This window comes from Halichoeres trimaculatus, unplaced genomic scaffold (assembly GCF_033239565.1).
Source record: "Halichoeres trimaculatus isolate MK-OKI-2021-1 unplaced genomic scaffold, fHalTri1.1 fHalTri1_scaffold_5, whole genome shotgun sequence".
Classification (NCBI taxonomy): domain Eukaryota; kingdom Metazoa; phylum Chordata; class Actinopteri; order Labriformes; family Labridae; genus Halichoeres; species Halichoeres trimaculatus.
Window position 1 is genome coordinate 33,080,040 of NW_027437183.1, and position 219,597 is coordinate 33,299,636.

The 219,597-nt window shown below is 41.6% G+C and overlaps 5 protein-coding genes across 6 annotated transcripts; 3 read left to right on the plus strand and 2 right to left on the minus strand.

Moving 5' to 3' along the window:
- Positions 1 to 19,456: 19,456 nt before the first annotated feature.
- On the plus strand, positions 19,457 to 28,403 carry LOC141790936 (ubiquitin-conjugating enzyme E2 G1-like). The gene is made up of 6 exons (XM_074671102.1): positions 19,457 to 19,647; positions 23,643 to 23,745; positions 25,960 to 26,057; positions 26,234 to 26,412; positions 26,508 to 26,615; positions 26,698 to 28,403. The coding sequence occupies exons 1-5, from the start codon at positions 19,605 to 19,607 to the stop codon at positions 26,592 to 26,594; spliced, it is 510 nt and encodes a 169-aa protein (XP_074527203.1). The 5' UTR covers positions 19,457 to 19,604; the 3' UTR covers positions 26,595 to 26,615; positions 26,698 to 28,403.
- A 3,396-nt stretch (positions 28,404 to 31,799) lies between these two features.
- On the plus strand, positions 31,800 to 43,078 carry rad9b (RAD9 checkpoint clamp component B). The gene is made up of 11 exons (XM_074670167.1): positions 31,800 to 31,833; positions 32,091 to 32,161; positions 32,266 to 32,403; positions 34,053 to 34,167; positions 34,393 to 34,492; positions 35,008 to 35,114; positions 35,318 to 35,424; positions 37,948 to 38,012; positions 38,264 to 38,386; positions 41,129 to 41,336; positions 42,959 to 43,078. The coding sequence occupies exons 1-11, from the start codon at positions 31,800 to 31,802 to the stop codon at positions 43,076 to 43,078; spliced, it is 1,188 nt and encodes a 395-aa protein (XP_074526268.1).
- A 499-nt stretch (positions 43,079 to 43,577) lies between these two features.
- On the minus strand, positions 43,578 to 59,641 carry pptc7a (protein phosphatase targeting COQ7 a). The gene is made up of 6 exons (XM_074671179.1): positions 59,125 to 59,641; positions 56,750 to 56,929; positions 51,111 to 51,309; positions 47,247 to 47,370; positions 47,026 to 47,155; positions 43,578 to 46,314 (listed from the first exon to the last, which is right to left on the minus strand). Exons 1-6 carry the CDS (start codon positions 59,324 to 59,326, stop codon positions 46,256 to 46,258), a joined length of 894 nt encoding a protein of 297 aa, XP_074527280.1. The 5' UTR covers positions 59,327 to 59,641; the 3' UTR covers positions 43,578 to 46,255.
- A 2,328-nt stretch (positions 59,642 to 61,969) lies between these two features.
- On the minus strand, positions 61,970 to 73,286 carry LOC141790531 (serine/threonine-protein phosphatase PP1-gamma catalytic subunit A). Its single transcript, XM_074670468.1, has 7 exons — positions 72,887 to 73,286; positions 72,424 to 72,555; positions 68,979 to 69,209; positions 66,883 to 66,987; positions 66,467 to 66,690; positions 65,936 to 66,070; positions 61,970 to 62,951 (listed from the first exon to the last, which is right to left on the minus strand). Exons 1-7 carry the CDS (start codon positions 72,939 to 72,941, stop codon positions 62,862 to 62,864), a joined length of 972 nt encoding a protein of 323 aa, XP_074526569.1. The 5' UTR covers positions 72,942 to 73,286; the 3' UTR covers positions 61,970 to 62,861.
- A 15,095-nt stretch (positions 73,287 to 88,381) lies between these two features.
- cux2b (cut-like homeobox 2b) lies at positions 88,382 to 219,349 on the plus strand. 2 transcript variants are annotated; one of them, XM_074669762.1, is made up of 22 exons: positions 88,382 to 88,862; positions 136,529 to 136,639; positions 144,726 to 144,773; positions 179,067 to 179,145; positions 193,038 to 193,178; positions 193,640 to 193,799; positions 196,077 to 196,168; positions 197,182 to 197,248; positions 202,870 to 202,918; positions 203,608 to 203,712; positions 205,584 to 205,775; positions 205,856 to 205,914; positions 206,010 to 206,058; positions 206,284 to 206,383; positions 208,247 to 208,873; positions 211,085 to 211,186; positions 211,358 to 212,196; positions 214,083 to 214,248; positions 214,401 to 214,706; positions 214,796 to 214,984; positions 215,065 to 215,341; positions 215,429 to 219,349. In XM_074669762.1, exons 1-22 carry the CDS (start codon positions 88,800 to 88,802, stop codon positions 216,219 to 216,221), a joined length of 4,614 nt encoding a protein of 1,537 aa, XP_074525863.1. In that variant the 5' UTR covers positions 88,382 to 88,799; the 3' UTR covers positions 216,222 to 219,349. The 2 variants fall into 2 exon arrangements, with proteins under 2 accessions (XP_074525863.1, XP_074525864.1); XM_074669763.1 differs by lacking the exon at positions 88,382 to 88,862 and adding an exon at positions 89,499 to 89,609.
- Positions 219,350 to 219,597: the final 248 nt, after the last annotated feature.

The window sequence follows — 219,597 nt, forward strand, 5'->3', positions numbered from 1 at the left end:
CAGGTTGATTCCCTCTGTAGAGCTAACAGAGTGTGAACATTATGGTAATGTCACCGGCAAAATACAAGGTGAACTTCGTTGCCTTTTTGAAGATTTAAGGATTAAGGGGCCGTTTACACGACAATGGTTTTAGGGTGAAACGCATAAGTTTTGTTGTGTTTCAGCCTCGCATTTACACGGAAACGGCATTTCAGCTGACCTAAAACGCAAACTTTTTGAGAACAGCCTCCAGAGTGGCATTTTTCTGAAACGCTGCCGACACCGTTGTCATGTAAACAGTAAGCCGTTTTTTTCCGTGGAAACTCTGACGTCACACTCCACCTCGTGCGAGTGCATACAACAGTCCAACAGTACAGTTGTTATGATCGTCACAAACTACCGTGTTGTGCTTGTGCTGCTCAATCTGCTGTTTCTGCTGACTGTCAAAATGAGCATCTGTTGCTCCACTTGTGCTCTTAGTATTCCCTAGTACAGATGATTGGCCCAACTCTACTTCAGTGGCGATCTCCCCGAAGCTGCTTCTGGACATGAAAGTTTTAGCACCACCTGCAGGCCTGGCATGCTTACTACAGCTTTTCCGTGTAAATGCAGATTTTTTCCACTGCATTTTAGCATTTTCAGATGAAATGTTGTCGTGCAAACGGGGCCTCAAATGAGAGCACAGCACTTTAGTCAGTTGCATTTGCACTGCTGCTACTTTGTGTTGTAGCTTTTGAGTTTTAAGATGACTAAATTTATTCAAAGTGTGAAGGGGTTTTCAGTGCACAATCTTTGGCTGAAGCAGGATGTGGACGTCTGACATCAGGGGGTAATTCTGAAATTACTAGAGGTCCCATGTAATACAGACCCTGTGTAAATAGGGGTTAAAATTGACTGAGGGAACTGGGAAAGCTGTTCTGTGGTTAGACCAATCCAATTCTTTTTTTTTTCTCTTTTAAACCATGAACTTGGTGTCCTCTGCTCTAAAGAGGACAGAGACCATCTGACCTGCCATCAGCTCACAGCTCACAGTTTAAAGCCAGTATCTCTGACCATATGTAGGTGCATTAGTACCTTTGTCATGGGCAGCTTACACATCTGGAAAGGCTCCATCAACGCAAGTTTTAGACCAACACAAGCTCTTATCTGTTCTCAGGAATGTCCTTGCATATTTCAGCCAGACAACACAAAACCCCACACTCTATCAGTAACTTGTTGTGCCTGAAGTCCAGACCTTTAATTGATAGAATACATCTGACACATCATTAAGAATCCAGCCAAGACCCAGGACTGTTGGGCAGCTAGAAACTTACATCAGACAAGAACAGGACAACACTTCCCATTAAGACTCCAGAAACTGGTCTCCTCAGTCGTCTGACATTTGCAGACTGTTGTTAAAGAAGAGGGGATGCTTCACAAAGCATGGCCATGTCCCTGCTTTTTCTAAAGGTGTTTCTGCCATCAAATTCAAGATAACCATTTGTTTCTCTTTTGCACAGGTTAATGTTTTTGTGAATCAGGCCCAGGATTCACATTTACTTACAAAACCAGAAGCTGCACGTCACTGCTCGGCTTGTATTTGCTGACTTTCATCGTCCTCTAATATGATGCAGAACGATCCATCAGTAGACTGGTTCATTTGTGGCTCTAATTTGTATCATAAGTGTTTATTTCTGATCATTATCTGGTTGACAGACAGGAGAGAGCTTCAGCAAATAGTGTTTTTTAGTCTCACTCTGAAACTGTAATCTCTACCAAAAAGACCATGGCCTGTCTGCCTCTCTGTTATGAGCTCTGATGGTCAGTTTCTCTGACACTTCCTCTTTGCTGTCTCTTTTCTCAGGTGAAGTACTGGATCTTGAGGAAAATCTTCGAGATGGGATTTCTTTGTGTGAAAAAATGTTCTAATGTTTAAGTGTTTTCTAAAACAAATAACCTGTTTAAGACTTCAGACAGAAGAGCAGCACAGGAACACTGAAGAGTGGAAACTCACACTTAGAGACAGATCACATGAACACTCAGGCCCACTGTTTGAGTCTCACTTCAAACCAGAAAATAAATCAAGGTCTTCTTCTGGACAGGGTTAGTGCATTTTCTTAACTACCACCAGACTTTGGTTGCCATCGAGTTGATGAAACCAACCACAGTTTAAAGCTGTCAGTCTTGGTGAAATCAGATTACCAGATGAGTCCTCTTAGAAGAGTTCAGTGGAGGCAAGATCAGGGTGACAGGGTTGGTCCGCACTTTAACTTTTGGAAGACCTTGAGAAAAACCCCAGACCATTCTTAGTATGTTCATGAGATCTTATTGACAGGACAGGCAAAGAAAAGGGAACATAGGTGAAGAAGCAACAGGGGGTGAATATAAAGTTTAGAAATCTATACATAGAATACAGTGTATGTTCACTGTCTCACTCCTGCTGAGAGTCCAGCCCAAGACCAGAGAATGGGATTCCTACTCAATCATCTATTTCAGACAGCCCAGCTCACCAATCTATTCTTTATCAGCTCCCAACAAGTTTTTGGTTCTTTGGATTTCATTATTGTCCCAACATTTTAGAGAGGTGTTGCCATCAGTTCTACAATGAATTAGTGTTAAATGATTCTGGAAAATAACCTAATAGTAATTTTTTTAAACCAATATTGCGATTGCGATTTAGCATACGATTTGTTGGGGGGGACGTTTATCTTCTGCACTGTCCACTTGACACAAGTTTTAAGTCATTTTATAGTATGACCAAGGAACAAAAGATACTGTTAGCATTTAAACAGGTCTTTTTTGCATTTCTTCATCGAAAAGAAAAAGGAACACTGTGAAATTTTACTGACCCCCAGTTGTCAGTCAGAGTAACAAACCATACAGAATAAAGTGATCAAGGGGTATGGCTCTACCATCTACTGGATGGATCTTTGTAGCTCACAGGGTTTTATTTACCTGAAAAAAAACAGCATTTTGACTTTTGCTGATTTTAAGGGAGAAAAAGTACAAGTTACTTTACTTCCTCCAGGTTTGTGTACATGAAACTTTTAAAAAAAAAATTTTATTGCAGCCTTTGCGATTTGAAAATTGCATTCTATCCCATTGCAATGTCGGTTTAAAATCAATTACTTGTTCAGCCCTACAATGAATTGGGAAATTATTAGTTTTAAATCATTTTATTTATAGTTTTTTGTTTAACAATACGAACGCTGCATGCATTTATAATACACCTCCATAATCATACACAGAAAAGAAAGTAGCTTCCACCAGTTTTTAAAGTATTGACATAACCACAGCATGAAACAATCTTAGTTCCTCTTTTGATTGTGTGGTCTCTTTATTTTTCTTTCCCATTCATTGTTTCATTTGCATATTAGGCACAACTCAAACAAGTCATCAGTTGTTACCTGATAACTGTGGTGACATGTTAATGCCTGCAGTGTCATTATTCAGTAATGATCAAATCAACACTCCATAATTTATTTATACTCTTAAATGGTTCAATGTCAGTGGACACATAACACACTGGGGTAAAGAATACAGGATGAAGAAGTCTTGAATTTTTTCACAAGCACCAGGCCTCGTAAAACATTGCGTTCTTCATTGTTGTCAAACATAGGTAGGTGCAATAGCACCTCCAAAAGGGCTGTAGGAGGCAAGGATGCATATTTAGACAAGACTGAGAAAAAGTCTTTGAGTGTTATGGTGAAATGTCAAAAGGAAGTCTGTTATTAGGGAACAAAGGCCCAAATCAATTATTTTTGGCCATTTCCAGGGATTCTATGCCAAGTTTTTCTCCAGTCTACTTGATATGAAGTCTCTCCTACCACTGCTATGCTGCCGACACTCAGCTGTTCCTGTCTTTTCCACGACATTTTCCTAGACATAACAACTGTCTCAGCTTGAATATCAACGGGTCTGGCTGATATCTCCACATGGATGAAGGAACGCCACCTTCAGCTAAATCTGTCCAATACTGAGCTCATTGTTCTTCCTGCTTTGTCGCTCGGTTCAAACACAGATCAATGTCCTGCTTGATTCCAATCAACTTGTGACACAAACTCTGCCAGAAATCTGGGTGTTATGACTGATGACCAGCTGACCTTCAAGGTTCTTGGACCTTACAAGCAAGGCAGCGCTTGAGGCCGGCCTGGTGGTGGGGCCACTCTAGGGAGACAGTTCAGGAGACCAGCCAGGTGGCAGGTGACTCGAGGGAGACAGTTCAAGAGGCCTGCCTGGTGGCAGGTTGCACAAAGTAAATGGTTCTGAAGCCCTGCCAGGGGCCTGGCCCTACGAGGGAGGTAGTTCTGAAGAATGGCCCGGTTGTGGGCCACTTGAGGAACACAGTTCAGGAGGCCCACTAGATGGTGGGCCACTAAACAGTGGCAGTACTTAAGGCTGGCTGGCTGGCTGGCAACGAAGAGTAAGGGGTTATGGAGCTGGTTGGTTGGTTTGGTACACAGTCTAGAAGCTGGCCAGGTGGCGGGCCACTCAAGCAAGGCAGTTCTGGAGGCTGGCCAGGGCCAGGCCACTTGAGGAAAGCAGTTCTGGATGGCTGAACGAGGACCTGATGTCAGCCTGGTCACAGCTGAGCAAGGAGCTGACAAGAACCTGGTCACAACCAAGCTGGGAGCTGGCATTGCCTTGGTCAAGGCAGAGTGAGGGGCCGGTGTTGGCCTGATCACAGCCTGCCTGTCACAGCGAGTCTGGGCTCAGCCTGTGAGCTGAGACAGTCACTGAGGTGGCCTTGGAGCTGGGCGATGAACAGGGGATTGGCCTGAGAGCGGAGGAAGCCCCTGGGGTGCTGACTGGCTTTGGAGAGATGTGACATGGAGGGTCACCATGTCTCCTGTGGCCACCTCTCAGGATGCCTGGAAAAATGGCCAGTCTCATCCCCCTCTGTGGAGACCTGCCACTCCGGCTCTTCACAGACCAAGTATGACCACCAAAAAAATGACTTAAAATAATACATTTAAAAATAAAAAAATCTAACAAATCCAAAAAATCTGATGGGTCCATATTCTTGGTCAGTTCATTCCGTCATTCAAAGGAGCAGAAAACAAGAGGAAGGGGATCCAGTTGCATGCTTAACAAAAACACAAACCATGACGGATGCCTCTTACTTTCCAAAAAAAAAAAAATACTTAATTGGAAAAAGACATGGAGACAGCAAGAACGTGGGCTGGGGGTTGAGAGGTGTAGGGAAGAGAAACTTAATCTTAACTATGGTCTATGTGTAATTAACCATGAGGTGCTGTTGGAAAAATATTTAAACCTCCTAATACATAAACACTTACTTATCAAAGTCATATGTAAATAGCTCTCTCTGGAAATACTGTAAACATACCAAATCATTCAAAATCAATGATACTTATAGTCTGCTGCGACTTATGTATGTTTTTTCCTCTTCATGACACATTTTTGGAATGCTGCAACTAATGTAAGAGATTCCTATTCAGTACGTTCAACATCCTGTACATCTCCCAATGTACCAACAATGATAGAGAAAACATAGCCCTAGCTTGGTGCTAACGTTCATGGGAAATTGCGTCTATATGTCAGCAATGAGTATACATCTTTGGTTTTAAAGAGAATTTCACCTTTCATCACAGAAACATATTGAAAACAATAATGAAAACTCCCAACGTCGAAAAAATGACAGACAAATGTTTTGTAAACAGGAACATTGAAGAAAAGTTGTCAGAATGATGGCTGAGAGCATTGCTGTAACCACTTCAAAACACTGGACGGTTTACTTTGGTCAATAAAAAAACACAAAACTATACATCAATGTCACCTGACGTGGGATTTTTACTCATTTTTGTTTAACTATGTCTAGAGATATCCAGATCCACTGACCAGTTTCACATTTATTTAATTGTGAAATCATTTTAAACTAAATAAATGCATTGGTTTTTGTTTTGTTTTGTTTTGTTTTTTCATCTTATCTTCACATCCTGATGTCTCTGCCTTCTGACAATAGAAAAGAGTTGACCTTTCAAGAGTCGGCTGAGAGTGGAGGTCAGCAACTCTGGACCCCTCTCATTATTATTTGAGGGGAATATCCACAGGACTGAGCAATCCAGACCACATGAGCCTTGAAGGTAAGCTACTCATCAATCATGGCTCCCAGATTTCTGGCAGAGTTTTTGGCACAAGTTGATTGGAATCAAACAGGACCCTGATCTGTGGTTGATGGAGGAACACGCTGGACAATGAGCTCAGTTTTGAACAGATTTAGCTGAAGGTGGCGTTCCTTCATCCAAGTGGAGGTATCAGCCAGACACGCTGATATCCGAGCTGAGACAGTTGTGTCATTAGGAGGAAAAGACAGGAAGAGCTGATTGTCATCAGCAAAGCAGTGGTAGGAGAAGCCATGAGAGCAAATCGCTGCACCAAGAGAGGTGGTGTATAAGGAAAAGAGTAGGGGACCAAGCACTGAACCCTGGGGTACCCCTGTTGATAAGCCATGTGAGTTAGACACTTCTCCTCGCCATGACACTCTGAAGGATCTGCCTGTGAGGTAAGACTTGGACCACAACAGCACAGATCCTGAGATGCCACAGGGCTCTACACTAACTTTTTCACTGGTGCAACCAACTTTCCAAGTTGGCTCAGTGGAGCCAGATTGCTAGGACTCACTCGGGTTGTTCTTCTGCAGATGCTTAGACACTTTGCGAAAGGCTGTCCTGACAGATGTCATATAAATACTTATAGTGGACTGGGGGTTTTCTTGGGGGCTTCAATCTGATCGAAACAGCTTTTGTTCCATCGAGTGCCTCTGACTTTGTTGAAACACTTTGGACCCTTTTTTGGTTCCAGCATGTCTGAAACATCCTAAGTCCACGGTCGCATGATCAGACCAGTGAAGTGTGGATTCATTGAATAAAACTCCTCTTGTAGTCTCACCAAGACTGACAGCTTTAAACTGTGGTTAGCTTCACCGACTTGATGGCAACCAAAGTCTGGTGGTAGTTAAGAAAATGCACTAACCCTGTCCAGAAGAAGACCTTCATTTATTTTCTGGTTTGAAGTGAGACTCAAACAGTGGGCCTGAGTGTTCATGTGATCTGTCTCTAAGTGTGAGTTTCTACTCTTCAGTGTTCCTGTGCTGCTGTTCTGTCTGAAGTCTTAAACAGGTTATTTGTTTTAGAAAACACTTTAACACTAGAAAATTTTTTCACACAAAGAAATCCCATCTCGAAAATTTTCCTCAAGATCCAGTATTTCACCTGAGAAAAGAGACAGCAAAGAGGAAGTGTCAGAGAAACTGACCGTCAGAGCTCATAACAGAGAGGCAGATAGGCCATGGTCTTTTTGGCGGAGATTTCAGTTTCAGAGTGAGACTAAAAAACACTATTTGCTGAAGCTCTCTCCTGTCTGTCAACCAGATAATGATCAGAAATAAACACTTATGATACAAATTAGAGCCACAAATGAACCAGTCTACTGATGGATCGTTCTGCATCATATTAGAGGACGATGAAAGTCAGCAAATACAAGCCGAGCAGTGACGCGCAGCTTCTGGTTTTGTAAGTAAATGTGAATCCTGGGCCTGATTCACAAAAACATTACTTTTTACACATAAACCTGTGCAAAAGAGGAACAAATGGTTGAATGTGATGGCAGCAACACCTTTAGAAAAAGCAGGGACAGGGCCATGTTTACATATGTGTAGCGTCCCCTTTTCATTTACAACAGTCACAAATATATATTTAAATAAATATTCATATAAAAAAAATAATAATAATAATACATTTTATTTGGAGGCGCCTTTCATGACACCCAAGGCCACCTTACAAAAAAAGATTAAAAAAAACATTGTAAAACACCATTAAAACAAATCATCAGAATAAAAGCAAGTGAGGTGCAATGTTCAATTAAAGTGAGTAGGCCAGTTTAAACAGATGAGTTTTGAGTTGAGATTTAAATAGGTTGATGGAGTCTGACTGTCGTATGTGTGGGGGGAGGGAGTTCCAGAGTCTGGGTGCTGAGCACGGTAGTGAGGCATGAAGTGGGGATTGTGAGTAGTCCAGCAGAGGTTGAGCAGAGGGTGCAGGAGTGTATTCATGGAGAAGGTCACAGAGGTATGAGGGGGCTAGGTCATGCAGAGCTTTGTAGGTGAGGAGAAGGTTCTTATATTGAATACGGTATTTGACAGGGAGCCAGTGTAGTTGGATGAGAACAGGGGTGATGTGGTCCAATGATTTTGTGCGAGTTCTGAATGATTTGCAGTTTATTGATGAGTTTGGTGGGGAGACCGGTGAGGAGGGCATTGCAGTAATCAATGCGGGAGGTGACAAATGAGTGAACCATATATTTAAATATATATATTTCTGAGCCCTTTTTGACAAGTCGGCCAAAGAGTGAGGAACATGGTTGAGGGAGAGACTGGGGAAGTTAAACATAGATTTAAGAATTGTTGCATAGAGTTCTGCAGACTGTGCATGTGAGGTATGTGCTCAAAAAACTGAGCTAAAACTTAAAATTGGCATTTTGTGCAGCAGCACGTAGCACTCCTGTGACAACCTGAGGGCTAATGTGGTAAATGTCTATTGGACTGACACATGGCTCTTTACTGTCCCCTTCTTGATGTGAGTCCAGCCCAGAAGCAGGGATTTGGATTCCTGCTCAACCATCTATTTCATACAGCTCAGCACACCAAAGTATTCTCTTTCCACTCCCAACTACTTTTTGGTTCTTTGGATTTCATTATTTATTTGCTGCCACTGGCCACTTTATCAGGTACACCTTGCAAGTACCAGGTTGGACCCCCTGTTGCCTTAAAAACTGCTTTAATCCTCAACAAGGTCCAGATGACAGTTACAGTTGGCGTGACAGACTCTGCTTTTTGGAGCACTCCTTTGGTTAGTCAAGGAGCCTGCTCTGGCCTTTAAAGGAATGAACTGCATATCTCCCGTAACAATGTAACAACAAGCTTGGGGAGGAACACTGAGCTCATTAACTAGAGGTTTTGACATGGTTTGCCTGCTACAGACTTTGTAAACATAAACTATGAACTCAGCATGCATCCTAAGGGGTTTGTTCTCTAGCTACATGGTGTGTTAATAAAACCTACACTCACCGTCCACTTTATTAGGTCCACCTCGCTAGTACTGGGTTGGACCCCCTTCTGCCTTCAGAACTGCCTTAATCCTTCATGGCATTGATTCAACAAGGTCTTAGAGCCATCCCTCAGAGAGTTTGGTCCATATTGACATGATAGCATCACACAGTTGCTGCAGATTTGTCGGCTGAACATCCATGATCAGAATCTCCCGTTCCACCACATCCCAAAGGTGCTCTATTGGATTGAGATCTGGGGACTGTGGAGGACATTTGAGTACAGGGAACTCATTGTCATGTAGAAGAAACCAGTCTGAGATGATTCCAGCTTTATGACATGGAGCGTTATCCTGCTGGAAGTAGCCATCAGAAGATGGGTACACTGTGCTCATAAAGGGATGGACATGGTCAGCAACAATACTCAGGTAGGCTGTGGACTTTAAACCATGCTCAGTTGGTACTAAGGGGCCCAAAGTGAGCCAAAAAAATATCCCCCACACCATTACACCACCAGCAGCAGCCTGAACCGTTGATACAAGGCAGGATGGATCCATGCTTTCATGCTGTTGATGCCAAATTCTGACCCTACCATCCGAATGTGGAGCAGAAATCCAGACTCATCAGACCAGGCAACGTTTTTCCAATCTTCTATTGTCCAGTTTTGGTGTTGCTGTGTAAATTGTAGCCTCAGTTTCCTGTTCTTAGCTGACAGGAGGGTCACCCGGTGTGGTCTTCTGCTGCTGTAGCCCATCTGCCTCAAGGTTGGACGTGTTGTGTGTTCAGAGATGCTCTTCTGCAGACCTCGGTTATAACCAGTGGTTATTTGAGTAACTGTTGCCTTTCTATCAGCTCCAACCAGTCTGTCCATTCTCCTCTGACCTCTGGCATCAACAAGGCATTTTCACCCACAGAACTGCCGCTCACTGGATATTTTCTCTTTTTGGGACCATTCTCTGTAAACCCTAGAGATGGTTGTGGGTTAAAATCCCAGTAGATCAGCAGTTTCTGAAATACTCAGACCAACAACCGTGCCACGTTCAAAGTCCCTCAAATTACCTTTCTTCCTCATTCTGATGCTCGGTTTGAACTGCAGCAGATCGTCTTGATCATGTCTACATGCCTTAATTCAATGAGTTGCTGCCATGTGATTGGCTGATAAGAAATTAGTGTTAACGAGCAGTTGGACAGGTGTGCCTAATTAAGTGGTCAGTGAGTGTATGTGTCACAATAATACCTGTATTTGCCTTGAAGTTATCTGTATACAGTGACAGTGTTGCCCTGGCACTGTTTCACACATTGAGTTCCCAAGCTAAGCTGAACCCATTGGCTCATAGATAGACATAGCAATCCCAATCTCAGGCATAATAATAATAATAACTGAGCACATGTACTGGTCTGTTAGAATTGACTCTGTATTACACTGGGCATGCATGTGTACTGTCTGTCATTTTTTTCTCGATCAAGCTACATAAACTATTTCAACTTAAGCCACCTAAGTCTCCTGAGTCTTCTTCATTAGGTCTCAAGATTCCTGAAATTTCTTCAACAGGCTGGACCGCCGGCACAGCCAGTTCTGGATCATTTTCACAAACATCTGTTCATCATGTTGGCTTTACTTACTGTGGAACTACCCATTCCTTTACCTGTAACTACTGGTCAACATCTGGAACCGGGCTGGATTATGAAGTGCACACTAGTAGTGGGTAACTACTCAATAAGTAAAGCCAACAAGTGTGCACTTCATAATCCGGCCCGGTTCCAGATGTTGACCAGGGGGTACAGCTAAAGCGCTGGGTTGTTGCAGTGAAAGTGCTGGATAGTTTGACAGTAAGCAAAGACAAGTGTGATCTTAATGGCTGGGTAACTTAAAGATATTTTATACGTCTGCATGTCTTGTCATTATCTTGTGAAAACCATACTCATCAATACATTACAGCGTTTAAGTTTATCATTGGTCAACATAATCTGTGTCCATGATGATGTCTAAGAGGAAGTGACACGTCAAGGTTTGCACAGTAAAAGCATATGTCCAAAATTATTGTTTTGTCAAGTTCATGGTAAGACACGTGAAACTACAGAGTAAGACTCCAGGACTTACACCGTAATACGCAAGCATAACTACCCGATATATACCGCAAAATGTCATGGTACATGTGTGAGAGTTACCCCTACAGTTGAGGAAACAAACACAGCAAACAACATTAAGACACGCAAAACTGCACATTAAGACAACAGCACTTACACTTTAAGACACAAGTCTAACTACTACACAGGTTCCACGAAACAACGTGTACATTTCAGAAAGTTACTGCTCTCACAGCTTCTTCTATGCATGATTGAGCTCTTAATTCGTGAATGGCTTGGTATACTGTGTTCACAGACAACAATTAGAGATGTTCTTGCATGCCGTGATCTCCACGACAGAGTCATGTCTTGTTTGTATGCAGAGCTGCTCAGGAGCCTAGAGTTCACAGGCTTTGAGCAGAAATTCAAAGCGTGGGGAACATTTTTCTGTAATTGTTCCACAATTTTTGACAGATTTTTTCGCAGTCTGGTAAATCTCTGTCTGTCTTCACTTCTGAGAGACTCAGCCTCTCTAAGATGATCTTTTCATACCCAGTCATCTGTCTGGTCTGTTGCCAGTTATTAAATTATTTGCAAAATGCTCCTGACACTGTTTTTTATTTGAACCACTTACTTTTTAAGCCCTTCAATGCCACTGTCCCAACTTTTATTAGAGGTGTTGTTGCCATCAGTTTCAAAATGGGCTAATATTTCACATGAAACAGTAAAATGTCTCACTGTAAACATCTGATATGTTGTCTATGTTCTACTGTGAATTAAATATGGATTTCTGAGATTTGCAAATCATTGTTTTCTGTTTTATTTACATTTTACATAACGTCCCAACTGTGTTTGGTTTTATGTATATGAGTGTAAGACAGTTTTTCAAGACATATTTACTCTTAGTTGTTCTTGTTCCTAAAATCATCACAGGGCAAAGTTCCCAGCAAGTGTTGTTTTTTTTAGAGCAGCCTTAACTAAAGGCTGCTGAAATATGTTGAAAGCTGATTGCAGTATCAATATTGTCCTCTGAATACCTCGTAATATGCAAATTTTTGAATCCAGCCATCTGTTGAAAGTATAAAAAGAGCGTTTTATGACCACGACTTTACCACATCTCGACAAATCCAGTCTGATCTTATCATCAGAAAGGTAAGGGTTTGGTTTTAACTCCTACTCCAGCGTCATATGATATATTCTTGATCTGTGCCACACTGTGCTTACTCATTAACAATAATAGATGTAAACTAGAAGACATTCACCAACAACAGGGAATCAGATATTGTTAAGTTCCAGCTTCAGAGGTGATTTCCCCAAAGGGACGTTTGAGAAGTCATGTGGTGAAGCTTCTCTCAGTCCTGTCTTTCTCTCAGCTCTATTAGTTAAGATGACATTTCTCTTTCTGACTGTTCAAATGGATCACTCTACTCTCATGCTAAGCTAACATTTAGCTCTTTCTGTTTCCTGCAGATGGCACTCACTTTTCAACTCATTGTGCTCCTTGGCTTGAGCAGTGGACTGTGGATGGGAGCAGATGTAAGTCTTGTTGGATTCTTCTGGAGCTCTGTGGGCTGAGCTGTGTGCTCCAACTACAAACATCTGATCACAGATAATATTGGTCACTTTAGGGGGATTTTTAGAAAGTCTTCAATCAGATTTTAATCCATACATTTTTGGAAACTGAACGTGTTTAACAACAAGGGTTGAAGCCAAACTCCCTCAGTGGACTTTGTCACGGCTCCTTTTTTCTGTTTCTTTGTTAAATGTCCTCTCCAAAAATCCTGAAAGTTATCTTCTGTTTAGTTGAGCCGCCAACATCATGTCTTCAGCTTTAATCTTGAGCGTTAATCAAACTGATTTAAGTGTTTTTCTTTTGTTCACAGGCAGGCTGTACCTCAGGTAGGTACTGGTCTCTCTGTGTCATAATGGAGTCATATTTAGTGTCTGCAGCCAAGCATCAGATGGTCTCCAGCTGTCAAAGTGCTCTGAAGGCCTGAGCTGGTCTCAGTTCTGGTTCCAGTCTGTCCTTGAAATAGTGCTGTATAGGTTGTCTGAGCAGCAGCTGGAGATGAAGCCGTGTTCAGGTTGAGTCCAGCTGCAGCTTCCAGCAGCTCTATCAGCTGTGATGTAGTTTAAGAGAGAAAATAAAGTGGAGGGAGGAGTTTGAGGTGATATCCTCTAAAAACACACACAGGGCTCATAGAGCACACTCTCACAGTCAGAGACCAGAGGGTTTGATAACTCTCCATCCTTTCTCAGTCAGCTGATGGACTTTCTGTATTATTTAGCTGTTTGTATGTAAAGGATCAACTATGTTCATCATCTTTTTAACTCATCATTTGTGTTTTTGAAGACTGCAGCCTGTCCTGCCCTGCTGGTTGGAAACAAAATGGCACTCGCTGTTTCAAGTTGTTCACTGAAAAGAAGGACTGGAGTGATGCTGAGGTACTCATAACACTGTGTTTACTGCTTGTCTTTGTTACAAGAATCTTTCTGATGTTAATATTTTCTGTGACCCTTTATTTGGTGATTATATTTCTGCTTCTAATTCTGCCTCTCACTTTGTTTGTTAACTTTAGGATAAATGCATAGATGAAGGTGGTAATCTGGCTTCTGTTCATAATGAAAGTGATTATGAGTTTGTCAGAGAATTAGCAAGACCAAATGGCCAGGCAGAACGAGTTTGGCTTGGAGCCTATGAAAAGGAGGTGAGTGAGTTATGTCAGTTTATTTTATAGAGATACTGACTGCTGCACTTAAAGAAATACTTGGATTCAATAAACTGGAGAAAACTGAAAGGTCCTGCATGAAGGCCGATAGTTCTGTGAAAACTGGGGGGATATGGAGGTGAAGGTGTGCACAGATATCAGCACGAAGGAACCTGAGGCAGAGACAGAATCATGGTCAAAAAGAGAGCAGCGAAGTGACGGGCTATTGATGACGTTGTGCCGCCATGTTCACGATAAAAAAAAGATCACTCACTGACTTTTTTTAATGTCTTTTTATTCAGGAGGGTGAATGGAGCTGGGCCGGCGGTGAATACTTTCCTGATCATTTTAGTGGTTGGGTTGATCCGGAACCAAATAACCTTGATAAAGTAGAACACTGCATGGAAATTCTGCACCAAAATGAAGATGGAGGTACAGATTTAAAATTTATTATTATTTTGGGAATTTTGTTAACACAGAATCTTAAATGAAGCTTTGATGGATAAAAAAATTTGTTCTTTCAGACATGCCTACCTTCAACAAATTCTATCATGATAAACCAAAAAATGAATTAAGATGATCTCTCAGAGCGTGGTGTCTGATCACTTGCTGTCTTGTGTGTTTTCCTACAGACAAGCAGCCCTTCAACGATGCTCCATGTAATGTCGAGAAAGCTTTTATTTGTGTCCGACACATGTCACATTCTGAAGCATAAAAACAGCATCTTCAGTGATCCTGCTGGAAATCTCTTCACTGCCGTTCTTGATAACATCAGTGTTTGAAGATTTTTTGACATTAGGGATTATTTGAAATGTTTCAATAAATCAATTCTCAGCATTCATCATGACTCCCTTTTTCTTACATCTTTTATTCAAAGATTGTTTGTTAGGACCCCATTAGTTTCAGTGTAGCAGAAGCTTGTCTTTCTGGAGTTTAGAAACAAAAGAAAACCCACACATTTTCACAGATGAATGCACATACAGCCATGACCCTCGTGTGTCTGTATGTCATATACATTTTGGTTTGGAGTTAATTTGGCTGTGAATGAAAGTTCTGATCAGCCCTTTGGCCATGACCACTTCAGCTCAATGGAACAGTAAACCCAAGAGGTGCATGTAGTGTAAGACATGTCTGTGGCTCAGACCCAGCCCTAACCAATTTGGTGCCCTAGGCAAGATTTCATCTGGTGCCCCTTGTATTCCAGCACCAATAACAGTATTTACATACATAAACAAAACAACCATACAGCGCTATGTGTTAGTGACTTTATTTCTATAAAAGAAAAACCTGCAAACAAACACTTTAATCAAATTTAAATAAATAAAAAATAACAAACAATAAAATATCTGGAACTAAAATACAAAGATCTATAAATACAAATTGAAGATTTGAAATATGTATATCACAGGAACCTATAACAAAACACAATAAATAAGAAACCAAGTTAGTCACATATATTAGTCAAGTTAGTAGTAGTGAATATTTATTGATATTAAAGCAAACGTTTGAAAATCTTAATTGTAAAGGTTCCTGGATGTTTTCTCTTCACCAGAGCAGCAGGGCAAGTGTGCTTCAAACTATTTATTAAAATATTTGTATTTGAAAAACTGTTATTCTATACCTGGTTATTTTATCTACACGTATAAAAATGTTTGTTTACCTCATTACAAAGAAGTGAAAATCACTGACGTTAACTTTATTAGAAGTTAGGACTTAAATAGTCAAACGTGACTACCAATAACAAGCTAGCTGCGAGTAAAACTTCTAAATGACATTACGCACATACCTCTGTCTTTTTAGCGTTTCTCCTCCTCTATTCCTCTCTTTCACCTCTGAGCTCCTGAGGGCTTTGGCTTTTTTGACATGATACCTGTTATTTAGCGTACTGTCAGTCAGTATCATTTAAGCAGCACAAACTGCCTGAGAACCCACGCATGTACGGGGAGAACATGCAAACTCCACACAGAAAGGCTAACCGGCCAAGGTGGGGATTTGAACCGGTGACCTTCTTGCAGTGAGGCTGCACGGTGGCTGCGCGGTGGCTGCGCGGTGGCGCAACGGTTGGCGCTGCTGCCTCACAGCCCCCAGGTAATACGTATGCGTCCTATTTTTGCCACATGATGGATCTGTGATGCATAAATTCAGGGTAGGGCAGATTGAGCGGGACAGGAAATCGTGGATGTAAACTACCAAAAAGCACCCAGTGACTTTCAAAATAAAACAGAACTAGTCAAAATCAGATTGTATTTAGCTTGACTGCAACGACAGACATAATGAACAAAGCCAGACCAGGAGTCAACAGGTTTTAGGTTTTACTGCCCAACATGAATGATGAGTGACTTATCAATGTAGAGGGAAGAGCAGGAACTCCTCGGTCTGTGACTCCAGATGTCTGTCAGTGAGGCTACTTGATGGACTGAACTGGTGTGAGCTGGCAAACGCAGTCAACACGCAAGCTGCCCTGTAGACATATCTGGTGTATTTGAGGCAGTATACTTGATATTTTCATTGCATAAGTGCATTTACACTTTGGTTTCTCAGCTGTAGTACTCAAAACAAAGAGCCAAGTGTGGAACAAAGGATACTTCTCACTTACAACAATCACCATCTTAACTACGTAGTGGAAGGAGCAGGAACAGATCAAATGATGGGTGATGGTTACGCATGGTGCTGCCATGATTGTTCCGTGAACTTTTTCTTCTTCTCGGTTTTGGCGTTTGGCTGCTACCTTTCTTTTGCCTCACTACCTTCACTGGACCTGAGTGGGATACAACCTAGTGTTTGAGATGATGCGTCCACACAAATAACAACGACACATTTATGTCGTTGGCTAATGGCTATGTGACGTGTCATCCCAGCTCTTGTGCTTTGCAAGCAACAACTCTTAGCTGGGCCAGAGCAAAGCACCAACTACGTCAGGGGCCAGGGACAGGGCAAACGATCAGCGGGGAAAAACAGTTTTTAGGAAGGAAAGCTGCTAAGGTAGACCTCTGTTGTTTAGTTGGCTTGTCCTCATTCAAAACTTGAACTGGAGGTGAAATTGAAGCAGCAGTGCCTTGTCTCTTATAGATCATAGATCATAGATCAGGTCTTGTCCAAAAGCGTCGTTTTGTAGCCCTCCGCTGAATTAGAGTTGGGATGATCATCTGACGCATATACTGAATGCATCATTGCTGATTACAGAAGTGGTGTAACAGATGCACATTTTGTTGAAAGACAGTGTGTTCAGCAGCACAAGCACAACACAATAGTCTGCCATTTTTAAGGTAGTTGATGTCCAGTTTGGGCTAGATAATCCAAAGATGCCCCAATGATAGTGTCAACCGCATGTGCATAGGCCTGGGCTGATGACAAATTTTACTGGGCAATATATTGTCCCATAATCACTGGTGATAAAGGATTTTATTGACAGTTTTATTTTGAGACCAAATTAACCACAAATACAAAATTATATATCATAACATTGCAATTCACCTTTTCAAATGCAATAAAATTGTATTTCTCATGACTTTTTTTTACTGTAGTGATTGGAATATCAATAACCTCTAAATATCCTAAGAAAACAAACAAAAAACAAAAGAATAAAATGGTCGCTCAGTCAAAAATTGCACTTTCATTAAAAAAAAAAAAACTGTGTTAAAGTGCTGAATTTCTTTATAAACCCTGCACTTTGTGTTACTTTGTTTTCATTTTAAGTTGCTGGAAATATAATGTACAAGCTCCTATTTGATAGAACTACAACATCCCAAGGTGAGACAAAAACAGGAGTAATACTGCACCAATTTGAGCACCTCACAAATCTGAACCTGTCTTAGACAGAGCCTGTAGTATACTTAGCTTAAACACTTGACAAGTCAACAAAAACAGGTAAACCTTTGACTCAGTGATCTTTACTTTACACAGCTCTGTACCCTACACTATGCTAGTGTTTGTTATGGTGGCTAGCGCTCTTCTTCTTCTTTTTTTTTTATTACAGTTGAAGTAAAATCGACTCATGTTAAAAACACTGTGGTTGAAATACAACCACTGCTAACTTATATATGATTGACTTTTGAGCTTGGGTTTATTCAAATAGACAGTTTTGGGGGTAAACAGACGTACCTACCGCTATTCTCCGTCATTTTCCACGAAGCTCCATGAGTTTTTGAGGCAGAACACTACTTCTCGCGTGTTCTGTGTGACTCAAACAGGTACGAGAACTAACAAACCCACAGACGACAAAAAAAACCTGCAGAATGTGTAACATTTTTAATTTTTAATTTTTTCCCATTTATTGTGTGATTTCCGTGAATGGAAAATTGTTTTCAGGGAGGAAAAGACAACGTTGTTGTGCGTTCTAAGTAATGTCACATTTTGAGGACGACCAGTTTGTCAAGACAAATAAGAGCCGGTGCTGGTCTCTGGTTCTTATCTTTGTGCACCCTCTGGTGGCCAAAAGGAGAATAGCCCCTGCATCACAATGCAATGCAATGCATCGTAAATAAAAGCCTGAAAAGCTCCTGAGCACAACTAACGTGTAACACGTGACACAGGTATGATGAATTATGCAATCGTATGATTATTTTAAAAAATTCTTATCTTTCCTATTATTTTAAACTTAAAATGATCTCACAGTGCCGTGCCCTGTGAGATCATTACATACAACAGCAGCACTCCTGTCATTCAGCTTTACTACAGTTACAACATTAACATTATTGTGTATTGCTAGCTTAATTAAACTTTCCCAAATCTTGTCATGTGTGAGGACTTGGAAATTGGCTTACCATGCACATGTCACAAGCATAAACTGATATAAAATATGATAGAACTCCAGTCGTGGACTTACAGTCTGTGGCACAAGATAATTAAAAGCAAGGCCAAAAACATTCATACTCACTGGGACGATCCTAAGTCTGAAAATTCATACTAAAATACCATGAAGTGATTTTTTTTTTCAGTGATCACAATTAGTATTTACAATTAAACATGTTGTCTAAAACACATTAATTGTCTGTGTCATGATAAACACCTGGGTAACAGGTAACACTGGAGAAAGTAATTTTAATCTCAGTACTTCACCAGTAAGGCTGATAAATAAATACATACTTTTGCTAGTATTTTTAGTGTCATTTTGCTCCAACTGGTTCACTAATGTCTCCTTTAGACCTTTATTTGTTTATAAGCAAAGTAAGTAAAGTGAAACTTAAGACTCATAAGTGTTACTGTGTACTTTTTACTGATTCTGGATGTAACCAGTAACACTTGGTCAGGTATTTTTCATCTTACTGGTTGGGTTCATTTATATAACTAGTAAAGAAACCCAAGCGAAATATCCATTAGCATCACAAATGATGGTGCAATGCTGTTTCCAGTTAGCTAGTAAGGTGTATTTTTTAATACAATATTAACTCAAAGATATGGAATTAATGCTCAAATGACTTTCTATGTCACTAGTACCAATGGTACACATTTAAACTTTTACTGGTTAACATGTCAGAATTTATGCTGTGGACTGATTAACGAGTAAGAGCTTCAACTAGCGAACCAGTGCTGTCCAAGAGCTTTAAGTGCATGAAAATGACCGTTGATATCAAGGATATGGAATACATGCTGAAAGGCTTATATCGCCCTCAATACAATCATGTAAACACTGTCAACTACTGTCGCGCATGCGCACAGTGAAAACCAGCAGCTGAACCTTGTGTCAAAACACAGAGGGAAACCAGCAGCAGCAGACAGCGCTACATCTCAGTCCGATTACAGCTCCGACTTCATTTATTGGGTAGACTTTGTTGACACAAAAGTGTTTTTCATAAACGTCAGCGTACCATGACCGAACAATCAGCCTTACTTCTTCGAAAGCAACTGGCAGGTAATAAAACTCAGCGTCTCAAGTAACTGTGCCCGATTTGTGGGCTAGCAGCTAACGTTAGCCCTTTTATAGCGACGCAAAGCTGTGTTTATGCCGTAGGTGGAAGCTCTTAAAGCCTATATAACTGAAGTACTATACCGATACGTTACTCTATACAGCTCTGTTAACAAAGAACACCTTTTAATAATAATTTTGCCAATCAAACATTAAACATATATACCTGAACCAACAGCTGAGTTGCTAACCTTGCTAGCGGGCTAGCAGGTTCGACATTAGTTAGCTGACGGAACAAAGGAATAATCAATACGAGGACTCATCTTCTGCTTTAATGAATTTAGATATGCTGGTGTTAGAGGCTTGGATATTTAACATCTCGTAGACACATACACTAACATACCAGGAGTAGCCTGGTCAAAATTAAGACTCAAACCTCTTGCTATTAACACTATCGTATGTTTCTCACGTCAAGTCTGAAACGCTGGTTTGTTGGCGGCTGTAACACGTACCTCATTATTTAGCCCTGACGGTAAAAATCAAAGATACTTAATGTGTCGACTTGTAGACTTGACAATAGCCATAGATATACGTGTAGCTGACGGGAACAGTGTTTCCTGTCTTATTAATGTCAGAAACACGGAGATAGTAATCCCTCTGGTATTCAGTTCGGTCTCCGTCTGGCTCATAGTCCAGCCCTGAATTAGCCTGAAATGACTCAATCATACACAGTTAAAGTTATAAACTGATCCGTTTTAAATAGAAGTTGTGTGGTTTGAAATGTACAGCCTGTAGTTTGAAAGAAGCAGAAAGATTGGCAGACTTTCCAGAGTCTACATTTGTGCCCGTTCATCTACATACCCTTGCAGAAGTTGAGAAATAATGGCCGTTTCATGGAAAATATGATACAAGGAAATGTGCTTTAAGAAACTCTTCCTTTTATTTACAGATAGTGGCCAGGCGAAGCCTTTTCTTATCACATGACTTTGGCTGTTATGAACTATAATGATGACCCTCATCAATAGTTTACTTACCCGGTCAAGTATCCACCTGTGACTTGTTTTATTGTTGTTATATCGTCAATATGAGCTCTACATATTTCATCTAGAGCTGCACAGTTGTCGAAATACTGAGTCATGGGGAAAACATAGTAATTGCCCAAGGACTTGTGAGAAAGGTGGTTGAACTTTATAAACCAGGAAAAAGATATTTAAAAGATATCCAAAGATTTCAAAATAACAATTATTAAAATTAAAACTGTTAATGAAGTGGTAAATTAAGCCGGCTGTAGTTGAGATTCTGGCATAAGAGTAGCAGGCCTCTGTTTTAAAGAGTAAGAATTAATCATAGCTTTCTATGACTTACAGAGCACATTGTAACATTTGTGCGATAAGCTAATTTTGGTTTCTCTATGCGCAGATATGTGAATCACTGCCTTTACAGGGGTTGGCTCAATTCACTTCTTCTTGCTGGTGATTCAGTTCAACAGTGATTCAGTTCATTTATATTTTTGGAAACCACGATTTGATTTATTGAACATCAGCCAAACTGTGTTTATCAGGCAAGGTTAAATAGAGACACAAAAATGAGAGTTGGTGTTAATTCAGTGCAACTGTTCAGTCACCCTGAATGAAAAATGTTAAATTAATACAGTTTACAGCAATTTGAACATTTTTCTGCAGGCACTGATTTGACAAGCATTATCAGTTTATTGAAATCGATTTAGTTTTAATCCAGCTCTGTTGTGTATTTCTAGCTGTAGATGTAAATGAATGGCTCACTCAGAGGTTTGAGGGTAATTGTTTATATTATTTACTGACTTGCAGTTTTTCCACTTGAGCAGCAGCTCTCAAAGTGTGTGTGCCTGTTTGGTGGGTGTTAAAAATACATAGAGGAGTCACAAAAGACCTTTAAAAAAAAAACAAAAATTATGTACAATTTTATCTGTTTTTGTGAAATGTTAACAAAAACTATGCAAACAGGATATTTTTTTATATTTTATTTTTTTACATTTCTTTGTTGAAGACCCCGATGTGACTAAGGCAGGACAACAGCTGAACCATTGGAGGCAGATTAATTCAGGAAACACATTAGTAGACTAATTTTCTAACACTCACCTTAATTAAGTAATTTAGGCCTATTGTGTTTTTTTTTTTGGTCTCACCAGCAGGGGATTGTTTATGTCAGTCACTGCCATTCCGGGGTTGCACTCTTGAACCCCTGAACTAGGACAAAATTGGATTGGTTAATACAACAACAAAACAGCTTTGTCGTTGATTTTTTGTGAAATCAAACCTAGGATTATCTGCAGCCACTTAAGGTTAAATTTTTACTAAGAAAAAAAGTTCTGACAGCTCACTTTAGCTTCAACTGTACCTGTAATTATTTGCCCATTAATAATGTGAGTGATTTTCAAACATATTGTATATGGCTCTGATGGTGTCAGGAATTGTGTATTGTTTAAAGTGCAACACATACATCGTGGGCTTGACATTTTGAGTTCTTGGTTCCAGATTTAGTTTAACTTTCACAAAAATACCAAATTTAGATTTCTGTATTCTTTGCACTTTGCTATTTTTTTTTTTTTTTTGTAAAAAACAAGTTGGCTCCGCTAACATTAATACTATTTTAGTAACTAGTGGTGCTACAAATCACAAAATTCACGGATCGGATCATTTTTCGGATCAGCAAAAAAATGAAAATAAAAATAAACAAGTTTTGTCCGTTTATTAAACACTTTAATTATTAAATCGAATATAAAAAAGTAGTGCACAAGGCATATCTTCTTTATAACATAGTTTCTAATGAAAAACTATTTAAAGTCCAATATATATCTCCTTCTTTTAAAATTTAACAATGAACCAAAAATCAACTTAAAGTGCAACAGCAACATAAAAAGGCATATCTCCTTTTAATATTGGTTGAAAGACCATTAATAAAATAGAACTTAAAGGTAAACATTAGAAGACATCCTCCTTGAAACAAGGAGAGTGAAAGAACCTGAGCTTATAATTTCAGATTTTTTTTCAGAAAGACACCCCAGATATAAACAAACAGATATAAACAATATGGGAATGGAATGCAAAGTGAACGGCATGTCGTCCTCGCTCTCATAATCACTCATCTTTACGTTGTTATTGCATAATTCGTCCTGGCAGACTACCTGCGTTTGTTTATATCTGGCACGTCGCGCACGTGGACTGATACACTATGCGGCGAGTGCCTTGTAGCCAGCTGTGGCTCTGCAGCGGAGGAAGCGCCTTTTTACGGCACAATGAGAACTAGTGCCTTATTTAGCTGTGTTTTTGTGTGAAAGTAACACACTGAAAATTCTCTGAATGAAGCATGAATGCAGAGCGATATCAGATTTTTTCGGTGGGGTTCCGTTTATTTGTGTTTTTGTCAATTAAAATATGGCCCCGTCTGAGTGCAGAGGAAACCAGCAGAGGAGCAGGGAGGGGGTGTTTGGTGTGAGCGCTCTGGGCTTCTGCTGCACAAAAACACCGCTGTAGGGGTAATTTCTGCTCTAAACCTTGTGATAGGACCCAACTTGTTCCATCCCGGAGTATCACTTTAGGCACGGCACGCTGTGTATGGCTAGTGTGTCGCGGGGCGTTCAAGCTCCTTCTCTCCTCCGCTTGCCATGTCTGCACACCCCTCTTCTCTGCTCGTCAAAAGATGTGTGCGGACGAGCACACAGCTTTTCTCAGAAATCAATCCGCGGGTCACGTGTGTGCCGAACTGGTTACGTCGATCCAAACAGATCACGGATCAGTGATGATCCGTTGCACCAGTATTAGTAACAGACCTCCTTATTCTGGGCTTTGTGAAAGGTCTCCTGTAAATCTCTGCATTTGACTTCTCTCAGATGTACTTATCAATCTTGACCTGACTTCTCACTTTTTCTTAAATACAGACCTCTCACTGGAAACTTCTGAAATTTATTTTACGTTCAGTTTGTTGTATTTGAATATCTCTTTTTCCTCTTTTTTCCCCCACAGAGCTCAACAAAAACCCAGTGGAGGGCTTTTCAGCTGGTTTGATAGACGATGATGACATATATAAATGGGAAGTTGTGATCATTGGTCCTCAAGATACCCTTTTGTAAGTGAGAAACACCTTTTGAGTATATCTCTTAATAAAAAGAATATGGTAAAACAAAAAAAAAATCACGTATTTCAGTAGTTCATTTTAATAAGTGAAATTCTTATATTATATAGATTCAGTGCATTTAGAGTGAAGTATTTCATGCATTTATTTGGTTCACAGTTGAGGAAAAGTCGAAATTAAGAATTTCTCTGAATTAGACTATTGTGATTTTTTTTTTTTTAATAAGGTGTCCCAGCTGATGAACTGCAAACACCTGCAAAGGTCTCCTGAGACTTTAAATGGTCTCCAAGTCTGGTTCAGTCAGAGTATGGCGGAGGACTGGAGAGACTGCTTAGAGCCCAGAGTAAAGTTTCCACAGCCACCCAATCAGACTATAAGGTTATTCAGCACAAGATCAGACTATTAAGATGCATGTGAACAGCTTAGTCAGACTGAAAATGGACTGAGCATAGCTTGATTAACACACCTAGGTGATGCAGTTGAATTCAGCAGGTATTGGTGTGCCTCTGCGTTCAGCGTAAGCAAGTTTCACCTGTAAGAGGAAGTAGATGATGATGAGAAATAGGATTGCTGGGCTCCAACAACCAAACACCATGCAATGTAAATAACACCCAAAGTATGCAAGACGCATAAAAAGCTACAGCAACACCCATCATGGTGTGTGATCATCGTCCATTAGAATGTTGCTTCCTCTCCAGGGCTGGGTACTGAACTTTGGTCCATTTACCGCACAAAACCTGAATGCCTCTGAGCTTTGGTACCCAAAGGATTAATCACATGATCAAGATCTGATGATGCCACCAGTGATTGGCTTTAATGTTACATGTGGGTTTTAGCCATAGACTGTAAAAAAAAATGGACGTCCTCTTGCTCGGCTCGAAGAGTGGTCTCCACTAAAACTGCTCCCCCTGGTGGCTGGCTCCAGTATAGGTTTAAAAATCCAGCTTTCCAGCCATTCCAGATGAGCTGTGGTCAAACTTTAAAAAATTAATACACCTTGTAGAAATGTTTCTCACGTTTGATTGTTGTGGTGATTTGAAGATATTATTTTGCTGTCTTTTATTCAAGTCCTATTTTTTCCAAAAAGTTTTGTTTTCAATAGTTATACCAGGTTTAAAACGAGGCTTTAGGAAACGTTTAACGATGATTGACAGCTGCTGTTCTTGTGTATTTTTTTTCGAGGATTGTAAAATATGTCGGGAGGTAGAGTCAGGAAGTGATTAGACTCTCGTCAGAAAAAAATATATATATTATTTTTGTCACCCAGCTCCACCTGGATTCTCCCAGAATTCCTTATCATCTCTACAGCGCAGACTCTGGCTCCAAACTGCCACCATGGTGGCGCCTGTGACGGGGGAATTTTGGCTTCAAAACCGTCCAATGATAAATGGTGGAGCCACGCTGTCCACTCTGCAGTCTGTGGTTTTAGCATGCAATTGTTACTAACTTAACAACTTTGTCCCTACATTTAGTGACTTTTCAGACCCTTTTAGTGACCTTTAAAAAAAAAGTGACCATTAACAAATCTTGTGACTTTTCTGGAGTGTGGAGATTGATGTTGAAACGTATTGATCTCCAGTCTTGGGTGCCTCTCAAGGGGGCAGTGGGTGCTCAGCCCCTCCCCTCACAGACAAACAAGTCTTCCTCGCTCCCAGCAGTCTCTCCCAGCTACATGGGCATGTGCTTCTCTTCTTTGGGTTAATTGTACCAGCCACAATCCAAGATAATGGGGGGAAGTTTTCATTTTGACATAAAAGAATATGAATAAAAACTGACTGAAAAAGATCATTTATAGTTATTATTAACGTGTGTGGTGTAGTCAATACTGTCAGTTGTTTGCACCTGTTCTTTTGCTAAGGCCTCCTCATGTTCCCTGAAGTCCGGAGTCAACGCAGAGAGGCTGATTTTATTTCTCAGCAGGACTTCACTCCTGACCACAGCCTAAAGATCACTGATTGAATGAATGTTACTGAGCGAGATTTGTCAGCAGACTGTCCAAATCTGAACCCCTGAGAGAATCTGTGAGGTGTTGTCAACAGGGAGATGAGAGACACCACATGAGCTGAAGGCTGCTGTCAAACATTTATCACTAATCCTTTTGTTCTGGTCTTATTTCATATTCTGGTCTATGATTCTATATCATATGAATCATGAAAAACTCTTTCTGACTTCTCCTCCCTGCACCTGCTCTGTTTCATTGTATTCCAGTGAAGGAGGGTTCTTCAAAGCATACCTAACCTTCCCTTATGATTATCCTCTACGGCCTCCAAAGATGAAGTTCATCACTGAAATATGGCATCCAAATGGTAAATACACCCCAAAACTCTTTGATGTTGACATAGCTCAAGTCTTCATTACCCAAAAAGAAAATATTCTTGATGATTTGGATTAATTTCAAAGTTATTATGATTCAGCAGACAAGTAAACAGCCGGTGATTGTTTTTTTTTCTGTTTGTAAAACTGATGCTTCAATTCTTCACAGTTGCTAAGAACGGGGACGTTTGCATCTCAATTCTGCACGAGCCGGGAGAAGATAAGTTTGGTTATGAAAAGCCTGAGGAGCGCTGGCTTCCAATCCACACAGTAGAGACAATCATGATTAGTGTTATCTCCATGCTAGCAGATCCCAACAGCGACTCACCGGCTAACGTTGATGCTGCAGTAAGTTTACACAGCTCATGGAAATAAAAGTGCTGTTCATTCCTCGTCTTAAGCTGTCAAGTGTTATTTTAAAACCTGTGGTGTTACTCTCACAGAAAGAGTGGAGGGAGGACCCAAACGGTGAATTCAAGAGGAAGGTGGCCCGCTGTGTAAGAAAGAGTCAAGAGATGGCATTTGATTAGGAGTCAACTGTAAATTCCAGGGTGAGTACGCTGAAAAGTGATGGGTGTATGTACAACAAAGACGTGCTGATGGAGGCAATAACTCATCATTTTTATGTTTCAGTTCAAGGAAATGCCTTCAGAGGGATAATTTCAGCGACAGGCTTTTGCACCCCTTGTTTTGCCAGTCAGAGGAATTGGTTGGCCTCAACCACTTTTCTGTGAATGGTTGTCTTTCTCCGCAAGATGAGCCAATTTGAAAACCCCTACCAGCGAAATTAACCTGTTTCCTACCTGGAATTGTATATTTAATGTTATTTATTTTGAAAAAAAATAATGATGTAAGATATGTCACTACTGTAAATTAACTTGCTTTTTTATCTGCTGCTGAACAGTTTCTACTTTATACCAGGTTTCTTATGCAATTTAGTGGTCAAGATTGTGTAAAACAAAACGTAAAACCCCGTTACCATTAGGTCATCACTTGTTATCCTCTCTTGACACTTGCTACCAGATAAATGTTGGCCCCTACCACCTCCTGTCAGATGATGTGATTTATGTTTTTTCAACACTGTCATGTAATCACTGTTGCCTTGTGTCGGCTTCCACACGGTCTGCTCGTTGTTCAGAGGTGAAGATGTTTCAGAGGGACTGTATCAGAGTTCTCATACCGTCTTAATATTTCTGAGAAAGACTTCCTGTTCCTGTGTTAGTTACGCTGGCGTACGTAGCTATGAAACTATAACCCTCAAACCTGCATGATCCCCACAGCAGCTCTGTTATGTATTTCTAGCTGTAGATGTAAATGAATGGCTTACTCAGAGGTTTGAGGGTTATTGTTTTATTATTTATTGACTTGTAAGAGCATAACTAATGTGAACAGGAGGTTTTTGCCAACTTCTCAGGAGCACACGTCATTGGTTGTCAAAAAGAGCTCATACTCCCCCTTGACGTGGTCAGTACAGATATTTGTTGACGATCATGTAGCCCGTTGTCTCCTCACAGGGTCGTGATAAGTCATGGACCACCAAACACAGTCTGCTCGTGTCCTGGTTAACTGATTCCTGAGCTTACCTCAATTTGAAAGGACATCATCTATCAGCATCTGTCAACATAACGTAGAAATAGGCTTTGTTGTGACACACCCGGTGGGTAAATAGTAATGTGTAGGTCACGTTCTTGTTTGAGTTCAGATCCTGACAACATCTTTAGTCCTTACAGATTAGATGATAGTTACCCCGTTACTAAACCACTGAATTTGTAATTCTTGACAGAGAGTAGAAGCTAATCCACCACCTTGTAAATTATAAAAACGTGCTAATGGGAAATAAATCCTCCTTTATTTTTAAATAAGTCTAGCTGGGGTAGATTCTGGAAAACATGGGCTTTGCTCACTGTTCTCGATGGTGTTGCTGAATCTAAAGCCATGATGACATCTATTTGGGATCAGCGGTCAGTACGGCTGGTCCCGATCCATCTTTTGGCGCATGCAATCAGGTTTGAAGGGGTTGGGTATGTTTAAATATGAAACCATTGTTAGTACACTCTGGGTGAATGTGATGTGTTCAGTTAGTAGATTTCTGTAGACTTGATGATCACATAACTGCTGTTGACATTACCTTTTTCAGTCAGACTTTTCTAACCTACCATGACCTCCTCTGACCGGTGTTCACTGTATTTGCACAGATTTGGTGCGTTTGAAAATGTCATTAAGCAATACGCCCTGAAAATGGTGTGTCCAGGTAATCCACCCTTAACGCCATTTTTCTTTTTTGTTTGTTTTGGTTTCTCATTTTGTGTCGATGCAATGTATATTGGACATGATGCTCAATAAAGTGTGTAAACAGACTGGTGGCTGTGGCTGTGTTTTACATTTTAGATGAGAACATGCTCACGGTTCAAGTACACCAGATCCCTGCGCTGTAATTGGAGGCCTGGGAATGGTGTCAGGTTTCAGAGCTGGCGTCATTTCACACTAACAGGCTGTGCTGGTTCCACACACACAGAGCTCACAAAGATGTTAGCAGCCTTTCTGGGGCAGCGACAGGAAACACTTTGATTTTGTTGATCTGAAACTATGAAAAAGCAGGTTACTGTTGTGGTGCAGCTGAAAAGAGAAAGCTTATTAGAGAAAGGAAGTGGTCACATCTTAATGAGGTAAGACCACGCTGTGAGTTTAAACAGTCAAATGAATGCAGTTGAAAGATTTCTTTTATTCAAACTGAGCTTCATTACTGTCACAGAGTGCATCCACACGGACCAAGATATAGCAAAAATATTTTTCTTTATTTTCCAAACATGATTTAAATAGCAAAGCAACACTTTGAGGGAGAGCTCCTCATGGAGACATATCCCAACTTTTCTCTCCAGTCCTAGGCTCTGGAGAGGTCTCCTTACTCTCTGCCATGCTACACCTTTTAACACCTTCCCCTCAGGTGCCACTGATTACCCCGCACTTGCAAAAAAAAAAAAAAAACACACCGGTAACCAAACCTTTCACCATTAACATCCTGTAACTTAAAAGAACACTATTGATAAAGATGGAATGATGGATTAACGTTAATAACAGAAGAACATGAAATAAATAAACTGATTGGCCAATCCTTAAATCCAAAATAAGTTATAGACAACCTTTAACCCCTAAATACAACACAACACAACACAACACAACTCCCCATTTATGTTCAAAGTGTGAATGAATATATGAAGGTGTATGTGTATGTGTGTGTGTATGTGTGTGTATGTGTGTGAATGGGTGAGTGAGAGGCTTAGACAGACAGAGCAGCAGGCCCAGCAGAACCTCCCTTCACAATTACCTTCAGGCCTGCTGAGCCCAGACACAAGACACAAAGATGGTGAGTCAAACAATCTTAAATGATTTGCTGCAAAAACTGAAATCCAAGCATGTTTTTTTTTTCTTTTTTTAATTGTGTCATCAGACTTGATGTACGCCACATGCTTCAGACAAGTAGAGAGAAAAGTTTTATTTCAAGATGTTAAAAGACAAAAGATGATGCCTGGATTGCATGTAAAGAGTAAAAATTCTGTCTATGCTGTAAAAAAAAAAAAAAAAAAAAAAAAAAGGTCATGAAATATTTCACTTGGTGGGAAAAAAGTTTACGGACACCCTGCACACTTGTAAAATAGAATCCCTTTTAGGTCTTCATGTGCAATTTCTTTATGTTCAGTCACAGCCAAAATACTAAATAAGTAAAAACAATTGTGAAAGCCTTTAAGTTCATTGGTTCCAAACACATGTAAAAGTTATTCAGGGACAAAAATGACCAAAACAAGAGCCTAACCAGGAAACACCTGAAGATACAGATTGACAGGTACAGCTGCTACCAGAGAACCAGGAAGTGCGGACGAGTCCTTCAGCAGTTGGATCCAGTCTGCAGAAATACAGACCAACAGGCCAGACCAGCTTCTGGGTCTGGATCTGAGAGGCTTTCAACCTGGAGGTCTCCTCTGTTTGCAGGGCCAGGCTCTTTTCTGTCTGTCTGTTCCTCTGCTTCTCAGTATTTAGGTCTCTGAATTTCTCCATCTCACTAACAGCTTCTCTAGCTGTGGCCTGCTTATTTGTGAGCTCAGCAAGGAGAAGCTTCCTGTCAGAGGTAGTTTTGGTTTCATGATGTTTAAGCTGATTTTTTAACCGCTCCACCTCATAAAGCAAAGCCACTTTTTCCTCCTTAAGCCTTGATTAGAACAATTGTAAACATCATAAAATGCTTTATATCACTGCTAAACATATAGCAGCTGAACTTAAAAACAGTGTATCTGGAGTATTTAATCTAGACTGACCTTCAGGAGGGAACCACTGTAGGGTCTCTGTTCTCTAAGGGTCCTGAGGAGGTCCAAACTTGCTCCAGAGCTGCTGCTGTCCCTCTGTTGTTTTTCCATGGAGGTTGTGTTGAGCTGCTGCATCTCTGTGTGATTCTCCGGCTGCTCTACCAGAGAATAAAAAACTCTCCAGAGGGTCGTCTCTGCAGCCCTGAAAATCCTCAGCTACCCTCTGACCTCCCTGGAGGACATTTCAACGACCCGCTGCTCAGGAGAGCTCACAGCATCCTCAAGGTCACATCACAGCCCAGTCACCGCCTGTTTGACCTGCTGCCCTCAGGCCATTAAATCATACACACACACTTCCTTCCTCAGAGCAATTACTGCAATTAACACAAAACACACACACTCACTGTGCTATATGAGCCACTGAGTGTAATATCTTTATCGTTTTGTGAATATGTCTATTTACCTGCTTGTTTTTTTATTTTTAACTTGCTGATATATCTATGCATCGTTTTTATTTATTAATGCTGCTTTTGTCACCCAATTTGATCGTTCTTGATGCATATAAATCTATCTATTGCAACTTTTGTGTTATAAAACCGGATGTCCATCATTCTGTCTTTTTTTCAAAGGAGACATTAGTTTATTACTAGTGGGGAAACATTGTCTATCCCTGACATCCAGATACGTCAAGCTAAAAGTCAAGATCAGGCATGTCCAAGTTCAGGTTTATTTATGTAGAAACCCAGGTCATTCCAAAGGGCTCAAACACTTTATGTTGCAATGATGAAAATGATGAAGATCTGAACACCCCTGGTCAAGATGTGCAGTTATTCCTTACTCTGGCTTTCTGCAGGTGCATTCTTCAACACCTGTCTGGACATAAAAACACTTTTTCACTCGGTTACCTGCAGGGAGTTGGGTAATATAACCCCAAATTTCTCCCTGCAAAGTAAGTACATGTGCTCCCTTCCTTAGACCTCCCTAGAACGTCATGTGTATTATTTTCCCCTGTACTTTTCATAGTATACTGATAGTTATAATATTAATTATTATTATTGTTATTATTATTTCATTATTGTTGCCAGTGTGATTTAACAGATTGTGTTTATTTTTATACTCAGAGAAACTTCAGCTCTGAAACTTAAGAGTTTTATTCAAATAAAATACTTAATTTTATGAAATTATTTTCCCCCCTAACCATGCAGCCCTATTTCAGATAAAACAGAACTTAATCTCCTGTATCATCCACACCTCATGTGTACTTCTATTCCCAGCTTTTAAAAACAAGCATTGCAGTGTGTCTGTATCGTCTCTACAAATTGGTCACTTCTTACAGATTACTGAGGATTTGGAAATATGTAACTGCTGCTGGAAAACGCGTGTACATTAAAAATCGGCTGTGCGCATGCGCTTTAAGCCGGCCCTTTATCGTTAAATATGAACTGTCTGCTCGAAGGAAACTTTGTTAAAGGTAAAAGTTAAAGTTCAACAAATAGCTGAAACATATATTCGTATTTTTATGCTGTCAAGTTGATGAATTTTCCCCAAAAAAATCTCCAAATAAGTTGTTTCGAGTCATATTAGATAAGGAAATTATTAGACTGACGCTAGCTTACTTTTTGTTTATGTTAGCTTGTCATTAGCCGGTTTATGATATTGGTACTTTTTGTTATTTTTATTTTTTATTTATTGTTCAAACATGAATGCAAATGGTTCCTCCCTCCACAGCTTTTGGGAAGGCTGTTCATGCCCTGGCACGGATTGGAGATGAGCTATGGTTGGATCCCATGGTGAAGGGGGTGAGCAGCACCAACTGATACTTACATCACTGAATGTTATTTGGTATGAGGTCCAAACACATTTTCGTGTCCTCTTTAACCCCTCTGTCTCCTTGGTCTCCAAGCTGGCACTGAGATCAGTGAACTCAGCCCACTCTGCGTATGCCTGCTTCCTCTTCTCCCCGCTCTTCTTCCTGAACTACAACCTGAAGTCTGCGTCAGAGCAGGGCAGTACACCAGTCAAATGCAAGCTAACCATGAAGGTATGTCAGTCATGGTGGTAACTCATCTGTTCAAAGCTCGAGGTCAGAGGGTCCTAAACCTTCAACCTGTAACCCCCAAAACAGCACTGCAGGCGACCAGTGACTTTCTGCCATGGGAGTGCACAAATAGAGCAATACAAAAAAACAAACAAACAAACAAACAAAAAAACACCTCCAAAAAGCCACAGATGCTTATTTATCTGATCTAAAGACCTTTGTGCACATATTGCTGCGTTTCCTAAATGCACCTGTCACCAGTGATGCCATAGTTATCCTGGCTTAGTCCCTGAGTCCCCTCTAGTATTCTGGGATTTTTAACAAAAAAATGTGGTAAACAGATCGAACATCTTTGTTTTTCATGGTTTCATATCAAATTAAAATCTTTTTTGTTTATATATTTACAATGAAAAGATGATATATGCAATTTGAACTTGAATTGCATGTTAAAAAAAAAAGAAAAAAAAAGCAAACCAATAAGTATGGAAGTGTATTGTGGTTAATACCTTACCTTTATTGACCCGGTAGAAACCAGTAGAAAGTTAAGGATAAGACATATCTGTGCCGAACAGGATTTCTGATCCGTACGGGACACAGGAGCCACCACGCATCCATGGGAGTTGTCTGCAGGTTAGAGGGTCTCACGGAATTTCGAAGAAGCTCGATACTTCAGGAAAAAAAAATACACCTAAAAACAGGAGGAAAAAATTACCATGAAAAACAGCAGGTTGAGGTTCTCGAGGGATTTCTAAGTATCTCGGTACTTCAGGTAAAAATTTCTCCGAAAAACAGGAAGAAAGTAATCTGAAAACAGAAAAAAAAAATACTCATAAAAACAGAAATAGTTATAACAAAAAACAAACCAATAAAAAAATATTAATCAGAAAAACAAAATTAATCACCACAAAAAATTACTCATAAAAACAAAAATAATTATAACAAAAAACAAACCAATAAAAAATGTTATTTAGAAAAACAAAATTTATTACCACAAAAAACAAACTGAAGAATAAAATACTCTGAAAAACCTGAATTGTTTTTTTTTTTCTTTAAGTGAATGCAATACGCTTCCGTAAATGAGAGAGAAAATTAGTTAAGTTTATTGGAATAAGAAAAAAATCGTAACACAAGAAACCGAACAAGTGTTTTTTTTTGCAGGTTTCATTTCTTTATAAACAGTTCAGCTGACATTTTTGTCTTTCATATCTTAAAATAAGACATTTTTTAACTAATCAAGTGGATAAAAAAAGGATTAAACTCTCGTTAAGATTTCAGTTTTTAAGGTGTCTCAATGTTCCACTACCTCATTGGTCCAGATCATAGACTGTATAAAACATTGGCCCAGTCTCCACATGGTCACCCGTCTTTTCTTGATACCGTGAAATGAAGCCAATCTGTCGGCTTTGAGCTTCTTTTTAACAGCTACAGGGCGCCTGTCAGTCATGTGACCTGAGCTGTGTCTCTGATTGGAAAATCAAGCGATCCTAATAACTTCTAAACCACCGAGTTAGAAAAAAATTCAAGATTGATTATTGTTTTTAAGATATATGACACAGTAATGAAAGTGCAACACATCTGAACCAATTGTTTTTCTTAAGACTCTTACAGAGGTGTTTGAACAAGGACTAAAATCCTCTCTGATCTTCTTGTAGAGCGTTCTGCCTCTTTTCCGCTGTTTAGCATCTGTTGAGCGCAACGTGGAACGATGTCAGATATCAATCAGCTCTCCACACAACCAAGTGATGATCCAGTTTTTCTGCAGGCACGGTAGGAACAGTGACTTTGTGTTCCAGGCAGGCAATGGACAAATGGATATCTATATAATTTATATACAAAGTTTATAAGTTTGTCATTGTGTATATGTTCAGAATGAATGCAGGATAAGTGGGAGAAAATGAATGAATGACTGCTGTTAACATGATGCTGCAGCCGCTGCATTATACATTTCCAGCACTTGGTGGCACTGTGCTCACATGTCTGTGTTTGTGGCAGGCATCACTAAAACCCACAACCTTCGATTCCACGAAAGTGATGCCCTGCAAGCTGTGTTCGCCTCACACCTCTGTCCCAATGTGCTGAAAGCTTCTGCCAGGTTATCATCACACTGATCTGTTATCCAGTTAGAGCCTTATCTCCTGACACAGAGCTAAAAAAAAAAGTCTTCCAGTGGGGAAAAAAAAGTTTGCTTGAAGTGAGAACAATGCCTTAATTCAAGAAACTTTACCTCCTTACCTCATCTGCAGATTTTTAATCACTTCAGGTGATTATCAGACTTCATTTTCTGGACTTGTCCACTGAACAATGTCCATATTGAGTCTGATTTGATGCTTTTACTAGAAATACACTGATGTGATTGTTTTTTTTTATTGTATCAACACTTCTTGATTAATTTTAACCACTTTTTCTAATGTGAGGTCTGTGAAACTGGTGAGCTGCATACCAACGGTCTCTGGCATCTCGCAGCTTCACAGTAGTTTAGTGAAATCTAGCTTATCCCAGTGATTGACGGAGGATTAATAACCAAAGCATGTGACCTAATAAGATAATCCATCACTGCAGCTTTGACACAAGTTTTCCTCTCAGTTTCGTTTTGCTTCACCTCTGCAGGCTGCTGAGTGATATGGTGATGCATTTCCCCGTATCTCAGGAGGAAATCACTCTGTCTGTGACTCCTCTGAGAGTCAGCCTGAAGAACTACTACGAGGCAGGATATGGTGAGTTAGAGTTACAGCAGCCTTTAACCCTAACAGTCCTGCAGAGAGAGACCTTATGACGGGGTAAAAAGTCTCTGCTGCAACAGCAGCGTTAGTGACTGCCATTAAATGCATTCACAACATGTTTGAAGTCCAACCACGTCTTTAAAAACATTCAAGTTGTTGTGCAGACGCTGTTTAACTTGGATGCACTTCTGTCCCAGATCACATGAAGATGATGTACACGGAGATGTCCTTACACCCAGACGAGTTTGACTACTTTCAGATTGGAGAGGACTCTGATATAACCTTCTGTCTCAAAGAGCTGAGGGTAACAGGTTTATTTATAGAGGCTCCTTTAACCTGTCACATGAGAATGTGTGTGTATGCAAAGTGTACAGGACAAAAACAGAATTTTAAGAAAATATTTATCTCTTATTTTTAGTAAAAACATCTAAATAGACTCAATTTACTCCATATTCACTTGAAACGTCTAGAAAAAATGTCTTAATTTAAGATATTACAGGAAAAAAATGTCTGTACTGCTTTAAAAGAATAAGGAAAAAAAGAGTTTTAGAGATCAGTATATTTTTTAATACAAGAAACCAAACAAGTCCATTTTTCTTATCCCACTGCTAGCATCTTAAAAAAATTTTGTAGTGTATTTGTGTCTTGTCAGGAGCAGTATTTCAAGTCTGAGAGGTCGTAATTTTTGCTCATGTAACACAGATACTGGAGGATCCTGCAGCCTCTGTGCGCAACAATCTGAATCCTTTCCACGTGACCTTTCCCCTCTCCGCTGTGACTCATCTTTATAGCCACAGATAGGGTGACAAAACAGACAAATATGAGACCTGTGCGTGAGAAAAGAGGTGTAGTTCTAAAAGCTCACACATGACAAACATTATAAAAAGTGTAAATATCATAACTGGTACAAATGTGTTCAAGGATGCTCAATTTTGTTGTTTTGACGTATTTTTAACTGAAAATAGAGCTAAACAAATAGAGTCTAAGTGATTTCTAATGTCACATCCAGAAAAAAGATTGAACAGTTTTAACTTAGGGGATCCGTCCTAAAGTTTGGTCAAGGCTTCACTGTAATGTAGGTCAACTCTTGTCCCTGGTGCCTTTGAAAGAAACCCCGCTGTGCAGCTTCTCATTAAGCATTAAGCAGACTGGTCCTTTAGTTCCTTTTGGTTTCAGAAAACCTGATATGGATAGATTAGAGTCTGGGCTGAAATTTGTAATCCCCTTCAGTGATCATCATCTAATATGAGAAATACAAAGTTAAAAAAACATCTTCCCATAGTGGTGAGATGGATTTTTACACATTCTGATGTGTAAGCTTCATTTTCTTTCCCTTTTTTGTTTCTGTTTTTTATGTCGTTGTTGAAGAGGACAGGACAGAGGGTAGAGGAGGAAACAGAGAGTGGGGAGTGATGAGAAGGAACAGAGCTGCAGGCTAGATTTGAACCTGGGACACCTGCTTGGGGGCTGTCCTCATGTGGTGCTCAACCTAACTGTAAGGCTACACCAGTGCCTTGTGGATAACATAGGAGCAGATATAATCTATATTTTATAGTTTTAAAGTTTTATCCTAACCTAATTGTTTATTTTTTTGTGGAAGTTCCTCCCAGAACTCTCTGGACTCAGCCAATAGTATCCAGCTGCGTCCCTGCAGACCACAGTCTCACGGCATAATTGACCAATGCAATGATAATTGGCAAAAAAGTCCGTTAACTCATAATAACACATATTAAAAACAATAAAAAAAAAAAATCTCAACATGCACACACTAACTTAGACATTTCTATGTTGGTTAAAGGGGACATATCATGCTGATCCCTGATTTAATACTTACATATAATATAATAAAGTTGAAAACAAGACCTTACACCCCCTGAATTTTCAAAAAATGAGATATTGTATTTTTTCTGATATCCTAGAACGAGATTTGAAGCCTCTGAAAATAGGTCATTGCCATTTGGCCACGAGATTTCGACCTTTGTGACGACACAAGGATCCTTTCTTTTTATTGGAGTAATCTGATAAAGCAGCTCCTCCTCTGTGATGTCAGTTAGTCACACAACCGCCACCGAGGGATACACCCACCAAGAGCCGAGTATAAACGTATAAACTATACATGTTACAGTACCGGTTTGACTCACCACACTGAAGCGTCCTGAGATGATCTGTGTCCAGGTGGATTTTCTTCCTCCTGAGCTGCAGAACCGTCCGGGTCTGACTCGGGGTCCAATACAAAAGGACGTATCCTACACTCTGACATTTTATTAGTGCTATCAATGCCTTACGGTGAAGTTTTGGCAAACAGCAAACTTGCTCGGTCTGCTCCATTCAATATGGCGATTTTGTAAATACTGCCATGCTGCAAAAACTGTCCCCTGGCTCTACCCCCTCCACCCCTCTGATAGAACTGACCAATCAGAGCACAAAGGGCTGTGACGTTGCGAGGTTACTGGAGGTCATTCTCCAAAAGGAGCGATTCAACGAGATCTTCAGAATGGCCTAAAATGAGGATATTGAGAACGCTATTGTGGGGCAATGAAGGAACTACATGACTTGTACTGAGGGCAGAAATGCTTTACAGGCATCCTAGTCTGGCATAGTGAAAAGGAGAAACAAGCATGATATGTCCCCTTTAACTATCAGAAAACTGTAATGCCATCACTTTTGAGTGGCATAATAACGGCCTTGCCTAACACGTTGCAGTAGTCTTCATCAGTCTTTCCAGAGCTGACAGTTGTAAACATGCACACTTTGCAAACTGCTGTTGAGTCATTTCATCAGTGGATCTCAGATTGTCCCTGTGAAAAGTTTCTGATCTGTTTCCCAGGGCTTCTTGTCCTTTGCAGAGTCACATTGCCTTCCAGTGTCGGTCCACTGCAGCGCTGCAGGAAAGTAAGTCTGTCGTTTTTATGAGCACAAGTAGTTCCCTGATGATCTACAGTTCTGAGAAACAGTGTGGGGAGTGTCGTAAATAAGACTTTCATTAGCATACTTCAAGCTTAGATTTCAACCACAAAACTCTGTTAGCTGCTCAGTAAGCTAGATGATGTGATCAGCTGTTTCACCCTGTTAGATGTGGTGACTTAAGGAGGATGTCCCAGGAATGCTTCATTACTGCTTCACTGTGTGTTGACTGTTTGCAGGCCTGTCTGCTTCTCTGTGGAGGACATGGTCCTGGAGGCCACTGTGGTGCTGGCGACCCTGATGGACTCTGACAGCAGAGGCCCCTCTCAACCTACAGCGACCCTGCCCCACACTGCACCCAGGTGACATGGCTGAGCTGATGAAAGTCATTTTTACAATCACTTTGCTGAGTCTGCTCCTGCTCTGATCTAATCTTAGTTTTGGGGGATTTTGGAGCAGACAGTTTTCCTACACCTCTGACACTGAGCAGACTCCCCGCAGGACTCTACCTGAGCTTCTCTCCTGGCTCTCAATCAAGGCAGTTTGCCCTCACTAGCTTTTTTTAGCTTCCTGTCAGGGCGTAGTGTTACAGCAGCAAGCCTTGTGTCTGTAGTGCAGATAAATAGGGCAGACCTAGAACATGTAGGGTAAGGTTAGAAGCCTGTCGGTGTCACAGTCAGTAATCCCCTCATCTCTGCTACTCTATCCTGCTGGGCTGTTCTGCCAGCGCCACTGTCTGTTCCACTCCCTCTCTCCCCTTTGTCATGCTGTGCTTTCTTTAGGCTCTGGGTGGTTCCTGTCACACCGGTCCCTGCTGTACTTTCAGCATCTGGGTCATTCTGAGTAGGCTTGCTCGTATACACTGCTGGAAGTTACTGAAAACGGGCCTCAGCCTGAGGGCTCCTGACTTTAACGCCCAGAATTTCAACCACTCCATTCTTAACCTGCATGTTTCTGTCTTCACTCATCACTCAGACTGCTCTGAGCAGACGTGGTGTGTTTCTGATCGTCATGGTGTGCTTGAAAACTGGTTCTCTGCGACTTCAAGAGTCTTTAGAAATACAACCAAACAGTCTGGAGTTGTCTAGAGAATAAAGCTAGCCTGGTTTGTTGACTTCTGAGGAATTCTTCTTCTTCTTCTTGTCTGGATGTTTTGTTTGCACACTCAGTGCTTAAGGCTATTTAACAGCTGATTCAGAGCTTTGTCAATAAATGTCTTTTAAAAAAAAGGAATAAGCATAGTTTTAATTGCCTTGTCTTAAAGAGGGGGTACTGTGCCTTTTGGCCTGTATTTTGTCCCTCTGGTGTCCCCATGGTAGCTTTACATGATTTACAGCTCATAACAATTCCCATTTTCTTCTCCCTAGAGTTTTAGCAAACCCTTATTTATTCTTCTTCTGTTCGAAACATTTCAATTTGGCTCCTGTATCTTTAAGGCTCTCAACTCCACAAACTCTCTTCCTACTGATTGGTTGGCGCTCTAAAAGCCTATTGAGGGGTGGATCTTGTTTTTTTAGGCTTGATATTAATAGGTCTGGAGTTTGTTGCAATCCACTTCGCAATTGTGTCAATTTGTCCAAGGTCAACAAAGAAAACTCCTTTCTGTAGAGTGGACATATACTTTATGTTGGTTAACACACACACACACACACACACACACACACATATATATATATATATATATATATATATATATATATATATATATATATATATATATATATAGATATATAGATATATAGATATATATATAGATATATATATAAGACTTGTAGTCAAGACCGCCTCAGCCGAGACCAAGACACTACCAAGACCAGAAGGTAACGAGACCAAGACAAGACTAAGACCGAGACAGAACAAGCCAAGACCAAGACTTAGCCAAACCCAGAATCAAGACCGAGACCGAGACCAAAAAAAAGAAAAAAACACTCTAGAGTTGGAGTTAATATTACACCATAATCTGCACAAGTTGAAGAGCAAAAGCACCACCCTGGGGTTCAACTGCATGGTATAAATATGAAATTGTATTATTTCAGTACAGAGACAGTGCATGTCTTGTGTGTGAACTGTGAATTAATGTGTCCGTCGAGGTATGGCTGCGTCCCACTTCAGGCAGGAGGCATATACTCAACAATTCTATATTTTCCAGATGCTGGAGAAGTGATGTGTTCATTTAACAAAAAGCAGATGGAGTGAGACAGGAAGTTGTGCACTGACACCACCCAAAAATGCCCAGTGTCTTTTTAAAATAATCATATTTAACAAGGTAAAGATATTTATCAACAGTCAGGTAGAGCTATAGTTTGAAACGTGACAACAAGCTTACTTTGTCAGTTTGTCCCGTAGTTTAGTACCCGGCTATATTTAGCTCTACTCACAGCCCGTTGCTCTGAGACATGTCTGTAACGTGTAATGTTAGTGAATCCTGTTTCTGTCCTACCAGAGCTCATCTACCAACTCCAGCCTCACCAAGCAGAGCTAACATAACCTCACTCTTCATTTTATTGAACTGCTGCATATGGGTTGGAATGAACATTATCACAAAGTTTAGCCAGTGTTTGAGCTGTATCTCTCTCCTGTTTATCTTTCTTCTGCTCTTCTGTCATTTTTCTGTCTGACAGTTTGGCTCCAGTGTTCACCACCACTACAAAATTAATCACAGAAATCAGTCAGATTCAGGGACTTCTACAACATATAAATAAGTATGAGGTTTAAAAATTTGCACATGCTTACTATGAAAATCCAGGATTGTTATTTTATATCCGTGTTAAAAACGTGGTAAATCAGAATACCCCTCTTTAGTTATCCAGGACAGAACCTCTTTTCTCTTTCTCCCAACATGAACCCTTCTCCACTCCCTCCTGTAGACTTAACAATAGATCCACGCACCTCCTCACACCTCCTCACACCTCCTCACATTCTCAGCAGCCACTGTGACTTACTTGATCTTCACTTCCTGTTTCCATACCTAGAGAAATGTCTTTGCTAAAACAGGTCATGGCAGTGGTTCAACAACTATACTGCACTAGGCATCACAACTATTTCTGCCTGTTCTGAGACCTGTTATTACCTCTTGATACTGACAGTGATGTGTGTGTCCCCAGGTGTGCAGAGGCTGCTGATCTACCTGTGGGTTCATGTGAGGCAAACATGAGGGAGCCTGTTGATATCACTGATGTGACAGAGCTGGTAGAATCCAGCCAGGGCAGCCCGATAATCAGCCCACCTGCTCTGATGCTGCTGCCTCACATTGATAGATGCTTTGTGCCAAAGGACTGCACCAGTGCCCCCAATACTCCTGCCTCCTCCATGGTAACAAGAGCCTCCGGTTTATTTTTAAGACAGAAGATGAACTGAAAGTGGCCACCAACAGGCTTTATAGTCCTGTAAGGTCAGATGGAAACTCCTGAAGCGCTTCAAGCGTTTTAACTCATCTCTAAACCAAACAGGAATAATCATGCATCAGCAAATTAGAAAATCTGCGAATCTGTAAACTGATCAAAATGTCCTGGTTGGATCTCCCAACTGGTTTATGATACCAGGGGGGGCTAAAACCTCAAGGTTGCACTATAGACTGTAAAAATAATGGACATTATTTCACTTGGATTGAGGTGAGGTTGCTACAAAAACTGCTCCCCCTGGTGGCTGGCTGCAGTATACGTCAAAAACTCTGTCTCCCCACTCATTTCAAATGAGCTGTGGTCAAACTTTAGAAAATAAATACACCTCATAGAAATGTTCCTTGCATCCATATGCTGTGGTGATATGAAGATAATATCAGGCTGCATTGTGCTCAAGTCTTTTTCTGAAAAAGTTTTGTTTTTGTTAGTTATTAGAGGTAAAAAACAGGGTATACATCACGTTTGACAGCTACTGTTCTTAAGTAGTTTTTTTTTCTTTTGGGGGTGGGGGGGTGTAGTCAGATAAGTCCAGAGGGAAAGCCCAGAAGAAATTAGACTCTCAAAAGAAAAAACAAAAACAACACATTTTTGTTACAGTCTATACCCCTGACAGACCTCCAGAAGGCTGGCCAATCAGAGGGGAGTTTGAGGAACGTCAAAGAGTCAGCAGCTTTAAAGAAGTGTTTGAGACAGAAGCTCAAATAAGGGTTCTATTTAAACACTAGTGAGAGAAAATAAGGGGACGTTTACACGACAACGGTTTTAGGGTGAAACTCTAAAGTTTTGTTGTATTTCAGCCTACGTTTACACGGAAACGGCGTTTCAGTCGACTTAAAACGCAAACTTTTGAAAATGACCTCCAGAATTTTTCTGAAACGCTCCCGACACTGTTGCCATGTAAACAGTAAGCTGGCGTTTTCAGTGGAAATGCTGACGTCACACTGCCTCACACGCCTGCATACAAACGGACAACAGTACAGTTGTTACGATCGTCATGAACTACTGCATTGTGCTTGTGCTGCTCAATCTGCTCAATCTGCTGACTGTCTTTCAACAAAATGAGCATCTGTTTCTCCACTGTTGCGCTTAGCATTCCCCAATACATCAGATGACCGGCACAACTCTACTTTGGTGGAGATCTCCCAAAAGCGGCTTCTGGACAAGACAGTTATAGCACCACCTACAGGCCTGGCATGCTTACTACAGCGTTTTCAGTCCATCAGCGTTTCCGTGTAAACGCAGATTTTTTTTCACAGCGTTTTAGCGTTTTCAGATGAAACCTTGTCGTGTAAGTGGGGCCTAAGATTTGTTTTGAGTCATAAGTCATGTAAAGATACTACAGTGGGACCAGAGGGACAAAATAAAGACTAAAAATAGATAATACACCCTTTTGAAGGTGAGAGCAGTGGTACTCTAACCATGATGGAGCTCTGATATTCTTTTTTGTTGTCCCAAGGATTTTATGTAAAACACTCTCCCCTTTGATTCATTCAGCAAAAAGACTGAATCTGGGTTGTGTGTCTCTCCCTGTAGGTGTGCTCCCTCCTGTTTCAAGCCCTGTCCTCAGAGAAGGATGGTGACTGTGATGCCATAATGCCTGTTCTGGCTTGTTACAGCGACGAGGACGACAATATGGAGGACGAGTGCACATGAGGCATTTAACTTTGAGAGCCGTTGTAAAACTTCTTCATGTCAAACTGTTCAAACATTTAAATGTTAGAATCTGATTAACCATTTTTTTCCCCTTAGGCTATTCAAGTTTTTCAGATTCAAGCTGATAAGAATTCAGGTGTTTGTATTTATAACATTTAGAGTAGAATAGATGAACAAGTAAACGTTTAGTGTTTGGCAACGTTCAGAGTGTGTGATGTGGGTTTTTATTGCATAATTGGGCTCCTCTGTAAAAACATGATTGTGGCTGGAAGACACCGCACCCATCTGTGAAGGTTACGCTCAGTCTGCCCACACCTGAGGAATGTGAAAAACACACAAGTTGAAGGCGTTCCCCTTCATTCTGTCTGCTGGAGTGAAGTGAGGTAAACACTGTGGATAAAGAGCCAGATTACATCATGTCTTGTTGGTAAAATACAGCCCTGAAGGCATCCAGCTTCAGCACAGAGTGCTCCTGTCAATCATCAAAAACAAGAGGATAATAAATACTATATTCTTTATTTAAATATTTACAGATTTGAAAATGTTTTTACAGAGCTTACACAACTGAACTGTACAGCCAAAATATATACACAGACACACGCTCTGGTTGTAACAAAGTGTTTGGAAGAGGAGGAGGAGGAGGGAAGAGGAGCAGGCATGAGTCAAGAAACAGGAGCCTCAAAGACAGCAGTGCCGACCATCGGATCAGGAGAATTGCTCTGTAATCATGTTAAGGCTGCTCAGATTGTCCCAACACTAAAAACTCACATTATGAGCCTTCACTGAAAAGCCTGTTTAAACATTACACCTGCAGCTGCAGTCTTCCAGTGCGTATTCGTCAGATTGAGAAAGGGAAACAGTCCACTAGTTAGTGCAGAATGTAAACATCCAACTGAAGATTCTCGAAGTGATTCTCCAGCTGAACGATGGCTTAATAACTATTCCTAATCTTCCAGGAGCAGGAGTTATGCAAAGTGGAGGGTTAAGACAGCAGGGTATGATTGGAAAGCTGTTCTCACTAAAGGTGCTTTTCAACCAGGAGTTCCAGGAACTTTGATTTTTGAAATCGACCGTCCAAACACTGGTAAATCTCAGCTGTCTCAGCGTAAAGATGACAGAGATAAACCGGTGTTACCAAGCTGATTGACAACCTTCAGTGGGGTGTGTCCCTCTCAAAACGTTTTGATTATCTTTAAATTATGGCCAAATGACATTATTTTTATATTTAAATATAAAAAACGACAACGTCTGGTTAGATGATACTGGTCATCCCCAAAAGCCAGGTAAAACCAAAGGTGACAGTGCTTTGTGTCAGCTGCCCCTCGGCTCTGGAGCAACCTGCCTTTAAATATCCGCTCTGCGGGGTCGACTGAGGTTTTTAGGCCTTCTCTTAAGACTCACCTCTTCTCCCTGCATTATAATCAAGGTTAAAAGAATATCTGACATACTCTAAATTTAATTTAAGTTTGTTTTATTTTATTTTTCCTTATTTTATATTTTCTCTGTTTTTTGTTTGTATACATATCTTAGTGTTGTATCTTGTCATTTGTGCTTCTTTCTGTACAGCACTTTGGTCAACTTCGACATTGCCTTGTAATAAGCAAGCCAGAGTCTTTAGTTGACATGCTGATGTGACGCTCTGCTTTGCGCTTTACACCTTCAATGTGGCAGCTAAAATTGCTAAACGCAAACCAGACAACAACAACAGATGTGTATGTGCTGCTGAATCTGCTGACTGCCTTTCAACCATGTACCTGTTGCACGCTCTCTATCGCCAACTACAGCCCTGGCATGCATACTACACTGGTTCAGTCCCTCAGCTTTACGTGGAAACCCAGATTTTGTTTTCCTGTGTTTTCAATTGAAATTCTGTTGTGTAAACACCCCTTAGACCCTGGCTCCTGTGGATGAAAAGCACTTTCACATGGCTACGTAACAGTTTTGAGGCTTGGTGCTCAGTGTCTGGCACACAGATGAAGGTTTAAAGAAGTTGAGGACATTTGCCAGTATCAACAACACCTGATACAAGGCACATCATCGTGATATCACACAAATACAGATTTTTTTTTTAAAAAAGAAGATTCTCAACTGTGGATTAGGTTGCAGTAAATGCAGAGTGCAAATCTGTCGTGACGTAAAGGAAATAGTGACCATTCCTCTCACGCAGTGACCCGTCTTATGGATGTGCCTTTGGAGCTTTACAGCAGACAGGATGGAGGGAAAGAGAAGAAGAGGAAGAAGAAACTAAAGCTACTCAGATGAGGGGATCAGTCTGAAGAATTCACCTCCGAAGAAACAAGCTACAAAAATATTTTTTTGGTCATGTGACCAACTTCTACTGAGCTCTTTCAGAGATGTCTCTTAAGCTTTGTGTGTTAAGGCTATGACATTTGATCAGCCCACGGCCGTCTGCAGCCTTCGCATGTATTTCGTGGACAATTACACCTTTCACACATTCAGAACACTCACACACACCATGTGATCACAATCAGGGGCAACGCAGCAGCTGGAGTTTTAAAGGGAGGGCTTCAGTTTGAAAAGATTCAAATCCTCATCCTGGTAATGACGTTAAGAATGGTTTGGCTCCGAAAAGGCAGCTGCCCCTCTTCTTCATGACATCTGACTGATCCACCGCTATCACACCGTCCACAGAAACATCCAACAAGACATCCCACAGCTGCTGTATCATCAGGAACACAGCAGCTCATTTATCGAGCCCCAACGCTGCCCATTACCCAGTGAGCACTTCCCTATCATCACTGCTGCGGCCCAGTGGGAAAACAGGCCACTTCACCTCCCTTGCACAAACCACCCAAAAGAAAAAGACGACTTCTCCTTGTCAGACAGGATCATGCTGCCCAGAGACTGCTTATCCCACGCAATAGGATTACCCAGCGAGCACTGGAAAACGGCAAAGATGCCAACACTGCAGTCGGGCCAAGAGGATGTTTCAGGCCTCTAGTCCTCTTATCCATTCACTCTCTGATTTCCTCCATCCAGACGAGAGGAGAGGAGAGGAGAGGAGAGGAGAGGGACCAGGAGGGGACAGGAGGGACTGATGGTCAGCTGGGGGTGGAGCAGAGACGTGAGGGGGGGGAGCATGTGACGTCAGCCCTTCATCCTGTCCAGCAGGATATCAATCCATCACCTGCAGAAGCATTCACACACACACACAGTCTAGTCGGTGTATTCTGCCACTATGGACAGCAGCACGGTGATGTCATCAGGCTTTCCTCCTGCAAAGAGAAGGAAAGAGTTTCATTTTAACACATCAGACGAGGAAGTACACTCATCCTGTGCGCTGTCCAGTGAAAGTGAGACACTTATGGCAGCCATTTATAGAATGTAATAATAAAAACAACTCCAAGAAAAGATAATTTAAAAAGTATTTAGAAAAACTAGAGCACTTGAAATCCACCAAATAATATTATTAATATTGAACCTTAATTTTATCAATCTTATTTTTATTTACTTCTTTTTTAAATTGTATTTTATTTTATTTTTTTTGTGTATATATATATATATATATATATATATATATATATATATATATATATATATATATATATATATATGTATATATATATATATATATATATATATATGTATATATATATATATATATATATATATATATGTATATATATATATGTATATATATATATATATATATGTTTATGTATATATATATATATATATATATATATATATATATATATATATATATATATATATATATATGTATATATATATATATATATATATATATATATATATAAAACAATTTTTTTGTGTGATGTGTGAGTAAATTTGAAGTGTTGATAAACTAACCTAGGGTATATTTTTAGTTCTTAATTTTTATTTTGTATTTACATGCATGTATGCAAAAATGGAAAAATTCCCCCCATAAAGAAAAAAAAAAATAAAAAAAAAAGTGAGACACTTACCTCGTACATTCAGCCCATTGTCGCAGGCAAACTGTGCAAATGGTGACATGTAGTTGGGGTCGTACGCAAGCACATGTGCCTGCTCCGCGATACTCCGAGCAGTCTGCTGGACGCTCTCATAGTTTGAGTTCTTAGCAGAAAAGACAAGCAGACGATGAAGACATCATTCAAGACAAATTTTAAATTACCACCACCAGCGAACAACTTTTCCCCCAACTCACCTTGAGTTTTTTCAGCTCTTGCAGGATCATGTAGTCGGGCATGTTGTCAAAAAGCCCGTCGGTCGCTGTGAGGATGATGTCACCGAGCTGGACGTCGAATGAAGAGCTGTCTGCTGCGTCAGGGCTGTGGACACAGACAGGACAGAGACAGACAAAGAAGTCATCAGTGGTTTGAATTAAGATGTGAAGAAAAGCACCAGAGGCTGTGACAGCTTTAATTCATCCTGTTTAAGCTTCTGCACTCAAAGCTTCACACCCACGTAGAGGAAATCTGTAGATTAGTCTCTTCTTCTGGTTTCCTCTTCTTGAGATGCTCTAATCTGTTACAGCACATTAGTTAAACCAGCAGAGTCCACACTGATGAAGAGGAGGGACTATACTGAATCACACACAGGTTGTGGATGAGCAGGAAGAGTCATCACTGGAGCTTTTTGGAGAGGTGCTTCACATGGAAACAGGCAGAGACAAAGCTGGGGTCAGTTTTACGTCCTTGTCCTGTCGCCTGTCTCTCAGGTCACTCATGATGCTACCACAACAAACCGTGGACTGTGATGACGATGAGCTACAGGAAACAGGCCTGTCCTCTGCTGCCTGACGTAAAATGAAATGATATAAGAAGGACGATAAAAACTTCAGCCATTGTGGAAGCCAACTCTTCATTCATTTCTGTCTGAAAAGAAACTATCATCAAAGAGCGGGTACTGTGCTTTTTCAGCCTTTAGACCCTCCCTCTGAAGCCCCTCAGAGGCTAAAACAGTCCTTTTTTCTCTCAGTGGCGTTTTAAAAAAACTTTATTTCAGCCTCTGTCTGAAACACTTTGTTTTTGCTGCTGTCACTTTAAGGCTCCCCACTCTACAAACCCCCTTCCCTCTGATTGGTCAGGCCTGTGGAAGCCTGTCGGGGGCTGGCTGAGCCATGGGCAGACCTTGGTGTGTGAGGCTTGCTCTCTAACATATCATGAATGAGTTAAGGGATGACCTCATCCTTTCAGCAGGTCTTTTTGAGCATTTTGATCAGTTTTCAGACAGATTTGGGAGTTTCCACAACATATGAACATGGATGCTCAGTGTCAGAGAAATATAAACACTTTTAGAAGTCTTGTTTCGTTGGTTCTCCTTTACTGTCACAGCCGTGCTGCACAAAAACCCTGAGTCAAAGCAGCTGACAGGCATCAGAGAGGTGCTCATGTTTGTAAGACACAGGTAAATATTTAGAGTGTATTCACACCTGTGGCTCATTTGCTTTGTTCTGACTCAGGGGGAAAAGTAAAACAACTGTTGGAGCTGTCACTTGGTTTGTTTGTGTTCACACGGGAAAAGTCTCTTGCCATCTTAAGTTGTAAACAAATGCCAGAAATCAGAAATCTTACCCTGAAGTAGTGCTGCACGATTTGGGGAAAAGGTGCGATTTGCGATTAGGTGGACAATATTGCGATTGCGGTTGTGCTTGCGATTTAATAAAAAAAGTTGTGTCATGATGAGTCTACAGACTTGCTTGGTTATCATGGAGAAAAATCTGAATTGCATGTGCTGACATTGCGGTTGCGATTGAGATAACCTCTTTTGTGATTACGGAATTGCATGTGCTGACACTGCGATTGCGATTGTGATTGCGATTGCGATTGCGATAATCGTGCAGCTCTACCCTGAAGGTGGGAGAGTTTCTTCGTATTCATTTATTCATTCATTCAGGTTCTTAACTGCTCTCTACAGGGAAGAAGAACAGCCAAGGAGCATCAGCAGTGTCTGTGGCCAGTTTGTAACGCTCATTTAGCTAATGTACCAGTGTTGGCTATATTATCAAAACATGCATTTTTTTCAAGAGTCCAGACTGTGTCTGTGCTGATGCACCCGTTAAGACGAAGACATGCTGCCTCAGAGGGAGCAGTTTCTATTCTTTTGTCTGAACGGTGGGCAGTCGGGTGTATTACTGCCCCCCAGTGTGAACCACGGGTATGAGTCAGTTGTGCTGGTTGCCAAGGTGTTTATGTTGTCACTGCAAAGGAACTGCTACAGGACTCTAATGGAAGAGAGCCGAGACTGTCCTGTTCTGGTGATCTTGATCTAGTTTTGTCCCGCATCAGTTCACATATGCCCAGAAAAACTAGTCTTTTTTGTGGGGTGGGGGGTTAATACTAACCTGACACGCCAGACGGACAGTTTCATATACCCGCCACGGAATTATTTCACTTGTCCGTCTGGGTAGCAGCTCTTCCAATTTGTTTTCAGAGGCGGGACTTAAAAAAAAATCCGCAGCTGGTGATTGGACGACCGTTCTAAATAACACACTCACCACAATCAATCAATCCACATCAAGCTACGTTATGGCGTAGCTTATGTGAGCCGATGCTTCTGAGAAACAATAGATGAACAACTACTGAATCACGAGAAACAGCTGTGAAAAAGGCGTTAGACGACAGCTTCCGTTTTTATAAATTTAACTTAAGAATCAAAGGAACGCTGACAAGTACAAAAGTCTGCTGACTTCACGTCTGCTCCCACAGCTCCCGCCTCTCTCCCCTGATTGGGCCGGTCAGAATTTAGCCGAGTGAAATCGTTGGTCATTGGAGCTCTGCAAGATGGGCCTGCAGGAGTTCAGAAACTAAATCAGGCAGGTTCGTCTGCTCTGCAAGGTCAGGTTAATACACAATCCAGGTGGTAATACACCCTTAGCCACTGAAATCACGAATCACAGCTTTTTGTGCGAATATCTCATTGCATGTTCCCAAATCACAGTAGCAATTGGATTAATCGTACAGTTCTACTTTTTAAAGTGAAACATTTCATCTTCATCTCTAATCCAGACGATAATCCTCGGGCAGACTGCTCTGGTCCATGGCCATGATGCTCACACATCTTCTACTCACCTGTGGTAATCACAAATCATTTAGTGAAGGAGTTAGGGTCCTTAAGCTATATTCATTTTCTAGCTGCAACTTCAAACAACCCTGCACAAAAAGAAAATCAACATCCAGTTTTCCTTTTTTTAACTGTCACAGAAATGTTTTCCAGGCACTTAGAGAAAAGTTCAAGGGTCAGAACCTGAAACACCAATGATCCAGGATCTGAGACCTAATCTCCACTTCTTTTCACTCTGTGTAAATCAGTTTGAGGAAATCTTTCCACTAAATGTCTCAAGTCCACAAATGAAAAACAAAGTTTCATCTCAAGCTGCACACTGACTCCACAGCTCCTGACAGAGGAAAGGCTGGCCTGAATCCTGGTTTGTAACGATGAATTTAAAAACCTCATTATTTCAGAGAAATGTGGTTCAAGGTTCATCTTCCCTCAGTTTTCCTGACATGCACATAAGAGGCTCAAAATAATCTGCTGGGTTCAAGACGGAGGGAGCAAAAAGGTGGCTGAGCCTGCTGCTGCAGGATTGGCTGTGGGCTCTTCAGCCCACACAGACTTTGACCCGGGTTAGAGGGGAAGCTTGGCAAATATCCAGCCCCTGCCCTGGACTCCACTGACGTCTACTGTGCTGCTTTTTGGCACAACACAGCAACGAGACGCATCAGCACGTGGCCCACACACACACACACACACACACAGCTCTACAGGGCAGGCGCTACATTCACTAAACACAGATACAAAATGTTCCTCAGGGCTGGGTCTGTCTGTGATCATTTCCAGAGAGGGGATTGGACAGTGAGGCTCAATGGCACACAGGGAGGAGTCAAACCAGGGGATGTGGTTAGGACTTTGGTAGTACGCATGTTCTGTCTGCTAACTGCTGAAACTGTGCCCTGCAGGGTCCCGCTATCTGATCTCTAATGGGTGTGTGACCCTCATGTTTACCACTCAGAACAACAGCCCTGTGTCCATGGGTGTGTGTTCAGGTGCTGCCTGCTGGGTGTCTCACCTGTCACTGAGGACGGCTCCCTCAGCCCCAGGCGGGGCGATGGACAGCTGGAAGGGTGTGTTAAAGTAGTGCTGCTGCTCGTCTGAGCGGTGGACCACTTCCCCTTCACGGACCACCAGGAAGCCCGAGTCTCCCAGATTGGCTGTGTGCAACCGGTGGCTCTGACGGTCCAAGACCACGATGCACGCTGTGCTGCTGCCTGCAGAGAAACACACACGCACAAACCATGAGATCAGAGCTTGTGTTTGCTTGAGGAATATTTGGTAACTGTAATGCGAAACACGCATATCAAGTTCAACTTTAATTTTCTTCATTTCTCTGAATATTTTCTGGATTAACTTCTTCCATTCAGAGAGAACAAGGCAGTGGACAGAGCAGGAAACAGGGCGGGAGTGTGGACTGACATGTGGAGGAAGACGCTGCAGGTTGGACTCAACCATCATAGCTTTAATCTCCTTTTACTGTTTGATCTACTTTATTATTAGCTTCACCAAAGAGGTTTTGTTTTTGGGAGAGTTACTTTGTCTGTGAACAACAGAACTCTAAAAGTAACAAACTGATCTTGATGAAATTTTCAGGAAATGTTCAAAATGGGATGAGAAAGAAGTGATTAAATTTTGGAGGTGAATTTCTGGATCACCGTCTGGATCCAGGATTTTTTTAAGTATTCTTCATCACTTTGAGATAAGGCTGTGTGTATATAACCCCACCATAAATGGTCGGATTACTTTGCGAAACAGAACAAGACATGACTATAACTTCTGATAGATGTAAAAGTACGATCCAGATCCTGACAATATTCTGGATTCTAAGATCCAGAATATGAAATATGTACAGGGTCATCATAATTTTCTACACTGTCAGGAAACAAATTATCATACAAACCTGCAACTAACACCAAATTGTAGCAGACAGTCTGCTGAAAGGGAGTATAACATTAAAGTAGGATTGTTGGTGACAATCACAATATGCTTAGTGGAGGTCTACATTCTCTGAGGGCTTTTCTAGTTATAATTACTATTATTACTATTATTATTATTAGTAGTAGTAGTAGTAGTAGTAGTAGTAGTATTATTAGGGATAGGCGAGTATCAATACCAGGTATCGTATTGGGTCACTACTAAGCTCATTTCAAGGTACTAGGCACTCATGAAGGCTGTGGATACAAGCAGCCAATACTAAAAGCAAAAACAATCCTTCATTGAGTAAGAGCTCCTTGCATTCGCTGCAGTTCCCCACTACCCCTGTCACATCAGCTAGCTGCTCAGCTAACCCAACCACCATGGAGCCAGAGAAGACTGAAACCAGGAAGCTGTTACTGTTACCCTCCACAGGGAAGGGAAGAAAACAAAAAAGTTTCAAGGAAAAGGCTGAAGCAAGGAAGAATTATGAGCGGTACAGGTGCCAACAGGAATGAATATTGGAAATGTATGACCGGTGGAAAAAGCTGCAGAAGAATTTGGGACTGAAGACTGACGCTGAGACAGCTGAGTTTCTGTTGAACAGGTAATAACTTTGTTTACCACAGTGGGAGATGTCAGCTGAATAACTCTGGTTAGTCTGTGCCTATACTGGCAATGACTGAACGCTGCTGTTCAGAACGGGTCGGCTCTGTCAATAGATTTAAGTTAGCCACACATCTTTAGCATTGTAAACTGAGCTAGTGAAGACACACCGAGAAAGGTAAAGCCTCGCCCACAGTCAGCTCTGCTCTGATCAGCTGGCAGTGGCAACGTCAGACCTGCTTCGCCGACTAATTCATGGTTTTGATTGCGCCGGTCCAATTGAAACCGTGTGTTACAAGGAGGAAGACTGTCTTGTTTGTTACATTTTCTGCTGGCCTGCTTCTTGCTCTGTCAGAGAGGGTGTTTTCTTAGGAGGCAAAGAGGGCCATACGAGCTGGGGGGCAGGATCTTGGACCACGGAGGGGAGGGGTGAGTGAGGCTGCGTTTTTTAAATGTGTCTCATCAGCCAAACTGGGTTTCAGATCGTAGACCATAGCTTTAACAGTTGAAGTGCTTCATTTTTCGCTTTTGTTAATTTATCAAAAACAAATTGTTAACCCAAAGAAAGTTGTTTGTGTTTCATTTTGGAATTGATGACAGAGTAATTCTGCTTTCTTTATTCAAAATGATCTGTCACTGTTAACTGAAATTGTATGTATCAAAAGTACTAGTGGAATCAGTGCTTGGTATAAGGGATGAGCATTTCAAGCAGAAGAACTATTCGATGTTCGCTGTAACCATTTTAAAGTTATTCGAACATCATTCAAAAGAGTTCCTGCTCTGCTCTCTTGTTTTGGCTGCAAATCCTCCAATCTGTTGACTGGTCTGGCTCGGTTCATTGTGTCTGTTTGTTGCCGTAGTCAAGTTAAATATGATCTGGTTTGGATTGGACACAGTTTATGTTATTTTGAAAGTCATTCTGCATTTTAGATGGTTTTTGTGAACAACTTCCTGTCCCACTCGAACAGCTCCTGCATCCTGGATGAACTGTGATCTGCAGTGGACAGGGCAATGCCATCGAACTATTCCATTTTTTTATGATGATGAATATTCAAATATTTGAAATTCATTGCCCATCCCTACTTGGTATCGGTGAGCTCTCAAGGAGTGCTGGTTCTGGTATTGGTTTGAAAAAAGGGGGCAGTGAACATCTTCTATTATTGTAATTTGTGTGACCTAAACCTCTTGGCCAGGGATCTCCAACTCCCACCCTGGAGGGCCGAGAGGCTGCAGGTTTTCTTTCCAAACAAAAACTCCACCAGCTGATTTTACTGATTAGTCCCTGCTCTCTGCTTGAATGTGAGGTAATCAGTGAAATCAGCTGGTGGAGTTTTTGGTTGGAAAGAAAACGTGCAGCCTCTCCGCCCTCCAGGGTAGGAGTTGGAGAACCCTGCTCTAGGCCATGCCAGCGCCTGCTAAACAAACGTTTATAACTTTTGCCCACTCTCACCGTTTCCTGCTCTTTTACTGACCTCTTCCATCTGATTGAGGGCAGAAAAGCCCAAAAATGAACTTGGAGAAAAAAAGCAGCTTTCTGTAACTCAGCACAGAGGAAAAAGAAGAAAAGGATGAAAAACTTCTTTAAAAAGTCAGTGAGAGTGTTGACCTCAGGGTAAAACATAGCTTAAAATTGTGCACATACCAAAGTTTTCCTGACTCCAGAGACACCACTCTGAGGGACGTTTGGTAGATTAATAAAGTACGCCAGAAAGCACAATAAGCTCTGGAGCTTCGGGAGCTGTTTTGTTCCCTCTCACATGTGGGAGATGCTGAAGAGGAAACATGAGCTGGTGGAGCCACACCCTGACGCTGATTCATCTGTCACACCAAAATATGCTCTTTGGGATCAAACTTCAAACCCCTCGTGCACTCTGACTCACTCCCTTCCTTCGTGGTTCTCCCTCCAGGAGCAGAATCACACATAAGAACGTTCCCTGAGCCCCGAAGAAGAGCACAATACCACGTTGTTTTCCTGATGCTCATGTGATAATAAAGTGGTGGAAAAGTACTGACACTGCAGATCCCTTCCTACAACATGAGCTTACATGTTTGTGCGTGCTTTGTTGTTGGGAAAGCTGCGCAGGAGGAAAAGGATCATGGAAGTGAACTGTACGGGGCAGGTCGGGACGCGGGACATTCCCGGGACTTCTTAATGAGATGTGGCTGTTCTGACTCATGATGAAAAAATCTTCATGCAGCCACCACCGGCCTGAACAAACAACCCAGGAAACGAGCGAGCCTGTGGCTGTGTCATCAGATCAAAACCATGTGGGGAATATCAGACCGCCAAGAAGTCTGGTTGAACTGTACAGATACAGTTTCTGGGATAGACCGTGCAAAAACTGAACTTGAAGCAAGTGTTTATCTCTTATTTCTGGTTAGAAAAAAGTGTTATTTAGACAAAATACCAGCCTCAGTCACCTGACAAGGATGAGAAATGTCTAACTTCAAGATATTAAAAGACAAAAACAGCACCCAAATTGTTTATAAATCATAAATCTTCCAGTGGGTACGAACATTTTACATGTTCAGTTTCTTGAAATTAGCAGAGTTCTCTTGCAATTTTCTCTTTCATATCTTGAAATACAACAATTTTTTGGACTTCTCAGGTCCATGTTGCTCGTATTAAGTTTGATTTAGTAATTTGCACTTAAATTATTTGCAATTTCTTGTTTAGATTTCAGTCTGTATAAAGTTGGGCATCTTTGAACAAGGTGAGAGGTACTGAGGGTGTACTAAAACGTGTCCAAATGACAGTCTTCCCAAAAAAAGGAACATAAAGAGCTAGGCCTGTCACGATAACAACTTTTGCTAGACAATAGTTTTCCAAAATATTATTGCTGATAAACGATATTATTGTCAATATTACTTTGATTTTTTTTCCATTTTTTCATTGATGTAATTATGATAAATGGGATAATAAAGTGAGTACACCATATCAAAAGCAAGAAACTTTAATTTCTTAAGAGTATTTAACTGTAACTAAAAGGTCAGGATCTTTTAAATATAATAAATTAAACAAAAAATATAATAAATTTAACAAACAAGAAAGAGAAAAAAATGCAATGAAAATGAAATGGACTCTCTTTTAGAAAAACAATACATGTCAATGAAAATAATTAATACTAATCAAAAACAATAAAACATAGACCCTGTCTCTAAAGAAAAAATGAAACTCCAAAAAAACAACAACAATAAAAACTATAGCCTAAATAAAAGGGAGTTTATACAGTTCCTGAATTGTTTGTAACATGTACTCTTTCCCAGTCAATCCGTACTGTCTGTCAAACATTTTGAACATTTCTGGCTTTCAACCGTATTGAAGGGCTGCATTTCTTTGGCAATGTAGCTGTCTCTGAGCGCCCACCATTTGGCGCTTTTATTTCTATTTACTTTGCAGACCAAAAGCCACAGTAAGAACGGGTTGTCAAAGAACAAGGCTCCGCTGCACCTCCCCTTATTCTCCTTCGTCGCCACTATTTTCAAACAAATGCGACATATCAGCTCGTTGGTGTTCATGAGCTCACACTTTGTTCATTCTGATAATAAACAAAATATTCCCACACTGGGACTGTGGCAGGCGGCTTAAGAACCGTATCTTTCGTGCCATCACTCATATTAGCGTGTGTTTCCTCCTTACCCCTCAGGACGCTCGCTTCAGCTCTCTCTGTGTGTACACACGAGCAGCCCTGTCTTCACCCCAAAGATCGCATTTTTGACAGATGCTCACTCCGCTATAAATCTGCTAAATCCGCTATAGAACCTATGCACCCCGATGTTAGGAAAGATAGACGTAGTGAGCCATCTTCTCATTCAGCCTCTTTGGTGAAAAGAGAGGAGGAAAACAAACATGCATGCACGTGTCAGTTTATCGAGGCTGGCAAACTTACAGAGGACGTTTTTATTTATCCTTCAGTTAATTGATTTATTGATTATTGTGACAGGCCTATAAAGAGCCCTTTTTTCCCTTTATATGAGACAGAGTAATAATTGAACCAGCTGTAAAGGAACAAATGTCAACCCACATGGACTAGCAGCAGCAGCAAACTGTATGTACGGTGTACAGTTAGTGATAGTCATCAGTGTATCTCCAGAGTGACTCCTTGTGGGCCTGTCTGCAGTCACTCCACTCACCCAGCAGTGGCACTTTGTTCTGCAGCAGCTCGTAGTAACTGGTCGTGAGGACTCCCACGGGATTGCTGGGAATGAAGCGTCCCTCCTTCACCAGCCTCTCACATGTCTTCATCAGTGTGCCCGAAAACTGAGACGGGTCCACTCCATAGTCGCGCCAGCCACCCACTCCATCTGCTACACCTAAAAAGACAGACAGGTGTTCAGATAGGTCTTTCAGCAGGACTGTCATGTGACAAACAGGTGTTCCTTTACTTTCTGTGCAGTCTATAAGCTGCATCCAAACCCTGCACAGAGATACAGGTCTGTCCGCTGAGTCCTCAGACATGTGAGACAGTCTTTGGAGAAACAATAACAGAGCCATGCAGCTGCAGCATTAAGATAACAAAGGGCACTTTCACCAAGGATCTGTAAGAACATCCAGTACAGTAAACACGGCCGTCCAAGAAATCATGGAAATTTCCAAGAAGACGTTACACACCCAAAGATCTCTACATTGATCAATCTTTTCTATAGTAGCGTTTCTAAACTGTGTAAAACTCTCACAAACCACTTGATTTTAAATCATTTTAAACTACGTAAATATTCCTTAACAGCAAAAAACTGTATACAGTTGTAAATGGCAGCAGATGAACGAATATTTATTCATATATTTACATTTTCTTTCCCAGTTTTGTACTGCTGCTGAATATTATTGATAATCATTTTTTTATTTAAGTCCATGGTCTCATTTTCTATTAAACCTCAATAACTGCAGTATTTCCTAGACTGTCTCATCTGGACTGAGTCTTTTTGTTTTATCTTCTGTGTGCGGAAGCTTGTTATCCTTGTTTTCATGCCCTGACTGTTGTCAAAGCACTTTGTAAACTTGTGTTTTCAAAAGTGCCATACAAATAAAGCTATAGCAACAACAAAAATAATAATAATATTTTTTATTTGTATAGCATTTTTTAATAATAACTAAAATAAAGAGAAATTTCAGGAGAAGATTGAAACCTGAAATAATCAAACAACCCAGAGGATAAAAAAACTTTCGACAGGTTAAAAGAAGCAAAACGTGAGAGTACAAACAAAAGTTTAAATGATCAAAGTTAAAGATTAAAGATCCTCACTGAGAAGGAATAAAAACAGGTCTTAAGGGTTTAAACACATACAGATAATATCTCCTGTAAAAGCACATTGATAAAAAATATGTTTTTGAAAGAGATTTTAAAGAGGACAAGGACTCTGCCAGTCTGGTCCCCCCTCTGGGGGTTTGCTCCAGAGGGTGGGAGTGCTCACAGAAAAGGTCAAAGGTCACCTTTGGTGTTCAGCCTTGATTTTGGGATGGCAAGCAGAGCCTTGGCTGAAGACCTCGAGTCATGTAGGGACTAGAGAGATCGGAAATGTTTCTGGGTGTAAGTCCGGAGCGTGCTTCAAAGTCTTAGACCTTTAAATTTTAAAATGTAGCCTGTAAGGTGGAGTGAAAACAGGTAGGGCACGGTCTTGCACTCAAGCTGCTGCATTTTGACAAGCTATGACCTCTGCAACAACGCCAGTACAAAGAGTGTGCAGCAAGGAAAAACAAAACAAAAAGTCCAATTTCTTCTCTGCATAGAAAACATCACATCCAGGTTCAGAGTGAGGTATGGAAACACTTCCAGACAAAGTTCATCGTATGTTTTAGTACATTGTCTATAAAGTGCTTATCAGTGATTATTTTGTGTGCAGATAAATAACCTTTCCCACACAAAACAAGAAAAACACACACAGAAAAAGTGTGATCCCAGTGTCCTTGGAAATTGTATCAAGCCTTCGCTAATCCTTTTAAACTGGCATGGAGCCTTTTGTTGGTTATTAAGAGCGCCTGTTCCTTAAGAACATTCAGTCTGCAGCAGGTTTTCCTAGAAAGGAAACTTCAGATTGATAGTCCAAGGACAGACCATACAAGGATGTCCCTAAGCGTCTCCTCAGCTTCAGGGAAACAGACTGCATGAAGGAGATGCTTACACATGTACAAGCACTGAAACTTCACAGGGCTGGGTGAGGTGTGTTGTTATGTGAGGATCCTTTTGTGTCCAATATGCATCACCAAACAGAGGTGCTAGGTCGTTTTAATATGAGGTTATAGATAATATAATATAATATATGGTCAGTTCGATTATTATTTTACCACGAAACAACAGGTTTGACGTGCTCTGGTGTTTTGGAACCTATTTTCAATAGAGACACTGTTATTATGAAAGCTTTTCACCTCATCACTCGCTTCAACCCTCTGAACCGTACATGTGACACCATGTGTGTGAGGCATTGTTAAGCATGCTTAAATACAGGGACGTCTGAGCTCACATTATCATGGTTTCACTGATGTCTGCACAGCAAACAAAGCAGACACTCACCCAAAACATCCGCGGATCTGTGTCGGGCGATGAAACACGCGTCGTCCCCATAGCACATCCCTTTCTTCAGGATACCTTTACGGAAATCCTTGCCGAAGCCGCAGCTCGCTGTCACCAGGCTGTAGTCGCGGCTGTCCGTCTGAGAAAGTCCGCCGATGACAGCTCTGGCAACCAGTCTCCCGTAGGACAGCACGGACAACATCACCCACTGACCCTAACCCACCAAACGAACCAGCCAAGCCAGCAGCCCTGCTAGCCTAGCGCCAGTGTAAACGCACTATACTGACTTGCTAAAACAGTCACCACGCACGTATACGTAAAAACCTTCTGCTGGTAAAGTGAACACAACACCTGGAGTTTAAAGCCCTTCAAAGTTTCACACAATAAACCGGCCTTTTCCGCTCCAGACGAGCCCCAAGCGGTGTTTCTTCGTGGCCATGGTGCCAGCTCTGCCTCTTCCGTTACTACATAACACAAGACGTGCACGCGCTGAGGCCCCACACACTCCGCGAGCGAGGTCTTGTGACTGCTATGACGTCAGACATCGTTACGCAATCAGTGTTTCCATATAAGGGCATGTTGCTTACGGAGCGCTTATATCTTTGTTTGGAGTAATTTATTTAGAAACATGTTTTCAACACAATTTGAATAAAAGGTAAATTATTATAAGATATAGTATATCAATAAAAAAATTCTTAAAAGTGTTTTTTTTTGTTTGTTTGTTTTGTAAAGCGCATTTTTCATTAAAACGATAAACCAGGCCAAACTGGATTAAGCTCCATATTTCTGTCTCCCACCGTGCGCTAGATGTCTGAAACAGTTTAAGACTCTATAAAAATTTTCATTTTATTTTCATATTTATGTGCATTGTTGCAAGCAGGTTATAAACCAACACACAGTTAAAAAAAAAAAAAAAAAAAAAAAAAAAACTCGCAAATATTAAAATACAGAAAATAAAACGAAACCCCAACCTAGGACACACAGGGTATGACTCCCCTGTAATATTTCAAGAAAAAAATAAGATTTCTTTTCTCTGTATCTGGTGAAGTTTGAATGTTACTAAAATACAGGGTGTCAATTAAATCTCTTTAAAATTTAAAAACTTTATTACAAAAGGAAATGAACAGACAAAAGTGGGAATTGTTACAAAATAATGAGTATATATTGTAGTTTTTTTTAAACTGATTTAATACACCTCTTTATGGACATCATTGGTTGAACAAAGCACATCAGTGTGGAACTCAGTTTCTTGCTACATTTACTGTAGCATCAGTGATCTTTTGCTTTAGATCAGTGATATATCCTCTAATGTATTTTTGTTCGATACACGATATCTTGAACATAGCCCTTTATTTTCACTGAGTTAGATTTTTTTTCAACAAGCCTTGACACACTTCGAGCCTTTTCTTGAGGAGAAGTCATTATTGGGGGATCTCTTTCTGTGGTTTGCATGCTGGCCCTTTTGACCCCAAAAAACACATGCTAAGGTGCGTGTTTTGGAGCTACAACAGGCTCTAAAGTGCCCTCTTGGCTGATTAAAACATGAGTAACTGACTCTTAAGGTGGCAAAACCACACACTAAAGTGCCTTTGAAAAAATGTGGAACTCAGAACCCTCTCTGGTGGTGAGAACACACCGTATGTGCCTTTTCTTTTCACCCCTGCTCTTCAAAAAGTCTGTGCATGCCACAGACTTCTTTTATCAACAAGATACCTAGAATACACAGATGTAATGGGATTGAAAGCTTCAATAACTACTGAGTACATAGAACAAATATGATTTGAACATTTTATCAGTTGCTTTTGTCATGTTTTTTTTTAATTACAAAGAGAGTTTATGGACACCATATACATCAGTATTGGATACCAGATGTGAAATATGACCCAAGACCCTCTCAGTGAATGTTAAATATTCTCTTACAGACTTAAGTGCAATCAGAATCACTCAGGCACAGGGACACCTTGGATGGGCTCAAGGACTTCCAATGCAGTAGTAATCTTCTGCATGCAAGCAATGTTGTAAAAGCAATAACTTCTTTGTTATTTCCTCAATGTGCAGTTATCTTTATGTGTGAGGCTACACATACCTGTAGCTGTGCTTGGTCAAAGTTTAATATCATTAGTCCACATTTTATTAACTGTGGAAAATATTGCAGTGTAACATCAACTTAATGTAGAACCTTGACAAGCGAAACTGTTTTTCCACATTTTTTCATCACCACACTTCAACAGAAGAGTAGGAAATACAGCCATTTGTGTACACAGGTAATGTACTTTTCTACACTTCAGTTATACTGAATAGTTCTTTATTTTTCTTTGTGTTCATTTTTGAATTGGCCTGTAGGCGTATTTCCAGTGCAGGGGGTCACTGGTCTCCAGCTCTGGTAATTTGGGGGTCACGGGCCCTGTTTAAACTCCTTTGTTCATGGCTTTATCCAGCACATTTGCTCATACATTATACCACAAAATCTGCTGAGAGCCCTGAGTAAAATATATCAGAGGAGAGATGTGGAGAAACATGTCGTCATGGGAAAAACAAGAAACATTTGGACCGAAGAGGGTTGCATACTTTTTGTTTTACCTAACCTTAATAACTGAAACAAAGTCTGGAGTAACAGCCAAAACAAAACCTCCCATCAGTATTTTATCCTTAACAAGTGCAAACATTAAGGATACCTTGGATGCGCAAACATGCTGTTTTTTTAATCAACTTACCGTAATTTAAAATTCTATAAACCTGGTGCAACTGAACACAGCTCAAATTATGAATTAAGTGAGACATTTATTACTCTAACACATTCTTCGGCAGAGAGGGGGGTTTACAACTTGTGGGGTGGATTTGTGGAATAGTTTTGTTGTTGAACTCAAGCAAAGCCAAAGATCTTAAGGTTGTTTGTTTATTGAACAGATTTACATCACTTCTCCTTTGATAATCACACTGTGACTTTGGATTTTGTATTCAGTATGAAAAAAGAAGATTAAACTAAAAATGTTTCATTCCGTATTTTATTGCTATTTTACTAATAAGTAACATACTTTATTTGTGATGTCTTCAAGATGCCCTTTTAAAACAAATAATCAGTCAATATGTATTTCAATCGCACAGTTATTAGCAGAAAGTCAGGAACAAACGACATTAGGTTCCAGTTTTCCCCCTAAAATACACTCAGTTTATTAGAAAGATTTAGACATTACAAGAGTGCTTGTTTATTCATTTTAATTTAGCACAAGACTTGTTTAAAAGTGTTATGATGCAGTGTAAAGTCAACATCTCGTGACACTGACTGTAAATAAATCATACATAATATTTTACAGAAGTAATCAGGTGTTTGTGACTTTTCCCCGTTGGTTTTATAGCCATTATTACCCTTTTACTGACAGTGAGAAAAAGATGACAAATGGATAAGACGTTGGAAATAAAAAAAAAATTGAAAAATTGTGCACAGCTTCAAACAAGGCATTCCTGTGCATAAGTAGCCGTATTGTTACATTTTCCTGATTGAACAGTCATATGTGGCAAAGACTAGCTGCAAAATGGAGTGCAAAACACCTGAGGTTTTCACGGTGACATATCAATTTACCCCTGTGGACAAAACAACAAAATATTTTGTTTTCATCGAGTAGGAGTGAATATCTTTTCAATATTGGCAGCATGAAGGAAAAACAATCCTTCAAATGCAGAAGACGAAAGCAGAATAGAGGGGTGAATCTCCCGCTACCAGCCACCCGCCCCCCGTCTCATTTCTTGGCTTGCTTGGTGACCATGTTGCGAGGGGGAGTGACAGGACGGCTGCCGTTGGGCTTCTTCTTCTCGGCCGGTTTCAAGATCTACAAAAAGAGAGTGAAACGTTAACAGTGACACTTGACACTTCACTGCCTAAACAACAACAAAATGTAGTTCACCAACAGATAAAGGGCTGTCCCACTGTTTCTGGGCTTTATAACAAAAGAAATATCCACAGAAAGAAAGGGAGCATCCAAAAAGCCCAGAGAAGACAGAGGTACAGGTTTATGCCATCTCCGTCAACCATGGCCTAATTGTTGTTATTTTTTATCAGCATAGACAGTATTAAGACTAGAGCCCGGCCGATTAATCGGCCCACCCGATTAATCGGCCCACCCGATTAATCGGCCCACCCGATTAATCGGCCCACCCGATTAATCGGGCCGATTATAGCCTGTCACTGATTAATCAACATCGGCCAAAATGTAGCCAATTATAAAATATTTTCGCTCCGCAGAGATTCTGTCGCTCCTGCTACTGTGTGTTAACTGATATAAGGCTACTACACGGCGTCTCACTTCATAATGCCATGCAGGATTAACTTGGGCTTATAAATTCACGAGTTATTGTCTTTGTTAAAATAATTTTTGAAAAAGTTTCAATGTATTTTTTTGTAATTATATTTATTGCATGTTTTGAAAGCAGCTACATTGTTACTTAAAATCTAGTTTAGGCCCATGCATTAAATGGAAGATGGAACTTTTCAATAGCTAGTAATAATTTGTGTTCATATACAGTATATATCCTGTGTATATTAATGAATTTATTATATATCAGCCGATATATTTGATATCACTCGATATATCGGATATCGGCTTTTTTTTGCCCCCAGTATTGGTATCGGCATCGGCCCCAAAAACCCCATATCGGTCGGGCTCTAATTAAGACACCATAGTTTTCCCTAGTATGAGTGCAGTTTAGACACTTAGTTTTCCATCCTGCCTCACTGGAGCCGTACAGCATAGTCCCTAACAACATGTGAGGTGATTCAAATGTGCTTTGTTCAGTTTGACAACAGATGTTTGTCCTGTGTGTCTGCTGAACCTCGCAGCACACTGGACTGATTCCTTTACTTTCTTGTTTGGGTTGATTCAGGTCATTATGGAATTTAGAAAACTTTTAACATAAGGGAAAAAAACACCAGATAGTTGCATCACTGTCAAAAATGTTTGCAGTCTCACACCGTCCTATCAGTGTTGCACGTTTTGGTGAGTGCACACAAGTTCAGGAGGCTTCAAACAGGAGAGGATTTGAAATAGATCAGATGACTTTATCATCAAATCTAGCTGGACTAAGTTGAACGGGATTAATAAACTCAAGACAAATTTAAGCTGTTCATTATTTTTCAAACTCAAAACCAAAAAGTGTACAGCTTCACTTTTTTCCCTGGTCATTTCTGTGTTCTACAGTATATAAACTATCAAAGCTGCGATAAGTTTTGCCATTTAAGCTCAGACGTCATGAGGATGTGTGAACACAGAAAGTGCTTTGAGTTGATCCTCAATAAAAGATAACTAATTCAGCAAGTGGCTGTTTTTTAATGGTGTATTTGGGTTACTGTCACATAAAAAATCAATAATGGCTAATTGAGAATCTGTGGCTGTGTCTGGAATCAGTCCTTATTCACTACAAGTGAATTCTCCATTTTGTAGTGCTGTCCGAAATCTGAGTGAGCATGGTCATTCACTATATAGTCCACTCAATGTATCCCACAATGCATTTTGAAAAGTAGTGTATTAGAGATGCTCACTATATGAGCAACATATACCATCATGCATTACGGTTCAAACAGAAGAAATGGCTGATTACATGATTACTGATTACTGATAACATGAAACAACATTAAAAACTGTCAGAGAATAACACTTATCTCTCTGTTAAACTTCTGGACGAGCCCGTCTTACAACTCATCGCAGGTGATGCATTCACTGGACATTGTAATTCTCAAACACAGTATAAGTTGCTGCAAAAATATACTGTTTATTAATTCAGAAATTAAGTGCTTTAAATGTTTCTATTATATTTGGCTAAGTATAATATTAGTTATCACTGAAATAAATACCATTTTGCAGTGTTTGAGAGAAGTTATAACTATAAATCCCCAGCAGTCCATAAGTAATAACCTCACTGTCGAGTAAGTTAGTAGTGTCTAAAATGTTGTTTTAATTTAGCTGATGTATTTAACTATATACTTAACTACATCTAATTCACTATATACTGAGTAATGAGAGGGGAATGAGTGAGTGATTTCGGACACAACCAATGATAATCAGAAATCGGTTAGTAATCAAATGGGGACATCATTAACCAGAAATTGAATCTGGAAATCAGACGGATTAGCCATCCCTATTATGAGGGTCAATTCTTGGCGAATGTAAGAAAAAGGCTGGACATTTTCCAGGACAGTTTTTTATCATTATTTTTTACATTTTAGAGTAGCTGATGTCAAAAAGAGAAGATAAAAATAGATAAAGACAGACTTCAGGGCTCAGGGTAACTTTTTACAGGAATGCTTGAGCTTGAGCCTCACGTCATCTAAAGACATGAGTAGTAGTGGGGAGATGCAAATTTGCCTGATTAAAGCAAATTAAACACGTTAACTCCCGATGCATTCAACACTATTTGTTTTATTCATGATTAGAAAACTACAGAAATAACCAATCTGCATGGAGATTGTCTGTTGATGCACGACTGAGTGGGCTGGCAGAGGATCATTCATCTGGAAAATACCAGACAAATTGATTTTATCTGTGAGCAGCTTCCCTGATCTCTCTGACGCTGCTTTTTTTTTTTAAGAAACCAGAATTAAAAGGTGCTCGCTTAAGGAATATTTACCAGTTGAAGTGGTCTTTGAAGGGAGTCTCTCTCTTTTGTAATTTGAATTAAGCAAGATCTTTACACAAATTAAGTGTGTAATAAAAATGAACAAATTCTGGGGATCCCGAATTCTGCTCTGTGTTCTGTCAGCACTGGACGTCAGGCTGCAAAAAAGTTTTTTTTTTTGTTTTTTTTTGACTGCTTCACTGACCTGAAATGAGCACATGAGGGTCTCATCCACGCTCATCATGGCCCCAGCGTTATCAAACTCTCCACAATAGTTGGGCGCTGAGAACAAAGTCACGAGCTGCCTCTTTGCAAAAAATTCATAGCCGTCCTCGACAACCTGCAAGTGAGATACAAAGATGAGAAGTGAAACATGAAGGTTGTCGTATAAAATCATGTCGGTGGTCTCAAAGTGTTGTTTGATTCACAGGTTACAGTTCCTATGTTGGGTTTGATACAGAGTGAAAACAGAGAATTTCTGTTCCCAAAAATGATTTTTTTTTTGCCTTTTCCAAGCTTTTTTTTTTTTATCAAACAGAGCGAGGTGAATTTCTCAACCAGAGTTCACCGGTGGACATCGCTTGTTTTGTTTGGTTATGACACAAAAAGCTTTTGGAGAAGCGGCCAATGTACACAGTGTGTCCTTTGCACAGTCTGTGATGTCCTGCAATCCTAAAACCACGTCTCTCAGCCGTCCAGTGACCTGCCAACAGAAAACTGGGATGATCGTAATCACCTGGTGAGCGCGACAGATAAGATCCAGATCGTGCTTGTGCAGGAACTTGGCCACCACCTCTGAGCCAAAGGTAAATGAGACGCCTCTGTCGTTCTCCCCCCAGCCCAAGACGTCCTTGTCTGGATCAGACCAGAGCAGGTCGCACAGCAGACCCTGGTCAGGGACATCGGTGGGGCGCATGATGCGTCTGATTTGCTCCATGGACTGGAGGTCAGGCGACAGTCCTACAAAGAACAGAGGGAAAGGTACAAATGACCAAGTGTACCTGCAGGCTGAGGCCTGTACATTAGTGCAGAAAGAGTTACTCAAGGAAAAAGCAAAGGGGCTAATTTACTACGTGGCTACTTTAAAATCCATTAAAAACATAAATAATAGCATAAATGTATAGGTTTTACTTGAATTGAGAGAACTCTCACCTCCATGACAGCAAAAGATCTTCTCATCAACAATGGCGGCGATGGGGAGACAGTTAAAACAATCTGTGAAGGTCTTCCAGAGCTTGATGTTGTATCTTCGTTTACCTGAAAATTATGAGAGAAAAACAATCTCAGTTCAGTCACTTTCACATGTTTCAGCTGAAGCTAATACCAAGAACCCTCTTTTGTAGAGTAAGTTCCAGTTTGAATTGAAGAGGTAAAAGCAAATTTTCTTCTTTAAATATTGTTTTTTACTATTGTTTTATTCTTCAGCTGTTTCTCCATTTAGGATCACTGAAAAAAGCAACAGTCATCTGGAGTTGGATACTGTAAGAGTCTGATCCATATTTTCTTTTTCACACAATCAGTACACAGCACATAACAAAGTACAATACAACAGAACCTGGCGTGAAATCCTTGAAAATCCAAGGAGTAAAAAATCAAAAACAACTTCCTCCAAATTTCCTCAAATAGAGTTCCCCAAGCCTTATTAAAAAACATAAATCTTTGTCTCGGTTGAAAATATTTTTTTAATAAATACGATCTTTGTTTCTAAATGAATCGTACACCAAAAACTCTTGACTTACAGACAGTCCTAAGACACACGCTACAGCTACTAGCATCCTGGGGGCAACATGTTCAACAGCTGGAGGAGCCTGAATGATGAGACTGAGCAGGAGTGATCAAATATCAAAAAGTCTCCTCCGACAAAATGTATTTCAGGAGGTTGAGTTTAACATCCTCCATTGAAATCCACCGTATTTGGCCCTGTAACATCTCCTTAAATTAAAGCGTGTAGTTAAGAAGTGATGGGTACCTTTCACATTTGAAACACCATGGTACAGATGCCCTGTACCTGGCAATCAGTGTCTGTACTCAATGGTACCAAATTTTGGTACTTTTTTGTGTTTTTGTGGCAAAAAATATAAATTCATTTAACAATAAAACATAATTCTTTTCAATTTAACATATCAATTCTTCAATATATGACCTTGCAATGCTGTGTTCATGTCAAGGATGGAAAACCACCTACTCTTCCACTCACTCACAGTCACAAGGATGCATTTAGGACATGGTACCTTTCAATTTCACGTGAATCGGTATCCGGTACTTTTGACAGAATTCAGTCCGTACTAGGGATGGGTACCGAATTAGGTACTTTAATAGGTACTGACCGAATTCTATCAAAAGTACCAGGTACCGATTCACATAAAATCAAAAGGTACCATGTTTAGGTACCTAAATACATCCTTGTGACTGTGAGGGAGTGGAAGAGTAGGTGATTTCCATGCTGGACTTGAACACAGCATTGCAAGGATATATATTGAAGAATAAATATGTTAAACTGAAAAAATTTTTTAGATTTTATCATTAAACAAATTGATATTTTTTACCACATAAACATAGAAAAGTACCGAAAATTGGTACCGTTGAGTACCGGAACCGTTTGCCAGGTACTGGGTATCGGTACCGTATCCTTTCAAATGTGTAGGGTACCCATCCCTAGTCGGTACCTATAAAAGTACCTAATCCTGTACCCATCCCTATAGTTCAGGCTGGCTCGTTTTTTGAGGAGTGTCTCTCTGAGGTTTAGACTGTGGGGGAAGTGACACACAAAGCTCCCGTCTCCTCTTCGTTTATTTGCATAGAAGCCCCATCACTGTATGAAACTTACTTCCCGAGTGTGTGTCTCTCATATATCACTGGTACCAGTAGCTAACTCTCTAAAACATCTGCCACAACGGGCCTGAGTCAAACATAAAGTGTCCTCATAGCCATAATCCTCTTTCTACCATCATTATTATTTCTATCATAGGTGAAATTTCTGTTGGTGACATCATTTGTTTGGGTTTGTTTGTCACTCTTTAACTCCTCCCTTTAGGCAAATGGTCAGGGCTGTGCCCCTGCTAGTGGAGCTCTGCTAAAGGACTCTCTCTATAAAAAGGGTTTTTCTTGCTGCTGTGACCCAGCATTGTCTCATTAAGTTGGTCTATAAGGTCTATAAGTGTCACGTTAAGTTGTGCTTTAGCATTCCACACTAAAACCCTGTTTGATAAACTCACTGGTTTGACTGACAGAGGCGTCACTGTACTTACACTCATCATAGAAGCCATATATTCTGTTGATTGAAGCACACTCATGGTTTCCCCTCAACAAGAAGAAGTTCTCTGGGTATTTGATTTTGTAGGCCAGAAGAAGACAGATGGTTTCTAGAGACTGCTTCCCCCTGTCCACATAGTCACCCAGAAACAGGTAGTTGCTTTCTGGAGGGAAACCTCCGTACTCAAACAGCCTCAGCAGATCGTAGTATTGCCCATGGATGTCACCTGCAGGAAGACAAGAAGACAAGAATAAATCACAGATTCCAAAAAGAAACACAGTGTCCATCAAGATCAGACAACAATTTATCAACACTTGATATTTGTTGTTGCTGTGGCTTCACCATACAACTAGACAAGTGTTTCACAAAAAAAACATGGTTCAGCGGAAAACAATGATCAGAATTAGAGAACAGCTGTGACTGTAGCACAGAGAAAAGATTATGGATAAAATAGAATAGAATAGAATAGAATAGAATAGAATAGAATAGAATAGAATAGAATGGAACTTTTTCATTGCAACAAGTACAACAAAATTGCAAATGACTAAAAAGTCAGAAAGTTAAACAGTCAATGGGTTGTAGGAAGTGTGTACAGGCCCTGGTTTTAACACCTTTAGCACATCTACAGCCACAGAAAAACACACTGCTGTGATGGGATTTTGGGTCACTCTTCTCCCACTTTCTCCCACAGTTTGGTGACTGTAGTGGCATTCTTAGCCATAAGTTTGTGGCCAAGTTTTTCCACAGGTTTTTTTTTCATTAATTGATTGATTTTAAAGAGGGAACAGCGCATATAAATATACATTTTTACAAATGTAAATTTGCCAGATTATAGCCTTGGGCTAATTTCCATCTGCAGACCTCCTGGCAGGCTGATGGTACCCTATACATCTTTGAGTTTAGATTAGGATTTTGAGCTAAACTCTGTTCATTTCTTTATTTCAATGTTTTCAGCTTAAATGAGCTGCTTCACCTGCCAGTCTGTGTGGACATGTGTAATTTGAAATGAAACCATCTGGCTCATTGAGTGATGAACACAGGAGATGAACTGCATGTTGTTGAAAGAGGTTCTGATAAATCTGTGCACTCACTCTACTATGTAGTGGTATGAGAGGTCTGACTTCTGCAACAGAAAACATCCCCAAACCATGACACCTCCTCCTCTCCCTCCCCTCCACTGACTGCTTCACACACTTTGGGTTCAGCCTTTCCCCACTTTGACAATGAACATAATGTTACCAATCAAATCCAAATAAGCTGAACTTTCTTCTATCACTGAAGTGAACTTTGGACCAGCTCTCCTCTGTCTAAACAACATGTTCCTCAGCAACAGTGTGTGTAGCCTAAAGACTGTATAGACTATGGACACAGTGTCCACACATCACTTGTCCTGCAATCTGAGTAATGAAGCCATTCCTTGGTCAGTTCCGTGAGCTGAGCTCTGCCTCTGATTGAACAAATGTATGTTTTAAATATCTGAAACCACTGAGTTAGAAAATAATTGTGTGGGAAGATGAAATTAGATTTTCAGACCCAAGGCATTTTTTAATCAAGGCTGTAAATATGTTTTTTTAATGTTGAAAAGTCTGTTTTTCTGGCTTAATGTGTACGTGCTTTCTGGTCTTTCTACAGCCAGCCTCAAGCAGATTCTCAATGAACAGCAACTTTTAGTACTTCCACATAGGCTTCATTTTTTCCAAAATAGATGTTGCCCCTTGGCGTAGCCTTTTGATTCTTTAAGCCAAGAGTGTTGGACGAACTGCCCACTGAGTTTCTCTGGATTGTCTTGTCCCCTCTTGTGTTTTTTTTGTGGATAAATAGCCTTTTGGGGGGACTTCATTGAGTTTGTGATGTTGTGAAGACGCAATATTCCAGAAATATTGGAATTAAAGGGACTACATGGAGTTTACAAAGTTAATGTAAAGATTTTTTTCCCCCATACATGCTCCACCAATGCCTAGATGTGTACACAGAGCCCTGACTTTTTAACATTGACTCCCTCCATCAGCCTGTACCTACCCTTCATTAACAAAGCTTTTCAGGGCGAATCCTCCTCTCTCCCTGCTCAGTACCTGAGGGGAGGGGGGAGGCGTGATGTCATGCGCTTCCCTGCGCATAGCCAGCATTCAGCGCTGTTGAACCTAGCCTCCGCCTGGCATAAACACATCGCATGCGAGGCGATAGCTTTCTACAGTTGAAGATGGATTCTGCAGAGAGCAAGAAGAGACCAGCATCGAGCACAGCCCCAACTCCTGCTCAGACTCCAGGCAGACGAAAGAAACGAAAAGTTTTATCTAGCACGACAAAAAAGTCCAAATTGGAATTTGATAGGTGAAGGCAAAGAACTAGACATCAACATCAGAGCAGCATTTGAGCAATGGAGAACGCTAAGAGCAGCTCTGGGGATGAAAAAGGACCCACCCGCTCTGCTTTTGCTCGAAAGGTAAGAGCTATCTACAAATTTACCTAAAAATGCTATGAAATGCTAGTAAACGTAGCATGCTACCCGCTATCAGGGCAGCATTGCTGCTACACTTTCACAACAGGTTGTTTACCACATGTTAGTTGCTGTTAGGTTAGCGATCAAGTAAGTGTTTTGCTTGTTAGAGTAATTTGTGAAAAAATATGTTGCAGATCTAGATTAGCTATGTATTTTGATAATCCTGTCGTGTACTAAGCTTTGGCTTTCAAAGTGTTGAAAAGCTAACATTTATAGGGACAACAAGGTTTATACTTTTTCATTCATGTATCTCTAAACTACTCCATCACTCAAAACCTTCGTTTGCTTTTGAAAACGTTGGGGAATAATATGGACTCAAATATACTTTGTCCAAACACATAGGTAACCTACAAATTTTCTTACTTCAGTTGATGTCATGCCTCCAAACACTACAGCTTTATGTTCGTGCTTGTACTTGCACGGGCGCCATGCATGAGCTAAACACAGAGGCTGCAGTTGCGCCTTATGCCTGAGGTGGCAGTCGGGAGTAAAAAAGTGACAAACTCCATATAGTCCCTTTAAGTGAGCAATTTCTCTTATGGCTGAAAGGGTCACATCCTTGGCCTTTATCTGGACAACCTGCTGCCAGAGGGTCTCAGCTCTTAAGAGCGGCTCAATTTTTTTGCAAAATCAGTGAAAACTGCAGAGCTCAGCTGCTAGTTCAATTCATCAGATGATCAAAACTTGCACCTGGTACCAGATTAACACCAATAAGCGGGAGGTATGTGTGCTCTAATTTTGATCAGTGTTCTTTATCAGCATTTACTTAATTTATAAAATGTGTTTTTAAAACTGCCTATGTACCCTTGCTTGGATCATATCATACATGAGTAAACCGTGACCTTAGAATTAGGGAACTCGTGGGTTTTCCTCTCATTTTGATTGCCGCTGTGTAGGAATAACTACACATCTAGAAAGGCTGTAAACAGATTTTACTCACCACAAATCTTGAGAGGTGCCTCAAGCTCCAGGAGAATGGGTTGACTGAGAAATATCTCCCTGGATTTGAGGCACAGTCCACGAATCTCATTCTCCTGCAGCTGTACATTTTTGCCAGGTTTTGCTCCTCTGACTGCAGCAACAAAACATAAACACAAGGTTGGAAAGGTTAGGAACAGATCATTCAGATAGTCCTGAATTAGGCCGAGTGGCGCCAAGTAGAGTTTAATGAGAAATACAGATGTTAAATTGTCAAGACTTCATTTGCATCGTCTTTACTCGCTGTATGCTGTACATTAGCTCTTTAATCGGCAGATTTAGGCCAAATGGCTCATTTTGTTTGTTCACTGTCTTGTGTTGGTAAACACGTCGTGTAGTTAGCCGCCTGTGGGCTGTCACCGTCTGTCATAGCGTCACGCAGATAACGATAAGTGTGTTTAATATAATACTCAGCTTCTCCTTACCTTCTAAAAGACGTTGGATGATACTGTCTATGTTGAGTTTATCCACATCAGCCATTGCTACGTTGTTTTAATAAAAACAGGCTCAGTCAAATCTTAACGTTAACAGTCTTGTGAAAGCTAGCCCGCTAGCTGTCCTGGCATGAGCTACCGACCGTTAGCTTCGCTGAGGGTAAAGATATTGGCCTGTCCCTGCGACCTTTACACTTCGGAAAATCTAAAAAGCTATTCGAATATTTATTCTTTAAAAAAATCTTCATCCAATGTTGGTTTTGAATTTAAAATAGGGGGTTAAAAAATAAATATTTGCCGCACTAGCTGTTAGCTAGCGCTGTCGGTGTCCCCTCTCTGTTTTCCTCTGCCGCACCTTGAACAGCGAACCAGCTGCTTCAAGAGGCTGCTGCAGGCTGCGCTGCTGTTGCCCCCTACCGCCCCGGATGAAGAATGCACCCTCAGAACAGCCTGAATAACTGCAGCTAATCATTTTCACCAGGGGATGTTCAGATTTTCTTTACTGCAAGATAAAGTATGTGAGCCCGTTGGAATGACTTGTATTTCTACATGAATTGGTAACAAAAATGTGTTTTGATCTTCATCCAAGTCACAACAATGGATAAACACAGTCTGCTTCAACTAATGACCAAACAATAAAATGTTTTCATGTTTTAATGAACAGGGGATGTCAAAATTCCCAGTGCAGGATGGAAAAAGTATCTAAAACCTTTGATTTAATAGCATGTTAACCCTCCTCTGGAAGCAATAACCTCAACCAAACGTTTCTTGTAGTTAGATTAGACCGGCACAGGAGGTCAGGAGGATTTACATCTGCTCTTTGGTCATTGTCCTGTTACATCACCCATCTCCTGTTGACCTTCAGTTGGAGGACTGATACCTCAAGTGCTCCTGCAAAGTGATGATTGATAGCAGTCTGTCTAGGCCCTGAGGCAGCAAAGCAGCTCCAAACCATGGTGCCCCCTTCACCATCCCTCACTGTTGGGATGAGCTTTTGATGTTGGCGTGCTGTGCCCTTTTCCCTCCACACGTACTGTTGTGTGTTCTTTCCAAACAACTCAACTTTGGTTTCATCTGTCCACAGAATATTTTGTCAGTGGTGCTGTGGAACATCCAGGAGCTCTTTTGCAAATTTTAAATGTGCATCAGTTTTTTTCTTGCTGTATGATTTTGACAATAGAATGGAATAGTAAAGAGAAGGATAAACTTGATTTTCTACAACGGGTAAAACTGTCTTCAGAAAAGCACAAAACAGACACTAGTTACAGATAAGGCAACATTTTTTTGAGTGCAATAGATCAATGATCAAATGGGGAAACTACTGAGAATTTAAGTTTTGCTACCTCTTGGTTTAATATCTGAGTAATTAGGGAGTTTTTATAGTAATTTTTGGTGACTTGCAGCACTCTGAAGCGCTGAACTGATGGGAGCAGCTCAAATTTTTAACAGGAATATGGATATGGATTGGACCGCTCTGAGAAGTTTAGGATTTTCTTTCCAGCGTTAAGTGCATGCCTTTCACCAAGTGGCACTGAGGTTTCCCGATGAACTTACTGGCTGTTTTACCACCCTTGTTACCGTCCCTTTCAGATTTACCAACTGATTGTCTCTTTAAACACTTTCTATCAGAGTCTTGTACACCTTTTTTTTAAGAATATTTTGTCCCACCTCGAAACTAGCCCCCATTGCTGTCTGAAGAACAAGGTTGTATTTTCTTTGAGTTTGATGTAGCTAATGATGTGTGCCCTTAAAAATTTAAAGCATTTAATATCTGTGAAAATAACATACGAATGCTGTATTTGTTAACTGAGAGATTTCTGAAAAAAAAAAAATCAGCCACCCAGGGTTGTCAAACATATTTGTGCTATGATCACAGACTTAAAAGGAAAATAAAAAAGGAAATAGTTCTCTATTAAGGGATGATATGAGGAAAATATCTTAGTCAAGATTTTATCAGGATTGCTTTTTATGTGTTTTTAAAACCATTGTGACCCACAAACAACATGTTTATTCCCAAATATCTGCGTTTTTTAAATGTGTCTCATCAGCCAAACTGGGTTTCAGATCGTAGACCATAGCTTTAATGGAGACTATAAAAAGGGGGGAGCTTGCACTACAGTGCCCATGTTTGACCTAGGACATGCCTGACCTTGACTTTTATCTTAATGTGTCTTGATGTCAAAGACACACAATGATTACCTGCTAGTATTTTTCACTTACATATTTTGGAAAAAAAAAAAGGACAGAATGAAGGACATTTGGTTTTATGACACAAAAGACCCTGTAGATAGAGTTTTATTGCATCGAGAACAATGAAATTGGATGGCAATCTTTTGGTAAAAAACAGCATTACTAAATGATTATCATACATAGATATATCACCAAGTAAAAAAATGAAAAACAAGCAGGTAAATAAATAGACATATTCACAGAAAGAGAAAGATATTATACTCAGTGGCTCCTATAGCACAGTGAGTGCGTGTGTTTTGTGTTAATTGCAGTAATTGCTCTGAGGAAGGAAGTGTGTGTGTATGATTTAATGGCCTGAGGGCAGCAGTTCAAACAGGCTGTGACTGGGCTGTGATGTGACCTTGAGGATGCTGTGAGCTCTCCTGAGCAGCGGGTCGTTGTAATGTCCTCCAGGGAGGTCAGAGGGTAGCTGAGGATTTTCAGGGCTGCAGAGACGACCCTCTGGAGAGTTTTTTATTCTCTGGTAGAGCAGCCGGAGAATCACACAGAGATGCAGCAGCTCAACACAACCTCCATGGAAAAACAACAGAGGGACAGCAGCAGCTCTGGAGCAAGTTTGGACCTCCTCAGGACCCTTAGAGAACAGAGACCCTACAGTGGTTTCCTCCTGAAGGTTAGTCTAGATGAAATACTCCAGATACACAGTTTTTAAGTTCAGCTGCTATATGTTTAGCAGTGATATAAAGCATTTTATGATGGTTATTATAGTTCTAATCAAGACTCAAGGAGGAAAAAGTGGCTTTGCTTTATGAGGTGGCGCAGTTAAAAGATCAGCTTAAACATCATGAAGCCAAAACTACCTCTGACAGGAAGCTTCTCCTTGCTGAGCTCACAAATAAGCAGGCCACAGCTAGAGAAGCTGTTACTGAGATGAAGAAATTCAGAGACCTAAATACTGAGAAGCAGAGGAACAGACAGACAGACAGAAAAGAGCCTGGCCCTACGAACAGAGGAGACCTCCAAGCTGAAAGCCTCTCTGACCCAGACCCAAAAGGACCTTAAGACTCAGAGTCAGCAGCTGGAGGAGGAAAGCTCTCGTCTCCTGGAAGAGCAGAATGAGAAAACCTGGACGATAGAAGCTGCTCTGAGACGAGCCCAGGAAGAAACCAACAAACTAAAGTGTGGATGGGAAAAACAACGATTTAACCTCCTGAGTAAACACATTAAAGAGAGGAACAGGATTCAGGCTGCTCACAACCAGGCCCAAGACAACATAGACAGACTTCAACACCTGTGGGATCAAGAAAAGTCCCACATCCTGTCTGTGCAAGAGAAGGATGCTGTCAGGATGGAGACTGATCTCTGCCAGGCTAGAAAGAACCTGGAGAACCTCAGACTCCAGTGGGCTGAGGAAAGATCTAAGCTCCTGGACCAACACTGAGAGGAGAGTCACAGGGTGTCAGCGGAGCTGCAACAGGCCCAAAAGGGGCTGATGATCCAGAAATGCCAGAGAGAGGTGGACAGGTCACAGCTCCTCACAGAGCAGAGAGAAAGATGTGGAAGATGTGGAAAAACAACAGGCCCAGTGGCAGCAGGAGAAGACCTCACTCCTGGAGACGATCAGCAATATCCAGCAGACTCCGGTGAGGGAGGACCAAGAAACGCCAACAACCAGCAGTTTAGCATTTTTGGAGGACAGTTTAAACACACTTGATGGTCAAATAGCTGAGATAGCCGAGGGAGCCGAGGCAGCTCCAGAAAGACCAAAGAAGAGAAGGTTCCTGTGACTCTTTCAAAGAAAAAGAAAAACCTCCAGTGATGGCCAGTGAGGACCTGACTCAGGACCATTCAGCCCCTCATTCCTCGTCTATGTGATCCTCCTGACAGCGTCCTTCTTTCCCACACAAACCCTCACAACTCAAGCTGTACATTTACCTGAAGCCCCTCTTTGCCCCCCTTTAACTGGCCCCCATGTGTGTTGTAATGTCCGTGTCTCATTAAATGTGCACACCTAATGAGCTACAGACAGCATTACAATTCCCAAATACCTCTGTTGTTAAAATGTTCCTAAATGTGTATCCAGAAAAAAAAATCTAATTTCTAACATTTCACAGTGCTTATAATAACAAATGCTGTTAAATCATTGTCTTTTCTTTGATTGTTTATATTGTGTTTTCTATTTTTCTTCATTTTGATGTGGTTGTTTTGTATAGAGATGTGTGTGTTGTGGTGCTTAAAGAAGCTTTACTTTCATCGATCTGACTTTTAATCAGAATGCAAACACTGAAGAAGGATCTCTTCTTCTCTGAAATGATGGTTGTTGGAATTGAACGTAGATTTTTTCTAAAGGAGGTTCATAATAGAAATAACTCACTGATAGTATTGGTGTATTATGTAGGAAATATTTCAAAAGTCAAAGGTCCCATATTATGCAAAAAAAAAAAACACTTAATCAAGTCTTTTAGTTAAATTTGTGGGTCTTTGGCTTTCCTCCCTGCCCACAAAATGTGATATTTAATGACAAAACCTGTACTTAGTAGTGCTTGTGAATGTAAAATCCTGACCTAAAACCAGCTGTTTGGATTTTGGGGATTTGCCGACGTCAGTGATACCCTTTTTTGACCAATCAGGACCAAGTCTGACCTGATTGGTCCAACAGTGCAGAACCCCCTTCCCTGCCCACTCCTCTCCCCGTTAGTTGAAGAGCCATTACTGCTCCGTTGTTGGCTGTTAACAGCCACATAATTCCATGCACAAGCTTCCCATCTCGGAAGAAGACAAGACTAAGTGTCTAGAGTTCATTTATCAGGAAATGTTCCAGCTACACTCAGTAAAACTGTACATGTGTGTGCTAGTCATGTCACTGCCGACTGCTTTTCCAACTTTGGACAGTACAACAGAGAGCTAGCGAATAGACTGGTCCTGAATCCAGGCGCATTACCAACCATCAACCAACAAACCTCAGACCCTGGAAATGTGAGTATTTTAAATGCTGTGTGCTGTGGAGCAGGTGTAAGAGCTTTTCCCCAGTGTCCCCCCGTCTCTGTGTTAGCTTCAGGATGCTAACTTTAGCTGCTGTTAGCCTGTTGTTTTAGCCTGTAAACAAGCTTCGCTGTTTTCTAAAAATTGTGCACTCGGAGCTCGTGGCGCCTCTCTCAGTGAAGCGGAAGATCCGGGCGGTATCATTGATGGCTCATTTACATATGAAGGCCACACCCATTAAATCAGAGCATTCTGAACAGAGGGGCTATGAGAGCCTGGAAACAATGCTGCTGTGCTTGATTTATTGGCTTTTTGGACCAAAACATGTTACTACCATTTCATGAAGACATCAATGATTCATATGAAACTGCAGAAAAGGAGCAGAATACGGGACCTTTGATTCTGAAGAGCAGCTAAAGGTGATGGAAGAGAGCTGAGGGAATGTTACATGAGAAATCATGTCTTATTTACTGGCTGTGTGGAGACCTAGATTGAAAAAAAAATACTTTAACATATATTTTCACGGTGGAGGTTAGTGATGTGTCATGCTCGGGAGGAGAGTCGCATCATGAAACAACATAAAATGAGTGACACCCTCAAACAAAGCAGCAGCATGACGAGATCTTGCTGAAATGATGAGGCCGTCACATAAGAATCTCCTAACTGGTTCAGTGACATCTTTTGGGAGTGGGCCTCAAACACTAAGGTCTTCCCATATGTCTGCCACCTTACAGGCCTACAAAGAGCTGACCAATCTGAGGGAAGGTTTGTGAAGCAAGGGGTCTTGAAGAGCCTGTTATACTTGCACATCCCAACTACTCTGCATGATGGTATTTATAACTGTGTTTAACTGTTGCACCTACGTCTTAACCTTATGTACATTTTTCAACTTATTCTACTCATTTTTTTTATTGTACTGTTTGATTTTTATCCTTTATCTATTCCATCTTTATTTATTTATTTTTCTATATTTTTATTTTCTGTATTTTATTTTGTTTTATTTGTGCAACACTGCCTTGGAATTGTATCCTGTAAAATTACTGAAGAGATAAGACTGATAGTTAATCTTACACACTCAGTTGCTCCAGTTTTAACCATCCATCTATACAGACATCCACAAACACAGGGATGGTCGCCAAAAGTTGAAAGAGTCTCCCTCTGATTGGTCAGTGATGGTTAAATTATAAGATTACATGCTGAGTCTGCAGGTCTGCACAATTAGCTCTCTGACAAAATCATCCGAGCTCTTCATCTTTGAATTCCTGGATCTGGAGCACATTGGAAAACTTCCCTCTGCTCTCTTCTTCCTGCCACATGGCTCCCTCCAGGGTTTGACAATGACGCTCTAATGAGGCCTGATACTGATGATCCAATCATCACCTGGCTCTCTGCTCCAGCTTCACTCATTATCGGTTGAACTGTGAAACATGTACTTACGATAACCAGCCAATGATCAGCACACTGAGCCGGCACGGGGAGGAGAGGTTTATTCCAGGGCACGCATTTCATTAGAGGGGATTACAAACACTGTCAGTTTGTTATTGAAATATTTACTCATGCCTTCAATTTAGTGAGAACGTGGACTAAGCCTGGGGAGGGTGTGGTCTGGTGCCCCCACTCACACAGTCCCATGATCACATGAGGGATTATTCTATAAGGCCTGGGTGATGACAGGATGGTACACTGAGCCCTGTTTGATCAAAAGTCCCCCGGAGACAAGGATTAAGTGGAGCTATTTACATGACTGCCAAGGAGCAGTGAAAACAGTGTGAGGGGATGCGCGGCGATGGGCGATGACATCATATTGCTTGGATTCACGGGCCTCTCGACAGCTGCCGTCTTACTCTTGTTGTGGATTATCTCTCCAGCACTCGTGTGTCTCATGTACGGGACCTCTGGCTCTCAGTGTCAATTATTTCTTTATTTTGTCTTAAGAGGATTCGTGTAATCATGGAGTATGAGGCAGAATTTGCTGTGTCTTGGTGTTTGGTGCAGAAAACCACCACAGATTTCATTCATCGAAACAAAGCATGTTTTGTGATGTGTTTGTAGCCTCAACCTGTAGTTTCAACTTTTCTTCAATCTTTCTTTCTACTGTTTCCTCCTCTTTTCCACAATGCAACAACTATCACTTCTAATGCTGTCTTTATGTTACAGCTCCACATGTAGAAAAAATAAATCAATGAATCATCAGTCACATGACTAGAGTGCTATTGACCCATCTTTGGTTGATCTAAATCCAATGCCCATGTGCATATTGGCAGTGAGGTATTGATTCCGTACTATTGGCATGAGTATAATTCATCAAAACAAGTCATGACCGCCTCATTTTACCATTAATAATCTTTACAAACACATTAACCAAGCAGTGAGGGCAGAGCTGTCTAATGATCGTCTGATCCACATTAAATCCAGTAACAAGATATCTGTGTGCACTCATGTCTCTGCAGAAGTTGGATAAAGGCCACTCTGTTTTCTCAGAATACACACAAAACAAGAAGTTTTACTCATGGTCTTTGCTCAGGAAAGCTGTTTTTGCATTGAATGCACTAAATCTCACTTAAGGTTGCACTTACTCTTTGTCTGGGATCAAATATATATATACACAGTGGGGAAAATGAGTATTGAACGCGTCAACTTTTTTCTCATAACATTTATTTCCAAAGATGCAATTCAAATGAAATTTCTACCAGACATTGGTATTAACTCAAATAATCCACACATGAAAAGAAATCACGACGTTCAGGTCCATAAATAATGATTATGTGGAATTAAGTACAATAACACAGGAAAAAAGTATTGAACACACCATGGAAAGGCTGAATACTTTGGCAAGAAAATGCACCATACCACCTGAAATATGTCAGTAATTATTACTTGAACTTCCAATTAGTGCAAACCAACATCAGCTGGGCTAGAGCAAATTGATGGTGCTATAAAAAGGTTGTATTTTCTCCAAGCAGTTAAATACCACACACCTCATGATGGGTAAAGGCAAAGAGTTCTCTGAAGACATTCACAACCTGATTGTTGCTCAGCATCAGAATGGAACTGGTTACAGACTTATATTAAAGCACCTGAATATTCCAGTCAGCACCGTTGGGGCCATTATTCGCAAGTGGAAGAAGCACCACCTTACCATCAACAGGCCACGCTCAGGAGCTCCTTGCAAGATTGCTGACCAGGGAGTCAGAAAGATAATCAGAAGAGTACTTAACGACCCAAGGATCACCCTGAAAGTGCTCCAGAAAGACTTGGAGGCAGCAGGTACAATTGTTACAGAGAAAACAATAGGCAATGCACTCCACCGCCATGGCCTCTGCGGACGCTCAGCCTGCAAGACTCCATTCCTCAAGAAAAGGCATGTTGAAGCTGGTTTAAAGTTTGCTAAACAGCATCTTGACAAGCCTGTAGAATACTGGGAGAATGTTGTCTGGTCAGATGAGACCAAAACTGAACTTTTGGGCTGTCACCCCATGGGGTTACCTTTGGTGCCCCTCTGGGTTATAAGGCTGTTGTTAGGTCCGGTGGGGCCCTTGTGGTGGGTCTTGGGTGCCCTGGTTGCTTGGGGGTGTCCTCGATCTGCTTGGTCTTGTAGGGTATGGTCAACTACTTGGGGTTCTAGTGATCACCTCACATGCACGCCTGTGCAGATGTTCACACTCCTGTCAGGACTCACTGTAAATAAAGGGTTTATCCGGTCAGGACGTGCTGAGTTGCTCTCTGCACTTCTTCACATTGTTTCTCTTTCTTACAAAGAAAGAAAAAGGACCATATGGGAAAGGGAAAAAAAGGGGGGGGGGGGGGGGGGGGGGAATGAAGGGTGTTTTTGAGGCTGACAGTTGCACTTCAAACACCCCATCATCCAGATATCCCATCAGTGCTCAGAAAGCGGAGCCTTGTCAGGGTGTTCAGTTTTTTCATGACATGAAATAAAACCACAACTGATGGCTGAACTTTTCTGAGACTTAAAGGACTTTTACAAGCTGCCTGGTCCTGCTGTGGCAGACGTTAGTGAGAGTAATTTTTGATTTTCTCTCAGAACAAGGTCAGACACATCAAATTTATAGATTTGTAGATATAAAGTGGTTGAAGACATAGAGATTGCTGGATAGATGGCTGGATAGATGGGTACACTACAAAAACTGAACTCAAAGCCTGTGTTTGTGTCACTTCTCAGTAAAATTAAGTAGATAGTGATGGTGTTTGGTTGCCCAGTGGATTATATAACCCAACTCTGAACCAGGAAAGATCTGGCATCAAAACTTTTACATGTCACAAGGTTTCAGTGACCTGGTATCTGTGTCAGCTGAGTCAGATACAGAGCTGAAAGAACTGTTTGTAGTAAGAATGATCAGAACCAAACTCAACAACAGTGCAAAAACTGAAACTCAGAACTTATTTATGTCTTCTTTTCAGTAAATAAAATGTTTATGAGGCTTAATATGAGACACAGTCAGACACGTAAAAACAATGTGTAGGAGACACAACACCAACATAACCACAACTCCTCAGGCCAATTTTTTATTTCCAGTGAAATTAAAAAAAGAGTGACTTTATGTATCTGTTAAAAACAAACTTTCTTTGAAACAGAAAAAATAAGGGTACCACTTTTTAAAAACCATCATCACAGGCTGCTTCCTGTGCTGGTGTCATTTTGTGTATATATCTGTCCATCAGGCAGTCCATGAAAGCCACGCCACGCCCTTGATGAGTAAAAATACACTTCCTGTGTGGGGAAAAGTGGCATGGCCTATGTTTTCCTGCCGCACCAAGGAGATGATGGAGATATGTCAACAGCACAGGAAGCAGTCTTTGACCGTTTGTTCATCAACCCAAAGGTTCTCCTGTAGTGGGAGCTCCAAGCATCTCCTGTCTATGGCAGCATAGAGAGGACATACCTTAAAAAACACATCACCGTCCTCAGCTGGCCTCTCCAAGTTGTTGACCAAATGCAAATGTAACTGCGGCAGAAAGAATCTGACATGGAGCATGGTGTTTTGGAAATTACAAATTTTAATCCCAGGTCTCAGTTCATGAAGACTCCTGGCATTTTTATCACTCCTGTAAGGTGGAGACTGGCTAAGGTTCTGAATTCTCCTGAGGCAGTTGTTTTGAAACTTAATGTACAACTTTGTATGGCACAAAAGTTTGTTTTATCAGCCATCAAACTGAAGATCTCATCTGGTATATGGTCTCATTTGGTACAGGCCCTTGTGATATCACGCATCGACTACTGCAACTCCCTCCGGGCAGGCCTCCCTGCATGTACATTTAAACCTCTGCAGATTACCCAGAAAGCTGCATGTCTGGTCTTTAACCAGCCTAAAACAGCACACGTCACCCAGCTGTTAATCTCTCTTCACTGGCTTCCAGTAGCAGCTCAAATCAAATTCAAAGGTCTTCTTTTAGCTCACAAAACATTGACAAGAACGGCTCCTGCCTACCTGGGGTCCCTCATCCAGGTCTACACTCCTTCTGGCCCACTACGCTCTGCTTGTGAAAGACGCCTGGTGCTCCCAGTCCAGTGTGGCTCTAAATTTCTAGCCAGACTCTTCTCCTCTGTTGTTCCCAAATGGAGGAATGAATTACCTAACTCTATACAATCCACAGAGTCTCTTTCTACTTTTAAGAAAAGTCTGAAAACTCATCTGTTCAGGGAACACTTTGACACCCTTCTCCTCTTTGCCCTCAGGGGAAGAATTAGTAAGTAACCAGCAACTTTTCTTGCTGTGAGGTAACGGCACAAACCACTGCACCACGGTGCAAAATGACAAAAGAAGAAATCATCTTAATTATCATTTTATATCTTACAGAATTAGGCTCCAGCCACCCGCAACCCTAAACAGGAGAAGCGGTATAGAAAATGGATGGATGGATGGATGGATATCTTACAGAATTTCATCAAATGCAAACTTTGTGTTGTAAGTGTTAGAAGATTCTTTTGGACAGTAAAATAACCATGAATAATAAATAAAAACAGAGACGCAAAATATTTTCCACACACAACATTAAAACTCCTGCAAAACCTCCAAGTATTGCATTCAGCATTATTTTGCATTAAGTGCAGTTATTGCCTCCCAGCTTTCAGAAACAAATTGTTGACTGAATAGACAAAAAAAGGATTATTTTTAGATATACTCAGAGATAATTATGTGTTAAAATGTTGTGACCCTTCGTTTCTTGATCCTCATGTAATAACCTCCTCTGTCCAGTGGGTAGTGCTAGCACCCCACAACTATCTACTCCTCAGCTTCTTCCATGAGCACAGAGCTCAGAAAGTGTTTTCCCAATTGTTGTTGGAGCAGATCTCACACATATAGTGGGACTTTATTCACATGATCAGTGTCTTTAAGTATGATCCAATTAAATCACTCTGAAATTAAACTGCATGTTCACCCAAATGAGGTATTTAATTATGTTGATATCATTTCTATTCATAAAAAATGCAAGAAGTTATCTCATTTTAATGAATATTTGAATTCACTTTCATACGGTCCACTAATCACCCACCCAGCAACATATTACTTATTACACAGACAAAGTGCAGATGCAGAGTCACCTCCATCAATGTGTGTGTGTGTTCGATGGAGGAACAACACAGAGGGGATAGTGTAGGTTTGTATGTGTGTGATATAATCCTCTGCACGTCATTGTTTGTCGTCAGAAAATGTAAACACAAGAGTAAAACTGTCTGAAGAAACCCCAGACTCTGACTTGAAACCATCAGGGATGCAGGTATTTATGGTTTCTGTGCTTTTTTTTTTTTCTAAGAGTTTATACCCACTCAAGCATCCATCACATTTCAGCAGACCGGTTTATCCACTGTTTTGTTTGAATAATAGTAAAAATGTAACTTATTGCTGAAAATGTTCTTGAAATGATGAAACATTCACATAGTCAAAATAAAGTCATTCCAACCACACCGAGTCAATCAGATTTTGGTTCCTGGGTCTTAGTAATGGTTTACATGTTATCAGATTATTTGGAAACCAATCAGAGCTCCTGAGTTTGAGAGCATCATGATCAGAGACACTCACAGTTCGGACGTTTTTGAGGTTTGAGTTGGTTTTTACAGAGGCGTGTTGCTGCCACACCAGGAAAAAAAAAGAGATATCAGTGTCACATAAAATCACGAAAAGGTTCCTGTTACAACAAATTTTATTAAGTTATTACGACCTGACAATTCTGACACAATACCTTTCTTTTTTTATAGAAATATAACTTTTCACAAAATAATTTGATTACTTAAGTATTCCCCGGAGGATTAGACTGATTTTTCCTTCTGTGATGCCCCATGCTTTCCAAAAATCCTTCACAAAGTACGCGAGCAAGTCACAATACCATCAATAGAGCTCAATAACAACAGTTTCTCTGTGTCATAACTTAAGTAAGTAGAAAAATAAAATCAAAACGTGCAGGCGAGCCATGTTTTCGATTCAGCTATCTGTTACGAGTTAAATAACTCAAGTTTTCTTGTATTTTATTTCAGTATGCTGAATAGTAAACGACATTGTTGTATTGTTAAATAAAATGATAATTTTGTATGTCAGGATAACATGAAAAATGTCTCCTAGTATGACGTGAAAACAAAAGTTTGTTGGGTGTTTTTTTGTTTTTTTGTTTCTGGAATGGCAGCAATATGCTTCCATATATCTTGCATCTTGTTCCCCAGCTCTCTATTTTCTCCTCTCTGTAGCGTTGTGTGTCTTTGTTGTCATCTTTCCTTCGGTCGATTATCTCCCTTAAGAAGCAGCTTGTGTCTTTTTTTGTTCTTATCGAAACATTATCAGTGTTTTTATTTTGACTTCAGAGTAGCTTTTGTCTCTTTTAGTGCATTTTGGTGACTCCTGCAAAAACTGATACCTAAAAGCACATGTTAAAGTCTTATTTCTATTAAAAAGATCTTAACTGACTCACATAAAGTCAATCAAACAATTTTTTTCTGCAATATCTAAAGACAAAAGTGATGAAAGGGTTGCACGCAAAGAGTAAGAAAATCAACCAATGGGGTAAGAAAAGATTGACATTCAGATGTTATTTTTGTCCCTCCATATTTTTGATAAGTCATTTTTCTGGACTTTTCAGGTGAATGCAGCTCATATTCAGTCCAGTTAGATTTATTTATTTAATTTTTTTTGCAGTGAGTGCACTAGTGGTCACTTAAAGCAAAGGCTGATGTCCCAGCCCCCCTGAGCCCTGTCGGCGTGTTGGGTAATAAATGTACATAGTTTATCCTCTAGGAGTCAAGGTGTGCTGTGTTATTGACATAGAACATAAATATGCCAAAACGAAGCAGCCTGTAGTTGGTGCTTTTGTAGTCAAACAGGTAAAAATATAATTATTCAAACATCATTTAGTTTGAATAAACCGTCAGCACTTTCAGAGATTAACAGTGACTTGAAACCCTTCATCCTGTGACCTCAACAGAACAATGAGCTCCACAGTCTGGGATAATTTCCCTTATGTGCCCACTGTCCTCATTTTAAGTAACCATACATTACTTCTCAGATTAAGTGTTTTCAGAGTGATGTGTTAATTAGAACAGGGTCGTAAGGACGCTGCACGAGGCCCACAGTGCTCCAGTGACGACAGCAAATGTGAGGTCAAGATTCAATTTAAAGTACAGGACTGATTAAGTCCACGTGATTCAGCAATGTTCAGAAAAGCCAGGATTCAGACGCCTGACAGACAAAGAGTGAGAAAGTCTTAAAGTGGAGAGTGTGGGTTGAGGTCCCACCTGGTCCCCCACAGAGGCTGGGTGCTCCATATTCCTGAGGTGCCAGAACAACGCGTTCCACCTGGCACAGGAGGAAGTCTGTGGATACATTTTCTGTTTTCTGCTGGTCAGACAGAAGAAGTGTGAGGGGGGGTGAGCAGTCAGACACAAATACAAGGTCAAAAATTAAACCAGGAAAACAGAAGGAAGTGTAAGAACTCTGTGTCCTTACTAAAGAACTCAGCGTGTTACTGAGTCACTCATCGCTGCCTGAAATGTGATCAAACAAGGTTTTCATGAGAGATAAAAACAATACATTATTCAGGTATGAGAAACGTGCTCTGATCAGATCCTTTGCTCAGTATTAATCAACACTCATGTTTCATTTCAGATAATGGATTTTCCAAACCTTGAAAATGGAATATGATTTCAAGATTAACCCCTTCAAAAAATCACCTTTCTCTGCAACGTAATGAGTCCTGAAATAAAAAACAAAAAATGGTCTTCTTATGCTCAAACCTGAATTCTGATCTTCTGACACACACCTGTCTTTCTTACTATATTCCAATCTTGCTTTTAATTCACCTTAGAGCTTCAAATAAAATGCAATAAGCAAAACTTTTAATAATCCTCCCTCACTTTAACCCCAGGGGTTTGTCTGTGATGAAGGAATATGTCACTGTCCCCCGAGGAGCCAGAAAAATCATCCATGAGATTATTATTATTTTCCAACTTGGGCTGATTTTTTATAAAGTGGTGTAAAAGCAGCAGCTCCTGTAAACTGTGTTGCCTGTTTGAGAGACAGGCGGATTGGTTCTGTTTCCACCTCAAGTCAGTGTTAAAGGTATGAAGCACACAATGCTTTGAGTGCACATAACCTTGCTTTTAACAGTGTGATGTCAGCAGGGGGAGCACCTGGCACCAGCACGGAAACAGTTCAGCAGCCTGTGTTTGCTCCCTGACCGGAGGAATTAGTTATTTTTAATAGACAAATACCACTCTTGTGCTTTATTCAGACACACAGGCCCAATAAGCAGCAGTTCAAACCTGCTTCTTTGAAAAAAATGCAACAATCACATTTTTCAATCTTATAGCCTTTTAGATGTATATATTTTCTTTAATTTTTTTATCCTCTATGTTAATATGATGCATATTTGAGCAGCTACAAAGTCTTTATATATGGATTTTAAAGAAAAAATATAGGGATATAACAAAACTAATACAATCTGCAATACTAAGCATAGTAAAGAGGGGGTAAAACTTGAAAAAGCATTATCTTTATGATTTATAACATTTGAGTAATTACATTTTTTTAAAGAAATGTCGAAATATCCGCTTGGAGGCCAATTTTAATCATTTTATGACAGAAAACTTCACTACACGTAGAATAATACAAATCAGTAATTAAATTAGAGAGAGCATTTCCGGTTAAAAATGTAAATCCACTTTATTTTTCTGGTATTTCGTCTTATTTTCATGGTGAGAAACCGACACCAGCATTGAGTGACACTCCTCTTATTATAAGTCAGCATGTGTCGATAATAAAGCTTATTTCCCAACACTTCCTCCAATTCGTCCCGTGTGCTCCCTTCATTAAGATATAAAAAAGTAGGCTTGGCTAAATTCCCTTTAACTCCTCTAATCTACACATCATCTCCTTCCCCTTTTCCAGACGATATCGATCAACCCGGGGCTTTACGTCAGTATTGATAACTTTGCCAAAGCAAAATCAAGTGCAATTGTCCAGTTAATGTTGAGGACGCAGACGCGGATACACTTGCGCTTTCACTACTTTTCAAAGACTTCGCCAAAATCATCCTCTGACTTTTTTTCCGCCTTCTTTCCCTTAAACAACAAACATGTTGGAGGACTTATCGGAGGAGTGTGGTGTAAAGTCTGTTTTTTATGTCCCCTTTTTTTAAAGTGGGACCTGTGATCGTTGTTTAACGAGGGGGAATCCAGCCCACATATTTATTGCAGCCGCTGAAAAAAATCTCCTCAATATCCCCCAAGATGGCCGCCGATGTAGGATCGATGTTTCAATATTGGAAGAAATTTGATCTACGGCGGCTTCAGGTTAGTGCTTTTCTCACCTTTCTCGACTTATTTCTGCAGCGGTATGTCTTTTTACTGCACTCTACTGCGTGTTATCTTATTTTGGGCGCATGTAAGGCGAAAGCTAGCGGCGTTTGCATTGATAGTTATTAGAAATTGATCCCTCTTCTGCCTTTGTTCAGTTCAATCATTGATCAGCGGTGGAGCGACCGTGGAGCAGCACAGCCTCTGTTAGCCACACCGATCTGGGATCAGCACCGCGGACAGCACTGATGTTTACACGCGTTTAGCTTTTCGGCTTTTTTACTCTTTATTGTGCTCGACACGCACCGCCGTACTTACATGTGCGGAAACTTTTAATGCGCCGCGAATCTCTGTTCTTGGACGTAGGCTGTAACTTTTTCACCCAGCTTAATGTTTTATGCGGTTTGTGTCGACGGCCGTTGCGTTGCTGCTGCATCTTTCAGTAGGCTATAGTACAATTCTTACTATTTCACATTTTGTGTGATGGAGAATTTGCATGTCTGGAAGTTTCATTTGTGATCAGGAAAGTTTATTTTGTGGACAAACGGCGTTAAGCTCGGACATTTGATGCAGGAGGGATATTTTCGGTTTGTGTTTACTGTACATTTAGAGCCGTTAGGCGGAAAGGTAGCGCGACATACAGCATGTTAGTTATCAAACACGGTGTTTAACGGCTGGAGCTGGGCTGAAAATGTTTTCACTTTTTTAATTTTTAATTTTTTAGCCGAATATCGACTGTAGCAGGTGAGCAGTTTGTCCGTCTCACAGCCGTTACATGTACCTACACAGTCCGGTGTGGTAGCACCTCACCTCCGTAGCCTCTCTCCTAACTCCCTGCGCTGAAAGTTGCATTTAAAAACCACAATGCTGACAGGTTATGCGCTAAGCAAACGTTGGAATAAGGTTGAGCAAGCTAAAGGCTGTTTCCAGTGTCCACTCCCCCCTCCTCTCCTCTCTCCTGAAGCCGCATAGGGCTGCTCGGCCGGGGGGGCTGTGTAATTGTATTCCCCGCTAATGTTTGTAAATCAGCCTCGGCCGGCGCAAGGGCAGCGTCTGTGCCGTTTGACTGATGTTCTGTAACATGAGAAATGACAGGAGCATGGCAGTCCGGGTTCCTTTGGAAAAGCCTACCGAGGAGGAGAAATCAGATCTGGTGGCTCTCGGTTGTCTTGTGTTGGTCGAGTGTTATTCCAGCTTTCAGCCGCTGGACCTCTCTCTCATCTGAGGCTGGGAGAGCTATTGTTGTTGCGGCTTCATGTACGCGTCCTCCCCGCATGCTCCCATCCTGGCTCACCCTGGCTCCGGATGACCGTCTTACATTTTTGATGGATGTGTACATTCAGGGTTTTTCCTTTTTTTTTTTTTTTTTATTAAATGTGACTGAGGAGACTAGGAGCTAAATCTGAACTGCCCCTAAAGGATACCCAGGCTATTACCCAGTGTCATGAGCAGTGGTGTAGAGGTATATAATAAAAGGGCTAGCCTTCAGTCAGTGATATGAAAAGCATATACCTTCATGATTGTGTTCCCTTAGATGACCCTAATGTCACTCAGTATTATCTGTGAATCAATAAACCTCCAGCAGGCAGCTAAATAACCTCTCAAATGAGGAAGAGGTGCATCAGATTAAATCAGGTGGACTTCAGGTTGCATCTACATGTGTACATAACACACCTCAGTGAGCACAGTGAACACAGAAAATGCAAAAACTACTCCTAAAATCTTTAATGCACATGTAGAATTGCCAGTTAGTTGATCATGTGAAGTTTGACGGCCTTTTTGACAGTTTAAAATCCCACATCTGCATTAAAATAGTGAAGTTTTCTTCGCTTATGTTTCAGCTCAACATTTCAGGACAGTGCTCCCTTATCGTCATCACCTCTGATAAAATACCTGGTTGAAAACATGCCTGTAACTTCTGTCAGAGATCACAAAAATTCAGTCACGCAGCCAGTTTCCTGAGATCATACAGAATAGTTTGAGAGATCCGCGGACATCTACGAGCAGTATACCCAAGCAGCACAAGATATCATAACGTTGAACTGAGTGTGCAGTTTTTTTAGCCTCTGTGTAGTAGATTTTGTGCCTCTGAGTTGTACAGGATGAATAATTCACCTGCAGGCGGATGAAAAGAGGGCAGGGAAAGTGCGAAGCGCTGAGGTGGAGTGACCTTGGTTCCTGCTGGCTGCAGGTCACCCGGCCGTTGCTGTGGTAATCATTCACACCAGCCAGATGGCATTTCCGTGGGCGAGCATGAAAAGGACGGGTCAGGGTCTGTCCTGCCAGGTCCTGCCAGGCCCACAAACAACTCTGGGCCAATACAGTACCTGGAGTGAGACAGGGAGAGGAGGAGAGCGTTGGGCCTTGTGCACAGTGTGCAGAGCCAGGTGATGTGAATCCGCTCTGATGAGCTTTTTATCATTAATTTGTCGCACACATAATTACCTTTAATTGCCTTAGAAAGAAGCGGTTCATCAGAACATCATCAAAGCAGGACTTTTGTTTGATTTTACTTGAGAAAACTTGGGCTGCATGCCTCTACTACCAGTTACTTTTATCCTCTGTTGTTTTAAGCGATGTTGCAATGCTGCGCTCATACGGCGAAATAATTCTCTGCTTATTTGTTGCCACTTTTTCGCCGTGTTTCTTCTTCTTCTCTCTTCCATGAATCTGAGAGGCAGTGGGGGTTTTAGATCAGGAACAAAAGCTTGTGATTGTACTACATTTAGCATGACTCAGTTGCTCTGGTGTCAGCTCTAATCCGCACACAGAGACAACAGTATTGCCAAACAGTGAAATTGCTTTGCAGCCTGTGAGCCTGGCTGCCTCCGCTGCCAGCCTGCTCTGTGTGCTGTTTGCCAGTAGCTCCCACACACACACGCACACACACACACACACACACACACACACACACAACAACAACCCTGCAATCTCAAATTGGCTGTGAAAATCGGTCTCTGTCTCCCTTTCATTCATGCTTTCATATATTTGTTTGCTGATATTGTTAATGTCAAACGCATCAGCATAATCTCATTGTAGTGAGGAGTCAGTCAGAGCAGAGCACAGCGTCTCAGATCTGGTTTTATTTTTATAATGACTGTATCTCTGTATTCTCATGCTGTGCCTTAAAGCTGACCTCCTCACTGGGTGCTATATGTGCTCATTATCTCATTTCTCAAGCCTTGTCTTCTTTTGTCAGGTCTTTAGCAGATTAAGCGCCGTGTTTAAATGTTAAAGCTACCACATCATCATAATCAGCGCTGGTTTGAGTCACGCGTGCCTCCCGTATAAACATTTCTTAACATTGCCTTCATTATTAGCACTTCTCTGAATCGATGGGTGGGGCATGTCTGTCGCGGTCCCCTCTCCGCCGGGTTGGCCCTGTATTCCTTTTGACAGGGACAACAAAGCAAATAAGAAAGGAAGGAGCTTTTACAGGACTATCTGGGCCAAATTGAGATGTGAAATCCAGGCGCTGTAACCCTGGTACATAAAACGGAGGGAACATTAGAGAGGGAGAGGAGTGGAACAGACTTCAGCATTAAGCTGTTTAACCTCTCTGTGTAGCATTAGTGGTAGAGACTTCAAAGCAGATGCTTCAGCGTTGGAAGCAGAATGACAAATGGGTTTAGAGACAGCTACGGTGAGCATTCTCACAGGAAGACTAGGCCTGTCATTAATGTCAGCTTAATCACTTTGACCTTCCTTCAAGTAGATTTCCATACCTATCCAATCATTTTGCTTTGCTTGTGCTCCTCAGTGCAGACTGCTGGATGTGCTGCTGTTTGATAAGCCCGGGTGTGAGGATGTTACTGTCTGTATCAGTGATTGTGAACTTGAATCATCCTGAAAGCTGTGATATTAAAGGATTGCTTCATGCAAACTACACGAAAAAGACTCTCACTTTCTATTAGAGGCGTCCTGCCATGCATTAAGCTTTTTCCCCTTGCTTAATTTTTGGTGCAAATGTTTCTGTGATTGCTTCCTCTGCAGCAACGCGAGGGCAGGGAGTGCCTTTAAATCTCAGGTGCTGGTAGGCACCGTCCAGCACCCTGACCCTGGCCCTCTCATACTGTGTACAAGCACTAGTGTACAAGTGTGTGCTGGAAAAACAGAGGTGTTAGTGCGCCATGTTTGGATAGAAAAGGAAGAAAGTTTTAAGAAATCGTCCGTCTTTGGTGTGCTGTAACTCGAGGAGGGACCACAGAGAACTCCTACCAAGGCAGATTTCTTCTAATAATTCACATTAAAACATCAAAATCAAAGATGGGCATCATGAAAAGCAGTCTTCAGTTTTTTTTAAGTGCTGCACTGCAAAAAACTGAAATCTTATCAAGTGTTTTTGTCTTTTTTTAAGTAAAAATTGTCTTGTTATACTCGATATGAGCCACTTTCAACTTATCAATCCAGAAAAATGTCTTGTTTCAAGAGTACAAAAATGAGGTTTGACTCGCTTGTAACCAGTAAAAAAAATCTGCCAATGGAACAAGAAAAAATTGCTTAAAAATTTCCTTGAGACTAGAACACTTTCTTAATACAAGTAACTTTTCTCTTGTTCCATTGGCAGATTTTTTTTTACTGGTTACGAGCAATTCAGACCTCATTTTTGTCCTTAAATAACTTGAAACAAGACATTTTTCTGGATTGGTCATATGAATTTGGCTCATATTGAGTCTAAAAAGGAATTTTCTACTGAAAATAAGACAAAAACACTTGATAAGATTTCAGTTTTTGCAGTGTGTAAAAGCTTCTGGACACACAGATGATCAGAGTTGCTTGCACCGTACTTTCCCATAACACACTTTAACAGAGACTGAAATGGGAAAAGAAGGCTTTTTGAAACACTACACAACAAAGTCATTAACTAAGGCTCAGTTGGGTGTTGATTACTCAAAGCCAGAGAAAATGAAACCATCTCTAGACGTGGTTACCTCCAGTGTAATGCCTTTCTTTAAACCGCATTTTGACCGGGAGCTTCAATAGTTTGCGTTTAAAACACTAAATGTTGGCTACGTGTTGAGAATTTTGACGTTGTATTGTTTCCGTCGTTGTCTGCTACCTGCTCTCTGTTTCAGCGCCTCTTCCTGAGAAGCCTTGTGCCAAAAAAGCAGCACCCCCGATACTTCAGCGGGAGCGCCCCCTTGGTAGTTGACAGTGCTTCATAGCAAGAGACGCCAGATTTTTCATAGCAGTGCATTCTCCGTTCTGCTCGCCCCTAGGCTGCAGCAATTGCTTTGCAGGAGTAAATAACCAGCTTTAACAAAACTTCAGGGACACATTAGTCTGCTGGAGGACGGCTCCATGGCGGTAGGGCAGCCTCTTCTTCCCTCGCAGTGAGGCAGGCGGAAGCATCAAGAGGGAAGAGGTAATGGCTCATCGGCATGGGTACAAAGCTGTGTCCTCTCTCCCCGCTGACAGCCAGTCCCAGACCCAGCAAGTCCATATTGAGCCGCGTTTCTCCACCGCGGCCTTGGCTTTATTTGTTTTGACCGTCTGATGCCACTGCAGACTTCTGCAGACTATTGAGCACCCGTCTTTCCTTGTTCATTTTACCGGGCTCTCAATGAATCCCTCTGCCCCCCCCACCTCACCACCTCCCTGTGTCTCTGTGTCTATCGCTGCCTTGCATGCCTCACTTTGTACTTGGCAGGCTTTCACTTGCTGTTTTTCATTCCTCTATTGTCCATTTTGTCCTTCATGATTTCAAAAACACACCTTTCTCTCTAACGTGCAGGTGCCATGCTTTTTATTTTTTATCATTTTTTTAACACAATGTGTGTTCTGATGTTGGCTGTCATGTAGCTTAAGTTAGCATGGTGTGAAGGGTGCTCCTGGGCCCGGCACACTCATGAGATCAATGCTTCACTAACCTTCTCCAGGTTGTCTTTGGGGAGCTCCGGCGCTCTCATTATGTGCCACTGCTCACAGTGTGTTTACCACATGAGAGGAATAGTCGTCTTTTGCAGGCCACCCATTTGTAAAGCCCATTTGTCCTCATTTAAGTGGGGAAGAGGACCCGAGTAGACGGCCTCTTGGTGGTCTTTTGAGTATTAAAGCAGCATTTGTTATTACTAAGCAGATGTGCTCTTATTTGTCAAAATAACACAAAAGGTGTGTTATGGCAAAAGCAGATGGATAAGGCTTGTTGTGTTAGCGGGTCTTGTCTTTGTGCAGCTGCTACCCCCACACAGTTAATTACTCTCTTATTCATCCCCAACAATGGGAGGGAATAGAATAAATCTGAGCCGCACACTCTCGCTTCTTCACCAGGAAGGTGCAGACTGGGACCCTAAAGCAGGCGAGTGGCTTCAAGAGGTACAGTTTATCATTTTTAATGGAGAGGAACAGGAAGTGGAGACGTGAAGCTGGGCTCCTGTGATTTATACAGCGCCTCAGTTAGAGGGAGAAAAAGAGCAAGTCTATCTCCCTGTCCACACCTCCGGTTTGTAGTCGCTCACGCTAAATTCTCAGCTCCTTTTCAACACCACCAAAATACACTTACACCTTGTCAAAGCTTCTCCACGGGGGGAGCAGCCCAGCACCAGAAATGCCTCTCCTAGCATCAGATTTGAGGTAAAATACCGCTTAACTCATTTACGTTCCGTTTTTAACGCCAACAATCAGGTGTGATGGATGAATCCTCCCAGAATCCGCCTCCATCCCTCCAGCACGCGCTCACTTCCTCAGGTTTTTGTTGTTCCCTGAAAAGCCCAGTGATGTCATGCCTCCATTGTCACCTGTTCATTTGCTTTGGTAGTGGAGGGCATCGGGGTATTGATTAGGCTTTGCAACTGTGTTAGCAGCTCTGCCTGTGTGTAATATAGGCCCTGAGGCTACTCTGTCTTTCCGTTCAGTCTCACGAGTGCTTTCCAGACCTTGTAATCTTAATTAAATATGCAACTTCTGATCGCAACAGGGTCACTACTTCTGCATTTAAACATGGTCACAGATCCCTCGCCCACCCCCAGCTGAGGAAACAGACAGACATTTAGAATCTTAATGCAAATCGGGAGAAAAGAACAAAGAAGTGAAATGAGTCGCTCCTTTTTCAATTTCCCTTGTTAGCCTCCCGCTGCATTCCCCCTATACGTTTTTTTTTTCTTTCCAGATGAGTTTTATGATATTTTCCTCCCCTCCCTTCTTCATCTCCAACGCTTTTTGCTTCTCTCCCGCTCTCACTCCTCGGCAGTTTTCCCCAGACAGGTTCCACAGTGTTTTAGAGGGGATGGATTTAATTGCTCTGTGGGGATTGGTTGGCTGTGCCGGGCTCGGCTGTTTAATTAGTGTACCCTGCCGGGATTGGTTTAATGCTTCATGATCTTGAAATTGTCTGATTGTTCAGCCCTCTGGGGACACTCCCTGCCTACGTAGGCCAGCAGGTTTAGCTAAACATTGCTCCAGGCTGCTGCTGTATGCAGCAGGAGGATGAGAGCGCCCCAGGAACCTGAAGTTGGCTGAGGTGGGGCGTGAACTTGTTTGACAAACGAGGGGACGTGGATGGAGCTGGACAGACCTCACAGGAGTGTTTGAGTATCTCAGCTTGGTGCTCTATGAAAACCATCCCATTGACTATTAATGCACTACCAATATTTAAACTGTGCTGGTGTTTCTTTATGATAAGCAGGCACATCATTTTCACTGCAGCCGAGTAAAATAATTAGCCATGCGTTCACTGCTTGTCCCACACAGTTCGGCGTTTCTGCTCAAATATCTGATGGATTTCATATTTCCTTCCTTCTACACGTTTCCTTGACCTGATTCGAACGTGGAAGGATCTGTGCAGCCATGAGGCCTCCAGGACTTCCTGTGTATCCCAGAATGATGTGCTTGGTCACCTTGAGTGAAGGGAAATTGCATTTGTGTAAATGGGAGCAGGGTGTGTCTTAGTCTCATGGCTCGCCCTTGGTTTGGCTCAATCATGGCGGTGGCGTTGACCTCAGCCGTAAATGTGCACGACATCAGATCCTGAATGAGGTGAGGGTGTGTGTTGTGCAGGTGTAGTCTGGGAGACGGCTCTTGCTGAAGGCTGAACTCATCTGCTTCATCAGACTCATCGAGCTCATTCACTCAAAGAACTCAACCTTTGAGTGCATAAATCTCCTGCAGATGATAATCGGAATACCTTCGTCTCTGCCTGGACTCTGTAATGTGTTTGTCCTCACAGTGACGGATAGCTGGGTGTTCTGGAGTAACAATGATTACTTTTTGTCTGAGAGCTTCTCCTGCAGGTAGATGTCATGCAGATCTCTCAGCTCTTCACCTGGGGGTCAGTGTTTGGCCAGGACAGCCAGCTGCAGACCTCCACTCTTAGCGGAGTCTTGTAGAGGCTCCACTCCTCCACCGTCAAAAGGAAGTGATACTGGGATATGAAGTAAAACTTTCAAAATTAAAGTTGTCTTTAAAGTTACGTTGGGTATTCGCATCCAATTTTTCTGCGTTTTGTTTGCCTTGGTCAACCTGATTCCTTGATCATGTTACGTTAAGAAAAAAAACCCAGATAAAATGTGTCTTTTCAATAACACAACATGAACTGGTGGGTAGGGATGGATACCTTTATAGGTACCGACCAAATTCTGTCAAAAGCACCGGATATAGATTCAAGTAAAATCAAAAGGTACTATGTTTAGGTACCTAAATGCATCTTTGTGACTGTGAGGAAGTGGAAAAGTAGACGGTTTTCCATACTGGACATAAACACAGCATTGCAAGGTTACATAGTGAGGAATATAAATGTTAAATTGAAAGAAAATATTTTATTATAAAACAAATTGATATTTTTCACCACATAAACACGAAAAAAGTACCGACAATTGGTACGGTTGAGTACCGGTACCAATTGCCAGGTACTGGGCATCGGTACCGTATCGTTTCATATGTGAAAGGTACCCATCCCTACTGATGGGCACCTTTGTTTGGTGTAATGATCTCATTTCCATTTCCTCATTTGTTTCATGCCCCAGCTATCTTAGCTTAGCACATGATAACAGTTTCCCCAGGAAAACTTTGATTCAGGATTATCCACTTTAAGTTTTACTGAAGAATTGAACACACTAAGAAATGTACTCTCTCACAGGAGATTCCAATTTTATACATTCAACATGTTATACATCTCCTAATAAACCAAAAGCAATGGAAAAAATAGCACTAGCTTGATGCTAACATACATGAAAATTGCATTTATATGCTATTGGTTAGCATATATTGCTATAAATTCAGTTTTAAACCAGAATTTCAACTTTCATCACTGACACATATCATATTTAGACTCTGTAAACAAACTCAAAATGTCCAAATACTAACAGACAAATGTTTTCCAACAGGAAAATGAAATAAAACTTACATAGAGGATATGGCTCAAATTATCGCTATTACCACTTTAAGACACTAGAGGGCCTACTTCAGTCAATAAAGTACAACAAAACAATTAGGGATGCATAATTTATCGGTATCAATATCGGTATCAGCTGATGTTGGTCATTTTTTTACCATATCGGTGTTGGCCGATGTGTAAAAGTGGGCCGATATTTACTCATTAGCTGCCAGACATTTTTAGAGCATCTTTAAAGATCGCTCAATATATTGTTCAATATTGTTTTCTATGACTATGTAAACACCAAAACTACATAAGAAGAGTGGACAAGAAGTTTGAAAATAAAAGGAGATATTGAAAAAAAGCATTATTTGTGATTTTTAGTATGTTCACAATTTGATTGATATCGATTATTGGCCATAACAGCAATATTAATACTGGATATCAATATCGGCCAAAATTTCTATATTGCTGCCTCCCCAAAAACAATAAATTGACAATCAGTTGACCATTTTCAAATTTATTCAATTGTTATCTCTTTGTTAGCTCAAAAATGTTTTTCCTTTATTTGGTATATTTTCTTTTTTTGTTTAACTTTACATCATTACGTCACTTCCTTCTGACACTTCCTTCCTCCGAGGGAGTCAGCTGAGAGTGGAGGTCTGCAGCTGGACCCCTCTGGTGTTTGGTGCTCGTACTCACCGTTGTGTTTACATCCTCAGGGACACGGTGTGGATGCACATGATCACCGAGGTGATAGACCACATGGCAACCCAACCTGTTCCCAAATGAGAGTCACACCCTGAGCCCAGCCTCACCCCCCCTCTCTGTGTGTCTCTCTGGGGGAGATGCCCTGATTACTGAGTGACTTTGTGCTGAAGTGGAGGGCCCTCTCCAGCTGTTGGGATTGTTTGTGCAATGATGATAAGAGGTTGTGAGTAATCAGAGTTGGGTTGTGTAGACAATCTTTTAATCTTTCCATTATGAATGTTGCTCAGCCATGTCTGAACATTTTATCCGTTTGTGATAAATGTGACTTACTGCTCTTCCTTTTCATTTAGCCTAAAATAGTTGGACTACAGCAGCATAACCCGCGGTCTGTCCCACATATTCGTTGTTTTCTGTTGTTTTAAGGAGGGAACCTCAGGTCAAATGTGGATCATGATCAAAGTCAACAATGCAGCTTTTTCATAAAAAAGCCTGGAGACTTAATATTGCAGAGCTGGTTCACCTTCAGAGATAAAAATATTATTGCCTCTCCACACCCTCCCCCCCACCGCCTTTCGGACTGAGTGCGAGTCCAGCGTCCGTCTAGACGTGCAGCATCATTAACCTGCTGCGACCTCAGCCCCTGATGAATTCGCTCTCACATCCCCTGCAGCCCGGCGTTAGCAGCCCTCCTCCTGTCCACTGGGAGCTGGGGCTCCTCTGGACCGGCCATTAGAGCCACCAGCCTTTACTGGCAGGCATTAATAGGCCGAGTGTCCGGAGCCGCTCTCAGACTGCTGAATAATTCAGAGCGTCTGGGCCATGTCTAGTCCCGGGGCGCAGGGGGAAGTGAACTGGGGAGCAGGGTGCAGGGGGCTGCATGGAGGTGCAGGGGTTAATAACAGGTCTGCCTCTATGTGTCAGCAGCTGCTCAACCCCCTCCACCCCCCAAGCTCACCCAACCCCACCCAACGTATGAAAGAATCCTATTCAGTTGATTAGATTTTTCAAAATGGATCAATTTTTAATCAGCGGAGCATCTGACTACGCTCAATACCACTGTCGCTGGGAAGACAGTTGCTGGACAGCCGTCTTTATTTACAGGAATGTTTGTTTTTTACTGTATGCAGATGTAGAGGCAGGAAATGGCTTGCTCAGACCACTGCACCACTGCAGTCCCTGCTCCGTCCACGCAGGGGTCTGGCCTCATCATGCATATCTGCACCAACAACAACAACATCACCAAGGCTGCAGCAAACCTGCGCTCTCAGACCCTGCACTTTGGTAGATGAGTTGTGAATATATTTACATGGGAGCAGAAAGGTGGATCAGTCTTTGGTCTGCTCCTGTGTGAGCGTGGCTCTGTCTAAAGAGACTCCTCTTAGCCATTTACATCTGCATAAGTAGTGAGTAGGAGTGAAGAGGCAACAAACTAGCTGTTATACTGCCATCAAAATTTCATTGGGCTGTGGGGAGACCCTAACATGTTAAATAACGAGGAGCCAATAAACTTAATGTTCAGAACCTCTCCGCAACTGCTGACAATGTCTCGTTATGACTTGGTACGTAGGTAGAGGATCATCCTTCATCAGAGTGTGCTTCATTTTCACACATCTGGTTCTTAGATACTCAAATACTCTTTGTGTTGGGATTGGCATACCTCTGAGTATCCAGAGAACAGACTGCACAACTTTCTATCAACAACGAACATCCTTGTCTTCAGCAGCTTTAAGACGCAGACAGTAACATGTAACATTGAAATTATACTCATTAACCATCCTCACATGGCAGCAAATAACGTTAATAAAAATAAATATAACAGTTTTTTTTTTTACTTTATTCAGAAATGTTTGAGGTAAATTCTTAAAAAAAAAAACCTTTCAGTGCACATTTCTTTTTGTACCACAACATTTTCCTCTAAACAAGGTCAAATCAGGCAGTAAGAGATCAATATTGATCCGTCCTGATGGGGTTAAATCAATATATCCAAGTCAAAAAGGTTAATCAATAACGCCGACAGAATTAATGCTGCACATGCACAATATCATCTTCTCCATACGGCCTTAAAAATATTGAGTCAGCCTTCATCTGAAAATAGATTGAGGACTTCACAGTAAAAACAACATCTGTCTCTTTCAGTGTCATTATTTGTATTAAAAAAAAAAACTTAACGAGCACAGGTCCTTTCACCTTTGATAGATTTAATACTCTGTCAAAGTAATTAAAGCGTTTGTTTTGTCTTTTAATATCTTGAAATGAGAGATATTTTCTAGACTTGTCCAGTATATGTGGCTCAAGATAGACTAAAATGCTTAGATTTCTGTTTTTGCTGTTAATAAACCAAGACAGTTGTGCTTTGTTCCTGTGACTCTAAACTACCAGCGTTACTTTTAGATCTGAATCTGACTCTAACATTGCAGGTATCAGAAAAAAAAAGACACAAACCTTCCTGAAACTTTATAACATGCAAAGTTTTATAACCAATTCTCTCTTGCAATAGAGTAAAGGGTTAATAAACAACTAAGCAACTTTGCACCATCACGTCTGGTTTAACCACTGTTACGCATCACTTCAATGGATGATTCGTAGTTTTTTAAAGTAGGATTGAAATGTAGCAGACTTATCTTGTTTTTAGCAGAGCGACAAGACTCTAACTGGGACCTGAATGTGAACAAGCAGAGCAGCAGCCAATTTAACATATTATCAACATATTCTTATGTTTTAGATATCAAAGACAGTGTATTCATGATATGAACCACCCCTTTAAAAACAGAATTACAAAGACTGAGAGTAAATCTTAAAGAGGTGTAATTGTACTTTTGATGAAGCTTCCTATTGTCTCTCTGGTGCCCCTGTAAAAGCTTTACATGAGCCATATATATATATATATATATATATATAGCCATATATATATATATATATATATATATATATATATATATATATATATATATATATATATATATATATATATATATATATATATATATATATATATATATATATATATATATATATTGTTATTATTTATTTATTTTTTTTCTTACAATAATGTTTCGGAAAACCCTAATTTCAGTTTCTGTCTCAAATTTTTTTTTTGGCTGCTGTCTCTTTAAGACTCCCCGCTCCACAAACCCCCTTCCACTGATTGGCTGGCCTTAGTGTTTGAGGCCCACCCCTCCAATGTGTGTTGATCCAGTCAGAAGATCCTCTTGTGATGGCCTCATCATTTCAGCAAGATCTTTTGAAGGTCTCATGCTATCTTTGGAACGTAGTGTTTTGATCAGTTTAAAGACAGATTCAGGAATTTTTGCAACATATGAATTTAAATAGGTTTAAAAACCACCATGAGTTTATCCTTAACATCCAGCTTTGTTACTTAATATCCATGTTAAAGATAAAGGAAAGCAGAATACCCCCTCTTCAAGGTCTTTGTTTCGGTTGACATGACTTAATTCCTATTCAACCTGAGGAATGCACAACTTCCTTACAACCACAATTAAAGTAATTTTCCTAAAGATGTGCATGGTGAAGCTTGAAGCTTGAATCAACTGTTTTGGAGACAAAGTGATATTCAGATGGTATTTGAAGCTGACATGTTGGTGGTATGATATGGGCAAAAATATGAATCTAAATGGAAAATGTGCACAAGCAGTGAAATGTCTGCACCTCAGAACCTGTGGAAAAGATGAACTGTATGCTGTACAGTATTTCTCTGAGGAAAGAAAAGATTGAACTGAGAGACAAAGCAGAAAGACGTCTGTTTGTAACTACAGTAACACCACATCTGAGCTTTGCTCTGTTTTTTTTTTTTTAAACAAGTACCAGACCACTTCATAGTCATGAAAGATAAAAGACTGAGCAGATGACACAGATCAATACAACAGAAGGACACTGAGGCAGTGATGGAAAAGCTGAAATGAAATAAACAGGAGGTTTCAGCAACAGAGACACTAAAACAATCGTCAGGATGAACCAATCCAACATACAGCATTTAAACCCAGATCTGAGTCGCTGAGGAAGACTCTGCCAGGGATGGCTCAATCACCACCACGCATTATTTATGTGGCATTGAGGATTATGATTGATTTGTTCCATTGATACAGAACAGTTGGTACATGCTGTACATATAGAGATGAATTTACTCTGAGAAAGGCCAGTGTGAAGTTATCAGCTCACAGAGGAACCGTGGAATCATCAGAAAGTCTCTGACTGATGAATGATCCTGTTTTTAAACACACTGACTGCAGGGTGTGTCTTTATGACACACTGAATGACATATTGATCAAACGGCATATTGGCTCGTGGCGTAAGGAAAGACTGGCTCTGTGATTTAATGATGTGTTATTGAATTATTTTGATGATAACCTAATGGCATGTTGGCGTCATGGTGCACAGGCTCATAGATACGACTACATGTTTGCGTTGTGTCGTCTCTGGCTCTTGCTTGTTCATGTTCAGTTTCGTCCTCTGTTGAAGTGCTCTCCTCTGCAGTACTGAGTAAACTGATACATGCTCCTTACAATCAATGAAACGCCATTGATATTTTCACTTCAGGTTTGAGAGTGTAGCATTCAGGAAACGTTCTGACATAAACGAAACCTCGCAAGCTGGAACAAGATCATCCTTAGTACTCAAAATAATTGATTTATAGGCTCACTTTTATAAACTTGCCAGTTCATAATCCAGGATTTAAGTTGAGGTTACCAGCGCCAGAGTTGTTAATTTTTAAAATGCTGTTTCTCACTCCTTCTCTGAGTTTAGCAGTTAGAAGAGAGATCTTGGTTTTTCTCTTTAAAAAATAATTTTTTTAGATTTCTTTTGTAGTTTTTGTAGTAATGGCCTGTTTTACTCCCTTTACGTATCCGTCCTTTTCATATGATGTTCCTGTCCCTGCTTACATCATTCCATGCGTCCTTTACGTTGACAACCAACATGGCGACTGTGGAGGAGGTGTTGCTGAAGTACCTCTTGCATAAAAGACAAAAACGAAGGCAGCATTGTAGGAGGCGGTGGTTAGTGAGGCCGTTGGATACATCTCCTTTGAAGGTCTGTGATTGCTTTTTCTTCTTTGTGTTTTACTGGAGCTATATATTGGGTAGTAACAGCAACACTGCCCCCATGGCTCCCAGTGGTACTGTTCCATTTGGCCCATCTCCATAATCTTTATGGAAACCTGGAGAATTATGGACAAAATAAATGTGGAGCATGGGCAGAAGGCTCTGTGCATATCTGTATTGAATGTTAAGAATAAGTAAGCCTTAATGGTGGACACTAGAGCTGGACTGTCAAACTGAAAAAAAGACGTCAGAGCAGAAGAAAGATACACAGTAGAGTGATGAGGATTGGCTAAAACATGGGTTAATCTGTTTGTGCTAATGTTCATTCTAATCCACAGTCAGCAGTTATTCTGCAGTGGTCTGTTCAAACTAGAGAGTCTATCAATAAATGAAGAGTGAGGTTACGTTAGCTCTGCTTGGTAGATGACTGGCAGGACATACCCATTACAGACACTTCTTAGAGCACTGGGTTGTTGGTATAGCTAGACAGACAATCTGCTCATCTTCTGAACATTAAAGTAAAAACTCAGTTTTTGAAGTCAGATTTTTGTCACCTTTCAAAGAATAGCTCTGCTAACTACAAATAAATACATTACCTCATTGCATTACATCCTGGGAAAAGTCACTTTCTATTACTGTGGATAAAGGTGCTCATGGGAAATGAAGTCTCTATCCCAGAATTTTTTTTTAGCTTTGGTGTTACCACCACAACTCTTAAGAGGGTAAAGGAAGTAACATAAGCCAGGTGTTAAAGGCAAATCAGGAATGTTTAAAGAAAATAAATAGTAGAAGGAAGAATTTAACTAAAGTTTATTCATCAAATTAAATCCAGTTAACAAACAACCTTGTAACAAAACAAACTTTACGAACAATCGAACATCAGGGGGATAACAAATCTAACAACAATCTCCAATAAAGAGCAGAGCTAAGACGGGACTTTTGGGTGACAGGCCACTGCAGGTCAGCCGCTCCCGCCCCAAACTCCAGCCAGCCCGAAACCCTCCCTTCCCATCGGTGGACGCCCAGCAACCCCCAATTAAGGCTGATCGATTTTGGAAAATAATCTAATTGCGATTTTTTCAGACCAATATTGCGATTGCGATTTTGCATACGATTTTTTTTGGGGGACATTTATCTTCTGCATTGTTCACTTAACACAAGTTTTAGGTCATTATGTAGTAAGACTAACACGACAAAAGATACTGTTAACATTTAAACAAGTCTTTTTTGCATTTCTTAAATAAAAAAGAAAAAGGAACACTATAAAAAATTACTGACTTCCAGTTGTCAGTAAGAGTAACAAACCATACAGAACAAAGTGAATAAGGGGTATGGCTCTGCCGGCCACGATCATTCTACTGGATGGAGCTTTGTAGCTCACATGGGTTTTTTTTGCCCCCCAAAAAACAGCATTTTGACTTTTGCTGGTTAAGGGAGGACAAGTTCAAGTTAATTTACTTCCTCCAGGTTTGTGTACATGAAACTTTTTTTTTTTTTTTTTAATCGCAGCCTTTGCGATTTGAAAAATCGATTAATTGTTCAGCCTTACCTCCAATCACCCGCACCACCCGGCAGCCCAGGAAGAGGGGAAAAAAAACCCACACACCCGGCACACCCACACACACCCAGAGACACACACCCAGCAGCACACATCAGAGACCAGGACCATAACATCTGGCCACAGGTGTCACTGCAGTCAACGCCAAACAGAAACCCCTTACAGTGCCTTTAAAGTGATAAATTTCTGACAATAAAGTAATCAAAGGAGAAACTTTTGCAGCCTGGCTTTTCATGCCACAGTCTGAAGAAATCTCATTGTGCACCTCTTGGGAAGCATTTTGCAGAGTTCAGACCCGATCAAAACAAAACCTTTCTTCCATCTAATCCTCACCCTTAAATGTCAAACTAGCGCTAAAAGAAGCATCGCTTTCAATGAGGAGCACTCATTTTTCGCTCGCTAATGAAAATGTTTTGAACCTCTTTGCTGCTGTGCCATTGGCGTTGTTTTCTGCCTTTGCTCTCTCTGATTACAGAACTGTACGAGCTGTGTGAGATTTCTGAATCCTGAGCTGATTGCGCGCCTGTAGCCATGCACCTTCTCTGCTTTCGTCTCCAGACCCCTCTCCCCTGATAGCCTCCTTTTATTTCTAGCACAGGAAGATGCAGTGCTCTTTATATGCAGTTATGCTGAATAGGTGCTGATGTATGGTGAAAACCAGGTGCCCTGTCAAAATGTGCAGTGGATCGGCAGTAACACAGTTCAGTTTTAATATGCTATCAATCAGCCCCTGGATTCATTTGTACATACAGTATTGAGTCCACTGTTCCCCGGACTATCACCAGTGTGCTGGTGTTTCGCTGCTCTCATGTCCTCCAACAGTGTGTCCCCATTGTCTGTTTGTCTGTTTAATATGCAAAGGCGGTCATTCAGGGAGTCATTTTGGACCAGTGTAAACGAATCGGCAACAATGATTAGCTGGCGCTGCAGAGGAAGTGTCCATCATTGTGTTAGCGCATTTGGAGACCATCCCTCCTCCCTGAGGTCATCTCACCGCCGCTCTCTGAAAACACCCAAACAGCAGTGGAGTAAATACACTGTAAGTGGAGGTACTTAATGGGGGATTTTGCATGCTTAATTGAAAGTATGGATTGAAGGTCCATTAAGAGACATCAGTGTCTCGAAGTCCAGCTTATAGTTTGAATATGCCTGAAATGGATTGATCCATTGACTTCCTGGCTTTCCCGTGTAAGAGAAGTAATTAGACACAAAGAGCACAATAGCATTTGAAGACGATTGGAAAACAGGAAATAAAACGCAGCAGGTGCACGAACCGTCCTGCCTCTGATGCTAAAGGTTTTTGTTTGTTCGCTGTATGCAAGCATGCTTCAGGGTGGCTCCATCGACGTCCAGAGGGAAATATCAGGCTTATTTATTGGAGCCTTTTTAGCCCCAGCTCAATAGAAGCAGTCTGATGGCTGGGGTTCAGAGGGACTATCTGGCAGAGGAGGAGGAGGAGCTGGGCCTGGCGTCAGCTTCACTGACAAGCTCTTATTTACCGTCCAGATCTATGACTCATTTTATGTACCTAATCGTAAAGCACTGAGATTTATCGGAGGTAACGGGACAGTGGGGAATACCCCAGGAGACTGGCAGATCCCTCCCACCCTCACGCTCCCCCTGCTCCCCTGCTTCCCCCTGGCTGGGCTTCAGGTCCGCTCTACCTGGTCAGCACACTCACACCTTCTGGGAGAGTGTGTGAGCTGGGTTGAGGGAGGCCATATTTCTGCCAGATATGGACAGCTGATAGCTCATCTAATAAAGAAGAGGGTCATAAAAATTGGACAGGCTAATGGATGACTCTGTGAGGATTAATAACAGCTTATTGGTCAGGTGCAGTGACCTCTTGCAGAGCTAACAATGCACCGGCTCGAGTGTGCGGCTGCAGACGACTGCATGTAAACCATGTGTTGAAGCCCTCTGATCACTCCCGACACCTAGCGTATACTCTTATCATTTAGGTTGTTAAAGTGCTGCTGAATTTTGTTGGTTTATGAATAATGTATCAACCTCAGGGAGAAAAAAATCTAAAGGTTGACATCCTCACTTACCATAATCTTTTTTCTCAAGTCTGCCACTCCAGTAATGGCAGAAGGGGAAGCAAAAACAAGAAGGTATTGTAATAGTGCCTTTGTTCTGACAGGAGAGCTCTCAGGGCCTGTTTTATATTCCTGCCGAAAATTAAAATTAAACTTTCATTGTTGTGCATGCTGTTTAATCCAATAACGATCTGATGTAACAAACCGCTGTAATATCTCTCAGCATACTTAATCGGAGCGGACTTAGCCCTGTCACTTTATATTAACCTCTGCTGCAACAGGAGAAGGGCTTCACTAATCTGCCATTGTTGGGTTTGGCAGTGTGTAGCTAGTGCAAAACAGATTTGGCAGTCAGCGCGAAAGTAAAGGCTTTATAATGACAGCAGGGCCTCTCTGCTATTTCAGCTAATAATGTCAAAATCTAATAATGCTGTGGCCCTCTGATTTAGACGGGAGGTGAATGGGTGGGAATAGTCAGGGTGTGGAAAAGGGGTTTTGGCGGGACGGGCTTAGCCATCCCTCCTCCTGTCATTAGACGCTCACTTTTTTTTCCGACTGCAAATTGGCAAACAATCTAATCCCTAATGACCTTTGAAATTCTCTCTGCAGGGGTGTGCATGTGTGTGTGTGTGTGCGCACAGACGCTGGCGTGCATCCCTTGCATTGTGGCGAGAGCAGAGAGTTGTAGGAATTCGTCTGAGAGAGTGTACCCGCGCTGACAGCTTATTTAGATGCCATTCTTGTAACAGGATATTAGGTTCGCCAGGAAGCATCAGAGCAGGAGTCTCAGCTAACAGATTGACCCCACACAGCTCAGCAGGGCAGCATCTGCAGCATCATCAAAGCACGCGGCTCCTGTGTCCCCCCCCTGCCTTCCCCCCTTCCCCCCTGAACGCAGCCTTGTAACTTAAAACAAAAAGCTGATTGGCTGCTCCCTCAGCCTCCTCTCATCCCCTCCGCTGTGGATGAGGTCTCAGCCCCGGAGATAAAATAGCAGTTATTTCTCATGTGCTATGCCATTTTGTCAGTTTGACTGTTCCACTTATTCAGTGTTTTTTGACTTGCTGAGCTTGAGGGGATGTGAGTGCCATTTCGCAGCCAGATCTGAGTTGTGTTGATTGAATTAGACAAAGTCGGAAGATAATTAAGAACCGCAAGGCGCTGCAAAACTGTCTGCTTCCAAACTGGTGAAAATGAGACGCTGCCACATCAATGAGCTAGCTGGCTCTGCTTGATGTCAGTGGTGGGTTATATCAGTTGACACCCTTACCTCCTAGTGCTGGAGCCAGTTTCCTCCTTTCCCTTTAATGTTTCTCCAAATATGATTAATCACGAGCCATAAAACCGTTGCTTCTGACAGTGCACCACGCTTGCACAGCTTTGTTTGTTTGCTTCACGGTAGTAATATGATCCTCAGCTGCCAAGTGTAGTTTATGGCATAAACACAACCCTAAAGAGGTGTGTCTGCAAGTCAAAAGGGAATTAAAGCTTGGCCCACAACATCTCTCATACTTTGCTTCAGCTTAAGCATGTCTGCGGATGTTTTGCATTTATAGCTCAGTGTTTGATGCACATTTATGAAGCTGACCTCCTGATATTCTTGAAAATAGGAACATACAGCAAAATGAGATTAACAGCCAGATCTGTGCAGTGCATACATTTTAATCTCCTGATGCTTCACTGTCTTCTAAGCCAAAAGGTGATGAAAGGTTAAGTACTGATACTTGGCAAGCAAACCTCATTTAAGTTCAACCCTTCTTGATCCATCTCTGTTTCTCTAGTGTTATGTTAGCAGTTTTTTGTTTCTTTGTTTTGTTTTTGTGTTTGTGTGTTTCTGGAGTGCAGCTGGAAAAGCATCTACTCCAAATCAGATACAATTAATTTGATGAAGTTTTACTCAAATAGAAGTTAAAGTCCCGATCTGCAAATTTACTGAAGCAAAAGTAATTAGTCCCTTTTCCAAAGTCAACTTAAAAAGGGGCAGTAGTGTGCACAGGGGAGGGGTGGTTGCCCCACCCCACGTCAAAATTGTTAAAGAAAAGGCGTGCTAAAGTGCCCTTTTGGGAGCCAAAGTGCACACTGTACTAGAGATAGACCGATATGGATTTTTGGGGGCCGATACTGATACCGATTATTTGTAGGCAACCGATATTTAACCGATATTTGAAACCGATATTTCAAGCCGATATTTGAGGCCGATATTTGAAGCCGGTATTTGAAGCCGGTATTTGAAGCCGATATTCATTTGCAGTTAAAGTGAAAATATTGGCGTAAAAGATTTTGAACAATACAAACTCCAACACTTAACTTCATTCAAATACCTTCAAGCATGAGTTTATCAAACAGCTCCCAGGCTTAACAGCACGTTTTATAAAGTTAAATGAAAACTTAAAAAATAAATGGCTTGAGTTTTCTACAGTAAATAAAGTTTTTGAATATTTCCGTCACTGCAACAAACTGGGCAGAATTGAGTTTGTGCTGCCTTTAACAGGCATGTAATGCAGTTGAATTAACTTTCTGTTTGGTTTTACATGACTGATTTTAAGTGACCATCTAGAGCTTCCGGGAGTGAAGACCGGTAGAAACTCTGTGCAGAGAAGCATCAGAGCCAAGACAACACAGTTTGTATGGGTTTCATGTTGGCCGTCGAATTAAATAAAAGGCCGATGCTGATATGCCCCCAAATGCCAAATATCGGTCCCTATAATCGGCCTGGCCAATAATCCCTCTATCCCTACACTGTACATCTGTTTTTGTTTCTTTTTATCCCTTCCCTTCAAAAAGTCTGTGCAGAATAAAGAAGAAAAGGTATTTTGCTTTTCATGTTTTGAACATGGATTTGAAGTAACAAAGCTGGATGAGTAAATGTACGGATTTTTTAACTGCTCAAAGGGCTCCGTCCCAAAAAATAGCGTGAGATCTTGTCGTGATCTTCACAAGATTTTAAAGAGTCTTGCTGAAATGATTAGATCATCATGTATGACACACTCAAGGAGCAGGCCTCAAACACTGAGGCCTGCCCATAGCCCCGCCCCTGACAGGCCTCTAGAGGGCCGGCCAATCAGAGAGAAGGGGGGTTTTGGAGCACGGAGCCTTAAAGAGACAGCAGCTTAAACAAAGTGTTTCAAACAGAATATGAAATAAGGGTGTTCTAAGAAAAATGTGTATTTTTGAGCTGTAAGTCATGAACGACCACTACAGGAGTACCAGAGGGAAGACATAAAGTCTAAAAAAATAAAAAGTAGGATGCTACCCCCTCTTTAAAGATCTGAGTTTTTTTTTTTTTTTTTTCAAATCAGGGGGCGTGGTGTAAAGGGGGTTGATGTCAGTAAGCTGTGAGCTCCAAATGCTGTCAGAAAATCTCTTCCTGTGCTGATAGTTAAAGTCTAACCACAGGAGAGCATTGATGTGAAACAACACATGTTAAGATTAAAGTTCCTGAATATTTGAGTTTCCTTTTTGTTTTTTTATTTTGACCTTAACAGGCGCTCCTTACATCAAGTCACAGCCTGCTGTAAGTTTAAAAAGTACACAGTGAAGTGTCTGGATTGCAGGACGGCTTGTTCTAATCGGAATCAAGTTTAGAAATAGGACTGAAATTGTAAAAAAAATTGTACCCTTTCTGCTTTTTTTTTACTCAATAGCTGATAAAATGTTAAACATAGTAAAAAAATGATTTTTTTAACAACTCATATAGAGCTACCCAAGCACAGTAACAGGAGTAAATGTAATCAGTTACTTCCTGTTGAATACAAAAGGCAAAATGGATCAAAGATGTTCTTCGAAGCTGTAGAAAGCAGCTCACCGATGTGTCTTTGAACATGTAAACCGATCACACACATGAATTCATTCAGCAGTCAACAAATTACCAACAAACTTGCTGAACTTCCTCTGAGTTAACACATTTTTTTTCTTTTACAGGAAGTCATTGATGAAATTACTGACACAGAAATGACGGATACAGTCGTCTTTTCCTGATAATGTTCCAGCAGCTCATGTGCATAAAAAGCATTTCTCACCCTCTCTCCTTCTATTTCCACCATTTTATTTTTAAACCTGTTTTATGGATGTCGGCCCGCTCGGTGCTTCTCTATCTTTTCCGTTGCTGCATAGGTAATGTAGCTGTGAGGTTAATGTTGGGGATCGTATGGCTCAGGCACAATAAAATTGACACTGGGAGACGTGGAGAGGCATGTTTATGTGAGCGCCTAGCTGCCTTTGTGTTTGTGTGGCTGTGAAGAATGGTCGGGGCCATTTGGAGGCCCCCCAAAGGGGCTGGACTGTGGGCTAGGAGGGTGGGAGCTCAGTGGAACATGGGGTGTCAAAGGCTAATTTTCAAAGCCACTCACAGGCGCTCATCTCTCACCGTGAAGTGGCAAGCGTGGCAAGTGGCTTGCACGTTGTCATGGATACTAAAGCATGGGACCCCGGAGATGGGGAGCGAGGGACGAATGGCTGCCCTGTCTATAGGATTCCTGTCAGCTCTGGCCTGATAGATGGCATTGACGGATCATTTGTCATACTGTAATTGTTCTCAGCAAACACAGAATACCCACTAGTATAAACAGCAGTGTGCCGCTGGGCTAATAAAGCGGGAAAATGGAAAGGGATTCACTGATCCACTGCCTCTTTCACTTAAAGAGACAATGGCTCTGTTGTCCAGGCAAGGCGCTCTGATTAGAGCTGTGAGGGCTGAGAAAAAGCCCGGCTGAGAGAATAAAACAAGGCAATCATAAAGCAAACGGCAGTCACTTCTCGGTATCGATGTGGCTAGGCGGGGGTGAAGCCTGTGAGAAGTGTTGACAGCTGAGGGAACAACAGGAGTAGGTCTGGGAGTGATTCGTTTTCTCCCCCCTCTCTATTTGGCCACTGAAACGCTGAGGGAGAAAGCTTGTCCAAGATAACAAATACAGCACAAGTGCAGATGCATAGTTGGAACTGGGAGCTCTATCTGCCAGATAGCCAGGCGCCTGAGCCGGGTACAAATGACTCTGGGTACAAAGGTACTATTTGTTCCCCCTTGTTTTGGTATGGGCCCTGTGTCTGTGCTATTACTGTCGGGATTGACCTAATGCCATCTCTTTGCCTGGAGAGCTCTCCGGCTTTGTCTGTGTACGGGAGGCTCAGACATGCGTGACTCTCGAGGTATGTACGGGACATGACCTGTAATTTCTGCTCCTCTGTCTCCAGTCGTTCTGTAAAACTGACAGAAATCCTTCAGAGTTATGGATGAAAGGTGATGGTGGAGCACATGTGGCAGCAGCTGGACAGATTTAAACATGAGCGCTCCAATCCAAGATGATCCAGATTACATCAAGCTGCAGAAACAGAAAACTAAACAAGCGTTTATTTCTTATTTCTAGTCAAACTTGTCTTGTTAGACTTGAGCTGAATTCACCTGACAAGTTTAGAAAAATGTCTCATTTCTAGGTCTAAAAAATAAAAATAAGGCTAGAATCGTTAAAAAAGATCAGACAATGGGGGAAGAAAATTTACCTGTTGACTTTGAAATAAAGAATAAAGTCTTCAAGGTGCAGACAGTTTGTAAAAATTGGGATTTGTGACATTGAGCGTTTGGATTTAAGGATGGGTCAAACAGGATCCTGAAGATGGGATCAATTATTCTGATCATCATGTTGACAGGTGTTAATGCTGTGGGACATGTCTCATATCTGGAGAAACAACAGGCAGAAAACTCCATGACAGCCACACCACCCTCTGATAGCTCATGTTCTGTTTGACAGAGCTAGCCTTCAACAATAAAGCACAAATCCAACTCTGATTGTCAGAGAGAAAAGAAAACTCTCATACAGAGAAACAGTCAAGTGTGTTAGACTATACCATAAACAATCAACAACGCAGTTTAACGTGAATAAACATTGCTATGGAAACATTCTCCAGTGATACAATGCACCTTTATCTGTGGAGCAGAAAACATCAACTCCAGCATCGTCCTTCAGACCAAACTTTTTGGTTGTTGACTCCCAGCTTGAAAACTTGACATCCATGTTTCTCTCTTGTTAGTCATTGCCTGTCCCGGTTTCTCTTCATTTCTTCCTGATATTTTTTTAAGGAATTACGATTGATTTACACTTGTGTGATGCACATTTGTGATTCTCCATCTTAAAAAAAAACTATCACTACGAATGATTTTGTACAAAACAACACACAACACTTTAGCTTCTTCTTCTTCTTCTTCTTCTTCTTTTTCTTCTTCTTCTTCTTTTTCTTCTTCTTCTTCAACAACCTCCTCCTTTTCTCTTCTCCACCTGACTTCCAGGTAGATTTCAGGAGCGATGGCCAGGCTTGTATTGAAAACCGTGAAGGGATGGGTACCAAATTAAGTACTTTTATAGGTACCGATTCATGTAAAATTGAATGGTTCCATGTTTTGGTACCTAAATGCATCATTGTGACTGTGAGTGTTCATGTCCAGCATTTTCCGTACTGGACATGAACACAGCATTGCAAGTTTAAATATTGAGGAATGAATATGTATAATTGAAAAACGTTGAGATTTGATAAACAAATTGATATTTTGTACTACATAAACTCAAAAAAGTACCAAAAATTGGTACCGTTGAGTACTGATACCGATTGCTAGGTACCGGACATTGGTACCGTATCATTTCAAATGTGAACGGTAGCCATCCCTAAAACCGTCTTTGGCTCTTTCTGTCCCCCAAAACCTGCCGTAGACAAACATGGATGTTCGTTATGTCTGCCTCCATTAACGAGATCTGCGATAATATAAAGATATAAGAAGCTTTTTTTCGAACTTAATAAAAAGAAAAAAAAAGCTTCATTAGGATTATTACACATTTATTTTCACGTACTACTTCAACATGTACAAACATTTTAGCTCACTTCCACTTTCCATTTGGCGAAACGTTGCCAACTTCCACACACTGTCCCTTTAAAAAAAGACTGAACAAAGAAGTTTTTCTTTCCCTGTTGGTTGGTTTTTACTTTCAATTCAGGTGTTTTGTCTTTGATATCATGAAATAGACATTCTGCAGCATGAAGTCTAATAAGACAAGTGTAAGACCAAACAAGACGTGAACACTTGCTTAGATTTCTGTTTTTGCATCCGTAGTGCTTCTCCTGCTGCTGTTGTGCAGCCCAGTCGTAACATTTTCATGCAGGAGCCGGTCAGAAGGTGTAAGAAGTGTCAACTAATGCATGTGTTGGAGGGACTTCTGTGTCCTGCTGCCTGCTGGAGCGAGCGCTCCTCGTGGAGCACTTCACCTCTCTGACTGTACCCTGTCACACCGTGACGCCTGGAGCACTTTAGGCTGACCCGGCTGCTCACCTCCAGCCTGATGGACAGATTAAAGGACCATTAAGCATAATTACTGTTTCAGTTGGAGAGGCCAACTCATCCTGTCAGAAATGGTTACAAATTGCTGCACCTCTGCCCTCTGTATGGCTCTTAAATTCTGAATTTCATTACATTTGTCTGCTTTTGCACTATCAACAAGTTTGGCTTTGACAATAAAAAGTGTTTGCTGCAGAGAATTGAAAATGCAAATTGTGATGAAGGGGAATAAGACTTTTGCTGGAGCTGGGAGTGTTTATATTAACAGTTTGGGTGTTAAAGCAGGAGTTGTGAGCCCTGAGCCAATCAGAGGGTGGCGCTGAGTGTGACAGGTAGCTGATGTGATCTGGAGTGCAGCGGTGTGAGTGTGTGGTCTGCTGCGCTGTCTGTCTGATTATGTAAAATGTGGTGAGATGGTGTAACGTTGGCTGTGCTGTTGCAGTGGTTTGCCAGCTCCAGAGGGCCTGGTGCCAGTTTCACATGAGACTGTGTAGCAGCAGTGGCGGCGGCGGCAGCGCAGGCTCGTAATGCTGCGCTCTCTGTAGCCATAAGAAAACCCACACTCCCACCCAAGGGAAATTGGTCGATACCATCAACCCAGCTGGAGGCCTGGGCAGCAGTCCGAGTTTTCCCATTTTTACATCAACGCTGGTGTTTATTATGAGACCTCCCTTTACTGTAACCTGCCTGTTTCTTTCGCTCTGACTCTCACGCCCCTGTCTTCCTCATTTGGCCCATTATTACACCCATGGTGAGAACAAACAGTTTCCCTACTTAATAATTCACATCACTTTCATCTGATACTCAGTTACCATGGGCAATTTAGTAGTTGAATAATTTTGTGAAAAATTCATTTATTATCGCCGTGCGTTATGAATCTGGAGAGACAGAGAGTGGAGTGGTGGAGGATTTTAAATTGCGTCTGTGGAGCGAGGGATCCAAGGGTAGGTAATGTGTTCTAATGTTCTCAGCCATATGCATTGTTTTCAGGGCTCATCGGTTTTACATCGATTCCCACTGAAGTGTTTAATTGCATCATGAATATGATCTAATTCTGTCCTTTTCACTGAAACTGGAGCACTCTCTGCAAATGATGTACGGCCTTGACAGCACCACATCAGGATGTATTTTATATGGAATGTAAATTATAGTGTTAAATTAGCCTGGAAAGATAACTAGCTGGCACGGGGGAATGGACTCAACAGTTTAATTTAGTGTCAAAAGGCCGTGAAGGGATAAATCACCTCTCCCTCTCCTCTCCACTATGCCATATTAGGCTTTAATCATTCTCCCTTTCTTGTAATATCACTTGTTTCTCGCTGCTGCCTAAGGACTCCTCCAGAGCTACGCTGCATTCCTCACAGCATCAGTTCACTATACTCATAAATGCTTTAACTCCAGCATATGGTGGACAAGGTGTAACTTTCTTCTCTTAAAACACTTTAAATTAAACATTTCCCAGGGACCTAAAGTCTATTTTAAAACCAGGAAATCACTGTCTAAACAGCTGCAGCGTCTTCTTCCAGAGAGAAAAACAAAAGCAGGTGAAGAAGAGCAGGACTTCCTGGTACAGGCTGGTATGTGGGATACTTATAAAACAGATGAAAGCCATTAGGTAGGCTTTGGTTTATAAGAAAGGCCTCTTTCAGCTTCCTGTCTTCAAGGCAGGAGTGTTTGTCTGAGTGGCCTTGCCATTATCCGGTGTTACCCTGCATGACCCAGATAGGCCACTGTGCCTGGGAGCGGCCTCCTCACACTGCGCTCCCACTCAGTGTCTTTGACCACGAGGAGGAGGAGGAGGAGGAGTAGAAGCCACCTGGGTAAGATCTGAGTTTGAGTCTGATCATTGAAGAGGTTCGCAGCAGTCTATGAGCAGACACTCGTCTCTGCTGGGTGAGGTGTGCAGATGGAAACGGCGAGGGGGTTAATGTTAGAGCTTAAAGGGACAGTTCACAGTCTCAGGTAGTGATGTCAGACTTCTGATCCTTTGGATGTCTGATAAAATATGCTAAGCCTGGGTAGTGTTTGATTGAATTTCAATTTTTTTAGGTTGCGATTCACTGTTGATAAACAAATAGTTAGAATTTCTGTTGATGTTTTTTAAACATTTTTTTTCATGCTGATGTGAACATACGTGGTATATCACCTCACATTTTTTAGCAATAAAACAATCCAAATGTTGAAGCAACTGGCTTTTTGCTGCTGCTGCTTTTGGTTGATGTTTTGTTGTTGTTTGGCCTAATGCAGCCTCCGTCCATACAAAGCCAATGACACGCACAGTGCCCCCACTGGCCAGGAGGGGAATTGTTTCAGAGGATTTGCAGAATCGATATTGAATTGGGTGGGGAAATATTGCAATGTATTAATTGATCAATATTTTGTACCCACCCCTAAATTATGCAAATGTTTTCAAAACTGTAAACACATCTGACTGTCTTAATAGGAAACACATTTTGATGTCAATTCAGTCCTGACAGAGAGAGCTGTTTACCTGCTCGACTTTCCTTATATAATATTTCTACGGTTAAAAACTATGCAATATGAATTTGAATGATACAGACTGAGTTTTAAAGAGGGGGTATTTCAGTCTTCATTCCTCCCCCCACGGTGCCACTGTAGCAGAATAACCCTTTAGCACTAAGCATTAAACAGGCCACCTTGACTTTTTTTTTTCCTTATTTTGCTCTCAAAAGATTTTAAAAGTTCAGAAAGCTCATCTCCACTTCTTCCAGGAACTGTTTGAATTTTCATCCCAAAAGGTTGAGGTGTTATGGTCTCTTAAAGAGCACCAGTGCTCCCATGGGTTTTAAAGGGTTAATGTGATTTCTGACTCAATAAAAGGGGCTTTTTTTCTCATGCTGGTGTTTCAGAAAACCCTTATTTCAGCCTCTGTTTGAAACACTTTGTTTTCGCTACTGTCTCTTTAAGGCTCTCTGTTCAACAAACCCCCTTTGCTCTGATTGGCCAGCTCTCTGGAGGCCTGTAGGGGCAGAGTTTTGTGCAGACCTTAGTGTTTGAGGCCTGCCTCTCTTATGTGTCATGAGCTAGTGAGGAGATCCTTATGTGATGACCTCATCATTTCAGCAAGTCTCGTTGAGATCTGGTGAAAATCTTGCGAGGATTTAGTGAAGATCTCGTGCTACTTTTTAAAAACAGATTGTTTTAATCAATTTACAGACAGATTCAGATTTTCTACATTTGAATCTGCAGTCAGCATTATTACTTTATGTTTATGTTTAAAATATGGGATGGTACCCCCTCTTTAAATATTGTATATTTTCAGCAGTCTGCTCCCAAAACAACAATTTTCTCCAATAATTGCATCACATTCCAGTTTTGTGAATTATAACACTCCCGTCCTGAGGTGATGACAGGGTTTGAACCATCTACCTGCTGGAGACACAGATATCCAAACATAAACTCCCCCTTTAAAGCGTGGGGCCTCCCATCTCTGGTTCTTTCTGCTGATTTTGACAGCTCTCTGGAGAAAAGAGCCCTTAAATTATCTAGTAGGGCTGTAGTTGTTTTCCTTGTTGTTCATCTTTTTGGGAAAGGGGGGGGCAGGGTGGGTGTTTGGGAGGAATTGGTATGTTAAATGAGCTATGGGAGGTCTGCTGAGTTTTTTTTTAGTCGAGGGGGGAGAGGAGTTCAGTCAGATGAGAATTGCTGCGTTGGGCGTTTGAGGCAGCTGTGTGAAGTCATTTTCCGGGAGTGCAAGCGGGAGAGAGGTGCGGATTAGGCAGCGCCTCTGAGCCGGAACAAGTCTGTCTGGGAAGGGATGAAGGCTACAAACCATAGATCTAATTCCCGCTCACGCTGCTAGACAGCAGAGACACTCACACACAGCCAGTGTGAATTAGGCCCATTTGCTCGCCTCAGTCTGAAGCGAGCGAACACAGGAGCAGACAGGGAGAAGTTGACAGACTCCTCACATCCTGCCCTCTCTGCTGGCTCCCCGTGTTGTTTCCAACCCACCTCCAAAAGCTGTCTCCAAGCTCACGCTCCTTTTGTATTGTTTCTCGTGCTGCAGGTCTTTATTATTGCTGACATTAACATGAGCGCGGTGCAAAAACAGGTTCCACTGTAATCCTCGGAGGGGGGAAAACAGGGCATTTCACTGGCAGTGCAGAAAATGTTTGCACCTGTGGCCCCATTGATTGCGTGCTTGAAACGCCAGTGCTCTGAAGTTCATGTCTTTTTAATGTGTGTAATGCCTTGCCTCGGGTCATGCTGTTGCCCCGAGGTTAGGGAGGGTTCACGAGGCGTGTGCGGTGGTGAATTAACAGATTTAACTTATTCTTCTCCCTAAATCACAAACTCTGCGTCCTTTCGCTCCCACCAAATGTTGTGGCGCCTTATCAGCAAACAAAAACCTGACCTCATAGCGATGCTGTGAACGACTGAGATCAATGAGGCTGACCCAGATTCACTGCCCCCCTGTCTCTTTGTGATCGGACACAGCTTGTTGTGGGTCAACTACAGTTTTGGAGAGCCAGGAGGGGAAGTTGATGCAGTCCTGATTTAACCCCTGGTGCTCCCTGCATCCACAGGCTGGCTCTGCGATCTCTAAAGCATCTCCCTTCAGCTCCACCACTGTTCTAACACTTATTTCAGAGAATCCTCAGGAATCGATGGCGTGGCTCAAGTTACTACGGCTGTTTTTGGAGTTGTGTTAGTTGTGGAGAAAGATGGAGATGTTGGAGTAGTGGAGGCCTCCTGCTCTCCCTGTTGTGCGTGTCTCTCCCATCACAGCGCCCTGCACCCTGTGTGCCCTGTAATGAGTTGTATTACATGCTCTGCGGTGGGCATGTCTTGTGTTGGGAGGCTGTATTCAATCTTTGTTCTTTGAATGGAGGGGAAGGCTCTTTGTGTGTCTTTGAGAGGCACTGAATTGAAACGGTGTGCACCGAGTGAAGCTGATGAGGAGAGAGCGGGTCCTGAGAGGAACATGTGGATGCCTGGCAGGCAGCGAAACACTGTGCTATGTTTGTGTGCACTTGTGCGTAGACATGTAACACTGCGCCTGCAAGTGCTCTTTATGTGTTCACTGCAGACGGATTTTAAGGAAATGTGCTGCTGAGCTGTGTGCGCGCTGAATTAGCCCGAGTTACTCGGTTTACTTATCCCTCATTTCCAAATGGCCTGCCAAGACCTGCTGTATATAATATGAATGAAAATCTACTCAAGTCTGCTCATTCATCACCTGAGCCTCTCACCTGACCCTCCTGGAGGACTGGAGGGGCCTCGCTGTGGGCTAAGTGATTTCATGAAGCAGCATCAGGGCTCAGGTCTTATTCCTTTTTGTAGGAATGTATTTTCTACTTAGATGGCAACAAACTGCATTTGCACTTAAAACATATTCTGTAATCTTCTGTTATTTTACATACAAATTGCATCCTGGGCGATGCATTCATCATTGCTCATATCCAGCCCACTCTTAAATGAAAAATGTATCTGAGATGAATAATGGATCCCTCTATAGTATAATTTTGTGTTTCTTGAATATAGTCGAGAGTTCCTCCTCTGCCTTCTGCTCTAAATTTTTCCCCGTTGCCTGAATGAAGTTTTTCGAGGAAGGAAATATGAAGAAAAATTACTTATTTACTCGGCTTATTGTTCACCTGAGAGTTTTTACCTTATGAAGCTTCTTTGGCAGAAGAGAAAGGAATGTGGCGCTTAAAGCACCAAGCTCCTCTGCAAATCATGGCGTGGTGAAACAAAAGGTCCAGGAACTAGATGGTTCCTGTGGCCTATTGTTTGTCCGCGTTTCCACCACAGGGTAAAGACCTGGGTGGATTTTGTAAATCAGACCAGTGACATATGGAGAGAAAAACAAAAGGAATAAAGGTGAGGACACCACCAGACCAGTAGAGGGCGGTAAAACAATGACGACCACGGCTTTTTCAGTAAAGATTACCTGATAATAGGACAAGGCAGACTGACGTTGTTAGGTGTAGCAAAGGGGCAATAGCCGTTTTTCAGTTTTAAAAGTTAAACCTGTGCAGAAGTGCAAAAACCACGTACACCCAAGCCAAAAAAACAGACTTTTATGGTGTTAAAAAAAAACATATTTAGAGCCTGGTTAAAAAAAACAGATTGGGCCTGAAACGCTAATTTCACTATCAGCACACACTGTACGGGGATTAATTTTTTCTAACTCAGCAAATAACTCAGAAGTTAATTTGGACACAAGTTCATCCAATGAGAGGCACAGCTCAGCCCATGTGACCGACAGGCGCCCTATAGCTGTTAGAAAGGAAGCCCAAAGCCCGCCTCTTTGGTCAGAAATTCTAATATGGTCCCGGCTGACAATTGGCTTCTTAAATCTGCACAAGAAACAGATGTGTGATGTAGCAGAGCCTACGTCCACTTTTTTATTAGTAGGGCGGTCAATTGATTAAATATTTAATCGCGATTAATCGTATGATTGTTTATAGTTGACTTGCGATTAATCTCAAATTGATCGCACACTTTTTATATCTTTTCCAAATGTATTTGAGAGGGATCATTTACAAGCTTTAAAACTAAACAGCCTGTTTTTTTTTTTTTTTTAAGCAGCTCAAAGCAAACTGATAGAGCTCATGCATCACAACAACAGACACGTTGTCCAACAAGAACTTTTGGTAAAAAAAAAAAAAAAGATAACTCCTTTGACACTTCACACTTATATATTTTTTTCCCACACTATGTATCTCTCTGCAGCTCCTGTATACTTGGCCAGCAAGTGGTATTTGAGGACGTAGTCACACTGGCAAACCATACCCTGCTTGAGCAGGCTAATTATTGTACAGTCTATGGGTGTAGCACTGCAGTTAGCTTGTTAGCATGGAGGATATTCAGCCTGTGCTGGTTTTAATAGTGCTTTATTTCACTGCAGATGGATTCATTTACTCTTGAAAGGAGACTAGTGCTAGTAGCAAAGCTAGAGATTGTCTAAAGCATGAAGACACCAGAGATTGGCTGGTGTTTTAGCTCAAAATTTGGCCTGTTGTTAGACGACTTTAAGCAGGATGCTACCTTCTCAAACGACTTCAGACTAACATTAAATACTAATCTAATAGGAATACTTTGACATGTAAACCAGACTTCACTCCTGAGGACTTCTTCTGTGTTTGAACAGCTGTTACAAACTGAATATCCACTGACACGTTCAGCTGAAGGTCTCCAGTTTACAGGGTCACACTTTCAACTGTAACACCAGGAGCTGACAGAGACGCATTCACACCATCAGGCTCAAAGAAAACCATTGTTTAGGAGGTACTAAACCAAGTCAGTCACAGCTGGAGGTCATCCTATTGTGGACGGAGGAAAGAGGAGATAAAAACACTACAGGGTGATCCACCAATCAGAAACATTCAGCCTTCAGGCCCCGCCTCCAGAGGGCGGTTTTCAGTGATACATTTATAACCCCAGAACTAGACTCTAGTTCCTGTGGTTGAGAAGCAGCTAATGTGGATCACTGGTGACCCCGTGTCAGGTCTTGCTGACACAGGTGTGGGTGTCATGTCAGTGTAGAGAGTTTCCCCTGGGGGGCGGGGGCTCAGGTGGGCAGCCTTGTGTGAAGCAGCAGAATTGAGGTTGAGTATCTGAGCCCTCTGTCTTTATCTCTAATTACATGGTGGGGCTTGGGGAGATTGGGCAGAACTGTAAACCCCACCAGAAAACTGAGGAGGCCCCCCCTGGCTGCAGCACAGCGGGGTCTTGGGGTGTGAAGCAGAACCAGGTCTAGCGGGGCTCTAATCCCAGCGTAGACTTCCTCCCCGGGGGGAGTCGCTGGCGTTCTTTCCTCTCCTCGGCGGCTCCGCGGTCTGCCACTTCCCAACCTGCTGCTGGGGGAGCAGCACGCCGAGGCTCCGGCAGCCCACTCTGTCGTGCTCTACTTGCTCCTGTCGGTTTCTGTCGTCCCCAAAGTTTCCCAGCCCGTCCTCTGAGACATCCTGACACCGAGTTGCAGATGGGAGGCATTGGACCGAGGCAGCTGGTGTCACAACGTGGATTGGAATTCACAGTTGGGATGAAATATGAAACAAATATGTCATTATACATATGTTTTCCACGGTTTGTTCATCCAGCTGTTTCCTTCCCTCTTGCCGTGGCATATAAACCTGGGTGGGTTGACTGATAACAATCCCTGATCTGTGCCTTTCTTCTATGAGTGGGTCCAGTTGTTTTTGAGCATTTCTCTCCTCTTCTGTTCTTTCTCTCTGCTCCATCCCTCCTAAGAGCCGTGCAGTTTTGATTTTAATATTTACACTTTGTTGTTTTGATGATATGAGGCAACACTATCAAAGCCGAGCACAGAACATACTTCACTACAAATGAGCGAGGCAGCATTATTCCCAGTCAGTTAAGTGTCCTTTGATTCCTTTGCAAGTTTAATCTGCAGCAATCGATAAAAGGATGCATGTTGGGCTTGGGAGTCAACAGCAGCTGTGTTTGATGGGTAAACGGACAACCGAATGGATGATGTGGGGGAGCATTCATCTTTCTTTAGGCAAATTGGGCCGCGAGGTCCTGACTAATTGATTGATCGCATGACTTGCTGATACAATCAAAGCCTGGCCTGATTTATGGCGATAAATCGATTGATTAATAAGGTTTTCTGTGCTGGCTCTGGTCCGTGATGGGAGCGAGAGGTGGGGGGGAGACACCTCCGAGTCTCACATCCGTCTTGGATCCGTCAGCTTGTTGGTTTAGTGTGGTAATAAGAAAGGCCTGGATCTCCCAGCTGACATTTACAAAGAGCTGGCTGGCTGCGACCCGCTCCCCAGATTAACCTCCACTTGTTCTCATAAGCACCGCTGATATTAAAAGATGGCGCGCCGCAGACGGGGAAGGGGGGAAAAATGAAGTGTGACTTCTTTTTTTGGGGTGTCCAACGTTTGCATACATCATTAGAGAGAACAACAAAAATCAATCCCCGAATAAATAAAAAGAAATATCTTGAGCAGCGTAATGTGAGGGCCTCTTGTTGACTCTTTGCAGATTACATTTAGCCGCCTGTTTAAATGCTGATTTACACCAAGATGGAGTCCGTTCCTCGCACTCTGCCTGTCTGCCTGTTCAGAATATGAAATGGAAGTTAAACACTGTGAATCTCCAGTGTGGGGAGGAGGGCTTTGGACGTGTGGGCAGTGTAGCATCAAATAGATTGTGTTTCCTCCCGTGTAAACGCCTAATGTGTGCCGAGCGCTCTGACACAGATGAATGTAAGGAATTTGCTGTAAAGACTTTACGGCCCTTTTGAGAGACATGGCTGGGAACTGGTAGTGTGGAACCTGCTCCACGCCCCCCTGAACACACGTCCACTCGCACATACACACACACGCCTGCACAAGTGCTTACACATGCACACATGTCAGGGCACACAGCCCTCCAAGGAGAGCAGCTACATCAAACTGTTAACGCCGGCGCGGACATCAGGGATCCTTTTTATTTGCTTTGGGTCAGAAATGGCGGCCCTGATGATGTGATGAAAATCATCTTGCCTGCCCTGCTCCACGCGGCGAGCTGCGTTATGGCACAGAGTAATCCTGGTGATTCTCTGACCATCTTCATCATTTAATATGAGAGCTACCTTCTCCTGCAGGAGCGGGCGCATTAGAAAACGATTCATGTATAAACTGCCCTTTCAAGCCGCTGCTCCTGTTCTGCGGTATCTGAACTCGTCTGCCAGATCTCGGCGCCTTTGTGACGGCGCTCAAAGCAGCTCTCTTGTTGTCGCTACTGGTTTTATTCCCACTCTCAGCGCTCTATTTAGATTCATTTATTTTTGGTTCAAAAGCTGTAAAATGAAAGTGTGATAGAGAGAAAGAGGGTAAGGAGTGCTCCCTCTGTCTAAGACAGGTGGCCCTGGTTTATGTCGCCGGGCCCCAGGGGCCCCGCTAACTGAGTCTGAGCGAGAGGAGGGACCCGTGTCTCAGCTCTACACAGGTGGTGTGAAACGCAGCCCTCTCTCCACACCTGAAATATTCAGATTCTTCCAGCGGCGTCGCTTTGATCTTGCTGCAATCGACAAGGGAAAACGGAGAGAGTAGGGGGGGAGAAAACAACAAAAACAAGAGGAAGAGCAGCACACCTGAGAGGGAACAGATTGACATTTCTTAAGAGAGAATAAACAATCGCAGGTTAGCTGTGCTGCATCGCTCCGGCTCCTCGTCGTCGTCGTTTCAGGTGAAAGTGGGCCATTGTGGTGATGGCTGCATCTTTGGAGCCTTCCTCCTCTCCCGCTAACTGACCTCGATGGTGGAGCTTCACAGACGCACCGGTCCCCCCGCAGCGCCCTCCTCTCCCACACCCCGACGCTAACAGCAAACAAACCCTGTCCCCAATTTTTGTTGCTCAACTTTGCTCTCCTCCTCTTTCATGTGTCCCTGGCACAAAAACAGGCAGACTGTGTGTGTGTGAGCTCTGAGCGGCTCTCAAACTCGTCTGTCACTCTCACACACTCATGTCTCTGTTAGCCGATCACTCCGCGGGCTGAGGTTATCATGTCTCCTCAGGTTTCAACCCACTAGTCTTCTAATGAATCATAGGACTGTGTAATTAGTCACCCTGCATGTAGCACACAATGACAATAGACACCCTGATTGTAACCACAGAGTTTGAAAGGAGCAGAACAATGCTCGGCCTTAATGATGATAAATAAGGTGTTGTAATTGGCCCTCGTTTGGAGCATTCAGTCAGAGATTGTAATTTGAATGTTCTAATTGGAGAACATTTAAAGTTATTCATCGATTGAGAGCGGATACATAACCCACTGTAAGATGGTGTTTGCATGATCCTACTCTGAGTGAGACTTAATAAAAGCCTTCAGAGCTCCCTGATCATGCCAAGATGTGTTATATCAGTGAGAAATTAGAAACGTGCGTGCGTGTGTCCATGTAGGAATTAAAGTGAGAGAAGTGTTGACAAGTAGGCTGTGCTCCGGTGTATCAGGCGCCAAAAACTCTCTAAATGAAGCCGAGTATGACGAATAATGGCTGACAACACCAGTCACACCTTTAGATGATGGTTGTAACGCTCACACGCTTCTCCCTCTTTTGTAAGGTTTAGCACGCAACTTGAAGACAGTCTGACTGACTGGGGATTAATTATTTTGGCTGATTTATCAGACTTTCCAGTCCGGAGTTTAGAGAGGTGTCAGGATGAATGTGATTTTCGTCTTTGGAAGTCTTTAAAGTCGTAACGCAGCAAACATACTTCTACATGGTGTAGTGAACGTAAAAGTAGACAATAGATGTGTAACAAGAGTTGGGTTTGAGACCAGTCACTGTGCTGAGGGGGTCAGGGGTCAGGGGTCAGGGATGCGTATTGATAAAATTTTATTGACACCAGAGCCTTTATCGATTCCTCTGATCGATCTGATTCTGTATTGATTCCCTTATTGATTCCTCCTGTGGAAATCTTTGAGTATAACAAGTCGGTTTTAACAGTTTTGTGTCAAAATCCTATTGAGTTTATAAGTAAATAAATATGACATCACACTCTTAGTATTTTACGCCGTGCTCTGACAAATGTTTAAACATATTAAAGGTGTTGCCACCCTTGCATTGCAGCATTGCAGGAAGTGCACTTTGCGTTATTAGCGTCCTTTTTGGTAGGGGTGGGAGAAAAAATCGAAAATCGATATATCAGGATTTTTTTTTTTTGACATTATGAAACTCGAGATCCTTTGTCAAAAATCATTTTTTTAAATTAAAATTCTTCATTTCAGTCTTTGTTTATAAACTGAATTGGAAAGAAGTTACCACTTTTCTCCAGCAGAGGGTGAAATGTTTCTCTCTGACTCATGTGGTGTACATTTTATTTTATTAAAATATGGCTCCTGATACAGTCTGTTGACATTATCATCATTTAACTTTTTCACATGGTCTGGTGTTAAAACAGCAAGCTTAAAAACAGCACGAAATCATAAATACTGAAGAATCATAATCTAAATCGAACCAGCAACCCAAAAATCATAATAGAATCGGATCGTGAGAATAGCATATCGTCCCAGCCAAACTTTTTGGTGAAGTGAAGCTGAGCGTTGGATCGCTTCGATGATCTCTCCGCCATCATCTTGGAAATTCTGCTGCTGACTAAAGATCGTGATTGACCCGTGACACATCACATGACGTCACCGTAAGGTCCAGCAGCTCAGGCGTAATGTAAAGAATCGACAAGGGGATCGTTCAGCATAAAGGCTGATAGTGTTGATGGATTGGACCATTTCTGATCCATTCTTAACAGGATTGGGTTATCAATACCCATCCCTGGTCAAGAGTCAGGGGTCAGGGGTCGGGATTACAACACGAGTAGTTATGGAAACTACGTCCATGGATGCGTCTCAAAGCTCCAGAGTTTCATCTTTACCTCCTCCACTTGCGTCATTCACTTGTGTCCTACATGTTCACATAGAAATCTGTTTATTCTGTGTGCTGTGTAGAAACACACAGATCACTTTACCGCTAAAGTGTGTCGTTATTCAGGGCTCAAGACTGCTTCCAAAATGGTCGCAAATGCAACCTTTTTTACAGCGTGTGCGAGTTAAAATTACATGTGGTCACGTTCATGTGAGTGCATATGTTTTAATACTTCCTCTATCACAGGCACTGTGCAAGACATTGTGGTAATGAGTTAATGTATGACACAGATTGACAAAGACAAACACTAAAGATATTTTATTTTGCATTTTAGGTTATTTTAGTAAGTTTTGGAAACTCACCTAAGAATTTTAGTCATTGATTTATGTAAAGCCCCGAGTTTATTTTTTATTTCAACCGAAATACTTTTTTTAACTATATTAACCTTGAAATGTTAACACATGCATGTCTGTTATCATTTGCTTTTATTTAAGAAGCATTTTTGTTGTCTTCCTTTAATAGTTAAACAAAAGACATAACCTGTTTTGTCACCTAGTAAAATATCTAGCAAAAGAGTTTAGCTGGAGCTACTACACTCAAATAGATAAATAAATAAAGGGAAAGACCAAGCCGTCTACTGGTGCCACCAACTGAGAAAGTTGGTTGCATCAGTGCTACCAGTGAAAAAGTTAGTGTAGAGCCCTGTTATTAGATTTATGAACTATTTAGCCTTTATCTAGAGCACATCTGATCGTGAACTCTGAAACTTATAAATATAACCGAGTTTATTGTGTCTCAGGAAGATATTATTTATCAGTCAGTTTTCTGACAAAGATAAATTTCCTGCAAAAGGACAACAAAGTTGATCTATCTATCTATCTATCTATCTATCTATCTATCTATCTATCTATCTATCTATCTATCTATCTATCTATCTATCTATCTATCTATCTATCTGTCTGTCTGTCTGTCTGTCTGTCTGTCTGTCTGTCTGTCTGTCTGTCTGTCTGTCTGTCTGTCTGTCTGTCTGTCTGTCTATCTATCTCTCTGTATTAATCCTCTGTTATATTGATTTCATGATGGTTGTGTTCAGTGTTTTGTGCTTTAAACTCACAGTGAACACTTTGTTACCAGATTTATGATCAGTTTCTGAACGATCCTCTGTGCCTGTCCTCAGCTCGTCTTTTCTCTCACTAAACTCCGTTGTGTTTGTGAAGTTTCATGTAAAATCTGAGCTGCTGCAGCGTCCAATCAGAGTGTGATATTCCATATGGGGGCATGTCGGTCAGTTAAAAAACTTCCTCAAAGCCAGCTCTCGTGTTTTCTCGATCTTAGCTCCTCAGATCAGTCTCCTCCATCCTCGCTCCTCTCTCTCTGAGCACAATTATCGCTTTGTCTTCAGAATGGCGACTCAGAGACTACTTCAAGTGCCACCGAGGAGAGAGGAGAGAGGAGAGAGGAGAGAGGAGACTGCAGTTTATCACTTTAAGACGCACCCATGAGTTATATACTCTACATTTGAAGCCAGCCTCTAGTGGACGCTCGAGGAGCTGCAGTTTCAGCTAACCAGCACTAGCTTAAATTCTAAAGACTGAAGTAACCCGCTCAGGGTTTATGAACCCGTCTTAACCTGACGTGCTATCAAATGGACAACAACTTCAGTATTTAAAAGTTATGTTCCTGTCTGTGGTCTTTGCAGCTGAGCACCTGGTAACTGACTGATTTTAAATCTAATGGATGAACTTAGAGCTGTATGCGTTTCATAAAGGTGTAAAGTGGTCTAATCGTAGTGTGATGGTGGTGTTAATCCGAGCTGCTCCACCTCAGCTGATGAAGAGTGAGAGTAAAGGAGAAGTGGTCGGTGGTGGTGGTGGTAAACAGATGGAGAGAGATGCTCGGCGATAGCAGCCCCCCAGTGTTTCCCTGTCAGCGGCCGCATGCTCGGCTCACGTTGCTCAGGCTAGGTCAAGGAGGTCAGAGGCTCCTCCCGCCCAGATCCCTCTGTCTGGACAGGCTAACACACACACACACACACATGCACACTCACACACACCGTCTGCCTGTCCTGCCCTTAACTGATATCCAGCCCATGTGGGCCTGATAAGAGTTCATGTTGGATCTTTCATATGGACAGGCGCCAATGTGCACTTTTCCCTGCACTGCCCCCTCCTCCCCAACTGGCTGAAAGGATTGCCAGTAATAATGTTGAAGCCAGGCTAGACTGCAGTGATTGGGGCCATTGATTGTGGTGATTTGATTTATTGATCAGTCCCCCTTCTCAAATGTAGCGTCTGAGATGCGAGGCTAATCTGAGGCAGCTCCGGACAATCCTGCCCTGCACCGAGAATGGAAGGCGACAAGGAATGTATGAAAGGAAACTACACTTATCTTAATCTCACACACACACACACACACACACACACACACACACACACACACACACACACACACACACACACACACACACACACACACACACACTGCTCTGCCCCTTTCCTGCTGCTTCTGTGTGTTGATAGCAGCACACGTGTGTGTCTGTGCACGCATGTATGCCCACCATGCTCCATTGTGTGAGACCTTGCGTGAGAGTGTGTGTGTGTGGAGAGTGTTTTTTTTTTTTTTTTTCTGCGTTGGTGTGCGTATGTGATGGGGGTTGTGAGGCAGTACAGTCACCAGGCAGAACAGAGTGGATCTATAAATTGATGGAATTCAAAGCCTCCAGCATCGATTACCATTATAACAAACAGCAGCACACAGAATGTCTGATTATTTTTAGACAAAGATTCTGTGCTCTCAGCAGCAATTCTGCTGATGCTGTCACACTTTCAGACATCTGCCTATGATTGCAATTAGATGGGATACAAAAAGAAAAATAATACCCCATCTGCATTTCCCCCTCTCTCCTCCTCCTCCCTATTTTTCCCTCTTTAATTTGTGCTGTCCAAGCCCACTGCACACAATAGTGATTTTGACTCAGTCTACCTCATTACAGCACCTTGGTAGTCTTTTTTCCCCGGTTGTCAACATTTTCCAGCATTGGTTGTCTTTGTGAAAGGAGAGAAAATAGCTTACCACTACAGATGTAATCAAGATGAGCTAGGTTTAATGAATCAATGTCAGATCTTCTCCAGCACAATACATTAGTGTGCTCCGCGTTTTAGCTCCAGCATTTGCTCTTGCGCTGATTGTTACAGTACATTTCTGGGCTCTGATTGTTGTTGAGAGACGTTTTCTCAGACTTTAACTCTCTGTTGCTGCTGATGATTCAGATAACTTGCCTCCAAACACTCAACAGCAACATCCAGCCAGCTTTTTTTTTTTTTCATGCGAGGACAGCACCACAGACATGTTACATGTTAGGGCAGAGTCTGCTGCCATGCTTAAGGTGGTTTGAAAAAAAAAGATAATTTTTGTTGAGAAAATGTGGGTGAAAGAGAAGGCCCTTCCTTTGAGCCAGGAGCCTACTGAAGAGAAACTCAACTTTTCCCTAAATTCTGCTTTTCGGCAGTTTAATGCTGTAAGAATTGAGAGTTCTATAAAACCATTAAAGAGATCAGGCTGTAAGTTTCATGGAGTGATAGACATTGACAGAGCTGTGCGACCTGCCACTTTGGTGAGATTCAGTTGAGTAACTGAAGAGTTATGTTTTTTTTTTTTAGGGGTGCACCGATCCAACTTTTCATGTTGTGTTACTGATACCTGAGCTTTGGTTATCAACTAATACCAATACCGATCCAATACCAGTGTTAAATAATAACCTGCATGCCCTACTGTGAGATAAGACTGGTAATGTTTTGGGTAAAAGGCAAAAAATGAGTATATGGAATTATTGACGTTGATATTCATTTAAACTACAAAATATGTAATTGTTAATCAGCAGTTTGGTAAACTTTAGAAGTAACAGAAACTACTATTCAGTTTTGAATTTTTATGTCCTGTAGACTGGTAATTCAGCAAAAAAAACAAAGGAAGTGCATCAGAGGTAACATCCCTGATCAAGCAGCTTTGGTAAAAAAAAAAAAATGCAGAGAGCTGATTGGCTGGATCAGCACCATGGGATCACCCCTTCTGACCAGTACCCAGTCTGAATTTGAGGAGCTAGATTTGAGCATCCTCAGTTTGCGTAAAGCTATCTGCACACATTTAGGGATAATTGATTTGTACCAGGATAAAAAATTACCGTATTGACCTGAATACAGGGTGAGTTTTTTTTTTTTTTCAAATAGTGTGAAAAAGGGGGGTCATATTATAATCCGAGTCTAACCATTGACACATGCTGATAGTTGTCTAGGGTCGCTACATGACTGCACCAACAGAGGGCGCCAGCTTTTTATAAAGCCCGTGACCTCACAGGCCGTGATGAAATGTCAATCATCACAGTGACAGGAGATGAGACATGGAGAGACATAGTGATTGTCCAGAGCAAAGTGGACCAAAAGTTGGGCGAGTTTACAGTCGGCTGAGGTGGAGTTATGATACTAATATTAAGATAACAATGGTCAATGCAGCAGAGATGTTAAATTACTGTCAGGCAGCCAAAAAATATGGAGTTATGGAGGTAAATGTTCGAACATCCTACATCCTAAAAGACTGTCTGACAAATGCAAACTGTAAAAGAAAAACTAATTGTGGTCCTCAAAGAGGCTGTTTCCAAGACACTGACAGGTAGGGATGGATTCTTTTCACACTTGAAATGATACAGTACTGATGCCCGGTACCTCGCAATCGGTACTGGTACTCCACTGTACCGTTCTTTGGTACTTTTTTGGCTGTATGTGGTAAAAAATGTAAATTTGTTTAATGATGAAATATATATTTTTTCAATGTAACATATTTCTTCTTCAGTGTTTAACCATGCAATGCTGTGTTCATGTCCAGTATGGAAAACTGCCCACTATTCCACTCCCCCCACAGTCACAAGGATGCATTCAGATACCTGAACATGGTACCTTTTGATTATATTTGAATCGGTACCTGGTATTTTTGACAGACATTGGTCGGCACCTTTAAAAGTACCTAATTAAGTACCCATTCCTACTGACAGGAGGGTGGATCAGTTTGTTATTTGATACATAGGAGAGGCATGACTATTAATAGTGCTGTTATTAGAATTACATTTGAAACATAGATCTTAGTGATTAGATGTAAAGGCAAAACTGAAAGCAGTCTCTAATTAATATTTCAATGAATTTCTAAGAATTTCAATTTAAAAAAAAGTTTCTTTGAACAAAGTAAATTCTGGTTATCAGAGTCTTTTTCTGAAGATTGGTCTCAAAAAGAGGGGGGTCATCTTAGAATCAGTCGTGTCGTGCTATCTTTGGGTCAGCATGGTGAACTATGTGCAGTAATAAGCTCAGAATGGCAGGTTGTACTGCTCTGGATATTACTATTCTCAAGCAAAAATATGAAGGATGCAGCATTTTCCTTTCTTGAGATTCCTAAAAAAAAACTAGTTTGAGGCACCTCTAAATGGGTGTGGTCTGTATTATACGAGTGCTTCCTCAGGAATTTAAGGTTTTGAACTATGATTCCGAATCTAAAACTTCTGAAAGTATTAAACATAAATCTTATGCAGCAAAGGACTTACTCAGTGGTGAACAGTGTAAAAAAGAAATTAGTCAAAATGACCATTTTTTGCCTCTTGAGCCACCGTAGGATTCCTCTCTTTCTGTCCTTCCAGCCCCAGTGACAGGTCCAGCCTCCTGTGGGGAAACTCATCAATTATGGCTGGGTGTTTGACTGGCAGAGGCTCAATGACAGGAGCTCCTCATTGACCCGACAGACACACATTGAAAATTTGGTCCTAATAAAAGCTATTGGGTGATTACCAAGAAGCCCGTCCTCATACGCCTCTGATCACCTCTTCCCCTGTACATGTGTCCCCCCTCTGGAAACAGTTAGCCACTCATGTACATGATATGGTGATGGATGGATCTCAGATAACAGAGCTTTATTAGAGATCTAAAACGTGCCCCGGCTGTTGGCTGAAATGGATCACATCTGATAAGGAAGCAAAGGAGAAATCTTCTTTGTCTCCTGAGATACCGATGAGAAACACAACACTGTGGAGTTCCTCTCATCATCAATCTGAGCAAGACAACCAGAGTAACAAACAGTCTGTTCTGCTTCACTCGCTTCCAGGAAGACAGACAGTAGGTTTCATTTGATGGGCTGTTGCCCAGGCTCCCCTCCCTTTTAATGGTCTAAAAAACTGTAGGGGTGCTTTGAAAATAACTGTGCCATTATGCTAGCACTGTTTGGCTTGCATACAGCTCCACTATTCACCATTCTCATCAGAGGAGCTGCAATAAAGAGTGAACACAGAGGCCGGTGAAGCACTGGCAGACTAAGATTCACCACACTGTTATATCTTAAGTACTTACAAAATCCACTCAAAGTGACTTCTGGAGGAATTTTCTCCTGCTAAGATTAGCCGGTCTGAGGCCATTTGAATCTAGTAGAGGTTGGCTGGCTTCTGAAAGCCCGCTCTCTAATCTCCAGCAAGGCTCATCCCAGATGGACCGTAAGTGCTAACAGGAATTTTCAAAGTTATGTTGCCTTATCCTTTACAACCATGGCATCTTCAGTGACAGTAGGATTTACCAGGAATGACACTTTTCCCCTCCAATAACACCACCAACATTGGGTCCTTTCTGAGTTTATCTTATTAAAAAATGGTTGAAACACAAAGAGAAAGGCAGTCTCATTTGATTTATTGAGCTTCTCATCCGTGAGGAGTGTGAGGCGGGGTACGTCCTGAACAGGTCGCCAGCCTTTCACAGGCCTAATGTGTGGGGAGTAAACACCCATTCATACACACTAACGCTGAACCCACCCAATAACCTGTTCTGTTGCCTTCTTCCTTAAGTTTTAGACCCTAAACTTTGTTTGAATTATAAATGATCGTGTTTAAAGAGGGGTGCTGTACACTTTATTTTAGTCTTTATTTTGTCCCCTTTGGTACCCTGTTGTAGCTTTACCTGATTTACAGCTCAAAAAAAGTTTTTCTCTCACTGGTGTTTTAGAAAAGCCTTATTTCAGCCTCAGCCTAAAATACTTTGTTTTAGCTACTGTCTCTTTAAGACTTCCTACTACACAAACCCCCTTCCCTCTGATTGGCCAGTTCTCTCTAAGCCAGTCCAAGGCAGAGTTATGTGAAGTGTTTGGTGTTTTTTTTTAGGTCTGTCCCTCCAATTTATGAGGAGATCCTTATATCATGATCTCATCATTTTAGGTATCGTGAAGATTTCGTGTTTTTATTTTAGATCAGACAGTTTTGATCAGTTAACGGATAGATTCTGAGATTTCTACAATGTATGAATATAAAAAGGTTTGAAAATCTGCATATGTTTAGTTTAAACATCCAGCATTTTTAGCCATGTTTAAAATACAGAACAGCAAAATACCCCCTCTTTAAAAAAAAAAAAAAGCCTTCTTACTTTTTTCTCATTTTGATTATCAGACTTGTTCTTTTACTTCTACTTAAGTGAAATATCATATTAGTAAGTGTACTCTGTGGTATTTCGTGGTTTGAACTCTTTATTGTTGGAAACACAGCTAATATACCCCCTCTTTAAGGTGAATACAATGTCAGCAAAAGGACAGAGTTTCCCCTGTGTTTAGGTCCTTTTGTTTGACTATTTGTCAGTTTTAGCTTGTCAGTGAAGCTGCGTGGGATGAGACAGTGTGAAACAACGCTGTCATGAGAAAGTCGTACCTGAAGTCTATCTCTTAAATATGACAACATGTTGGTTTTAAACCTCTGGGACTGTGAAGCTCATAGTTTTCTTCATCAGTCTGATGTTGAGCAAAAGTTACTGCTTTACCTCCATATTTAACAAACTACTCAGGCTGACGTCACTCAATACTTCCCTACAGCAAACACAGACACTACTGTTATACTTTCTGTGTTATTCTCACTGCTTCACCAAATCTGCTTCAGTATATGGTCAAACAAAGGTCTGAACATCAGGCTCCAGCTACTGCATCATGTCGAGGAATATATATTTCAGAAGTTTTGATATCTCTAGTAGAAAAGTCCGACACTGATGGAGTTTTTCCTTTTTATCCTCGTCGTAGCTTCGAAGCTTGTCCACTGAGTCCCACTTTAGCCACTTCTCCCGGACAAAAATCCAGGGACTTGAACCAGCAGCCCTTCAATTAACAGCCAACTCGTTTGACCGACGGGCTCCCACGAGGCTGTCACGTTAAAGTTTCACCCCTCCACTCTGTCTTTTTTTTCTTCTCCTCTCTATGTGGGATGATTTATGAAATTGCCTTTAAGTAAGACTGCAGATTAATTAAAACACAGTCAATTTAATTTCCCGGCGTCATATATAAATTTGCGGTGGTAATTGAATCCCCTACTCCACTTTTTTTTATTGTACAAAAGAAGCCCCTCATCAGTTACTGAGAGCCAGAGCGAAGAGGAGGTGAAGGTACAGTCTGCTTCAGTACAGGAGAGCCGAGTTTGAATCTGTTTTCTTTCCTTTTTTTTCTGTTTGCTGAAAGAGCCGGGAATTGGATGACTGATCAATAATATTGGATTTGCGGATGGCATGTGGTGCAGCTGAGTCCAGCATGAATGCATGGTTCTGATAAAGGTCCTGCTGCACAGACGGCTCTGAGCAGCCCATCAGACGTGTAGCTCTTATTTCATACAGCACGGCCATGTGAAGGAGGCATTAATGGAATAGTGATCAGGGCTGCTGTTGTTGTAGCAGGAGGGTAATTTGGTTAAAGCTGTGGAGGCTGCTGTCATGTATTGAAAATCAGTGCAGGATCAGTGTAAAGATTGGTGCAGGCGATGGGAGAGAGATTGAAAAGAGGCCGAAAATAGATCTGACCTGTGGTAATTACGACAGCACGCGGGGCGTTTGTATGTTTGAATCAGGTCTCAACCAGGCTTAAAAAACAACCTTTCATTTCAGGAAGAAGCTCTATTAGTTTGCGAGGGTGTTTGTCAGGTTATTGGGTCTCTACACGTGACTCCCCCCTCCCTTCCTCCCTCTCTCTCCCCTCTCCCTCCCTGGCGCTCTATAGCCGTTGCAAGCGTATTGATTATTTCAAATACTGATTATCTAAAAGGCCTTCTGCTACTGTAGCCATTGGATTTATTTTGGCTTAATTATTTATGGGCCAGGGCTAGCTGTAAGTATTACTGCTGTGAGATCATGAAGGATTACATTGTTAATATTCAGCAGTGTATTTTTATTTATGTACACTCCAAGCTTTACTGGATGAGCGTTGGCAGCCTCCCTAAAGTGCCGTCTCTCTCCACTCTTCCTCCTCTCACCGTTCCTCTCCCTTTTGTGTGTTTGTAGAGGGAGCTAAACTCTGTAGCGTCTGAGCTGGCTGGTCGACAAGAGGAGAGCGAACATTCCCACAAGCACCTGGTGGAGCTGAGCAGGGAGTTCAAGAGAAATGTCCCTGAGGTGAGTCGAGCACCACCACCCCCACCCCTCATTCTCTCAACCCTGTGTGGTTTTTCTCATCTCCTCTTCAGCAGGTACTGACTGTCTGTGTCTGTGCCACTGCTCGAGCCCCCGCTTATACTTTTTGTACTTGTGAATTATTTATTTATTATGTAAAGTCTGCGTTGGTTCATGTGAGCGCTGCGTTTGCTAGAGGAAGTCAGGGTTAGCCCCCTCCCTCCTCCACATCCTGGTCCTGTGGCTCGGTTAATGTTTAAATGCTGAGGCCTTGCAGTAACGTTAGCCTCTGGCTCAGTGTGATGAGAGGCCAGGGGGCTCATTTACAAAAGGTAAGCTCAACTTTGCTGCATACTCATGAAAAACTTAGCCTGCTGTCAGAATTGGCAGCTAATATTGACTTTCTCCAGATTCCTGTGATGTAACTGAGGAACAGGTGTCTCTCCAAATGTGCAGGAACAGGACTCTTGACTAAACCTAAATCTGATGAATGTTAATGAAGACGAGCTCCCAGTGCAGCAGTCCTCCTGCACGACTCTAACCGGCGTGCTTTTTAGGATCTTTTGCCAGATGAAATATGAAAAGTGAGCAAACATTATGCTTTTACAGCGTGAAGTGTAGGCTAAGAATTCTTCATGCCTGTCTCTGCTGAGCTGCTGCTGTCAACTGGGCTCAGGTGTAAAGTCTGTACACAGCAAAAACTAAAATTTGGTCTTATTTTTAGTGAAAAAAAAATATTAGACTTAAAATGAGCTACATTCACTTGACAAGGCCAGAAAAATGTCTTAACTCAAGATATTCAACGACAAAAATGATGCCTGAACTGCTTGTAAAGAGTAAAAAATCAGCCAGTGAGGTAAGAAAATGCTCATGTTCAGTTTCTTGTATGAAGACATCATTCTTATGTCTAGAAACCTGACAAGCACATTTTACCCACCTCACTGGCAGATGTTTCAAGAAATCCAGGAACCATTTTTGGCTTTTTATAATTTGAAAAAAGACATTTCTTTTAACCTGTCAGGTGCATGAGGCTCATAAGAAACACAATAATCAAAACCCGAAAAGCCCAATCTTACTCATGACCACCTATTATTCACATTGGCTCAAAGCTCATGACCCCCAAATTAGAAATGTACCTTTGCAATGTATGCAATGTTGAAAAAAGAGCTTTTTAAACAGCTATACTGAAAACAGCCACTTCTTCCTCTAAATTAAGAAAAAAAAAACAGTGATTGATTTATTCTACTGCCATTATCACATGATGTTAAGTGTTAATATACAAAGAAATTTAACTTGTTGTATGCCCTTTAAGTCTAATGTGACAAATTTGACTCCAAATAAGAAAAACAATTGCTAAGTGCAGTTGCAGGTTTTAGAACACAATGCTACATGGAAAAACTGATATCTTTACAAATATTTGTGTCATTTTTAGTAAAAATAATTAAATTCAATAATTAAATTGGACTCAAAAAGGGGTACATTGACCTGAAGTGTCCAGAATTTTTTTTAATTTAAGATATTAAAAGACAAAAGTGATGCCTGAATGGCAAAGAAAATCTGCAAATGGGGTAAAAAAAAAAGTACTTGTTTTGTGTCTTGAAATAGCTTTTAAAAAATTCTTGGTACAAGAAACCACTGGCAGTTCAGGTGTCATGTTTTCATCTTTTTAAATTTTGAAATGAAACTTTTTTCTGTAGTTATCAGCTAAATGTGGCTCTTATTAAGCCCAATAAGACACAAAAACTTGACTGGATTTCAGTTTATGTGCTACAGTCCTGTCAACTGATCAAATTCCACACAAGGTTTCCTAAATCAGCTCATGACCCCCAAAATAGCAGTGCCGAAGATTGGCAAAGCCCTGCCATGGAAATTCACCAATGAGCCAATCCAAACATGGTAGTGATGAGAAGTCCAGCTCTTTACACGTGGCAGGTCTTTTAGCTCCCAAGTGGCTTTTCAACTGAAGATAAATTATAAAGTTTCATAACAAAGACCCATCTCCATTAGACAAAAAGCTCAATTTCTGACTGTATACTATCTTTGAACTTTGGACTAATGGTAAATGGTAAATGCACTAGTACTTATATAGTGCTTTTGTAGTCTCTCGGACCACTCAAAGTGCTTTACACTTCTAGTCCTATTCACCCAAACACACCACATTCACACACTGATGGTGGATTTCCAATGGAAACCATCAGTTTTATCTAACACATTCACACCTGTCCACACAGCACTGACCAACAGAGGGAGCAATTCAGGGTTCAGTGTCTTGCTCAAGGACACTTAGTTAACATAAATTATGTGAAATGTGAAAAACAAAGTTTACTGGACGCACAGACGTCACATCTCATCTTGACCAATCAAGTGCAGCTAAACCAGAAAAAAGAGGAGAATAAACAATCAGAGCTGCCTCCCATCGTTTACTTCACAGGGTCGGCTCTTAGAGCTGAACGTTTGTAACTGACGCATCTTAAAAAAACTGACAAAACCAAACAAAAAAAAGATACCTAATTAAGCTGATGTGTGGAAACTGTGAGGATCTGTGCATGTATTTCTGTTTTCGAAATTAATCTTCCTCTGCTGATGCCGTCATTGTCCTAGCTTTGTTTCCTCAAGCGTCTACAACAAAGAGATGCTGAAAACTGATCAAATATTTTCTGTTTTGCCTTTTGCCTAAAATTCAACCCATATTCATTGATAGTTTTACAGTAAAAATGAAACGTTACATTTTAAATATATGTATATATATTTTAGACTTTAGTGACACCCTCAGTGTTTCTCAACCCCCACTTTGGGGACAACTATTTTAGAAGCCAGCAGGACTTTTGAGTTAACTAATTTAATGAAATTTTGGTTTTCAGAATCAAATGACAGAAAACTTTAAATTACTTGTTTTTTACTCCTAGAAGAAATGTTTAGCACACAATGAGACATGTTTAAAATGTGTAACTGTGACTTGCCCTTACTTCCTTCCCTTGTAGAAAACACATTCACAGTTTGAATATCAGAAATACACAGGCTTTTAGTTAAAGCAGAACATTCAGTACACTAGTGTTTGTTTAATGCAGCGTGCCAAAAGTACCAGGATGTCTCAGTGCTCGCGCTGTTGACGTTTTGCAGTATATAAGCCAGCATGTTTCCTCAGCTTATAATCTCTGCACAGTAAAAAAATCCTCACTTGTGAGAGACATGGTGACAAAGAGGGTGATAGTCGAAGGTGCAAGTTCTGAGACAGAGGTCTGTCCCAGCTTCAGGTGAAGTACGTACCTGTCAGGACAGCTGTGATACTTCCTGTGGGATTTAAAGTAGAGAGCACATCGTATCAGTGATAACTGACACGAGTGATAAAACAAGGAAAGGTGCCACTGTAAGGAGACATGCAAACAGTGCTTCTTACAGTAGTTACTTTGTCATCTTCATCCTGAGCACCACTCTGCTCCAAAATTTATACACATTTTAAATTAAAAGTCCTTTATCAAGCAATAACATCTCTGTCTCTCATGTTCTAAATCATCACTGCAAAAATGAAATCTAAGTGTTTATGTCTCAATTTTAGTAAAATTTCCCTTTTCAGACTTTATATGAGCCACATTCACCTGACATTTCCTAAAGAAATGTCTAATTTCATGATATTAAAAGACAAAAACACATGACCAAATTGCTCTTAAAGAGTAAAAAATAAGCTGCTGATGGGAGTGAGAAAAATGTTCCTGTTCAGAAAACTTGACAAAGTAATTTTTTAACCTACTGGCAGAATTTTTATGCCTCATTTTTTTTCTTTTAACATCTTGAAATAGGATTTTTTTATGGACTGGTCAGATGAATGTGGCCCATATTTTTTATTATTTCATTATTTTCTTTTTTTCAACCAAAAAAGAAAATGAAGAAACACCAAGATTTTTGTTTTGCATTGTACATGTTTCCTGACAGTGTAATTCTTTATGAAATTCATCTATAGTTATCACTTTAAATGTAATCTCTCTTTTTAAATGTATGTATATTTTTTTTACCTTTTTATCAGAGGACAGGACAGGGCAGGAAGGAGAGGCTGTTTTCCTCCTTTGTGGACTAACCTCTGTTTGTGGGGTGCTCGATTTGACCCCTGAGCCAAACCAACGTCCCGAGCTGTAAAAAAAATCATTTTTCAGGACTCTTCTGCATCCACATCACTGGACACGTTGCTGTCTCTTTTCTTCTGTTATTTTGAAAACTGTGGTGCATTTTCTGTACCGTTTGTTTATAATGTGCCAGGGCCTCCTCCTGCCTCACTTTTTGTAAGGCAAAATGGCAATTAAGGTGGATTGTGTTAAATAAATGAGCAGCTAATCAATGGATGATACAGATAAGATTTTGTCCTTTTTTATCATCCTCTTTGAAATGATCACCCATTGACTTGTAAGCTGAAGTCAAAGAGAATATTTTTATATTTTATAAATGAGCCCTCTGGCTATTTGCTGTGCTGTGCTGCCTGCCGATCTGAGCCGGGTGATGTAGTGTGCTGCTGTAATCTTGTCAGTGTAATACAGGCGTTTAAGACAGGATCAGGCTGTCACCACTGGCAGTACAATCCCCTTACCTGAGGCTGTGGGAGCTCACTCTAGTTTGGAGCTCTGAGCTTAAATACAAGCTAGTGGAAAGCCCCACTTTTTAAACATGCCCACTCAAACCCTTCATGTTCCACGGCTAATACTCACCGCCATCAACAGGATACCTCAATTCCACATATGTGGTGTTAGAGTTCCTTTAAGGACAGTCGCTGACATGAAGGAGATGGTTTGTTTTATTTCTGAAGTGGGGTTGTATGAGGTACATGTCAATAGTAAATGTATTAGGATGCTGGTCAGGCAGGCACCTTTAATGAGAAGGCCAGAGAGCCGGGACTGAAGCTAAGCTATCAACCGTCAGCTAAAGCAAGTAATTTAGTAATTTAACAAACTCCAAACCAAACACTAATGTCAGAGTGAGTGTGTGTTAAATGACAATTTCTCAGTTTGCTGTTCATTTTCACACCATTCTCAGACACGGCGCTAAGGTATCCCTCTACCTGCACTGCATGGATTAGCTCTGACCTGCAGGTTTACAGTCTAAATCAGGGGTAGCCAACCAGTCAGAGACCAAGAGCCTCAAAAATTATTGTGGTACTGCGGAGAGCCATGTCACACACGTGGTCTTACAAACACACTTCCTCTTCCACACATGAACGAAATGACATAAAATGAAAATCAATACATTTCCAATTTTCAAAGCGAGATTTACTGTGTTTGTGTGTTTAAATTCGTACTAGAGAAGAGAAACTGAAACTTAAGTATCAATCCCAACTGATCCCAATGTTGGCATCCATATAAATATAGTTTAGATTGAACGGCACACCACTACTCATAACAATATACATTTTTTTTGTGAATGGATCAAAGAGCCACACACCGAAAGCCAAAGAGCCATATGTGGCTCGCGAGCCACAGGTTGGCCACCCCTGGTCTAAACTGTAACCAGACTAAAACCTGAGTGAATCTGACGGAGATGATATCCTGACGTTTACTGTGGAGACATGAAAACACCTCTGTGATAACAGAGGAAGAACCAGACTCAACAGACCAAAGGAAAAGGTGGAGAAACATCCATACAGGAGACTGTTTGATCAATGTATTAGCTTCTTTGTTGTAAATAATCTAAAGCAATAATCTGGCAAACCCAGTTTGTGAATCAAGCTCATCTTACCCTTCAACAGTTAACATGGAGTGAGTTAACAGCTATGGATAAGTTTTGCTTTTCGAGTATTCAAACGATCATTGAGTATTAGAAAATAGACAGGATGGTGTGACTGTGATCTCAGTGATGTCATCCATCTGTTTCTGAAACAGAGTTTTGAGGCAAGTCATTGTCTGAGGCCATATTGGAAATGAGGCGGGCTTGTAGCCTCAACACAAACACCTTTAGGTCGCCAATTTGCCAAGTTATGGCATCTTAATATCTTCTGGACTACTCAGTTAGAAAAAAACTCACCCCGTACAGTGTGCTGATAGAGAAATTCACTTTTCAGGCTGATGCCATCTTTTCTTGTACCAGGCTGTAAACATGTTTATTTCTGCTGTGGAAGCAATTTTTTATGGCTTGGTGTGGACATGGTTTCTGGTACTGCCATTGCCTGCCTCACGCGGACACTGGACAGGCTGCAGATTTTAACACTTTTGCATTGGCTCAAATTTGTAGTTTGGAGATTGCTGCTAGCTATTATCTCATCTCAAACTGTTTTTTCATTTGTTTTTACAGCTCCTGGTTGTAATGAGATATAATCACCTGGTGGTGTTTGTAGGGTGTCCAAAGGCTGTTTGCACTTAAATAAAAAAAAACATCCATAATAACAAAATCACATGGAAATAACGTTCAGAATGCATCAGTATCAGCTGCCAAAAACCTGCTCAAACAGGTGCAGCACTGTGAAATTCAGACACGAAAAAAACTGACTTCTGCAGGAACAAAGAGATCTGGAGGAAACTTCTAGAAAAAAAAAATCAAACTGGGTGCAAACCAAAATATAGAATTCAATCATACAACAACTTTGCACTCATAACTTATGAGTGAGAGATTAAATGACTTACGAGTCATAAGTCATTGAATCTCTATCTCCTTATGTTTGCAGGGGGCACTGTTCAATTAACTGGGGGTTAGTAGTGACAGTCAAATGGTGTTTTTGGTAAAATTTCTGTCTTTTTGTAAACTCTTACTTTCAAGGTGTTACCTAGTCTTATACCTAATAACTTGAGATCTCTCCCGATCTCTGGTAAGTAAAGAAGTTTCCCCCCTTTTTCCTTTGGTTTGTTGAGTCTCGTCCTCCCTCTGTGAACTCCAGCTCATAGAGGTGTAGTTATGTTTCCAGGGGAAGCTTCATGTATTCGTTAGTCTCAGAATCACTCACCTTATAGTTTGGTTATTTTTTTGACTCTTTTGAAGCCCTCAAAGCAGGGGCGGGGTTATGGGTGGGCCCAGAGGTCCAAGGCACATCTACTTTTTAACAGGCCTACTCAAAACTTTTCTTTGAATTAATTGATTTATTATTATTATTATTATTATTATTTATTTTTTATTTTTTATTTTATTTTATTTTTTTTTATTATTATGTATTTATTTATTTATTTATTCATTCATTCATTCATTCATTTATTCATTTTAATCTAATTTTTAAATGGATTTAAAAGATGTATTGTGGATTTTTTTCAATTTTTTGATTGTTTTGTTAGTGCTAAATGGCCTGTCTTTGTAAAATGAACAAAGTTTGGCAATCTCTCTAGCCTGCTGGAAAAAATGCATAAACAAACAGAGTAATGACACATTAAGCCTCACATTCAATAGGCAAGACTAGAAAACCTTTTTGGGAAAGACTGTGGAGGTTTTTTTTTTCTTTCATTAAACCATGGTTGTGGTCCCTGCTCTTTTGGCCTATGATTAACACAAAAAAAACAACTATCAAATATTATCGGTGCAAAAAGCAACTAAATTTGTTTTGAAACCACAAATAGTAACAGTGGTACATTGGTCCGTCATGTTTATCAATTCAATTAGTCACCCACTAATGTTTGTAATTTAAAGCCCAGCCGAAATTAGTTTGGGCCCACCCAAACCTGAAATCCTGGCTCCGTTCCTTCCTTAAAGTTAAAAACTGAACAGTCCTTGCACATGATACTCGTGTTTACGTTGAGGTTTGTTAGTATTTACTCTGTCATGTGGTAGAGCTGTCCTCGTCTGCGGTAGTTTGTAACCCACTTTCCATTCTGCTTCTCTGGCTGCTTCCTCAACAAAGGAGCCCAGCTTTCAGCTTTCCCCTGTGGCTAATACATTAACTATTGACAAGGACCTCAAACAACCCCACTTCAGAAGAAAACCAAACCATCCCTGTTAATTTTACATCATCATGGCATCAAAGACACTTGAGTTAAACTTGAATCTTATTCATCAACATTAAAGACCCTCACTCCTCTTTCTTGTGCTCGGTGGTTGTACCTCGCTGGTCTCAATCTGTTTCCCAAACAGGTGAAATATCTGCAGAATCTAAACTGCTGAGGCTGACTTTACCCGTGTTATCTGTTCACAGGAAGTCCGGGAGATGGTGGCACCTGTTCTCAAGAGTTTCCAGGCCCAGGTGAGTCACGTTTTCTGCAGTTTACACAGATATATATTTACAGATTCTGCAGAGTCAAACACAAAGAAGCTGCACAAAGCTTAGCAGCTGTAGCATTGTATTGATGTTCTCCTGCAGCTTCTTCTCTAACACATAATAAGTCAGTAGAACAAGAGACACTGGTGCCGAGGCTTGCGTGTACATTGACCAGCGCCTTTGGAGTGAATGATTTGATAAATAGCGTGAGGGATCCGTGGCGTACTTTTCCTCTTACTGCTCATCTGCTGCATATTGACTGATGCCTTTTCTGTCAAAGTGAAGTAGCATCTATCTGCCATTAGATGATCAGATATCTGACTTCTCATATTTTCTTGGCTGAGACAAGCCCTCATTTCCTGTTGTGATGGTGCATTCAGCGTGCCCCCTCTGACGTCGCCATATTGAAAAAGTCATCTGATACCTACCAAGACTCTGCTCCAGCCATTAAACCAAGGTCATAAATCACATTTGTGAGCTGCGTTATGGTCTGCAAAGCAGAGCCTTATGGAAATGATACCACAAATATGTTTTCAGTCTCGCTCTGTGCTCTGCAGCCCGGCTCAGCGCTAACCTGAAAGCCCTATCATCTGTAAACATGAGAACACTCAGCTTGGATTGTTCAGTCCTCTTGGAAGTGATTATTGGCAGATTCTTTTTAATGCTTTATAATTGACTAGGCCCGAGCATCCGTGTTCCCTGGCAGGAGCTATCACATTCTTCAGCGCTACGCTGGGCTATACTCTGTGGTTGATTTGTGTGCTAATTCAATTACTCCACTGTAAAGTCGCACGAATATCAGAAGCACCCCTCCACATCTTTATTGTGCAAACAGGAACCCACAGGATTAATTTAAGCACCATTGATGTCTGCCAACTGGGAGTCTGGAGATGTTTCATAGTAGATAAAATAGATGGCTGATAATGAGCGATGATTTTTTTTTCTTCTTGTTGAGGCGCTGCAGGCCTCTCTGGGTACCTCTCGGTCTCTCTTGTGTAACTTCCACAGGCTCACGCTCTGCACATTGATAAGCAAGCAGCTTGCAGAGGAAAATGCCTCGACTATTTTTTGATCTCGAGGTGCAGCGAGCGACTCTGCACACCATAATAATATAATCCTCCGGTGTTTTCTGATACACTTTGACCTTATTGGTAATGTCAAACAGCTTGCGGAGGCTTGTGAACTTTACCCAGAGGTAGTCTTCACGACCTCAGTGTAAGCTGTGGGACCTGGACCTGCTGCTGCAGGGGGGGCGGCAGGGAGAGGAAGGTGGAGCTGGGTGTGCTTGTTTGGCTTTGTGGTTTGGGGGGAGAGACTAAAGCTCCCCTGCAGCTGCACTGTACAGGTGGTGAAATAGAGGAGTGCTGTGTGTGTGTGTGTGTGTGTGTGTGTGTGTGTGTGTGTGAGGATGCATACATGCAAGAAAAGAACTGGTTCCTTTCTTCCAGCCCCTCCTCTTCCCACCCGATTCGGAGGCCCAGAGGAGTGCCTCATGGTATTTGGACCCTCATCATGCCACTTCTAAAGGAGAAGTCGGCTCCTTTGAAGTGTTTGCGACATGACAGGTTCTCTTTCTTTTCTTTTTCATTTCAATGTTCCCCACCCACTTTCCCTCTCTTCTCCCGTCCAATCTCGCCTTCTAATTATCGCTAACCAGGCGACTGATTAGAAACACGTTGCCGACCTAGTTATTTTCTGAGGAGCTGGAGGAGGAGAAAGGGTTAATCCCAGAGCTGGTGGCTGTCATTGGTCGCTTCCCTCCTTCTTCTCCTCTTTTTCGTTCTGCTCTCCTCTTTCTTTCCCTGGAAGTTTGCTAATGAGGTCCCGTCAGAGCTGAGGAGAGGTGTTAATTTGGCCTTGTGAAGTAGGAAGGAGATTAAGGACAGTGAGGAGCTGAGTTTACGGCTTAAAATACACCGCTGTCCTTATTAATCCACAGGGCCCTGGGAGACCGGCGTTTTTGGTTTTATAATGAACACTGTCTTATAATGAAGGTAATTTTAATAAAAATTTACGGCGAAGAAGAAGAAGAAGAAGAGGAGATGGCACACGTCTCAGTGGTCTGAGGCACACCTTTGGGGCTCAGGGATACAGCGGTTATTTTTCAAATAACTGATCACGGGAGGGACGGGCCTGTTGGCCCTCACCGTTCACGCCGCTCTGACAGCTCTCGCGCCTTTCCCGGCGTTCAAAAAGCGTCTTCACTGTAAAACTGTGTAGGCTTCTCAGTGCAATTTACACCTGCCTCGCACTTCAGAGTGCAAACTCCCCGCAGGACAAACCTTTCCGAGGTGCGGGGAGGAAAAAACTGTATGTTTGTAACTTCCTCTCCATCCTGTGGAGGCAGAGTCCTCCTCACAATCTTGAATATCAGCCCCCGAATTAACCAATCAGTCTATTTTCTTCCTTCCTCTTGATGTTGTTTGGTTCGCTCCGGAAAAGAAAACAGCAGTATGAGTCCCTAATTACTGAAACTTGCTTTACAATGATAATCCGTAGAGTAATTTAGCGTGCACAATGAGAGTTGTGGTGCTTGCGCAGATGGAGATTCTGATAAATAGTTTGTAACGTGTAATTAGCAGCTCTGCCGGTTACATACCATTAACCCCTCCAGCTCAGGAATCATTATTGGCCCTCATTATCAAGCAGTAAGGTGCGATCGAGCTGACTAGACATCAAAAACATCAAACAGCTATTAAAGCGCTGCAAACCGGGGGCCGGTGGACACCTGTTTATGAGTCTAACTGTGCCATTCCTCCCCCTGAGGTTGAGAAGACAGGATGTGGGGGAAGACAATGTTTTCATGTATGTTTTAAGTGAAGGATGCTCCGACTGTACGGCCGATCTCAAAATGGTTCCTTCTTCACCTTTACGACTGATTCCTCACAGTCGCTGAAGGTAAACAGAAGCTGTGATGAGTTATTCACCTCTTATTTCTTTTTTTTTTGTGAAGAGCGGAGAATAAAACATGTGTCTTCTGATCCATGGGTCACGACAGGAGAGGGAAGAGTCTGCTTCACTCTCATTTATTAGAAATACCTGCGTCTGTTTCCAGCCTCTCACAGCTGATCCGAGGAGAGCAGAGCGCCTCGCTGTGTGTTTTTTTTCCACAGACCTTGCCCACAGTGCCTTGCCCTGAGCTCGCCCGCCATGCAGCGAGGTAGACAAACACCGTCTTTGATCATCCATCGAGAGACGACCAGTTCTTCCTCCTTTTGATTAACTCCTGAAGGAAATGATAATTTCTCTTGAATGTATGAATATGTTATGAATAGTGGAATGAATCAAAGAGTAACGGATAATAATTAATTACAGCGCCATGATAAAAGGCTGTGGGTGTTATGACGCAAGCTTCCTCCGTGTCATTATGAGAGGCTCCGTAATTACCTTTCTGCACGAGCCAGCGCTCCTGGCGGTGCTGGCGGTGAGAGTGGCGCTCACTGAGTGAGTCTAACGGTCATAAAGCTTTTCTCTGCCTAATTGTCTGAGGGGCTCTATGGCACTTTCATAGATGAGGGACTGCGCTGTTAGGAAAAATGCTCAGCCACTGTACAGCTTTTCCAGCTCAATGAAGACAGATCTTCATCACGGGCTAAACCTCGCGGTTATTAGGTACAGATTGCTTGAATGGATGGCTAGCTGGGGAAGTTTGGGTTGAAACAAGCAGCAGCTCAGAGAAGCTTCCAGGCTGCAGGTTAACAATCAGGTTAGTGTTGATTTCTATGGGTATTGTTCATTATAGGCCAATATTTGTGTGCAAATAAAGCAGATCCCTGCCTTACAGGTACCTCTGAATGCTCCCTTTGTGCCATTATTCATGCATTACCTTATGTAAGGGGCATTTATGACACCCTCCTACTCTCATTCACTCCCACTGCCCTGTCCTCCTCTGCCTCCCCCCCTGGCTACGAGCAGACTGCTCCACAGTGGGCTGACAAGGTATCTCTAATGCCTGTCTCCTGCCCGGCTGTCTCAGGCTCATTGAGCAGCGGGCTGGGCCCAGGATCTCCAGGCCATTACCTATTCACAGCACGTCCAGGCCTCCAGCCTATTGTGGGGAGCATAATGGGCTCCAGGGCCATGTAAACCAGCGTCTCTCTGCTCCTGCTTTATCACTTGTGTCCTCTTCATGCTAAAGGAGGGAGAAAGGTGGGAGGCAGGTGTGCTGGTAGGGAGAGGAGGGTGGCAGGGAGCAGAGGGGAAGGGGCACGGGAGTGTAATTGGACGTTAGATAAAACCTTCCTCCAGTCTTTACGTCCTCTGCGTCTCCAGAGGATGAACGTCCTCACTTGTTCCCCCCGTCGGAGCAGAAAACAGGCTCTGACCTGAAGTTAATGCGATTCTGTTCACTTACTGTTTCACTCTTTATTACTTCTGAGTTTACTAATATTGATTGGTGTTAGTCGAAGACAGTCCAGCTCATACATGGAGATTGGATCAAATACGGTGAGGCAGCTGGTGTTACCTCTTCTTATCTGAAGCCACGTATTGACAAATGATCCTGTGAGTCATTTTTACATTAATACATAAAAAAAGTTTTCATCAGGCTGTTAAAGACTGGTACATCTTATGGTAGAAATCAAAAGCTTGGCAGTGTCAGAGCTAAGAAACCAACATGTTATGGGGTTCAACTTTTTGATGACAGCATTTTTTTAAACGTTTATTTCCTCACCACAGCAGACGAGCTAAAACAGACACTTACATGAAGTACAGTCTTCTGTTTTTTAGTCGTTTGATCTGCTCCTGCCCCTTCCTCTATGTAAACAATATGGCGACTTTTGATACCTAAAACCTAAAAATAACTGTTTTTCTCTCATTGGTTTTTAGAAAACCCTTCTTTCAGCCTCTGTCTGAAACTCTTCCCTTTATCTGCTTTATATGTACAAAAAAAAATAACTTCCTGTTTTGTGGCTGGGGCTAAATTCTGGAGTACAGACCTTCATTCTGGGCATCACAAGCTGATTTCTGAGTGTTAGATCTCTATTTGATAAAATCAAGTGGTCAGTTTATAGAGGTTAGAGTGGAATGGCACACATTAAAAGCAACAATAATGTATACAACTCATGAAGAAGATAACCCATTGAGTTACACACATTTTTTTGCGCACAAATAGACAAATGTTATGAATAGGAGGATGGTCTATAACCTAACTGTCGTCATAAACAACAAACCGACATCAGGGTCGACAGAAATAAAGTAAATTCACCTGAGTACTAGGGATGTCCCGATCTGATACACTGATCAGTAACAGCCCCTGATTTGGCTATTTTTAGAAGATGGGATAGCATCGGATTTTCGTTACGTGATTGGGACTGGTATCTAGTTTTCACATGTTTTCAGCACCCATAATGCTTTATGGCTCAAACCACTTTGCGAACATGTCAACTTTGTGGAACTACTTCTCGTTGAAAAAACAATGACAGTAAAACAGCGTCTTGCAACATTTGTAAAGTGAGTTTTGATATGATTCATTATTTACAACAGAATCACCCAACAGAGTACGCGAGTTATCAGAAAAAGGTATCAGTATTGGAGCACAAGTCAAAAAATCTGTGTTGGGACATCCCAACTGAGTACTGAACATAAAGAGAGGATATTGTGACTTTTTAGTCTTTACACAGTCCCCTTAGTAGCTCTACATGATTTAAAGCTCATAAACATTCCTTATTTTTCTTCACACTTGAGCTAAAGAAAGTCTTTATATCAGCCTCTGTCCAAATGTCATTTTAGCTTCTGTCTCTTTAAGGCTGCCCTGTTCCACAATCCCCCTTCCCTCTGATTGGCCAGCCCTCTGGAAGCTTGTCAGGGGCAGACCTTGGATACTTGTATTCAAGTCCTCTTTTTTTCTGAAAATTTTCATTTTTTTTTAGTAGTTATACGAGGTTAAAAACGAGGCTTTACGTAACGTTTAACGATGATTGACAGCTGCTGTTCTCGTGTATTTTTTTCGGGGATTGTAAAATATGTCGGGAGGTGGAGTCAAGAAGTGATTAGACTCTCCAAAGAAAAAAAAAAATAGTATTTTTGTCATCCAGCTCCACCCAGATTCTCCCAGAATCCCTCATCGTCTCTACTGCTCAGACTCTGGCTGCAACTGCTTCAATGGCTGCGCCTGTGACAGAGAATTTGGGCTTCAAAACCGTACAATGAGAAATGGCGGAGCCACACTGTCCACTCTATGTACGGTCTATGTGTTTCAGACCCACTCCTATCAGCTAGCCATAAACCAGTCAGAGGATCCTTATGCGATGACCTCATCGTTTCAGCGAGTCTTATGAAGATTTCATGCCATTTTTTTAGAACAGAGGGTTTTTGATCAGTTTACTCTATAAATATGTGGAGGTTTAAAAATCAGCAAAAGTCAAATATAAACATCCATTATTTTTACTTTATACCCATTTTTAAAATATGTGCGCAGTATACCCCCTCTTTAATAATCAGCTCCTTCCTTACACTCAGTCTGTCACTGGTAGTTCTCAGAGCACTTTCAAAGAGAGCATGTTCAGCTTTTACTAAACTATGCAGAAAGTTAAAATTTAATAAATTTAAAGTCTAAATAAATAAATAAATAAATGTGATTAGTGTTTAATGCCTTATTTCAGCCAATGAGAACTAACATTGTCCATCACAAGCAGCTAGTTAAAGCCAGAATAGCTAAGCTGTAAAAACCATTATGCATGTTCAAATGCATTTAAAAACACATATTGTAATGTTCATTTTCCAATGTGCAATAAAAACATCTTTAAATGAAATCCTTAGATCAGAAGTTAGAAAAATGCTGTAACAACCCTGAACTATCATGAAGAGATAGAAAGACTTTGTGTCTTTGTCTTCAGCGTTTGCAAACAGAGCTAAACACAGACGTATTTCTCCAGAACTGCTGCAGAAAGTTCAGACAGTAACTTTGAACATAAAATCTCATCTATTTGGTGAGCGTCAGGATAAAAAAGCAGCTGTTGTGTGGCAGTGTTTCTCTCACCCTGTGTCATATTTTAGCTCCACGTTGGGCCTTTTGAAGAAGTTTAATATATCTGACTGCCCTTGTTTGTTTCCTGTGTGGTGACTGATGGTTGTGGATCTGTCGGGTGTTTTTATGCTGAGACACTTCAACCTTTCCATCAGCCTTCCCAGTGTCAGTCTTATCCCTCCTCTGCCGTGCTGTGATCTGATGGTGTGTGTGTGTGTGAGAGAGTGTGTGTTGGCGTGTTTGTTTTCCTGTCCTGACTGATGCCCTGTCGGAGTGTCCCAGTTGGGTGTATTCATCATTATGGATGCGTGTTTAGAGCCAGGGATGCACACCAGGTAAAGTAGGGGGGCTGAGGTGGGGGCTGGGGTGTTATAAATAGGCACTTGGCTCTCTAGCCATGTGGAATTGATGAGTTTCAGCACATTCTGCTCTGCAGTGCCAGGTTTAATTTCTACCGTCCTGACAGCACAAACCTCAGAGCCCGGAGACGTCACGCCTGACTGCCGCTGCTGTGCAAATGTTAGCCATGTTTGAGGATGGACGCACGCACAGTGCTGACTGCAACGCTGCTATTGGGTGTCAGACTGGGTGTACAGCCGCTCCTCTAAACCCCTGTCACCTTAAGAGACAGGCAATCACATTCCCCTCCTGACCCCTCACCAAACACACTCTCACCAGCAGCAGACACTAACTAATCTCACACACCGTCTCTAAGATGTAGCTCTCCTCAGACTAACATGGTCAACTGCTTGTTATGAGACAGGTGAGAGCCTCCCTTCCTCCCTCCAGGCAGCTGAAGTCAGAGAGCAGCATCACTTGTTGTAGCAGCAGAGCTGTCTCCGAGCATCTCTGACTCCTGGCTCCCTCTCAGCTGCTGGCAAGAGCACAGTCAAATTAGCCAATAAAAATGTGTGAAATCGGTGGCTCAGCGCCGGCGAGGACATGCCAGGAGAAATAAACATCAGCGCTCGTACAACCAGGAAAGCTCATGCGAGGAGGAAAAGGTGGAACTGGGAGGAGGGCGGGAGAAGCTGCTCCGCCAATTCTACGGCGCGATTCTCCGATTTCAGGCGCAGAATTGAAGCAGCACAGACTGAGTCGGAGAGCAAAGTTGTCTCTTTGCTCCATTAAACATTGAGACCCAGCCTCAGATGGAGCCGGTGGCAGCGGAAGTCAAAAGAACACGAGCTTCTGTCAGAGGGATACACAGCCCACATGTGCTGAAGTGATTTAATTCTCTCTGTTGCACCGCGGTGTTCCCCCCCCACCACCCCCTGCTGAAGCCTGGGAATACCAGTCTTCATTTCACATGATGCTCGGCTGTGAAGTTTAATTTCAGCAGAATCTAAACACGCTAATTAAATATCATAACTTTCAGAAGAAGGCTCTTGTAAAGGCACCTGAAATTTTAATTTAGACTTCAAAAGAGCGAAGACTTTAAAGCAAATCTATTGTTTTTCATTTAGACTTGCAATTTTCTTTTCTCTGCAGTACTGCAGTACGTAGTTATGATTGATCTGGTAATTAAAATATGCAGAGAGGGAAAAATATTAACTGCTCCTTTTTTTTCCCACTTTTATTTTTTTTGTTTTAGAAAACAGCCGACACGTTTTCCTTCTCTTTCCAGCACAGATAATTAAATTTTGCACATTGATGTTCTTTACCCAGTATTCATCGGCCTCATTATTTTTCCATTCTCATCTTTCTGTAGAGAGATCGATAGATTGATAAAATGATGGAGCCTATCTTAAATAATGCAAGCAGAGAAAAGTTACTCTCGCTTTGCTGCCGGCTAAGTGTTTGAACTTTTATTCTTCTCTCCGATTGTCTTTAATATCCCATGAAGGTGGATCTCCAAGTATAACATGCCTTTGTGAATCATTTATTCACATTTCTGCTGTCCCTCTGCAGAAAACGATGCATCCCCTCTCCACTCCTAGTGGGCCCGTAGTAGACACAGCGATGCTTGTCAAGGCTAATATCCTAAATGATAAAGAAACCAGCAATTCCATGAAAGACAGCGTAAAGTAGGCCAATTACCTAGGGAGCATTTTTGCTAGAAGAGATAGCAGCTCCAAATGTCACATGCAGGAACATTAGGACCGATTGTTTATAATATGACCTGACAGTTTGGGTCTCTGTAATATGGGATTAACTACAATACTAATTAACATGTGGCTCTATTAAAGCAAGCAGCTGCAAGTGAAGAAACCCTCCGAACAGGGAGGAGAGAGACTTCTCTCATGTGGAGCCCACATTGAAGTGTCGCTTCCTCACCGCTAATCAAGTGTGTTTTTTTACACTTTAAAGAGATCTGCTTGTTTTATTCTCATTTTACACAACACTCTAAATCACACCCACTGCCCTCAGATATCTAAGCCCACAGATCAGAGCCTTCTTCGCCTTTGTTACAAACAGATATATATGTTTGAAAGTCCCACCGCAGGGCCCTATTTCATCCAAGACACAAAGTGGCCTCGGTGGCTTAAGGAAAGTGTTAAATGCTCCCTCAATTAAAGCAAAGGAACTTTGCATCTCCTCACCACGTCTCCTACGGTCCCTGTAATTGAGTCTCAGTGGATTAAGAGCTCCAGCTCTTCCAGTGGAGTGAATTGCCTGACTTCAAGTACAGAGACTCGGACGGTCGCTAGAAACAGGAGTGCTAGCCGCTAAAGTGTTAGCTGCAGTGAGGAGGACAAAGGCACAGGGGGATAGCCTGAATTAGGGAGAGGGGTTGTGATAGTTTTCTTGCACAGCCTTCATTGCCGGCACTAACTTTCACCTGACTTCAATTTGCGAATGTCCTCCTGTGTCCACACTGGATACTTTTCTCTTCATAGCTGGTAATAGTCCAGACTAGAGATAGACCGATATGGATTTTTCCTGGCCAATACCGATTATTTGTGGTCAAGGAGGCCGATAACTCATAGTTGAAGCCGATATAAATTTACAGTCAAAGTGAGAATGTTGGTGTAAAATTTTTGAACAATACAAACTCCAACACTTAACTTTATTCAAAGCCTTCAAGCATGAGTTTATTAGCGGCATGTTTTATTAAGTCTATTGAAAACTTTAAAAAAAATCAAGTTTTTAATGTAAATTAAGTTTTCCAAAATTTCAATGTAACTGCAGTAACTGTAATAACTGCACTGCTGATTGGCTGTTACCCAAGCCATGGCTCTGCTTGTAACCAATCAGATGGTACTGTGGGTGGGACAGTGCTGGGGACTGAGTAGTGACTGCAGACAGCGGAGCGGCTGCATTAGAGCCACAACAACGCAGTTTTACATTTTTTCTTATCAGCCATTGTATTAAAAAAAGGCCGATATGCTTTCAAATGCCAAATATCGGCCCTGATAATTGGCCTGGCCGATAACTGTTCCATCCCTAGTGCGTTTATTCCCTGCTCAGAGGTTCACAGAGATGTGGATATAAGTAGGGTGGAACGCTGAAGATGAGGCGCCAACAGAGGAGATGAATGTCCAATTGTTCAAAATGGAAAAGGGCCTACTGGGAACTTGAAAAACAATTAGGCCTGATGACTGCTTGTATTTTCAAGATACAAAAGAATGACAAAAAAAAGAAAAGAAAACAGCAAAAGAAGAAAAATAATCCCTTTCTCTGTTTTTTTTTGACAAATGACACCTTGATAGGATACACAATCCTCGAACATCCTGGGGGCTGCTGACGTCCACAGCTTCTCTAAGTAACTGAGTGTATCGAAGTCACTGTAAGGACTTCCTGAGAGATCTGTGGACATCACACATAGTCCATAAAGTGACTGTGGGCTCAGTGGCCACTACACATGGAACAGTTCACAAAAACCACGGTTTGGTTCTTATCATGGTTTTGTGGTCATTTTTTTAGGTTTGGTTCTGTTTACATTGTTGTTGTTTTTAACTTCTTTATTGTCACCATATACCTAATAAACCACTATCAACAGGTTGTTTTTAATTTATTATCTCATCTATAGTCATGAAAAAACTGAAGAATGAGGCTGCTTCCCATTTTAAACCTCATTAAAGCTGAGTGAAACATTGCTAGTTTCAACATGTCAACTCCACAGTAAGGAAAGTCACTATTGTCTGTCCCAGAAGCCACTACATGACGCTGCTGTCTAATTTGGATAATAATCATATACTGAACAAAGCACATGCCCCCCACACCGAGAGAGGAAAACCAAACTTACAATTTTTTCATAACCCGTTCCATCCCGAGCTGCTATGTGATCAAAGAATAGCATAGATATTCAAGTAGCTTGTATTAAATCTAATTGGTTTGTTTTAGCCGAATTGTGCTACAATATACCTACCCTAACTATGGTAAAGACCCATGTTATAAATTTCAAGTTTATTCCCCTAAATTCCTAAAATGATGTAACCCTGCTGCAGTGGTTTCTTGTACTGGTGGACTAGGTCCCACTCCCCATCAGGTTAGTCCTTAAAGCAGTAGACTAAAGGCCAGATGATGTCACAGCTAAAGCTAGCTTGATAATGTTAAATTTACAATTTGTGTGTAACTCTTGGATATTTTTTTTATTTTTTTTTTATTTTTTTTTTGCAAATGGAAAAAAATAATCCAAAGTTTTCCTGCACCATTTCCTGCACATCCTCTTAAGAACTTATCAGCAGCACAGTTTTGATGAAATTTCTAAATAAAGCCAGTTTAGACGGTAATGTTAACCCCTTGATGCCTGTTGTCACAAATTTGTGACATAACCTGTCAGGTCTTGATGCAGCTGAGATGACCTCTGTATCCCACTAATGCCTATTGATTCATAATCTACACATATTAAGGATCTTATCAAATTTACTGTGTCCCAATGCATTGGTTTGAGGGTGAATTTTTTATGTATATTAATTGAAATTATCGGCGTGCTTTATTTAAATTTCCAATTGCCACTAAATTCAGCATCTGTAGGAACACAAAATCAGACAAAAACATTTTTTTCATTTAAGTTAATTCAGGCTTGGTTGGTTAAACAAGTACAAAGGACTTAAGTCTCTTCAGATAAAACTTCTATTCATGAATATTAAACTGGAGCACAGGTTTTTAATTCTGTCATCAGACATCAGTATCCTCTAAACCAGCGGTCCCCGACCCTCTTTGTGCCATGGACCGGTTTAATGTCAGACAATGTTTTCACGGACTGGCTCTTCTTCTGTCTCCTCATTGGCCCAAAAAAACTTTCCAAAGAGGTTTGTTTTTTATCCATTTTGCTAGCTTGGTGTCAAGAATGAGTCAAAGATGGGTATGACAGAGAGAATCTGGTCATTTTTGAAAACAAAACATAATTTAGAATCAGATAATAAATAAAACTGAAATAATTTAAGTCAAGTATTTTTTGTGTGGCCCGGTACCAATCGACCCATGGATCAGTACCGGTCCGCGGCCTGGAGGTTTGGGACCACTGCTCTAAATGATGTAAGTGATAAAACCACCCAGTACAAACAGTTAAACTGGAAATGATGTTTTTCTGTGGTTTTCTTCAAAAACAAAAACTTGGAGAGCTCATTTGGCAGTATGTGAGTGTGTGTGTGTATATTTGTGTGTCCACATGGTTGTGTGTGAGTGTGTGTGTATGTGTGTGTTTGTAGACATGTGTCTTCTTGTGGGGAGACATGTGAAGGACAGCCGAAGGTGCAGTGAGCTCCAGTGATGGGCTTGTTTTATTACATCTCATATTGAGACCAATCTCTGTCCATTCACCTGAAGGACAGCCAGCTATTCCCTAACTAAATTAGCCAGCCGCGGTGGTGTGAGAGGGGCCTCCACAGACACACAATCACACTCTGACACATGGACACACACACACAATCTGAAAGACAGGTTCAGACAGTCACGCAATAACGCGTAGTTTTCCCCTCTGCCTCCTGCTCTCCTGCTCTCCTCCTGCTCTCCTCCTCCTCGTGCAGGAAGTCACATTTAACATGCGTAATGACACGACCCGTCCCCCTCGTCCCCTCTGTGTCTCTCACATGGAAACACACACTGTCCTGATGCTGGCCTGAGATGAGGCGGTGGTGGAAACTTGCGTGTTTGTGGCGCTGTCACCATGCCCTGCAGTGCACAGGGTTGTGTGATCATGTTGATCATGTGACAGATGTGTGGCAGACCTGGCTTCACTTCACAGCGTGTGTACATACACCTTCACGGCTCACGTACTGTGAGGAGTGTTTGAGGCCACGCCGCGCTGGAGCTGTGAGGGTGAACGTTCTCTTTATGCTCTTCTCCCTAATGAAATGTCTGTTGTACAGTTTGTTATTTTTCTTTTTGTTCACTCATGGAGGATGTTCTAATGAGGCAGAGCCTGAAATAGCAGTGGGGCTAGCTCTGCAGAACTATGACATCCCATGTGAAAACTTGCCCAAATCACAGTGGCTGCAGCCGTGCGTCAGGTTTCTTTATTTATAACCCACATGGAATTGTCCTACACTCTGAGCATATGGAGGGTTATGTAACGCTCACTATCCAATAGATAACCGCTAAAGTCAGGTCCTATATATAAAGCTCGCTGTAGAGTTGTTTCTGAGGCTGCTTGAGATTGATTTAGTGCTCCTGAACGTCTGCTTCACAATGGTGGAACATAAAAAGTAGGTAATGTGAATAAAAAACAAACTTTTTGCAGATTTCCTGGAAAAAGTGTTTTCATGTTTTCAGACCAAGCTCAGAGCTTCTTCCACAAATACAGGGTGTCCATCAAGTCTCTTTACCGTTTACACGATATTTTAAAAAGGCGATTAATGAGATATCTTAATCAGATTTGTTTGATGTACTCAGTAGTTATCAAAGTTTTCAATCACATTACATTTGTGTATTTCAGGTATCCTGCTCACAAAAGATATATAGTTAAATTAACCCTTAAAAATTGCTACTCCTCAAGAAAAGGCACAATGTGTGTCATGGTTTAACACAGAACTGAGTATGGAAGAGATCCACCGTCACATCCGTCAGTTCATGCATGGCACAAGAAATTTATGAAGGTGGGACAGTGTTGGATAGAGGGAGGAGTGGACGATATCTGCTCCTCATTTTTTAACTATTTCCACACATTTGTCTGTTCTAGAGGTGCACCGTTCACAAACTTCTGGCCGATCACCGATCTTTAAATAGCCTGACCTGCCAATATTGATTTTTACTTTTTAATTTTTATAACTGATAGCATGTACCCTCAGTGTTCCAATCTTATTTTATTGAAAACCATTGAACAATACCTGTGAAACAATAAGATCTTTTCAACTTGAACAACCAATAAAGTGTCCTGAGCTTTAGATCTCAGAGCTAAAAGCAACAATGGCTGGCTGTCAGACCTTCCTGGAAGTATCTAAGATCAGTTTCATATGTAAGGATGGGCCCATCACTGATCCCCCAAAACTAAGAAAAACGGCACCAATCGAACAGTGCATGTTTAGTCTTTCCATTTTTTTATTTATTTATTTTTTTTATTTTAAAGGGACTTTATGGACATCCTGTACATCACAGACCAAGAGAAAACAGGAAAGACTGTTTTATTAAAGAGTTCACCTGCCAAACCAGTTTGGAAGAACTGCATGATAAGATAATGCATAATTTCTTAAGTTTTTCTTTAAAAAATTAAGTCATGATATGAGACTGAAAGAATAAACCCACAGACACTGTTTGATACTTTAGACTGACCCTTGAAGAAACCATGTATTAAAAACTTATGGGAGGTGTAAAGAGGACTAATTGTTCTTCTCTAGTGCAAGTTCAGTTACTTTGATGGCATTTTTCTGAAGCAGTAGTGAAAGCATCAGTCTGTAAATCTACTGAAGTTAAACTGAATAGGCCTATCTCTAAAATGTCCTTCGGACTTGAGGACTGGTTTTTAAATCAGGGGGTGTGGAGTGAGAGGGGTTAATGTCAGTAAGATCTGAGCTCTGAACATCTCTTCCTGTGCTGAAAGTTAAAGTCTAACCAACAGAAGAGCATTAATGAGAGAATAACACGTGTTTAGGTTGAAGTTCCTAAGTATTTGAGTTTCCTCTTTGTTTTTATTTTACACTTTGTAGACACTCCCTACATCAAGTCACAGCCTGCTGTGAGTTCAAAGAGTTCATTGCAGGGGGCTTGACAGCGGCATGGCTCCATGCTGGTCCTGGTTCCTGAGCCCAACTTCGCACCAGCCGACGTGTTCCATGACATTGTTGGTGGGCGTGTCTTGACTGATGAGTCTTTGTTTGCGTAGTAGCTCAAGAAAAACATGTAGCTTTTTCATTGAAAATCAGACAATTGTTGTCTGTTTATTTTAATTTGTATTGAAAATCACATTTTGTTAATAAAACGCTTGGAGTCTGATCTGCCAAAGGTTTGCATGTATAGCTGATGTGCTAACCAGGTGCCCTGAGGATTGCGAGAAATGAGTTGAATATCAAGCATAATCCATGTAGCCTGTTTGCTGTGATGAATATGCAGAATATTTCCAGGTCACCTGCAACATGCCTACTAATTACACATGCAAACTTTAAGTCTGCACATACAATTTAGTGCTCGTTTTGCAGGATCTCAATAGATCTTGTTTAACTATAATATAGCCCTTTGTTGAACTATAAAATGGCACTTATCTATCCCAACCATTATATATATTTTTTTGTTTAATGCAGAATAACTAAAAGAGGAGTCTGCAAATGGAGTTGAAATAAAAGATGAATGGATAGAGACAAAAACCCCAAGAAAAGCAGCAAAAACTTTTAAAATATCAATGTGATCTGCCTTTTTGCTGGTGTTTCAACTTTCACCTGACTAATAAAGGTTAATGCCCTCCCACTTTTGTTCTACTTATACTGTTATAAACACAGGCTTGTTCGTTAGAAAGTGTCATGGTTCTGAGAATCCAAAGAAAACCAGTTTGAGAACCAGAACTGTTCTGGTGTAAAAGCCCTTTATGAATCCAAATCTAGAAGCCCCAATACCAACACCCTTCTGATCTGCTACCAGTATTAATTCAAAATACCCTGTTCCTGTAAGGATGAGACTGATCAACATGTTCTGGTAACTTCAAGCTTTTGTAACTTTTTTAAAACCAAAATTTAATACAAACAAATTTAAAATAGCTGTTTTATTGTTATTTAATGGGATTATAAATGTGTAAATGTTTGGTGAGTAAATCTCCAACACTGACAGGAATCTTTTTAATTGTAAACGTTAGAAAAAGAAGGAATTGGTTGGGGTGTTGGTGTTGGTTGTATGGCTCTGCCCTTTGTCCCTTTGATCCAGTCTTAATCTACTTTGTTGTGATTTCAGCATGAACAGCGTGTTCTTCTCCTCTTGTATGTTAGTTCACCTGGTCACGGGACCAGAGGTGTCAGCCAATCAGCTGCAGGCATACTACTCATGAACGGCTTGGATCCTCTTCTGTTTTTTTTAAATCAGCATCTGACACAAAGAAAAAATGTAGTAAAGCACAAAATTCACACAGAAATATTTCAGCACAGTTACTTCCACTTCTAAATATTACACATACTGTTTATGAAGAAGTGGGAGAAAATGCTCCTCCTGCCGTCGTGGGCTCCACATCTCGTCTGATTAGCCCTCATTCAGTCAGACTGAAATGCCAGCTCGCGCCTGTCACATTGTATATGAGCATTCAGACAGAAAAGCTGGTCATTACAATCATGACATCAAATGCCTGGCAGCAGAGGTCAATCAGTGTACATTAACCAAACAGAGCTCATTTGTTTTACAGCTTTTAGTGGCGTGTTGGCACCGGCCGACATGAGCTTTAGGCTGGCATCCAGCGGGCATGGAGGGCCTCCCAGCAGAGCGGGGAGCAAGACGGGGCTGGCCAGTCCTCTAATAGAGGAATACTGTATGAAGGAGACAGAGAGCGGGGTGTGAGTGTGTGTGCTTACCCCTGCTCCTGGAGCACACAGAGGGTTTATTCAGGGGGAGTAAGCTCTGAGACTTACACTGTGATAGAGTAAAGCTAAAAAAGAAAGATCAGATAATGAAAGTCTATCTTTAATTTTCACAGTTTTAACATCTTTGAGTGTTTATGTGTTCAACACTGATGCCATGCTCACACACACATACACACACTGAGCCCAAAGATCACTCTCAACCTTCACCTGCGTCTAATTATAGCAGATGAAGGCACATTTTGATGGCACTCTGGTGATCTGTCATCGACAGGCCTCTCCACGCTGGCTGGGAGTGATATCTCTCTGTAAAATATGTATGACATCAAAAAGCCTTAAAGGTTATTACAAATTAATCATGACTAGTGGGCCGAGAGCAGTAAAAAATAGCCTTCCTTTGGTGTCGTGTTTAAATGTTTAATTTAACATGCTCTAATATAAATGTGGACTGCCTCTCAGCTGTGTGTGCGCGGACCCCTCGGCCTCAGCAGACCGTCAGCGGGCTGGAACATACAAACTGAGACCAGGCGGGCTCACATGTATTAAGATCAACATTCAGATTAGACTGATTCGCGCAGACGTGAGCGATCATTCGTCTGGAGCTGTCAGCTGTTATCTGGAGGAGGGCGGCATGCTGCTCGCTGCGCGTCTCCTTCAACATACGGAATTATAAAAAAAACACTAAAGGCAGCAGTTTTACTCGGATCAAGCGTAAATTCTCTGTAGAGTGCGAGACACAGAAAAGCTCTTTCTGAAGCAAGTGGAATCATTGGCCCTGAACCCCCTCACAGTAATGTCTGAAGACACTGTACAAAATTGCCTTATTTATGCCTGTAATGTAAGCTGTCTGTTCTGGTGTCGCTCATTCTCTGTGGAACCGACGACGGTGGCAGCCGAGTCTGAAGTGAATTTGCCGGGCGACTACCTGGGAAACATCAACAGTCATTAATTATGTAAAACTCCTCTCGCAGTGGGAGCAGGGAAAGCTGCACACAACTACAGCGCCCGCTCCTATTAGACTCAATGTACTCCACAATGAGCCCCCACTGCCTGGGGGCGTGGAGGGATTATCAGCCTACCGCCACGACCCCCCATAGAAAGACACACGGTGTACAGTACACACACATTTACACACACTAAATGTTACTTTCTATTAAGTTCTGCAGCCGTCTGCGGTTGCGTTTGGCAGAGGAGCAGACTAACAGGAATCTCTGCGCTGTCTCTCCTCTCTAGTCACCCCATCATTCACTTCTCTCCTTCGCAGGTCCTGCTAGGTCTTTTTTCTCCCTCCCTGACAATTGTTTGCTTTCCCGCTCCCTCACTACAATGAATGAAATCGGCAAATCTGACAGGACAAATGATATGCCATGTTTGTCAGGAACACCGGGTAAGGGGGCTGCTTTCGTTGTTGATAGCTCTGCCACTAACGCTTCCACCGTGTCGCCTGCGTGGAACCAGATTACCCGCAGAGCCCGGCAGCTCGAGCAGGGGCCTACCTGAGGGTCCTCCTTCAAGCAGAATTACAGACCACGGCAGATTTATCAAGCAAATAACGGAGCTAATTTCTGCACCATGTGTTTCCAATCCATCTTCTGTCGGTAGCAGACGCGGGATTGTTTGGCAGGCTTCAAGTCGTCTCCACGGCGTTCTGCTCCTCCGTCAGCTGCGCTCTCCTAGTCGTGGTTCAAGGCTCGTTCATCAGTGCTGCTCTTTTTTTTGCGGATGCGGCTCTGGCATGATGTTCCTCCATGCTGAAACAAAGGCAGCGCTGACACCTGTAATTAATTAGGCTATTATGCATTCCGCAATGATAATTGCCTCACTGGAAAGTCACCAGCCTTCTAAGAGGCAGAGAGAGGAGAGGTGGATGGAGAGCACTATCCATCATAGGCGAGGACTCTCTCCTCCTCTCCTCTCCTCCTCGCTGGCGCTCCCCTCGTGTCATGCCGTCTCACCTTGACTAGTGTAGGCAGGGCTGGAGAAACACTGTCAACATGTGTCTGAGGGCGAGACATGCAGCTGTGCCTCCCCCTTGCCAGGGCTGCTCCTCCAGCGGCCTGCCAGCGTCCGTCCACTCCAGGGCTTCAGCTCACATTGGCACAGTTACCCATGACACCCCATCTGTTGTAGCTTTGTTCAGCAGGGCCGTACAGCGGCGGGATAATGGGGGCACTTTATTTTTATAATTAGCCCTTACCTACACTTCTCTTCTCTTCTCTCCTCTTAGCAGCTCACCCAGCTCTGAAATCTAGTCCAGGTGCACTCATTACTACTTTTCACAGCCCTCCCTTTCAGCACATCAACCAGTGCCTTCATCTTAGCCTCACACGCCCCCGCTCCCTCCCATCGTGCCATGATAGATACATTTCCAGCAGCAGACACATTCTCCTCAAGGTTTAGGTCATTCTCTGCATCAAACATTTGAAAGCGCCGGCTCAAAGAAGATGACAACTCCTGTCTTTTGATCTACAAAGACATTCAGAAAAGATTTGTTTTCTTCCCTGCGTTTGTCTCTCGCAGGCTCTTGACTTTGACTTTGGTGTGACTTTGAGATGTAAGTGCCGAGGCTGTTGCTTTTGAGTTTTGTTGAGAGGGCGGGTAACACAGCGATCTGCCGCCTGTTGATGGCGAGGGGCACCCAAAAGGCACCTGCTGCGCCGTGAAGACAGAAGGGCCTTTGATCTGGGTTTAGCGTTGTGCCATGTTCCTATTCTCGGCTGCTTCGTGTGCCACGTCCGTCGGGGTTACGTCAGCTCCACCTTGATCTAAAGCGATCTGCTCCTCTCTCAGCCTGCACGGGTCAGCGTTGCCACAATCCAGAGCTTTTCTCTGAGGTCCTGCTCACTTCGTCTCCTATTACATACAACCCAAACACCTTGGGCTACATATCTTGATGCTTCTGTTTATTCATTCAGGGACATGACCCTGAGAATCAGGATGCAGAGCCGTGGGTCTGCCTGTACCAAAGAACAGCCATGGAGCTGTAAGCTGGATCAAACCGGAGGATTCTGGCACAACTTCAGCGACTGCTGTGAGACTCTTGGAGCAGCAAAAAACAGAAACTTTTACAGAACAAGTTATTACCTCAGGGTCAAAGGTCAAGAGTGTGACCAGGAACATCTAAAAAATGTGCAGTTTGTTAAGACTACATGATGATAAGGAATCCATATTGCCTCTAATTACCTGTATAAACACTGCAATAAGGCCTTTCTCTATGGTGTTAGCGAGGAATGAAATCGTGTTTCAATGTGCATTCTTCATCACCTCTCACCTCTCATTGCTGCTCTGTTAAACCAGTGAGGTCTGAAACCATGGCTCAAAGGTAGGAAACAGTTTCAAAGTGTTAACTCTGTCAAACACACACATTACGTTTACATGCAGCTTGTGAAATTGGTCATTGAACTTAGTCAGCGCAAAATCAGTCTATTAGGATGTATGTAAACAGCTTAGTCGGACCAAGATCAGACTAAGCATAGCTTTGTTGACACACCTAGATTTTGGGATTGCTATCTGATTCAAACAGATTCGACAGAACTCGGCAGGTCTCGGTGCACCTCTACATTTATGCAAATTCTCCCTGGAAGAGGAACTAGATGACCATGAGAAACACAAAGTGGAGATCTGTTTGAACGAGTTTACAACTCACACTGCTTGGTTTAGCAAAAAAGGACACAGCGCCACCTATTGAAGAGGAGTGAGAGGTTCACAGCCAGAATTCTGATACTCTTTTCTGCATGTATACACAGACAAGACTAGACCCCTGCTTTGACTTTACGATCAAGCTATGATCTTAAGGCTGGTACACATCACAGGATTCTCTAAAAACTTCACACATTTAGAGAGTACACACTTGATGATAACAAAAAACAGATCGCACAAGATTTCTCTCTCCTGATCTTACAGTGTGTGGTCTGCACTCTGAGGACACACTGACAGATTCTTCAGGAGAGCTTCAGCTGCTTCACGCTCAATGTTCCAAATCTCGCGTAGTAAAACATGACTTCAGTGTACGTGACGGACGTACAGGAAAAAGCAAAGATGTTTGTTTTTGGACTCTAGAATTTCCCCCCCCAAAAAAAACACACAACAGAAAAGGGCTTATGGAAGGGGTTGTGGAGATGGTGGGGATTTGGGCTGTATGAATAACAATGTGAGTTGTTGGTGAGTAAAGTTGTTTTAAGTTTTACAGATAGATTTCTTACTTCGTCTTTGGTCAGTCAGCTGAGTCAGCTCGCGTCTTGATTGGCTTTGCTCCTGTACATGTGACATTACACGCTGAACCTGCTAAACTCCTCCGGATTTTAAGTCACAAATATTAAACATGTTAATTACCTTATTTTCCGCACTATAAGGCACACATAAAAAGCCTTCAGTTTTCTCAAAAGCCGACAGTGCGCCTTATAATCCGATGTACCTTGTATATGGATCCATATTGATTAATCATGGCTACTGTAGTCAGGGGGCGTCGGAGTAACAGCGGTAAGCAGTAAGAACCTGTAAAGAGGAATTCTGCTGAGTGCTAACATTAGCTCACAGGCTGGCCCGGGTTTCTTCTCTTGTTTATTGTTAGAGCAATACAGCGCCCCCCAAAGGTATGGCATGTGAACTGATCTCTGGAAACGGCTTTTGTGGACGGCAGAAACGGCTTCGTCTTTACAGCACACTTTTTTTGAAAACGGCACAGAAAATAGTTGGATAGGAAAATGTGCAGCTCCGTGTGGATGTAGCCTGAGTTTGACTGACTTATTGACTGTTTTGTTGACATTCCCTTTAGCGCAGCTCTATCTAGTGGATACATAACGCAACCCCAGCCACTACTGTAGCTTCTATCCTATGCGCCTTATAAATAGGCCAGTCATTGAAGGTGCGCCCTATATTCCGAAGCGCCTTGTAGTGCGGAAAATACGGTATCTACGAGGCCTTTAGAGATATCACTCTTAACACACTCCACAGGAAAATCACACATGATGTCATCAGACAATCAGGCCTTTGCTGGCTTTAATTGTAAGGGGGAGACTGGGACAAAAACAGCCCAATTATCCTGTAGTGTGTACCCACCTTTAGACGGACTGCTGTGTGCATGTAAACACACTGAGGGTTTACAATGAACAGCTGCTGGCATTCTTTCTCCAGTACAAATCCAGCTCTGTTCCAGCAGAAGTTGCTCTAAATGTTGGGTATTTGTAGGTTTCTTTTCTTTCACTCCTCTGTCCAGACTGAGACTGCCCTGGCAGAGCCCTCCAAGTTTTTCCAGCTGACTCTCTTCTTCTTTTTCTTAAAGTGGTTCTGGCTCGGGCTGATGCTTTGGCTCATTATCTTGCTAAAGATAAAGACCAGGGTCATTCCAGAGGGTACTGTATGGGGAGCTGTTTTTGGTTTAGGGTGCCTCTCACTCTGTACAAGCCCCAGACCCTGGATCCAGCAAAAGAGCCCCAGACCATGTTCCCTCTCCCATGTTTACATTTGATGTCACACACCTTTCCTTTGCCTGCTGTACGTACGGCGTACAAAAAATATTTGCGATGAAGCAAAGGTTTTAAACTTTGATTCGTTAGTTCATCTTCCTGTCTTAAGTAGTCCACTGATGGTAGGGATAGGTACTGAAATAGGTAATTTTATAGGTACCTACCGAATTCTGTCAAAAGTACCGGGTACCGATTCACATCAAATCAAAAAGTTTAGGTAGTTTAGATACCTAACTGCATCCTTGTGACTGTGAAGGAGTGGAAGAGTAGGTGATTTTCTATACGGGACATGAACACAGCATTTCAAGTTTATATATTGAAGAATAAATAAGTTAAATTGAAAAAAAATCACATTTTATTATTAAAAAATTGGTATCTTTTTTACCACAAAAACGCAAAAATGTCCTGTTAAGTACCGGTATCGCTTGCCAGGTACCGGGCATCGGTACTGTATGGTTTCAAATCTAAAAGGCATCCATCCCTAATTAGTGGTGTGTTCATGGCCCAGGTGAGCCTCTTTTTCTTCCCCTGCCTCTGTCTCAGTGATGAATGATTTTGTTTCTGCAGTCCGACCTGTCAAAGCTGCTTCTCACAGTCTTCTCTTCACAGTAACTGAAACTGAGACTGTTCAAGCTGTGAAGCTTGAAGCTGCATGGATTAAAAAGAGTAGCTGTCAATTTTTGACTGCAAACAGGCATTTTTAAATGGGTACTGATGGGGATTTTTCAGATTTGGAGCCAGCCTCAAGTGGACTGCTGAGAAACTACACTTTTGTGCTTTCTATTTTGCCTTCATCCTGCATAAATGGTAACTTTCTTTTAGGACTCTACCTCGAAATACATTACAATGTAATGTCAAACTAAAGGTAGCATTAGCACTTAGCTTGGCGCATACAGCCTCAGGATACAGCTTGCATGGGTTTATATTAATCTTGTTTAGTGACTTATTTTCCACGACCCCTCCCATTATCATCAGCAGAGATAAGTTGGTTTAAAAAGCAGTCAGCAGATCTAGATTGTCATTTTTCTGTTAATCTTCGTTGTCCTTTAGTAGAACTGAGCAGCTCTGATAAGTCTGGTGTTAAACAAGATGTTTTCTGTCCCTCAGTTTGTGCTGTTCTGCTGAACACAGCCACACAGGCAGCAAATAAAAGGTACAAAAGAATATTGGTCAGCTTTGACTTTGTTTTGGGCTGAGGCAGCAGCTCTGCAGCGGCAGAGTAGTGGTGGCGTTAGTCCGATGTAAGTGCCGTGTGTTGACTGACAGGCTCTACTGATTGGAATTGACGTGGCGACGAGATGTGTGTCAGTGCTCTGACTGCTCATCTCGACGGGCATCCAGAGACGGCCACAGCCACCGCCATGCTGCTACCATCGCTCTGAGATGGGTGTCACCATGATTAAATCTGCCCTCAAACATAGTCAGAGTGTTGTCTGCACCAGCGTGTGTGAGACTTGATGTGTGTGTTTGCATGCTCCCAGGTTCAAGTGCGTGTAATTGTGTGTATGTGTGTGGGTGTGTGTGTGTATACATGTTTCTGTCCAGACTGTATTGCAAAAGTGTTTACCTCTGCCCCTCTCCTCCACCCACTCATCAGTCACTCCACACCAACTCATCTCTCCCCCCGTCTGTCTGTCCTCTGAACCTACACTCAACACAAAGCAAACGCCAGCAGTGACTCAATCACAAGAGCTGGGTGGCACAGAAAAACGTCAGCCTTCTCCTGCTCCAGGGGGTGCAATTTGGTTTTACATGTTTCTTTTCAAACAGGCTCATCTCTGACAAAACAAACCAGAAAACCTGAAGACTTTCAATAAACTCAAGATGCATCTCTCCGTTCACGTCAGTTATCAAATTAGCCCTTTAGCGCTCTTTGGACAGGGAAAAAAAAGCATGATCCATATCATTTTACCAGTGGAGAAACATTTGGTCTAAAGATAAGAAAAAAATTGAAGGAACAGTTCAACACCTCCAACCCAAAACCCTCAAACTGAGCATCAAACTTACCTCCTTTTGCACATTAGGTCCCTTGTGCACGTCCAGCTGTTTGCGATGAAGACAGACTGCTTGTATTAATGGTGAAGGCAGTATGCATGAGTCGGGTTAACACCTAAACTGAGCATTAAATTTAGGCCATGTCCAAACGTAGCTGGGTTTCTGAGTAACAGCATTTATTCTAATTTATTTAAGCCTGTTATCCACAGAACCCACATTTTTACATCAATATTAAACAATGTTTTCTGAAAACTCCAGCCCAAGGGAAGAGTTTGGAAAATCCAGTTTTGTATTTTTATGTATTCACCTGGACCCTGTTCTATGAAGCAAGTTCAGCCTAGCGAGATAGCCTTGGAGCTACCTCGCTGAACTGAGCGCGGTAGCCGGCGGTCTCACTACACGGTTTTACGACGCTGGTTATCAACCTCATAAGTGGATCCAGCTAGGCAATGAGCACGTGCACGCATATAAGGCGGAGCCCGCTGCATCTGACCAATCGGGAACATGGAGCAGTCTGGAGCGTCAGAGCAGGCCGGAGAGAGAAGGACCGCATACTTCACACAGGAGGAGCAGGAGGTGATCATGAGGAAGTATGACGAGCTGAAACATGTAATTAACGTTAAAAGCAACACCGTCGCTGCTGCTGAAGCACGGAAGGAGTGCTGGCAGAAAATTGCTGACTGTCTAAATGCGTAAGTGTGGTGCAAAAAAAATCTTTTGTGCCATTATCATCCTGAAATAGCACTGTTCAACATGCACTTTTACTGTAACATACAACATACCTAATTTATTTCTTAGATGAATTTATTCATTTGTTCAGTCCTATTGTGTTTACATTTTTTGTGTGATATGTAGCCCACATGAGCCCTACATGAATTCCTGTCACAATTTTAATACGAGCAATAAAATATTGTCATGGAACAGAAGTGTTGGCATTGAAGATCTTACTACGGCAATGAGAGTTCTTCATTCCCTTTAACTACCTGTAGAAAGTGTCATGTACGACCAACCCCTCCCCGGAAAACCGGTAACTTTCATAAAGGTGGTCATCCGAAAAAGAGAGTGGGTCGGTGTGGTCCCTGAAAACTCTTGCGCGCCTCGGACAATGCGAGCTCCAATGTCCACCGGATCCTCTAAGAACGGACAAGCCATTTTCTCGCGAGGGCTCATTGGTCAGTGGGCGGGGTTTTTATAGTCGGCGAGTTCAATCTGGAACCTAAACTGCCCCGGAGCAGGTTAGTCGTTCAGCGTATGTTGCCATGGAGACTCGCCTCGCTGAGGAGTGATCCCGTGTCATAGAACAGGGAATCCGGAACCTATCCTCAAAGCTACCTCGCTAGGCAGTAATCCTGCTTCATAGAACAGGGCCCTGGGTTTGATTGGCTGGAATGTCTGGAAAAACACGGCCAGATATGGGTTTGGCATGTTTCAAGCCACGCTTGTTAACCCATTTACCCAGTACATGTGGACAAAAATAGTTTTGAAAATGGTTGAGGAGGGTATTCATTTTTGAAAATATCTGACTTCGTACAAGGCCTTACAGGCGGTAGACCCCGCCATTAAAGATGCCAACAACAGGATAACTGCACTTGTTGAGTAAAGGTGGTGGACATTGTGCTAATGCGTTACTGTCCAGTGTAGCAGTTCCTCCACACAACTGTATGATTATTGTAATAGCCTTCACTGGACAAGGCTCACACGTCTGAGGAATACCTTTCTTGTTTTTTTTGAGGGTCTTTTTAGGATTTGTTCAGTTACTTTTGGGTCATTTTAAATTGAAAAGTAAAGAAAGCGTAGTTCACTTTGTCATGTATTGTTATACATCATTATATTTAGCTCAAAAGTATTTTTCATTGGACATATTACGCTGGATATAATATATCCAACATTAGCGATGTGTTACTATTTGTTACATTCCTGTTTAATGACGGGGGAGCATCAACTGTATAAAACATGGACACAGCCTCCATGGCATCACCCATCTGTTCCTGAAACAGTGAAAGAAGCCAATAGGGGGTATGCACATGATGTCTCAGCAAGCAGAAGGGTGTTGGTTACGCCCACTGAGTGGCAGCGTTGGCTTAAATACCGTCAAAACTTTTAAACAATTTCAAAAAAAGGGGAAGAGCTGTTACGCTATTAATTGAGCGAACATGTTTGAAAAGCAATCAGAGCTATATTTGGACAAGCTACTGAAAGACAGAGAGAAGAGTAACTAATGGATCGCTGCAATGTTCAGAAACAATCCGGGCAACGATAGCTGGATTTGCGGTTCCCATTTTGTGTCAGTTTACGTTAAATTATGCTGTATTTTTGGATTAAATCATTCCTTAAATTACAAAATCTCAAAATGATAGCATTTTTCATAACGGAAACATTTCTGTCTTTGTGCGATTATGAACGTTGTGCTTGACATGATTTGTAAACTAGCTTACAAGCTGTTTTCTAAGTAAGAGGGAACTCCAGCACAAGCAGATGTTACTGTGTTGTATGAAGTATTTGATATTAGCTTTACTTAAACACCATTATGGGGACTATACATCTGTTAATGATATAGTCTATGTTAAATACCAAAGGTACAAATAGATAATAAGTGTATTCACTTGGGTAAATACACTTAATACAGTAAATTGGATCATATAGAGGCTTTTGTAGCTTTCAGGCATTACATTGAGTGTTTTCCTGGCGTAGAAATATGGTACAAATAAATGTCACTGTAAGATTTCCAGTCACATGTCAATATTCGTGGACCCCTGGTTCTCTGGTAGCTTTAACAAATCAATGTTGAGTCCAACTCTCCATAATTTTATGTCATATTCCACATTTTAACCGGTCTTTCCGTGTTTACTGCTGCTCTCCAAAATACTAGGTGAGGTTTGTTTTGCCACTCAGTCCGACTAAAGTGGGCGTGTCCCAAAGGGGAAGTGATGTAAGCGCATATCCTCTATAGGTGGATGTAGCTATATTGCATATGTGCAGGCTTTGAGCTTCCTTTGTAACAGCTGTAGGATGCCCATCGGTCATGTGAACTGACTCTGATTGGACAACCAGCTGATCCTAATATCTTCTAAACCACCAAGTTAAGAAAAAAAATAACTCCCTGTTCAGTGTTTGCCAATAGCAGTTAGTGTTTCAGCCCCAAGCCGTTTTTTTTAAACAGACTGTAAATATGTTTTTAATGCTGTAGAAGTCTTGCTTATGTCTTAAATTGTAGTCTTTCTGCAGCCAGCCTCAAGGTGATTCTCAATGAACAACAACTTCTAGCACTTCTTCATAGGCTTCGTTTTTCTTAACCAGATGTTGCCCCTCGTGGGGGAGGCGTGCTCTTCTAGTCTCAGACTTTGGCATTCCACGTAGGCCTGTGACAGGGCAGGGGGCTCAAGAACAGAGCCATACTGCTGAATATTATCTATTGCATGCTAATAATGAATTTTAACAAGAGTGGTCCTGACTGAAATACTTTTTTCTGCTGTTTTGAAAAACAATCTGTTAAATCTTTGGCCGTCAGGTTTGAAAACTCAGTAGGACCAGCTGTAACTCATGTATGGAAAAATTAATTGATTTTGCAGCCATGCATGTTGTTCTTCTGCTCCTCCTCAGAGAGTTTGGGTTTAATCAAGTTGTCAATGGCAGATTTAAATGTTTGGTCAAACAAAACCAAAGACATCATGCCGTGCTCTGGGAGACTGAGACAGACCTTTTTCTGTTTTCATATATTTTATGGAATTAATGGGTAAATGAAACATTTGTCTACAATTAAAGTAACTGCTTATTCCAGCTCTTATCTGTTTTATTGCACTTAGAGACATCTAACACACTTATTACAGTACATACTTTAAAAAACCCTGCTGAGCTTGTGTGGAGCCTCATTCTTAAATTTCCACTGATGCAATCATTAAAGGAAGGGTGAATAATAGTAAGGATATAATTAATTGTAAGTAAAAAAGAAAAAAGCTGTGAGAAGGAACTTGGGAGATGGATTCCCAGATAAAGACCTACTTTTAGAGTAAAAAGTCTTTTTAATTAAAAACAAAGTTTTCAATACGATCAGATCCAGTGTTTTGGAAATGCATGCCAGGTGTAGGGATGGGTACCGGATTAGGTACTTTTACGGGTACCGACTGAATTTTGTCAAAAGTACCAGGTATGGATTCACGTAAAATCAAAAGGTAGCATGTTTAGGTACCTAAATGCATCCTTGTGACTGTGAGGGAGTGGAAGAGTAGGTGATTTTCCATGCTGGACATGAACACAGCATTGCAAGGTTATAATTTGAAGAATAAATATGTTAAATTGAAAAAAAATCTATACTTTATTATTGAACAAACTGATATTTTTTTTACCACATAAACACAAAAAAGTACCAAAAATTGGTACCGTTGAGTACCGATACCAATTGCCAGGTACCGGGCATCGGTACCGTATCATTTTAAATGTGAAAGGTACCCATCCCTAGCCAGGTGTGCATCGTCTTTAACCTCACCCTCGCATCACTTATTTTAACACCAGGCCCGAGTGTTTGTCAGGATGCCGGTGTGTTCTTCAGGAAGGTGTTGTGACAAGTGGTGTTGTGGCAGTGGTGGGCTTCCCACTGTTTTGTTCTAATAAGCATGGAGTGGGACCGGGGTTGTTGTGACATCCTGTCAGCCTGTGGGCTGGACCGGCGCTCAGCGAGCAGCACAGTAGGATGGACTCGCCATGATTGTGCACTGACCTTTGCATCATGGGGAAGATGACAGGTAATTTAGAGGCCTCAGGGACCGAGGAACCATACATTATCTGTCCCCAAACCACCCACAGCACCGAACACATCCACCTCAAGATAGGAGCGGGGTATCTGTGGAAACAGAGCTGTGTATGTGTGTGAGTGTGTGTACATCCAGACATATAGAGACGCTCTGAGGCCCCCCTGTTGGGCCCTGACACACGCCACCATCATCTTCACACACTTTAATCACCTTCATCATCACAACCCATCCCCAAACAAACCCACTCACAGGGGGTGGCAAACTGGTAAGGCAGAGAGGGAAAATGATGATTTAGAGTGATAATTGCATAATCACCAGTTGTGATAATTGTAATTGATGACTGCATAATTGCTAATTGCACTCTTTATGGGAACCTCTCTTTTCCGTTGTCTCTGTGTACGTCGCTCACTAGCCCTTCACTCTGCTTCAGCCTCCTCCTCCTCCTCCTCCGTTTATTTCCCCTTCTCCAACACATGCTCGCCTGTTGTCTCACAGACACATACAAACCCAGGAGCACACACTCACACACACACACACTCACACAGACAGACTCACTAGCGGGTACTGTAAGTATTCTCAAAGGCTTATCAGTAAGTATTTCCCAGCAGCCTTGTCCCAGAGGCTGTGTTCTGCCCACTCTGTAGCTGCATGAAGAGTTATGGAGGAGCGCTAACAGGTTTCCTTTGTCTCCCTCCTGCTACCCTGCCCCAGGCTTTACTCCTGCTTGTAAAATCAACCTGTGGCCAAGCCCATTCCCGTGACAGTCGTATCCTTTATCACAAAACGGGAGAAAACAAAGAATGCTGTGAGCCGGAGTCAGGGCCGGAGCTGTTTCCTGCATCCAAAAGAGGAGCAGAGATTTGCCAGTTGTAGTCCTTCTTGAAGCCCTGCTCCTCTTTCTAACAGTGCTGGTATCTGTTCGTGCGAGACTCCAGGCTTTGAAATCTACTGTGCGTGGCTGGAGGTGGATTAGCATGGAGATAAAGATGAGTCCCTGATCAGCCCATATTATGCACGACACCTCAGAGTGCTTTGATGATAGCATGGGTGGGTTGTGGGGGGTATCTATACGCATAGCAGGCACTAACGTGAGAAGGCATCAGGCAGGCGTGTGATTGATGTCTCTGCTAGCGTCTGTAGGCAGGTTAATGGTGTGATTGTGGAGGTAATCTCTGTGTTCTCTCGTTAAAGGATGATGGAGGGCCATGAGACCTGAGAGTCTCTGGAAAAGGAGCCAGAGCTGTTACCTTCACAGGATCTCAGGCTTTTTATACATTCAGTTTGAAGCCTCACTTGATGTATATGCTGGAGAGGAAGCCCAGCCAGCCGGCCAGCTGAGTGCCTGTGTGCAGCTGATGGCTGGATTCAGACGCCCTGCTGCTGTGGTCATGTAGCAGCAGTGTTTGCCTGGGTTGGTAACACTTGGTGTGGATGTGACATGATGCTGCAGGGGCTTTGTGGGAAGATGGAGAGTACGGGTTGGTTGTTGGTTGGTGGTGACAGTCAGGTTCATAGGCTCATAAAAACAGTGAGTGTAACGTGGATATTAAGCAACACACCTTGTTTATGAACTCACACATGAAGCTGAGAACTGTCCACTGTAAAAAGATTGTCGCAAGTTTCACTGTAAAAGCTTTTACACTATCATTGCTGATTTATTTTCCAACAATCCTTTGCTGTTTACAGTAATACACCAAATAGACCTTTACCATTTGCTTTCTACAGATATTACGTTAAAATACTGTTAATACTACAAAAAATGTTTTGCAGTTGGGTGGCAAAATTCTATGAATTTTCAAAGTTGGAAACTTCCGCGAGAATTTTTTAAAAATTAATGGGAGTTTTTGGGGAATTTTAGGAATTTTTGGGAATTTATATTAACTGCATTTACCAGCTCATATACATGTGTAAATATTAAACATTTTGCTTTGTTATAAGCAGATGTGCATGCAAACATGTCCAATGCAACATTTTTACATGAAATTATTAATTAATTTTCTGGGACTTTTGGGGAATTTTCCCTAACTTTGTCTAACTGTCATGAATATAGGTATAATTATTTGTCATAAGCAAACATAGAAGCAAATCTTCCTGATACAACATTTATAAATAACACTAATACATTTTTAGAACTGTGGACCTTTAATGGTTTCTTTCACGGAACAACAAAAAAAGGAATAGTGAAAAATGAAAAGAGATGCTGGTGTTCACATAAGCCTCCACGCCCCCCAAACATGCATTTGTTCGTCTAACTTTACGTTGAGCCATACAATCAAAGGTATTCACCCTCATACCATTATCTAAACTTACCTTAACAGGACTTTTAGACTTTAAACCCAGAAATGTGGTCTCATTGTAAACACTGTTAGCCAGTGAAGTATTCACTGATGATGATGATCAAATGTGCTTGGATTTGTTTGCACACCTGGTTCATGGTACACAGTTGAATTTGCATAGCATGCTGTTTTAACAAAGATTAATCTTGAAAACCACATTCAAGTTGAAAGCAACAATATAACCTGGAAATTTCCCAATTTTTTAAAAAAATTCATTGAAATTGATGGAAAAAAAACCTGAATATTTCTACTATTCCCAAGCTTTTTTTCCTCCACGATAAACCAACTTCATTCCCAACAAATTTTAGAAACTAATAAAACTGGGGGTAAAACAGAGACAAGAAAATGTGAACTCGTTCATTATTTAACAACTATTTTTTGCCCTCAGTGCTCTGAAGCTATATTTATAAGCAGTAGCACATATTAACAAACACTGTTTACATTGAGTATATAAAGTGTTACAATTGATTTAATCTACTTATAGAATAGCAAAGAATAGAATAGAATACAATACAATACAATACAATAAAATACAATAGAAAACACGTGTTTTCTATTGTATTTTATTGTATTGTATTGTATTGTATTCTATCTTCTCCTGAATTTCCCCTCAGAATTAAATACAGTACTGTATTTAATTCTGAGGGGAAATTCAGGAGTCACAGCAGCAATCAAGAAAAGAAAAGTAAGAAAGTGTATAGAAAGTGCAAAAAGGTCCATAAGAAAATAGATGCTGACAGCTTGTCCATCATTGTCCAGTTCAGCCAGCCTCCACCTCCACAGGGTCCAGAACTGAGCTTCTTCAGCAGTCTGTTCAGTCTCTGTCTCCTGGATCCTGTCTGCTCACAGCAGGTGAAGCTCTTTCAGTGTGGTGTTGGTGTCTGATGTTAGCTCTGTTAGCCATGTCTGTGAATAGCATGATGCTACTCTGCTTCCTGGTATTCCCTCTGTTGCTGGGTCAGCACAGCTAGCTTGTCCATCTTATTGGAGATAGATCTTACGTTCCCAATAACGATGGAAGGAAGGAAAGGTTGACGTCGTCACCTCCCAGCTCACACCTGAGAACCAGCACGTCGCCCTCACCTCCCTCTCCTTACCTTGTGGAGAAACATCCGGCCTTGCACCAGTTAGCATCAACATGCTACAGGCTGCTAACAGCTGAGTTCACATGTAAACAATGCAGCTATGGTTACATGTAGGATCTCCAGACAAACACAGGAGAAAAAGTAGTAAAAATATCACAAAGCCACAAAAAGTTTGGTGTCCATGACCAACAATGAACCATACAAAGTGATGATCCACTCCAAATACAAAGATGACGAAAAAGAGACGAAAAATTTACAAGAAACGGACAAAGAGCGAGCTGCTGCAACAGCTAACCACAACCAATAGGGTGGTACCTAGCAACATACAGACAGATAAAGAGTATGCCATTACAGTGTCATATGGAATTTGGATATTCACATCAACAAATATTATAAAATTCAATTAATAGTTTTATTTTAACCATCAGTGTTTACTTAAATCAAGGTTGGATTCTTTAGTCTAACAAACCACGATTTAAAATTTCACGTGGAAACTTTGAGGGACCTTTCCTGTAATCTACCACAAATTTCCCTGGTTACTGTGCTGTTGGAGCTTTAACGTGTGCTGTAAGGAGAGGAGAGGAGCAGCCTGTAGCTGGTTGGGGTGTTGGTCTGTAAGGGGTTAAATTGGGGTACGGCTGAGTGAGACAACAGCACAGTGTAGTCGAGAGCTGGCTGAGAGCTGCAGACTATTGCATCTGTATTGATTGGGCTCCAGCCTTTTCCATTTCCATGAACTCCTTTGAGCTGCTCCGAGTGGGAGTGATGTGGGGATTTGCTTGATCTTTATGATATTTCTTTAAACATGATGCTGTCGTTATGCCTCCCGAGGGAGGACGCCAGCCATTTCCAGTAAATCAACAGCTCTGTGTGCCTCGCTTTTTCAACACACCTTATTTATAACCCCACTAAACAGGCCTCAGATCACCAGCACCACCAGCTCCACCAGCGGCAGCAGCACTCCCTGAAGTGGCCCCGGCCTTTTCAAAATAAACGTTTTTTCCTCCTTTAGGTTTCATCTGCCTCCATGAGCCGTTTTCTTGACCCTCAGCACATCGAGCTGATCTAAGAGAGGCTGTAATCACCAGTGACAGAAAGCCATCGACAATAGATGACAATAATTTGAACTCCGTCTGCTCTATGAGCGGGGGGTCGTTTGGAAGAGCCTGATCTGAGTCACTGTCGCAGAGCAGAGGACGCAGCGCGGCAGCATCACTGACTCCTCTGACTCGCAAACAGGCGTGCGGTCCTAGCGGGAGGCTGGAGCAGGATAACCCACATACCCACTAGTGCAGGTGCCCTCTCCATGGGGCCAGGTGGTGGCTAATTCACTTTCTTTGTCCCTCCTAATGAATCGTTAATTGGTTTGCATCACCCGCAGAGCCGGGGATAGCAGGTGCCGAGTGCTGCTGGTGATGGAGGCCAGTGTCACAGGCGAGCCTTCACACAAACACTGTCACCTACATTTAACAGGCCAAATGTCACCTCGCAACATGCAGCCGCTCAGCTGTCAAAAAAAAAAAAAGAGAAGCAGGAGGAATAGCGACACAGTTTACTCCTCGTTCCTGTGGTTGTGAGTGTTTGTGTGGACGCAGCTTCTAGACTGGTTAATGTCTGCAGATCTAACGTTTGTACACAGGGGCAAATCTAGATTATCGCTGATCTGCTGAGTGTAATTTAAGATTTCTCTGCTCTGTGTCAAAGCATCAAACAGATAGGTGTTAAATGTGCCATGCATCGTGAGCTGACACATGTGCCAGGATTATATCAGTCGATGTTCACCGTAATGCCGTCTTCTTCCCTGCAGGTGGTTGCTCTGAACAAGCGCAGTAAGGAGGCCGAGTCTGCATTCCTGGGAATCTACAAACAGCTTATCGAGGCCCCAGGTGAGTCTCCCACTAAGACCAGAGATGTGCCTCTGCACAAACAGCAGTATGAAGCAGCACACACTCACACATCTAGCATTATCTCCCCCATGTTGAAAACATCACTCTCCAGAGACGCATGAGTCCTCAGACCTCCACCTCTACCACAGGACCGGCTCTGTAAGCACACACGCAGACATTTATCATATATGAAGCAAAGTAATTTCATTCCATGGATAAATATGGTGCAATAGCACATGGATGCAGGGTACATAAAACCATATACCCTGTGGCTCTTATCTATTTTTCAAAGTCTGCGCTCTCAGAGTGGTTTCCAAAACTCTGCGTGAGGCCACTTCAAAACCCAGCACTGGTCCTTGAGTGTAGCCTGGCTGAGCAGCGAACACATCCTTGAGGAGCTCTGCTGTTGATTGTGGAGAGCCAATTAAAATCCCAACTGAAGTCTGGCTTCTTGTGGAAGGCAGGCCTGATGAAGCCAACAGGGGGAGCGGCAGAGAGGAAGAGACAGGGGGAGAAAAGGTAAAGACAGTTTGGTTAGAGAGCTAAAAAAAAAAGCCAGATTGTGCCTACTGTATATTCAGTTGTTATTCCAACGCCAGGGCACACATGCACTCAGTTGCTTTTTGTTGCAGGAGACAGGAGCAAAACGCTGCCCAATCTCAGCGCAGATCAGAGGAACACTTGTGGCAGGAGTAGAGAATGCTGTTTACAGATTCAATGAATACAAGATAAAAGTCTGCGTCAGAGAAATAACGACGACAGCCACTGACTTTTAAAGGTCTCCATTTTTCCTTGAAGTCCCCTGCTTGATATTGCACTACCAAACACGCTCACACACACACTCACACACAGGCACACACACTTTGAATGGAGTGATTTCCTTGATAAGAAATATGGCTCTTTGAAGATGTATTCAGTTTGATTTGTCAGACCTATACCTTTTTATCTGGGCCATAATTTAAACCCAGGAGCGTTGTACACTTTTTGAACGTCTCTGAAGTATAAAACCAGCTCAACTAAGAGTTTAAGTGTTTAAAAAACATAGAACAGTCCCTGACAAACTTTTTCTTCTGTTTGGTAAATTATCAGTGTTTTCTCACTTAGAGTCTATGTTAGGCCATTATATCGAGTGGATAGCTCATCATCCTGTGTCAGATTAGCTCAGGTGATGTGACAGCCTCTGACCTCTGTTTGACCTCACAGTTACAAAGAGTCTCTCTGTCTGTCAGACTCATACATAATGGCATCAGGTGTTTGTCTTTTTTTCTAAGCTCAGAGATTTAGATTAATTATACACCACTATGAAAAAAACTCCATAAGTTACATGTTGACAGAAAATGTAGAAAACAGCTTCCTGTTTTGTGGCTGAGGCTAAATTCTGGGGTCTAGAGCTTCATCCTAGGCACAACAAACTAGTTTTGAAGTATCAGGATTTCTATTTAATGACAAAAACTAGCCTCTTTACAGAGGTTAGCATGGCAGGTAATGGTAACATTACTGTTTCCAAGGTGTATCCATGAAGACAAACCATCGACATACACACATGTTGTACATAAATAGACACATTATGAAAAAGGGGATGCCCCTCAACCACTCCGTCTTCATAAACAACAATCTGTACCTCAGTATTAGACAGTAACAAGGTAAATTCACCTCAGAATTAAACTTAAAGAGGGTGTATTTTGGTTTTTAAGTCTTTATACGGTCTCTCTGGTACCCCTGTAATAGCTTTACATGATTTACAGCTCAAACATAATCCTTATGTTTCTCTCAGTGATGTTTTAGAAAAACCTTGATTCATCCTAAAACTCTTTTCTTAGCTGCTGTCTCTTTAAGACATTCCGCTCCAAAAGCCCTCTTCTCTCTGATTGGTCAGTCATCTAGGGCCCTGTCAGAGGCACAGCTATGGTCAAACTTTGGTGTTTAAGGTCTACCTCTCTATATTGTCATGAACCAGTTAGAGATCCTCATGTGATGACCTCATCAGTTCACCAAGTCATATGAGAGACCTTAAGATCTCACGCTATTTTCAGAACAGAGCATTTTGATCAGTTTAAGATTAATTGATTTCTTCAACATATAAATATGTAGAGGTTAAAAAGTCTGCACATGTTAAGTTTGAACACCCATGATTGTTAGTTTGTATCCATGTTTAAAGTATTGGAAAGCAGAATACCCCCTCTTTCAGTACACTTCAGTATTGTTTTAGAGGAACTTGTGACTTTGCACTGCAGCACATTTCTTTGAAGACTCTTTGTTTCTCACGTCTTTTGCTCTGAAGTCAGCTGATGACTTTTCATTTCTGTTCTGAGATCTGATCCCAGTAAAGTGACAGGAAAGTTTGTTCCTACAGTTCAGCATGTTGTTTGTCACAGTGGTGTAACCATATTTTTCCACAGTCAAACATAGAGTAACTTAACCCAGACCAGAGGGTTTATTTAGTGGAGCAGAGAAGGACGCAGATACTCGTAGTACACACGGTCATATGGTCAGAGCATATATGACGTTTTATAAATGAAGAATGATTGCATTGTTTTAAACACACAAACTTTGACACGGCTAAAATAATACACTCTCTTACCTGAGAAATAAGGTGGCCTGTGGGTGTTAGACAATTTGCAAAAGCCACAAGCTAAAAGAGGTTAGTTACCCCAACAAACAAAGAAAAGTTGTGAAAGTGAGTAAATGATTTTCTTTTTTAATTTCATTTATGATAAATAAAGCTTCGTAGGGGTCTCACCTTGTGATATCCTTCATGGCACTTATGTTTCTGTATTTACTGGAAAAATACACAATCTTATAGTTAGCTTTATGAATCACTAACGTTAGCATTAAAGCTATATTTATTATAGCTGAAGGTAAAAAAGAAAACAATCATTGACTTAATTCCACAACTTTTATTTGTCTGTCAGGAAAACTGTCCTTTGTACTTATGTTTTTGCCTTTGTATTTGTATTGTTGCGTTTGCATTCCTGATGTAGCTTTAGCAAATTGGCTGACACCTACTGGCCACCGTAGAGAAAGCACGTCAAGGTAAGAAGCTAAGTATTTGGTTTATTCCAGAAGAACATTTTAAACTAACTGTTTTTATTCCACAGAATGTTTTTTAGAGATTTGATATGTTTTCTAAATAATTTTAGTAGTAGGTTGTACATCCAATGCTGTGCCCTAAACCACGTACTTCCAAAGGTACACTTACATGAAGTGCACTTTGTACACTAGTCACACACTAGAACAGCAAACAAAATCTTACAGGGTAGTGTCATCCCAAATAAAAGACTGTGGCATCACACTGACCGGAAACTATAGCACCATTTCCACCAAGCAGTCTGGGTCTGTTCATCTCGGCTCACATTTTGTGCTGTTTCCTCTGACTAATCCAGGGACAGATCCCCAAATAACCGAAACGAGCCGTTCCACTTTTTGGGACCCTTTGGTATGGGTGCCAGACTGAACCGATTTGCTCTCGGAAGGTGGAGCAACAACACTGCAGACTGTTGATTGGTCGAAAAACATCGTCACTTACCCCGCGACAGCGGCGCACAGACTTCTCTGTAACAAAATTTGGTTGTTCTCGGTAACAGAGAGCCACATGCTAATCACAGAGAGAGCACAGTTTGCTGTGGAGACGCAAACAGATCAGGCTTAACTGTACCAAACTGTGACAAACCGTACTGAACCAAACCAGACTGCTTGGTGGAAACGCTGCTTATGGTCACATTTTACAGCCATTCACAGGTGCTGTGCTTTTCATTGATTACATCCATCAACCATTGTCTGATCTGTTCCCGCCCCTTCCTCTACGTAGCCAACATGGCAACCACTGAGTGTGAGAAGTGTCCAATGTTCAACACTCAACTTTTGGACCATCTTGATCACACCAGCTGATAAATCAAAGTGCACAGTGTTTTTTCCATACTGTTAATGTGAACGCACCTATCCACTCAGAACAGGAAGTGTAAGTGCAGAAGTACGTGATTTTGGACACAGCACATGGGACAAACATCAGGGCAGTACAACGTGTTGGGGGAAATGTTGATGATGAGCAGGTCTAACCTTATCACATTTAAGGCTTAGATTTGATTCAATTGGCACCAAAAACAGACACTGTTACCATTTTCCATTGCTTAACCCTCCTCTGCACACACACACACACACACACACACACACACACACACAGGGATACACACACACACTTTCCTGGCAGAGAGCAGAAAGCAGAGCACTGAGAGCCTTTCTGTGAGGCCCTTGCAGTATCTGCCATCTGTGATGAGGGCCTGTAGTATTCATCCCTGTTTGTCACTGTACATCTTGCTGCTCGTGTCCAAGGTCACGTCTCCCCCCCTCCCGCCCGCCCCCTGCCTGAATGGATGACTCCAGGTACACTGGAGGACAGTCATTTGGCTGTGGCCCCACTTCATTTCTCTCTGCCCCTCAAACACAACAGTGAGCTTCCCCAGCAGTCCCTCAACAAACGCTACAGCTCATGTATTTTTAATCTTTTGACAGATGCAATTATTCTTTACACGCCACGCTCGTTAATCTTAATGCAGTTATTACTATTCATTGCTGGACGTTTTTTCCCCCTATTATTCCATTTGAAAGTGCCTCTCTCAGTGTGTGTGTGTGTGTGTGTGTGTGTGTGTGTGTGTGCTCATTTACTAAGACCTCCTGTCCAATCAGAGGAGACCAACAGCAGAGTTAATGAATGTACGGCCATGAGGAGACGGAGGGGGAGGGGACGACAGCAGCTCAATATGTGACCTGTCGTATCTGGCACCTGGTCACATATCAGTTACCTTTTCCAGGCCAGCAGCAGGGTGATGATAGTCTCTGTTATTCTTTGTGACTTTCACAAAAAACTCTGAACTGCAACAACTTTTTTAGTGCGAGTGATTGAAGTGATTTTTTTTTTACCCTCCTTTCCCGTCTTTCATGAGGCCCCTAAGCCGAAATGTCAATCCACTGGAGTCTTTCATTAGCGCTCTGTATTTTGATTTGCTTGTGACATCTCCCCATGCTGTGCACTGTAACTCCTACCCAGTCTGAGGCTTGAAAGAGGCCTGTTAACAGTGTTTCCCTAACAATGTTTATATCACCTCCGCACGGTTTTTGATCAGCGCAGATAAACACGTCCTGATCACTGAAATCTCAAAAAAACAGTGTCAGCTGCAGCCTGATTTCACTGCTTTCCCTGAGATACACCTAACTTCCTGTCTCATTTACAACCTCTCCTTCTCGCTGTCTCATTCTACTCGAGAAAGAGTGTGTGTGTGAGTGTGTGAGTGGCTTTTGAACGTCGGCGTTTGTTGCCACCTCTCTGTGAGCAGCGAGGCCCTGTCGCCAGGGGCGTAGCCCTGAGACTGACGCTCCAGGTGTTTGCTCTTCCTTGCCTCCTCTCAGTACACACACTCATCCCTCAGGATCCACCCCGCTCCCCTTCTCCTTTAGAACACGGCTCCTTTTATCTGAGCGGGGAGCTCACTGAGAGTTTGTGAAGATTCTGATCTGAATACTCCCCTCTAAGTGTGTGTGTGCGCCGTGCCTACGGCATGTCTGAGGTGTGTGTGTGTGTGTGTTTGCCTCTCTGTACAGTATATTTGTGTGCTTAGTTCAGGGGAATGTTTTGGCAAGAGTGCTTGTTAGTGGTGACCAGCGGTACTGCAGAGCAGGTCACATGTAGAAGCAGCGTTTCCTCACATGTAGCTGCCGCAGATCATCTCGTGTGAGGAGAGGCTTTACATATTCACATCAGATTCACCTCTGGCTATGAGATTATCACAACAGAATACACTGACCTCAGTAACTCAGAGCTATTCAGATGCATGAAGAATGGTTGTCCTTCTTCAACCCTTCATATACATAAACAAGCAGCAGCTAGAGAGGCCTGCAAGGCACAGCAGGCTGGCTTTATTGTAATTTTGCAGCTGAGTACCTGCAGCCAGGATGAGAGCGGGAAGGAGTGCCATTTGTGTTTGTGGCGGTCTGCCGGAAAATAACGACATATAAAAGCTGATGGAAAATGAAAGCTCTCTGGGCGGGACGAAATTATGCACAAGTGATTAATAAGAGCAGTAATAAACAAAGGCCCAGGAGATGTTTGAGGTGCTTAATAATGCATTATGTTCATAAAAGAGCTGGGCCTCTCCAACTGATCCCTGTGGAGTATCAGACCCCAGAGGGACCAGGAGAGAGTGTGCTCTTAAAAGACTGCAGCCGTGAGTGTGAGTGTGTGTGTGTGGGAATGTGTGTGTGTGCGGGGTGCCTGGAATCAGTTGAGATGTAACCACGGGATTCAGAAAAGCAGAATTAACGCAGGGAGGTATGTGATGAGGTTAATTCACTGTGATTTGTCTCGGATGTCTCATAAATAAAAGTGTCAGGAGGGCTGTTTTATATATTTTTGTATCATCTGAAGTGAAGTTTGGTTTGAATGTCATCGCCACTTCTTCTCTCGCTGCAGCATCTCATGTTAATTTTAAATGCCATCTAGCGCCGGCTGCGCTCTTTTGTTCTGAGCTTTAAAATGTGTTGGTATTGATGTCATTTCTCCTCCGTCCTTCAGTCTGTCACACAAAGACGCTGGAACAGCTATGAAAACGAACAGGTTAAGAAGTTTCTCTTTCAGCTTTGTTTTGTTCACGCGCACAAAAGCCGCCGCTTCCCACAATCATTTTTATTTTTTTCATTCCACCTATCCTTTTATTTTAGTATTTTCTCACTCCTTCTCCACATCAAGGTGAAGTGAGACTTCGGTTTTGCTATCTGAATATCAAATGCACGTTGGTTAAAAATGCGCCACACAAAAGTCATATTTATCAAATTGCTGCAAACAGTTTGTGTTTCTCTCCTAATGGAATCTGATCCTTGACAGGTAGAAGAATAGAGGCAGCAATTCATCCTACATACTTTACACCACTTTACATTGTCAGTGAAGGTGAAAGTAAAGACTAAGTGTTCTCTCAACCTACTTTTGCTTCTTGACAACAATATTACAGCAGTGTTACTGTTTGTTGCAGCAGCAGCAGCAGAGCGTGTTTATGGACCTTGAAGTCCACTCAGAGGAAAAAAAAGAAAAAAAAAACAAGACTGTTTTGAATGAAAAGAAAAAACCTTGGAGCACAGCCTTGTAAATTAATTTGTTCGTGTTGTATGATGGGAACACAGCTGGCCTCATTAACATGCGCACAACAAATAATTATAGCGTTTTTTTTCTCTCTTCAGCCAGCCAATGCTTGGCTAATGGGCTTGCTGGGTTAATTATGTCAGAGCGTAATTACACAGGGCCCAGGGAGACATAATGGTGCACCCTGCTGCGCCCACACCGCCTAATGATGGTGTATCGCTGACAGGGCCAAGACGGACCGCCCCGACACACCTGCTTGTCTTGGCGCACACCACCCCGGTGCACCCCCACCCACCTAAACACACATCCTGGACCTGCGCGCTGTCCTCCCCGGTGCCACCTGCAGCCCGCCGAGCCGTCCAGCCTCTGACAGGTTCAGGCTGCTGGAGTCAAACTTCACCCACATACACAAACTGCCTCCCCGATTTGAGACGTGCAATCGCACAGAAACCGCCTCACAGTGACCACAAGGAAGCAGCTACGGGGTGGCAACCTCATTATCGCTCAGCTGAAGTGATGAAACACCATATCAATGCAGCCCAGAATCTGCAAAAACAATTAAAAGTCCGGACAACTTTTGGTGACTATTACCAAGTCAGAGTTTACCCAAATGTAGTTTTTCATCGAAGTCAGCTCTGCTCGCCTACATATCACATTTATTTTACTAAAAGAAGCAGAAGAAACAGCATGTAGATCACTGTAAGACTCACTGACAGGGCGTCAAAACAGACTGATGCTGTATTCACACAACATTTCACTTCCTCTTCTTCCTCCTCACTGAAAAAACTGAACTCTGACCAAGTGTTTGTGTCTTAGTCTCAGAGATGATTAGATGATTACACTTAACATGGACCACATTGTGACATGACAGTCTCAGGTAACTCCTTCAGAGGCTTAAACTGTGAAAAGAAATCTTATTTTTCCAATAGTAGATTCAGAAAAAGTGAATTCATTAAGAGCCAAGCTTGAGCCTCGACCTCACTTTCAGTTATGACCCAAACCAAACATCCACAAAAGGAAAATTCTCTTATTTTCCTTTGAAAGTCATGACTGCTAATTAACTCTTTAATTATTGCTTTGTGAGGCGCAATAAAACAGGGATACTTTCCAGAGGCAACAGATTCAATCTGGTGACATGAAATGCTTTGGATTTATTTATTTAGAGTTTAAAAGGGCCGGTTTTCTTTGAGGTTTCTGGTGTAACGGGTCAAAATATACCCAAGCCAAGGCTAGATTATACCCTCATTGTATCAGGAGTGTGGCGTGATCTAAACAAGAAATATTTTTTATCATTTTCTCCTCCACCAAAGAGGTTATGTTTTTGGGAGAGTTTGTCTGTGAACAACATAACTCAAAAAGTAACAGATCTTGATGTAATTTTCAGGAAATGTTCAAAATGGGATAAGGAAGAAGTGATTAAATTTTGGAGGTGATCTGGATCACCGTCTGGATCCAGGATTTATCTAAAGGATCCTTTATCATTGAGCGATAGGGCTGTTTTCACCATATGTGTATATAACTCCACCATAAATGGTTAGATTGCTTTGCAAAACAACACAAGACAAGGTCACCATAATTTCTGACAGATGTTAAAGTACGATCCAGGTCCTGACAATATTCTGGATACTAAGATCTGGAATATGAAATATGTACTGGGTCATCATCATTTTCAACACTGTCAGGAAACAAATTATAGTGCAAACTTGCAACTAACAGCAAATTGTAGCAGACAGTCTGCTTAAAGGGAGTATAACATTAAAGTAGGACTAAAGTGTAAGAGACAATCACAATGTGCTTGGTGGAGGTCTGCGCTCTAAAAATTCAACAACGGCAAAATTAAACTAGTAACAGCACTGAAATGATGATTCTCTGTGGTAGTGTGTTGAACGTCAAAGCTGGTGATACAGTTGGTCTGCCATGGTTCAACATAAAGTCAATGATTAGAGATTTCAATGCACCAATGAACTCTGTAACTGTGGTGTTAAACTTGTTAAAGTAAAGCAGGGGTCTCAAACTTTTTCCTGTCAGAGCCAAACAACTTTCCCTACTCTGATGGGGGGCCAGGGTCAGTTTGTAAAAAAGAGTGTGACGATCGCAGAGGTGTCCAAACGTAAATATTTGTTGTTTCCCAGAAAGCCACAAATAAAAAAATATTAACAACTCTGTCTGGGATCATGACAGGAAAAAAATCAGTAAATAAATACTAACGCTATTACTACTAATGAAATATATAACACTATTTATGAAATAAATAATAACTAAATAACCCCTTTCAGGTTTTTCACAGAAAAAAAATACTATGAAATATTAACTTTCTTGTAGACACCACTGTTTGCAGCTCTCTCTCATTAACTTCACTGTAAAACCAGAAAGCAAGCAGGCTAAGAAACCAAACTAAGTCATACAACACCTACCAGCACAATACATTTCACTACCAGTATGGATGTATAACACAGGACTTTTTTTTTTTTAAGGGAGGGGTTTCAGATAGGGCGCAAACTAGAGACGGGTGGAACAGAAAGTTATGTTATATGCATGTGTAAGTCTTGATCAAATCAAGTCTCGAAAAAATCACAATGCGCCTCTGGTATTGAGAAATATGTGGAGGAAGGCCGTATCCAGTCCCCGGGCCATAGTTTGGGAACCACTTATGTAAAGGGTGATTGCTGTTAGTAGAGCTGAGTTGCGCATAGAGCAGTTTACATGTATAAAACCATATACTCTTCAAACAGATAAATTCAACTGCAAGTCTAAATTACAACAGCTCTGTTTGAATCACAAATAAAGCTAACATTTAAGCCGTTCTTCAACTATTTAAACAATCCCTCCTCAGTCATTTTGTGCAACAAGTTTAGCTTTTTTCATATTCACAGAGTCAGATGTACTTGCTTAACTCAGATTATAGACAGATATTACACCTTTTGCTGTTCTTGTTGTGATTAAATGGAACATTGAAACACATGTATTATGTGCTGTTTGCATTCACAGTGATTATTCCTCTGTGATTTGATTTGCTTTGATTTTATTTTTGATTAATTAATTCTTGATTGTCTTTTAGTGTCCATATTTGAACGTTAATGTCCCTCACTTGTCTTACAACATCACTTCATTCACAGTCATTGTTTTGGAACATTTTGTCCTTCCTGCTGTCTTACAGACCAAACAAACCCACATATTTACGTTTCAGCATTCCTCAGGTCATCTCAGGTCTGACAATTTTTAGATGATACACACTTAGCTATTATTATTTTCATATCCGTTAAAGGTCATTTTGACAAAAAAAAAAAATTCTTAAATATGTTCATGGAACTGCTGCACCTGGTTTCTCCTTGTAGCTAGTGTTTATTTGCGTTTAGTAAGTCAATGTTAGTAATACCACAGATTAAACCTTTTTTTCTGCCCAATTTCTGAGAAAAGATCTCCAGCATATGTGATGAAGCTGTTCAGATTCGAACTTTGTGCTCTGTAAATACAACAAATAATAATATTGTAATTCTTCTTTGGATGGATCTCAACCGTAATGCATTCTAATATGTTGTCAATTACTACAGATATTTCCTTCAACACTCTGAATTTGATATTTTCAGCTATGAACAGTGCTCCTTCAATCAAACACTTTGTAAACACCAAAACCCCTTACCCAAGAGGGGCACAGTCTGGTCTGGCCTGGTCCATTTTACACCCCCTGGTATATTTTGGCCCTGGCCACTTTATACTCCACATATCTTGTGGATGAAGGTCTGATGCCTCTGTTGACAAAACAAACTTCTGGAGCACCAGTTTGCTCCATACAGCAAAAACTGAAATTTCAGTAAGTATGTACATCTTGTATTTTCTCAAAATTGTGTTGTAAGACTTAATATTTACCACATTCACCTGAAGAGTCCAGGAAAAAATGGTTAATTTCAATATATTAAAGACAATAATAGCCCATGAATTGCTTTTGAAAACTACAAAACAAAATATCTGCTAATGAGGCGATGAATTTTAACCTCTGTAGCTTCTTCTGTTCAGACATTCTTCTTATTTTTTTTTAAACTACACAAGCATGTTTTTCCAAACCTTTTGACAGAGTTGTTTTTCAGTCTTTAAAATTCAGGCTTCATTTTTGCGTTTCGATACCTTGAATACCACCTGGCAGGTGAATTTTGCTCCTATTAAGTCTAAAAAGACTATTTCTACTAAACAAAACAAACGCTTGTTTAGATTACAGTTTTTTTCCTGTGCAGCTTGTAAATATTTCCTCCATTAATGAGATTAAAATGCTCAATCACACAACAGACCTTCAAAACAAGCAAACAAAAGACTTTCAGACTCTTATTTAAAGAAGTACAGTATTTCATGTTTAAAGGTTAAATTCTTGTTTTCTTATTTAAAAATCAGCATCCCTTGTAGTCGTTTATTCAAGTCAGAGTTGAATCTGCTCCGTTTTTGAATACGTAAACCCCCCAAATATTCAGGCTATGATTCCTGCTCGCTGTCTTTTCAGTGCTGCATGTTTAAATATCTTTAAAGTCCTTCAAATTTCTTAGCAAGAACCGTCACGTTCAGATTAATGTGAGGGGGGAAAATAAATACATGTGGTTTGTTAAATTTGTCAGTGCAGAATAAAACAAGATAAAACTCACGTCAGACTCTCTGTGATTTTATCAGAAGGTAACGATTAACAGCCCAAAAACAGGACAGAGGATGTAAATAAAGGTAACGTCAGATTGACTCTTGAATATGTGGCAGCGTCGTGTTGTGAGTGAAGCGATGTGTTGAACCTCTCTCTGTGGCTCTCGTCTCCTCGGTGCCTGTAAATCTCTCGGAGCTGAACCCCGATCCTGACTGCAGACATGATTTATTGAAGTCTTGTGATTTATTGGTTTGAAATGAGCTGCTGTAGCCCGATCAGCTTCAGAGCTGATTTGGATGATGATGAAATAAACATCATAGCATGTTTGTTGCTGTGCTTCAGCCTCAGCTGTGTTCACGTCCTGGATATGCGGTTAAAGCAGCGTCGAATTCCTCTTCAGTCGGTGGATTTACAATCAGAGCGGCTCTAAAAAGTAGCTCAGGTTCTTCCTGTGAGCTATGTCAATTAGCAGCTCTTTTTCTAAAGTTATCAGCAGGCTTCCTGGACTCTCCTTCAGTAACTGTAGATCCCGGGTCCTCGGAGAGAACCCCTGCTGCTCCACTTTGACGGAGGTTAATTTTGTATACAGTCTTAAGTTCTATCCCTTCACTTTAAATTTGACTTTACTTAACTCCCCTGCCGCTGATTGATAATCCTGGCTTGTCCATGTGTGAGAGATCCCTTACTATAATCTCTGTCCTTTGATCATTAAAAGTTGAAAGGATATATGGGAAAGAGGCTGATAAAGTGATTTCTGTGACAGTGGGTCGATGGAGTAGCAGAGCTTTAAGTCATCCTGTTTGTCTTAGAAGAGCTGTGCTCTTAATAGTGATGTCCCTTGTGACTGATGCAATATCTCCACACTTGGTGTAACAATGAATGCAGACAATGTTTGACTGTAAACGGTCCTGGGAAAAATAGCTCAATCAATTAAATGGCCCAAAATGTTTGTCTGATGAAAATGCAGATATGACGAGCTGCAATGCGCGGCCAGGATTTCAACAAATTGCACGGCGCAGAAGTTTTTGGCTCTGTGATGAGCGTTTATTTTTGTGACCTGCTGGCTCAGAGTTTGCATTCTCTCTGTGGCATCTGGCAAAGTTTAAACGTCTGTGGCTCCAACTTCTTATGAAAAGTCACTTCAGTCGGTGCCCTTACTGAAAAAGGGATCCAATTGGGTTCCTCACAGAAGTCTAAGATGAGTGGATGAAAGCTGTGGGAGAAAAGTTTGTGCAGCAAAGCAGCGATTTTCTTCCTCTTTTAGAGTTTTGAAGAGCTGCGGTGTGTGTGTGTTAGCGTGTGTGTATGTGTGTGAGCGTGTGCGTGCATGTGCGTGCGCGTACCTCCACATCTCGCCTCCCCCCTTGTCAAGGAGCTCCCCTGAGCTTCCCTCTCTGTGCTTTGGCACTAGAAGTCACCTCCTTTGGTGTTCGGCAGGCAGGTACACAACAGGAGCAGCTCTCTCTCTCTGAGCTGTTGAACTTTTCGGGAGGGGAAGAAAGGGAAGGGGAAGATTAAAAACAGCCCTGTGATGTGGAGTGCCGAGCTGCCTCCTGAGAATTCCTGGCATAATAATTTAAATGATCAAATGATACAGAGGAGACTTGTTAGCTGAGAAACAGCCTCCTAGTTGGCCCCATGGGCCCGGTGCTGCCGCGCATGCATTGCAAAACAGCTCCTCTGTTGTGCTAAAGAATCACGCTTTTTTTTTTTTCACCCCCTTTTCAGGAGCAGACTTTTTCTACACTTTGCCTAGGTGTATACTTAGAACTTAAGACTTTGTCGTATATTTATTGCAGTCTTTTTGTCTTCTTTTCCATTCATCAGCACATGAGAGGACTCATTAGACATGATTCCTGTGCATGTGAAGGCTTGGAACGGCACTTGTGTCATTAGGTCCAGCCTGTGAAATTTTCAAAGGCGCGTGAGTGGGGAAAGTCTCAGAGTCACTCTTTGGAGAGAAGTCTCAGTGGAATAGTCTTCCTCTGTTGAAACTGCGATGTGGAAAACTCTGTAATGTGCTATACCGGCAGCGCGCTCAGTCAAACACTTATTTTTGCTTCTTTTTTGGAAAAGTAGCAGCGTATGGATATCACATGGATCTAAGAAGTACTTTCTACAGAGATTTGTTTGTGTCTGTTTCCACAGATCCAGCTCCTGTGCTGGAGGCCTCGCACACCCTGGAGGGAAGGCTGCAGCAGCTCCAGAGCTCGGCCCCAGACAGCGAGGCCCTGGTACGAGAGATCAGCAGGCACTGGAAGAAACACCTGGAGAGCCTCGAAACCACAGGTGGGGACCAGATCATCACTGGAATAACAATTTATACCTGTGATGATGGGGGGTGGGGGTTCACATCCAACATCTGACATCAAAACTGTTTACAATTGCATGTCTTACCCATTATTATCAAAAATATAAACAAAAATGGAGGCTGAATTTGATATGAAAGCGTGCAAAACAGAATATGTTTGATTTGTTTTCTGATCTGTTTGAAGACCCTGACGTGACTAAACCAGGATAACCACGGTGTCATTAAAGGCAGATCAATTGAGAAATATGTGCTCATGGATTAAGTTTGGGTATACCTGATTTAATCTACCTAGTTCTTTAGAATACCGTGGGTCTGAGTCAACCTTAGTTTAAATCAGGATAAACTCTTATTTTCACCAGCTAAAACAGGATCAGTCATTTGTTTTTGTCTTCTATCCGGGGAAATTATTTAAAAGCTCACTGGACTCCTTTGCTAACAGATCCTTCAGAGGATGGTCCAGCAGTCTCAGGGGCAGTAACGACAGACAAGGCCCAGAACTCCAGCTCCCCGGCCTCCATGATGAGCCCCAACACTACACCAGTTCCAGGAGCCCCAGGCTCCCCACAGCAGAACCACCAGGACCGAGCCGAGGGCCGAGGGTGAGAAATACTCGACCTCTGATTGACTGTCTGTAGAGATCCACTTTAGATGAATTCTCCTCACTTTAAGCGTGTCAGAGAACAAGCTGCTGTCACAGGCTTTTGTTGATCTTTCAGACGTAGCTTAAAGTGGGGAATTTATTTAAAGAGGGTCAGGTGTCAACTTAAATCCAGGCATGTCCAAAGTCAGGTCTGGGGCCTGTTTTCATACAGCCCCCAGATTTGAATTATGAGTACATTTACATTTTTTGTCATGGTCCCAAACCAAACTAATGTCTATCAGTAAAGTCTCACTAAACTATAGGTGGACTGTGCATAGTCTCCTTATACGAAGCTAAAGCTAAAGCTAAAGCTAAAGCTAAAGCTCTGTACATTCTGCAGAAACTCAACAACGCTTACAGCTGATGTCTTGAAATGAATATATTGTGAAAATGTGAAATGTGAATATGTGAGAGTTCCAAAAACACATTAAAGGACACAAGACGAGACTGAAGTTTTGACATGGAGCAGAAAATAGTTCAGAATACAGGATCAGAAATAGTTAGATATAATGATGTAGTTTCCAGGTCAAAATATTCTGAATCTGAAAAACAATCCAGATAAAATCCAGATCCTGATCCTGACATAAAAACATCCTGACACATTTTCCCCCTAATGGAGAACATGTTCCTTGGTCAGAAGCAGAGTTTGATGATGTTTACGCAGCACGTAACTCTGCAGAAAATAAACCACTGATCATCTGGGATCAAGAGACACCTGAGGGACAGGTGAAATTATGGAACTGGGATGTTTGAGTGATTTCAGTAAAAATCAGTCCCTGTTTACAAATATAGATTTCATATGTTACTTTTATGGTTAAACTCTCTGACAGGGAGAGCTGATGGGTCTTTTCATGAAATGTGATGTAACCTTCTTTGAAAAACATCTGGACACCCTTGACTTAAGTGTTCCTCAACTTTAACACTTTACCTACTGTGGTAGAGTTACAGTCATAACTAGGGCTGGGACAATGTGCTTTTCTCCTGGTTTGATTCTTTTACGAGTTCTGGGGTGCTGTATCGATTTAAACTGCAATTCTCAATATTTTTTTACTTTTGGCAATTTTTACCTTACATTTTTAAAATCATACGATGTGAAAAAGTTGAACTATGATAGTGATGACTATATCTACAGACTACATCAGGAGCCATATTTTCTCAAAAAAGGCACTTCATACGTGAGTCAGTTTTTAGGATTTATTCAGGGGATCTGACGTCACGTTACCACATAGTGAAAAAAATAACATTTCACCCCCTACTGGAGAGAAGTGGTAACTTTTTTTCCAACCCAGATTATAAACAAGGACTAAAATGAAGGATTATAATTTGAAAATAAAATAGAAAAAAAAGTGCAAAACAAAAAAATTCCAATACTTGTGAGTCAATTTTTTTCTCCAGACATGACAATATGTCACTAATGCTTTCTATATTACTTTGACTGGAGTGCTACTACAGTAACTCTGTCACCATTTGATCAACCAGAAAAATTCAAATGACATTGGAAACCTGAAAATTTGGACATTCCAGTGATATTTATGGTTCATTACAGTAATCACAAGGGTGTGACGTAGCCCTGCATATCAAAACTACAGTAATATAGCAAAAAATTATAAACCACTGTCACTCTTTGAGTTTTTTGCCCAAGTTTAAAAAGTTTAATGCTGACAGAGAGCTGAGCTTTCCGTCAACCACAGTGATCTTTCTCACTAAACTCCTGAAAATAGTTTAGTTTTTGTGTTTTTCTGCTTTTATACTGCTAATACTTCCATACCATGTGCAATAAGAATTAACTGGAAGTTAAAAGTTAAGTTACAAGTTAAGTACAAGTTAATGTACAGTTGGAAAAAGAGTTTTAAGCTCTCAGACATGGAGTGTTTTTAGACCATTTCAGCCTCAGTAGGTAAAAGGTTTTAAACCCTTGCTTAGATATTTTCAGTGATTATGTCAACAGTAAACATTTAATGATGAATTAAGTCTAGAGGATTTCTAAACCTTTTCACAGAAGCCTAATACTCTTGTTAGACTTTTCCTGGGTGAACTTGTGACATGTGAAAAGAAATCTGCAACAGCAGCAGTGATAAAACCATGTGCGAGCAGACAGCTGAGGCTGCTGCAGGAACAGAACATAAGCTTCCTTTTTAATCAAATTAATGTCCAGTCCAAATGCATGAAGTTACTCTCTGCAGCACACATGTGGCCGCGTCTCAGTTCAAGTTACAGATCGAGTTTCTCCTCACAGGGAGGAAGAGGAGGAGGAGGAGGAGGGCGCCGCTGTAAGTTCAGCTGACAGACTCTTAGAGGCTGAGGAGAAGATCAAGGCTCTGCACTCATGTAAGTTCTTCAAACACTGACACGTAGGGCCCACTGTAGCTCTTAAATTTAGTTTCAACCTGTTAGAGAGCAAATATGTAAAACTGCAGTGTGGTGCCCCCTGCTGTAACACCATCCACTGCTTCACTGACACTACTTCAGGGGGAAAAAGGCAGATTTTAATTTCAAACACTGTTTTTATTTTTAACTTTGACTTTGAACCGAAGACTAAAAAGTCTTATGAGACTAAACATGAGCCACGTTCACGTGAGAGGTCCAGGAAAATGTCTTATTTAAGATATTAAAAGACCCAAACTGGCACCTGTACTTCAAAAAACCGAAATCTTATCAAGTGTTTTTGTCTTACTTTTCAGTAAAAATGTCTTTTTAGACTCAATATGAGCCACATTCACCTGACCTGACCAGAAAAATGTCTTATTCCAAGTTATTTAAAGACACAAATGAGGTCTGAATTGCTTGTGAAAGTAAAAAAAATCTGCCAATGGAACAAGAGAAATGTTACAAGGCCCCAAAAGCAGTTTTTTCTTATCTCATTGAAAGTTTTTTTTTTTTTTTTTTTTTTTTTACTTTTTTCAAGCAAAAGACCTCATTTTTGTCTTTAAACAACTTGAAAAAAGACATTTTTATGGACTGTTGAGCTGAATATGGCTCACATTAAGCATAAAAAGACCTATTTTACTTAAAACACTACAAAAACACTTGATAAGGTTTCATCTTTTTGCAGTGTGAAGTGCTTGGAAAATTTAAACATCTCCAGTCTTCTTTCTTATCTCATTGCCTGATTTTCTTTATTCTTTTTTAGCAGCTCAGGCTACATTTTTTGGCTTGTTATATCTCAAAATGAGACATTTGTCTGGACCTTTTTGGTGAATGTGGCTCATATTAAGTCAGAAACATGACAAAAACGCTTGCTAAGTTTTGTGTTTTGATTAACAAAAGTTACAACATAGCTTTAAGGAGGATATTTATGTTTTTGATTTAATGAAAGTTTCCTCCCCTGTGTCTCTCGTCAGCTCTGAACACGGCACAGACCGAGCTGCTGGACCTGAGGTGTAAATACAACCAGGAGATGGCCAACAAGTGAGACTTCCCCTCTTGTGTTTCCTTTGCCGTGTGTTTGTAAAGTGTTGGTTTGATGCCACTGTGGCCCGTCCACGGCTGCTCATTGTGTCCAGTGGAGTGCTGAAGCCACTCTTCTTTACTTCCCTTACATAAATTCATGTCCAGTGCCGAGCGGAGGAATGCCATTGCAAAGGCTGGGAGTGAGAGTGACTCAGCCACTAATGCAGGTCGATGAGAGAGGTCTGTGTTTGCCTTCACTGGCAGCTGGGCCTTGACAGCCCTCAAGAAGAATTGCTCCATTTAAAGATTGCTTCAGAAAACACTCTACCTTGTCCTGGTCTTTGAGCGCAATGTATCCACCGCACGCCTGAAATGAATCTGAGCTTGTATGAAGGATGTCGATAGACATTCAAAGTAAACACTCCTTTGTTTGGGTTGTGCTCCAGAGCACAGTCAGCCGCTGCTAATGGATTTTCTCCCAGGCTTAATCCATTGCACAATTGAACTGATGTTTCTAGACCCACCGCCATCCATTTTGTCGGACTGGACACGTTTTCAACTTTGCCCATACCTTTGGTTTGCGGCTCGGGTCTGAAAGGCCGTCTCTGCTATTCGGCTCATGGTAACATTCCTCTGGGTGGACGGTAGCGGCGCTGACCCCAGATCCGGCTGCAGTTATCCCTCCCTGACCCCGAGCCCGCGAACAGTGGCTCTATTACTCTGCCTGACTGTTTCCTCACTGTTGATAAGAAAGACTATTTGTCTGCTTTGGCTTGAGTAGCTGAGCAGGTAATCAATACAAAACATTTTCCGTACTGCACAAGTTCATTAAATGTGGAGCTGACACCTGTTAGTGTTGGCTGTTAGCAGGGCGCCATCTATCCTGGCCTCATTGATAGGACTGGGCACAGCCAGGACGCTCTGGATCCAGCTCTGTACGACTCAGCGCTGGTGATTGAGCCCAAGACAGCCTCAATACGTGACTGATTCCTTTTATTTTAACTACTCACTGAACCATAGGTCTACTGAAAACTGGTATTTCTGCTTATTACACTTTTAAACCTGAAATCTGAACAAGTGTTCATGTCTTATGTTAGTTAAAGCTGTCTTATTAGACTTGACATGAGACACACTCATCTGAAAAGTCCAGACAGATGTCCTAAATTATAATACACACCTGATCAAAATCTAAAGACTAGTTGATAAATTTCATTAATTTACATTTTGCTCTGTTGGAAAAAGTTTCTAAATACTTTCAAAATGCAAAAAGAAGAAATGGGAATTACACAAAAACATTTGAATAAGCAATTTATGGCAACCAACATTTCTTGTTGATCACTTCAGAAAATGTGTTTTGTCATTCTTGATGTGAGTGTTTCCAGGAGGCTGTGTGAATGTTACCCCGTGTGGTGAAGATCTCTTCACCGAGGGCACCCCATAGACTGTATGTAGAGTGGACAGGTTGGCTCTGCCATTTACTATTGTACAGTTTTGAAATCAAAAACCCCCGTCACAGGTGCAGCCATTGGTAGCCAGAGTCTGTGCAGTTGAGGCTGTAATAGACTCAGAGAGAATCTGAGAGGAGCCAGGAGATGAAAATATAGTAATTTTGTTCTTTCAAGAGTCTAATCACTTCCTGACTCTACCTCCCGACATATTTTACAACCTACGGAAAAAATTCACAAGAACGTCAGCTGTCAGTCATCGTTAAACCTGTCGTAAAGCCTCGTTTTTAACCTCGTATAACTAATGAAAACAAAACTATTCAGAACTAAGATGACATGAATACAAGACAGCCAGATGATATCTTCAAATCATCACAACAACTCGACGTGAGAAATATTTCTTCGAGGTGTATTAATTTTTCAAAGTTTGACCACAGCCCATATGGAATGACTGGGGAGTCAAATTTTTTTTACCTTTACTTCAGCCAGCCACCAGGGGGAGCAGTTTTTGTGGCCACCTCATTTTGAGCCAGTCTGTGAGGCACCCCCTGTCTGGACCTGATGTCCATTTCTGTAAACATCCCTCTTCATCCGTCCCCAAATGTTCTCAGAGAGTTTTAGATCAGGGGAACATCAGGATGGTCCAAAGAGTGACCTGATTCCTCTGGAAGAAGTCCTTTGTCCTGTTGAAAAACCCAGTCATTACCAAACAGACCAGGGCCCTCAGTCATGAAGGAGACCCCCTGCAACATCTCCACAGAGCCAGCCGCCGTTAGACGCCCCTGACCAACCTGAAGCTCCATTGGTCCATTGAAGGAAAAAGATCATGATGGCGCCCCCTCCACTGTGCCGCCGTGAAAACATCTCCAGTGGGATCTCCTGGTCATGTCAGTAACGTTGAAGCCATCACGACGTCAAGGTTCAGTTTTTCTCCTCAGAGAATCAAACTTTCTTCACCTTTCAGTGTCCCACATTTGCTGCTCCCTGAAAAAGTCCAAACAGCGAGTTTATGGCGTTGAAGGAGACAAGACCTTTGAAAATGTTATTTTATTTTTAAAGCTCTTCTCTCTTAGATGTTGTCTGATGATTATTGTAACAGCCTTCATTTGGGTCGAGGATCGTCCTGTGTCATGACAGAAACCAATTGTCATTTTTGGGTCTACCTCTTGACCTCAGGATCTTTGAAGAAATCCAAAGTGTCTGTCTCACTGTGTCCAACCTCAGCAGTGATGGCGTGTTGTGAGAGGCTTTTCTTACGCAGCTCAACAATCTGACCACAATCACAGAGAGAAATCTTTTTAGCCTTTGTGTTCAGGACAGCGACAGCATGAATACCTGACAGAAAAACATCAAATGCATTTTTCAGTAGATTTTATCTTTTAAAGGCTGATTAACAGAATATTTCACTTTAATTGCTGTTTTTAATTAATACTTACTATTTTTGTCTCACTCCCATTTCTTCTTTTTGCATTTTGTAACTCTACTTAGAAACTTTTGAAGAGCCAACACAGCAAAATGCAAGATGTTAATTTGAGCAGTTTTTCAACTGTTCTTAAAATTTTGACCATGTGTAATAAGAGACAAAAATTAAGCCTGAAAAAATCGAAAAAGAAATCTCCCAGTGTGGTTAAAACAAACTATTTATCAAGTTTCTTGAAATAAGAATAAGACATCATTTTTGTCTTTTGATGTTGTGAAATAAGCTCAGCTTGAGAAACGTGTTTGACTCAACCCTAGGACTCTTGTAAGCTTGTCGCTAACCACCTTATGAAAAGCTTGTCCCATGTGCAAAATGAAACAACATCAAACAAACCTCATGAATAATCCTGAGAGCTCATGTTTACATTAGACTCCTCTGGTTTTGAAATGTATGGAGGTAAGTTCGGTCTCAGAAGAGTTTAAAGGATAGTAAATAAAGCGTCCCTCAGCTCAGCGGCTGAGGTTAAGATCATGTCACGCTGCTTTTAAGCATCAAAACAAATGTTCTCGTAACACACTAAATACGACAGAACATCAAAGTTTGAAGCTTTTGTGTTGAAAATGGGAATCCTGATGGATCAGCATGAAGGATTTGAATATAAACATGTAGATGACTGAGAGAGGAGAGTCTGATAACGTTGATGTTCTGGGTAAAGACATCATGAGTCCTGATAGGAGTAAAAACACATGTTTAAAACTTGAGCCTTTCACATGTTGTCCACATTAACACATTTATTTAACTGATCTTTGTTTCTTCTTTATAAAAGCTGAAAATGAAACACAATATACTGTGATGACATACACTTTACAAGAAAACACAGAAAAGTGCTTTTTAGTGAAAAAGTATCACCTCTATAGATATGACTGATTGTAATCCACATTTTCCAACCCACAGTCAGCAGTTATTCTGCAGTGGTCTGTTCAAACTTGAGAGTCTACCAATAAAATGAAGAGTGAGGTTACGTTAGCTCTGCTTGGTGAGGTTGGAGTTGGTAGATGAGCTCTGGTAGGACTAGGGATGCACTGATATGAAAATTTTGGTTGATACCGATATCTGATATTAATATTACTGTTATGGATGATAACTGATATTTACTGATATCAATATTGGTAAAGAAAAAAACACCAAAAAATAAAACCAATCTGAGATGATGTGTTGAGGTGGTTTAGAAAGAAAGACGACCATGGAGAGGATCAAAGGATGGAGCGCCTGAGATGAACGCGATCAAAAAAAAGAATGGTTTGAGAGTTTTTTGGATCAAAAACAGGAAGAGAGACATAAAAGAAGAGAGTCCACTCTTCTTAGGTAGTTTTGGTGTTTACATAGACATAGAAAACAATATTATTTGAGTCTTGAAAGATTGTTCAAGATTCTCTGGGAATGGCTGGCAGCTTATGAGTAAACATCGGCCAACTTTTTTACATCGGCCAGTACGATATTGATACTGATACAAGTATCACTAAACAGATAGTCTGCTCATTTTCACGACACCAAACTACAAACTGAGTTTACAAAGTTTGATTATTGCCACTTTTCAAACAGTAGCTCTACATTACTACAGATAAATGCATTACCTTGTCGCTTTGCATCCTGGGAAAAGTTGACATGAACACACCAAGTAGAGTTAAAAAGAAGGTCTGCTCTCTAAAACAAACAAATGCCATGATAAGAGTCACGTTTTTACGACAGTGGGTGCAAGTGCTCATGGGAAACGGAGTCTTTATCCCAGAAATGCACTAGCTTTTTCAGGTAGCCCTCACAGCACCTTTAGGTCTCCATTTAAAAAACTCCCTGTGTCATTATGAATTAGACTGCTTTGAATTAAGCCTTTGTGGTGCTGGTTTTAGAAGTGCCATGTTTTTACCTGGGCCTGAGTCTGACATAGGCACATGGACGGGAGGCCTGTTTATCACTGCTGGTAGCTTTAAGTTGAAATTATATTTTCAGTTTTTTGTGACACTATTTTGAGAGGACAGCACAGTGGATGAGGTACAAAACAGGTTGAGAGTGGCATGCAGGAAGAGTGTCGCGGGTTGGAGCTGTAGCCTCATAGGGCACATGACCCGACCCCTACACTGTAAAAACTAAAATATAAGCAACTTTTTATGTCTTATTCCTATTAATATTATCTTATTGTACTTAATATGGGCCAGGTTTAACTGACAAGTCCAGAAAGGTGTCTAATTTCAGATGTTATAAGACAAAAATGACACTTGAAATGATTGTAAGAAATGGTTGTCATTAAGAACTTGCTTGGTCTTGAGTTTATTCAGTGTTGGTCATTCCAGTGCCAAAAGTGTGTCCGTTTTAAGCTTGTCTTTAAGTTTTGATTGGTCAACAGAGGTCTTGAAAACTTGAACAAAAACTTTCCTCTTGAACTCTCCTAATCTTGAATAAAAAGTTGATCCAAAGCGTTTCCTCTAACACAAGTTTAACTGTTGTTTTTGCAAAGTATTCAGCTTGTAAAGTACCTGCTGTAATTTAAATCCAACAAGTAAAAAGGCAGAGTAGTCCTTTTCTGGAGCTGATTCTTGATAAATGAACAGATTTTTACGCTCTGAAAGAGTAAACTGTGACGGTTTTGTAATAACCTTTTCCAAAGTACTCTGTGATCAGCTCAGTCCACTGATTGCTACATCTGATCTTTGTTTCCTCTCTGGAGAGCGTCTCCTCCTCTCATCCTGTGGTTCTGTGTTTGGGTTGGTGTCTTACAGAGCAGAAGAGGTCGGTGCCATCATGGCGAATCTTGAGAAAGCAAACCAGGTGAGTTCTGTCTTCCTCTGTGCTTGTCTGATGAGGCGCTCCTTCGTTAAGGTAATGATTCCTGTAATCAAGCCTCGACTTTAATTAGACACCTTTCGTCCTGTCCCCCCCACTCACCCCCCACCCCTCCCACTCCTGCCTCACCTCCCCTGAGTGTGTGATTAGCGTGTGTAAACCTAAGCCCCCATCAGTGGGCGCGCTGTGGCAGCACGGCTCCACTCAGCAGAGATGGGAGCGTCTGCTGAAGCAGGAGCTCTGAGCGCGGGGGTTCTTAGTTATCTCACTGCCTTGATTGCTTCCTATCCCGGCGATCCCTCTCTTCTTCTACTCCTTTCTTCTTCCCTCTGCTCTCCTCTCTCCTGCTCTTTTCCTCACTCTGCTGCTTTCTTCTAGCAGCTCCTGGATAAATGTCCTCAAAATGAATCATTAATTAGCAGGCCGGGTGTGACAGAGCAGGTAAACAGTTTGGGGAATAAAGTGGGCTGACTAAACAGCCCCCTCAGCAGAATAAAGCCGTGGCTGCACTCGCCTGCTCGGGCCCGACTCAAGTTTTCACTCCACTCTAATACTTCACAGCAAGGGCAGCTCCTTTGATTTATGTATATGTTCTCACCTTGATCATCTCATTAGCCAATTGATGTGGCTGCTGTATGAAAACTGTTCTGCTGTGATACAATGTCTGTGTGCAGAAAGCTGAAACAGCCCAGAGGGAGGTGGAGCGGCTAAAGGAGCAGCTCGCCGGCGGACAGAAAACCAACGCTGTGAACTGCCATCCTGTAGAGGGCACCAGCAGGGTAAGAGTGATCTACCTCCTCAGGTCATACACTGCAAAAACAGTTGTCTAAGTTTGGTTAAAAAAGTCTTTTTAGACCTAATATGGGCCACATTCACCAGGATAATATCATATTTTCAGACATTAAAAGACAAAATTGATTCCTGAAAAGACGGAAAAAGGAAAATTTGCCAGTGGGGTCAGAAAATAAACTGATCTAGTTTCTTATTTTAAGAAAGTATTCTTTATTAACCTCTTAAAACCTGAACTTTTGTCTAGTGTGCAATTTTAATCCACCTTGCTATTTGGGATAAGTAAGACCTAATAAGTATGATAACTAAACTTGGTCTCTGTATGAGAATTTTGATTATTTGTGTTACAAGTTCTCCATTATTTGTTTGTTACTAGTGTTTTGGAACTTCAATGTTTTTTTTTCACTGAAATGGGTGGAATGGTGTGAGGCAGAAATGTAATGTCCATATATGTGGACGCTGGGTCTAAAGGATTTTAAAAAAGTATTTCTTTTTGTTCACCAAGTGAGGGGTCCATTTAGTCATTAGAAGAGATCTAGGCATTATTTTGTGTTTTTTTATCTTAAAATAAGAAATTTTTATTGACTTTGTAGATGAAAGTGGCTCATATTTAGTCTAAAATAGGACATTTTTACTAAAAAATAAGACAAAAACTTTCTCAGATTTCATTTTTTTCCAGTGTGATGACTTTTTTAAAATCTTTGTCTACTGCTACACATTCTCTTTACTTTTTCTTTTACAGTTTCCTATGTTTGTTTTGTGTTGGGTAAATTACTCTAAAAAAGTAATTATTACTTTCATCAGCAATTTCATTAGTGACAGAATTTCACCTCTGTGTGGATAGAAAAAAATAGCAATTTAAACTCAATTTTTTTTATGGCTCGATGTGTGTGCGTGGTTTCTGGTCTTTCTGCAGCCAGCCCCAAGTGGACACTCAATGAACTGCAACTTTCAGAACTTCAACATATGCTTTATTTTCATTTTGCTAAACCGAATGTCGCCCCTTGGTCTATCGTCCTTCCCCCCTCACCAAAGAAGAACAATCAGAAAAAAAACAACACATTATATCTTCAGCTCCTGTCATGTGTCTGGCAGAGTGAGCCACATTAGTTACAGTTGTTAGATATTGGTGCATTATAACGCACCACATTACACTGTTTGTAATGGAAACTGTAACAGGGTTGTTACATTTAAAATAGTTACTAATTAGGTTATTCATTACTGGCAAACACTGTTATTCCCAACACTGCGTATGACTCCACTGAATATGAAGGAAATGTTGTGCATGTCCTATCTTATTGTGTGTGGCTGCAGATTTAAGATTTAGTTTTCTTTTACTTTCAGTGTTTTACATTTTCTTTTTTGTTGACACCCCAAAACAGCAACTCAGTACTTAATTACTTTCTAGCTTTGTTTACTGACAAAAATGAAACGTATCACCTTTTTTCTGGACCAAAACAATACAAAAAAGTACAAAATAAGAAAACCCTGTTTTCAGTGATAACCTCAACATCATCTTTATAATTTACCGTAATACACAGAGTAACTGTGCCCGTCGTTGTTAATGAAAGAGAACAACCAGAGAGCAGCATAAATAGAGATGCCGCGCTCCACCACCTGTATAAACTCCTCCTTCAAATATACAAACATACCCAAAAGTTTTTACCATGATCAAGTCAAAGTCAGTCAGAAAAGCAGACATGACTTAGACATAGTACAGGAATCTTTCTTTAATAACAAAAATATGATAGATGGATGGAATGGTAGATACTGCAGAGGTTGTTATTCACATCCTGGCCTCTCACATTGTTTCTCGCTCCATCATTCCTTTCTTTTGTCCTCTTTCCCTCCCCGTCCTCAGGAGAACAGCGACAGGGACGAGGTTTTGCCCTCCCAGCTGGAGGCCGCTCTGCTGGCTAAAGACCGAGAAATCCTCCATCTACTTGAAAAAATTCAGCGGCTGCAGTTCACGCTACAGGAAGTCCAGGAGACCTCAGCCAATCAGATACTAGAGCTGGAACGCCAGCTGGCCTATAAAACAGAAGCTATCGAGGTGAGTGACAGACTACCCCTCAGAAATACTCGTAGCGATGTGATGATAAACATGCTGCTCCTCTCCTCTCTCCTCTTCAGAGATTAGAAAATAAACTGCAGTCCCAGATGGACTATGAAGAGATTAAAACTGAACTGAGGTGATCATTTTCTCATAGACTTTAATGCATCAATCAGTTAACGGAATTAAAACCCAGGACTTAATCTCTCCTCTCCTGTTTGTTTGTGTGCACAGTATCTTAAAGGTAATGAAGCTGGCTTCAGCAAACGGCGGCTCGTCCCAGGTATTTACACTCCTGCTCATCCTGTCCATCACACAGCTCTTCACACTGACACATCTTTCCTTTAAACTAGATGTTTCTCCACTTTGTTTTGGTGTCTGAGACAAAAAATTACACTGCAGTGCCACTGAATGTGTCATCCATTACAGGGACACATACAGCAGCTGTAATAGATTTGAATGATAATCAGAAGTGTGTGTGTGTGTTTGTTTGTTTGTGTGTGTGAAGGATTCTGCTAAGGCAGCAGAGTCTCTTCTGCTGGATAAAGACGCCTTTCTTCCGTCTCACAAATACCTAATGGATAAAGCCCGAATTTTGCACAGCATTGGTAAGATGAATGTCTTTATTTTCTGTCTATAAAACATGTTTTTAACAGTTTTACTGAAAAGATTTCCCAAAAAGAGTCTGTTATTTTCTCATGGCTCAATCTTCAAACTCAGTGAACTCTGGGTTGGATGTTTTCAGGCTAGAGCATAAAACCAATCAATCAGTCAGACACTCAATCAATCAATTTGATCAAATCAATCAGCCAATCAATCAATCTATCTATCAGTCAATCAATAAATCAGTCAATCAAGGAAATGGTTTGTCCAATCCTCCCCAGAGTTGGGGTTTGGGCTGGGGGGGGGGTGGTAGCAAAAAACTGATAGGCAGGTCACGAAATTCCTTTTAAAATCAAAAAACTGCTCACTTGTTTACATCTTGCATATTTCATTCATTATTTTAAAGTATGAACAAACAAATAGGTTAAATTTGATATAAAACCATGAAAACAAAAATGTTTTGTGTTAATGGTTTAACTTTTCTTCATTGAAGAACCTGAGGTGATGGAAACCAGGCTAACGATGGTTAACACAGGAGGCAGATTCACTCAGGAAACACAGCAACATGTGACCACAGGCAGTCTGACTTTATACTGATCAGCCCAAAAAAAGTATCTAAGGCTTTAATTGTGTATGTTTTATGGATTTGTCAACAAGAATTTCCCCCCAGCATTGGTCACCTGAGGTCACAGGCTGAATATATATATATATATATATATATATATATATATATATATATATATATATATATATATATATATATATATATATATATATATATATATATATTCAGCCTCAATCTTCAAACTCAGTGAACTCTGGGTTGGATGTTTTCAGGCTAGAGCATAAAACCAATCAATCTGTCAGACACTCAATCAGTATCCAAGGCTTATATATATATATATATATATATATATATATATATATATATATATATATATATATATATATATATATATACACGATTCACATGGTCTGCTGTTAAAACAGCAAAGTAAAAATTGCAAAAATAATTTATAACAAAGAATCGTAATTTTAATCAAATCACCACCCCAAAATCGTAACAGAATCGAATCACGAGAATAGCATATCATCCCAGCCCTAGTAAACACATACATATATATAAACATATACATATATATACATTTACATATATACACACATAAACACATATACATATATGCATACTTATAAAAATATACACACATAATACATAAATAAAATAAACAAATAAGTAATTTTAATAAAGAAAAAATCAACTGTCATTGCATCTGCTTCTATCTTCTGAATTTATCCAGCAATGACACTGGTATTTGCAAGATTAGCAACTCCAGTTATCTTGTGACTTTTCACATACAGTGCATTCAGGAAGTATTCATACAGATTCACTTCTTCCACATGTTGTTATGTTACATCCGTATTCCAACATGGATTAAATTCATTATTTCCCCAAAAAATATTCTACACACAACACCCCCAGCTGTGCACCGGCGCTCCCCATCCAGCCTCACAGAGCTTGAGAGGATGTGCGGAGAAGAACAGGAGAAACTTCCCAAATCTGTGTGTGCCGGGCTCGTAGCATCATATCTGTGAAGCTTCTACAAAATATCAAGTAGAGGCTGTGAATGAGAGTTTTGTTTTAAATAAAGATTATGTATAATGTGCAGAATTTGAGTTTAAAAAAGGTGAATTTAGTCCATTTTGGAAAAAGGCTGCAACATAATTTGATGTGGAAAAGGTGAAGCAGTTGAGATACTTTCTGGATGAACTGTTCTCTGACCCAAAGCAGTACTTCACAGCCTCCCCTGAGTTTGACCTGATGTGGAATAACTGAGCAGGGTTGGTGAGACTGTGTTTTCTCTCATTAGATGATGACCAGTCCGAGGATGCAGGTAGGGACAGGGTCCGGCCCCCGGGCTCTCAGTCATCCTCCTCTCAGGCAGACGGCCGTGCCTCTCCCAGCTCCGGCCCCACCCTGGATGGCTCCTCCTCCGGCCACGACCTCCCCCGTCCTTTCTCCGTGTCCCCGTGCTCTGTGGACAGACTGTCAGGAGACCACCTCCTCCACAAGCAGCTGCTCTCCCCACACTTTAAAAAGGAAGGCCTCATGGCTTTTCCCACCGCCCTCTATGCAGCCAAAGTCGCCCTCATGTCGGCCACCCAGGGGTCCGCTGGTGCGGGCAGCATCGAGGCCGGCCTGCCCAGCGACCAGTCAGAGAGCGGCAGCTCCATCACCGGTGACGACGACCAGCTCGACACGGCAGAGATCGCCTTCCAGGTGAAAGAGCAGCTGCTGAAGCATAATATTGGCCAGCGCGTGTTTGGCCACTATGTGTTGGGCCTGTCTCAGGGCTCGGTCAGTGAGATCCTGGCAAGACCCAAACCCTGGAGGAAGCTGACTGTGAAGGGCAAAGAGCCGTTCATAAAGATGAAGCAGTTTCTCTCTGATGAACAGAACATCTTGGCTCTCCGCACCATCCAGGTCCGCCAGAGAGGTGAGTGGAGATATTTTAACACAGTGAACTTAGAGACACCAACAATTACTCTACTGACCAAGTGGTAGCTGCTCAAACCCCAGTGCCTGGCTGCTTTACAAAAGTACAGGATGTAAAAACAAATACAGTCAAGGATTTAGATTGTTTGTTGAACTGGTGCTTTCATTCTTTAGCAGCAGTGGTGTGCACAGAGGGGGGCATGGGGTGAGGTCGCCCCCCCCCTGTGGATCAGTTTTTGAAAAAAGTGTGCTCAAGTGCCATATTCGGAGCCAAAACGAGCGCTACAGTGAACTCTAGGGATCCTAACTCACGCTAAAGTGACCCAAAACTCGTGCCTAGGTGACTTATCAGCCTTGGCTGGTTAAACTATGTTTAAGTGCGCTCTTGGGAGGCAAAAATCCATGCTTAAGTGTCCTTAAAAACATTTGGCACCTGGTGTCCTCTTCAATGGCAAGAACACACCATTCCTCTTTTCTTTTCATCCCTGCCCTTCAAACAGTCAGTGCGCGTCACTGTTCAGTAGGATATGTCAAAGTTTAACCAGCAGGTCGACATTAAGCCATACCCATTAACTTCAGACACGTCAGGAAACTTCAGCCTTCGCATCTGTTTTTCATTAAAAATCACAAACTGAGGCCCTGTACACGCATAGCCAGGTATTTATGTAAATGAATATTGATTGGTGATTTTCTATACTGGAGATGAACACAGCATTATAGGTTATATATTGAAGAATAAATATGTTTAGATGATTTTTTTTATATTTGGTTGTTAAACAAATTGATATTTTTTTAGGATATAAACCCCAAAACCTACCAACAATTGGTACCCTTGAGTACCGGTACTGATTGCCAGGTACCGGGCATTGGTACTGTATCATTTCAAATGTGAACGGTACCCATCCCCAGTTGGAAGTACAATACGTCTTCTGCACCTCCACTGCAGTAGATGGCGCCAAAGAGCTACTCCACTGTATGTTGCCCATAAACTGTACAATAAATATAGTCTCAAAGTATATTCAAAATATTTTATTCCTAAACCTGATGATGTGGGTTTTGATGCCTAAAAAACATTAATGGTTCATCTGTACTCTTGGGTCAGTTAGTTAAAAACCACTTTAAATCTACTTTTTTACAGTGGAGTAGACTGATAAGATAATAATCGTAGTCATGTTTTGTACATTAAATCTTTTATGAGTAACAATGGAAACACCAAGTGACATTTATCAGTTTCACTAACTGACCACGTCTTTCAACCAATAATTTTTTTTTTCAACATTAGTTTAATGTCACAGCAGTTTAAGAGACAAATTTGACACACTTTATGTTTTCAAGTTAAGTGTTTATATGAAACGCTGCATCTGACTTCAATTATTCCAGCCACAAGAAAATAGAAAAGTTTTTTCAATTAAATAGTTAACAGGGTATAATATCACAATATATCACAATATTGTGATATTATTGTATCGTGACTCAAGTATTGTGAGGTTCTTGCCAATTCTCATCCCTAGTATTCAAGCAAATCTGTCTATAAATGTGCTTGATGCGTGCCAAATCTATACATGGCAGTGTTTTTTCAGACATGTAATCTTTTGCAGCCAATCAGAATGAACCCCCATCAGTCAGTTGTGACGTTTAAGAACCAAACCCATGAAACAGGAGTTTTCAAAAAGCATCGTTTTTAGTGATGTAAAACTGCAGTTTTCGGTGAAGACTTATAAAAATAAATGTGGTTACTGATACCCGGCTACGTATGGACATAACCTTAGATGTAACCATATGAAATGATGGTTAAACCTTCTAAAATATGAACGCTCCCGTTTGAAAAAGTGCATTTTAGGGATCTGTGAGCACGGAAAGCTCTGATGAGCCCGTATCTCTGTGTAAGTCATGTAACCACGCCATCCTTGTTTTGGTGGCCTAACTCGTGGACCTGTGTACATTTAAACCCTCTAATCTACTTGGACCTTATCTTTGACTTCTCCTCGGCTTCCTCTGCCATGTTTGTAGTGTTACTTTTAAACTTTGTTTTCTCCCCAGATTCACAGCTTTTGAAAGTTGAGCTTCCCGTATACTGCAACCTCAGACAGCACGCGCTCAAAGGCAGCCATTGATCTAACAGTCAAAAGCAAAGCCTTGGAACTGCTCTCTGATCAACCATCCCACTCACCCCCCTCCTCCCTGTATCTCTCTCTGTTACCCTCTGTGGCAGGGAGCATCACTCCGCGCATCCGAACTCCTGAAACTGGGTCAGACGACGCCATTAGGAATATCCTGGAGCAGGCCAAGAAGGAGATCCAGTCCCAGAGGGGAGGTAGGGCTGGAGTCGTCATAAGTCAAGCTTGGATCTGTTTTAATTGATTTTAATGAGATTTATCGTGAAATCATGTTTTTATTTTTGTTTTCGATTATAATTCATGCACCTGAATCAGGGGATTGATTTGAGATTTGAGCATCAGTGTGCGGGTCTTTCTTTCTTTCTAAGGTGAAGGCAAACCGTCTGTAAACAGCCTGTCAGGCAGAAGCAGTAATGGAGCAGGCAGCAGCTCTGACGATGCCATAAAGGGCATCCTGGAACAGGCCAGGAGGGAGATGGAGGCCCAGCAGCACGCCCTGATGGAGATGGAGGCCTGCGGGAGGGCCCAGACCGCCAGCTCAGCAGCTCAGGTGGAGCATTTAGGGACCCCTGAGCGTTCTCGAGGCCTGTCTTTACCCATCTCTATCAAACAGGAGGAGGGAGGCTGCGTCACCGTCTGCATGGCTAACCCCATCAGCAGCCCACAGACGCCCCTCAGCGTCCTCTCCCCGGCTGCTTTCGTCCAGAACATCATCCGTAAAGTCAAATGTGAGATCGGAGAGGCGGGCACTTACTTTGACCAGCACTGGTCTCAGGAGCGAGGCTCACTGGTTCTTGGAGTTGGAGGCAGCTCTCGGGCCTTCAATTCAGTCTCTCCCTCCTTGTCTTCCTCCTCCTCTGGACCCTCCGCCCTGCCTCGCTCCTGGCCACGCCTGGAGAATGGAGAGTGTCTCTCCAATAGCGAGGAGGCGTCTGCTGGTGAAGACGAGCTGGGTCTTGGACGGCCTGTGGAGGTGAAGGTGGAGTCAGACACGTCGGTGAGCGGGGAGTCACCGGGCCCTGGCTCTGGGAGGCTCTCTTACTACCCAGCATACATCCCCCGGGCCCTCAAACCCACGGTGCCGCCGTTGACCCCAGAGCAGTATGAGATGTACATGTACAGAGAGGTGGACACCATCGAGCTGACCCGGCAGGTGAAGGAGAAGCTGGCAAAGAATGGCATCTGTCAGAGGATCTTTGGTGAAAAGGTCAGAAGCTGTCTGAATGCATTTTTCCTAAATGCATGTTTGTCTCTCAGTTTTTAAATCATCAGGCCTCTGTGAAATATTGATGAGTTTAACATGACTAAACTCCAAACTCTTTCTTTTTCTTGCAATGACCAAAACTCAGTGCCTGCTTTTTTTAGGTGTTCCTCTGTCATCCTGTAATATTTTCAGATTTTTTTAGCAGCACAATATGCTTGTTGTAAATTTTGTGTAACACATAACAGAAGCATTCCTGTATTTTTTTAATCAGTGACAGGTTAAAATGAGTTGTCTCTTGAAAATGTGTCAACTCTTGAATAATTCATGGTGACAAATATAAACCGCAAAGTAAACATGAATTCACCAGGGGGTGGAAGTGATTTAAGGGAGTGAAGAAATCCTTTCACAGGTTGGTCCTTCAGGTCAATGACTGCTCAGAGAAACAGAGATTTGATAAAGCTGACTTCTCTTTCCAACCACAGTCACATCAAATGTGAGCCTAGACCTGATTCTGATCAGGACAAGCTGTCCTTCAATCCGGACACTTCATAGTGAACTCTTTCACTGCAAAAAAAATGAAACCCTATCAAGTGTTTCTGTCTTATTTTAAGTAAAATTGTCTTATCACACTTGATATGAGCCACATTTAACCTGTCAGTCTAAAAGAAAGACTTGTTTCAGGTTGCTTAAAGACAAAATAAGGTCTGAAATGCTTCTAACAAGTAATATAAACTGCCATTGCAACAAGAAAATTTTGCTTTGAGTAAAAATAATGTTTTAATACAAAAAACCTTTCAGACCTCATTTTTGTCTTTAAAAAACATTTTTTCTGGACTAGTCAGGTGATTGTGGGTCATATCAAGTCCAAAAAGGCATTTTCTAGTAAAAATAAGACAAAATCACTTGATAAGACTTGTGTTTTTGCAGTGTTGAACTCACAGCAGGCTTTGACTTGTTGTAAGGGGCATCCACAAAGTACAAAATAAAAACAAAGAGGAAACTCAAATATTCAGAAGCTTCAACCTGAATATGTGTTGTTCTCACATTGATGCTCAGCACAGGAAGAGATGCTCTGACTACATTTGGAGCTCAGATCTGACTGACATGAACCCCCCTCACTCCACACCCCCTGATTTAAAAACAAGTACTCTGGACACAAAGCATTTTACAGAAAGGACTTATTACTTTTACTGCTGTAGACTCACAGACTGATACTTTTATTTCTACCTCAGTAAAGTTTCATCAAAATAACTGTGCTTCCGCTTGAGTAGTACATTTCAGTACTCTGAACATCCCTGTTGTTGTCAAAGCTGTATTTTTGCACCAGAAATCATAATGATGCTTTATGGCTTGTAAAGCTGATAACACAAAGGGTTTTCTGAGTATCTCACACCCTGTTGGTTTTTTATTTTCCTTATTTTTTGACAGTGGAAGAGTTGTTTCTACACCAGTTTAATTAATAAGATGGCAGAATTTATGGATTTATCTGCTTTCAAAAACTGAAGATGATGTTTGTCTAAATTTTGAAAAAGGAGAAAGAAGAAAGATGCATTTTCATTTCCATTTTTTCTTTTTCTTTTCTTTCGATTCCCTCAAACATTCCTGTGGTAAATACATTCATGCTTGTTCCTCCATGCAATGAGCTGCAACATCACATTATTTGAAGGCTCCATCCTAACAGATATGAAGCACTGCTGCCCTCTAGTGGTTGTTGGATAAAGTGGATTATTCCATTCATGTCAAAGCAAACATGCTTTCATTTTTTGTTTATTAAATTACTTATTATTTTAAAATGATACATTTAAAAAATAAGTTGTATTATTTATTTGGTTATAGTGATTGTTGCAGTTTACTTGTCATACATTATGAACCTGTATTTTGCTGCTCAGGTGCTCGGGCTCTCTCAGGGCAGTGTGAGCGACATGCTGTCTCGGCCCAAACCGTGGAGCAAGCTGACCCAGAAAGGCAGGGAGCCCTTCATCCGCATGCAGCTGTGGCTACTGGACCAGTTAGGACAGAGCCTCAGTCAGCCCACAAACCAGGGCCACACTCAGGGTGAGACTTTTACACTTTCACACATTAGCAGAGAGGGCAAAGCAAGAATTAAAACATCAAAAACACAGATTTCATTACTATTTTTTATTTGCTCATTGGCTTAATGTCGGTGAATGATTTATTAAATGTTTTTGGATGCTTCCCCCTTCCAGAAAAAAGCCCAGTGACAGCCCAGTCCTCGCCCTCCCCGCCTCCTAGCCCAGCAGAGAGCCACCCAAGTCCACTGGTTGAGCCTGTCAGCCTGTCCCTGGAGAGCAGCAAGGAGAACCAGCAGCCTGAGAGCCTGGGACTGGGCCTGCCCCCCCACCCAGAGGGAGGGAAATCCACCCCCAGCCTCATGTCCCTGCATCAGCCCACTACTCCTCTGGGCATCCAGGAGCTGGTTGCTATGTCTCCAGAGCTTGACACATACGCCATCACCAAGAAGGTCAAAGAGGTGCTAACAGACAACAACCTAGGTGGGTCCTGGATCAGGATGAGACGTACTGCTGCATGCAGTACTGAATGCAGACACACGTGACCTCACTGTGTGTGTTTGTTCCTGCAGGTCAGCGTCTGTTTGGGGAGACCATCCTGGGTTTGACTCAAGGCTCCGTGTCTGACCTGCTCTCACGGCCAAAACCGTGGCACAAGCTCAGCCTGAAGGGCAGGGAGCCGTTTGTACGAATGCAGCTGTGGCTCAACGACCCTCATAATGTGGACAAGCTGAGGGCCATGAAGAAAATGGAGAAGAAAGGTAGGAAAGGAGGTGCTTGAGTATTTTTTCCTCTTGTTTGAGAATTGTCTTTTCTTCACATACCACTGTCTTTCCTCCAGCTTATCTGAAAAGGCGCTACGGGCTGCTAAGCACCGGCTCAGATAGCGACTCGCCCAGCACCCGCTCTGAGTGTGTGAGTCCAGCCTTAAGCTCGCTGGACTTGTGTCCGTACAGCCAGGTGAAGAAGCCTCGGGTGGTGCTGGGTGCTGAGGAGAAAGAGGCGCTGAGGAAGGCGTATCTCCTGGAGCCCTACCCCTCTCAGAACACCATCGAGATACTGGCCTCCCAGCTCAAACTCAAAACCAACACAGTCATCAACTGGTTCCACAACTACAGGCCAGTACTGTGAATTACATGTGAAAATACAGAGATGCTGCAAGAATTTACCCCTAATGTAACTGTCTAACTCTGGTGTTTGTGCAGGTCCAGGATGCGACGAGAGGTTCTGATGGAGGGTCTACCAGACAACGACACAGATGCTGAGCACCACAGCTACTCCCCTTCAGCGACACGCAGCCCCAACTCTGACGGAGAGGAGCGGAGGCTGCAGCAGTCCTCAGGACACGTTCACTCCAGCCTTCCTCTGAACACCAACCCCTCACAGCTTCATGTCAAACAGGAGGCCATGGAAAGGGAAGATGAGGCCGGGGAGGCCAGAGAAGGCTCCATGAAGCAGTCAAGGGTCCAGTGCTTTTCCACAGCTTCACAGTTCCCTCAGCTGAAAACTGAACACGAGGAAAGTATGGGCGGATGCCACGAGTCTCTCAGGCTGGAAGAGGGGGGGAGCCCAGCCAAAGGGCTCTATCATGTGGCAGTCTCCATAGATGCTCCTCAGAGATCCAGCCAGTCCAGGCACGAGGGGGAAGACACCAGGAAGTCACCCGTTGACCCGGTCAGCTTCAAGGCTTCATCAGAGCCCTGCCGTAGCAGCCTGGAGGTCTCCCTAAACTCACCCTCTGCTGCCTCCTCACCAGGTCTCATGATGTCAGTCTCTCCTGTCCCGTCCTCATCGGCTCCCATCTCGCCCTCGTTGCCAAACCCCCCTTCATCTAGCACCAATCACAGCCTGGACCCTAACCCGGTCCCTCCTTTCCAAAGCCCCAAACTCAATAGGAGCACTCAGAGACGCAATGAGAAAATGGCTAACCTCAATAACATCATACACAGGCTAGAGAGGGCAGCCAATCGTGAAGAAACACTGGAATGGGAGTTTTAAGTCCCTTTTTGCTTGTATGTAGTCTTGATGGCACACTTAAGAATCTCATAAAGAAGCTTCCTGAAGACTTGGAACAGAGCCTGGCTTTTAAAGGCCTGCCATCTTAGACTTATAAGTCGTAGGAAATGAAACGCAGAGCTAAGAACCGGGCCGAATCCCAACCAGAACTTATAAGAGTTCACAAAAAATTTATAATTGCATATTTGTTTATTTGTTTTCCTTTGTTTTTTTGATAATGCATACTACTTTTAAATATATGTGACAGCATTAGCTGTTGTTTTACCTATTGGACTTGACATAAGACTTTTGCAGCTATGGTGTCATAAAATGTACACTAAAGTTCTGTAGATTGCCACTGGGTGAGATTATAAAAGACCCCTGTCTTAAGCCATTAAAAGCACTATAACTATTTGAAAAGAGACACTGACCAAATTTGCTACTTTTTGAATAGCAGTTTTTCAAATTTTGTCTGTAAGACTGGACAGTTTAAGTCACGTAACATAAAATCCTATTACTGACTGAGGGATAGTCCTTTAAGACTCTAAATATTCAACATCTTGTATGTACTTAGTTTCTTGGTGATATGTTTTGAAATATTTGTAACTCTCGTATAAAATGTGGTTGTACATGTTGTAGAATTGTCTGCAATAGCCTTCTCTAAACCTGATGTAGCATGGTACTCACCTGACCCTGTTATCTCTGTAGTTGGTCACCTGTGATTATACTTGAGCGAAAACAAGAGAAAAAAAGTTGAAAACCCTTCAAAAAGCAAGAAAAAATGAGACGTTAAAAATGAGTAGAGTACTTTTGGTATTTTGTTTTCTTGTTTTCTTTGAATAATCCTTGAGGTTTACAGTTTAGGGCCCTTGTGCTATTGTCAGTAAGTGAAACATTCACTACACATGAGCACAGTTTACATGATTTCTTTCAGACTTACCTCTCGGACCCTCTAAGGCACTGGTTCTCAGACTGCAACAGGCCAAGATGCACGACACCTGGTTTACCTCAGATTATGTTGATGCACATCATGCTATGACCATGTGATTCATTCTTATACATGAACATGACCCACACCTATTTAAATTAAATGAGGGGAGTTGCTCTGCATCATACCTCAGAAAAGAGGAAGTCATACATGAAGCAGATTACAAAATCAGTCCTCTGCTAAGAATATGCTGCTGCTGCTGGAACAGAAAGGGAGCTAATAATTCCTTTCCATGTGTGTTTTATGATCCTACTCAAAGGTACCTGATTGAGTGCACTTTCTCAAGTGGGAAATTTGCTGTAAATAAAATTATGTGTACTTGATCAAACACCTCAACCTCTCAGCACTGGGATTTTGTTTTGCTGGGCAAGTGGATATTTAAAAAAAACACATCAGTGCTGTGTTTGGATCTCCCCAGGGCTACCTAAGGCTCACATTATGTGAAAGCATGATGCAGTATGACTTTTCATCAACACGAAAACATCCAATCTGTAAGTATGCTACATTCAAGGACGAAACAGGTTCCTGGTTCCCCCTCATATTATCTTTGACCACTAGTGTATCGTGTCTGTAGAGGTTTTTTTCGTCATGCTTGCAAATGTTCTTTATGTATTTTGCCTCTATTTTATACTCAAAATACTAACTAGATATTCAATACCTCGTGTATGAACTACTTACAGCACTTAGATTTTGATAATTATGAGGACTCAAAAAATTTAAAGTTTCAACATTATTCTAACTTAGTGTCCACAAGTCTTTGCCTTTACTGTATTGTTGAAGTTGGTAGTAAACACTTGCACATGTCTACATAGTTCAGAGGACTTGGATTGTATTATGTAGAGATATATATTACACAATGACTAAAAAATGATATCTTACATCCTTGGAACAAAACGTGCTGATTATATTGAAATAGAGTGTACAGATTTAATAAACCAAACCCATTAAAGCCAGTGCTCATCTGGCAAGCTTGCCCACGTTTTAGACCTTCTCTCAGGGTAGTCTTGCTTTTTAAAGCTTTACTGAAACAGTTGCTCTCATCAGTGGTGACTCTAATAAACGTGATGTGTTAAAGGATGACTCTGTTACATATTAAATGGACCCACGGAAGTTGTGTGTAAATGGAAAACTCATCTTCTGGGGAAACAGCGGTGGTTTGATGGAGGGCTGTAGCTGTTTTGTAATTCACTACACAGATTGGTCAAAACACAGTGTCCATTGGAACTGCCAGCGTGGAGCTAATGGGTTACATTTGGGGGATCAGTGGACTCTGATCATGTTTTTTTTTCTATCTTAAAGCCACAAAAGAGTTTTCTCTGGTTTTCATACCACCGTTTTGTGCATAATATACTGTAAGAATACAAGTGGCATTTTTTTATGTGAAATCTCATTCTCTCTCATGGTTAAATGAACATATGACTGAAAAAGAATTGTATTTACCCACACCATCATCTCCTCATGTAAAGCCCATCTTGTTGTTTTGCATGCAAATCCAATCTAGTCATATGACGAGGAATAGAATGTGTTTTTATGTTATTCTTGCAAAGAGACATTAAATAAGCACTTAAAGTCATTTTAAATCAGTTAAGTGCATGGTGCAGCTGATGAATTTGGCTCTCACAAAGTCATAACGATTCCTGTCCAATAAGAATCCAAAAAGGACCCAAGTGAACGTGACTTTCAGGTAAAAGTTTTAATTACTTTGTGCCATATCATTAACCTCACAGGAGTCATGCATTTTGGAAAAGTGTGTTTTGAGGGGTGTCAGATGTTTCTGTAGCACAGCTCGGAAAGAAAGCAAAGCTTTTTGGACTAAAAGCCCTACACATCAGTTGGTTTCATTTTACAATTGACATTTGTCACTAAATCAAAACATTAGTTAGCAAATTTTTAACAATTGTGTTCAAAGTTGGGAATTCGTAATTCAAACAACGAATAAATGGATGAAGAACGGTTCGTAACAGACTGTTTTGATTAGAAAGTCAACTGAGAGCCAACAAAGAGAAATGTCTTGTCTTGCAGGCTTGTGTTACTGTCTAATGCCTCTCTTGTCAGGATATCAAATGTCAAAGAATAGATAAGGGTATGCCAAGCGTCTTTGAATTGAATCTGCATATGTAAGCCATCATTCAATACATAATTGTTTAAGATCCAGCTGTGTTGTGTTTTTATTTCATCATAGTGTGATTAGCACCCACAGTTCAGATACAAGAAGAAGTTTGTGATCCCTCTGGAGTGACCTGGATTTCTGCATAAATTGGTCATTGAATGTGTTCCTTCTTCTATGTCACATGTTAGATAAGTCAGTGATACCGATCTGTCCAGGCCCCGAGGCAGCAAAGCAGCCCCAAACCATGGTGCCCCCCCTCCATGCTTCACTGTGAGGATGAG

Bases quoted from the DNA above. Each gene is read 5' to 3' on its own strand.
- pptc7a (XM_074671179.1), bottom strand. From the start codon at position 59,326: ATGTTGTCCGTGCTGTCCTACGGGAGACTGGTTGCCAGAGCTGTCATC. The intron at 56,930-59,124 runs GTGAGTGTCTGC...CTGTCTTTTTAG, and splicing joins CAGATCCGCGGATGTTTTGG to GTGTAGCAGATGGAGTGGGT. The intron at 47,371-51,110 runs GTGAGACACCCA...CTGTGTCCACAG, and splicing joins GGAGCCGTCCTCAGTGACAG to CCCTGACGCAGCAGACAGCT.
- LOC141790531 (XM_074670468.1), bottom strand. From the start codon at position 72,941: ATGGCTGATGTGGATAAACTCAACATAGACAGTATCATCCAACGTCTT. The intron at 66,071-66,466 runs GTGATTACGATC...TCTCACTTGCAG, and splicing joins TTATCTGTCGCGCTCACCAG to GTTGTCGAGGACGGCTATGA. The intron at 62,952-65,935 runs GTCAGTGAAGCA...CTCTTTTTGTAG, and splicing joins CCCTCATGTGCTCATTTCAG to ATCTTGAAACCGGCCGAGAA.
- LOC141790936 (XM_074671102.1), top strand. From the start codon at position 19,605: ATGACCGAACAATCAGCCTTACTTCTTCGAAAGCAACTGGCAG. The intron at 23,746-25,959 runs GTAAGTGAGAAA...ATTGTATTCCAG, and splicing joins GGTCCTCAAGATACCCTTTT to TGAAGGAGGGTTCTTCAAAG. The intron at 26,058-26,233 runs GTAAATACACCC...AATTCTTCACAG, and splicing joins TGAAATATGGCATCCAAATG to TTGCTAAGAACGGGGACGTT.
- cux2b (XM_074669762.1), top strand. From the start codon at position 88,800: ATGGCCGCCGATGTAGGATCGATGTTTCAATATTGGAAGAAATTTGAT. The intron at 205,915-206,009 runs GTGATCATTTTC...TTGTGTGCACAG, and splicing joins GAGATTAAAACTGAACTGAG to TATCTTAAAGGTAATGAAGC. The intron at 211,187-211,357 runs GTAGGGCTGGAG...TTTCTTTCTAAG, and splicing joins GATCCAGTCCCAGAGGGGAG to GTGAAGGCAAACCGTCTGTA.
- rad9b (XM_074670167.1), top strand. From the start codon at position 31,800: ATGAACTGTCTGCTCGAAGGAAACTTTGTTAAAG. The intron at 32,162-32,265 runs GTGAGCAGCACC...TTGGTCTCCAAG, and splicing joins TGGATCCCATGGTGAAGGGG to CTGGCACTGAGATCAGTGAA. The intron at 34,168-34,392 runs GTAGGAACAGTG...TGTTTGTGGCAG, and splicing joins CCAGTTTTTCTGCAGGCACG to GCATCACTAAAACCCACAAC.